Source organism: Myxocyprinus asiaticus, chromosome 36, assembly GCF_019703515.2.
Source record: "Myxocyprinus asiaticus isolate MX2 ecotype Aquarium Trade chromosome 36, UBuf_Myxa_2, whole genome shotgun sequence".
Taxonomy (NCBI): Eukaryota; Metazoa; Chordata; class Actinopteri; order Cypriniformes; family Catostomidae; genus Myxocyprinus; species Myxocyprinus asiaticus.
Window position 1 is genome coordinate 20,587,260 of NC_059379.1, and position 278,655 is coordinate 20,865,914.

Genomic DNA, 278,655 nt, shown 5'->3' on the forward strand with positions numbered 1-278,655 from the left:
TGTTCTTCTTGAATCACTGGTTTTTATAGCGCCAATATAACTTTTGAGCATGGGATTTGTTAGTCAGAATTAAAACAAACCTTTCCATCTCCTTCATCTTTTTATATGACCTCTTTGGCTAGACCTATGTGAAACACAAAAGTCAGGCCTAGAGTGGCCAGTCTGCTATTTTACAAACTGCATGTAACACAGTATAGGTGGACTGTGCGACAAGAGTCAGGAGTAGAGTAACACGATAATTTCTCTCTAGACTGTAAATCATTGCAGTTTTATAAAATTCAGGAAAATGTTGTCAGTTTTGGTGTAACACTCCATTTACTGCATTACACTGAATAATACACACATTGAACATATAGTCATAAACACAAGCTTAATTTTAAAAGCAGTTTAATAATTTCTATGTACAATCCATTTGTTGCCAAGTTGACAACAGTCATCAACAAAATAAAATAGTAACATAAGGTGCGAAACATACAATGGTGTTGAAACCTCTTTGCTTCCACCTTCTCCCTGCCTCAAAGCAAAATGACACTTGAAGCAAAATTGTTCACATTCCACGACATTTGACCTTTATTTCAGCAGAGTGAGAAAGGAAATTGCCTCAACCTAGAACATTTTATTTTCTCAGAGGTAAAAAACAAGCAAACAAACTTGATAACTCTTTAAAGACCAAAGATTTAATAGTTGTGAGGCAAAACTGAAGTGACTCATATACTTAAAGGGCTAGTTCACCCAAAATAAAAATTCTCTATCATTTACTCACCCTCATACCATACCAGATGTGTGACTTTCTTTTTCTACTGAACACAAAATATGATTTTTAGAAGAAAATCTCTGCTCTGTAATTCCATACAATGCAAGTTAATGGGTACCAAAAATGTTAAGCTCCAAAAGGCGCATAAAGGCAGCATAAAAGTAATCGATAGGACTATAGTGGTTAAATCTGTCTTTAGAAGTGATATAATAGGTGAGGATGAGAAACAGGGTATGGATTCACGAAATGAAAATTCTTCTTAACTACCATTTTCTTCTTTAGAAAAAAAGTTACTATTTTGTATTCCTTGAAAACACTTCTTATGAAAGTTCTTACCTTTTTTCTTAAGATTGTTCTTAAAAAAAAAAAAACTTAAGAAGCATTCAAATTCTCGAAAAAAAATGTTTTCTTAAAAATCGTAGTAAATAACATCTTAAAGTTAGGATAACCTCACAGTTGTCTTAAATCTTAAAAGGTAAGATGTTTGATGATTTTACTGGGTTGTTTCAAATGTGATGCATTCTATCATGTTGAGTCAGAAGTCATAATGGGCGGTTTACATAGAAATGTGATTTTAGACCAAAACACGTTTTTGACTGGTTTGTGTTTTATGTTATTTTTATTTTCAGCTTGTAAACCATGTAAATGTTTTCACCAAATTCAAACAATACATGTTGTTTCGAAGCTTCTTAATGTGCTGACCAATCATGCTAATAATGGATGTGCTGCATATAGCGCTCTCTCTCCGCGATCTTTACAGTTCATAGAAACATAATAATTATAACACTAGATAGGTACATTTCCTGAAGAAAATGTGAGTGGTGCTTGCCGTTGAAAAATTCGTCACCACGATGTCCCACCAGAATCAGAATCAGAATGAGCTTTATTGCCAAGTATGCTTACACATACAAGGAATTTGTCTTGGTGACAGAAGCTTCCAATACACAACAATACAAAACAGCAACAAGACTTTTGAAAAATAATTAAATTTGAATAAAAAATAGATAAATATTGAAAAGAAAAAAGTATATATATAATACACAATAGAATAAATATATATATATATATATATATATATATATATATATATATATATATATATATATATATATATACACACACACACACACACACACACACACATACATACATACATATACATATACATACATATACACACACACACATGCACATACACACATACATATATATACATATACACATATACACATACATACACATATACACATATATGAATATATATACATACATACATATACATACATACATACATACATACATAAATACACACACACATACGTAGTGCAAATCTAAATACAAATCGGTTATGTACAGTGCAAGGGAATGTAATGGAAGAAGAGGTAGGATGTGTTGGATAATATAAAAAGACTAAGCTGTGTATTGCACATTAATTATTGCTCAAAGGGGCAGTTTTAACTGTTCATGAGATGGATAGCCTGAGGGAAAAAATTGTTTCTATGCCTGATGGTTCTGGTGCTTAGAGCTCTGAAGTGTCGACCAGAAGGCAACAGTTCAAAAAGGTAGTGGGCAGGGTGAGTGGGGTCCAGAGTGATTTTTCCAGCCTTTTTCCTCACTCTGGAAGTGTATAATTCTTGAAGGGGGGGCAGGGGGCAACCAATAATCCTCTCAGCAGTCTGAACTGTCCTTTGTAGTCTTCTGATGTCTGATTTCGTAGCTGAACCAAACCAGACAGTTATAGAAGTGCAGAGGACAGACTCAGTGACCGCTGAGTAGAACTGTATCAGCAGCGCCTGTGGCAGGTTGAACTTCCTTAACTGGCGAAGGAAGTACAACCTCTGCTGGGCCTTTGGTGAGGGGGGACAGTGTTGGGGGGGTTCCTCCTAAAGTCCACAATCATTTCCACCGTTTTGAGCGTGTTCAGCTCAAGGTTGTTTTGACTGCACCAGACAGCCAGCTGTTTAACCTCCCTTCTGTATGCAGACTCATCGTTATCTCGGATGAGGCCGATGACAGTGGTGTCGTCTGCAAACTTCAGGAGCTTGACAGAGGGTCCTTGGCGATGCAGTCATTGGTGTAGAGGGAGAAGAGTAGTGGGGAGAGCACACATCCCTGGGGGGCACCAGTGCTGATTGTACAGGTTCTGGAAGTGAATTTCCCCTGTCTCACAAGCTGCTGCCTGTCTGTCATAAAGCTGGTAATCCACTGACAGATAGACATGGGAAGAGAGAGTTGGTGTAATTTAGTCCGGAGAATAGCTGGGATGATGGTGTTGAAAGCCGAACTGAAGTCCACAAAAAGGATCCTTGCATATGTCCCTGGTCTGTCCAGATGTTGCAGGATATGATGCAATCCCATGTTGACAGCATTATCCAAAGACCTGTTTGCTCGATAAGAAAATTGAAGGGGATCTAGAAAGGGTCCAGTGATGTCCTTCGGGTGAACCAACACAAGTCTCTCAAATGACTTCATGACCACAGACGTCAGGGCGACAGGTCTGTAGTCATTAAGTCCTGTGATTTTTGGTTTCTTTGGGATGGGGATAATAGTGGAACATTTGAAGCAGCATAGGACTTCACACTGCTCCAGTGATCTATTGAAGATATGTGTGAAGATGGGGGCCAGCTGGTTAGCACAGGATCTAAGACATGCAGGTGAAGCACCATCTGGGCCCTGTACTTTCCTTATCATTTGTTTTCGAAAGACGCGGCTCACATCATCTTCACAGATCTTAAGTGCCGGTTGAGTTGCAGGAGGGGGGTTGCAGCAGGTGCTGGTGTTTGTGTGAAGTGAAGGTCAGAGTGGGTGTGGGGTGTGAGATTGGGCCTTTCAAATCTACAGTAGAACACATTCAGGTCATCAGCCAGTTGTTGGTCCACCACAGGGCTGGGGGTAGGAGTCCTGTAATTCGTAAGTTGTTTCATGCCACTCCACACTGATGCAAGGTCGTTAGCTAAAAACCTGTTTTTCAGCTTCTCAGAGTATCTACTTTTAGCCACTCTGATTCCCTTATTCAGTGTGTTCCTAGCATGATTGTACAAGACTTTATCCCCAACTCTGTAAGCATCCTCTTTGGCCTGACGAAGCTGCCTGAGTTCCACTGTAAACCATGGTTTGTTGTTGTTAAATGTTAAATAAGTCCTAGTAGGAATGCACATATCCTCACAGAAACTGATATATGATGTAACGGTATCTGTGAGCTCGTCCAGGTCTGTGGCTGCAGCCTCAAAAACACTCCAATCAGTGCAGTCAAAGCAGGCTTGTAGTTCCAGCTCTGCTTTGTAGGTCCATCTCTTTACAGTCCTTACTACAGGCTTAGCAGATTTTAATTTCTGTCTGTAGGTTGGAAGAAGATGAACCAGACAGTGATCAGATAGTCCCAAAGCTGCTCTAGGAACAGAGCGATATGCATCCTTTATTGTTGTGTAGCAGTGATCCAGTATATTTCTGTCTCTGGTTGGGCATGTAATGTGCTGTTTGTATTTGGACAGTTCACATGTGAGGTTTGCTTTGTTAAAATCCCCAAGAATAATAATAACTGAGTCCGGGTATTCTTGTTCTGTGTCTGTAATTTGATCAATCAGCTGTTGCAGCACGGCATTCAAACACACGTTTGGCGCGATATACACATTCACCAGAATAAACGAGGAAAACTCCCGTGGCAATTAGAAAGGCTTACAGTTAATAAAGAGCGCTTCCAAATTAGGACAGCACATCTTCTTTAACGTTGTTACATCTGTACACCAACTTTCACTGATGTAAAAGCATGTTCCACCGCCTCTCGTTTTCCCCGTTAACTCCACGATGCGATCCGCTCTGAACAGCTGAAAGCCTGGCAGATGTAACGCGCTGTCCGGAATGGCTTCACTCAGCTAGGTTTCTGTGAAGCACAAGGCAGCAGAGGTTGAAAAGTCCTTGTTTGTGCAGGTGAGGAGATGTAGTTCATCTGTTTTGTTAGGAAGAGAGCAAGATGAATGCTCGGCAGCGTTGTTCCAAAGCCCCGCCAATGGAGCTTGACAAGCGCGTCTGCTTGTCTCCCTCGCCTGCATGACATAGCGCGTTTAAACAGCACAGCTGCACCTCCGACTAAAATGTCAAACAAAACGTCAGAATATTCAAAATCCGGGAAAAGATTGACTGGTATATGCTGTCGAATGTTCAGCAGTTCGTCTCTGGTAAAACTGACTGGAAAAAGATTACTAAACACAGGACAAACAAACAAAAACAACAAAACAATAGAAGCACTCCACCCCGAGGCGGCCATCCGCGTTGCCATCATGATGTATATCACCAAGTACCCCAAGTTGAAAGATGCCACCCCCATGACAGTAGGATCTTCTGGTGCAGAGATATTTGTGTTGTTCCATGGTTGCTAGGCAGTTACCAGGGTGATACTTAACAAGGCGCCTTGCCATCCTGAGTGAGATACAGTATGTCAACCCAGAAGTCTCTACGAAGTTCTGGTGCAGAGATATGTGATTTGTTACTTGGTTGCTAGGGTAACCCATCTGGTTGCTATGCAGCTACCAGGGTGATATTTAACAAGGCTCTTTGCCATCTTGAGTGAAATAAGTCAACCCGGAAGTCTCTACGATTTTCTGGTGCAGAGATATGTGATTTGTTACTTGGTTGCTAGGGTAACTCCATCTGGTTGCTAGTTAGTTACCAGGGTGATACTTATCAAGGCTACTTGCCATCCTGAGTGAAATAAGTCAACCCGGAAGTCTCTATGATTTTCTGGTGCAGAGATGTGATTTGTTACTTGGTTGCTAGGGTAACTCCATTTGGTTGCTAGGCAGTTACCAAGGTGATACTTATCAAGGCTCCTTGCCATCCTGAGTGAAATAAGTCAACCCGGAAGTCTCTACGATGTTTTGGTGCAGAGATATGTGATTTGTTACTTGGTTGCTAGGGTAACCCCATCTGGTTCCTAGGTAGTTACGAAGGTGATACTTAACATGGCTCCTTGCCATCCTGAGTGAAATAAGTCAACCCGGAAGTGTCTATGATATTCTGGTGCAGAGATATGTGTTTTGTTACTTGGTTGCTAGGGTAAGCCCATGTGGTTGCTAGGCAGTTACCAAGGTGATACTTAAAATGGCTCCTTGTTATCCTGAGTGAAATAAGTCAACCCGGAAGTCTCTACGGCATTCTGATCTTGAGATATCCATCTTAGTGATTTTGAATGGAAGTCAATGGCATTTGGTTGCTAGGGTGCTCTTAATGGTTGCTAGTTCATGGCTAAGTAGTTCCCATGATGATAGTTGTAGACTGATTGCTCACCCAATTAAAACAAGCCAACTGTCATGTCTCTAGGACATTCTGATCTGAAGATATCACACTCTAAGTGAAAGCAATATTGTTGGTTGCTAGGGTGCTCTAAATGGTTGCCAGGGCATGGCTAGCCAGTGAACAGAGAGATTTTTATTGGCTGCTTACTAACCTGACTCATAAGAGCCAGTTTACGACATTCTGTTCTGAAGATATCCTTCTGAGACATTTTGAATGGAAGTTAATGGGGGGTGGTTGCTAGGGTCCCATAAATGGTTGTTAGGGCGTGGCTATGCCATTTCCAAGGTGATAATTAAAGAGTGATTGGTATCCCGATTGAAATGAGCCCACCCCCATGTATCTATGTCATTCAGATTGGGAGATAAGATCTGGCAACTTTCTTGCATTGATTGCCATAGTAGGAACAAAATTCTCTTCCCATAGTACCCTATGGGACTTTTTGGTACGTTTTTTGCCCCCCTTTTTACCCCGAGGTACATTTTACCCCCAAACACAGGGTATGTTCAAACACGGCTTGCTATCCTGAATCAAATGAGAGCACCCACATGTGTCTAGGACATTCTATCAGAAGATATCACACTAAGCCATTTTGAATGGAAGTCAGTGGGGATGGTTGCTAGGGTGCTCTAAATTGTTGTTAGGGTGTGGCTAAGTAGTTTTTCAAATGGATACATGAAGACTGATTGCTCACCCATGTGAAATAAGCCAACTGCCATGTCTGTAGTATGTTCTGATCCAAAGATATCCCTCTCAGCCATTTTTAATGGAAGTCAATAGGGCTGGTTGCTAGGGTGCTCTAAATTGTTGATAGGGTGTGACTAGCCAGTGACCAGAGAGATTCTTATTGGCTGATTACTAATCTGACTGAAAAGAGCCAATCCCCAAGTGTCTATGACATTCTGTTCTGAAGATATCCTTCTGAGCCATTTTGGATGGAAGTCTATGGGGGCGGTTGCTAGGGTGCCGTAAATGGTTGCTAGGGCGTGGCTACACCATTTCCAAGATGATCCTTAAAGACTGATTAGTAGCCCGATTGAAATTAGCCTGCCCCCATGTCTCTATGTCATTCTGATTGGGAGATATGATTTGACAACTTTCTTGCATTGACTGCCATAGTAGGGGAAAAAAAAATGTTTTCATGGGCGAGACCCTTGCCATAGTATGCCTATGGGACATTTTTGGGACGTTTTTTGTCCCCCAGGGGTGCACCATACCCCCAATCCCTTAGAAAAGTCATAGCACAGGTGTTGTCAATAGGCCGGTCGATTTGACACCTAATTCATGAGTCTACTACAAATGGTGCAGGACGAGTCAGGTGCCGAAGTTTTGAACGGAATAAGAATAATAATAATAAGTATGTGAGATTACAATAGTGATGCTTTGCTCCACAAGCACCACTAATAATAATAAGTATGTGAGATTACAATAGTGATGCTTTGCTCCGCAAGCACCACTAAGTATGTGAGATTACAATAGTGATGCTTTGCTCGCAAGCACCACTAATAATAATAATAAGTATGTGAGATTACAATAGTGATGCTTTGCTCAGCAAGCACCACTAATTAGAAAGCTGAGACTTTTTTTTTCATCCCCTATCCACATCCCAATCGGAGTGGGCACACCTGATTCGGCCTCCGTCACCCTTTCCCATTTATCCGCCTCTTACTTTCCGACATCATATAATTATCAAGCCTCCCAACGAAAACTTTTTCCTTGCAGTAATTTCCTCAACAAGACCCTCTTGTCTACTGAAGTATTTGTTTCTTTTCTTTTATTCCATGTCAAATTAAAAGTTATCAAATGGATACCAGCAAATAAATTCTCCTGTGACGGGTAGTGTCATTAAACTAACACATTTCGCACTTTACATAAAAAAATAAATTACAAAATCGCGAGGTGCTTGCTGGTTAAAAAAAAGGTTAATAGATACATTTATCGTTATGATTTTCCAGTGTTGAAGTATTGAATTTGTTGTAGGTTATGAGACAAGACAACTCCATGAACAGGCTAGTATGATCAGACATTGTCAAAGCCTGTCTTTTTATTCTTAAGAAAAAATTTGAGAACTGCTTACAATTTTTCAAGAATTGTACTTAGGAACGTTCTTACGAACTTCTTATAATTTATCCTAAGATCTCTCATTTTTTTCTTAAGAACTTTTTCATGAATCAGACCCCAGATCAATATTTAAACCCTTTTTACTACATTCTCCTTCCTGCCCAGTAGGTGGCAATATGCACGAAGAATGCGAATCACCAAAAACAAAAGAAGAATGTGAAAGTGAAAGAGGAGATTGATAGTAAAAAAGGACTTAAAACATTGATCTGTTTCTCACCGACACCTATCATATCGCTTCTTAAGATATTAATTTTACCATTGGAGTCGTATTGATTACTTTTATGCTGCCTTTGTTTTGTTTTTTTAGCTTAAAAATATTGGTACCCATTCACTTGCATTGTGAGGACCAACAGAACTTCTAAAAATATTTGTTTGTGTTCAGCAGAAGAAAGAAAGTCTTACACATTTGGGATGGCATGAGGGTGAGTAAATTATGAGATAATTTTCATTTTTGAGTGAACTGTCCCTTTAAGAGCAAGAGACATTACTTAATTCCCAAAGACACTTCTCTTTGTCAGAAAAAACAACCTACTGATACCAAAGTTTCACCCAGTGCTGACTTTTACAAAATGACTGGACAAAGATAAACTCTGAAAATCTACGGGCCTAAGTAGAAAAAGGAATTATATTTACATGTGTCTCTGAAAAATGGCTGAAGCCTGTTGGTAACATAGCTTGAAAATGTGAAGCCTTAAATCAAAAGCCAAGCCTCACTGCACGATAAACAAGCATTTATAAATGTGCCTTGAATATGAAAGTCTAATCACCCTCATGTCTAAATTAAGCACCAAAACTCCATAATCTTGCTGAATCAGGAGTGAACAGTTTAAGCATTGCTTAAAAGCACCATTTTCAGTAGGTCAGGTGGATGGACTTGAAGTGGTCACAGAGGTATGGGTAGGTTTCTACCAAAAAACAACAACTTGTATTAGAGCCTGAACTCTTTAGAAATATTCTGACTTTTAAAAGATCTCTGTCAAACATTCTTTTGTTTGACCAAACTTTACTTTAAAGTAAACAGATTACTTAGTGCTTATACCTGCACATGCAAAGCTATTGAATTTGAACCTTTAAAAAGTCTGAAAACTCTAATGATATTTCACATGTGCATTTTTCGTTGTGTTACCATACAGTACTATAACTGTCAGTGTATTGATAAATTGCAGTGTTCTGGTGATGTTGTACATATTCATAAACACGCACACAGGACTGCAGTGTGTGTTCGGTGGAGCATTAAGAGAAAGCGTAGCAGTATTTTCAGGCCCAGTTTCCAGAGCAGTCAGCCAACCGAGGGCCACACCCTGGCCTGAGCTGCCCTGTTCCCCATGGGCTGCTGTTGCCATAGCAACCTATCCAGCCAAAAATAATGGACCAGACACCAAGGAGGAGAAGAGACTGGTGAAATACTTTCATACAGATTGCACTTATTCTACAGAACAAACTTGGAATGATAATTTTCTGTAGTTTACATATACTAAATGACATTTATCCTGTTCCCAATAGAAGCTGCTCTCTATGACTAGCATGAAGCCAAATGAAAGCCATTGCTAAATATCAACACAGACAAACACAGAGAGGCTTATATTTACTTAAACATTTACAAATAAATATTTGGAGATTTTCGTCTTACATTGATGGCTTCTTGGAGAAAGAAACAGACTTTTTATAGACACAAGTAATTACAGACTGAGACCAGTGAGCTTCTCACACATCTTACGAGGTGCACCTTTAGATTGTAGTTAAGGACCATAGTTTAAGACAGGATCTGTTTGGTTAACAAATTTGTCTTTTTCTCTTTTGTTCTGTAATTTTACTATTCTGGTTTACTAATGAAATTTGGTATGAACCCTTTTCACATTTCCTGGATTGGAATGCATTAGTAAACTATAGCAGGTTACACTTCTGTAGCGGTAAAGGAGACTCCTTAGCAAATATTATTTTTGTGTTTCCAAAAAAAAAAATAAAAAAAAAAATAAATAAATAAAATATATATATATATTATGACATTCAGAAGCTGTATTTTAAACAGCAAATGTACTTGAAACCATACTGCAGCAGTTTCAACGAGTTTTTTTTAATGCCAGGGTAATAAAAAAAAAAAAAAAAAAAGGATGTTCTAAATTTACAGAAAATAATAAAATAATTATAAATGTAACAAATTTGCTAAATTTACACTGCTAAATAAGGCGGAAATGTCTCTCACAGTCTGTGAAAAGGGTCCATTGTGGCACTGCCAATATTATTGGCTTTTGCATGACAAATTGCTAGTGATTTCCCTCAGTTGTACGTAGTTTTGGATGAAAGAAATGCTGTATATGTTAATGTAAAAATTAATATCTCTGGTTTAAATCATGGTCCAATGATAATGCTTGGATGACAATGGTAAAATAGCTGGTTACTCAGTCGAAGTCTTCTAAAATTGATTTCTATTCTGGAAAATAGTAGGCCTATGGTTCAGTCAATTCAATTTCAACTAAACTCCTATGTGGATAAAATTAAATAAATAGATACAATGAAAGTGCAAGGATGGTGGAAAGGAATTTATGTGCCAGACTTCATCTCCCATTCCTGCAAAGAAAAGAAAACATTAGAATGGCTGCACAGGAGAAAATCTGTGCACTGTAAACAACCTAAAGAAAATGGACAGTTTATGCAAGATTGGACTGAAGGGATTGTTCACCCATAAATGAAAAATATGTCCTTATTTACTCGCCCTCATGTTATTCCAAACTCATATGACTTCCTTTCAACCATGGAACACAAAAGGAGATGTTAGGCAGAATGATAGTTTTAGTCACCATTCACTTTCATTGCATTTTTTTTTTTTATATAAAATGAAAGTGAATGGTGACTGATGCTAACACTGCAGAACATTTCTTGTGTTCCACAGAAGAAGGAAAGTCATACAGGTACAGAACAAAGCATAGAAAACAATTCATACTTTTACATGAGAATTGGCAGATGTTACCTGCTATTTATATCTGGTGTGATGCCTAAAATAAGTATGCATCTATGCATGTGGATCCTCACCTTGGCTTTCCTGAGGACGTGTCCTCGCACAGGTGAGGCTTTCTGTTGTGTCTGCCGGCGCAGCAGAGAGGCGCTGTTGACTGGCAGAGAGCAGGTCTCGGTGTCGCTGGTGTCACAACTGGAGATGGGTGAGTTGTCCACCGTTCGCCTCATTAACACTGGAGACTATGGACAGACAGGCACATTTTCAAACTTGCTTTTCATATATCACAAAAAACTGAAAGTAACATAAACCTACTGTTAGCATGACATCATTTCTATGTTAGAGCTCTCTAAATTGCTGCTTTTTTAACAGACCTGTGGGCTGGAGCTGCCCGTTCTGGGTTCAATGGTCAAGCCCAGGGAGACGCCTCCATTCAGGGCTTTATTCAGACTTTCCTTCACCTCTGTCATCTCCAGCTCCAAATTCACTCGCTCTTCCTCTTTCAGTTTACATTCTTCCTCCACTTTCTTCAGTCTCTCTGTCAGAGATGCCTGAGAACGCTTACCTGGTTGGAATAAACAAGAGGTGAATTTATATCGCTCATTTAAAACACTATCTTTTTGAAAAAGTTTTGATACAATTACATTCAATCAGAACATATTTAATGTACAGCTATGTGGAGTGGGATTTTGGCCAATGATATTTTGCTGTGGGTGGGGCTACCCAGTACATTGATGTAGAAATACAAACCAAGCGAATGTCAAAATGTCCTGATGCTTGTTGTGGTCACAGCTAGTTAGTACAAAAACTAACTTTTTTACTAAAAGTTTTAACATGAAAGAGATAAATTTGATAGCTTGTTGCTTTATGAAACACTGATACAGATGAGATCAAAGTTAGAAATTAAAATTCAGAACATAAATGCCATAATATCACTGGCATCCTTACCTGTGTTGTTCTCTATGGCAGTACGCAGGTCCTTCCTGTCTTTTTTCAGCTGGATCAGGCGGTTTCGAATTTCCTGCTTCCTCTTCATCAACTCCTCCTCTTTCGCTTGGAGTTTCTTTGCATCTGCCTCCACTCTGTTTTTCCCGTACTTATACTGATCCGCACCTATGAAGATTAATGACGCATTATGATCAAAGTTAACCGTTAGAAAATCTCTCCATTTCAAACTTTTGGATTTAGTTCAGTCTTTTCAGTCTTGCATTAAAGGCCTGTGAGACCACAAACACAGATTAAAAGACAGGCTGAATTTATACCACATCCAAATATTTGGTAGTCCATGTAAATAGGCCATTGAATGGTTAGAATGTCTGAGTGTGCTCTGTGTGGACAGGCTATGACTGACTGCCTGTCTGAAATGGAATTTGGGGTGACTGAGTTTACAAAGGAGCATGTCAACAGAGCCACTGCTGTCTAAAAGCACTGCAATTTCCACATACCGCCATTCTCCACAAATCTGTGTGGCTTCTTTTTCCTTGAAATAAATTAGTGGTGTAATAGCAAGGATTATGGATGCAGACTTAATGTCTGCTTAGTTTAGTTTCAGCTGGACGTCCACTTCAAAAAATGTCATCTTATAAAAGAGGAAGGACTTATTTTAAGATTATCTATTACTCGTGCTTTCCCATTTAATATTTTAAATGTTAAAATCACTTACTAGAATTGTTCCGTTTCAATGGCAGAGTGCCTCTTGTTCCATTGGCCTTTTTGGGCTGGCACTTGTCCAGCTTCTGCTTCGCAGTGATCCCATTGGTGGTCAGGGCTTTCTTTCCCCTCAGCTGATTGGCAGAAAGAAACAGCTGTAAGTGCAGAAGAAGTAGCTATTTCAAATTAGCTTTTTCACACATAAAAAAGAAGGTGAAACATTTGATTTCACTGCTAACACCTGTTGTTTCCGTTCAAAGATTAACACTTCATTCAAATACTTCCACAGACATATCAAAGGTACCAAATTCACCTAAACCACAAACGTGTCTTGACTAGTAGGGACATTTGTTTTAGTTATGCTATAGCTGGCAGAAACCCTTTTTCTGACTCCATCCCTGGCCAATAAAATATAATCCACAGCGAACAAAGGCCTCTGTAAATCCATACCAGGCCATGGCCGCACACATACACAGACATGAATATAATATAGATCAAAAACTGGAGCTGGGTGGTCCATAATTCATACACTACACATACTGTACTTGTAATATCAGAGTCTGAAGTTGTTTTATAGTGTGATACAGTGAGAGAGACCCATAATGTCCCATGATGTCAAACATTCCATATGTGTTAATCAGCACTAACACTTACAACTACACTTCCAACCCCCTGCTAACTGACAGCACAAACCTGCTTCTAATTTAACGCCTCCATGTTGTCACAGTTTCGCAGAGACAAGTTTAGTGGTAATGTTTTGATTGGCAGGGTGGGTGGTACCACAAAAAAAAACCAAAAATGGTATGATTATATTAATGCATTCTCTCTCTGTCTCTCTAAAACCCACCCAGCTTTTGATGATTGCTTTATGTTTTTTCATGTTAAATTAAAGTAGAAGTGAGAAACACTAAAGCAGTGAACACAAAAGATATTCAGTGTTAGTCAAACATCCTCAGTTAGTCACCTGAGTAGTGTTAGTATTAGCAGTTGAGGAAGAAGAGCATGAGGAGAGAGATTTGGTGGAGATCGGTGTGTTGTAATGCCCAGTGGAAGACAAGCTCGACTTGAGAGAGTAGCGGGCTGCTAGTTTGGGGGAGGGCAAGTTTTCGTAAAGATCTGTATTCTCATAGTGATTCTCCTCTTTCCAACGGCAACCCCCTGATGCTGGGGAGGAGTACTGCACATCTGGTGCCTTCCGTATCGCAAGCATGCAAGCAAAAGCAGAGCAATTATAAGAGAAGGTGATGACACGAGGAGAGGAGTGGAGTTAGGCAGGCCCAGGAATGAAAAGGAGAGGTGAGAATTTGTTAATAGATTTAAAGCGATAGCTTGCCCAAAATGAAAATTCAGTTACCATTTACTCCCCCTCTTAATGTTCCAAAACTCTATGACTTTCTTTCCTAAATTGAACACAAAAGATGTTCAGCAGAATGTTAGTATCAGTCACCACGCACTTTCATTGCATCTTTTTTATACAGTTCAATTGAATGGTGACTGAGGCTGTCATTGTCTAACATTCTGTGTTACACGGAAGACAGAAAGTCATACTGGTTTGGGACAACAAGAGGGTGAGTAATAGATGACTGAATTTTCATTAGGTGAACTGTGCCTTTAATGCACAAATGAGTTCCATTAGGAACGTATAGCAGTATAGTAGCAAGACAGGAAACCCTATACAAACCACTGTTAAAGAAACATTCGGGGTTCAAGTTAAGCTCAACCGACAGGATCTGTGGTATAATATTGATTACCACAAAAATTACTTTCTGCTTGACCCTCCTTTTCTTTAAAAACAGCAAAAATCTTAGTTGCAGTGAGGCACTTACAATTGAAGTGAAGGGGGCCAATTCGTAAGCATCAAAATATTCACTGTTTCAAAAGTATAGCCACAAGATGTAAACATGATTTTAGTGTGATAAAATCACTTACTAACCTTTTCTGTGTAATGTTATAGCCAATTTTACAACTTCATTGCCATGACGATGCAATGTCAACAAACCTATGATGAGGACGGCACCCTCCTCCTCGTCACAAAACACTAAAATCCCAAAATGACTGTAAAAATGATGCTTTAAACAACTTTATAGCTCAAATAATACATGAGTTTTAACAAAAGAATTAATGTAAGTGCTTTTATAAAATTATAAGCTTCACATTTCTGCATTTAAATCCTCCAAAAATTGTCCCCATTCACTTCCATTGTAAGTGCCTCTTTGTAACCTCAAATTTTGCTTTTTTTTAAAGAAAAGGAGGGATATCTAAATTATTTTTTGTGGTAATCAACATTATGCCACAAATGCTGTCGACTGATCTTAATTTGTGTTTAACCTCGAATATTCCTTTAATAGCAGTAGCGATTTGATGTGTAAACATATGCATCTTTGTGAAGTCTGTGAAGTGTACCGTTCCATTGATGCAGGGTACATCATCATAATGCAGAGCGACCCCTGTGGGGCATGCGTAACCATTGACCGGGTTATCCAGGTATGGGTTTGGAGAAATTGCACGTTTACTGGTGAAACTGAGAACACATATATTCATTACTACAAATGTGACACAGAGAAGCTGAATCAGCATTGTATAAGTTTGACTGAAAATATTCTAGCAGTACAGGGTGCTCACCAAAATGACTGCTTGGCAAGCTGAATGACATTAGCAGTGGTCTCCACGTCAATGTAATCATAATGCAGCGCAGCAGGGTCTGTTGTGGAGCCCGTTTCTGCCAGCAAGACCCCCAACCATCTCCCCATACTCTCAGAGGAGGATGCCTGATGGGAAAAAAGAGTGAAGGAAGGTGCAATGAACGATTGTCAGTGGAATATGAGACAAGTAAAGCACTAATCTATGCAATCTCTGCAAATCTACTCAGCACAGATACAGCAATGACATCATTACATGAGCCAGCCAACCATCCATCTAATCCCTGCCCTGAGGCCCTGTCTCAGACACATTAATTGCCCTGCAAGAGCTGAGGGCCTAGTCCCGTACCTCTAGAACAGCCACCTCCTGTCCGTTGCGCAGCAGACGGAAGGCAAAAGGATGTTTGGAGTCCAGCCCTGGAATGACCTCACACCCCCGCAGCGGCAGAGAGGCCATGTGCGTCTTCAGATCTGCCCGGTCCTTGTGCAGCAACAGCTGGTTGTCTTTCAGCTGGCACCAGCGCTCTCTCCAGCGGTTATTGGACAGCACATTCAGATAGCCTGTTAATGAAGGATTGCCCAAGAGATTTATATGGCAGTCACATGCAGAACTGTATTGAAAGGTGTTGATAGTGTCATTTGTTTTTCTGTGATGTATGTGGTCACTCTGCTAGGGCAATGTGTGAACTTGAGGGGAGCTGACTTCATAAATCCACTAAAAATGGGAGCAAATGAACTTGGGAGCAGCTTATTAAAAGTAATTGCATAAATGGCTCAGAAAAGAAGTGAACTGAAAACAGGTCTATCATTGTTTGTTTGCAGCTGGCATTTGCTTTGATGCTATGTTATCTAAAGCAATGAATTTCATACATTTTAATTGTAGCTTAAAGGAATAATTCACCCAAAAATTTAAATTCTGTCATAATTTACACACCCTCATACTGTTCCAAACCCGTATGGCTTTCTTTCTTCTGTGGAACGCAAGATAACAGCCTCAGTCACCATTCACTTTCATTGTATGGAAAAAAGATGCAATGCAAGTCAGTGGTGACTGAGACTAACATCTCCTTTTGTGTTCCATGGAAGAGTGAAAGTTGAACAGGTTTGGAACCACATAAGGGTGAATAAATGATGACAGAGGTTTCATTTTTAAGTGGACTATCCCTTTAAGTGTCCAAATACTATTTTGGAGCCACGGTATAATACCTGGGTATGCTTTTACACTGATAAATAAATATACAATTGCAAAAAATTGATTCAGTAGACAAAATAAGGCTTGCAATTTGCAACAGAACGATTTTGGACATAAATAAGCAACCAGTGTCCAACCCCACCCACCCACACTGAGAATACTGTATATGCTTTCCTGGAAACTTATCTGGATTGGCTTATACTGTTTGCTCACATTGTTTTAACCCATTCATGAAGCCCAAATCATCACTGAACATCTATCAGAAAGCAGTGCTTGTAACCGCTCACCACATGTTGGGACATCCTCCTCTGCCGATGAGGTCTGTTCATCAGTGGATGGCTTCTTCTTTCCCAGACTGATGATTTTGGTGATTTTCTTTCCAGTCACCCGTCCCACTGTGCCTTTCTGCTCTGATTTAGAGTTCTTCTTGCCTTTGGCTAGAAGAGTAAATTAGTGTAAATTAGTAAATTAGTGTCAGAGTGTGAAATATGTTTGTGATATGTGATTTTATAATGTAATACATCATTGAGTAATGCTGGATATATAAAGACTCGCAGTAAGATGGCGCCGCTGATGGCTGCTTCGATGTGAAGCTCTCTAGCATTTTTGTTACTTTTGTTTGTCATTTTTTTTTTGTCACTCTTTCCCGATCAGTTTCACCAGGGATGAACTGCTGAATATTCGGCAGAGAATACTTGATAATATTTTGCCGGTGTTTAATTATTCTGACATTTTATTAGACAACTTAGTTGGCGCAGGGCAGCAGTGTTCCTCAAGTGCTCCAAGAGATGCAAGTGAGGGAAGCACGTTGCGTGCTTGTGAAGCTTCATCAATGCGGGTTTTGGACTCCGCTGCGAGTATTCATCTGGCGAATGTCTACTTCCTCACCAACAAAACGGACAAACTGCTTCTGCTAACTCAAACAAATAAGGACTTTTCTAACTCCGCTGCTCTGTGTTTCACAGAAACCTGGCTGAGTGAAGCCATCCTAGACAGCGCGTTACATATGCCGGGCTTCCAGCTGTTCAGAGCGGATCGTGTTTCGGAATCATCGGGGAAAACGAGAGGCGGTGGAATATGCTTTTACATCAACGAAAGTTGGTGTACAGATGTAACAGCGTTTAAGAAGATGTGCTGTCCTAATTTCGAAGTGCTCTTCATCAACTGTAAGCCTTTCTACTCGCTGTGGGTGTTTTCCTCATTTATTCTGGTGAGTGTGTACAACACACCACAAGCATACGTGAACGCAGCACTGCAATAGCTGGCTGATCAGGTCACGGACAACAATACCCAGACTCTCTTATCATTACTCTGGGAGATTTTAATAAAGCTAACCTCACCCATGAACTGCCAAAATACAAACAACACATCACATGCCCCACCAGAGAAAGAAATATACTGGACCACTGCTATGCCACTGTAAAGGATGCATATCGCTCTGTCCCACATGCAGCTTTAGGACTCTCTGATCACTGCCTGGTTCATCTTCTCCCGACCTACAAGCAGAAACTAAAATCAACTAAGCCTGTATTAAGGACTGTAAAGAGATGGACTTATGAAGCAGAGCTGGAATTACAAGCCTGCTCTGAATGCACTGATTGGAGTGTTTTTGAAGCTGCAGCCACATACCTGGACAAGCTCACAGATACTGTGACATCATATATCAGTTTCTGTGAGAATATTTGCATCCCTATAGGGCATTTTTATCATTCAATAACAATAAACCATGGTTTACAGAAAAACACAGACAGCTTTGTCATGCCAAAGAGGCTCCTTACAGAAGTGGGGATAAAATATTGTACAAAAAGCTGAAAAGCTGAAAAACCAGTTTTTAGCCAACGATCCTGCAGCTATGTGGAAAGGCCTGAAAAGCATTACCAAGTATTAGAGACCTCCCCCTCGCTCTGTAGAGAATCAACAAATGGCTGATGAACTGAATGTGTTTTACTGCAGGCTTGAAAAGCCCAGTTTCACACCCCTCCCCTGCTCTGATCTTCACTTCACACACACACACCAACACCTCAACACCAGCTACTCAACTTATAGTCTGTGAGAAGGATGTGTGTCCTTCAAGAAACAGAACACTAGGAAAACTTCGGCCTAGATGGTGTTTCACCTGCCTGTCTGAAAATCTGCACTGACCAACTGGCCCCCATCTTCACAAAGATCATCAATAGATCACTGGAGCAGTGTGAAATTCCCTGCTGCTTCAAACACTCCACCATCATTCCGGTACCCAAAAAACCCCAAAATCACAGGACTTAATGACTACAGACCTGTCGCTCTCACACCTGTGTTCATGAAGTCGTTTGAGAGACTGGTTTTAGCCTACCTGAAGGACATCACTGGACCCCTGCTAGACCCCCTTCAGTTTGCTTACCGAGCAAACATGGGACTGCATTATATCCTGCAACACCTCGACAGACCTGGGACTTATGCAAGGATCCTATTTGTGGACTTCAGTTCGGCTTTCAACACCATCATCCCAGCTATTCTCTGGACTAAATTACACCAACTCTCTCTTGAATACCATCATGCCTGATCTTCTCTCAACCAAACTGACCCAGCTCTCCGTGCCCACCCCAATCTGTTGATGGATCACCAGCTTTTTGACAGATAGGCAGCAGCTAGTGAGACTGGGGAAACTCACATCCGGGACCCTCACTATTAGAACTGGTGCTCCTCAGGAATGCATTATCCCTCCACTGCTCTTCTTCCTGTACACGAATGACTGCACTGCAAATTACACCTCTGTCAAGCTCCTGAAGTTTGCAGATGACACCACGGTCATCGGCCTCATCCGCGACAGTGACGAGTCTGTATACAGATGGGAGGTTGAACAGCTGGCTGTCTGGTGTGATCACAACAACCTTGAGCTGAACATGCTCAAAACAGTGGAGATGATAGTGAACTTCAGGAGAAGTTTTTAACCTGTTTTAATTTATTTGATCATCATTACTAACTTATTGTTCAACTGATCTGCGGGTGATAGAAGCAGATCTTAATTTGATGGGCTTCTTCCTCCTTTTGACGTTCTTATGTCACATTTGGAGTGGACTTTGTGGGAACCAGGAGCCTCTACAGTATAGCCGCGAATTCTTCCTGTTACTGCGCAACTTAACGGACCCCTCGGCAGCTCTCCCCGCGGAGATCATCCGGTCGGATCCTTCAGAGGGGAATCGGAGCGAGGCATCCAAGCCGATGGGTGTGAGGAAAAGGGGGAGATGTGGCAGTGTGCGCCAGAGGCTCAAGAGACAAGGCCACCGTCGGACAGAGACTCCACAGTGACCGGTAAATCAATTGGTGGAGGACTGTGTCTCTATGTCAACAAAAACTGGTGTAACACGGTGGTTGTTAGGGAGACATTATGTACACCTGACATTGAACTCTTGTCTATATCTCTACAACCCTTTTATTTACCAAGGGAGTTTCCACAGTTATTTATTACAATTGTGTATATTCACCCAAAGGCTTATGTTGATATGGCAACTCGGGCTATTGTAAAAACAGTGCACCGGCTTCAAGAGATTGCACCAGATGCGCTGAACTTTATTATGAGTGATTTTAATCACTGTAAGTTGGGAAACTCCTTGTGTAATTTTTACCAGTATGTGACTTGTCCCACACAACTCACAAAATGCCTGGACCTTTGTTATGGATCCGTCAAAGGTGCATATAAATCCCTGAGTAGAGCTCCACTTGGCATGTCTGACCACAACGTTGTGTATTTGGTTCCATCCTATAAATCAGTCCTGAAGAGAAACAAGCCGTAACGACGATTAGTTCCGGTGTGGTCAGAGGAGTCTATTAAATGTCTCTAGGACTGTTATAATTGCACAGACTGGGATGTGTTTAAAAATGCCTGTGTCGATCTGGATGAACTTACAGAGACTGTGTCAGCTTTCATCACCTTTTGCGAAGATTTGGTTATCCCAAGGAAATCAATTTCTATTTATCCAAATAATAAACCATGGGTTTCCAAATCTGTCAAAAACACAATCATCCAGAGAAATATTAGTTTTAATCAAGAGGATGTAACGCAGTTCAGGGAATTACAGAAACAAGTTAAAAAAAAGAACTTAAGATTGCGAAGCATAACTACAAGGATAAAGTTGAGTACATGCTCAGTACTGGTAATTCACACCAAGCATGGGAGCGGGGGAAGACAATGATGGGAATGCAGTCTAAGAAATGTCAAATTTCCCTTGATGGCAAGCGGGATCTTGATTTTCTAATGCACTGAACACTTTTTACAATCGTTTTAATGTTTATAATTTTAGTTAGGAACTTTCGGTAACAATGTTGTTACTGGACGCAACAGTGTACTTGTTGATAAGGGCAAGGTCTTGAAACTTTTCTGGGGTGGAAAGGAAAAGTCCTGGCCCCGATGGCATTGGAGGTCGCATTCTTAAAAAGCGTGCGAACAGTTAACATATATTCCGTTTTATTTCTGAATTGTCACTCCACCTCCATAGGGTTTCTTGTCTTTGGAAGGATTCCATCATTGTACCTGTGCCAAAAAATTATGTTTAAGTCACTAAATGATTACAGGCCTGTAGCGCTTACCTCTCTGATTATGAAATAATTTGAGAAGATTGTGAAGGATGCGCTTCTGAATACAGTGCAGGCAAATCTGGACCCATTCCAATTTGCCTACAGGTCAGGCAGGGGTGTGGATGATGCGACGGGCACCCTATTAAACATGATTTTAATGCACCTTGAGGGTGCAAAGACCTTTGTACGATTCGTTTTTATTGATTTTTCCTCAGCTTTTAATTGTATCCTGCCTCACATTTTAGCAGAAAGGCTAAAGAGCATACACAATGTTGATCCTGGCATGATATGCTGGCTGGTGGATTTCTTAACCGGAAGGTCGCAACGTGTGAAGGTTAACGGTGTCATATCAGATGTTCTTTTTTCCTCCACCGGATCTCCCCAGGGGTGCATCCTTTCACCTCTTTTATTTATGTTGTATACTAACGAGTGCCAGAGCCAATATGAGCGGCATCACATCATTAAGTTTGCCAACGATTCAGTGATCGTGTCTCTCCTCAGCAGTGATGATCCTGATAATGGTCTTGTAATGTCAGAATTCACTGACTGGTGTACGTTTTTGGACATTAATGTGTCCAAAACTAAAGAGATGACAATAGATTTTAGGAAGAATCCTACGGTCATCTCTCCTGTAGTGATTAATGATCAGGCCGTTGAGGTTGTGCGGCAGTATAAATATCCTGGCATTGAAATTGATGACAAGCTGACCTTTGAGTGTCATGTCGATGCTGTGTGCAGAAAAGCCCATCAGCACGTACTTTTATCATAAGCTTCGAAGTTTTAATGTTGACAACACCTTCATGAAAATGTTTTATTCTTGTTTTATTGAATCTGTTCTTAAGTTTTCTTTTATCAGCTGGTATGGGTATTCAATCTAAAAACTAAAAATAGATTGAAGGGCATCGTTAAAGTGTGCAGCAAAATTGCAGGCACGACCTTGCATGATTTAACTTATTTGTACAAGGTCCGGTCAGTGAAGAAGGTCCAGTCAATTCTGGCTGATTCCAGCCACCCCCTGTTAGGAGTTTAAGTTGCTTCCATCTGGCCTCAGATATAATCTGCCAACATGTAGGACAATTAGACTTAAAAACTCTTTTGTCCCAGCTGCCATTAGTTTATTAAATAATTCAACTTGATTCTATAATTATTATTATTATTATTATTTTATTTTAATTTTATTCCCTGTTGTATTTATTGTCTATTTATTATTGTTCGTCTGATGGTTGTGTGTAGTTACTGCTGTCAGTACCTTGAACCATGAACTGCAACTATAACGGGATGGGTTTGAAACAAATTGTTGTTTGTGGGGTTGATTTAGTGAAAAAACAATCTGAATTAAAGCTGCAAGCAGTGATGAACGGGCCCTCGCACCCTGGTGCACGTTGGGGCTGCTGTGCCAGAGGAATGTCACTCCAATTTTTTTTTGCATTTTTTTAGCACTTAAATGTTGTTAAGAGTGTATCACAGTGCAAAACATGTCATTTCCTGTTGCCAGTAGGTGGCGCTATGACTATAACTGAATATTGGCATATAGAAGTGTTCAGGCCAGGACTGACATGTGAAGTTTTGGGCAGATTGGACATTGTATGTTTGAGTTACAACAAATTCCTGTTTAATAGCAAAACATCGAATTTTGTCAGGCCGCCACGGACACGCTGTTCAAAGAAAATTCAAAAGCTTCGCAATTCAGCATGGCCAAGGCCTTTAGATTAGACTGACCGAATAAGATGTTGCTTTGATTTAATCACTAGGAGGTCGTTAAAGTACGAGGCCTGGAAATGGCAAAAACTGAGCAAAAATTGAAGAGAAAAATCACAATGTCTGACTTTCTGTTGGGTTTAGGATATGGTTCTAAGAGACTTTTTTGTACGTGTTGACATGTTACATATGCCTACCGATTTTCTTACGTGTAGGTGAAACGTGGCGTGAGGGCTGCTTCGTAAAAATTCTGTTGGTGCCGCTATCGAGCCATTTTGCCACAATTAATTCTAAAACCAGTATCAGATGTAAATTTTCCCCACTTTTGAGCTGTGTGCAAAGTTTCATGAGTTTTCGAGCATGTTTAGGCCTCAAAAATGTGACTCGTTTCATATCGAACTTTGTCAGGCCGCCACGGACACACCCTTCAATGAAAACTCAAAAGCTTCGCAATTTAACATTACCAAGGCCTTTAGATTAAGACTAACTAAATATAATGTTGATCTGATTTAATCTCTGGGAGGAGTTTGTTAAAGTACAAGACCTGGAATTGGCTGTTGCCAGTAGGTGGCTCTATGACTATAACTGAATATTGGCACGTAGATGTATTCAGGCCGGGACTATTATCAAACATGTGAAGTTTGGAGCAGATTGGACATTGTATGTATGAGTTATAACAACTTCCTGTTTCATGGCGAAACATTGAAATTTGTCAGACCGTCACGGCCACGCCGTGCAGTGAAAACTCAAAAGTTTCGCAATTTAGCATCGCCAAGGCCTTTAGATTAGAATAACCAAATATGAAGTAGATCTGATGAAATCTCTAGGAGGAGCTCGTTAAAGTACGAGGCCTGGAAATGGCAAAAACTGAGCAAAAATTGAAGAGAAAAATCAAAATGGCTGACTTCCTGTTGAGTTTAGGGCATGGGTCCAAGAGACTTTTTTGTAGGTATTGGCATGTTACACATGTGTACCGATTTGCGTACATGTAGGTGAAACGTACCGTAAAGTGCAGATCGTTGAATGTTTGTAGGTGGCGCTATCGAGCCATTTTGCCACACCTAATTCTGAAACCCATATCAGATGTAAATTTTCACCACTTCTGATGCGTGTGCAAAGTTTCATGAGTTTTCGAGTATGTTTAGGCCCTCAAAAATGCGATTCACTTGGGGAAAAAAATTAAAAATAAATAATAATAAACGCCTAGAAGAACAACAGGGTCCTCGCACCATCGGTGCCCGGCCCCTAATAATAATAAACGCCTAGAAGAACAATAGGGTTCTCACACCATCGGTGCTCGGGCCCTAATAATAAACGCCTAGAAGAACAATAGGGTCCTCGCACCATCGGTGCTCAGGCCCTAATTATGGACAATGAGGAATCATGTAGCCAGTGAAATTAATGTAGAATAACAAGTAAATGGAACTAGATGGAATTATTGTTCACTTAAAATTTTAGTATTGTCCTCAATTCTTATGGACCTTAAAGAAATAAGCTAAATACACAATGACATGTCTCCAGAGAGACACCACCAGAGTTATAATCCAAGTCCTAAACAGTGTGTGAAATCCACTCCATTTCATCTCAAAGTTGTTTTGATGATTTCCCTTGACAAAGTGAGGAGTGTGGTCCATGGTGGTTAATGTTGTGGTATGAAAAAAAAAAAACCTCTTGCAGAAAAACTCTGCACAGACAGTGAGAGGACACATTACAGAAAATTGTTCAGGTCACATCCTATTCCAAACCAAAGGAGGCCAATATGAGCAAACCAGCCATTTGAGATCTGGTCTGGGTTCAAATATGTAGAATTTTTAACTTTGAAACAAATTACAGGCTCTTTCTTCTTCTCCAACAGGCCTTTGCTACAAGCAGCAGCACATATGGGCACAAAGATAAATAAAACATTGAGTCACAGAAAATAGACAATGAAACTCTTGCCCTTCAGAAGGTTTGACTTGTCCAAGCTCCATTGCAGAAGATTACATCTTAGTTGGCGACTCCTTTAATTAAAACTAAGCCTATCTGAGCCCAGGGTCCTCTAAAGTTTCTATGTCTCTGCGCAGCAGCCTTAGGCATGAGGCAAAACCCAGAGCAACAGATGCAAAAACCACTGGCACTTTTAAAGGACTTATACTGTACGTATATATTTCATCTTTTTATCATAAGGGAAAATTCTGTGATCAGGCTAATTTGATTTCACAGTCTCGGCACTTACGAGAATTGGAAAGAATTTGACTAATCTGCATGGCTCTTTTAGTTTTTTCCTTCTTTCTCCTCTCATCGAAGAGGTGCAGCAGTTGGGTGCTGGTGTGATGTGGGAATATCAGAGATGTTTGTTACAGACAGCGACAAAAAGAGAGTTGTTTTTAAACATCTGTGATGGACTTAAATTGAGGAGTTCACAAGATAGACAGCTGTATAATCTGATGCAAGGGTTCAACCTTTTCAGGTAAAAGACCCCTTGGTGGATATAGAAACTGTTACATATTGTATAAAATAAAGTGTTTTATTTTAATATTGGTCTATAATAATATGCATATAGTACTATATTAGTGTATTTACATACAGTACTTCATTTCCATTACTGCCAGTATTTCATTAATGACGTACAATCATATACTTGTCCATTTCGTTTTACTTAACACATTTTATTGTGTATTAAGACTTTAGATCTTTAAGCTATTGTAATTTTGTAACTTTTTTTTTTCCACACAAAATTGTTTGAGATCAAACAATACTTGACCAACCCCCTGCAGCACCCCTGACCTGTAATCCTTTATGTAGTACCTTTCCATAATCTCACATTTATACACAAACTATTATACAAAAACTACAATATAACATGACAAACACAAATCTCTTTAGATTTATCAGGTCAGCTGCCATCAGTCATCTGAAAATAGTACAGCAGTTATTGTGGTTTGTGGTTGTGAGGCAGAACTATCAATCATACAGGCTTACAGATGCAACGGTCTTGGAATCTGCTCAAATTAGGCAATTTTCTTTTCCAACATGTCTTAGGAAAGACAGTGCTCTGTTTTAAATTGAAAAAAAAGTGGGAAAAAAGGAATTCCACAGACCTGAAACAGATGTCCTGAAAAGTTAAATCCCAGAGCGAGACTGTGTGGTGTAATACTGGATAAATAATCCTATTAGATTATTTAAGAAGGGTCTCTTTGCCTTGTCTTTGGCATTGTTCGAACAATGGAATCATTCACATCAAATAAACATCAACTTCATGGGATTAAATTAACTGATGAACAAAGCACTGTTGTTTTACAAAATAGTTTATGCACAAATTACTTAAAGTTCACTTCAAGACTTAACAATGATTACTCCAGACACTAATAAATAAAAAGAGTGTTGTTGGTGTCACTTGAAATTCCAGAATAAATATTGTTTTGTAACTGACAGACAGACTTCTGAGTGCAATTCAGTTACCCTACAAAAACCCTACTTTGATCAATCAATTGCTTTTATACTGAGGAATTCTTTGCAAACTCTGTCTCCACTGATTGTGACCAAACAAAAGGAGTAAACATGAAGAATGGCTTACCTGGATCTTTGCCATCTGAGAAGCCGTTTTCATGGCAGGGCTCTCCATCTGAACTGGGTCTATCACAGGACAGCTTCTGCATAAGAAGAGAAGAGTTATGCAGTAAACACTCATTACATCATAAGAATGGACAATGAACTGCACAAACAACAGTGCATTAATTTTTATGTTTACTGACAATTTGTTTATAGACAGGCTCTAAAGAACTCAGGCATTGCATACTAAAGCGCATACTCTTAAACTTCTCCAGTCTACCCAAACAAAAATCAGCGAGCATATGTTTAGAATTAAGTGTGAATAATTAGACTAGGCTCATGCCTGCTGTGCCAGTTTAAGAGGACTGACATTAAAACCCCCTTAGATCTGTCTTAAAAACATCACGCACACATAAACCAATGCAACATGCACATAATGTGGACTGCAGCAAAAATAACGTGACGGCATACTGCATACTAAAAAATGTGTTCATAAAATGTGATAAGATCACATTTCCTTACAGATCTATTTAACTTTGCCAACAGCACACATCCGTGGCAAGATGGAATTTGGTATGCACATGCAGCTCTAATAGCCCTTCATGCCCTGGCAGCAGAGTTACTAAGCAGGAATACAAAGAGAAGGCGCCTGTGCAGAGAACTGAGGTGTGGTGTAGTTGGCATGCATATCCGCTGCCCCACATACTCAAAAACCTGCATGTAGGTAGACCAGCATGTATGCCGCAAGCATAATAAATTCACATACACACACACACACACACACACACACACACATACACAAGTATTATACATAAATGTTGTTATGGGTTCGCACCTTTTCCAGCTCTGCTTTGTGAACAGGGGATCCAGAGCCAGCTCCGTCACAGTCCACTGCTCCGTTTCCATTAGCACAGACTTCCCTCATCACCTTAAAGGGACAAAAGAGCAAAAATGAAACTGCAAAAATCACAGCGAGAAATTTTGGACCTCAAAGGGATAGTTCACCCAAAAATTAAAATTCTGACCCCCATGATGTTCCAAACCTGTATGACTTACAATCTTCCATGGAACACAGAAGTAGATGTTCGGCAGAGTGTTAGCCTCAGTCACCATTCACTTATATAGCATCTTTTTTTCATGCAGTGAAGGTCAATGGTGACTGAAGCTGTTGGTCCCTAACATTCTGCATAACATCTCCTTTTGTGTTCCTCAAAAGAAAGAAAGTCACGCAGGTATGTAACAACACTGGCGTGAGAAAATGGCGACTGAATTTTTAATTTTTGGTTGAAATAACCTTTTAATATCCAACACTGAATGAGGGTGCTCATTCCATTATACCTAAAGCATAACACTGTGAAGAAATCTTGTTTTCAATTTCTCAAAGAAACTGACATTATTACAGTAACAATCTCACACATTAAAGAATGACATTTCTATGAGGTGATCTAAACATTGCATGGGAGCATCATGAATTGCAGGGTTCCCACGCCTTTTGACTGATGAATTTCTGGATTACTTGATATAGATTTTAAAAATAATTTAATAGTAGGGCTGGGCGATATGACGATATACGTCGTGGAGACGATATAAAGTGTTAATCGACAGATGTTTTGCTATATCGTGTATCTCCCGATATGTAAATACCTATGTGTGCAGCGTGTCCATATCTATCAGTGGGCACGCTTCACATGAAACTGAAACCAGGCTTGAGCATGGTATGAATTCGCCGGTTATTTGCACTTGCTGGTTTAACGCCAGATTCGGGACCCATTAGGGGGCCTCAGCTCACTTCCAGGGGAGCCTCAGGATCTCATTATTATAATTTTTTATATAATTATTATAATTCAACTTACTGAAAATGATAAAAAATTGAATAACTCCCTTCAACTCCCTTCAACAGCTTGCTTTTTATGAAGAATATACAGTTCTAGATATTTCTGGAATCACAAGTTTTAAGGGAATATCTTACAATAGATATATCTTATAATATAAATATCTAATAGCCTACATGGGGGGCCTTCGAATATTGTCTCCAACAATGGGGGGCCTTGGAGTCAAAAAGGTTGAGAACCATTGACTTAAGGAATTATGCAGATCAGGCAATGGCGCAAACGTGCCCACAAACTCGTGGCTGATTCTTCGCAATTCTGATTTTGCGGGCCGGTTGTGAGCGCACAGCGGAGGAGGCAGAAGTCCACCGTGATCTGACTGACACACTGCCGTGACAGCATCACTGTGATCCAGACACATGAATCATCTCTTTAACATGCCTAGGTGCGCTTGACTACACCGCACATCTGTACGTCTCAATCATTTGATGAATTTTGCTAATGTGATCAAAAGAAAAAACACAAAAGCTGACTTGGGGTAATACAAACAATCTGTTTTACCAACTTAAAATGAAGCATGCTAAAGAATATTATGAAAGCCAAATGATGCACTCCGCATTAATTCCGTCTTTTATAATCTTTTTTTTTTTTTTTTTTATGCATGAAATGTTTATAAATATATTTTACATTTATTTCCTGCAAGAACTGTTATTTTTGTTGTGTATTTTTTACTAAAATTATGTAATATTTTCTTTGTTACTTTCGCTTTGGAAAAGATCTTCAGTTTCTTGAGGAAAGTTTATAATAAATCTGATCAACAACATATCAGACTGAAATGTGGCATAATGTGAAACTGAGTATATGGTAAGGTTGATTTAAAACTGAGTTTTTATTTTATTTTATTTTATTTGTCAAGCTCTAAATAAAGAAAATTACATAAGAGGAATTAGATTTCATTTAAAAAGTATTTATTTCACTGACTAGGTTTTCCAAAAATAGGCATTACAATATTATGTTAATCGATTTTTATTGGTTTTCCAGAAGAAAAAAATTACTATATCGAGATTTATATCCTTATCGTGATCTAAAATTACTCATATCGTGATATAAGATTTTGGTCATATCGCCCACCCCTATTTTTTAGAGATTGCACTCACAAATAGCAATGTCCAGATATATTTTCTGATATATTTTATATATCAGTATAATTATTTCAGAGCTTGAAACTATAACAAAATGTACTAGAAAAACATAACTCAAAAAATTACATTCACGATGGAAATTTCCGCGACTTTTAAAATGTTTTATTATTTCCCATTACTTTTCCAGGCCTGTATATCTCAATGTAATTCCCTGATATTTTCCATTACTGTGAAATAGTCAATCAAAAGCTTTCTTTGCAGCCAATCAAACAGATCCCACAAAATTCTTCATTCTGTCTGTGTTATGCCATGCACATGCACTCAAATGGATTCTGCACGTCACATGCAGTTGGACCAGCAGAAGGCAGCTGGAAGGCTGTTCCATGCATCATTGCTCTCTTCTGTGTGCTGTGCACTCACTCTGAATGAGATATCCAGAGATCACCAGACTGCTCAGACTCCTCGCCGCCACATACCAACGTGACCTCACTTGACCTGTGGGTTATGTCCCAGAAACCCAAAGCCAGCGGTGTAGAGTCAACCAGACAGAAACCCCTCCCACTCTATTCTGCCCCCTTCTCAATCTGCCCCCATGCCAAAGACCAATATATAACCAAATATCCCTTTCGTTGAGTTCCTCTAACTTAAGTTGAGTTCTGCCGTAACTTGACGCAGCACGTTGGGGTTTGGCAACCGGTTTGTATAATTGGGCCCACGGGAAAATTGCAGGCTGTGGCCTCTCTCTTTGGCTTTGACTGCAATGAAGTGGGTTTCTGGGATACGCTTGGTCAAAAAGAATCTTTTTTGAAAGAAAATCTTAAGGACTCTGCTAATATGCTCTCATTAACACATTTTAATTTAGATATTTTCATATGAAGAGCTAATATGAAGAACTATTGCATACATGCAACAAAAGGACTGTGGTCTTAAATGCCAAATAAACTGAGGTGAGAATGTCAAATCTTTGCGTGTTTTAGGAAAGTGTTCAGATGGAGCTAGATTTTATTTCAAGTGTACTTCCATCTACCTTGCTTACTGAATAACTGATACAATAAATACTGATGAAAAGCAAAGCTAATGACCAGTATTCAGCACAGGCAGTCATTAACAATTCCAAACTAATACATCCACACACACACAAGGGGACTATCTATTGACTTCTATTATTTATACTAATGATATTTTTTTTTAAATGTATTAAGACTAAGTATTTAGGATGTTTATTAAGCCGATCTCCTTGTGGGGACTGTCGACTGGTCCCCACAATGTAGGTAAAACCTGACCCACACACCTACACACTCAGGCCCCGATATAGTGCTACAACAGCACGCAACAGAAAGCAGGATGTGGGTTTTTGTGACAGGAGGAATGAAAATGTCTACATCAAAAAGTGGTCATATGAAAACACATTCATTATACTTGTGAATTCCCGACAAGTAAAAACAAACGAGTGAACAAAAACACTCCATATCTTACCATTCTAGCCCAGAGCAGAGGAGAGTCAGATGATAAAAAATAAAGAAAGAATGGAAGAAGAAAGACAGGAGGTGGAATTTCCCCAGGCCTGTCCAGAGGATCAGAAAAGAAGAGCTACATGGATAGAGCTAATCGAATAAAGATTGGAAGAGAGAGAAACAAAGAGGAAAAGAGATTCAACACTAAAAACAATTAACAGTGAGTCATGGACTACAGCAGGCCAAAATTGTCTATAAAAAAGTAATAAGTGAACAATCACTGGATAAAGCATTAACGGACCACACAAGTGTCTGGCCTTGCATAATGCTCCACGATTTGAAGACATGATGTGTTCCATTAAAGACCAAAAAAAGTTTCCTTATCAACTAATATTATATATACCTTATTATTATTATTCCATCTGATGGCTCTCATATAAAATGGCATATTTCCAGGCACCCACTTTTAAAGTACAATACAAGAATGATTACATTTGAAGGATCTGGGCAGTAGAGCAAAAGCGAGTGATATACACTGGCAGCCAAAAGTTTGGAATAATGTACAGATTTTGCTGTTTCAGAAGGAAATTGGTACTTTAATTCACCAAAGTGGCATTCAACTGATCACAAAGTCTAGTCAAGACATTCCTGAAATACAATACAGCACCATCACTATTTGAAAAAAAGTCATTTTTGATCAAATCTAGACAGGCCTTATCCTTGAGTAATCATGCTAAATTGCTAATTTGGTACTAGAAAATCACTTGCCATTATATCAAACACTGCTGAAAGCTATTTGGTTCTTTAAATGAAGCTTAACATTGTCTTTGTGTTTGTTTTTGAGTTGCCACAGTATGCAATAGACTGGCATGTCTTAAGGTCAATATTAGGTCAAAAATGGCAAAAAAGAAACAGCTTTCTCTAGAAACTCATCAGTCAATCATTGTTTTGAGGAATGAAGACTACACAATGCTTGAAATTGCCAAAAAACTAAAGATTTCATACAAAGGTGTACACTACAGTCTTCAAAGACAAAGGGCAACTGACTCTAACAAGGACAGAAAGAGATGTGGAAGGCCAGATGTACAACTAAACAAGAGGATAAGTACATCAGAGTCTCTAGTTTGAGAAATAGATGCCTCACATGTCTTCAGCTGACAGCTTCATTGAATTCTTCCCACTCAACAACAGTTTCATGTACAACAGTAAAGAGAAGACTCAGGGATGCGGACACTTTTGAAACAGAAAAACTAAAAAAAAAGGTTAGAGTGGGCAAAGAAACACAGACATTGGACAACAGATAATTGGAAAAGAGTGTTATGGATTTTAACCCCATTGAGCTTTTGTGGGATCAGCTAGACTGTAAGGTGCATGAGAAGTGCCCGACAAGACAGCCACATCTATGGCAAGTGCTACAGGAAGCGTGGGGTGAAATGTCACCTGAGTATCTGGACAAACTGACAGCTAGAATGCTAAGGATCTGCAAAGCTGTCATTGCTGCACGTGGAGGATTGTTTGATGAGAACTCTTTGAAATAGTTTTAAAAAAAAAAAAAATTTAATAGTAATAGTAATTTTTCATGTTATTAATGTCCTGACTATACATTGTGATCAGTTGAATGGCACTTTGGTGAATAAAAGTGCCAATTTCTTTCCATAAGAGCAAAATCTGTACATTATTCCAAACTTTTGGCTGCCAGTGTAAATATATATATAGATATATATATATATATATATATATATATATATATATATATATATATATATATATATATATATGTATGTATATATATATGTATACACACACACAGTACTGTGCAAAAGTTTTAGGCACTTGTGAAAAACTTTCAAAGTGAGGATTTCTTAAAAAAAATATGACAAATAGTTTTCATGAATCAATTAACGTCATACAAAGCCAGGTAAACAGAAAAAAGAGCTAAATCAATATTTGGTGTGAATACTTTTGCCTTCAAAACAGCACCAATTCTCCTAGGTACACCTGGACACAGTTTTTCTTGGTTGTTGGCAGATAGGATGTTCCCAACTTCTTGGAGAATTCACCACAGTTCTTCTATATATTTAGGCTGTCTCAATTACTTCTGTCTGATGTAATCCCAGACTTACCCGATGTTCAGTGGGGGGCTCTGTGAGGGCCATGCCATCTGTTGCAGGGCTCCCTGTTCTTCTGTTCTATTCTATTCTATTTGCAAAAGAAATTTTATGTATATTTCCTATTGACACACTAAAGTAGCAGATATAAATAACCATCTTAAGACAAATGTTTTTGTGAAACATCTTATGTGCCTAAGACTTTTGCACAGTACTGTGTGTGTGTATATATATATATATATATATATATATATATATACACACACACACACACACACACACACACACACACACACAGATAAATAAACAAAAAAAGAGATAATAGACAGAGATGAGAAGGAAGAAAGGGTGGAGCGAATGGATCAACAATTCAAACCTTTCCTCATTATGGCAACCCATCATCCAAAAAAACTCCCTAAACTTTTTAACCGAGCCATTTTCTTTCTTTTTAAATTTTTTTATTTTATTCCCTTTTTCTCCCAATTTGGAATGCCCAATTCCCACTACTTAGCAGGTCCTCATGGTGGCGCGGTTACTCACCTCAATCCGGGTGGTGAGGACAAGTCTCAGTTGCCTAAGCTTCTGAGACCGTCAATCCGCGCATCTTATCACGTGGCTCGTTGTGCATTACAGCACAGACACTCACAGCACGGGAGGCTCATGCAACTCTCCGCGATCCACGCACAACTTACCACGCGCCCCATTGAGAGCGAGAACCCCTAATCATGACCACGAGGAGGTTGCCCCATGTGACTCTACCCTCCCTAGCAACTGGGCCAATTTGGTTGCTTAAGAGACCTGGCTGGAGTCACTCAGCACACCCTGGATTCGAACTCGCGACTCCAGGGGTGGTAATCAGCGTCAATACTCGCTGAGCTACCCAGGACCATAACCGAGCCATTTTCTGAAACAACCTCAACTCAAAAGGAGTGTTTCAGTGGAATAAATAATTTACTGATTTATTAATGATCTAGAAGGTAGAGTGACTGTGCGGTTTTAATCTAGCTCTGCTCATTCTGAAAACGGCATGAACAAGGCAGTCCTTGCGCACCCTTGATTGCAAGAGTTGTTGGATATACAGTGTGTTTGCATGAAAGAAACAGAATACAACAAAGCACCTCAAGCTAGGGTGGTTTCTGTTTATCCCAAGCCAAAATCAATTACTCCAGTATGTTTTTAGTACAAATGACACCTGACCAAAAAGCGCCAAGCTCTGCCCATTTCTAAACAGCAATTACAGCTGTTGTTGCTTTCCACAGCTGTATATTTGCACAATCTGATGTCCATGCCCGCTTGAAGTCACTGCACAGCTAACTGCACGTGCCTTCCTGCCCGCAAATCAATAAAAAGAAGCTCATTACCACATGGAAACAAGCAACAGAATCAGAAAATCTCAAATGGCACACTTTTTTAGACATGCCTGTCTTCATAAAACTGGGAGGGGTGCAACTGGTGCTCTCTTTAGAAACTGAGCCATAAGTAGCATGCTGGACAGCAATGTGGGAACTGCTATTTCCATCAATCATCTGTTAACTGCAGCTTGTCTTGATGATCTTTGTGCAGTTTAAGTTGCTTTCAGGTTATATACTCTAAGATCCATCACACAAGAGCCCAGGGACTTTCACTAGTGGGAGATGCTATGCACTTTTCTTAATTTTGTGAAAATCAGATGTGGAGCAAAATAGCTTTAAACAGACACACAATAAACTATTAGAGTAACAAGTTATCAACAAGTTCAATCTTCAGAGCCATTAGGAGGCACTGAATGAATCCTTTGAACTGAGACCAATAAACATTTCTTAGATGTTTAGCTCACATGACACACGAGCGGAGGTGGAATGAACTGTGGCCTGACATAAAATGTGTAAATATATTGATGTTCCGAAGAAAAAAAAGATAGTATGTGTCATATTTAGTATCTACATGGTACACATTTCTTTTAACCCCAAAAACCCAGCTGAACACAGACAATGAACAATTCGACCTTGCAGGTGGTATTAGAGAAAGGGACATTCTCATTCTAGAGAGCATCTGACTGGACAAAAATCTGTGTAATGCAGAATTTACATTTTAAATGCATATATTTTTAAACGTTTAATAACAACTATTATGAGTATACTATCATAAGTATAGATGACCTGAAAGCTAACCAACAGAAACTTAAAGCCACATTAACCTGCTAATATGACCCTGTATACACCTGGTATTAAGATGCGTCTCGGGTGATCCGATCACATGTGGTCAGATGAGACACATCACTGTTTACACCTGATCGCTTTAATGCGTCTCCTGTGACCACTTGTGATTGGATTTGGAGGGGAGGGACTCTGTTTCAAGACAACATACATCAATCACTATGTCAGTGTGTTACTGCATGACATTAAAGTGCAACAAAATCAGAAAAGACAAAGAAAAAAAAAGCGCACTATTTCTCCCAGATTTATCTGAAATTTAATCTAAACACAAAAACATTTTGAACAGAATTGTCCGTTGTTTTAGTGGATTACCTGTATTAACCTGAGCTGCAGAAGTTTGTGCTTCTGATAAGTTCCCGAATGTTGATTTTAGACACACTGAAGAAGAGCCGTGAAGTTCTCGTGTTTGTTTCCCTTTTTTTTTTTTTTCGAATGGACGGTTATTTCCTTTTAAAACTGCTCATAACCGGCAAAGTTTAAACTCTTGTTTTAGCGCAGCGGTTGATTGATGGGTGAGGGGTGGTGTTTCGCAGCTGCCCATTCGCAATCTGGACGGATTAGTGTTTACATATCATATGTGATGCAGTCATATGCGTTTTTGACCACATTTATATGTGGTTTTTGTGATCCAATCACAAAACGTTTTAGACCCTGTTTAGACCTGTATTTAGCACTGACCACATGTGATCCGATCACCAAAAATGCATCTTAATACCAGGTGTAAACGGGGTCTAAGCTGCTCCAGATTTTCATCATCTTGCACAATTCCATGAACAAAAAAGCATATAATATATCACTGCATTGACATGCATGCAACACAGGAAACTGGCTAGCACAGTCTCAGCTTTGTTCTGGTTACCTTAAGCCACTCTTCAGCCTGTTCTTTGCTCTGGACGGCCAGCACCAGAGCATCAGCACCTTGATGGACAATCTTCAGTTCATGCTTCTTCTTCTTGCCGTCTTTGGGAATGTGAGTAATACTGCAACCAGACAGGAGGAGCTCCATCTGCGGAGTATGGTCTTTAGAGGACTTATAGCACTGAGAGTAAGAGAGTGACACATAAGAGAAAGAGCTTAGCTAACCAAGTCAAGTGAAGTAAGCTGTACAGCTATAAAGAATTTTCTAAGAAATTGTTGTTTGCTCAAAGCGAGTGCTGAGTCACAAACTAAGCAGATCCTGCAGAAATTCAAGATAGTATATGTGTTTCTATCAGTGTTTGTGTGAGCTCACCAACAGTTTGTTGTCCTTTATGACACAGAGCAGTTTGGTCCACTGTCCAAAACGTTTCTTTCGCAACAAGAAGGCACAGATTCGTGCATCCTTCACCAGGTCCATGGATGCCTCCTCAGAAGGCCACTGGTGATGCATCTTCTGTCCCTTCCCATCCTCCTCTTCTTCATCATATGACTCATACGAACTGCTCATGGCATCAGAATCATAATCTAAAAAAATAACTCAGATTAAACATTGAAATGAAAGCAAAAATCTTCAGGTCTTTCTTTTGACTCTTTTCTTTTTTCTTTCATTTTAAGATAATGAACAGCTAACTGCAGATTATCCTGCTTATTTCATGGCAATTTACCAATTAAATCAATAAATAGAAATGAAATATTGATTTGAGTTGAAAATATTTCATTATGTGAAAAGAAAAAAAAAAAGAAACTGCAGAGGGCTACGAGAGACATGAAACTAGATGAATGGTTGCCAGTGACAGCTGTAAAATATACAGTTTAGCGGCCATTATATGAAAAATGTTTGAATGCAGAATGCAGCGACTGACCAATCAGAATCAAGTATTCCAGAGAAACACATAATATTCTGTACACACTACTATGCATACATAATAGTTTAATCTTAAAATGTGTGTCCTCACTTGAGGTGATGTACTCTGGGGCTTTCCCAGGGCTCAGCGGTACAGCTTCCTCATAATAACCTTCAGGAAGAGAGGAGCTCGGCAAAGGAGGAGGCCCATTGTCTGGAGGCTTTGGGGCAGAGGAAAAGAGAAAGAGAGAAAAAGTGGTCAGCTCAACCATTTAGCTTGCTGGATTTCAGTGCTCTTTTTGTTGTGAGGACAAAAAATATTTGTGATCTAACAGCTTTACTGGCTCCAGTGAATGTTTGCAATCATAAAACTTCAAAGGCTAAAATATGAAAATAACTAACAAGGCATTATCCAGCTGATCTGAAGTCTATCGCGGAGTTTATCTATTTATACCGCACTAACATCTTTGTTTTCAGCTTTGTTGGACTGCCCCAGAAGAAAGCACATCACAGTGGGACCGACACAAATCAACCAAAGGTGTACAGCATCAAAATCTGTGGCAAGAGGCAAAAGGGAACGTGAAGAAACAAAACAAATTACAAACAGTAGGATTTTAAGGTAAAAGTTCATCATAGGTTAAAGAAAGACAGACAAGAACTAGACAAAATTGAACAAATAAAAAATAGGAAACGAGATTGTTGGAGTTTCAGGCTGATTGGGCTGCTTTTCTTTCTGTGTGCTTTGTGTTCCCTCCTGTGTCTGTTTTGTTTACAGGTGTAATGTGCTGGCTGTGAACCGGGGTTTCCGCAGGGGCAATTGTTCACGGCTGCTTACCTATCAGTAGCAGCTCTTCTTCATCTCCCTGATTACCCCACTCCCTTTGTCACCACCCTCTGTTCTCTGCCAGATTGTCCTATGTGTGTCAATCAGAGCCATTTCTCTCCTGAGAGTTCTAGTTTATTAGTGTTTCTAAGTCAGGGTATTTTCAGTATGTTTTTTTCCTTTTTTTTTGTACATTTTAAAAAAATGTATTTTATCATTAGTTTTTTTATGATTAACTTTTTTTATTGATTCATATATTAAACAAAGAAAAGCAAAACATATACAAACAGAATCAATACTTAACCCCAACTATTACCCAATCCCCGACCCCCAACAACGCCCCAGTGGTCACATGATTATAGACACACACACACACAAAAAAAAATAATAATAATAATAATAATAATATATATATATATATATATATATATATATATATATATATATATATATATATATATATAATAATCACACACATTAACCATTACACCTCTCTCTTCACTGTCCCTCCCTGAGAGCCCTCTAAAAACGCCAGATATTTGCCCCATTTCCCCACAAACAAGTCCAAATTCCCCAGTCTTCTGGATGACCCCTCTTCAAAAGCTGCCACCCTCCCCATCTCCAAGCACCAATCCTGAAATGGGGGCACTCCAGCCGACTTCCATCCCCTTAAAACTATCTGTCTGGCGATCATGACGCTGGTTATTACACAATTTTTTATGTGCTTATTCTCTATATTGATGACTGCCCCATCGCCGAAAATACAGAGTCTGGGGCAAAATAAAATTTGAGCGCCCAATACATCACACATAAAACTCTGGACCTTCAACCAAAATTCTTGGATCTTAACACACCCCCAAAAGACATGGGTTGTGTCTCCATCTTCTGATTGACATCGCCAGCAGGTGGGTGTGTCTTTAAGACCAAGACTATACAATCTAGAGGGGGTCCAATAGAATCTATTTAAAATCTTGAATTGTATAAGGCGCACCCTTGCATCTCTAGATGCAGACTTGATGTTTTTTAGAATCCTAGCCCACACTCCCTCCTCCAATACCAAGTTGAAATCTTTCTCCCATAATCTCTTGACAGAAGTTAAAGCTCCGTCCCCCAGACACTAGCAGAGAGTAATACACTGACGCCTCATGAACTTTTCCAAAAGCAGTAATCACCTCTCCCAGAGAATCTGCCGCTTTAGGGGGTGTAAACTACTCCCAAAAACAGTACAGAGCAGGTGGCGCAGCTGTAAATACCCACAGAACTGAGATCTGGGAATCCCAAAATGTTGAACCAAATTTTCAAAGGATCTCAATACTCCACTCTCATATAGGTCACCGAGTGTAATAACCCCCCTCACAATCCACTCTGAACAGCAAAAAGGGGATTTATTAATACATAATTTGGGGTTCAGCCATATACTCGAGGTAACATTTAAATAAATGTCAGAATTAAACACTCTGGACACTTTTGTCCATGCCGAGTGCAAATGCGAGATAACAGGGTGTAACATAACTTCTCAGATTAGTTTGATAGAAAGGCTTTGCAATGGTTAAATAAGGGCAAGAACTTCATGTTCAATACAAAATCAGGGAAGGGCTCTCTCAGGTGGAAGCGATCAATGCGCCAAATGTCTGAGACTGAATGCATAATAATAAAACAAAATCTTGGGTAGGCCTAGCCCACCTTTGTCAATCGGCCTATGCAGCTTCCTGAAATGTAATCTAGCATGCTCACAATTCCAAATGAAGGACTTCACTATGCTATCAAATTGCTTGAAATAAGAGAGGGGGACATCTACAGGGAGAGACTGTAGCAGGTAGTTACATTTTGGAATACAATTCATTTTAATTACATTAACCTTCACAATCATAGATACATTTAATGAAGCCCACCTGCCCACATCACTTGAAAACCTTTTAATTAAGGGGTCAAAATTAACTCTAACTAAATCAGACAAATTTGCTGGGAATAAAATGCCCAAATACTTAATGCCCTGTTTGGGCCACTGGAAGGCACCCGGTTGAAAAGCTGTTACTGGACAGTACGCTGAAAGAGCCAAAACTTTGAATTGAGACCAACTGACTCTGTATCCTGAGAATATAGAAAAGGATTTAATAATTCTGTAGAGGCAAGGCATAGATCTAGTATTATTCGGAGACGAATAATAAAATATCATCAGCATAAAGCAAAAGCTTATGCGCCATACCTCCCACCACCATCCCTGGAAAATCATCTACCCTTCTTACCGCAGCTGCTAATGGTTCTAGGGCAAGACAGAACAATAATGGGGAAAGAGGGCAATCTATCCAGAGAAAAATAATCTGAAATTAATCCATTTGTTTGTACCGCCACTACCGGGTGTTTATAAAGTAACTTAATCCATCCAATAAATGTATTTCTGAACCCGTATATTTCCAAAATCTTAAAAAGATAATCCCATTCTAACATATCAAACACCTTTTCAGCATCAAGTGAGATGGCAGCAACTGACCACATGACCATTCGCCACTGACCACATGATACTGATGAAATGCCTAATGTTATCAGAAGAGCTGCGGCCCCGAATAAACCCCACATGATCTATATGTATAAGCGATGTCATAACTTTACTTTTCCACGGTTAGCCAGAATTTTTGACAATATTTTTACCTCTAGCTGGTCCTTTTTAAGAATCAGACTGATCCGGGCTTGTGTCATGGTTGGCGGAAGCTTTCCACTCTTTAATGATTCCGTATAAACTTCTAACAAAAGTGGAGCCAGTTCTGTAGCATAGGATCTAAAAAATTATGCAGCAAAGCCTGTAGGCAAGGCCTTAAATACCTCGCCAAGCTCCTCCAAGTTTATCTCAGAATCAAGATAATTTTTTTGCTCAACTGTCAGTTTAGGGAGTTCTAATGGTTCCACAAAATTTCTAATATCTTCATCAGTAGACGAAGACATGGAGCTATAGAGATCAAGATAGATCTCTTTAAAAGCATTATTAATATCAATGGCCATGGTAAATATTTCACCGCCAGCAGATTTCACTGAGGGAATGGTAGAAAAAGACTCTCTCTGCTTTATATATCTAGCCAGTAGTTTTCCTGCTTTGTCCCCCAACTCAAAGTATGACTGTCTTGCCCTGAATAGCCAAAACTCCACCATCTGTGACAAAGTAGTTTTATATCTGTATTTCAATCGGGTCAATTCTCTGAGCTATCAGACAACATTCGGCGCTTCAGCTCTGCCTCGGCACTTTTAATATTCCCTTCCAACTCCACAAGTTCTCGTGCTTTGGATTTTTTGATGAATGAGGCATACTGTATGATCCGGCCCATAAGGACCTCTTTAAGTGCCTCCCAAGCCATGCCCAAAGAAGATACTGAGGACCAGTTGATCTCCATATAAACATTGATTTCAGCCTTTAACATTAGTTGGAATTCAGGATTTTGCAAAAGGGATACATTAAAGTGCCAACTATATGATTTATTTTTCTCCGTATGTGGCAACACCTCTGAACTCACCAGGGCATGATCTGAGACTAAGATGTTTCCAATGGAGCAATCAACAACAGATGAAATGAGGGACTTGGATATATAAAAAAAAACAATCTACTCTAGAATAAATCGTATGGACTGATGAAAAAAATGTATAGTCCCTACCAGATAGGTTCAAAAGTCTCCAAATATCTGTAAGACCAAGTTTTTATACATCCTGTGAAGCGGCAATGTTGCCCTAGGGGGCTTGCACACTTTTGCTTCACTATGATCAAGGATTTAGTCCATCAAAAGATTCAAGTCTCCTCTCAATATTATATCATGTGGGGCACCAGTGGCTTGCAACATCCCTTCAAGATCTACAAAAAAGCCCTGATCATCAGCGTTAGGTGCATAAATATTAGCCAAAATCAACCTTTGCCCCTGAATTTCTACTAAAACAATAATGATTCTTCCTAATTTATCTTTAATCTGTTTGAGACATTTGAATTGTAGATGTTTACTTATCAATGTAATGACTCCCCTGCTCTTACTTGAGCCAGAACTAAAGAAAACATGTCCACCCCATATCTTCCCAAATGTTTCAGCTTCCTGCGGGGAAAGATGCATTTCTTGAAGAAACACTATATCATATTTCTTACGTTTAAGAAATGAAATAACCTTCCTTCTTTTTATGGGTTGCCCCAACCCATTCACATTCCACGTGGAGAGAGACAATCCACTCATACTAACATTTGACATTTTGACATATTAGATAAAATAGATTGTGTCAAAAATAAAATTATAAAGACCACATTCCAACATTGGTGCAACAATCAACCCCCGAACATGCCCCAGAAAAAAAAAAAAAAAAATACAGAAAAAAGAAAAACGTGCACATTAACCCCGCGCACGACAGCGCCAACCGACATCCATCCCTTTAAACTCAAACAGTCCATGTATGCCTACGAGAGTCTCCGCGACAACTTTGCCATCGGATTGCTCAAGACCGGTGCTTCTATACAAATTTTATGAGACAGAATTACACAATAGAAAATAATCTATAAAAACAAACTCCAGCCAATAGGCAGAATAAGCACAAAGAACGTGTGGATTAATTCACATAACTGTCCCGAAGGTGTGTTCCTCCACAAAACAAGCTCCAGCCGCTAGCGGAACCAGCAAAAAAAAAAAAAAAAAAAAAAGACGTTCAAATTCCTCAGGCAGTCAAACAAATGTTCAGTGAGCCGGCCCATTCGGCTGTTACATGAGTGTAACAAATGCCCTAATCACTCTAATGATTTGCAAGAAATATTCCACAAAACAATCTCCATCCAATAGGAGGCATAAGCACAAAGAACATGCAGATTCATCCACAAACTGTCCTGAAGGAGTGTTATTCCACAAAACAAACTCCAGCCGCTAGGCAGAACCAGCACAAAAAGAAACAAAAAGGCACACAGTTTCCTCGGACAGTCAAGTGAATGCTCAGTGAGTCAGGCCCACTCAGCTGTTACATGAGAACAACAAATGCCCTAATCACTCCAATGTTTACAAGAAATATTCCACAAAACAAACTCCATCCAATAGGAGGCATAAGCACAATGAACGTGCAGATTCATTCACAAACTGTCCCGAAGGAGTGTTATTCCATAAAACAAACTCCAGCCGCTTGGTGGAACCAAAACTAAAAGAAACAAAAAAGGCGCTCAGTTTCCTCAGGCAGTCAAGTGAATATTCAGTGAGTCAGGCCCACTCGGCTGCATCGAAAGCATCACACAATGACTTACTCATTCCATTGACTTTATTAAGGACATCACTTACTGTGGGCATGTAAATATTTTGCGGCCATCCTTAGTATCTGTTCTCAATTTGGCCGGGAACATCAGTGCAAAAGCGACCTTCTGTTGATGTAAGAGTTTCTTGCATTCCTTGAATCTATCACGTTTCTCTCTTGTGGAATTCGCAAATCTGGGAACAAGAAAACGCGGTGGTTCTTCCAAGAAAGCCTTCCTTTACTCCTCGCATTGCGTAACACAAGATCTTTATTGGATGATCGCAGAAATTTGGCCAGGATTGATTGGGGCCTGTCTCCCTCCGCGGATCTCCGAGCCGGAACACTGCGAGTTCACTTGATTTCCAGCTTATGGCCTGTTATGTCAAGCAGGCTCGGGAAGAGCTGGTCTAGGAATTTCACCATATCTCGGCCTTCTTCATCCTCAGGAATTCCAACAATTCGGACGTTGTTTCGCCAGTTACGATTCTCAATGTCTTCCAACTTTTCCCAGATGCGCTCCAAGTCCGCCTTGGTTGCTAGCGGGTTAGCAGCTAATTCCCTCTTTGATGATTCCAGATAATCTATCCTTTTCTCAACATCCACCACTCTTGTAACCAACTCAGTGAATTTTGCCTCCATGGCAGTGATCGATTGACATATTACAGCAAGATCCTCCAAGTCAGCAACGACCTTCGTCAGCATTGCCGACATGTTCAACAGTTGACACTGAATATCTTTCACCTCACTGGCCAAATTGAGTCGCGGGCTTTTGGCCTGCTGCTCAGGGGCTTCAGCTTGAGCACGTAAGTGTCTTTTAATGTCTCCAGAGCCTGAGGATTTTGAATTCTTTGACATATTGTCTTCATAGAACAGTTATGTAACAGGGTGTATCAAATCTCACCGGTTTATGACACAAAAAATATTAAAACTAGCAAAGTGCGCAGAGCTTGCCGTTTACGCATCTGAACTTCGCATCGCGCCATGCGACTCCCGTTTTTCCCTTTGTTTCTTCTCTGTCGGCATCTACCCCAGACTTTGCTGCTGTTCTGCTCCAGACTCTCTGCCCAGGCTGCCTCAGAGTTCTCCACTGGTGGATCCCTGTCTTCCCACCTCACTGCCTGGTCCTTCCTGGATTCCAGCCTGCTCAGCCCCGTGCAGCATTCCTTCCTGCCCTCCACGTGGCCGGGTGTCGGCCTTCACTCTCCCAGATCCTTTCATTCCACACCTCCTTCTCCCACCTTGGTCCCTGGTGCCCCCTACTGGTCTGCCTTCGCCATTGCCCTGTCCAGGATTTATTCTCTCCCTTTCAGCTTTACTCTGTTGTGTATTAATAAAGCTCACCTGTGCAACTGATCATCTGTCTGATCATCGGATTTTCTTTACCGCCCTGACAGAGATTATTATTACAGCAAATATGAAACTATAGATCAGAAAGATCAAAGAAGAATTAAAAGGCTTGCCAAAAACAACCGTAGTAAATAAAAGCAATACCTATCAATCTATAACACATTTAGTTTGCAGCTACAGTATCATTCACAAGACTCTTATGGGCCATTTACACAACGTTTTCAACTAAAAATTGAAAACTTTTTATGCGTTTTGGCTGTTCATTTACACGACAACGGCGTTTTGGGGCCTGAAAACGCAAACTTTTGAAAACGGGTTTCAAAGTCCAAGTTTTTGAAAATGATGCCGTTATCGTCTCCGTGTAAACATACAAAAACGCTGACGTCATGCGCACAGGTATTACGTGTTCAGTCTATAGGCATGAACTTCGAGAACTTCGTCCTTACCTCCAGGGCGAACAGACCAACATGAGATCACTAGTTGGAGTCCTTAAAAAGGTGGCTTGCTTTATAGTCCAGGGTCACTTGTAGTAATAAAGCAACCACATTGTCTGTCCAGACAAAATTGCTCGATGCTTTCGCCATCTTCACTGTTTGTATTCACTGCTCTGTGGAAGAATGCTTATGTGCGCAGGCACGTAGTGTTTCTTTACAAAGTGACATCACCAACTACTGGCCTGGCATGCATAATACAGCGTTTTTAGTTGTTTTCGCGGATCCATGTGAACGGGGATCGTTTTGACAACGTTGTCGTCTATACGCTAAACTTTTCAAAAATGCAAAGGAAAAACTTTTCCATTTTTAGTACATCGTTGTCATGTAAACGTACCCTTAGGCTCCTGAAACCTAGTAAGCTGCCTAAATTGGCACCATTTTAAGCAATAGGAATGTTGATTAATATACTTTTACCGTAAAGTACTGATAAAAAGTTCTATCTAATTATATATTGAGTATTTCACCCAATATTTGTGTGTGCTGTGCTTTTGTAATGCGTATTAGAGCTTATTAAAAATTATGTTTATTAGATTACCACTGTGTTAGCTTAGCAACATGCTAACACCAAACTCTAGGTGCGTCCCAAACTGCACACTTCTGCACTATTTTACGGCAGTTGAAGTGAAAGTAGTGTGAGTAGCATGTTAACACTAAAAATGCAACAAAAAGGAGTATACTATGAGTACCCAGATGATGTACTTCTTTAACCATATAGACAAAGTGTGGAATGTTGAAGTTTCGTGCACTCAGCACTCACGGCTTGCCATAGGTAGAGGAAGGGGCAGAGTTGCCTGGCTGTGATGCTGGTCTGACAAAACAATTGTAAATAATGGACAATGTGGCAAACAACAAATCTTTAGTGAAGACAGCACCTTATCAATGTAATTTGAATGCTTCACCATCCCCCCCACTCTATGTAAATATGTTTATTATTTGAGATATAAGTGCTGAACTAATGTGCTAAAGCTAGCGGCAACATGGCTGAGTGCATAGTGTATTGTGTAAGTGCATGGTGTATAGTGCATCATTTAGGACACATCTCTTATATAAATTAATTGTGACTTGAGCCACCTGTATCCTTAGTGTGAGAAGCACTATATGTATAAGAGCATACATAGAACGTTCCAAATCAGTCACTTTGGAGGTTTCAGATAGAATGCTGTATAGTGCATCATTTAGGACACATATCTTATATAAATTAATTGTGACTTGAGTCACCAGTATCCTTAGTGTATGAAGCATTATTTGTATAAGAGCATACGTAGAACATTCCAAATCAGTCACTTTGGAGGTTTCAGATAGAATGCTGCCTACGGCAAGCAGTGGCCTGTTTAGGCAGCAGACAGTATGTGAGACTTTGACTTCAATATCTGTGCCCACACACACACACACACACACACACACGTTGGTGCAGCTATCCTTATGAGGACTCTCCATAGACATAATGATTTTTATACTGTACGAACCATAGATTATATCCCCTAACCCTAAAACTAACCCTCACAAAAAACTTTCTGCATTTTTACATTTTCAAAAAAACATAATATAGTATGTTTTTTTTTAAGCAATTTGAATTATGGGGACACTAGAAATGTCCTCTTAAACCACAATTATAGCATAATACCCTTGTAATTACCAGTTTGTAACCTAAAAAAAGTCCTCGTAAACCACCCAAACCCGCCCACACACACACACACACCTGCTTTTGGTTAGACTCCTGGTGTCTATGGTCAATTAGCACACTATATAACCTTGTTAAGAGTGTGTGTGTGATTTTTTGAATTACAGAAAAATATATATAGAGAGAAATTGTATGTATATGTGCAAATGGGTGTGCATGTTGTGTGTGTGTTAAAATGTGTTAAAGACCATCTGATTTGGGCCTCAGTTGGGCCCCGCTGGCAGCACATGATAACCTGATATTGTCATGACAACATGGGCCCTCCAGAGCCTCCCTCAATTCACAGACTGCATGTAAACAATTATGACTGATGACAAACTCATATAAATGCTTTTCACTTTCCATTTTTTCTCTCTCTACCCATGGAAAGTCTGTCTGTATTTCTTTTTCTTTCATTTCAGCTCACAGAAAAAGCTGCAATTTTCCAGTGCTTTTCAGGTGGCAGGATTTACAACATATTTTAAGAGACAGAAGGACCAATAATCAAGGTTGCCACCTGGCACACATTATCACCATGGTAACCACAATGTGGTAGAATAATAACACAAAACATGAAGAACTATTTACATGAAAAACATACATATAAATTATATAATATACATACATGGAGTAAACGTAAAGCAGATGGAAAAGAACAATAGATAAGAGTTTTCACTTGTTTTGCTCCATTTCCCTGTCACGAAGCACAGATCTGCTCATAAGTCTACAGTACATACCCCTTGCAGAACCTTACACATTCTCCAAAAGATAAAATAATAACTGAATTAACACAAATGATCCTTTTCAAAAGTTAACATACCATTCACTCAATATCCTGTGTTGTTAGCATCAGTGACTGTTTGTATCATTTTGTGACAGTTGTGCATGATGCCCTGAAGTGAAGTGTCAGTGAAGCTGTCCACTGTTTTTGACAAAAAAGCCTCAAAGTACTAAATGTTCTTTGGTTTCCTTGCATGCTTTGCATGAGTTCCCTCCCACAGTGGCTCAATGATGTTGAGACGCAGCTACGCCACAAAAGGGCAATTGAGGGACTCATACACACCTATCAAAAATGCTGCGAACAGTCACTGATGCTCGAGAAGGGAAAAAAGGTAATTAGAACCAAGGGTGTGTAAACTTTTTAACAGAATAATTTGTGTAATTTCAGTCATTATTATGACTTGTTGAATATACTTAACCATCTGTTATGTAGGTTCTACAGGGCAGTACTGAAAAAAAAAAATATATATTTTTTTTTTCATGATCTCTTTTATTTAAAAAATGTAACATCTTACAGATTCTATAAGGGGTTTTTAAACTTATGAAATTGCAATTATGATCAGGCCTTCTATGTTTAGACCTTACCAAGAAATAACACAAACTCCTTCACTCACAGAGATTAATCTTTTCAACTCTTAAATGGTGAATGATGCTCTCTCTCACTCTCACTGCCAAACTTTCCCTTTAAAAAAAAAAAAAACTCCCTCCGTTCCTTATATTTTCCCTCTGTACCTATAACTCACGCTATGGACACACACCTAAAGCCTTGCACATCTCCCCTGAGATTCTTGGACACACTTGCTCTGGAAACATATGGAAAGAGGCAGGGCCAGGAAAGGATGTAAACTGAAAGAAATGGAGGCCATAGTATAATAGAGAATATAACACAAAGGCCAAAAGCCTGACAGCCCAACAATGGCTAATTTGCTTCGGTGTGGTGCGGACTATTTATGTTGGCCAAAACAGGATTTTTCCACATGGCCTAAATCCCCCCCCCACCCCACCCCTATTTTTTTTTGAGTATATAATCAAAAAAAGCAACAGCATTAGATTGATTGTGTGCTGGACTGAACTTGTACTCTTCTGTTTTCCAGGGTCACTAAGTAAAAAGAGGGCTTCAGTTCACAAGTATAGTCAAAACTACAATGGATACTGTTCTGTTTTACTCTTGGCACATGATAGAAGGGTGTGTTTCAGGTCTGACTGAGGAAGAGGAGGATATTTTATCTCAGTACTAGTCATTACAACATGGCTTCACATATAATAAGGACCATAACAGACGAAATCCTCCTCCTTATTCTCTTCATCTGAGTGTGTGGTTAAGAGAATATGTAAATGTCTGCAGACATAAATGTCCAAAACAAGACTTGGACGCTCCTTTCATCTTTTTTACTGTCCTCTTTTATACTTTTCTCTGACCTACTTTTAACAATGCAACAGAAAACAGTTTATTGTGCTAGTACAAACTACAATTCATACATTTCTGGAAAAGCAATTACTATTAATTACGGAAAATCAAGACGGCAATGTTTAAGGTTATCATTTACTGTCTAACAGTTCCACAAAAACTGAAGCAATATTTATCAGTTCCTTCCTGGCACCAATAATGTCCCATCAAACCATAAACTGCTCAACTATACACAGAAGAAGGCTGTGTTACTGCCTGTTATGGTTTTGGTTCATCTGGGCATCTAAGCCCAAAGGGAGGACAGAATTCCAGGCAAAAACTGCAGTGTGAAGAGTCTTGCTGAAGCAGCGTTCGGAACCAGGGCAGCTCAAGTATTTTTAGGCATAGTTCCACCTCTGATCTGATCTATAAATCTGTATGAAGCCTACTGTATCTGCACCAAGAAAAAAAAAAATCACTTCCACCCATTCATGCTACATGTAATCAATCATTATGTCTGTGCTTACAGACGTGTGCTCTATTGGAGATACTGTATATATTGTATCTGGTATTTTTTCAAAGTACATACTTGACCTAGATTGAAAGAGAGAATAAGAAACAGGGAGTGTGATTTCAAAAAAGGGGTCTATGAGTGTTACTGTACTTCACACTTCCTCTCTTTCTCTCTCCCAGACAATTTCACCTCACAGTATACTACAAATGCCTGTATATTATGATAGTGTGGTGTGTGATAAAAGTGCTAACAGTCGCGTAGACATCTGGGTCAGTCTGCGTCTATTGTATTGGGACTGCTCTGTTGCATGGTAGCCAGCAGAACGCTCTCATTCCAACAAACATTTAATCTTTCAACCTCCACATTTCCTCTGTTGGCAATCTTGATTTGCACTATATTCAAGCACACACTTGAACACTATTCGGCCATACAAATCCACAATGTAGTAACTATGGTAAAAATAAAACTGAGAATGTATAGACAAATGTGGATTATCTCATTTTCACACTCTCAATTTTAAAGGTGCACTTTGTAATATTATTACATAGTAATACAGTTTATGTTATTTTGACACCAAGTGGTAGGGTTGCCAGCTTTTCGGCACTTAATTACGGGACGTTTGAGCATTTTGCACTTTTGAACTTCTATCTGGGGAGCATTGGAGTCCCATAAAGTTACCCTTCTTTTCAGCCACAATACAGGATGTCCCTGGCTACAGGCAGGGCCAGCACTGGCCAAACACCAACTAGTATAAGATGGTGTCCCCCTAGGGATCTGGTGCCCTACACAGACTGCGTAATGTGCGTATAGGGAGCGGCAGAATTGAATACAGGACAGTTGCCAATCCTACCTAGCGGTAGGATTCAACATCACAGAAGAGCAAAAGTATACCGTTAACAATGCCATTGTAGAAATGCACTATTTGTAGTCAGCCATGATTAATTTATTCAGCAAGTGAGAGCCAATTCCATATTGTCCAATTATTATCAAGACAAAGCAAGCTATTTTTAGCTGGTCATTTGATCTCAACATTGCAGCGCTCATGAAAGTTCAGCCAGCACCATGTAGAATAAAGCAGATACCCCCCCAAGTTCAGCACCAATTGTTCACGCCTCAGACTGAAAAAAGACTCTTGAAATGGGCGTAAAAATATGTAAAAAATGTAGGCGGGTACTTTGGGCGGTTAGAGGGAGGACAGGAAAGGGTCAAGATCTACTGTACTACCAAAAACACAGAGATGGCTGAACACATCACATTATGAGTGGAGATGAAAACAAAAAGAAAAGAAAAAGACAGAGAGTCTGGAGTAAGTTATGGCTGGGTAAAAGAGGACATTATGGAATGCCCATTCTACAACATGAACTCAAGGTAATTTTAATAGTATGTGAACATAATGCTAGCCAGCACCATATTTGTGTTGGCATATCACATATACAAGCTAATATTATTCATCAGATTGTGGTGAACAATCAGACCAGATGACATTCCAGGAGCCAGTTTATGGCAGAGCCCCCTCCCTAACTGTCAAGGCAAAGAAGAGTGGCTCCTTTTTGATTGGATCGTGGCAGGACCAACACAAACAAAAGCCAAGCACAGCCATCAGATAAGCTGCTCGGACAACAACCAGATACTTCAGAAAGTAAGACCCCAGAACTCCAACACGTTGGAAAAGACTTCTCATTGGATTATGAGTGGTTCCTTAGCAACATCTTAAACCCCATCCTAATGAACAATGCATAGATGAGACTTTAAAGACATTGTTCTAACTATGTACTTTACAATATGCAAATGTTCCACACAGAGAAGGGATGGTTATCCACACTGTGTGGGCCCCCTCCGATCTCAGTAACCAATCATAACCCTGAAACAAGAAGCCCCCAAACTGAAATCTCCTCCTCATCAGGAAGGTATAAAAATATCCTTCGGATGACCACACCTTTGTCCTGAGTCCCTGTTCAGAGGGTCATTAACAGGATACACTTCTAAAACACCTTTGTCCTGAGTACCCGTCCAGAGGGTCATTAACAGGATACACTTCTATAACACTTCTCCATTCTGGTCTCACTCTATGAGAGAGAGGATAACAGATCATCCAAAGTTCTTAGCCTCCATCCGAGAGACGGTAGAAGATATACCAAGTACCAAGTCTCACTACAAGAGACTATTGCAACAGCAAGTTTGGAATCCCTATACCAGGGAGATAACTACAGCAACAAGGTTTAGCTCTGGCGGGCAAACCTTCTCTTCAAGTTTCGTGCATCTGCGTGTTCCAGATGATGAATCTTGCACAGACATAAGGGCTGTATATCTGCGTGTTCCATATTGCAAGAACCCTCTCTGTGCCTCCAGGAGATCAGCATTTCTCAGCTCCTTTGTGTCCAAGGCTGTTGAAATGGAATCCAACTCCTTCCCCATTGTAACGTGGCCCAGCGGAAGATGTCGCCATCACCGAACTCATCGATCGATCAAGGAGAACGTAAATATCACTACTTTCCAGAGACCTTGGCATTAGTGTATCCTATCAGTTTATGATTTTTTTTAATGTTCTTTAGATTACATAACCTGTGTATCAAATGTCTTGCAAATAATCTTTGAGTTATTTGTTTAAATAGAAATAAGGTTTTCACCTTCTTAATTAACAGAGAAACAGCAACTTATCTTCCATAAGATAATAGTCGTACTTTGCCATTGCTACATCCAATTCAACCACTTGCATCTTCCCATCCTATGCACTTTATTTACCTATTCATTTATTTTATCTTTTAGCATATGAGTACCATTTTGTAGTTTTTTTTAATTATTCTTGTTTTTCATTTTGTAAATTCCCTTCAATTTACATATTTCTTTTACTGTTAAGGTGAAACTCCTTAGCTGATCTCCATCTTTTTTTCTTGACTAGAGCTTTGCAAAAACTTTCCATCATTCCCACACAAAAGCAGTTGAACCCATTGCTAATTTTTTTGAATCATCTTAGCTATATAAACTGTCACTTCTTATAACCAACAAAAGATGTTCAGAAGGGTAGAAATAGGCATCTGTATTTGTATTTCCATGGTAACGGATAAAATGCATTGTTGTGCATGAATCATAATTCATTTTCCTCCTTTTGTCCATGACACAATGAGGGATTAGGTCATCGCATTCCAGACTGCGGTTAACCCTCCATAAAAGGGAGGGGGGATCCAGTACAACCCTTTGCTTTAGCACAACTGGATCTTGGAAACTCTCCACCGTCTGCCACTGTGGGACTAGAAAAGAAAAAAAAATCAACCCAAAAGTACCTGATTCTCCTGCTCTGCTGGACTCTTTGTCATAAAAATTCACGGATAGCTCAAATAAACTTCATGCATCTCGAAGAAAGTTTGGGAGATTCAGAGTGAGAATGGGAGTAGAGAGATAAAGGAGAAACTATGGAGTGGCCTGTTTTTAAAATAAGGAGGTTCACCAAAAAAACAGACTGCCCTTTGGTTAACTTTCACAAAGAGGAGACAGATAATGAGCTTGTCTGTGCATGTTTGTGTGTTGGGGTGCAGATTAGGAAACTGGGGGATGCTGATGGGGAGGAGCAGAAGCCAACATCAACACAGATGGAAGTCATCATTGTCCAAATGGAGTCTACAATGGCTTCCTCATATTTTCTTACACAAACTCTCTCTGTTCAGCTACGACTGTTAGTTTGTAAATCAGCGACCAAGGAAAATGTACCAGGGACATGCCCCTTTATGACAGAATTCAATATTGTTTATCGATATATGAAACTATCATCCTATTTTCCTTGAAGTCAGTGTGAATAATGATGGGGTACACTCAAACACACTCACGAAAGTTATCACACAACCACACAAATGAAAGCATGCATTCAAATGCCCTGTCAAACACAACAAAGTATAGCATGATTAAATTTGAAAAGGTACAATATGTCTTCCCTCAGAGTGTCACATGTTCTCTGCCTTTTTCTTAAAGGAATGTTCCGGGTTCAATACAGTACAAGTTAAGGTCAATTAACAGCATCTGTTCACTAATTTTGATTACCACAAAAATAATTTAGACTCATCCCTCATATATATATATATATATATATATATATATATATATATATATATATATATATATATATACACACACAGTACTGTGCAAAAGTCTTAGGCACATAAGATGTTTCACAAAAGCATTTGTCTTATGATGGTTATTTATATCTTCAGCTTTAGTGTCATTAGGAAATATAAATGTTAGACTCCTAAACATTACTTTTGCAAATAGAAAAGATTAGAATAGAAGAACAGGGAGCCCTGCAACAGATGTCATGGCTCCCACAAAGCCCCCCACTGAACATCGTTTCAGTCTGAGATTACATAAAGAGACAGAAGCAATTGAGACAGCTGAAATAGAAGAACTGTGGCTTGGAAAATCCTATCTGCCAACAACCGAGAAAAACTGTGTACAGGTGTACCTAAGAGAATTGGTGCTAAAGGCAAAGGTGGTCTATTTTATGTTTACTGGACTTTGTATGACATTAAGTGATAAATGAAAACTATTTATGTCATTATTTTTAAAGACATCCTCACTATGCAACAAGTGCCTAAAACTTTTGCACATTACTGTATATAAAAGCACAAATCACAGTTAAAGTCAGGCACTAACAACAGAAGTAAATAGGGCCAGTCATATACATTAAAATACACACTGATTTAAAAGTATCGCCACAAGACGTAAACATTATATATGTTAATATGGTTTTAATGTGATAAAACAGGGACTTACCAGCATTACTGCATTTACCAGATTACAGGGTATAAGGTTATGTTATGTCAACATGACAACAAAGTTGTAATATTGGATCTAACTTTATATAACGATTTTATCACACAAAAACCACGTTAACACATATAATGTTTACATCTCGTGGCTGTACCTTTGAAACTACGTGTATTTAACATTTCTGGACTGGTCCCATTCACTTCCATCATAAGCACCTGACATAACTGTGATAATTTCTTTTTTTCTTTTGGCTATTGTATCACATCTGGCTTTGTTGTCAGGAAACTCACACCTTGATCGTTTTTAAGATGGTGTGTCAAGCTTAAAAAACAGTTAAACTTTGAAGTCTCAGGACCCTGCATTCTGTTCCATGTGTACACACAGAATGTGATATTGAAAGGAAGAACACATTCTGTGTGTACACCCACCCCCAAATTCTATTGAGCTCTTTTACTGCTGCAGACTGTCACAATACATCAGTCACCACACAGTGCCGATGTACACTGCTGTCTGATGAATCAGAATTCAAAGTACCGTTAAAAAATAATGACGTAACCAATCACAAAATTAAAATGCAGCACCTTTTTGCCACATTTGCCAGTAGTTATTTGCTTTGATTTGTGTGAAATGTTTTGAAGTCAACTTGCAACACGCAACTATTGTATTTTCATGTTCGGTCATCGCTGTGGCTTCAGGGTACTCAAGCGCTCATGCTCACCCCAACTATTACTACTAAAGTAATAGATGGCATTGAATAAATCAATACAATGTAAGCTGTTGAAGTAACAGAGAGAAAGCTCCGTGCATATACTAGATGATTTTACATTCAAGATTCAACTTGCCACTTGCCACACATACTGTACTATATATAGAATGTGTGTGTGTGTGGGCAGGTTTAAGTGGTTTACAAGGACTTTTTTTAGGTTACAAACTGGTAATTACAAGGGTATTATACTATAAATGTGGTTTATGAGGACATTTCTAGTGTCCCCATAACTTAAATAGCTTAAAAAACATACTAAACGATGTTTTATTGAAAATGTAAAAGTGCAGAAAGTTTTTTTGTGAGGGTTAGGTTTAGGGGTAGGGTTAGGTTTAGGGGATAGAATCTATAGTTTGTACAGTATAAAAATCATTATCTCTATGGAGAGTCCTCATAATGATAGATGCACCAACATGTGTGCCTGTGTGGTTAGCACAACTTTCAGTTGTCTCTTAGTAATAGTCACTATTGGTTGAAAGTTGCAAGTTAGCACTTAGCAAGCTATGCATCGACAAAGTCCTCCCCTGGGTTCATTACAGTAAATGCACTGCCGACATTTCATAAAACTCAAAGCCACAGAGTTCAATTCAACACAAACACACACTTCCACAGTAAGTCTCCAGACATGATTCTTCCCCTTCTGTACAGTGGCGTCTGCTGTCCTGTCCACGGCCCTATCTTAACACCCACATGCCAAGCTTCTTCAATCCCTCTGCTTCTCTCGCTCTGTAGTTTTGACCACTCCACTCATAAGGGCCATAGAAGGCTCTAGTCAAACACACGCACACATTGATTTTGCAGGATTTGGTCTGGCAGGAATATGACAGGGAGTCAGTTTATAACCCTGGCTTATTGACACAATACTAAATAATCACATAGTTGGAGAGAGAGAGGAGAGATGGAGCAGAGGGTGTGGTTGATGGAGAGCAGGATTAAGAAAAACTAAACACTGTTATGGAACTTTTGCGTTCTGCCATTCCTCGAGCAGGTTTTGCAAATTTAGCAAATGTCAGACCTTGGACTGTAGAAAATGGATATTTCTCTCCTGTCCTTCCTCTCCCTGATCTCAAAAACTCTATCCCACAACCCACCACCTACACACACACCTTCCGGGAACAGGAACAACCACCCCCTCATACACAGACGCACGCACACTGGGGTTGCATGGATGACTGAGGTAGAAAAGATGTTTCTAATTATACTGTGTGCTGTAAAGTGCCGAGTGTGTATTGAAGAGTGTGTGAAGGCTGGACTGTAAAACAAGGGATGGGATGTGTGTGTGAAAGTGTGTGTGTCTTTGAAAGTGACCAACTGCAGTCTATGAACACCTGCTATTTATCACAAACATCTGCTGCTGCCCTAAAACAAAGTTCATTGTTGCTCTAACTCACACATTTGTTGCTCAAATACACACATACACAAGCGTAAACTGTTTCATGTGTGACAGAATAAACCACATCAGGGTCGTGTGTCAGCAACTATGAGGTCATGACATAGAGCAAACTGATGTGAACACTTCCTGCTGCTGTTTTACAGAGCTCATAGAAAAACACTGAACACTTCACAAAAAAGAGACCATCAAATCACCAGCCAGTGGTAATTAGAGTTCAGACAATATCCATTCCAAATTTAGGACAACACTATTTTTGTTTCTGGACTAAGAGGAATTTGTACAGATGATCAAACAAACTGTTAAATCCCTAAACTAACTATAAAGAAACAAACGTTTTCTCTTTTGACTTTTAGCTAAAATTTGTAGTAATAGCAAAAAGAATACAATACCAGAAAGCTGAAAAGCCAACAAAGTCAGGAGCAAGAGGTAAAAACCTGGATAAAATTTTTTATTTCTTCACTTGATGTGATTAAATGTGAAGAATGTAATTTTTGCGCAACGAGCAAAAATGCAATCTGTTTGTTTAAGCAGCCCATCTGGACATGGTTGAGCAGGGCCTGACATAACAATTATTCAACAAAGGGTGTTAAAATGGGGTGGGACTACCAGTTTGTCAAACAATGAAAGACAGGGAGAGAAGTTTTCAGTATTTTGCAATTATTTTTTATTTTAGTATATTTTTTTTTCTGTTGGGTGCCACTAGTGGTGTAGAAAACACACATCACCTTTAAGATGGTATGATGCAGATCTTACCATCCAGGGGTGAGGAATTTCTGGCAGAGGCATCTGAGGAGGGGCCGGGAGAGAGGTGTGAATCTCTGTCTTACAGCAGGGTTCTGAGAGCACAAAACACAAATACTAACACTCTCACTACTGAAAAAATCTAAATTGATGCTGATATTGAGAATATCTGAGTTATAATGAAGAGATAAAGGTGAAGTGTGGAGAGTCAGGTCATCTGAGCAGCCCAAGTAGGCTTCTGCTTACCTTTAGTGGCAAGAACTTTGTGTAGGATGTTTAAAATTTGCTGTTTCTTCTCCCTCACACCTGCGGTTAAATACTCTCTGTCCAACAGCTCCAGAAAGACCCGCAACTCCGCCAACAACTCCTCCATCGCTGTAAAAACACATACAGAACACTATCAGGTATCAGTGGATTTGCCAAAGTTTGCCAGATTAGTGGCATGAAATCTTTTTTTTTTTTTCTCTCAAATTTTCTCTCCAAATTTGAAAAATTAAAGCTGAAGTCCTTGTGGTGGTGTAGTGACTCGCCTCAATCCAGGTGGTGGAGGATGAATCTCAGTTGCCTCTGCATCTGAGACAGTCAATACGTGCATCTTATCACATGGCTTGTTGAGTGTGTTACTGTGGAGACCTAGACGCAGCATCCACACACAACTCACCCCGTGCCCCACTGAGAGTGAGAACCACATTATAGTGACCACAAGGAGGTTAACCCAGCGTGACCCTTCCCGTCCTAGCAACCGGGCCAATTGGTTGCTCAGGATGCATGACTGGAGTCACTCAGCACACCCTGGATTTGAACTTGCAACTCCAGGTGTGTTAGTCAGCATCTTTACTTGCTGAGCTACCCAGGTCCTGGCATGAAATTTTTGAAAGATATTCAAAGATCTGTTTGAGGTACTTAGTGGCGAGTAAACTAGATATTTACAAAAATGTATGTATATTTTGCTTTCTTTTCTATTTTACTTTTGCACAGACCGAAATTCAGATTACAAAGTCAATACTAGGGCTGAACAATTTGGACAAACAAATCTAATTGTGATTATTTAAAAAAAAAAATTTTGATTGCGATCTGAACAGCGATATGATTAACATAAAAAAAAAGTGTTTACTTTTAACCAAAATTAAGGCATGGGCAAACATGGCATAACATCTACTGCCAATAGAAATACTGTTGAGTTCTCTTAAAATTTAAAAAAAAAAAAAATAGAGAATACTGTGAAACATATAGAAGGAAATATCTCTAAAATTTAACAAATCTATAATAAATAAGCATTTGCGAGAGAAAATGACTGAATGTGAATGCGGAAAATTATTTGGGCACACTGGTGCGAGTGACAGCTGATCTAACATCGAAAGTTATGAACTTATTGCAGCCTACCATCTGGATAAAATCTTTCTTATGCATCTTGCCTCAATAACAAACTGCTTTTAAAAGAGGCACGTTAGTTATTTTTGCATTAAAAGCGCCGTTTTCTCACCCTCACACATGGCTGCGAGCGCTCTCTTCTCCCCCCCCTCTCTCTTTTACGTGCACGCAGAGACCGAAACAGAGTGAAGATAAACCACGTAAAGATGGTTTAAGCTGACTTTCTTGCTTGTTTTTTTATCTGTCAAAATGACGGTCAGCGTTTTGAATAATGCCGAATTGACGGATGTCTTAACCTCGAGCTCACCTGCAAGATTCTGAGAAAAGTCAAAGATCAATAAAATCCACGATACCTGCATAACAGCATATCGGCGTCTTCATCTAACTCAATGCGATAGAAGAAAAATCTAATCATAAAAATACAAAAATAAAACTGCCCTTGACACCCTGTTAACTGTAATAAATCTTCATGAAATGTCGCTATACCAACCAAAGCCTCTTTGCACAACTGCGTGTGGATGAAGCTCAAAAATTTACCAAACATATTCTGCTTCTGATGGCAGTGCACGGCTGACGCTTGGTGAAGTGCTTGCGGGATTCTTTTCCTTGGATGTTAAAAATTCATGGAAATTCTGCAACATCATAACCACACACTGCAAGATTCCAAAAGCCTGTTAAAATGGCATACATTGTTATTGTCACGGATTGAAGGATAGGATCCAAACACAGGAAGGCAATTGAAAGAGCTTTATTGAAAAGAGCAAAATACAAACCAAAATCTCTCACGAGGGAGAAAACAGAATATATAATAAATACAAAAGAAAAACTCTCTCGATGGAAAAAAGGCTAGAACCAAAACAATAAACAAACAGATAAAAACAAAGACCGACTGATAAAGGGAATGAGGGAACAAACAGACCAACCAAGGTGCAAGGCACATGCACTCCAAACATCCAAAACAAACTGGCAGGGAACACGAGACAAAGAAGAGCTTAAGTAGAGAGGGAGGTAACTGGAAACAGGTACTGCAGATCTACTAACGAGCAGTGAAACCAGCACTGCAATGGCAATAGGGAGAAAGAGGGAAACACAAACTCACGCACTGACACCAGACAAGACAGAAGGAAAAGGGACACTGTTCAGCCAACACTGTGACAGTATCCCCCCACAGACTCCAATCCAGGCAGGACAGGACTGGTTGAACTATCCACGGGAGGGAGAGTGGGGGCACTAGGAGTGTGGCCAGGGAACCAGGACAGACCAGGCACATGGCCAGAGATCCAGGACAGACGAGGTGGGGGGCCAGGGGAGTAGGACAGACCAGGTGGAGCAGACCAGTGGGAGTCTAGCTGGATAGGAGGACAGGAGACAGGCCAGGGAGGTGCAGGCTCCACTAGCCAGGGGAGAGGATCCAGGACAAGGTTTGGGCCAGGCGACTGAGGAGATGGGATGAGGTAAGGCCGATGGCCAGAGAAACAGGGTTTGGGAACCAGGACAGATGGGGCGGAACCGGCAGGACAGACCAAGGTGGAACTGGCAGGACAGACCAAGGTGGAACCGGCAGGAGGGACCAGGGCAGGTGAGAGGGACCAGGTAGGAGGTTTAAGGAAGGGAGTGGGGTCCAGCAGCCAGGGAGGGAGCTCCAAGAATGGAGCGGAAGTCCAGGGCAGTACGGGCTGAGGACCCAAAGACCAGGGCAAGGTCTGAGTGGCAAAGGACAGGTAAGACCAGGCAGGGGCCCCGAAGGGCTGAGGTCCATGGCTGCCGCTGGGCAGAGGTCAGACTGGGCGGTGACTATTGGAAAAGAGGCAGTTTGGGTAGCAGCCGCAGGACGGGTCAGTCAGGGTGGCAGCCACTGGTGAAGACTCAGACTGAGCAGTGGCCACTGGTGAGGGGTCAGTATGGATGGAGGCCACTGGGGACTGGACATGCTCGTCGATGGCCACAGGGATCTAGACACACTGGGTGGTGACAGCAGGGAGCTGGACGGTGGCCGCTGGTGAGGGGTCAATCTTGGGGATGGCCGCTGATGAGATAGATAAGTCGTTGGTTGTCTCCAAGGAAACTGCTGAGGATTTGGACCCCTCTGTCTCCTGTCATTCAGACGCGGGCCCCTCCGCATGCTGATAGTGAAAAGTCTGGCTCTACAGGACTGTCACTGATATATCAGCAATGCCAATCATGCAAGCTTACTTTCTCAGCATAAGAAACTTCTGGCACATTTTCTTTGTTGATTTGCTCAAATTTGACATTCTAAAGATGGGCTGTGTGCCTCGCTCTGCCCTGAGATGTTGGCAGGCATGTGGCAAAAGGAGTAAATTACAGGTATCTGTTGGCTCAGCACCTGAGGAATATCAAAGGCTATCAAATGTGAATTGTAGCCCTGGAAAACCAGGGGTCTATAAAACAGCATTACAATGGGCCCAGGCCCATACAAACACATAGCTGAGGGTTTATATAACACTGAGGTTGTGATGGCTGCTGTAGGGTACAAGGCAGAGAATACAGCTCACAAATTAGAGTGTGCTATGAAGTGAAATGAAGTGTAGCATAGCAAATTGAGTGTGTCATTGTTGTACAACTGTTGGTCTTGATTCCAGCCCTCAAGACTGCTACACTAATATATGTGGATGTGAGCCAATCTTTTTCAGGTTGGTTATAGTTAATTTGAATTCAAGCGCTATCCAGTAATGTCCATCCCTCAAGTATGTGTTTCACAGTAAAAAAAGAAAAGAAAAAAATATACAGTATATATATATTTATATATATATATACAGTATCCCCCCAGTCAGACAACTAACTGGAGGGGGGCCAGCTGAATTTGTTTTGTACCGGGCCCAAGAATTTCTAACTGGACCCCTGCTGTAGGCTATACAAAGCAAATTTGAAGACAGTATCTGTGACCTCCAATTAAGAAGCTTTTGGATATCTGCATCTGAAACAATCTTGTCGTAAGTAATACTAAAGATTAATCAAATCAAATCAAATCAAATCACTTTTATTGTCACACAACCATATACACAAGTGCAATAGTGTGTGAAATTCTTGGGTGCAGTTCCGAGCAACATAGTAGTCGTGACAGTGATGGGACATATACCAATTTACAATAAATATCAGATTTACAACACAATTTAAAATCTGATACACACATAATTACACATAACACAATATACAAATAATAACATACTATGTACAGTATACAATACACACAATATAGAATACACATTATACAATAAAAAAGTATATATAGTATATATAAAATGTACTGTATTGACATTCAGGCTGTCGGTTGATAGTAAGTTGCCAGTGTGTTGTTAAGAGAGAATATAATATAATAATAATATAATTTATGACAGTCCGGTGTGAGATATAAGTGTAAGAGTAATAAAGTGCAGTGCTGATGTATTTTGATCGTGGGAGATCAAGAGATCAAAAGTCTGATTGCTCGGGGGAAGAAGCTATCATGAAGTCAGCTGGTGCAGGTCCTGATGCTGTGATACCGCCTGCCTGATGGTAGCAGTGAGAACAGCCCATGGCCCGGCTGGCTGGAGTCTCTGATGATCCTCCGAGCTTTTTTCACACACCGCCTGGTATATATGTCCTGGAGGGAGGGAAGCTCACCTCCGATGAAGTGTCTGGCAGTTCGCACCACCCTTTGCAGTGCTTTGCGGTTGTGGGCGGTGCTATTGCTGTACCAGGCGGAGATGCAGCCAGTCAGGATGCTCTCTACAGTGCAGATGAAGAACCGTGTGAGGATGTGGCGGTTCATTCCAAACTTCTTCAGCCGTCTCAGGAAGAAGAGGCGCTGATGAGCCTTCTTCACAACGGCTTCAGTGTGGATGGACCATGTGAGTTCCTCAGTGATGTGGACACCAAGGAACTTGAAGCTGTTGACTGTTTCCACTGGTGCTCCATTGATGGTGATGGGACTGTGTTCTCTATCTCTTCTCCTGAAGTCCACCACAAGCTCCTTTGTCTTACTGACGTTGAGGGAGAGGTTGTGCTCCTGACACCAGTGTGTCAGAGTGTGCACCTCCTCTCTGCAGGCTGTTTCATCATTGTCAGTGATCAGACCTACCACCGTCGTATCATCAACAAACTTAATGATGGCATTGGAGCTGTGTGTTGCCACACAGTCATGTGCGTACAGGGAATACAGGAGTGGGCTGAGAACACAGCCCTGCGGGGCTCCAGTGTTGAGGGTCAGTGATGAGGAGATGTTGCTGCCCATTCTAACCACCTGGCATCGCTTGACAAGAAGTCCAGGATCCAGCTGCACAGCGAGCTGTTTAAGCCCAGAGCCCGGAGTTTCTCATCAAGCTTGGAGGGCACTATGGTGTTGAATGCTGAGCTGTAGTCTACAAACAACTTTCTCACATAAGTGTTCTTTTTTTCCAGGTGGGAGAAAGCAGTGTGTATTGTAGATGCAATGGCATCATCAGTGGAACGGTTGTTGTGGTAAGCAAACTGCAATGGGTCTAGTGATGGAGGCAGCACAGAGCAGATATAATCTCTGATCAGTCTCTCAAAGCATTTGCTGATGATGGGGGTCAGAGCAACAGGACGCCAGTCATTTAAGCAAGTGATTTTGGATTGCTTTGGTTCAGGCACAATGGTTGACGTTTTAAAGCATGTGGGGACTACAGACAAAGAGAGGGAAAGGTTGAAAATGTCCGTAAAAACACCAGCCAGTTGGTTCGCACACGCTCTGATGATGCGACCCGGAATGCTGTCTGGACCCGCGGCTTTGCGGATATTCACCCGTCGGAAGGATCGGTTTACATCCGCTACAGAGACGGAGAGTGAACTAACCTCTGTAGCTTCGGCCGCGAGAGCTCTCTCCACGAGGGCAGTGTTATTTCCCTCGTAACAAGCATATAAAGTATTTAGCTCATCCGGGAGAGAGGCAGCAGTGTTCATGGCAGAGTTTTTATTCCCTTTAAAGTCCATGATGATGTTAATTCCCTGCCACATGCTTCTAGAGTTGGTGGTGTTAAACTGTCCTTCAATCTTGCTCCTGTACTGGCGTTTTGCGGTTCTGATAGTTTTTCGGAGGGTATAACTGGCTTGTTTATGCTCCTCCGCATTCCCGGAATTAAAAGTGGAGGTCCGCACATTAAGTGCCGTGCGAACATCGTTATTTATCCATGGATTCTGATTCGGATAGATCCGTATTTTTCTGGTCGGAAACACGTCCTCCACGCACTTTTTGATGAAACACATTACGCTATCAGCGTAAAGCTCGATGTCGTCATCAGAGGCGGACCGGAACATCTCCCAGTCCGTGTGATCAAAACAGTCTTGTAGCATGGAATCTGATTGGTCCGACCAGCACTGGATCGTTCTGAGGGTGGGTGCTTCCTGTTCAGTTTCTGCCTGTAAGCGGGCAGAAGCAGAATGGAAGAGTGGTCCGATTTGCCGAATGGTGGGCGGGGGAGGGATTTGTAGCCATCCCGGAAGGGAGAGTACCAATGGTCCAAAACCCGGTCCCCTCGTGTGTTGAAACTAATGTGCTGGTGGTATTATTGATTTGCGTGCCGTCTTACTCTGATGAGAACGCCGGCTCTGTTTCCCCTTTTCCTCCTGAGTTTCCGCGGCCATGCTACCCAGACAAAGGGCTCCGCTTGCGTGTTTGTAAACAGCGGATCGGCATTGAGAAATTTTAAATCCGGTTTATGGTGTGAAATTGCTGAACCAATGTCCAAAAGTGTTTGTCTGTCGTAGACAATATATATATATATATATATATATATATATATATATAATATGAATGTCATAATGCACCATATAAGACATAGGCATTCTGAATACTAAACACCACAAACCCCTGTTTTAGTGGAGCTTTTAACTAGAATTATGAATTTAGAGCACAATAAAACGAATTTTCACAGAAAAAATTAAATAAAAATTAAACTAGCAATCAATCAACAGCTTGAATAATCTTGTAATGTTTCTGGAAAGCTTTAGGCTATATAGTCTATTTCACCTGAACATATGCTTTTATCCACATCAGGCAGGGAAAAAAAAAACAGTACAAAAGAATAAAGTATAAAATAACTACAGTAAAATACATGTCCAAATAAACAAAAAAATTTGTCAAATGTTTTTGTAAAAAAATAAAAAATTATCAACAGCTTTGATGGGTCTTGGATCTCATATTGCTATACCAACACTGCTACGTGTCGCCTATACCATTTCCAGTTGTTCCAGTATCATTACCTGTCCAATAGCTTGCACATGTCCGAGCGAATAAAGCTAATGAAGCACTTCCAGTGATGGTGGCCAAACAACATGTAGGGAAATACACTTTAAAAACCAACCGAGCGAACCAAATCTACAGAAAAGATCACCAAGTGCCACAGAGATATGAGGACCACCTACAAACTATGCTTGGGAGCAAAGTCAAGGGAGAAGGAGCAAGAAAGGAAGGAGAGGGAGAGAAGGAACAAACTTTAAACAATCACAACCACCCACACTCAAAACTCTCAGACAAACCCTTGTGTAAACAAGACTGAATGATGAAAGATAGCAGGCAATGCTTCCAAAAACACAAAGCCAATCTTAAGTGACACGCTTCATGCTAAAATGCTGAGGAATGTTCAATTAAGCAAATGTTAATGCATCCAGACCAAGAAACAAAAGGCCTCAAAGAGGACAGAGGGGCCTTATGGCGGTCGGCTGAAATGGGGGATTTTAGCCTTGTTTTGCAAATACCTGCCAAATTTCCAGAAAGAGACTAATGCCAAGTCAGAAGGTTTTGATGGCAAGTCTGATTATGGTATTCAGTTTAGAGGGAGTCTAGGTCCAGTTTGACATCTGACCCACTAAACTCTCAGAATAAACATCATTCAGAGCCTCTGCAGAACAAATAAGGACATTGTTCCACCGTCCTTACCCAAATTCAATAACAAACAGGGATGTGGTCTGCAAAACCAATTGTGATGCCTCCAGCATGCAAGAAGTAATATTATTTGCCTGCTGATGTACAGTGTGTGTATGCATTTGCGTAGGTGTGTACAGTGTGTATATGTGGTTATGGTCTACCACCCAGGCTGCTGAGAAGCAACAACATCCTTGAAATTCACCACCCCTGAGTACCAAAGGAAATGTGTGTTTGTATTTGTGCAGATTACAGACAATCTTACTCTGTCCACACTGTTATTCTATCCAACTCTTACGTCAGATCTTAGACCAGTTCTCTTTAATGAACTGTTCAAATCCATATGCACATACATGATCTACAGCATGACCAACTGTATATATAATCAGGCTTTTTTGGAGGGTTCAAATCCCATACCAAGGTTCTGTGGTGTACCCAGCATCCCACACTCACTCTTTTTCCTCCTTTTATGTCTCTCTCTCACTCGCTCTTCTGCTTTTCTGTTTCTAAACCATTAATTTTTCTCTTGTCACAAGGGGAAAGATAAGACAGCTGATAAAATAGCCATGAAAAAAGATAACAAACCACCTTTTTTGCTTTGCTAACAAACCATCTGCCAAGAACATAAACATGAACCACTTTCTCTACTGTCCTCCCTTTTAGAGAAGCAGACTGCTCATCCAGTGTACTGCTTCTGTTTGATGTCTGCTGACATGATCCAGGCAGAGAGCTGGTGATGTCTGAGACAAACCACAAGCTCCTCCATGCTTTAGTCCAGTCTTAAAGGCCCGGGTATACTTCGTTTTGCATGATGCATGAAAATTTCGTCATCAACACGCGGACAGCCTTTGTTTGTGAGCATCGTTGGCACATGCACCTGACGTTGGCTGCACTAAAAAAGTATTGCAAAGAACAGCATCATATTCGTTCGTGGTCAGAAGAGTATACATCGAAATACATGAACATAAAATACTGATATGTAATTATGTGAGAAGAAAAAAATTGCTGAACAGCTGAAATCCTCCTCCGGTTTGCATCGGAGTTCTATTGGTGCTTACTTTGTAATAAGTCTGACTTCTCATGATGCATCTTATTACAAGACTACTTGCCAAATAAATAAAAGCACATGAAACATTGATCTGAGTTTAAATTATTAATTAGCTTACCTGTAGAGATCGCACAGTGATCCAAGAAGCAGGAACGATGGCTCGCAATACTCGGATGGGCGGTCTGATACGTGGATGTGCAGTTATTACTGAGCAATCACAGACTGCTAGATAGCGCCAATGACCAATCGGAATCGAGTATTCTAGACAGCCGTGTAATAACAATAAATATTGTATCACTAGGTCCTTGCCCTACTATAGAATCTGTTTTAGATCTGAGAGGCACTGGATGCCCAGAAAAAATCTACTAGTGTGTGGTTTGTGAAATTAGCCTTCTTTACGGTTTGGCCTCATCATGGTTACTCCTTGCTGCCACAGACTAAGGCACACCAAAGCACCACTCAGGCAGTCATGCTACACATGTCTGGAAAACTGTAGAAAACTACAGGAGAGCAGAAAATATTGAACAGATGCTCCACTGTTCCACTAATGATGGGCTTCAATACCACCATCTGTGAAGTCACATAAATCAAGTACCAGTGATCATCAATAAAAGAGAATGTCTCAGTTACATGATTACATTAATCTCTGTGTTTGATTTAGTGTTGTCAAAAGTACCGGTACTTCGGTACCAAGTCGATACTAAAATAAAAAAGATGTAACGGTACCAGTGTTTCTGCAGTACCGGTAGTACCGAGCACCGACTCTATCCGGTACCAGCGCGCAGTATGACTGACACACGACTGCTTTCAAATGCTCACAGGCTTATTTTGAACGCATGCTCTGTTACTTCTTGTACACTGAAATGACTAATTAATCAGATTAAAATCATGACATGTCCTAGTGTGATTTATTAAACCACTAAAGGCTGCAATCTTACCGTGGACGAGCTGCGTACTTAAAATAAATCCGACAGCTCAAACACTAGAAACTTAACAGACATTGAGAATCATTCACGTTGTATCAGATGTCAGAGTAGCACTAATCTACTGTGAACCACGCAGCACATGTAAACTATATATTTATATAAATCACAGCATTTGCTCTTTAATCTCAGCTTTATTTATATAGCATTTAAAATAACCAAAGTGCTTCACAGTAATAACATTTAAAACATAACATTTAAAAATGACCACATACACAAACACAAGTAATCTAATACAAACACTCCAAACTGTGTCCTACATTTCATTTGTCAGACTTAAAGGCCAGTGTAAAGAGATGAGATTTCAGATGTGACTTAAAAGTCTTCAATGATCACACTGGGCCATGTTGCGAACCGTTTATCTGGAAAAGTGAAGCTTCCGGCAACATTTCATAATAAAAGCACAATTCATAATAAAATCTAGATGCCTGAAATTGAATAAAAATATATTACAACTGTATAGTAAAATGTAATTTTCACTGTAGTAGTAGTAGTAATAATAATAATAATAATAATAAATCAAAATATCACAAGCAAGACAGCTGTTGAATAAAACTTGGCAAAAAAAATGCAATGACATGTTGAAAAGTTATATTTTCACTTGTTAAAATTTTTAAGAATTTATTGATTAGACACCATTTTGATGATGAAATTAAATGAAACTTTAAAAAATGTATAATGTATTAAAATGTATTAAAATAATAAAGCTATAATTATTAAAATAATTAAAAATAACTAAACTGGTGTGTTCAGTAGCACATAATAATATTAGCATATTTTTGCTGTGGTATCGAAATTGGCATCGAGAACTGTGAAATTTAAATGGTATTGGTACCGACTACTGAAATGTTGGTACCGTGACAACACTAGTTTGATTAAATGTGTAGTATGTGTCTGTCAATGAGTGTTTCCATTAACATATGAGGAAACATTGAGGTTTCTGATACTGTATGAAAGACTGTTTGAAATATGCATCCATACATGTGTACTACTGTGTTTATGAGTTTGTGTGTGTAATTACAGAGCACTAACTCTTAACAGCAGTGGACATAGAAGTGGGAGAGAGGGGCCACTAGTTACAGAAACCTTTAAGAATCATCCTTAGATGCAGAGGAGACTCCATGGTGCCTGGGAAACTGCAAGGAGAATTGTTTGTGTGTGTGTGTGTGTGTGTGTGTGTGTGTGTGTGTGTTTGTGTACAGCATTTAAAAATCTGAGTTCCATACTGTTAGACTTCTCATTACCCCACTTACGTGCATTAGGCTAATTATTCCACCAGCCATCACCAAACCATACACTTCACTCAAATAGTACCCATGTGATAAATGCTTGCAAAACTTTAAATGTTGTGCCAAAGAGGAAAACAAACTCATTTCTTTAGCACTCTCCACCTAGGGACAATGTCAAGGAGATTCATTAATTCTCTTAAATGTGATTGTGAATGTTTATAGCAGTCATTGAGAGAGGAGAAAATAAATGATGAATGTCTACAGTGGTGCTGTTGATAGAGTGGGTAGAGAAGCTAGAGAAAGGTAAAGTTACAGAGTCAGTTTTCTCTTTTTTTTTTTTTTTTTTTTGGATTAGACATCTCTAGTTGGAGGGAAGGAGGGGCTTTGGGGGTTTCTGGCACGTGTAATACTTTAAAAAGTCATCAGTGTGGAAACTGAGAGGAGACCCCCTAAAATAAAAGCCAACTAGGCTAACAGGCCTTTGCCCACATCACACACAGTAATCAAGGGCCAATTTATACCATGTCTAACTGGTTTGACAAATGTCAATAAACACATTAACTACCACTACAGCCCACTACAAGCCTTTAGAGCAAGTAGAAAAGTCCACATCCATAAGGAACAGTGTGCCCATCTGGCACTATGCAGACACGTTTCAGTGTAAACACTAGAACAGTGTTGTAGGCTACAATGTAACACAAATAATGCACAATATCATGGCATAACCACACCTGGCCCTTGACATACAAAACTCTAAAGGCAAAGATAAACCCTGCACTCAGATACCATTAAACCCCTCCGGACAATAGGGCTCTGTCATATTCAACATGTGCAGAGTCGTGATGCATGTACAGAATACCTGATACCTCGCAACTGCCAGCCAGACAACCAATTCTGCCTATACAGCTCATGTTATGTTTTTGAAAGTGCAGACTTCTGTGACAGACAGTGTTGCCAGATTGGGCAGGTTCCTGGGTAGCTCAGCAAGTAAAGACATTGACTACCACATCTGGAGTCGCAACTTCGAATCCAGGGCATGCTGAGTGACTCCAGTCAGCCTTCCGTTGGCAACCAGTTGGAATGAGGCGCGGGTAGAGTCACGTTGGGTTAACCTCCTCGTGGTTGCTATAATGTGGTTCTTGCTCTCAGTGGGGCACATGGTGAGTTGTGCATGGATGCCACTGAGAATAGCGTGAAGCCTCCACATACGCTAGTTCTCCATGGTAGCGTGCTCAACAAGCCACGTGATAAGATGTGCAGATTGACGGTCTCAGACGTGGAGGCAACTGAGATTCATCCTCCACCACCCGGATTGAAGCGAGTCACTACGCCACCACGAGGACTTAGAGCACACTGGGAATTGGCCATTCCAAAAAATAAAAATAAAATAAAAATTATAAAGTTAAGCAATTCCATTGCTTATGCAACTAAATGTCTCCACACTAGGGTTGCTTGGTTTACCGGTACTAACGAAGTATTGCAATACCAAAAAAATGAAAACGGTACAATATCATTTTATTGCTCATTTCAGTACCATATTACAGTATGCTGTCATTAGCAAAATGATATAAGATGTGATGTTTTGAGATGAAATCAATGACAATTTGAAAATAAAATAAAAAACCTCTGGATATCGCCAAGTGTGATCATTAAACAGCACAAGGATGTAATTTAATTACATAATATACAGTCACACACGCTGCATGCTACAGAATGAAAAAGAGGTGCCACTCTGCTCTGTCATCTGCTTCACACACATGCACACAAATGCAAAACTCACTACTGGTGCTTAATTTTCATGCAGTGTGTTTAGAATATAAATGGCTGTTAAAACTTAAATGAACTCCTCCAGTGCAGCAGGGAGATTTTAGCTTGAGAGTGGTGATGGGATAATCCCAGCATTAACTGGAAGCTTGATATACATTTGTGTTCAAAAGTTTGCATATCCTGGCAGAAATTGTGAAATTTTGGCATTGATTTTGAAAATATGACTGATCATGCAAAAAAACTGTCTTTTATTTAAGGATAGTGATCATATGAAGCCATTTCTTATCACATAGTTGTTTGGCTCCTTTTTAAATCATAATGATAACAGAAATCACCCAAATGGCCCTGATCAAAAGTTTACATACCCTTGAATGTTTGGCCTTGTTACAAACACACAAGGTGACACACACAGGTTTAAATGGCAATTAAAGGTTAATTTCCCACACCTGTGGCTTTTTAAATTGTAATTAGTGTCTGTGTATAAATAGTCAATGAGTTTGTTAGCTCTCACGTGGATGCACTGAGCAGGCTAGATACTGAGCCATGGGGAGCAGAAAAGAACTGTCAAAAGACCTGCATAATAAGGTAATGGAACTTTATAAAGATGGAAAAGGATACAAAAAGATATCCAAAGCCTTGAAAATGCCAGTCAGTACTGCTCAATCCCTTATTAAGAAGTGGAAAATTCAGGGATCTCTTGATACCAAGCCAAGGTCAGGTAGACCAAGAAAGATTTCAGCCACAACTGCCACAAGAATTGTTCGGGATACAAAGAAAAACCCACAGGTAACCTCAGGAGAAATACAGGCTGCTCTGGAAAAAGACGGTGTGGATGTTTCAAGGAGCACAATACGATGATACTTGAACAAAACTGAGCTGCATGATCGGGTTTCCAGAAAGAAGCCTTTACTGCACCAATACCACAAAAAAAACAGAAAATCTTGTGAAAATTGATGGCAAGATGAATGCAGCATGTTATCAGAAAATACTGGAAGACAATTTGCCTTCTTCTGCACGAAAGCTGCGCATGGGACGCCCTTGGAGGTTCCAGCACAACAATGACCCTAAGCACAAGGCCAAGTTGACCCTCCAGTGGTTACAGCAGAAAATGTGAAGGTTCTGGAGTGGCCATCACAGTCTCCTGACCTTAATATCATCGAGCCACTCTGGGGAGATCTCAAACGTGAGGTTCATGCAAGACGACCAAAGACTTTGCATGACCTGGAGGCATTTTGCCAAGATGAATGGGCAGCTATACCACCTGCAAGAATTTGGGGCCTCATAGACAACTATTACAAAAGACTGCACACTGTCATTGATGCTAAAGGAGGCAATACACCGTATTAAGAACTAAGGGTATGCAGAGTTTTGAACAGGTGTCATTTCATTTTTTTCTTTGTTGTCATGTTTTGTTTTATGATTGTGCCATTCTGTTATAACCTACAGCTGAATATGAATCCCATAAGAAATAAAAGAAATGTGTTTTGCCTGCTCACTCATGTTTTCTTTAAAAATGGTACATATATTACTAATTCTCCAAGGGTATGCAAACATTTGAGCACAACTGTAACTAACCCGTCAAAAACTCAAGAACTCAAAGGTCTGGCAAAATAAAAGTCCCGCTAAAATGAAAGCTCTATTCAACTGGATGCGTGAAATTGAAGAAAGAAAAATACATCGATCAGCCACAATATTAAAATCAACTGCCTAATATTGTGTAGGTCCCCCACAAGCTGCCAAAACAGCACCAACCCGCATCTCAGAATAGCATTCTGAGATGCTATTCTTCTCACCACAATTGTACAGTGCGGTTATCTGAGTTACTGTAGATTTTGTCAGTTCAAACCAGTCTGGCTATTCTCTGTTGACCTCTCTCATCAACAAGGCATTTCTGTCCACAGAACTGCCGCTTACTGGATGTTTTATGTTTTTGGCACCATTCTGAGTAAATTCTAGAGACCGTTGTACATGAAAATCCCAAGAGATCAGCAATTACAGAAATACTCAAACCAGGCCATCTGGCACCAACACTCATGTCACGCTCCAAATCACTGAGATCATATTTTTTCCACATTCTGATGGTTGATGTGAACATTTACTCAACCTCCCGAGCTGTATCTGCATGATTTTATGCACCGCACTGCTGCCACATAATTGGCTGATTAGATAATCGCATGGATGATTGTTGGTATCAGACGGGCTGGTTTGAGTATTTCAGAATAGCATATTGGCGCTGTTTTGGCGGCATGAGGCGGACCTACACAATATTAGGCAGGTGATTTTAATGTTGTGGCTAATCGGTGTATAACTACTGTATAAAAATGTAATATTCAAAAAGTAGCAATAATACTCATAATAACAATTATATAATATTAAATGGTTATATTATTCTTAGTAGTAGTAGTAGCATCATCTGTAAGCAATATGACAAACGCAAGTGTATTATCACCATGTTGTGATTTTCATTAATACTGTGAAGCTCTGTTCTGCAGCATTTTATTTGACCAAAAATAAAATGTACTGTATGTATATATATATTTTTTTATAAAAAAATTGCAAAGTTTATTATAGTAAAGTATAATAAATTAATTATTATATTTTTATTTGATTAAAGCTGTATGTATCAATTTGATTAAACACCATTTTATCGTAACATTTAATGGAAACCTTTAACATGGAATACAGAAAAATTCAAACGGAAAACACACAATTTGTATCTGTGAGACTTTATGCAGTTAATTTAATCAAGTCATTTTCTGTGTAATTTCATAAAAAAATCTGAGGCTTTTTATTTGTTGATTATAGTATCGATTTAGTATCGATACCGAGGTACCAGGGCTGGTATCGTACCGAAGCCAAAATTTTGGTATCAGAGCAACCCTACTCCAAACAAAAAATAATTCAATCAAATAGCCACAACACTGACTGATAGAAAATGTTTTCAATCCTGTTCAGAGGAGCTACGAGTTTCCACACCCACCTGTATGTTCTAAACAAGTGCGCAATCTGCAGGTGTTGCTTGTGGATTTTAGCTGTAGAAGCTAGGCAATCTAAGCAATGACAAAGTAGTTAAAAATGTAAGAGAATATGTTGAAAATAGGGAATGAATGTGAACCTCAAACCGTGATAATGCCAAGACTTATCTGTGACGTTTTTCTCATGCATGTATTTGATGCTCTTGCATCCCAGTGGAGAAATTGCACCTGAGTTTCCTTTTTAGGCTAGAATTTGTTATTTTATTTTTTTAAGTGATATACAGTCCTTTTATTGAAGAAATCTGAATTTTAACACAGAAATGTGCAAACTTCATGAAACAGCTCCCAAAGGCCCAAAAGCAACTTTTTAAGCATAGACAGGTGTTTGGAGCCATTTCTCATCAGAATTCACTTTTCAATTAAACATTACTTTTCAGTAATTTCACTCATAGGCAGCTATGCATTGCAAAAGAAAGCATTAGGAGTCAAAATGCATTATTAAAATATGTTTGCATACATTATAAATGATATACAGTCATTTTAGTGAAGGAATAAGAATGTTAACAAAGCACTGTGCATACATCATATAAAAGATCTTAAAGGATCAAATGCAACTTGTTAATCTTAGACATCTGTTTGGACTAATTTCTCATCAGAATTCACTTATTTTACTTTATTTGTAATTAAACAAATTTTTTATTAATTCTTACAATAATAAAGCAAAAACATACATATATACAATCAACACATTTAAACCCCACAACCACCCATCCCAATCCCAAACCCCACCCCCAACAAGCATCCCCGTGGTCACACGAGTAAATATACAGAAAAAAGCAACAAAAAAACAAAAAAAAAATATATATATATATATATATATTAATAATCATAATCAATTAAAACTATACTACTCTCTCCACGCCCCACCCCGAGATCCCTCCAAAAACTCTAAATAATTGTCCCATTTCCCAACAAACAAATCTAAGTTACCCCATCTTCCAAATAACACCTCTTCAAAAGCCGCCACCCTCCCCATCTCCATGCACCACTCCCGAAATGGGGGTGCACCAGCTGACCTCCAACCCCTCAAAATAATCTGCCTGGTGATCATCACACAGGTCAGAACCCAATTCTCTATGTGACTATTCCCCACATCGATGACCGCCCCATTGCCCAAAACACAGAGTCTGGGGCAAAACGGAACCCGAGAGCCCACCATGTCACACACAAAACTCTGAAACTTCAACCAGAATTCCTGGATCTCAGTACACCACCAAAAAACATGGGCCGTGTCTACATCCTCCGATTGGCATCGCCAGCAGGTGGGTGTGTCTTTAAGACCAAGCCTATACAATCTAGAGGGGGTCCAATAAAATCTATGTAAAATATTGAATTGCATAAGGCGCACCCTTGCATCTCTAGATGCAGACTTGACATTTTTTAGAATCCTAGCCCACACTCCCTCCTCCAATACCAAGTTGAAATCTTTCTCCCATAATTTCTTGATAGAAGTTAAAGCTCCATCCCCCAGACTCTGAATTAGCAGGGAGTAATACACTGATGCCTCATAACCTTTTCCAAAAGCAGTAATCACCATTCCCAGAGTATCTGCCGGTTTAGGGTGGGGGTGTATGCTACTCCCAATAGTAAAGAGCAGGTGGCGCAGTTGTATATACCTATAAAACTGAGATCTGGGAATCCCAAAATGTTGAACAAAATTTTCAAACGATCTCAACACTCAACTTTCATATAGCTCACCAAGCATATTAACCTCCCTCACAATCCACTCTGACCAGCAGAAAGGGAACTTATTAATACATAATTTTGGGTTCTGCCATATGCTCGAGGCAGCATTTAAATAAATGTCTGCATTAAACATTCTGGACACTTTTGTCCATACTGCTTGCAAATGCGAGATAACGGGGTGTAATTTAACTTCTCCGATTAGTTTGATAGAAAAGCTTTGCAATGGCGAAATAGGGGCAAGAACTTCCTGTTCAATACCAAACCAGGGAGGGGCTCTCTCAGGTGGAAGCAACCAATGAGCCAAATATCTGAGACTCAATGCATAATAATAAAACAAAAATCTTGGGTAGGCCTAGCCCTTCTTTGTCAATCAGCCTATGTAACTTAATGAAATGTAATCTGGGACGCTTATCATTCCCAATGAAGGACTTCGCCATGCTATCAAATTGCTTGAAATAAGAGAGGGGGACATCTACAGGGAGAGATTGTAGCAGGTAGTTACATTTTGGATTTTCATTTTAATAACATTAACCTTCCCAATAATAGATAAATGTAATTAAGCCCACATCGCTCGAAAACCTTTTTATTAAGGGATCAAAATTAACTAACTAAATCAGACAAAGTTGCTGGGAATAAAATGCCCAAATACTTAATGCCCTGTTTGGGCCACTGGAAGGCACCCGGCTGGAAAGCCATTACTGGGCAGTACGCTGTCAGAGCCAAAGCTTCGGATTTAGACCAATTAACTCTGTATCCTGAGAATTTAGAAAAGGAATTAATAATCTATGGAGGCAAGGTATAGATCTAGTGGGGTTGGAGACGAATAATAAAATATAATCTGGGTAAAGCAAAAGCATATGCGCCACACCTCCCGCCACCACCCCTGGAAAATCATCTTCCCTTCTTATTATGGCTGCTACTGGTTGCAGGGCAAGACAGAACAATAATGGGGAAAGAGGGCAACCCTGCCGGGTGCCCCTATCCAGAGTAAAATAATCTGAAATTAATCAATTTGTTTGTACCGCTGCTACCGGGTGTCTATAATGTAACTTAATTCATCCAATAAAAGTATTCCCGAACCTATAGATTTCCAAAATCTTAAAAAGATAATCCCATTCTACCATATCAAAAGCCTTTTCAGCATCAAGTGAGATAGCTGCGACCGAAGTCTGATCATTCGCCATTGACAACATAATATTGATGAGAAACCTAATGTTGTCAGAAGAGCTGCGGCCCCGAACAAACCCCACCTGATCTATATGTATAAGAGATGTCATAAATGTACTTAATCGTTAAAAATTGTAATGCCTAGCTGGATCAGGGAAAGTGAACGATAAATTTTACACTCGCTTGGATCTTTGTCTTTAAGAATCAGACTGATCCGGGCTTGTGTCATGGTTGGCGGAAGCTTTCCATTCTTTAATGATTCTTTATAAACTTCTAACAAAAGTGGTGCCAGTTCTGTAGCATAAGATCTAAAAAACTCAGTGGCAAAGCCATCTGGCCCCGGAGCCTTGTCTGTAGGCAAGGCCTTAATTACCTCGCCAAGCTCCTCCAAGGTTATCTCAGAATCAAGAGAATTCTTATGGTTCTACAAAATTTCTAATATCCTCATCAGTAGACGAAGACGTGGAACTATAGAGATCAAGATAGAACTCTTTTAAAACATTAATTATCAATGGTGGAGGTAAAAATTTCACCACCAGCAGATTTCACTGAGGGAATGGTAGAAAAAGACTCTCTGCTTTATATATCTAGCCAAAAGCTTCCCTGCCTTGTCCCCAGACTCAAAGTATGACTGTCTTGCCCTGAATAACCAAAACTCCACCTTCCGTGACAAAATAGTATTATATCTATATATCAATCAGGTCTATTCTCTGAGGCCATCAGACAACATTCAGCACTTTCCTTCTTGTGCTTTGGATTTTTTGATGAATGAGGCATACTGTATGATCCAACCCCTAAGAACCACCTTAAGTGCCTCCCAAGCCACACCCACAGAGGATACTTAGGACTGGTTAGACTCCATAAAACTACTGATTTCAGCCTTTAACTGTCAGAGGCTGGACTTGAACTCAGGTCTCCAGCATAAAAGTCAGACTCTCAACCCTTGAGCCACTGGAGGATGGTGAACCCAACAGTAAGACGCACTTAGAAGTTAAGATGCAGAAAATATTTTAATAAAAGTTCAGACAACAAAAATCCACAGCTGGAGCAAAAAACAGCAAAAAGTAATTCTCAAAAACAATATCAGTCCAAAAAGGGCATTCCACAAAAATATTCAAAAAATTCAAAAGATATTAAAGCAAAAAACTCCAGAGGAGAAACTCCACAAAAAATAAAACAGAGAAGGGCAAATCCAAGGGCAAAGATAATCAAATGTCACAGAGTTTAGAGAACACTTACTCAGGCACTGGCTTCAGAACAACTAAACACCAAGCAAAGAAACTAGGAGACAGAGTCACTTAAATACACAAAGCTGAATTAAACACATATGAACCTAATAACACTAATAACAAGTTGAGAAAGCTGGGCAAGAGAGCACCATGAGGACCTCTAGAGGCCAAAACACAACACAAAGCAAAATACTGACATTTAACCTTTGTTGGAATTCAGGATTTTGCAAAAGGGATACATTAAAATGCCAACTATATGATTTATTTTTCTCCATATGTGGCAACACCTCTAAACTCAACAGGGCGATCTGAGACTAAGATGTTTCCAACTGAGCAATCAACAACAGATGAAATGAGAGACTTAGATACATATATAAAAAAAAATCTATTCTAGAATAAATCTTATAGGCTGATGAAAAAAAATTATAATCCCTACCAGATGGGCTCAAAAAAGTGTAAGGGGCTTACACACTTTTGCTTTACTATGATCAAGGACTGAATCCATCCACAGATTAAAGTCTCCTCCCAATATTATATCATGAGGGGTGCCAGCGGCTTGCAACATCCCTTCAAGATCTATAAAAAACCCTGATCTTCAGCGTTAGGTGCGTAAATATTAGCCAAAATCAACCTTTGCCCCTGAATTTCTGCTAAAACAATAATGACTCTTCCTAATTTATCTTTACTCTGTTTGAGGTATCTGAATGAATGATGTTTACTTATCAATGTAATTACTCCCCTGCTCTTACTTGAGCCAGCACTAAAGAAAACATGGCCACCCCATATCTTCCCAAATTTTTCAGCTTCCTGCAGGGAAAGATGCATTTCTTGAAGAAACACTGTATCATATTTCTTACATTTAAGAAAATAAATAGCCTTCCTTCTTTTTATGGGGTGCCCCAACCCATTCACATTCCATGTGGAGAGAGACAATCCACTCATACTAACATTTGACATATTAGAAAAATAGATTGTGTGTCAAAAATAAAATTATAAAGATCACATTCCAAAATTAGTGCAACAGTCAAACCCTGAACTTCCCCTCGAACCAAACAAACAGAAAAAAGAAAAATGTGCGCATTAACCCCGCGAATGACAGCACAAACTGGCGTCCATCCCTCTAAACTCAAACAGTCCATGTATACCTACGAGAGCCCCTGCGACAACTTTGCCGTTGGATTGCTCGAGTCCGGTGTTTCTATAAAAAAAATTTGAGACAGAATTACACAACAGAAAATAATCTATAAAACAAACTCCAGCAAATAGGCAGAATAAACACAAAGAACATGTAGATTAATTCACAAAACTGTCTCAAAGGTGTGTTCCTCCACAAAACAAGCTCCAGCCGCTAGCGGAACCAGCACAAAAAAACCAAAAAAAATCCTTTCAGCTTCCTCGGACAGCCAAACGAATGTTCAGTAAGCTGGCTGTTCATGAGTGCAGCAGATGACCCAATCCTTCCAATGTCCTGCAAAAAATACTCCACAAAACAAACTCCAACCAATAGGAGGCATAAACACAAGGAACATGCAGATCGAACATCCACAACTGTCCCAAAGGAGTGTTATTCCACAAAACAAACTCGAGAAGAGCTCGTCTAGGAATTTCACCATATCTCGGCCTTCCTCATGCTCAGGAACTCCAACAATTCGGACGTTGTTTCGCCGATTATGATTCTCAAGGTCTTCCAACTTTTTCCAAATGCGTTCCAAATTTACTTTGGTCGCTAGCGGATTAGCTGCTAATTCCCTCTCCTATGACTCCAGATAATCGATCCGTTTCTTGACGTCCCCCATTCTTGTAACCAACCAATTTCGTTTCCATCGCAGTAATTTATCGACGTATTACAGCAAGATCCTCCAAGTCCGCTACGACCTTCGCTAGCATTACAGACATGCTGGACAGCTGACGTTGAATCTCTCCCACCGAACCATCCAAACCAAGTCCCTGGTCTGGGGTATCAGCTTGAGCATGTAAGTGTCTTTTAATATCTTCAGAGCACGATGATTTTGAATTCTTTGACATGTTGACTTCATAGAACAATTATGTAGCAGGGTGTATCGAATCTCACCGGTTGATGACACAAAAATAATTAAAAACTAGCAAAGTGCGCAGAGCTCACCGTTCACAATCCGACCCCCGCATGGCGCCACGCCTTTAATTACGCTGGATGAGACCACTGCTGGAGATTTAGAGATTTTAGCACTCATGGTGATACTGCTTACCCTTCCTACATCTAGACCTAATAATCATGTGGAGAGAGCATTTTCACAAATGACACTACTTAACAGCAACTCTTGAATTTGCCTCTCCTCACTGGATGCACACAAATCTGAACACAGACCTGAAAATCAGCTGTGTTCCGTCCCTGACAACTGTCTGGGAACTTTGACTCTTCTGTGTTTTAGCCAATTGAACTGGCTGTTCAAAGATTTACAGATATTTTTATGTTGGAATTCAGAATGACCCATAACAGCGTAAAAATGTAGGCATATTACATATAATCTTTATATGACATATTCATAAAATATGAATGGCAAAAGCATAACTTTAATTGTAGGCCAAAGACATACTTGTATTATTTAGATTCTTGATATCCCAGCGCAATATCTTTGTTCTTTTTTCAGTGCATGTGTGTTTGTCTGTTTGTGTGAATAAGGAAAAAAAGGGGTAAAAGGAAAAGGTTTTGGAAAAGTTGTCATTTCATTGCTTTATTATGTTGTTAAAGGGTTAGTTCACCCAAAAATGAAAATTCTCTCATCATTTACTCACCCTCATGCCATCCCAGCTGTGCATGACTTTCTTTCTTTCTTCTGCAGATCACATTTGAAGAAAAATAGAAAAATGTCTTAACTTAGTTTGTCCTTAAAATGCAAGTGGATGGTGATCAGACCTTTGAAGCTCCAAAAAGAACAGACAGTCAGCATAAACATCATCCAAACGACATCAGTGGTTAATTTAATGTCTTCTAAAGATATGATTGCTTTTGGTGTGAAAAAGATCAATATTTAAGTACTTTTTAACTATAAATCATTGCTTCCGGTCAGCAGCAGTATGCGCGTGACATTTTCGTGTTGGCATGTTCCGTGAGAACTGATTTACGTGCGACACACCTGTAAGAGCAGCGCTGTTTACAACTGAGTAGGAGGAACACTGTACAGAAGCTTTATTGGTTTTGGTTTAGATCTGTATTTGTATCTGTATGTTATCAACAATGACGCGTTTGTGTGCTTATATTGGATGTCTCAAGCGAGAGAAGCACGTGAGATTATGTCCGTAACATGCCAATGCGAATATGTCAACGAGAGATCCCGTGTACTCAGTGCTCTCGTGAATGCGCTTACTGCTGCTGACTGGAAGCTATGACTTATGGTTAAAAAGTACTGAAATATTGATCTTTTTTGCACCAAAAGCGATCGTATCTCTTTAGAAGACATTACTTTAACAACTGGAGTCTTATGGATTACGTTTATGCTGACTGTCTGTTCTTTTTGGAGCTTCAAAGGTCAGATCACCATCCACTTAAATTTAAAGGACCTACTGAGCTGAGATATTTTTTTCTTCAAATGTGTTCTGGTGAAGAAAGTCATACACATCTGGGATGGCATGATGGTGAATAAAAGATGAGAGAATGTTTATTTTTGGGTGAACTATCCCTAAACTATCCAACTAAGGTTGTAAAGGTTATACTTTGGTATTATGGTTAAAATGCAATTTATTTTCTTATACATTTGGGCAGGTTATCCAATCGGGCAGGTTTTGAACAATCATTGGGATGAAAATCATTAAACTAATCTGGCATTACTGGTGACAGAAGGTGTCACAAGAGATATTCCCTTACAAAAGGAAACTACGGTTCCACTATAGTAATATTGTAATAACCATGACTGCAGTTAAACCATGGTTAATTTGTGTTTGGGTGATCATGTTTTGAAATGAACGAGAACTACTCGTTTCCTTAAAATATTTGTTCAAAAACACTGATTGGTTTACTTAAAAGATTCGTTTAAAACACCGATTAGTTCATGAATTACACACCATGGGAAGGTCAAAGAGCACCAGTATCATCACTCTAGTGACTAGGATCTCTTTCTCACACTGTTCATGATTTAATATTCAGATTTGCGTTTAATGAAAAATATATCTGTAAATTACATTTGCACGAAACACAAACAGCAGCGACTTCCTTACAACGCCATGTAATTTCCCGCCTCTTTATATTTCAAATTTTAACGTCTTTATTAACCGACATCAGAAGAGCAGCGCGGGAAACGGAAGAAAATGTGACTCACAGGGTGAACTCAGCTCTTCCCAAGCCGGCAGAGACGGTAATGCAACCTTTAAAATGTCCGTTTTATGGGGGAAAATTGAATATTTTCATTGCCTATATTGTTCAAATTCAATTTAAACGAAAAATCTCAAATTGTCAAACTTTTTCTTATCTCAACGCTTGAGGATATTCCAGGATGTAGCGGACGCATAACTCAATAGTAGCATATTAGAAATATGCTCAATGCTAATAATTATTTTATCACACAATGTCTGCTCTGATACTGCGTCTCTCTTAAGACTTTGTTCTTCCATAAACTTTAAATAAAACTTTTGGACACAGTAATATTAAGCGGCGTGTTCAAAGCGTTCAACAATGAATTTACTCATGCACATATCGGCCAGTCACTCACCCCTCGAGGCGAACAGTATGGGGTCGCTCCGCATCTTTAAGTCAAACGCATCTAACTCGGGGTAGGTAGGGGTGGCAGGCGTGTGTACGACAGCTGCTGTATTTCATTAAAATCCGCCCAACAAGAGCCGTCTCTGTTTCCCCTTCTTTCTTCCTGTGTGAAGCAGCAGACCACCTCCGCTCGCTACCGCCCGGGAATGCCTACTTTCATCTAAAAAAAAAAAAAAAATCCCCTCGATCCTGACACAGAACACGTCTGTTCGCCTCTGGCGATCCCAGTCAACCACTGTGCCTTCGAAGGGAAGCTGCGAGAAGACTTCAAAAGAAAACCTCTCACTTTCTTTCCATGTCGCGCTCGGCGAAAAGTGGAACCTCCTTCCTTTTCTATATAGTTTCCTCTCCCCCTTTTCCCCGCCCTGTAGCCCCACATCTCCTATTCCACAGCTGTATAGAGCGCGCTCACGCGCGCTGTGTGTGTGTGTGTGTGTGTGTGTATGTGTGTGTGTGTGTGTGTGTGTGTGTGTGTGTGTGTGGAAAAGCACTTCAAACGAGGACGACATTTATAGTGAGACAAGCGGCGGATTTAGGCATGACATATATCTGCATACCAATTTGATTCTCTCCCCACTATGATCGGGTTCTTTTCATCAGGATCTTGCTGATTAAAATACAGTAATCTGAAGACAAACAAAGCCTTTTTCTAAAATCAAGAGAGCATTAGAAAATATTTTACACTGAAGGAAAGTTCCATTGTATCCATAGTTTTAACTGTGGTATTTGCAATTGGATCATAGTAACCAACGGTAAAAGTAAAACCATGAAAATATGGACAGTAACCATAAAACAAATTATTCCATGTCATAAGAAAGACACATCCAGAAATTAAACTGTATTCCCTCACTACCCCAATATATTGATATAAGTTCATGGTAAATATTTTTATAGCAGTAGCAGTAGTTGTGTCTGAAGACTGATCCATGTATTTGGCCTTGGCACAAACACTGGATGCACTGACATCATAGTGGGGAGAGAATCAAATTGGTATGCAGATATCCAGTCTACCTGAAGCCTGAAGCACAGCGGGGAGATATAGCGCTGTTGCATCGGGCTGAGGTTTCATCACAGAGCCTGCATTACTCACAGTATCAGATTTAAAACAGTATCAGTTTTGCGATCTTTACTTATCAGCATTCTGTTTGTTTGTTTGTTTGGTTAGCTTTCCAGTATAACTTCATCAGATAGGGTATATGTCATGTTTAACTTAGTTTACAGATGTTTTGATAAACATATAATACACACTGAAACGCTGTCAACTTTTTACTGCGGCATCACATGAAAAAGTCATGAAAAAAGCAGAGCTAAGTTTATCATTAAGGCTGAAGTGATTCTGCGTCATCAAACAGAATTTGCCAAAAATAATCACTGTTTTCAAATAGGTTTCCCAAACACTCTCCCCATCTGCCATTAGTAGGAGAAAAGATAGACTCTTTCCAGCCATTTTAGTTACAAAGTATTTTCCCCATTTATTTCTTCCATAGGGATTTCATTAAATCCTTCATAAAAGAGTTCTAAGCCGTGAACCAAACCAACCAGCTCCGAGGTGAATCAGAAGATTACAAACTTTGATTTGAAGCAAACTATTATTTGAAAATCAGACAAAAAGACAAAGTGTACTTACCGTCTTTCATGATGACATAAACTACAATCCCATAAAGCATTGTAAATGACATAACCAAATTAAAAACAAAAGAAAATATAAAACTGTTGATTTAAAGTTGCTGATTATAAATATTGAAACAATATATTTTAATTATATTGCTAAATATGAAGATATTTACACATATAAAATTAGTTTGAGAGTATTGGAAGACTGACTGCATCATTCATAGGACGTGATGCCAGTGGGCGGTCACTGCAGCACTTTTTTGGCATGCTTTGCATTTATACATGCACCACAATTCTCTGATTGGTGGAGTGTTTCTCGTTAGGGTCATGGGTAGTGTAGTTCTTCACCAGAAATTCCGCTATAAAACACAATTTCTAAAAAAAATTATAATAATTGAAAGAACGCAGACTGATTGCTTCAAAGAGAAGCAAATATCATCGATTAACAACCTCAGAGATCATGGTAGGTCTGTTTTTAAATGTTTAGAAGTTATCATTAAAATGTATTTGCCCATAGAGAAAATTAATGGGATTTTTACTGAAACCAGACTGTTGTGCTATATTGGTTGAGGAAAAGTTGGGCTGGTCAGCCTGCTCCAACAAACTGTGCATTGTTTTGCTTACACCACAGAGTTAGACAGTTTTTGGGGAAATCAACCACCAAATGGCTTAGTTTAAACTGGACTAGGAGGAAGTATTTTAACATTTATAAAAAATACATACTTCAGCTTTAAAGCTTGGCACATCCTGCATAGGTCAGGCAAAACCTTTACATCATTCCTGACATGCAGAAAGAGTTATGTGAAGGAGATTAGTGGCAGAGGGAGAATAACGTTACGTTGCCACGTAGTGAAGTGAGAGAACTGACTGACCGTTATGACCTTTCAGCCATTTGAAGCTCTCACAGTGGAGGGTAATTGTCTTCGAAGGGAATAGAGGGCATAATCACTTGTGAATGGGACGCGGCAACGCGGGAGCTGGACGTGAAAGAAGTTGCTGGAGTTTATTTATATTTTGTGTGCAGCCGGAGGTTTCTTGGGATGTACTGTGACTCAAAACATAGATATATTATCTTTTACTCATTTGTTTTTTGTTATTCATCTGGCAAAATGGCTCCAGCGTCATCCAAAGCAAAGACCCCTATGTGATGTGTTTATGGGCTGGTTATGGATTAATGCTGTCAGATCATAATTTGGTTCTAAAAGTCAGTCGAAAAGCTGGCCAGTATTGTGATCGGCTCTCAAGTTTCCCCTGTAAGCAGCTCATTAGCAGCATGGTGGAATGGGGTGTGTGTGTGTGTCTGTAAACTAAAGTCTATTGGCTATTTTGTCAGGGTGCTGTCAGGGTCAAAATAAAAGTTACAAGTCGTTCGACATGTCCCGCCCCCACTTCCTGTTTCATTAGGAAATACGTCAAAACACCAAATCGAACAGTGCTCATCAAAGCACTTCAAGTGCCTTTAAGTGTAATTTCGTGATTTTCCTGCAAGTGTCTGCTTAAATCTGTCTCCACTTACGATGCTCTTAGCTCTCTACAATTAGGTACTCCAGAGCACTCATATAAATCTACGAGCATTTTCAAGTACTACTTAAGTTACGATGGCTTTGGGAAACTGACCGCAAAACTAAGATGAATTGTAAGATGTATTCTACAAGCAACTTGGCTGACATGGAATGACATATATTAAATATCTGTCAAATGCAATGAGGCAACTTCTAAACCAAGGAGTCAGCAATAAGCTAATTGACTTTTGGCAGGTGAAGCGAAAGAGCCATTCAGCTCAGTTCAAATGAAAGGAATACACATATTGTGGGTAGTAATAGAGAGAAAACAATAGAATAACATTTTGTCTGAAGTTAACCACAGTCACAGTAAATGCATTTAAACTTTGATTAGGCGATTATCCATCTTTCCCCAGCTACTGACATGCCTGTCAAAATAGAAAACAATTCTGTGAGACCCCTCTAACATGACTTTAAAGCAGGTTGGAGGCCCCATACTGGCAGACTGGTAGCTGTGAGGAGGGAACGTTAAAAAAAACAACAAAAAAACACACATAACTCTAATGAACCATTAAGAAGCCCAGTAGCCAGCGGTACGACTACTTCCTCTCATGAGTTCCACTGCAAGGCATTCATTGCTGAAAAGGCTGTTTTGCCAGAGCTGAATTCAAGGTCTTTGGAAGTGAATATCACAGAATGTGACTGTGTCAGTCATCAATGCTTATGTGTTTCCTTGTCTCCAATGAAAGTTTTTTCTTCCATTTTCACTGAGAACACAAGGTATGCAGCAACAATCTAGGTGCCCTGTTGAAACATCTCATTACTAAAGTGGTTAGCCTCATTGGCAAAATACTCAAGTCAAAATGTTTGTGTCTGCACACCACCTGCAAGACAGTTTGTGATTACAAGACCCCAGAATTAGACCGTAGTTGTCTGGGACAGAAGTAATGGATTGAATTCCATGGGCAAATTAATTTGAATCCTCAAGAGTCCTGACTCAATCATTGTTTCTAAACTCTTTTAAAAACTAGCATTTCTAATCAGTGCACTGAATGAACCCTGTGACTTATTTATTTTCAGCCCTTAAACTCTAAGGACTTGCAGAACCTTTATAATTGCTGGATGATTTTTTTCAGAATTTTTGGAATGCTGGTGAGCATTTTTGATTCATCTGAAACCAATGAATATCAGCTCTGCAATCTGCACCCCTGCACCCCATCTCAGTATCCAAACAAAGGGGAGTGACTAAGATATCAAAGACATTTGGCTGTGCACTTAAGCCCAAATTATACTTCGGCCAGACGCGGACGCTCACACGTGACACAAATCTTGTCATCAGCAGAGTGCTCGAGCACTGAATGCGCTCAGCTCGATTTTTCTAACTTCGCGTCTTTGAATGCACAGAATGCGTATGCGCCTAGATTTATTTGCACTAATTAGTGGGTCCAGAAGGTGGCAACCCTCACATTTGAGCCATTGTAGTCACAAAGAAGCACTAGAAGAAGATGTAATCGCCGGTAAACAACAGTAGATGAAGGTAAAAACATCATCAGTGTTTGTGCACGTCAAGAATACGGGTGTGGAGAGGTCAGGAAATCCCTGCATTTGTATAACTCCAGTTTGAAGGAATTTAAAGACATCTTTATGGGTCTAAACTCCTGAAGAGAAATAGTCCGGCGTCTCATAGCAGTCATAGCGTGCATGTGCCAAACGCCTGTGTATGTGCACAGTCATATGGAGTATCCTTTGACAGCTCGCATTCGACTGTACACAAACGCTGAGTGTTCGCGTCAAAATCGAAGCATACTTTGGGCTAGGACTGGGCGTTTATAAAGTTTCTCTATTCATTCGAATTTACGTTTTGACACGATTTTATTTGGTTTGGCATAAAAATATTTGCAAACATTATATTTAGATACGTTGTCAATCCCTCAAAAGGCTGAATAAGGAAGAGAAAAAAAAAATCATAGTGCTTGGCTTAATGCCACTCCTGATCTGATCAGCTGCACGCGCTCCAAATGAATGTAACCGGTTAAAAACTCAGAAACTGATATAAACAACACCGGTTTTTTCAGTACTACTGTCATCCATCATGCATGTACTGCATACACCAGTTTAAGACCGTAACTGGCCTCGGCATGCTATGTTAATGAATGGTCTCCTTTCTTTTCTTTTTACCCAAAATAAAGCGTTAGTTACGTGACAGTTATGGGCACTACATATCAAAACATATGGATAGGCTATATAGGAGAATCAAATGTCCACCACTCCTTTTGCCGTGATGATTCAGATAGATCGCTAATTATTGATTTGTTCTGTGATGTGTTTCAAGTGTACTGCATGATCTATAGCCAACATTTGGCAAGCGATCATTGTGACAAACTTTGCGGGTTGAATTGTAATGATATATTATTTCATATTGCTGCGCTGCTCAGCATGTACCACTAGTGGGCGCGTCTCTATCTGCAAGGGTTTGTGATTATCCATACAAATTTGATATACAATGAGTACTTTATAGATAAACATGATAATATATATAGTATTGATTTCTAGATAACGTTCTAGGTAGACTTGGTTTAGATAAAATGAATACCTAAATAAGATAAGAAGTATTTAGCAGTTTTCTTATTTTATTCTATTATTTATGAACATCTGGGTTTATTAGATTTGAATTTATTTTACATTTATACTATGTTGACAACTACCCGTGTTGTGCACTTCTTTTTTTTTTTTTTTGCATTTTTCTTCCACACCTTTGTTTCCTTTAATGAAAAGGACTTTGATTTCTCTAACCATATAGTCTTGCATTCAAATAAAGAACATGTAATTTGAATCATGTTGGAGTACATTTAAAAGTTGAAAAATGGAATCGTGAATCGTCCATAAGTTTGGAAAAAAAAGTTGCAGTGTTGACCAGGTTATCTCTTTTAATAATCCCAAAGCATAATATCAGTGAGATAGCACTTTGTAAACTGAGTTTTAAAGTATTCAATTTAAAATACTAAAAGCTTAATCACTCTACAAGATGGCTCTAAAAAGAAACGAATGCCTCCTAAACTCCTTTGTTTCATGGACTAGAGATGAACATAGAGTATTTCATATGAAATTCAATATAAGCAGTAAAGAAAATATGTCTTAAAAAAAGAACAAACATGTCAAATTAATATTGCATACTAATTATTGCATAATATTCCAAGTGCTCACTTTTTAATTAATCAATAGCCTATATTTGTAATAGTATTAAATTATATTAAGCTTTCAATTTAAATGAATATAAAAGCTTTTATATTTGAAATAAAGTTTTTAAGCTTATAAAATTAATAAGCATATGTGTTCTTCTTGGACCTATATGAATTCACTTACTCATCGATATATCAGCTGTTTTATATTTGTATAACATTCAGAATTTGTTTCCAGCAGTCCTCTTGAGCTTTCACAGCAGCTATGGTGTTTCTTCTCGCTGTGTAAATGTCTTTCATTTCTTCATAGTTCTACAGTGATCCTTGGTGCTGTGTAAATCATGTGTTTTAATTCTTCATGATTTCATGGCGATCTCTTGTTCAGTTTGAATGCATTTAAATTTTTCAGATTTTTCTAACAATCTCTTGTTCAGTAGCAGGTTTAACCACCATGCAAACCACGCAATTGCATGGGGCCCCAGACATCGGGAGGGCCCCTGCCCCAGTAGGACAGCTCTGCAAAAATCGCTTGAGGGGTGACATGTTGTTCTGGGCACATGCGCGAATACGCTGTTCTCAGCACTCTCAGAGCAGATCACGTTAGAAGCCGCCGGGTTCGGGTCAGTTTTTTTAAGTAGGACTTTGGGTTGGGTTTGTAATTTATTAAAAAATATATAGGCCGTCTGAACTTGTTTCGCCCACGCGCTCTCACTGACAGATACAAGTGAACGGATGAGTTAGGGGCCGTGCACACCGAACGTATTTTTGTGTGCGTCTGCTCTGTTTTTTCCTTGTTTTCCTATGTAAACGCGCTAGACGAACGTCCTTTGCTGCACCGCGTCTCACTGTTTCTTCAGTGTCTCACGATGAACCGGCACATTTTTAGACACTGTGTCATGTTAATAAGAACTTCAGGTTTCAAAAACGCATGTCGGGACACCTGCATTCTGTTTCATTCGTTGCGCTGCATCTAGATTGTTTTTAGCACAGGTGTCACAAAGATTTAAGGTTCTAAACAAGTTCAGGTTGCAAAGAGGTGACAAATACAATGTTTAACATTATTCCAGATTGTTCTGCACCATGCAAAGTTTCAGCACTTGATAAACAGCAAAGTTTTTTTTCTTCTGCTCTAGTGTGCTGAGGGGCCACCGTGCCTTGAATGTTTACTGTTACAATACTGTTACGAATGTTGCCTACAATGCTTACAAAAAATACAGCCTTTTGCAACATGGTGAAAAATACACTACAACATCAGAATATAAGCTCCAGGTAAGGGTAAAGAAGACAGGAATTCGATTATGGCAAAAATCATAATCACGATTATTGTGGTCAATATTGAGATCATGATTATTTAACACGATTACTCATTGACTTTGAAAACATCATGCATTTGTTTAACTTTTAAAAAAAAAAAACTTGTCTTTTTAAAAGTGGATTTCCTTGAATCTTCCATGTACAATATAGGCTATACATTATCACAATAACAAAATTTCAGTAGTTGGTAGTGAAATTTGATGATTTTCAACACCAGCTTTAATACCACAACAAATAATAACACTAACTAATATGTTAATTATAGAAGAATGGTTTCAAGTTCTTAAGTAATTATTAAAGACTATTAAACAGTCAGTAATAAAATAACAATAAAAACAGCAATGAATAGAAATAGATTAAAAATAATAGAATTACGAAAATTCAATGGTTTTTTAACAGCTTTAAAAGTTTTTAACAGCAGTATGCTATCAAGCACTCAAGTAAACATTCAGAATGAAATGCAACATAAAACAACTACTGGTATTTACTGTATGATTAAAATACATTCATACTTTTTAAAGCTACTAAAGTTACTCAGTCAAGAGCAGTGAGTGTTTTCTTGTTATGGTTGTTTGATTATTATAATGACACACTAGACAGCAGCAGGTCTATTAGCTTACATTTATACTTACAAGTCTGAAATTTTAATACAAATCCACTTTTTCTCCACTGTTTACGTTCACTTTAGACATCACTCTCTGTGTTTTCATGAATACCTCACCAAGATGGGCATTTTGGCAGAATTTTGAAATTACTTTCAACAGCAGAATAAGAAGATGAAATTTCTAATGAGTGACACAGGCCTAGGCTATCACAAATATAGCCGGTTATTTTTTCGTGTTTTAATCAGTCTGCTTGTCCGGTTCTCTTTCACTTGCCCCTTCAAAAATCCACTTGTCCCGGACAAGCGTTAATGTCGAGGCCTGATTAAATATTGTATTCAACATTCCCAGATAAAAAAAAAAATTCTTCTGCTGTATAGCTCCTAAAGTAAATGTACATTGTTTTAAAGAAGTTTTATTATTTAGGAAAACAAGCCAAAAAAGACTAATCAAAAACGTATTTTGTTCCAGTGTATAATGGGCTAAGACTACACTCTCACCTTTATGTTCACTTCAATCCATCTTTAACTCACAAAAAATACCCCAAAAACGTTCTCTTCGTAATAGAGCTGCATATTGCTGATTTTCTTCATGATATGATACACACTGTGAACGTGACACATATATTAATAATATATAATAATAATACACATAACCCATATAAATAATAAAGAAGCATGTTATGAAAATAAATTCGGAAATGGCATTTCTCTGTGGGGTCAGCGCGCATAACAGTTATGATTCACTACGTCATGAGCCATCACGTTATAATCTAGCTGCAGCAAACGCGCCCGAGTGACGAGCGTCCCCGCGCCAGAGTTTGCATCAGCTGGGAGAAGATTACATTTCTTCCCCGGTCACTTCACACAATTTACAGATGCGGCGCTGACTGCACAGAGAAATGCCAGTTTCAGAGTTTATTTTCATTACCTGCTTCCTTAGTATTTGAACTTTAATAAAGGGTGCTTTAAAGATATAACACCAGGGTGTTTCATTGCGAAACGGAATGTGGCACAATAATTGTTTTATCTCGATTATCTTGTTTTCATAATCGTTGGAAGCTAAAATCGTAATTGAAAATCAAATTTGATTAATCGCCCAGCCCTACAGGAATATATTACTGTTGCATACATCAAATCCTCAAAGTAATAAAAAATAATCATATTATATCATAATTATAATGACAAACTGGACAACAATAAATAAATGTTGGGTTATAATATTAATAAATAACAACTGAATTCCAAAATGTTACTGGGTTAAGTAGTAGGTTTTGCACACCCTGTTCACAAAAAAAAGTGTTTTGTAAATATATGTAGGGTAAATATTGCTTTTTTATCACTGTATTGTGGAAAAACTGGAAAACAGGCATTAATTATCTTTAACTAGATTTTTTATTTCATTAAGCATTTAATGTACTTTGCTACAACGGCTGATAGGATGAATTTAAAATTATGATTTAAAATCAATTTTATGTAATTTATAAGCTAAAATGTTCTAAAGGGCAGATTTATTTTTGGATGTTGGTCGGTTGCATGGGGCCTCAGAAATCGTAAACCCACCCCTGCTCTTGTTGTGCTGTTTAAATGTGTTTAGACTCTTCATATTTTCTAAATGATCGGCCTTCAGCAGAGAGGTAAGTCCCACGGACTCTCGCAAGAAGTGAATCTGAATCGGGCTCTTTCTCATGTTTCATGTGATTGGCTGTTTACTGCAAACGTCACACATTCATGTGCACGAGCATGTGAACACAGGATCAAAGCCTGAGTCTGGGGAGTGAATTTTGAGAAAGACAGCGTTCCACTTGCCATCCTAGGCTGCGGTGCCCCCTGAAGAAAGTCATTTAATTTGCAAATTTAAATGTTTTGCTGATCAACATAATTTATAATATAATTAATATTAATGCACTAGATGGTCGTCTTCGGCTGTTGCGTCACTTCTGTTTTGCAGGCAGTGAATCAGGAGTGACAGGGGAAGGGGGAGACAGGTCCTGTATGGGTCCAATCCTTGACACTTGAGTGGGCTCAAGTGTGTCAAAAACTAACATTAATTAGTATTGAGATTGTTTGAGAGGGTCCAAATGCTCTGAAGTGCACATTAATTCATAAGTTGAATGATCACATCACCGCAAATCTCTAAAAAGTAATACTTTTCTATAAATTTGTTATTTAAACGTACATGTAGCCTGTCCAATTATGACAATTGCTGCACAGCTAAATCATTTAGTTATAATATAAATGATAAAGAATGATAAAGATAAGGTTACCCATTGAACTGTGAAGACTACAGGTAATAATAGTGGTAATAACAATTAGGCTAAGTAGCCATGGAATTTAACTGCATAGTGTTAAACATGAGATGGGTCACCCCAGTAATCTCGGCCATTTCCAGCACCAAATTCATCTGATTTATAAAACAGTCCAGAAAATGTGGTCTTTATTACATTAACTTTTTTAAAGAATCTGGAACTCAAACACACATTAGGCCTAATGGCAGGGGTGTTGATCTTCCTGTACTCTTTAAATGATTTGTCCCTTTTTCTTCCTACTGTTTCAGATCAGATGAATGACTCTGTCTTAGCACCACCCTGTAATGTCCATAATGCAAAACAACAGAGTGTACACTCAGTGCCATAAGAGCATCAAACTCAGTGGCGAAAACTCTGGCAGCATTTGACACACATACACAGGCAGTAAATATGAATAATGGAATCATTGTAAGCTGGTAGACTGCAGCACAAGTGAGAAATAAAGCAACCAAACTCTGTATACAGGTCTGGAGAAATCGTCATCGTCTTTATCACAAGCAGTCAGGCCTGTTTAAATCTCCTTATGGCTATGAGGTAAAGGCCACTCCACTCAGCTCAGCTGCAGTTGCATCAGGGCCGGCCCAGGCACTGTTGGCGCCCTAGGTGTTCACAAAATGCAGGGATTTTTGTGTGTTTGCTGGGATTCAAGGAAATCTGCTTGTCAATTTACAGTATTAGTCTTACATATTAAATTGAGGGTGGTGCAGTTCAGAGATGTGCAATTATTTTGGTACAGGGGCCACATCAGCTGTTAAGTAGATCCTGGAAGAGAGAAGAAATAAGTTCTACATAGTTGTATCTTTTAAGCCCAGAAGTAGTAGTGCACTCAAGTGTATACAGACTAATTGGACCATTCTGTGATTGCTTTAAGTTTTGCTACTACTTTTCTATCATGTGTTAGTAAAACTGAATAAAGGCTGAATAAAAATACTTCAATGCTGTGGTAATTTAGTATTCAATTTAACACACTACATCAGGAGTCTGGTTTAATAGTAAAATAAAATATTCAGAAATTATAGATTCAAAAATGTATTTTAATGTTTGCCGCAAAGTGGACAAAGTTGTTTTATTCTCAAAACATTATCAACTTGTTTACATGCTCATGGGTCATGATGTGGGTCTCGTCAATGGTTTGTTTGGCATCCCATTCAGCACACAACTGAATAAAACAGGCTGCATGACACTGATAAATGATTACTGCCAGAGTAACATTCACATCCAGGTTTGAGGGACTTCAGCATTTTACAAATAACACAAAGAACAAACATATTCCTCTCTCCCTTGGTTTTGCTCGCGTGTCCCCTCTGTGCGCGAATGATGTGAAGATCTATTGGGATTTTACTAAAGTTCATCACTGAAAAGGTTTGCTCGCAGACTTGGCACTAAACAGCACACGCAGCCTCATGAATGGACACGGAGTGGCTGCATCACACTTTTCTTTTAGCAAAATATTGCACTATTGAGCGCTAAGTATTTTATTTTTTTTCAAAGAGGAGAGAGAAAGCGCACAGTCCCATACATGGTTGCTGTTACATTTGCAGCGTCTGCTGTCTCTCCAGAACGCCGCCAGAGGTCTCCATCTCCGGAAATCTAGCTCACAAACTACATTTCCCATAATCCCCCACTCAGACTGATTACTCACTCACCTGTTTCATATTATCCCAGACTATTTAAGTTCTCTGTTTACCTGCATTCAGTGCGAAGTCTTGTTCTGCCTAGTCTGCAATTCTGAGCATTATTACCATTCCTGTTCTTCCTGTGTTTTTGACTCCTGCCTGTTTGTTGGATTACCCCTCTGTCTCTTGGATTTACTTGGTTGCATTTCCTGTGTACCAGATCCTTGCCTGTTTTGTCGTTTATCCTTTTATTTGCTACTTTGTTGTACTGTTCATACGTTTATTAATCTGCACATGGATCTTAACACAACTGCCCCAGCGTCTTTGCTACAGTTGCCAGGTTTCATAAATTAAGTATGACATAAGGCGAAATATTTCCTATTTGTGCATGTATAAATCTCTGATTAGGGTTTTGCATCTATTATCTGGCAACCCTGAGCATATTAAAAGCTTGTGGATGTGTGTTAGGTCCCAAAGCCAGATAAATGAAGATATAATAAAATACGTTCATGATAAATTGACCCACGGGCAATAGTTTGCAATTGAGTGTGCTCTAAGGTTTGTTTGTTTGAGGGTGCTTAGCATGAATGCTTTAGAATACAGTCCTAATCATGGTCTCTTTTAAAAGAAGACACTTAGGAGTTTTTTTGGTGAAGTGAAAGAGTAACAATATAACTGAAATTAAAACAACATTATAGACGCTTTATTTTAATTTAAAGAAAATACACTGCACTTAACTTGCATTAAACTTCAATAAAACATGAAATAATGGCCCACAGTGTCCATGCCAGTTAAGAGGCTCTAAATAAGCTATTTCAAAGTAGTAAATAAACATCAATAGCTGACATGAACAGTCGTTAACTTTCTTACCTTTCTACTGCTCTTTTTTTTCTGCACAATTTGGTTCTTTTTTTACTCATTTTGTTCACATATGATAAGGATCCGATTATAATATCGTGCAGTGCTAGTGCTCAATATATGGGTAGAGGGGTGCACAGTCGTCATGAGAGGGTGCCGCCTGTCTGTCATTTTGCGCCCTAGGCAACCGCCTATGTTGCCTATGCCACGGGCCGGCCCTGAGTTGCATCATTTGACACCAGGAGTAATTTCATAGTGCAGCACACCTAGAAAGCTGTAGCACACACGGACTGGCAATATGGAACACTGGCTGTGGTCCAGTGGAGTAAGGCCTTGATGGAGGGAGTACAGAGCAATGATGAGGAGCATTTAAAACTAGGCCAAAGTGGAGTGAACACAACTGCTTTTTGACACAGAGCACACTCATAATATCCTGGCTGGGTTTCAGACATACATTAGTGCTGTGTTTGGGTTGGGCAGGGTCAACTAGATAATGCACTTCAAACCACTCCAAAAAGGGATCTCAGAGGAGATACACAATCATACAGTATATCCTTGTGACATGCACAGAAGGGGTGCAGCAGGGGCACAAGCCTCTGCCCCTTTCGTTCACAAATCTAAAGGTGCCCTTTTGGTCATCCACAAAAAGGGAAGCAATTTTAATAATTAAATTAAATAAAACAAAATTAAAATCTCATAATAATCTTACAATAACAGTAATAATGTTGTATTATGAGATTTCTTTGTAAATCGCAGGTGTATTAAAGAAAATTAAGCGGAGGTGCCTTTAAGAGCGCATGCTTTAGCAGATCGGGGCCGGATTCCAATTGCAAGATCCTCCCAATGCCCTACTCACTCCAAAGTGCAGAGCCCTTAAAGCGGGTACTCTGAAGGAACATGGCATTACTGTATGAATGTACCCTTCGCTTACAGTCTTGTGAAAGGGCCCTCCCAGAAAATATACATTTTCTCACTTTCGTTTTGAACGAGCTTTCAAGTGGCATCCCCTCCTGCAGCAGTGCCCTTCAAGGAAGCAATAAATGCAGATTTGAATTCACCCCAGAGCATCGAAGTGCCGTTACCTCAGACATGTAACAGGTCAGATAAAGAGTCCACTCCAATGTACTGTGTTGTAAGTTCATCAAAAGAATAATACTCGATTGCTACCACATTTCCGACATCACGCACCTGAAGTGTAGACAGATTTATTAATTATAATAGGAGTGGTTGCATCGCTTTCAGTGATATAAATTAAATTAGTCTTTTATAAAATACTGCCATTAACCGAAGGAGCTATCTGTTTCCGCCAAAGTCAAGTTTGTTTTTTGTTGAAACTAATAAGCCATTAGAATAATCACTTTCAGAAAAATACCATGGTATTACCATTTTTCTTTTTTTTTTCTTTTTTGGATATGATAGTCTACCATGATAACCATTCAAAACCATGGTACCATCTTGACATCATCATTGAACAATGGTTCTGCCATATTATTGCAGTAAGGTCCTGTATATTTATAAATATTAATGACAGAATACAGTAACATAACATTACATGAATGTTAAAAGAAATTAAGAGAAAGTAATATAAGAAGTGTCAGTTATAAAGAGAAGATGAATTGAGGGAGCAGAGATGAGAGAAAGTGAAAAGAGTGATGAGACAAGAAAAACATTAGAGCCCTGTGCTGAAAAGGCACTGTGCTGTTACCAGGGTAATACCATGGTACTGAATGATTATTATATTCATTGATGATACTGTCATGGTACTCCAAAGTACTTTAAAAAAATACCATGGTTTTACTATGGCACATGTCATAAACATAGGGTTATCACAGACCATGCCTGAAAATAAATTAATAAACAAGTGTAATACCATGGTGCTTTTTGAGAAATTTAACAGAATAGGCTATTACTTGTGATAAAGGGGGAAAAAATATATATACAGTATAATACAAGAAAAATGCTCAAAAAGCAAATAAATTAGTCAAGTGTATATGATTACTACTCATTCAAAAAAACAAGACAAAAAATCTGTGCCCTTTTTCATTCTTCTGCCCTGGTCCTTGCTAAGGTCTGTGTACGCCACTGCCTTGAACCCCCATAAAGATGGCCTAGACAAAAAACAGCTCGACATTCCACACAAGATCCTCTGGACTTGTGCAGATGAAGGCACATTATGTTCTCTGTCTATTTCCTTTACACTGAGAATGCACATTCAAAACTAATCAGGGCAATTTATCAATAAGGAACACGCATCCAAAACGCCCCGAGCTCTGCAAGAGACACATTCCACAAACACTCATTGTTAGTTAAAAGGCTAACATGGCAAAACATTATTCAAATACTGCAAATTGTTCTGTCTCACATACTGCTTAATATATCTTTCTGAATGCCCCAGAGCACTACCTATTCATTCTATGTCTCTCCTCAACACTAAATGTTAATTCAGTTAAAGTATATTTGAATACTATTATTGACAAGAGTTCAGTGTGGGTCAGTTTTTTAGGGTTAATGGAGAAGTTATCGGGAGTTAGACTTTTGAATAAAATGGCAAAGTTCTGAATGGTATAACAGCTTACAGTAAATTGGCCAAGAACTGCCAACTTAGAAAGGAAGAGCCATCTAACTGACATCAAAAGTGATGAATCATTGTCAGTTTTGTCATTACGTGCCATTTGGGGCAGGGTACCCACCTTATTTTTCAACAAAGTTGGGCACATCCATTTGCAGCCATCAGTTACTTTAACTGTACAAAAAGACTAAATTCTACTGCTTTATATTGCTTGTGTATGTTATCAAATTATTAGCATTCATTATTTTTATTATCATGAACATGGGTTCAGAATGCATATAGTTTTACTATTTACTGCACTTTGGAGCCATGAATTGCAGCAGTTTAATCACACACCAGTGCTGTCAGAACAATGAATGAATGAGAGAGCAAGGTGCTGAGATAGACAGTCCGCAAGCAGCTGAAATAAATACAAGCAATTCGACTCAGCGCGCACAGACTAACTTTCATTGCTACAACTTTAAAAGCACCAAAATGACATCTTGTTTCATCTTGACAAAATAATAAACACATTGTTCTTTCCTTTCTTGTGAAAGGAACATTTTTTATTTAAATAATGGCACTTCAGTCTCAACAAGTGAATGCACATAAAACACATGGACAAATAGCAGAACATGTGTAGAGAGTCTAAGTACAGCACACAAAACCTGATGAATAAAGTTCTGCTTGTGGATACACACTGTAGTTGCTACTACATGCCTAAAATGAAACTGAATCTTGAAAAGATTTGAAATCACTAACCTGGCAATTCCAGTGATTTTTTAATCTCAAAAGCACTTGTTGTATCAACTCATCTATAGGCGGACTGCGAAAAAGTCCTGCATGCTTTTGGTCACTGAAGTTCTGTCAAACCAGCCAATTAGATTGCTGCTTATTAGATCGAGAAAGCTTTTTCCAGTATTGTGCACACCATGCTTCAGACAGTCAGTGCACAGACTGTGGGCGGTCCATGGGCGTGCCGACTGAGGCTGAGACAGTGGACACTGGGGACAGTGTTGAAGGCCAATCTGCAGGAAAAAGCAGCCATATGGAGCTTATCCTATACATTCTTCTGTTGATCTTTACAGCTATTGGTGCATCCACTACTTTGCATTGATTCCAAACTCCCCAGTTCCCCTGGTCAGATTCATAATTTTGTGTATCCCTCCATACATAAAGTCATCCTCCTACTTCCCCTTGCTGTCTCTGTCTGTTTTTATCCAATAACACCTCCATCTTCTTCTTAATGCCCTCCCCCCACTTAAAACATACACAACCATCCCCCAGTATCCACCCAGTCTCAAGTGCCAGCTGCTGTTGCCAGGATGCCTCTTTAGCTCCAACGGTCCACAGCAAATAGTCAGATAGATGGATGGATAGATGTACAAAAGGGAGGATGGCTCAGTAAGACAACAGTCTCAACCACACATTCACAATTAACACACACACACACACACACACACAAGTCCCACCACACCCTTTCTAGCTAACTCCACCATCTGGCCAGGCCATGGCCACAGAGTCATAGACGTATTGTTGGTTATGGCTGCAGTCAGCTGGGGGCCCGGTGGGTGGGGATAGAGGTGGTGGGGGGGGGGGGGGGTTGGGGGGTTGGGTTAGGGGGGCACCCAATTAAGAAAACATTCTGCTTCAATACAAAATGTATTAGGCCTTTCACCCCAGATATTTTTCCACTGCTTTTTTTAATCTGGCTCTCCCTCAAACGCTGAACACAGCAATCACATACAAATCCTCAAAGTACATGGCTGACATCATACAGTCCTTTATTTCCTTGGATCCAGGCACTTTCTATCAGATGATTTTGATAAATGTTTCAGCCAGACTCCACAGACATTGATTTCCATCAGACCACAGGGATGAAGTCCTCCAGAGACCTAACAGCATATACAGTATTTGTGCAGAGTGCTGATTTAGGATCAGATTTTCACATTGTTTTCAGGGGTTAAGCCAAGGAGAGCTAAGAAGCAGCTCTGATCCAGAGACAGCATTCTTGATATGTGATCTTGTATAGATGAGCCCTGGCCTCTCACAACAGAGAAATGAACCCAGACTTGATATATTGTCCCTCTTTTCAACAAAGGATACAAAATGATACAATAAAATACAGAAAGGAGAGCACTGCTGACATGGCCATGCAGACATGAGAGTTACTTTTTGTTATCTGTAAAAACTCCAACATGCATGCACACACTACTTCAGACCATTGAGATTGCTATAGGGTAGTGACTTAACAAAGTACAGTCTTAAAGGGTGCACTACAATTTATCAACACACACACATGGTGCACAGGATCATACACAGGGCCTTTAACAACACATTTGAGAAGGATATCATATTGCGAAAAGTGAAAACAGTAAGGTTCATGCTTTGCCATCAGTTACTCTCAGTATAGCTATTACAGTGACAGCTACAGAGGATATAGAGCAGGCAGTTAGAGCAGGGCCACAGGGAAGGAGAGAGGATGTGATTGCAAGGAAAGGAAGGATAGAGGGAATGGCAGGAGGATAATGAAGAGGTTGAGAGATGAATAGGAAGAACTTTGACTCAAATAAAAGATGGATGGATGCAAAAGTTCTTTTTATTATGTTTTCACACTAAAATGCTGGTTACAAAATACTTCTTAACACTGATTTAAATCACAACAGCCTGCCTTGGTAAACTGATATTACTTTTCATTCACTGAAAATTTCAGTAGCAATAGAGCTCTTTAATAACCCAGACCTGGATGGCTCAGGCACTCTATTTCTTGATCTTTTTATTTTATTGTGAAACAATAATGGGAGCTATTCATATTTTCCATTTCACTCTTTGAAGGTCGTTGTGAAGAAGGTTAACCTAACTGGCCCATTTATTAACAGGAAGATGTTTTTGTATTGCCTTTGTTGTGTTGTTTTTTTATTTATTAGTTATTTTCTGTCCCCGTTGTGATTTGTTTTTCTGTGGTCCCCTTTTAAGATTCTAGGATTTAAGATTCTCGCTTGGCGATGATAAAATGTGCACAAAAAAAAAAAAAAAAAAAACATCCCATAGACTTATATTACAGGAGGGACCCATACTTTCACATAAAGTAGTGACCAGAATGTCTTCGACACTTGAAGGTGGTCTCTTTTGATTTGGGCCAGTAAGCAGCCACCTAACAACCACTGAGAACATGTAGCATCATGGCAGTGAGTTTGTCACAAGCATATAAAGAAATATTACTTTTTTTTTAGTGTTACTTATTTTGTTCTATGTTTAATGTACATTTTTTGTTACTTTTTACAGGTATGTTGTTTTTGTTTTGTTTTATGTAATAAAGCATGTGTGTCACTATGTGTTCCTCAGTCCATGTATTCTTTTGATGATTTCCTGATCTCTCTTTGTAAACAGTTACCTCATTCCTTTCTTTTTGTTTTGTACTTTTTAAACTAGGCAAATGTCTACTCATTGTCTGTGAAGAAAGCGTGGGAGGGAACGTTCAAACCATTTATTAATAACTTCAAAACCATTTACTTAAATGGCGTTCAAGGACAATCTCTCATCTAGACGATGTATGATGGTGTTTATAATCTAAAGCAGCAATTGCCTCTTTCCGTGTTTCTGTGCATCTACATTGTGTGGTTTAGTCCCAGAGAGAATGCCATAATTTTACAGCTCACATCTCTGAGAGAGTTCTGCTTTGAAAACTTTGCATGACCACAAAGACAGGAGGTTTACAGAAACCTCAGAAAGAAGAAGCTGCTAAAGGTTACATTAAGCATGCATGCGCTCAGACAAACATTCAGACACTGGAAATGGAGCTTTATGGAATTTCCTCTGGATCAAATGAACCACCTGTTTCAACAAAATATAACAGCAAAACACTAAAGATCGCTGTCTTTGGAACAGCCATGATTTCATCCACATAAAGGGAGCAATGGGCAGGTGAGATCGCTATGGTGAAAGCAACTTGGCTGTACCGTGCTGTAAGGAATGACCAGCTTTTTCCTGAATGAGCTGTTTTGGGTATGTACATGTCTGTTGTATGTGCATGCATTTGGCTTTAATCAAGAGCAGTTAAAATTGAAATTTTTCAAAGACTCTAAGACATACTTTTTTCATATTTACAGAATTGTTATATGATCTTCTGTTTAAATGTGCTCTTAAACACAAATGAACATACCTTGACATCATGTTGCATCGGCAGAACATGATTGGGGGGTGTTGCACTTAGCGGTATTTAGGGGCACAGTCAGTGTTCTGGTTAACACAACTGGTAATGTATCACATTGTTTGAGCATGCTTGCATTAAAAATGACTACAGAATTCATTAACAAAAGATTTTTCATACATGACAAAGGACATCTTCTCTGATAAACCTTTTTCAAATTATTATTTTTTAAATGAACCTTACAGGCAGCACCAAACTACATCAGTCCTGACAGATCTCCTTAAGCCACTAATAATACTATTTATACTTCCATTTGCCATTAACAAACATATACTGTAGGTATGACTAATTATTAACAGATTAGTAGCTAGTTCATCAATATTTAAATCTTTCAAATCAGTTTTAACTGTCTATTAAGCATTGTATAGGCTAATGCAATAATGCTTAATGGGTAATTCATGAAAGTTATACAATATTAGTATATTTTATATAACATAAACTACCACAAAGAAGCAATTCTGCATCTGTATATGCACAATACCACAATGATTTTTGGGAACGTGGATTGCCACAATTTTGCATAACTGCAATAGACATGATACTTGATCCATTTCTAGCAGTTGACATTTCTACTGGTCTATTACACATTGACGCAGAGCCATGCAGCCGCTTGATGGTCTTGTTATAAAGCATCAACAAGGTATGCCATTTTAAGAGGTTTTTACAGTCCTGCAGTGCGTGGTTATGATGTTATAGAATGTTCATGACCATTGAAGATCCAAGAAAAAGAAACCCACAAGCACTTGTCCACGCGACAGCCAGCACACCTGCGTTAGAAGCAGAATACTGTAAATTCAGTATGTGTCATACTCACGCATTTGTGCAAAGAGGCTGTTATTGGTAGAGTGACATTTCATGATTTTTTACATTTATTTTTTTATGAAAATACCACGTTGAGTTACACGAGGACGCTGACATGCTGTTTACTGTTATCGTGCATATTATGGATTCACACATTTTAATTTGACTCGTTATTTTTCTCAGAATCTTGCATGGGAGCGTGAGATTAATCCGTCATTATTCAAAATGCTGTCCGTAATTTTGACACATAAAAAACAAGCAAGAAACACTGCTTAAACCATCCTCATGTGGTATATCTCTCCATTGGTCTCTGCATGTGCATGAAAGAAAGAGGTAGGGAGAGGACAGCGCTCGCAGCCATGTGAGAGTGAAAAAAACGGCGCTTTTAATGCAAAAATAAATAATGTGCCTCTTTTAAAAGTATTTAGTATATGAGGGAAGATACATTAGGTAGTTTTAATTCTGATGGTAGGCTGCAATAATAAGTTTATAACTTTGGGCGCTAGATCAGCTGTAACTCACGACCGGTGCGCCCAAATCATTTTCTGCATTCACAAGCAGTAATTTTCAATCACAAACGCGAGTAAAACGCTTGCACTGTAGAGCCCTGATTATTGTAAATAATTCACAAAATTTACCATATCCTAACTGTGTAAATTAAATAGAATTTGTCATTATTATCTTTACTAAAATACAAATAATTGGGGACGCCCCTGTGGCAGGGCGGAGGGCGGGGCCGGGTCGTGATTCTGCAAACCCGGCCCCTAATTAGGCTGATGAAGCCCGAGAGGGATAAAGGCGACCGGAGACGGCAGTGCGACAGAGAGAGAGTTACGGGCAGCTGCCCGACACCTGTGTGTGTGTCTCTTTTGATTAAGTTTCTGATTAAATTATTATTTATATTATCAAGCTGGTTCTTGCCTCCTCCTTTCCATTGAATGCTTTACAGCCCCCAAGTCTATTTTTGACTTCTTATGGGACTTCTTTTTGTAACTCTAAATCATGCTTCCATTCTGCAGTGGTACGTGCATGTGACGTAATCGCATTGGCATTTGAAACACGCGAGAACTTGAGATTACGTCTGTATCATGGCAACATAAATACGTCACACGAGAGACCGCATGGTCTCCACCCTCTCGTGAAGCTTACCGAAAGTGATGGTTTAGAGTTACAAAAAGTACTTAAATATTGATCTTTTTTCACACCAAAAGTGATCATATCACTTAAGAAGACATTCATTTAACAGCTGGAGTCTTATGGATGACGTTTATGCTGACTGTGTGATTTTTGGAGCTTCAAAAATCAGATCACCATCCACTTGCATTTTAAGGACCTGCTGAGCTAAGATATTTTTCTAATTTCCTTCAAATGTGTTCTGGTGAAGAAAGAAAGTCATACACACCTGGGATATCATGAGGGTGAGTAAATAATGAGAGAATTTTCATTTTTGGGTGAACTATCCCTTTAAGTGTGTTTGTACGCATACGTACAGCCGCACACACACAAGCACAGTTTTTTATGAGTGCTGAAATGTGTGTGCTCTTATGGGAATTTGAACCCAAAGACTGACTCGTTCTTACTCCCTCTTTGACCTGCCACAGGAAGTGACATCATCTATTAATCAGTGTCAATATCTCTTGGACAGTAAAGTGATTCTTTAGTGGTCCTCTTCTGTTTCCATCACACTGTTGTTGGGATTTTGTGCTGTTATGAATATGTGTGAGTGTACTTTAATTTCTGTTTCTATTCATCTGGTACATCAAAAGGAATGCAAGGAAATAGGAAATGACAGGAACAAAATAGGCAAGAAGAGGGCATGAAGTAAGAGAGCTGCAGAGAGAAAGAGAAATTAGAATGATGAGAGGGCTGCCTCAGGCCTTAAATACCAGTTCTCAAAAAATACAACTGCAGGATCAATAACCCCAAAACACAGATGGTGTCTGTTTTCAGAACAGAAAGTATTTGGCCAGGAAAGGAGAGAGAGAGAGAGAGAGAGAGAGAGAGAGAGAGAGAGAGAGAGAGAGAGAGAGAGAGCCAGAAAGACACTCTCATTTGTGTGTTTAATCACTGACTGTCAGAGTGAGAATAAACCAACAAACACCATTATAAAGATACACTGGTTACTCTTAATTTCCTCTCAAGAGTACATTACAGTATGTGTGTTTTTGTGTCTTATCTTTATCCACACTTTTATTGGATGTTTGCACCCCAGGGTTGTTTCATAAACAGAGCTTTCAGATTGACCATACATCATATCTCTCATTCCTCCTTCAGCAGGAGAATGCTTTAACCCATGATCAGATGCATCTGCAGATTTTCCATTCCACTAATTGTGCATTTTTGAGGAAATTGTATGGAATGAGTCAATTAAACTGAAAATCTTTGGAATTTGTGGCCTCGTGAAGGGGGTTTATATTTGCACAAGTGTATGTGTAGATTCTGATTCTGCAATGAATGTAGAATATACTGTATAATGTAAGAAATAACTGATTTATAGACACTAACAGCTCTGTTCCAAAACCAAGTGAACTGCCTATCTAGACAGAATTTTAAGGCATGATAGGCACATTCCTGCTGTTCCAAAACTGGAGACAGCAAGCAACCTTATATTGCCTTTTAAAGGGCCATTCACATCAAATGCGCTTTTGCATTTGTCTGTGCTGTTTCTCAATTGTTTTCCACTGTAAAGGTAGACTAGACTGGCGTTCTTGACAGCTGTGCTGCCTCTCTCTTTTTTTCAGCTTCTCTGCAGGACTGCTGCATTTTATAGATGCAGAATCAGGTTAAAAAGAATTTTAACTTTTAAAAACATGTCTCGAAACACCTGTGTTCTGTTCTATTTGTTGTCTCTTTGATGAAGTGAGAGAGGACGATTATAAATACACTTAGCTATATTTCATTCAATATTGAAATGTATCAAAAAAGTTCAACTTCACAAAATCTGAGACAACAAATTATTAAATATATCCAGAAATGTGAACGCGATTAGAACAGTAAACGTAGCTAAACTGAAGCTACATCAACTAAAAAGCTACAAACAATTACAGCACAGTGTGCATTTATTATTCATGCTAACAGTTCTAGCATCTGTTAGCTATAAAACAACCCGTTACAGTAAGACTGTTACCTTGGTAGCACTAACACATCCTAAACAAAAAATACTTAACCAGCATTTTTCACCCTGCAAACATCTACAAACCACATCAATCTAATCAGATTCCTCTCCTCTTGTGATGTGGTAAGGAGTGTTAAAACCGCAGCAACTTTCCTCTCCACTTTTTCTTCTATATCTTTCCATTTGCTCTTTCAATCTCTCTCTTTCCATCTTACACACAAATACACACATATTAGAACACTGTTAATCTGGATAGTTGCAGTTGTTACCTTATAGTTAAGGATGGTTCATTAGCTTTACGAAATTATTATTATTTCATTGGTGTAACTCAATAAAACAGTTAAATAGGATGTTACCACATGAAGTGCATTTTTAGGTTACCTAAAAAAGTTTTTACAGTAAAGGGAGTGGAAAACAAAGGATAATTGAGAATATGGAAATTGGAGTAATCCTCTACTTCTATAACATGATGCAGAGAATATCCATGTATGAGAGAAAGCAAGAGATAGAGAGCTCAAGATAAAAGGTTTCTAAAGAGCCCAAGGCATAGGCTTCCTCATACGCTGACTCAGAGGTCTAGAGTTCACCTTGGTTTAAAGCACAGACGCCTGGAGTACACACACACACACAAACACACACACTCTTAACGGGCAATTTCAAGTACAAGCACTTTCTTTGTGAACACAAACACACTTGAGTGTGTTGAGTTTCACACAAAGAAAAAAAAAGCAAAGCCTTCATCTCCCTTTGGCTATGTCTCGATATGAAACCCTAATGGGACAACATATCAAAAGCCAAAAAAGAACTGTAGGCATGCAATACCAATTTTTCACAGTTTACTTAAAATATTTGTCTCTCGAGTCCAGTCATGTTACAGAGCCTCAGGGAGCATGAATGACTGACATCTCAGCTGAGGCAGCTCGCACCACAGTTGTGTGTAAATACAGTGTTACTTTTGAACTCACACACACGCAACAGAGGCCTTTAACAAGGGACCCGTGACCCCTAGGGGTTCCACGGTGGTACTGCAGAGGGTCCCAGAATTAATGTTTGATCTCAAACTAATTTCAGTGAGAAAAAATTCAATATGCGTTAAAAAAAAAAAAAAAAAAAAAAAAAAAAAAACTATATCAAGTTAGTTTCTACCAAAGCTAAATTTCAGCTAAATGTTTCATATTCCCTCCCACATTAAAATGCATTGAGTAAAATAAAAAATGTTATACACAGGTATACAGTATGACTCTGTAGATCATTAATGATTATTTTAATGGCTTTGCAATGTAAGCATCGTATCAATGTACTAAATACATTAATATGGTACTATACGCATGTTATTATGGGCCAGGCTTAAAAAGTAACATTTAAATTTTATACAACATGTAACAAAGGAGATGGAAGTCCCCGATCTATAGTTATAATAAAATCCAGTTTAATCAAGTTTAAACATTGTTACCTTCTTATTAACTACGTGTTTAACTTCCTCAACTTTCAACCAAAAGTATAAATCCAACATTGTACCTCAGACAATTCTTAAAGGGATAGTTCAACCAAAAATGAAAATCTCTCATCATTTACTCACCCTCATGCCATACCAGATGTGTATGTCTTTCTTTCTTCTGCTGAACACAAATTATGATTTTTAGAAGAGTATTTAATCTCTGTAGGTCCATACAATGCAAGTGAATGTGTGCCAAAATTTTTATGCCTCAAAAAGCACATAAAGGCAGCATAAAAGTAATCCATATGACTCCAGTGTTTTAATCCATATCTTCAGAAATGATGTGATAGGTGAGGGTGAGAAACAGATAAATATGGAAGTCCTTTTTGCTAGAAATTCTTCTCCCTGCCCAGTAGGAGGTGATATGCATGAAGAATGTGAATCACCAAAAACACAAGAAGAAGAATGTAAAAGTTAACATGGAGAATGACTGAGCAGGGAGGAGAATTTAATAATAATAAGCAGCAGAAAAACAAGCATCTAGAAATCTTCGTAATCTTCCTTTATCCCAAAGCACCAGCATCAGAGATCAGGAAGTCATTAGGAATTCAACGAGAATGTTTCCAGCTGCATCTGACACACAAACACACTCATGCAGACAATTAAGCTACATGCCGCATCCTGAAGAAGACTAGTATAAACCCACTGAGGACTCTGTTCGTCTGTGAAACTATACTGAAAAAGTAGGATAGTGAAAAGTAGGCAGAGACTACTAGACTAAAACCACAAGAGTGGAAAGTCAGCCTAGATGGCGAACTGGTTGTCACAAAGGCAAGGCAAAGAGATCCAAGAGCAGAGGAACAGTTCAAAGGATTTATTAGAAATAAATTATAACTTCAGCAGATCCAGGTGAAGTGTGGAGATCCCGGCACTGACTGCAGTAGAAGGTGATGGGTGTGTTTGTCGATGAGTGTGCACAGAGCGCACAGTGAGCACATCTGTAAGGAATCCTTCGTGAAGAGTGTGTTCGTACTCAAGTGTACGCGTTGTGGTAGTGAGGAGCAGATTCATGAGGAATCCTTCGTTGAAGAGATGTGGACGAAGAGAAGAGGCTTACAGCAAACTGGAAGGCAACCACACTCCTGACACGCGGGCAGAGACAGTCAACCAAAACAGATAAATGAGAAAGGATCGACTAGGTAGAGAGAGCGGGGTGAGTTACTTCATCACCAAACAAAAATCTAGCAAAGAACATGACACAACAAAGGGCATAAATGGGCAGTGAATTAGTGGAGAGACAGGTGCTGCTAACATGCTAATTAGTGGCGTGATCAGCGTTCCCATGGAAACACTGATCACGCATGCCGATAGCACCAGAGACACATGAGGGAGAGAAATAACAAAACAAACAGAACAGTCCGACGAACTCATCGGAACCGTGACACTGTTAAACGCTAGGCTCCTATAAAAGAGAAAACTGTATTAGTAGGCTGATGGAAGAGCAGGGTACAATTATTATTTTTTTTTTTTGCCAATTATTCATATTTTTAATAGACTGAAGCCAAACACACGGCAGTGATTAAATCACTGTAGGTCACAAAATCACTGTGGTGTTTGCATTAAATGAAACTCTGCTCAGCTTTGTCAGGTCACCATTGGTTGCTGTCCTCAGACTGGCAACTGTCATTGACAATGAATAACTTCAAATCAAATCAGATCCCTTTATTGTCACCCAACCATATACACAAGTGGGTGAAAGTCTTGGGTGCAGTTCCAAGCAATTACAATAAACATCTGATTTACACATAACACAATTTACACATCTTGTTACACAACACAATATACAATATACAATATACACCTAATAATATACATTATACAGTATACACAAAATAAGAAGACTGTATACAATAAAAATACACTGTACCCCTGCCCATTCTGAACACCTGGCAACTGCATGACAGGAAGTCCAGGATCCAGCTGCACAGCGAGCTGTTTAAGCCCAGAACCCGGAGTTTCACATCAAGATTGGAGGGCACTATGGTGTTGAATGCTGAGCTGTAGTCTACAAACAGCATTCTCACATATGTGTTCCTCTTTTGCAGGTGGGAGAGAGCAGTGTGTAGTGTAAGTGCAATGGCATCATCAGTGGAGCGGTTGTTGCGATAAGCAAACTGCAGTGAGTCCAGTGAGGCAGGCAGCACAGAGAAGATGTAATCTCTGATTAACCTCTCAAAGCATTTGCTGATGATGGGGGTCAGAGCAACAGGACACCAGTCATTTAAGCAAGTGATTTTGAGTTGCTTTGGTACAGGCACAATGGTGGATGTTTTAAAGCATGTGGGGACCACAGACAAGGAAAGGGAAGGTTGAAAATGTCTGTAAAAACACCAGCCAGTTGGTTCACGCACGCTCTGATGACGTGGCCCGGAATGCTGTCTGGACCTACGGCTTTTCGGATATTCAGATTTAGGATCGGGTTACGTCCGCTACAGAGACGGAGAATGAACTACCCTCTGTAGCTTTGGCTGTGAGAGCTCTCTCCACGAGGGCGGTGTTATTTCCCTTGAAACGAGCATAAAATATATTAAGCTCATCCAGGAGAGAGGCAGCGGTTTTCACGGCAGAGTTTTTATTTCCTTTGAAGACTTTGATGATATTAATTCCCTGCCACATGCTTCTAGAGTCAGTGTTGAACTGTCCTTCAATCTTGTCCCTGTACTGGCATTTGGCTGACCTTTTAATTTTGCGGAGGGTATAACTAGCTTGTTTATGCTCCTCCGCATTCCTGGAATTAAAAGCAGAGGTCCGTGCATTAAGTGCCGCATGAACATCGCTATTAATCCATGGTTTCTGGTTAGGGTAGATCCATATTGTTTTGGTCAGCACTACATCATCTATGCACTTGATGAAACACGTTACGTTATCAGCGTAGACCACAATGTCATCATCAGAGGCAGACCGGAACATCTCCCAGTCCACATGATCAAAACAGTCCTGTAGCATAGAATCTGATTGGTCTGACCAGCAATGGATCGCTCTAAGGGCGGATGCTTCCTGTTTCAGTTTCTGCCTGTAAGCGGGCAGAAGAAGAATGGAAGAGTGGTCCGATTTGCCAAATGGTGGGTGGGGAAGGGATTTTTAGCCATCCCAGAAGGGAGAGTAGCAGTGGTCCATAACCCGGTCCCCTCGTGTGTTGCAATTGATGTGTTGGAAGTATTTCGGTGCGATTGACTTGAAGTTGGCTTTGCTATAGTTACCATTCACAATGAATGCAGCTTCAGGGTGCATGATTTCCAGTTTACTTATTCTCTCATACAGTTCGAGTGCCCGGTCTGTGTCCGCTTGTTGGGGGATGTACACAGCTGTGATTATGACCGCTGTGAATTCCCTCAGTAGCCAGAATTGTCGACACAGAAGCATGAGAAATTCCAGATCAGGAGAGCAGAAAGACTTGTACTTGACAGAAAGAATGTACGTTCCTCTGATCACACCAGGATTTGTTGATCATAAAACATACACCACCTCCTCTGCTTTTACCTGAGAAGTATTTCACTCTGTCCGCTCGGTGCACTGAGAACCCTATGGGTTCGATGGCAGAGTCTGGAATCTCTGCAGACATCCAAGTTTCTGTAAGGCAGATAATGCAGCAGTCCCTCGTCTCTCATTGGAAAGAGATCCACGCTCTCAGCTTGCAGAGCTTGTTGTCCAGAGACTGAAAATTTGCCAGTAGAATGCTGGGTAGTGGGGGTCGATTTGCGCGACGTCTTAGTCTGACGAGAACGCCGGCTCTCCTTCCCCTTTTCCGGCCACTCTTCCGCGGCCGGGCAGCCCAGACAAAGGGCTCTGCTGTCGTGTTTGAAAACAGCAGGTCGGCATTGAGGAATTTAAAGTCCAGTTTTCGGTGTGCTATTGAAGAACCAATGTCCAAAAGTGTTTGTCTATCGTAGACAATAATGCAGACGACATCCAAGACAAAAAACACAAGATTTGTAGATAAAACAAACAAAAAACTGCAACATTGGGTCGGAGCTCGCAGTGCAGTAGCCATACTCGGCACCATCATTATGGTCTGAATTCCCTCCTTTACCTTCCTCTGTCTCTTCTCTTCCTTCTTTCTTTTTTGTCCAACTCTCTCCCTTCCTTTTTAATAACACTATCACAAACACACACTCACATGTACATATACTCCTCATTGTTTTTTGATACCACCAGACTGCGTCAGCACAAACAATCCATAATTGGCTCTTGGCAAAACTGAACAGAATAAAAAAAAATGGAAAGCAGCCCTATTGAAAATATTAAACCAGTACACTTTAAATCAACTTATTACACTTATGTTTGGGATAAGAACATAATTATATTGTGTAAAGTCCAAGTGATATTCAACACAGTCATCAAAAAGTGATATAATCACACTGCATTAAATGTTCAACTGGATTTAGAGCCCGACCGATATGGGATTTTTGAGATTGATACGATGCCGATTTTAGATGGGGAAAATTCAAGATTACCAATATGGTGGCTGATATAGTTAATTTTTGAGCTGAAATGAAAACAGACCTTTTCTATGTAGATTGTGCACTGATTTTTCACCGATATGACTATGCAAAGGTACTAAGAAGGCTGCATTCTTAAATATTTTTATCAAAGAATATTTTACATTATTATTATACATTGTCAACATTGGGAAAAGTACAATATTTCCCTCTGAAATGTAGTGGAGTGGAAGTATAAAGTAATAGAAAATGCCATGGTAATACTCAAGTAAAGTAGAAGTACCTCTAAATTGTACTAAAGAACAGTTTTCTTGCTTATCAAAACATCATCAGCAATATTTCGCTGCTAACAAAACAGTCACAAACAATAACTCATGGTTCGCTCCTGCTGAGTGAAGAGATAAACAGCGGCAGCTGTGTTACACCGTATTCTGCTATACAAGTTCAGGGGAAACTTTCAACAGTGGAAAACCAGACTTTTAAATATTACATTTTGTAAATTGGAATTGTTCAGTTGAAGGGGGTACCAAACTGCGAATCCTGAATAAAACAGTTTAGGGAATAGCTTCCAATCAGCTAACAAGGTATGAAAGTAGATTCGTGGTTAGCTAGTTAGCTTTAAGCTTGTTGTCACGGAGATTAAAAGATGGATGTTATTTATTTACTTTCCAGCATTGCATCTCACCAACTAGGTAACAATGTAATGTGAAATCAACACTCAACAGACCCAATCCAACACCGCACCGTTGTCTGCTGAGCTGCAAAAAGATGCTCTGATGCCTACCTTTCAATCTGCTACGTTACTGACTGCACTGACAAACTATAGCTGGCACACATTAACAGATGTGATAAACATGAGTGACATGGTTGTCAGGGACAGGGTTAACGTTATATTAGTTATACTGAAAAGGGAAAATGATGGGGTCATTGTTTATTAACTTTCCAGTATGTATTTCACAAACTAGTTAGCAACTTACCGTGAAGACACCGCTTAACTCCGCACTGTCTGCAGAACCACCGTCAGCTCAGGTCTGTAAACAATGGAGTCGGACCGTGCTCTGCTGGACAAACTACGTTATGACACCAATTCTAAATCACCCCAAGCTTTGTTTTCTGCATTATATGTTCTGAAAAAAAGTATTCGTATCTGCGCATATCGGAAAACATATAGGCCGATATCTGTGAAAGGCTAATATTCACCGATAAATCGGTCAGGCACTAAATGGATTCAGACTTCTAACGGATGGTGTTCAATGGGATTTTTACTACTTGCTCATTTAACATTAAAATGAGCTAAAGCAACACAATTCTTTAGCATTTGGTCTCAACTTAATTTGATTGTGTTCAATCCATCTTCATCCCATTGTGTTGGGACTACTGTATGTGAATAATATTTGTTGCATCAGCGTATTGCTGAAACCGGGCAGGGGATTTCCAGTTCCCAGCATTAGAGGAGTTTACAACATTAGAAGTGTTTCTGTCATGTTGGATTTTTTTGGACGTTACCATTGTGGAGAAGTGTGGAGTTAATGCTTAGGTCGAGGATGGGCACATTACTGCTGGAATATCACTGTATATTGCTTTTCTCTTAAAGCAAATACTGAGGGATCATCAATATGATGAATGATGCCATGGGGGTCTGTATTCTTTCAGTAACACCATACTTGTCATACAGTACAAAAATATACTTATAATGTAATATAATGCACATATATGTTAATGTGTTTGTTACTAGCTAGCAACTTACTGCAAGGTTCAATTGCATTATTTAAACAGATCAAATTTGAGAGAGACGTGACGCCATGCAAGGAGCAGACATGTGAGCGACGAGCTCTGCGCACTTTGCTGAATTTTCGATTATTTTCATGTTATTATCTGGTGAATTTTGAAATACCCAGTTATACATTTGTCTTTTGTTGCAAAACATGGCAAAGAAGTCAAAATCCTCGGGCTCTGGAGACATTAAAAGACACTTACGTGTTCAGGATGAAAGCCCCAACAGGCCTACAGACCGGGGACTCGATTTAGATGGCGTGGCGGGAGAGGAGATCCAGTGTCAGTTGTCCAACATGTCGGTGATGTTGACGAAAATTCTTGCTGACTTGGAGGATCTTGCTGTAATACTTCGATCGATTACGGCAATGGAAATAAAATTCTTTCTTTTTGTATTGGTTCCGCCTAGTGGCTGGAGCTTGTTCTATTGAATAACACTCCTTTGGAACAGCTGTGGATTAATCTGTTCGTTCTTCGTGCTTATTCCTCCTGCTGGCTGTAGTTTGTTTTGTTGAGTTTTTTTTACGAGACATTGGAATGATTACGTCATCCGCTGAACTGATAACAGCCGGCTCACTGAACATTCATTTGTCTGTCCGAGGAATCTGATCGGTTTTATATCAGCTGGAATTTGTTTTGTGGATGATCACACCATTGAGACAGTTCTGTGAATGAATCTACACATTCTTTGTGTTCATGCTTCCTATTTGCTGGGTTTATTTTACAAAGTATTTTCTGTTATATAATTTGTGAGGCAAAATTGAGCAATCTGATGGCAAAGTTGTCGTGGGGGCTCGTGGGCGTTCATGGACCTTTTGAGTTTTAAGGGATTGACGCCGGTTGGCGCTGTCGTGCGCGGGGTTAATGTGCATGTTTTTCTTTTTTCTGTTTGTTTTGTTCGGGGGGATGTTCGGGGGTTGATTGTTTCACTAATGGGGAATGTGGTCTGTATAATTTTGTTTTTCACACACAATTTATTTTTTCTACTATATCAATATGTCAGTTGTTAATATGAGTGTACTATCTCTCTCCACATGGAATGTAAATGGGTTGGGGCACCCCATAAAAAGAAGGAAGGTTATTTCTTTTCTTAAACGTAAGAAATATGATATAGTGTTTCTTCAAGAAACACATCTCTCCCCGCAGGAAGCTGAAAAATTTGGGAAGATATGGGGTGGACATGTTTTTTTTAGTGCTGGCTCAAGTAAGAGCAAGGGAGTCATTATATTGATTAATAAACATCTACAATTCAAATGTCTCAAACAGACTAAAGATAAATTAGGAAGAGTCATTATTGTGTTAGTTGAAATTCAAGGGCAAAGATTGATTTTGGCTAATATTTACGCACCTAACGCTGATGATCAAGGCTTTTTTATAGATCTTGAAGGGATGTTGCAAGCCACTGGCACCCCTCATGATATAATATTGGGAGGAAACTTTAATCTTTTGATGGACTCAGTCCTTGATCATAGTGAAACAAAAGTGTGTAAGCCCCCTAGAGCAACACTGACGCTTCACAGGATGTGTAAAAATCTTGGTCTTATGGATATTTGGAGACTTTTGAATCCATCTGGTAGGGACTATACATTTTTTTCATCAGTCCATAAGATTTATTCTAGAATAGATTTTTTTTTTGATATCCAAATCCCTTATTTCATCTGTTGCGGATTGCTCAATTGGAAACATTTTAGACTCAGATCACGTCCTGGTGAGTTTAGAGGTGATGCCACTTATAGAGAAAAAGAAATCATATAGTTGGTGCCTTAATGTGTCCCTTTTGCAAAATCCTGATTTCCAACAAATGTTAAAGACTGAAATCAATGTTTATATGGAGACCAACTGGTCCTCGGTATCCTCTGTGGGCGTGGCTTGGGAGGCACTTAAGGAGGTTCTTAGGGGTCGGATCATACAGTATGCCTCTTTCATCAAAAAATCCAATGCACGAGAACTCGTGGAGTTGGAAGAGAATATTAAAAGTGCAGAGGCAGAGCTGAAGCACCGTATGTTATCTGATGGCCTCAGAGAACTGACCCAATTGAAATACAGATATAATACTATTTTGTCACGGAAAGTGGAGTTTTGGTTATTCAGGGCAAGACAGTTATACTTTGAGTCGGGTGACAAAGCAGGGAAGCTTTTGGCTAGATATATAAAGCAGAGAGAGTCTCTTTCTATCATTCCCTCAGTGAAATCTGCTGGTTGTGAAATTTTTACTTCAGCCATTGATATTAATAATACCTTTAAAGAGTTCTATATTGATCTTTAAAGTTCCACGTCTTCGTCTACTGATGAAGATATTAGAAACTTTGTGGAACCATTAGAACTTCCTAAACTGACGATTGAGCAAAAAAACTCTCTTGATTCTGAGATAACCTTGGAGGAGCTTGATGAGGTATTTAAGTCCCTACCTACTGGCAAGGCTCCGGGGCCAGATGGTTTTGCCACTGAGTTTTTTAGATCTTATGCTACAGAACTTGCTCCACTTTTGTTAGAAGTTTGTACTGAATCATTAAAGAATGGAAAGCTTCCGCCAACCATGACACAAGCCCAGATCAGTCTGATTCTTAAAAAAGACAAAGATCCAAGTGAGTGTAAAAGTTACCATCCAATCTCCCTGATCCAACTAGATGTAAAAATATTGTCAAAACTTCTGGCTAATCGATTAAGTAAAGTTATGACATCTCTTATACATATAGATCAGGTGGGGTTTATTCGGGGCCGTAGCTCTTCTGATAACATCAGGCGTCTCATCAATATTATGTGGTCAGTGGCGAATGATCAGTCTCCAGTCGCTGCCATCTCACTTGATGCCAAAAAGGCGTTTGATATGGTAGAATGGGATTATCTTTTTAAGGTTTTGGAAATGTATGGGTTCGGAAATACTTTTATTGGATGGATTAAGTTACTTTATAGACACCCTGTAGCAGCGGTACAAACAAATGGATTCATTTCAGATTATTTTACTTTGGATAGGGGAACTCGGCAGGGCTGCCCTCTTTCCCCTTTATTGTTCTGTCTTGCCCTGGAACCATTAGCAGCCGCGATAAGAAAGGATGATGATTTTCCAGGGGTGGTGGCGGGAGGTGTGGCGCATAAACTTCTGCTTTACGCAGATGATATTTTATTATTTGTCTCTGAACCTACTAGATCTATGTCTTGCCTCCACAGAATTATTAATTCCTTTTCCAAGTTCTCAGGATACAAAGTTAATTGGTCTAAATCCGAAGCTTTGGCTCTGACATCGTACTGTCCAGTAACGACTTTCCAGCCGGGCGCCTTCCAGTGGCCCAAACAGGGAATTAAGTATTTGGGGATTTTATTCCCAGCAAATTTTTCTGATTTAGTTAGTGTCAATTTTGACCCTTTAATAAAAAGCTTTTGAGCAATGTGGGCAGGTGGGATTCATTACATTTATCTATGATTGGGAAGGTTAATGTTATTAAAATGAATTGTATTCCAAAATTTAACTACCTGCTACAGTCCCTACCTGTAGATGTCCCCCTCTCTTATTTCAAGCAATTCGATAGCAAAAAAAAAAAAAAAAATCAAATCACTTTATTGTCACACAGCCATATACACAAGTGCAATGGTGTGTGAAATTCTTGGGTGCAGTTCCGATCAACATAGCAGTCATGACAGTGATGAGACATATACCAATTTACAATAACATCAAATTAACACAACACAATTTAAACATCTGATATACATATAATTACACTCAACATTATACAAATAATAACATACACTGTACAGTATACAATACACAGTTTTTTTTTTTTTTACTATATAGATACACATTATTCAATAAAAATTAAAAATAAAAATATATAAAAAAAGTATATATATATATATATATATATATATATATATATATATATATATATATATATATATATAGAATGTACAGTATTGTACTGTATTGACATTCAGGCTGTCGGCTGATAGTCAGTTGTTAAGAGAGAACATAATATAATAATAATATAATTTATGACAGTCCGGTGTGAGATATAAGAGTAAGGGTAATACAGTGCAGTGCTGATGTATTTTGATCATGGGAGATCAAGAGTTCAGAAGTCTGATTGCTTGGGGGAAGAAGCTATCATGGAGTCGGCTGGTGCGGGTCCTGATGCTGCGATACTGCCTACCTGATGGTAGCAGTGAGAACAGCCCATGGCTCGGGTGGCTGGAGTCTCTGATGATCCTCCGAGCTTTTTTCACACACCGCCTTGTATATATTTCCTGGAGGGAGGGAAGCTCACCTCCAATGATGTGTCTGGCAGTTCACACCACCCTTTGCAGTGCTTTGCGGTTGTGGGCGGTGCTATTGCCGTACCAGGCGGAGATACAGCCAGTCAGGATGCTCTCCACAGTGCAGGTGTAGAACCGTGTGAGGATGTGGCGGTTCATTCCAAACTTCCTCAGCCATCTCAGGAAGAAGAGGCGCTGATGAGCCTTCTTCACAACGACTTCAGTGTGGACGGACCATGTGAGTTCCTCAGTGATGTGGACACCCAGGAACTTGAAGCTGCTGACTCTCTCCACTGGTGCTCCATTGATGGTGATGGGACTGTGTTCTCTGTCTTTTCTTCTGAAGTCCACCACAAGCTCCTTTGTCTTACTGACGTTGAGGGAGAGGTTGTGCTCCTGACACCAGTGTGTCAGGGTGTGCACCTCCTCTCTGTAGGCTGTTTCATCATTGTCAGTGATCAGACCTACCACCGTCGTGTCATCAACAAACTTAATGATGGCATTGGAGCTATGTGTTGCCACACAGTCATGTGTGTACAAGGAATACAGTAGTGGGCTGAGAACACAGCCCTGTGGGGCTCCAGTGTTGAGGGTTAGTGATGAGGAGATGTTGCTGCCTATTCTAACCACCTGGCATCTGCTTGACAGGAAGTCCAGGATCCAGCTGCACAGCGAGCTGTTTAAGACCAGAGCCCGGAGTTTCTCATCTAGCTTGGAGGGCACTATGGTGTTGAATGCTGAGCTGTAGTCTACAAACAGCATTCTCACATAAGTGTTCTTTTTTTCCAGGTGGGAGAGAGCAGTGTGTATTGTAGATGCAATGGCATCATCAGTGGAGCGGTTGTTGCGGTAAGCAAACTGCAGCGGGTCAAGATTGAGTGGCAATACAGACCAGATATAATCTCTGATTAGTCTCTCAAAGCATTTGCTGATGATGGGGGTCAGAGCAACAGGACGCCAGTCATTTAAACAAGTTATTTTTGATTGTTTTGGTACAGGCACAATGGTGGATGTTTTAAAGCATGTGGGGACTACAGACAAAGAGAGGGAAAGGTTGAAAATGTCCGTAAAAACAACAGCCAGCTGGTTCATGCACGCTCTGAAAAAGCCCGCGGCTTTGCGGATATTCACCTGTTGGAAGGATCGGGTTACATCCGCTACAGAGACGGAGAGTGAACTAACCTCTGTAGCTTCAGCCGCGAGAGCTCTCTCCGCAAGGGCGGTGTTATTTCCCTCGAAACGAGCATAAAAAGTATTTCGCTCATCCGGTAGATAGGCAGCGGTGTTCATGGCGGAGTTTTTATTCCCTTTAAAGTCCGTGATGATATTAATTCCCTGCCACATGCTTCTAGAGTTGGTGATGTTAAACTGTCCTTCAATCTTGCTCCTGTACTGGCTTGTTTATGCTCCTCCGCGTTCCTGGAATTAAAAGCGGAAGTCCGCACATTAAGTGCCGCGCGAACATCGCTATTGATCCATGGTTTCTGATTCGGATAGATCCGTATTGTCCTGGTCGGAATCACGTCCTCTACGCACGTTCTGATGAAACACATTATGCTATCAGCGTAAAGCTCGATGTCATCATCAGAGGCGGACCGGAACATCTCCCAGTCCGTGTGATCAAAACAGTCTTGTAGCATAGAATCTGATTGGTCCGACCAGCACTGGATCGTTCTGAGGTTGGGTGCTTCCTGTTTCAATTTCTGCCTGTAAGCGGGCAGAAGCAGAATGGAAGAGTGGTCCGATTTGCCAAATGGTGGGCGGGGGAGGGATTTGTAGCCATCCCGAAACGGAGAGTAGCAATGGTCCAAAACCCGGTCCCCTCGTGTGTTGAAACTAATGTGCTGGTGATATTTTGGTGCGACTGATTTTAAACTGGCTTTGTTAAAGTCCCCGGTCACAATGAACGTGGCCTCAAGGTGCGCGGTTTCCTGCTCACTTATTCTCCCATACAGTTCCTTGAGTGCCCGGTCTGTGTCGGCTTGTGGGGGGATGTACACAGCAGTGATAATGACCGCTGTGAATTCCCTCGGTAGCCAGAATGGTCAACACAGAAGCATAAGAAATTCCAGATCAGGAGAACAGAAAGACTTGATAGAATGTACGTTCCTCTGATCACACCAGGATTTGTTGATCATAAAACATACACCACCTCCTCTAGTTTTACCTGAGAGGTCTTTCGCTCTGTCCGCTCGGTGCACGGAGAACACTGCGGGTTCAATGGCTGAGTCTGGAATCTCCGCAGACATCCAAGTTTCTGTTAGGCAGATAATGCAGCAGTCCCTCGTCTCTCGTTGGAAAGAGATCCGAGCTTTCAGCTCGCAGAGCTTGTCATCCAGAGACTGAACATTTGCCAGTAGAATAGTGGGTAGCGGGGGTCGATTTGCGCGGCGTCTTACTCTGATGAGAACGCCGGCTCTGTTTCCCCTTTTCCTCCTGCGTTTCCGCGGCCGTGCTGCCCAGACAAAGGGCTCCGCTGGCGTGTTTGTAAACAGCAGGTCGGCATTGAGGAATGTGAAGTCCGGTTTTCGGTGTGAGATCGCTGAACCAATGTCCAAAAGTGTTTGTCTGTCGTAGACAATAAGGCAGACAACATCCAAGACAAAAAACATAAGAATTGTGAACAAAACAAACAAAACATTGCTATGTTGTGTCGGAGCTCGCAACGCAGCAGCCATACTCGGCGCCATCTTGAGTCCAATCTTGAGCATAGCAAAGTCCTTCATTTGGAATGGTAAACGTCCCAGATTGCATTTTAATAAGTTACAGAGGCCGATTGACAAAGGTGGGCTAGGCCTACCCAAGATTTTGTTTTATTACTATGCGTTCAGTCTCAGACATTTGGCTCATTGGTCGCTTCCACCTGAAAGAGCCCCTCCCTGGTTTGTTATTGAACAGGCAGTTCTTGCCCCTATTTTGCCTTTACAAAGCATCTCTATCAAACTAATTGGAAAAGTTAAGTTACACCCCGTTATTTCACATTTACACTCGGTATGGTCTAAAGTGTCCAGATTGTTTAAATTGGACACTTATTTAAATGTTGCCTCGAGCATATGGCAGAACCCAAGATTGAGTATTGGCAAGTCCCCTTTCTGCTGGCCAGAGTGGATTGTGAAGGGGGTTGCTACACTCGGTGACCTATATGAAAGTGGTGTGTTGAGATCGTTTGAAAACTTGGTCCAACATTTTGGGATCCCCAGACCTCAGTTTTATAGGTATTTACAATTGCGCCACCTGCTTTGTACTATTTTTGGGAGTAGCACACACCCCCCTGAGGAGGCAGATGCTTTGGGAGAGGTGATTGCGGCTTTTGGAAAAGGTCATGAGGCATCAGTGTACTACTCCCTGTTAATTCAGAGTATGGGGGATGGAGCTTTAACTTGTATTAAGAAATTATGGGAGAAAGATTTGAATTTGGTATTGGAGGATGGAGTGTGGACTAAGATTCTGAAAAATGTCAAGTCTGCACCTAGAGATGCAAGGGTTCGCCTTATGCAATTTAAGATTTTACAAAGACTTTATTGGACCCCCTCTAGATTATACAGGCTTGGTCTTAAAGACACACCCACATGCTGGCGATGCCAATCAGAAGTTGGAGACATAGCCCATGTTTTTTGGGGATGCGTTAAGATCCAAGATTTTTGGTTAAAGATTCAGAATTATTTGCGTGACATTCTGGACACTCAAATTTTACTTTGCCCCAGACTTTGCATTTTGGGCGATGGGGAAGTTATAAATTTATGTGACAAATATATTAAAAATTGGGTTCTGACTAGCGTGACGATCGGTAGACAAATTATTTTAAGGGGATGGAAGTCAGACGGAGCGCCACCATTTCCAGAGTGGTGTGCGGAGATGGGGAGGGTGGCGGCTTATGAGAGGATGATAGATGGAAGGCTGGGGCGGGAGGACTTATTTTTCAGGAAGTGGGGTAGGTATTTGGCAGTTTTGGAAGACTCTAGGGGAAGGGATGAGGAGGGAGACGTTTAGTTTAATTATGTATATTTATTACATATTTTATTTATTTTTATTTGTTATTTTATTGTTTGTGTGTGTGTGTATTATTTTATGTGACCACAGGGGTGTTCTTTGGGGTAGGGTGGGGTTGGTGTTTGGGGAGGGATGTTAATGAGTGTTAAAAGTTAAATGTTGATTCGGTGTGTATATGTTGTGTTTTTCTCTGTTGTGCTTTCTTTTTGAATCAATAAAAAATGTTAATTACAAACAGATCAAATTTAAGTTATGTTAACTCAATTCATTAAGGTTTTCTCTACACAAAGTATTCGAGTAGAGCCTACATTTTAATTTCATATAAGGGAAACTCATTTTCATTGTGTGAAACCATTGTCCACAACTGAATTAAGTTAAACCAACGATTTAGCAGAAATTTCAGCTTGGATACTGATCATCTTGTAACTAGTCACCTACTTATCGAGACCAGTCATCCATTTTCACCAGCAGGATGCACCAATGGCCTCTCTCTCTTACATACAGCACACATGATGCAACAATGTGGGCCCAGATGTGAACTAGTAATGATGTCATTGCATCCCATAGCAATCAGACATTGGACCACATGTATAGACCAGTCATCAAGCTATCAGAGAATATCAAACTTGAACCTACTGTTTCTGGTTACTTGAAATAAACAAGCCTTGCATGCATTCTGATAATCAAAAACAGCTCTAATTTCTAGTCTTTGGTAGTCTGAATTGAAATATGTAAAGCATGAACAGGCTCATAAAGGCTATGAGAATAAGGGTGCAACTTGCAAGCTATCTGACCTTAAATGGAATCAAAATCTGCCGACTAATGTGTTCATTGTTTCATGGTTTTAAATGGTGTTCATTCTTTGCCAGACTGATATGAAACTGCTAGTAACATCAGCATTTACTTAATAATAGAAGGAAAAGTATTTATGAAGGGTGGGATTCAACAAGACAAATGCACAATATTCTGTTTCTGCTCTGATTAGTAAGCAAAACATCCTGAACTAAACCTCATGTTTGTGTGATACTTTTTGTGGTGAAAGCTAAGGTAGTGTCAGAGACCATCACCCAATCTACTCATCTACTGTAAACTCTACACTGGCTATTGATCAAAGACACTACCCTGAGCATTGTCTGCATGCTTATCTTTATTTTTCCAAACGATCATATTTCTAGCCAAGGATTGCATTTGGCCAAACACAACCTCCAGTATTTTCTTTCATATTTTCTTTACCTGGTTTGACTGTTTTGAGACAGTCTGGATAATGAGATATGAGACACAGCATGCTACTTTGGTGGCCTTGCACGTATTGTTCCTTACTTCCACATCTTAGAGCCAGTAAAGCCAACAATGCACAGGATGAAGATTAATTGTCAACTGATCCCTGAGGAAAACAGTTGACTGAATTGGATGTGGTGGAAAAGACCCTTGACATGGTCCTCTCTCTCTCTCTTGCTAAACAATCCCACCTGAGAACAATAGCCAAATTGTCAAATAAGGACAAGGGTCAACTGAGGAAAACACTCTAGAAATGACATGCAAATGTTTTCTTCGAGACACAGGGATGCAGACCAGCATATTCTCATGAATGAGAATCTATTCTACAGTTCTGAGATGGCATTGACAACCGAAAAACCCCAAAATCACAAAAGCTGAGAAAATTATGTAATCCAGCAGCACTTTCCCAGTGTATCATCCCACTCCATACTATTAAATTTTTAATTGCTTTATTCTCAATAATTTAGCTATACACTTCTCTCAGCTACCCTCTCTCTAGTCCCCTCCCCCTCAGTATAATATGTGGCCGAGGGCTCGAGACGCCAGCTGATCCCTGCACGAGACTCTGTCGCGCCCCGATCTCACAATTCATCAGGATGCCTCGTGCTTCTTTGTGCTCAGCCTCAGTTCCAAAACAAGAAAAGGGCATGTGACGGTTCAAAAAATGACTAAAATGTTACAGTAATGCAGGGTGAGAACATACTATATGTTATATGTACATTTAATAGAAAGCAAACTTTACATGGAACAATTATAAGATGTTTGAAATTGGTTATTTGAATAGTGTTTCTCTCTCTCTCACTCTCTCTCTCACTCGGATAAAACTTTGGAGTGTATAAAAAGGTATGTCCATCTTTTATCCTTATGAAACCCCATAACGTGTCGACAAACTATTCAAATTATTTCATATATGACAAAGACTCTTTCGCAATGGACAAATAGAGAGAGCTGTCTAATATATATTTTTTAAAGTAAGCTACAAGTAGACATCTTACCTTCCTCGTTCTTTTCCGTCATAACTTTATTTTTAGAACATGGACCTGTACTGTATCCGCGTACACTTTGTGACAGTCTCCTCCGTTGTCACTCTGCACTGTCCGAGACTCCAACCTTCTTCAGATTCATATCTCCGCTCAGGGGACCGCTGCCCACCTGTCAAATCAGCCCGAGATTGACAACCATATGAACCAATCAGGAAGCGCTATACAATAAATTCCAACCAATGGCAGAGCTAGGAGGCGTTAACGTTTACGATAGCATACTGCAATCAGCAATTTTACACTGTAATAAAATAATAATAATAATAAAATAAAAAAGACGAAAGGGCTTAATTGATCTGTTTCTCACCCATACCTATTACATCACTTCTGAAGATATGGATTTAACATCTGGAGACATATGGATTACTTTTATGCTGCCTTGAGAGCTTCAAAAATTTGGTACCCATTCACGTGCATTGTGAGGATCTACAGGGCTGAGATATTCTTCTAAAAATCTTAATTTCTGTTCTGCAGAAGAATGAAATTCATACACATCTGGCAATCTGGGATGGCATGAGGGTGAGAGAATTTTCAGCTTTGGGTAAACTATTTCTTTACCTAGTAGCCTTACTATGTATGGTACAAAAATTATATTTTCTTTAAGAATACAGTACATGTAATTTTACTGTAAAATATTGTGAAAGAAAAAAAGAAGAAAAAAGTATGAAATGTATATTGTTTAATTAGACAATACATGTACTTTGTTTATATATTTATATGTGAAAAACAATAATTTGGCATTCTTAATATTACATTTAAAAGCGGATTTTGTAGTCCCAGTGTAGTATATTAAAATTTACATTTTACAGTGAATTTCTGGCAACCAAAGCTGCAAGGTTTTACCATACATTTAACAGGATTTTGTTTTTGTTTTTTTTTGTTTTTTTTACAATTAATCATAATCAATCCATCCATCCATCCATCCATCCAAGTTCTTAAATCTGAGTAGTTCAGCAACTTTTTTCTTTAGAGAAAAACACTTAATTTGAATCAGCTGTATTTATTGAGAATAATATCAATATTTCTTGCAAAGCAACTCAAAGACATGTTGAATTAAAAGGCCGCATTTACATTTCCCAAAGTTATTACTTTTGCACAGTCAGAATCACAGTTATATGCAGTAATTACTGTAGTTCGCATACTTATACAAAACCAAGCACACCCATAGGAAACCCCTTTGGTGTGACCTCGTGAACCATAACACAAAGACAACTTCAGAAAAAACATCTCAAACTTTCTAGACATAAAAGAAAATATTTGTGTGAATGCAGTCAAAGCTGGTCGCAAACTCTCTTCATACTGTATGCAACATCACTGCTAAGGAAAACAACTCTCAAAAACTGCTGGGTCAGAGATCTGTTGGGTAACAGTGCTGCTTTCATCCAGGCAAAGAGACTAATACTTAAGTGGACATTTGCATGACACACAGAGAAAAATAAATGAAAGGTAAAATTTCAAAAGCAAACCATATTTTTTAGTAAAACAAAAATTTAGCCAATGCAAATGCAGATATGACCTGCAGTTAGGTTTATTTTGTCTTGACTTGGGTCTGTTTTTAAGGGTTAGAATAGAGTGATGAAAACCACTGAACACATTCTGATCTGAACTCACCTATTCTGAACTATTGGACTGTTAAATCAAAGGCTAACACCACACACGCACACACACACGCGCACACACACACACACACACACACACACACACACACACACACACACACACACATGCCTGTTTTTACAGCTGTTCAAATAAGACTCAAACATTTGTCCTCCGCAGCTCAACATGGTTCATCTGGGAAGGATCCCTCCTACGCACTCAGACACATTTACTGCGTGCATACACCAAAACACATCCATGTGTTTGAGACAAGCTTAACTGTACTGTACTGTATATTCCCCAGAACAACTGATTTTGGTATGACCAGTGAAGGCAAAATTTTACTGTATGAAGAATGCATACATTCTGGCCTAATGAAAAGAAACATTTAGATATGCGCAAAATTATAGTTGGTTAGAAACATCTACTTTCAATCAACAATTAACTAAAAAAAATCTGATGGTTTGTTTTTGTGTTGTGCAGTAAAAAAACAAAAATCAAAAGACCTCTTACACATTGTTATCATTAGTCAAAACTGAGTTTACTGAATGTGTTTTTTCTGACAGTTCCAGGTTTCTCTTATCTTTCAGTAACATATTCATGTAATTAAAATGGGGGAAAAAACACCATTCATTTTTCCATGTCCTTATTTTGTGTCATCGGCATTAGCAAAATACCAATTTAGATTTCATTGGAGTAAAATATCTAGAGCAGACTTGGAACAAAAGAAACATAGGAATATGTCTGAATAAGCAAACACTGCTTTCAGTCTTTCAAAAACTAAAAGACCTCTTTTCAAATCAACAAATCAAATCACTCACACAAAATGTCATGATTACACTCTAAAGTTCAATTCCATATGAAGCTGTTACAAGATGCTCCTACATTATGCAGTGCATGCCTACAGAGTGACATGATCAGTGTAACAGACATTTATATCAATATACTGAATATACTGCACACATATTAAGAATCATCAAAAGTAAAACGCAATCATATTTGGTTTTAAATGAAGCGCCACTGAACTGCTAGCTTTATTATGTGTTGTGTTGTATTAGCGTTGTTAACTGCACCAGAATCTGTTAACTTTGGCATGGCTCCATGCTAAAATCAATGTTGCAATTATTGGCAAATGGTAAATAAAGTATCTGGTTGACCTCTGAATTCTGAAGGGTTTGCTATGATATGATACGATATGATATGTTATGATATATGATATATGATACGATAAGACCAAAGCAATGTCTGGCTTATCTATCTGATAAGATGATGGTAATAATATGACCATATACAGTATGGCCATACATACTATGCACAATGTATGGCGAGAGTATGTGAAGTCCAGATATCAGATATCAGTTCAGGACAAATAACAACCCTTTAAGTCTTATTGAATAACTGTAAGTCATGATAAATCTCTGATAATGGACACATTGGCCTGAAAAGCAAACCAATACATAATGTAACACAAAGGCTATGTATTGTTCGGCTGTGAGCCCCACAGCAACAGTAACTATTATTGAACATATAAACTATAAGGTGCTTTGTTGATCACAAGATAGTTGGCTTCTTGCTCTGACTGGGTCTTTGGCCTGTTTATGCTAAAGCCATAAATGAATGAGCTTCCATAAAGCTGATATTACTTATAGATTTTACAGTCCAAACGGTGGCTGAGTATCATGCCTAGGAGGAAAGAAGAGGGACATGCAGGAAGAGACAGGGAGAGGGAAAAGACAGAGAGACACTAGGACGGAGAGACCAAGAGAGAAAGACTTTGAGCATACAGTATGAATGATGGGACAAGTTGGACAACATTCACAGCAGTCAAAAAGAAAACGAGTATGATTTATAGAGCATAAAGACAGAGCTGGTTGTCCATGTTTATCAATGGTATAAAATGAAGAGAAAGTGGCTTATATCAATACTGAGTGCTTTTTCCACAGAGAGAGAATACAACACAGAAATCACAAAGACAGGCGAGTGAGTGAGGCCAAAGAGACAATCAAAGAGAAAAATGAAGAGAGCCATGGAGAATTCAGTTCTGACTCCAGTCTCTCCATTGTCAGAGTAACATTCAGACCATGTAGTGCGGCATTCACACATGAAGTTAGGTGGCAAACATCGTCTCAGCATTGTGAAAGCGTTCCGGCACACTCCCTCTTCCTCAGCATGAGATGGGATGACAGTTGCTATGCAGCAGAATGGAGGTGCATATATATATTTCTCTCCTACTCATCTCTCCATGCACACAGGAAAGATGAGAAGAGATTTTCTCTTTATCTTGGCTTTCATTAGAGAAAATTCAGCATGGTTTAAAACAAGCGAGCTTTCTTCTTTAGGTCATTTTTCTTCCACAAGGCCAAACGGTCAAACTGTTCAATGGTCATCCCAAATACGCTGTAGAAGTCCTCTGGTGACAGGTGCCTCTGAAATTATAAGAATTGTGATAAATGAAATGATTAGAATTTTAAACTTTACCTAAAAGTCTTAATCAACTGTCACTGAAAACAACTTGTCACTGCACCAACTCAATCCATAATAGAGATGGGTCACAATCATTGACTACTCAACTAGTTGTCCAAAAACCCACTATTTGATTAGTGTTGTCAACTAGTTTAATTTTGGTATTTTTAGCAGGTGGTGCTTTAATGTGCATGCTGTAGTGTTTTACCTGTTAACGCCCCCTAAGAATCACGTCCAACCAGGTTCAGGTGAACTCTAAACTAGCCTAATTATACAGGGCTTCCCTAAGACAGAGTAGTTGACTAGTCATTGAGGCAAAACCACCAAAAAGTCAATTTTGAAAATATGATCATAATTTCAGTTTCAAAACTCTACATGGCGCAAGCTGATATTTCCTTTGAACATGTATTCTGTTTAACCAGGTGTTTTCAAACTGGGGTCCGGGGACCACCAGGGAGCCGCAAAGGGATGCTAGGGGGTCTCTGGACATTTTCAAAGGAAAGAAAAAAAAAAAAACAAGTTTGACATCATGGAATTTGAATGAAATCATAAGATTAATCATGAATATTTTATTCTATTGACACCAACATTTTTTAACCATAAGAAATAAAAACAACTGCATACTGTGTATTTTTGTGATTAAAATATTTCTAGAACCTTTAGCTTGGTCACTGGAGGTTGTAAGGCCATATTCTCTGTAAAGCTGCTTTGGAACAATATTTATTGTGGAAAAGTGCTATACAAATTAATTAAAATTAATATGTTTATCTTCAGATGTACACATCTAACAAAGTCTAACAGTGAAATATGATTAAAAAAAGATACATTGCACACTTAATAAAAAGGAAATATTTTTTAAAGGTAATATTTCATATATCATATATTAATAATTTATTTAGGATTTAGTACAATGACGATATAAAAGCCAATTATTTAATTTTGCTAACATGTCTTTATGATATCATGCATACTATTTTTCTCACATAGTAAATTTGGGTCTTTATAAAGTACTTGGCATCAAAAAGTTTGAAAACCCCTGTGTTAGACAATCGGCTTGCATATTTTATGGCCCAGCTGATAGGTCAGTTGACATGTAATTTGTAAGCAAATTAACTTGCATACTCTGTCTAACATTTGAATTGCCTCAGTTATTTGCAGATACTGTAAGCTGGTTCACTACAGCGCACTGCAATAGTTTTTCACTGAAACACTCCTCCTCCCCAGCACCACTTGTCTAGATCTGCTTCACAGGGATTGTATGTGTATCTTATTGTGCAGTAGCTGCATGTCCTACATGCTTGATGCAGTGTGTCCTATGTATGTATAATTGTGCAGGAGCATGTCTTCCATGCTCAACAAAACATGTCTATGTACAGTATGTTCTAGCAGTTGCAAATCTTCGTATTTGCTCTGCAACAGTAGTGTAAGCAGATCTAATCTCCCAAGACCAAACCTACCAACTTGTCATGTACATTATAATAACTTACATTTATTCTGAGAGCTGAAATGACTGCAATGTATTTTTGTACATCGGAACATCAACTATTCAGACACGTTATATCTTAGTTACAAAAATGGCAATACTTTGCAAAGTTAAACAAATCAAGCAGGCAGAATAGCTCCATGCTATAGTCATCCAACTATAAAGGCCTAAAATAACACAGTCAGAGGGCTAATCAAACTTAATCAGAACAAACCCAAAGGCCTCTGCCAGGATTCTAAAAACTGTGTTTATTCTGCTATCAATATCTGCACAGAGCAAACGTCATTACAGATTAAAAAGCGAGAAAAAATGACACAATATTGACAATAATTACAAACATCAATATGCATGTCACCTAAACCTTTGCAGTTGTTCAAGCAGGATTACGAGCACCGCTGGGGTGCTGTGAAAGTTTCCAGTCTTTCAAGCCTGTGAGCTCAATTTGGGATTAAAACATTCCATAATGGATTTGTATAAATCTTTATGCTTTCAAGCCCTCTTGTATGTGATACTGTAACACTTGCAGATGTGTGGGTGTCTTACACTTCTCCAAACAGATGCTGAAATTCTTTTTCCCTATCTGTCACTCACTCGACGTTGTGTCAATGTAGTGAAACTAGGGGTCGCTCTTGGGAGCCCCAAACACCTCTGATCTTTGAGAAAAGGCCAATGGGAATTGGCGAGTGGAATTTGCATGCCACTCCCCCGGACATATGGGTATAAAAGGAGCTGGCTCGCAACCACTCATTCAGATTTTTTCTTCGGAGCTGAGCGGTGTTGAATCAGCGAGTTCCACTTCCATTCCATTCACCTCGCGATTTGTATGCTGTTGGATATAAGGCGCATTACAGCGGTTTCTCCCCATCATGCACGACTAGTGCAGAGTACATCCCTGGGCGCTTTGACAGCTAAGAGAGTATATATTCTGATGAAAGAGTATATTTTCCTCTAAAAGAGTGGCACTGACAGAGAGCATCTTTTTAAAGATGCCTTTCCGTCTGTGTCTAGTTGATTGTGATTGTGTATTGGTTGCGGTCATTAACTCTCCGCCTCTGATGGCCACGATCGCTGCCTACTGGCCTACCCAGTCTTGGTTCTCGGAGCTCATGCTCCTTGTGACAGCCCCTCCCTGACAAGTTCCCCTGAAGGAGGACCTCCTCTCTCAGGGACGGGGCACCATCTGGCACCTGCAACCAGACCTCTGGAGTCTGCATGTCTGGCCCCTGGATGGGACACGGAAGACCTAAGTGGCCTACCACCGGTTCTCAGACACGATCACTCAGGCCAGGGCTCCCTCTATGAGGCGCCTGTATGCCTTGAAGTGCCGTTTGTTCACAAATTGGTGTTCTTCCTGAGGTGAAGACCTCCAGAGATGTGCAGATGGGTCGGTGCCTTCCTTCCTGCAGGAGAGGTTGGAGGGGCGGCTGTCCTCCTCCACCTTGAAGGTGTATATGGCCGCTGTAGCAGCGCACCATGACGCGGTGGACAGAAAGTCCCTCAGGAAGCACAACCTGATCATCAGGTTCCTTAGAGATGCGAGGAGGTTGAATCCTCCTAGGCCGCGCCTCATTCCCTCGTGGGATCTGGCGTATCTGGCCCAAGATGTGCTGACCCCTTTGGGACTACGAGCACACTCCACTAGGAGTGTGGCGGGCTCCTTGGCCTTGACCAACGGCGCCTCTCTAGCAGATATCTGTAGAGCAGCGGGCTAGGCAACATCCAATACCTTTGTGAGATTTTATAATCTCTGGGTTGAGCCGGTTTCATCCCGTGTGTTGTCAGATAAGAACAGGTAAGTATGCGGGGCAGCTGGCCGGGTGTACCGCTTGTGTACCGGAGTTACCGTAGATGCGGGTTACATCTACGGTAACTCTGGTAAGATGCGGGTTACCTCCCTCCTGGAGGGGAAGACGTGTGCTTTTTCCCCCATGCGAGTTCACGAGACAATGAACCCTGGATGTCTTCCCTCCTTAGCGCTGTGGCAGACGAATTCGGCGGAGAAATTTGATGCCGGCTCAGTACGTGCGCTAGTATGCCCTGTACTGGGGTAGGTGCTCCACAAGTGCTGGTTGCCCGTGGGTAACCCCGTGTGATGTATTTTCCGTGGTATGATTTTCATGTTGGTAAATCCGCATCTTCCTTGGGCAGACCTCCCTCTGCCACCGGTCGCCATGCTTGTAGAGCTCCTCCCCTCCGGGTAGGACCTACCGCGGGACTTCTTCCACATGCGATACTGCCGGTCAGTAAGTCCATGTGACGTATTCTCCACACGTTACCTCCCCTTCGGGCAGGGTGTGGTCTCCGCAGTGTCTTTCCCCTTGGTTGCTAGCCAGCTCCTTTTATACCTGTATGTCCGGGGGAGTGGCATGCAAATTCCACTCGCCAATTCCCATTGGCCTTTTCTCAAAGACCAGAGGTGTTTGGGGCTCCCAAGAGCGACCCCAAGTGTCACTGCATCGACACAACGTCTCGTTCCCTCCATCAAGGAACGGCAGTAACCAAAACATTTCTGTTTGGGTGTTGTGAGTGCCTCCCACTGGGAGAATGACTCCAATTGCTCTCAGTTCTAACAAATGTGACAATGGTCTCTCATTTCAGGAGAGCAGTCATTTTTATAGACACATTGTGAGGTATTGCAATTTAACTTAGCATCTCTCCTAACTCACACTGAAGTTAAAATGAGGCAGACATTTCTCCTCCCTTTTTCATTAAAACCCACTAATAACACTGAGACAATGTCCAGGAACACAGAGGATATATTATGTGTTGGCCGTGAGCAAGTGAACTGTGGTCCAACAAAGCAGAGACATCTGCAGCATAACCCCGCAAACATTCACACACAGGCAGATATGCACTCTTGCATACACACAAAAAAACTACTTTTCACCTGTCTGCCTTCTTCTGTACTTTAACCCAGTTACGGATTAAATTAATTTTAACAGAATTATAATTAAACGTTGAATAGCAATAGCAACATAGGAAATATATAGACCCAAGAACTGAACAGCAACCTGCAGTCCGTAATAAAAAAACAAAACTATTTGTAAATATTATTACAAATGTATCATCAATCACAACTTAATAAAATCTTGCTCCATAGTGCAAACCAGTCAAACTCAATATAAACAAAAGAAAACCCTCTACACATAAACAACACTAAATTGAAATCATCTACATTGCATAAAGGCTTGTTAAGATATTGATGGTTCTATTTTCGTAGCCACGCTAGGCACTGTGCAATGTGCAATGGCTTATCTAAGGGCAATTTTCATGCCAACGCAAATGGGCATGGTTGGAATTATTTGCACACAAACTGTGGGTGTATTGCACGTTAATAGTGGCACAATCCATGATTTGCTATTGTTCTGAGAAATAGATCATTGCGCTAAGACAATTCAGGAGCACCTCTATTCTCAGCGCAAAGTCTTAACTCAGTTCCTGCATTGTAGCTTGGAGATTCCACCAACAGGTAATAATAAAGTTCATGTTCAAACTCTGAAAATATAGTGGATCATCAAATAATGTCCCTGACAATCACTGTTGAAGCCGTTTTCTGAAACAAAAATGTATGAGATTTGTGTTAAACTTTCTTGAGGTCATGGTTAATATTTCAATTATTATTATTATTGTTTAAATTTACAATTGTATTTATGATCTAATGTATATTGGTATTTTTCCACCTGTTGTCATGGAGTAATTTTTAATTCACTGCAAACGGTGCCAGTGGAAGAAGTTAGAGTGGGTAAAATGTTTAGATTTGGGGAGATGGTTACTGTATATATGATTTTTTGAGCACTTCGTTATTTTAATTATATTTTCATTTAGTTTGAATGTAACTTGAATTTAGAAATATTTTTGGTTTAAGATGTTCATGTTTCAATAAATAATTTTTTTTAAAGCAAAATCAACTGATAGAAGTGAAGCGCATGCAAAAAAAAAAAAAAAAGAAGAAAAAAAGGTTCCTCGAGCCACAGCCTAACCTGGAAGGCTGATACAATCACTATTAATACTAGCCATGATTTCTCAATAATTTAGAGAACCACATTTTCTATGCATATAAAAGGAGCATATCACTAGAAATATACATGACATTCAACAAGGACGCAGTTAATGCACAAAAGAACGTCCATATTTCTATTCTTCTAAATCATTGCATACAGCCCATTTACACTACCAAATTCTTTTGAAAGTGCTGTCTTTGTTTATATTGCTGGTGCTTGACAGGGAATGGACTATATAATAGGGTGCTGATGTTGCAATAACCAGAGAAGAACTTCAGAATTAAATTGCACTTGACCCAGCCCATTAGCATTTGCACGCGCAGTCTTGCCAAACACACTTGTGCCTAGACTTAGCACCTGCTTGCAAGAAAATACCAAAACTTCAAGGCCATGTCCACTGACTTTGCATGAATGATAGAAGCATGTATCATGCTTCTTAAAATAAGGCCTTCAATCAGAAAACAAACAGGCCACATAGAGAGGAAACAGAAAAGGAAAGACATGAAAGAGAAGAAAGTTTGAAGTTCTAATAAAATATTGCCTTTACCTCCAGTCTGGTGCGGTCCACATCACGTGGTAGTTTTACTCGGGCTTTGTGAGTCACAGCTAGCATTTCATAAGGGTAGACCTGGAACACATGTGCATGCATGCGAAAGAAACTCAATTACACAGATCCACACAAATAACATGTAAAATATACTATAAGACAAATTGGTAACACTTTACACTAAGATTCTATTTGTTAACATTAGTAAATGCATTAGGTATCATAAACTAGCAATGTACAATCTTTTTATTTACAGCATATATTAACCTTGGTTATTGTTAATTTATGAAAATACATTAGTTCATTGTTAGTTCATAATACACAATTCAACTAATGCCAACAAATACAACTTTTCATTTAAAAAATTGTATAATATATGACACTTTGAATGAAATTAACACTAACCAAGATTAATAAGTGCTGTACATGTAATGTTTACTGTAAGTTCATGATAACTACTGTAGTTAACTAAAGTTAATGAATAAAACCTTGTTGTAAAGTATTGCTGACATAGTACAGATACAAAAGAAAAATTGCCAAAAAGCTAAAGTTTGCAAATCTCTGTATTGCTTATGTGTTGGGACTTTTAATATTTCTGCATTCAGCAATGTGTATTCTACAAAATGGGATAAAGTCTAACCATTGTGTGATAGAGATAATTAAAATCAGCACATCAGCATCAGACTTGATTATAAACATAAAACTTACCTTGTACTCTGCGAAAGGAAGGGAAAACGGGAAAGAGGTTGATATATATATATAAAAAAAGAGAAATATAGCAAATTACCACTGTTAATCTGAGTTCTTGGGTGTTACAAACACAACTCATCTTTTAATTTTCAATATGTAAGTTAAATATTCACTCACCTCTCATTCCACCCCAGCTAGAGTCATGGTCTGCATCATCCTCAACAAGATCAGCCGCCTAGTAAAAAACAAGGCATGACATTCTTAAAATTGTATACTGTGCACACACCTTTAATGCAAAATTGTTCAGTCATTGCATATTCATCAACATAAAGAAAGCATAGCAATCTCATATTGCCCATCCTTTCACACCTAATACTAAAACAGTGGCTTAAAGGCTAAATATCTTTCTTTTATACTAGCTATGGTTTAATCAATCAAATCAAATCAAATCAAATCACTTTATTGTCACACAGCCATATACACAAGTGCAATGGTGTGTGAAATTACTGTATGTGTGTGAAATTACTTGTGCAGGGAACACAAAAACCAGAGAGAGTAACAATATCATGTGTGAACAGGGCTCTAACATAAAGACTGGTTGCAGTAACGGTGAAAGTTTTTCTTTAATTTCCTGAGGTTAAAGGTTAAAGTCTAGTGCAGACAGCGGCTTGAATCCTTTGGGCTGGGGCTTGTGGTGTGTTTGGCAACAAACATTGATCTATGACTAGCTTTCTGTTTCACATGCCTTTGTGATTTCTTGTGGAAAGTAAGGGTGAAATATGAAACTAAGTCAGACCAGATTAGAAATCAAGAATAGGTCATATTTTTTGTCTTTAGCTTATTGTCCTGGGAGTTGGCTACAAAGAACAGCTGTAAAATACTGCCACCTTGTGTATAGGGAAAGCTTCAAGACCACTATCAAACAAAGACATTGGCATCAGAACAGCATCAAAGATGAAAGATCTAAACCAATTTTTTAAATGAAGAGTGCATATGGACTTTCTGCTATTGCAACACATTTACAGAGAATATTCCAGTAAACCTTCCTGTGTGAGGGGGCCAGATTTTAATTAAAAAATCAAAGTGAACGTGGAAAACTGCCAGAGGGTGGGAAACAAGACTAAATGCACGCAAGCACATTAATACAGACACACCCTCCCAGCATTATGGCTTCCTCAGCTAAATCTTTAGACTAACTGTGTGACTGTGTCATGCATCTATCCATGTGTGTGATAGAACACCATTCCGTGTCCCAGCAGCTGGATTTGACAAATCAAACTAGGATCAAACAAGATTCTTCAATGCTTAGAAAGGGAGTGACAGTATTCGTGACCACAGCTCACATATGTTCCAAAACATGCGGAAAGAAAGATCACGGACAGATGGAGAGTCTGAAAAGCATGCTGTTCTTGTGTGCAATTTTCATGATGGGGTCTTGAGTATGGAAATTATCAAGGTCTTTAATGATTCCAGTTCCATATCGGTTCCATTAACAATTCTATTAGTACCTTTGAGGAAGGATCCCCGCTTTCCATAATTTGCTCTAATTTTATAATGAAAAATATATATATATACTGAATAAACACAGTAACAATTCTTGGTTTGAGTTGGACACAACAAAAATAATAACTTTTGGTTCAATGGAACCGGTACTGAATAAGAACTTCTACTCGACTCCAAACCCTTGTCTTGAGCTCTTATGGCGTTGACCTAAATAATGTATGCAATGATGCGTCTTTACAGACACTCTATGTGTTTACCTTGTATATGCCATTCCGCCCATATCCTGGCAGCGAAGCAGACTTGTTGTATGGAAAGTCTGTAAAAGAGAGTTGGATAGACAGACTATACAGCATATGCAATGTACAGAATTCTACTCAAGCATCATGTTCATGGGGACTAAGGTGGAGGAATCGGATTGACTACTCACTGGGCTGAGACATATCAGTGGGCAAGCTGTGGGTGGAGGTCCTGGGGTCGATGTCTGGAGACTGTCCATCAATCTCACTCTTCAGGTTCATCCAACTTGTTCTGGTCTATTGACAAACACAACAGTCATCAGATATAGAAAATCTTGTTATATTTAAATAAATAACTTCATGAAAAAAACTAGGGATTTACAATGGTCCCAAAAAAGTATTCAGACACGTATGCATACTTAAGCCACACTTAAAAATGTATGAATTTAATTTTATATTTAACTAAATATCAAACCAAGTGGCATCTGCAAACAAATGATGCTTCACTTTTTCTCAGAATTTCACTTTTCTAATCATTTTTTTTTTCAATGACTCCATTAAAAATAAATGACATGATCATGACAACCAGAAAGTGTCCAAATATCTTGATCTTAATTGTTCAAATTTAAAACCTGACAAACTTGTTTTTGTGAAAAGTTTTGCTTGAAAAGTGTGCCTGTGCTATCTTTAAAATGAAAGTAATTTGGTTTGGTATTTTGTTATTTCATGCAGTGACATTCGTAAATGTTTACAAATGGCTTAAATACTTTTTTGGGCCACTGTATGGGATGTGCCAGATATATAAGTTTGATTAAATTAACAACAGAGCTTTAATATTTAGATTGGATAACTTAATAAACTGATGTTTATATAAATAAATCAGTCACCTTTCTGTCTACATCATCACCATCTTGCCAAGAGGTTCTGGAAGCTGGAGCACAGTAAGACAGTTTAAATACATCCTAAATGACTATTTTCACTTTCTGAGGGAGTGACACTGATTTAAAGGTGCTGCAAGCGATTTATTTCTTGGAAAAGTATGCAAAAAAAATTCCTACTCCCTTAAAGTTATTAATGGAATAAGTGTCCTGAGATATCTCACCGGTCTCTGTGACAGCTGTAGACTTTGTGTACAGCAATAAAAATGTGTCCGCGAACCGCGGACATTGATGCTATTCACCTATCAATCATTTTGCTCGTTCTCATTGCGTTGCATTCAAAGCAGATCATTTAGGCTATGATTCAGTTGTATTGTCAGTTGAGAGCGCTATTGTACCACTGTTGAATTTGACAGCCACAGAAACAAACAACGAGACTGGTTCGAGATGAGCAAAATCTGCGCAGCACTGATCACCAGTGATCACCGTGAGGTGCATGCCGGTTAGAAATTTGTCCGAGTGTGGTCTGACTTGCTTTGATGTTATGCTGACGTATGCCAAAAATCCATGCCAGGCGGCGCAGTTGGGCGCAGTTGGGGGAGAGCAGTCGGGCGCAGTTGGCTGCCCCGCCGTCAGGAGAGTTTTTTTTACAAAGACTGCGCTAAATAAAGGTATGATGGGAAACGACTTGCTGATGACAGCTTAATGCTCATTGGCTTAAACAACCATGATGTTTTGTTCTCTTCTGAAAGGTTTATCTCTAATATCATGTTTTGTTTGTATAATTTATATGTGAATTTTCCCAACACTCTGATAGAGCGATCTTTGTATGGGATATGTGATTTTTATCATATTTCTGAAATATCTAAAATATGTGTCTTTATTAAACTAAAAATGGATGGAAAGACACGTTTTATTGGCGAAATTAAATAACAGGTACATTGAGTGTCTTTTTCATCATATTTTCATTTTAAAGCAACAGAATTTTAATTATATCCACTTTATCAGCAACAGCGCATGAAGGTGAATCCTGCAATATCTGCCTTTGATCTCGAAGGTATCTTATCCACGATGAGAAGTGAGTAATGTCCGACTTGACAGCACGTATTTCACTCCTCCCCTGACTGCAGCTGTCTACTCTGGTCTACCTTTAAGGTGAGGTGTTCGGCATCTTGAACAAGCCTGTTGCTGCTCTTTTGCTCAGTTTTAGTCTCAAAATTATCTTTGGAGGGTGGGTTTTGGAATTAGGGGCCGTGGCTCAACAGCTCAGTCACATGAAAGCTCCTGAATGCTAAAATCGCTTACAGCATCTTTAAATACACCATGCAAGGAACCACAGTGGACAAACAGCAAAAATGAAAATATTGTTATATACCCATAAACCATATATTATATATACACATAAACCATATATTATCTGATATTATCAGTGTAGCCATGATTTTAGAGAGTGAAAAAAAAATCAGAACTCAGTTGATTAAGGGAGGACAACACATTTTTGAACAGAACCAACAGGCAAGTGAATAGTGACAACTAAACACAATGTCAATCCAGTGTGCAAGTTCAGGACCAAAGGTAAAAAGATACAGGTCAAGTCCAATCCAATCACCACCCAATCACAACGAGCTATTTGGATGCCTTTAAATCAGTCACAATGGGTTACACAAATGCCTTTGACTTTTCACCGAACCAATGAGTTACACAGACACCAAACATCGTCTAACATCGAAATCACAAGACCACAGATGGGACACTGTGCTGCAACTGACAAATGAGTATGTATGGATGGAGAGTGGTACAAAAATAAAATAAGGAATATATCTGACTGCTGTTTCCATGTCAGGCTAAACCAATACAAATACCACAAATGTATAAAATAAATGTAAAGGATTTTGTTGATCATATCAAAGGCATTATTTACATTAAATGTAAGTGTTAAAAATGTAATATGGCATTACTTGGCACAGCCCTTCTGGAATTTAAGCTGAGAGCTGTGATTTGTAACATCGTACCTGTAGCTGGTTTCTAACAGGTCTAAGATGGTATTTTGCTGGTACAAGAAGACCATTAGCTGTAGACCATCTTGGAACAGCAAAAAAAAAAAAAAAAAACATCACACCATGATGAATGGTCAACCAGCTAATGACCAGCTAAGACCAGCTGGACACCAGCTACCATGTTCCAAGACACAGCTACCAACTTAATCTGGATTTTCCAGCAAGGTAATAATAATTCAGGGCTATCCGCTAGAGACAAAATAAACTACTCAATAAACAGGGATGCAATATGACACTTTGATCATGTGATCAAGATGTCTGCAGATGCACAACCAGAAACCATTAGGTTTTTGACTGGTGCATGACAAGTACCTTTTGGGGGGGATTTGTTAAACTCCTTTTCAATGCCTACTGTTAGGAGCTGAAATGGAAACCAGCAGACAGAAGAAGGGTCAAAGGTAACAGGGTTCCATGGCAACAGGTACCATGGTTACATGCATTACAGCATGCAAAGAGACATGGCTGTACGAGGACTGAACTGTACCATGCTGTTTGTAGATAGGGGGTTTTCTATAGATATTATCTTTGACTTTTGTCTCTGAGAATGGAAGAGAGACAGAGAGAGTGTGATAGGAGCAGTGGAGGGAGAAAACGCAGAAGAGAAAGAAGATGAATAAAGAAGCATGAGTTATTAAAGGATGGAATCAGGGCAAAAGAAAGGGCAGCAAATGTACTGAGCAAGATATTCAATATATATGAACTTCATCTCATAATTGTCATGTCCTGAAATGTTTGTGGTCAGCATGCAACAATCAAGCAATTCCTGAACTTTTAAGAAATGGATTTCAAATATGTATTTTTCTGCATTCTGAATCATGTGTTTTAAGTCATAAATAACGTACAGCTTATCTCAGTTTCAATTTAGAACATGCTTTGCTAGAGACTGCAGCATAAAATGTTGAGAGGAAAATAGGGAGATTAATGGTGTAATTTCAATGACACAATGTCCTAATAATTGACACAGCATGTGTATCTTTGCAACTTGTTTAGGTCAGCCCAATCTCACGATTGTTCTTAAACATTACCTCAAGGAAATATTTGTATATAATCTAAAACATGTGGGTCATTTGCAGAGCAGTTCAACATTGGAAACAGGAGATGTCATCAAAAAAATTTAAGGAAATGCCATGGTCAGAAAACACATGAAACTGATAATTAGGTTGATTTGAACTATATCCAGGAATGACTAATGGCAGTAAAAACAATTTGATGTACTAATAATAGGTATTTGCTTACTTCAGCAAAACATACATGTGCATTGATACAAATGCAATAGGTGTACAGAGCACAAAATGACTGTGATCTTTATGAAAATATCATGAGGCACAACATGGCAGGATATTAATTTTTATTATTCAGTTTGACAGAATAGTCAAGGGTAGGTTGCAAATCTGATGATCCAAATGTTGTCGTAATAAATTATATGTTAGAGGTATACCTGAAGCTAAAGTGTATGAGTTTTAGCAAAGTGACAAGCGGGCCTACCTGGGATGTGGAAATGGCGTGGGGCAGCAACATATGTAGAGGAAGGAGATTTGCCATCAGAGTAGGTGGACAGACTGGGGGTACTTCGCCCGCTTTCACTACCTCCGGGAGTGAAGGTCACACCAGACACAAAGGAGAAAAGAAAAGAAGAAAGGGTGAGTTGCAAACAACTAGAATTAAACTGCTTTGAGTCACAAACCATTCAGCTCTGATTTCAACAACCTCACAATACAGCCAGCTAAAATTCACTGAAAACTAATTTGCTTTTGCATTTGAGATGAAAGTATGCTGCGTTTACAGTGATGGCATCTGTTCAGCAGACAATCAAACTTATGTGCTCTGCTTGAATAGAGCAGGTAAAAGTGTGGTCACACTAGGCGTTAAGCATGTGAAATCATTGAGGATATGATGTCACACTTTTCGGTTTTTAATAAATAAAATATATAAATACCAAGTAATAATACATTAAAAACTATTTACTATCTACTTCACTTTCCTGCAACACTGCAAATCATGCAGCATAGAAGTTTGTATCCTTTGTATTGAGCCAAGAGGTTAATCTGAGACATTTTGAATCTCTATGTGTCAAAGTCTTTTTGTCATATAAATTGGCATGGTCTATTATGAGTTCACCAAATCTCCTGCTTTCACCTGCGTGTAAATGGAAGTGAATAGAGCCAAAGTCTAGTGTGATTGCACTTCAAGTCACTGAGCGGATCTGAATTTACACTCACTGAGAATAAAGACAGCATTTACTGTCATCGGCAGGCTGAGCCATGAAGTTATTAGCATCTTTGGAGGAAGAGATTAACTATTGATAATCACACTCAATTATCAATAGAGTAAAGGAGAGGAAAAGAGAGAATCTCTAATTCAGCTTTTCAAAAACAGTGTTCTACATTGTATTTGTGAGATGGTGCGAATATGCAATTTGAGTACATGGACATTAAGTAGTTTGCAAATCAAGAGATATCTCTTTTTCTGTCTCCTTTTTCTTTTTCTCTTTCACACACAAACACGCACACTTGCAAATTTCCTTCAGACACATGCACACGCCATTAAATACACAAAGTGCTGTTAGTTAAAATTCACCCTCTATCAGGTTAAAATCCACACATCTGGAACTGGGAGAGTAGGAAAGTGTCATAAAATTGACCAAACATACACATATCACAAGACTACAGCACATTGTGGAGTATGAAGATTATCAGTCTTCTCTCAAGGCTCTTACAGTAATTTCTCATCAAGAAGGATGTCTTAATTCATCACATACTTCTTGGATTTATTAAAGGGATAGTAAACCCAAAATTAAAATTCTGTCATCATTTATTCACCCATGTTGTTCCAAACTCAGCCCACAATATTCACTGAAACATCTCATTCTGTGTACTGCATAATAAAGTCATTCAGGTTTGGAATGACATGAGGGTTAATAAATGATGAAAGAAGTTGTATTTTTGGGTGAATTTTTCCTTTCAAGGCAACATGAAATCAATATGGGCCTTTTTTCACTTCTGGTCTTATTGTGAACGTTTAAACATTCTGTTGTTAATTCTCTTAAATGGAAATGTAATCACTTGATCTTCCTCTGAAACAACTTTCATGTTCTGCTGACATCACCTAAGCCAGGCAAGCTATAGGATAATGTTAGCCAATATCCAAATAGTTATTGAAGCACTGTTTTAGTAAACAAAATTCTAAAACATTTAGATCTGGCACCATTCAGGTCTGCATTCAGGTCTGGCTCCATTCTGGAACACTCAATTTTCATGATCCATGTAATTCCCAATGGATGAAATCAAGTTTTTTTGCAATTCATCCTGTTTTCCCTGGTAATACATTATGTGACATTACAGAAGTAAAATGTGTTGCAAATGGGGTTTCACACTGACACTCAAGGTAATCACTACATTGTGTTTTGAGATTATATCAGCCCTGATTGCACTAAAGCAGTATTCTTTATCATTCCTACCATCCCATGCACACGTGTTTCATCACTTACACCTATTCAGTCAATTAACAGACTTAAATGTTTAAATGTAATTTAATATATCTTAAAAAGGAACCAAACTCAGTTGGCAATATTACAAAATCGAGGCAGCCATGTGCAGTCTTTGCAAACCATAAGGGATCCCAAGTTTCCTCTTATGTGGGTCCTTAACCAATAAAAGGTCAATTAGACAGCTAAGTGAATCATAAACAGCACACTACATCCATAACCTCAATGCCAGGGGCGGACTGGCCATCGGGAGAACCGGGAATTTTCCCGGTGGGCTGGCCACGAAACGGGGCCGAATGGGCCGCGATAAGCTGAAATGGGTCGCCGTGTTATGCAGAACGGGCCACAAAACGGCACCACGATAAGCCGAAGGGGGCTGCATATGCAGAAAAGGACAGCGACACCCCCCGCTCAACAACTTTAGGGCCAGTTTCTATGTAAAATCCCGGGCCGATTACTCTTCCCAGTCTGCCCCTGCTCAATGCGCTTTCATGCTGCATACAAACTTTGGCCTGGGATTGCAGGGCCGAAGTTTATGCCACTGCGTTTGGCAAACCACCAAAAATTACAACTTCACTACAGCTTTGGCCGTATAATCTTCTCCTGTGAACTTTATTCCCACTCTCTCAACTTCTTGCAGAGAAACCACAAAACAGAAATTTCTAGCTTGATTTACAAAAAGTAAATATTAAGAGTTTATATTCTTGCTTTCCATTATCTTTTCCTCTTTTTCTCAGGCATCAGAACAACAGACAATGGAATGGTCCATGGCAAAGTCATATGGCTTTATATGTCTCTCAGTAACCCACCAGTAACCTAACCAGAGATGCTCACATTTTTAGTTTCACAGTTGTGGGGTAGTGATCTCTCTTCCAATACACCCCAATATATTCTAATCCCCCTTCACACATGGATTTACCATGCGTTTTCGGTGAACGAATCCCAATCGGATAGCACTTGACTGCATTTAGGTATAAATGCACTCGAGACGTATTGTGAACGTATTGTGATCAGATCACTAAAACCACATTCATAGGTGGTCAGGGACTGATTCTGACCACATTTTATTGTGTAAATGCTAAAGCATTTTCGTTATCTGCATACAATAACATAAGTAGAAATTAATATGGGTAACACTTTACAATTAGGTTGTACTCGTTAACATTAGCTAACTAAATTGGTTAACATGACGTAATAATAAATAATACTTTTACAGCACTTATTAATCTTGGTTAGTGTTAATTTCAACATATGCTAATTTTTTTTTTTTTAATTAAAAGTTGTATATGTTAAAATTAGGTAATGCATTACAAATTAACATGAACTAACCAAGATCAATTGTATTTACATAAATTAACATTAACCTTGATAAATAAAAACTGTAAATAAAAAATATTATTTACTCTTAGTTCATGATACATAATTAATGATAACAAATACAACCTTATTGTAAAGTGTTACCGTAATATGTAAGTGACATTTCCATTTTGTGTAGTAAGTGCGATCAAATCACTATCCGATCACAATGGTATTGGAATGCCAGGTGTAAATACAAACCAGCAGAAGAGGATCCAGATATTATCCAGATACACAATGCATATTAATGCAAGGCCTAAATGGGGCCTAAATGAAGCAATATACATATCTCCACCTGCAAATATTTGCTGGTCTAAGCGAGAACTCTTTTAAGACAATTATGGAGAGTGTGCAAACATGTTGAACGTTTTAACATTTCAATAAAAAAGAGACAGCCACAAAGTAAATGGCAACAAACATAGTCACTTTGAATCTCAAATGCATGGAGGGAAATTTCACCTTCACAGATGAAGCACAACAACAACTACTGCAAGTAAATACATATTGATGCTCACCACCAACAATCTCATTCGTCATTGTGCATAAATTACTGTCTTTTTACAATGAAGATCCACAAGTTTTCCATGCAATCCCACTGTACGTACAAACTCTCCATAAAACATAATAACAGCAAGCATAAAAAACAGAGTGGTCCAAATACTGAACCTTGCAGTACACCAACAATCTCACGTCACTTTAATACATTGGTGACACACAGTGAAAGAGAAACCAGGACCAGAGGATCCGAGGTTTACCATGAGAGGGCAAACTGAGGTGCAGGGCTGGCCTAGGCCTTTCACACTTTGCTTCGTGTTTGAATCCTGTCTCAATTCCTGTTCAGGAAAGGTGGATGAAGAATAGAGTAGTGATATCGTGTGTATAATTAGCTAGTCCTTCATTTCTAGATTGCACACAAAACCCTAAGGGGCTCAACATTCAGCAAGTCTTGATCTGTGGTTCACACATTGCAATCCAATACCAACAGCACAGGATCCATAAATAACACTATGAAAATGAACTGCAACATAACTTGGTCGAATTGAAACTTGTGCGTTTTCTGACCACTTTAACTGTAGAAGAAAATTTAAGCAGAAGTTTATCTAGGATGCCTAAAGCTATATTTTTCTCCAGAACTCCATGTGGCAACAAATAGAGGTGCATCTCAATAAATTAGAATGTCGTGGAAAAGTTCATTTATTTCAGTAATTCAACTCAAATTGTGAAACTTGTGTATTAAATAAATTCAGTGCACACAGACTGAAGTAGTTTAAGTCTTTGGTTCTTTTAATTGTGATGATTTTGGCTCACATTTAACAAAAACCCACCAATTCACTATCTCAAAAAATTAGAATACATCATAAGACCAATAAAAAAAACATTTTTAGTGAATTGTTGGCCTTCTGGAAAGTATGTTCATTTACTGTATATGTACTCAATACTTGGTAGGGGCTGCTTTTGCTTTAATTACTGCCTCAATTCGGCGTGGCATGGAGGTGATCAGTTTGTGGCACTGCTGAGGTGGTATGGAAGCCCAGGTTTCTTTGACAGTGGCCTTCAGCTCATCTGCATTTTTTGGTCTCTTGTTTCTCATTTTCCTTCTTGGCAATACCCCATAGATTCTCTATGGGGTTCAGGTCTGGTGAGTTTGCTGGCCAGTCAAGCACACCAACACCATGGTCATTTAACCAACTTTTGGTGCTTTTGGCAGTGTGGGCAGGTGCCAAATCCTGCTGGAAAATGAAATCAGCATCTTTAAAAAGCTGGTCAGCAGAAGGAAGTATGAAGTGCTCCAAAATTTCTTGGTAAACGGGTGCAGTGACTTTGGTTTTCAAAAAACACAATGGACCAACACCAGCAGATGACACTGCACCCCAAATCATCACAGACTGTGGAAACTTAACACTGGACTTCAAGCAACTTGGGCTATGAGCTTCTCCACCCTTCCTCCAGACTCTAGGACCTTGGTTTCCAAATGAAATACAAAACTTGCTCTCATCTGAAAAGAGGGCTTTGGAACACTGGGCAACAGTCCAGTTCTTCTTCTCCTTAGCCCAGGTAAGATGCCTCTGACGTTGTCTGTGGTTCAGGAGTGGCTTAACAAGAGGAATACGACAACTGTAGCCAAATTCCTTGACATGTCTGTGTGTGGTGGCTCTTGATGCCTTGACCCCAGCATCAGTCCATTCCTTGTGAAGTTCACCCAAATTCTTGAATCGATTTTGCTTGACAATCCTCATAAGGCTGCGGTTCTCTCGGTTGGTTGTGCATCTTTTTCTTCCACACTTTTTCCTTCCACTCAACTTTCTGTTAACATGCTTGGATACAGCACTCTGTGAACAGCCAGCTTCTTTGGCAATGAATGTTTGTGGCTTACCCTCCTTGTGAAGGGTGTCAATGATTGTCTTCTGGACAACTGTCAGATCAGCAGTCTTCCCCATGATTGTGTAGCCTAGTGAACCAAACTGAGAGACCATTTTGAAGGCTCAGGAAACCTTTGCAGGTGTTTTGAGTTGATTAGCTGATTGGCATGTCACCATATTCTAATTTTTTGAGATAGTGAATTGGTGGGTTTTTGTTAAATGTGAGCCAAAATCATCACAATTAAAAGAACCAAAGACTTAAACTACTTCAGTCTGTGTGCATTGAATTTATTTAATACACGAGTTTCACAATTTGAGTTGAATTACTGAAATAAATGAACTTTTCCACGACATTCTAATTTATTGAGATGCACCTGTATGTGGAAAATTCCTTATTATTATTAATAATAATAATAATAATAATAATAATAAAATAGGCGTAGACTAGAGTATTTATGCTGCGAGTGTCACAATGACCTGTGCTGTTTGTTGTAAATATACAAGGGAAAAACAGCTAATAAATTCTGTTGTTATAGGGACAAAAATATACTTTATGTTTTATAAAAAATAATACAAAATACAGTTTCAAAGGCAGTACATTTTTTCAATTCACCAGCCATTGGCAGGTGTGGAAAAAAGTTAATTTATGACCCTGCAATAGCAGGAACCTCATGCAGTTTTGACATTAGTTGTGTTAAAGCTCATTTTCAAAATTCTTCATACTGTCATGGGAAGTCAATCAAATAGTCAGTCTTTTACCTATCAAACATTCCAGGCACACATTTCAGTGCACTGCATTAAAGTTCACACAAGTGCAGTATGTGTTGGATTGGTACTGAGCAAAAGCCTGCAGGCAGAGCTGTGCTACCTCTGAAGTAAGGGATGTAGTTGTGCTGTTGGAGCATGGCCAGGGTGGTAGGGTTGAGAGGCAGGGCCACACCACTGATCCCTGCCTGTGGAGTGTTTCGACCACTGCTGCTGTACAAAGGTAGTGGGGAGGACTCTCTGGCAATGCCATAGGAGCTATTCCTACCCGAAGTTGGTACAGTCAACGTGTTGGAATAGTCTGGATGGGTGGTATATTTGACACCCAGGTATTGCTCTGAGCAAGAGATCCCATCCAGTCAGGGAAGAATGGAAGCAATATGGGATTAGCAACTATGCTGAAAACCACATTATGTTTGAGTTAAAGTACTTTGTTCGAAAATCATTGTAGAACTGCTGCAAAAATGGTCATTTGAAACATTCTGTATCAAATCTATTGATTGTGTTTCATAAAATAATTTTAGAATGCAACTCTTTGTGTGATGGTGTAAAACAGTGGTTCTTAACTGGTTTTGCTACAGGATCCATATTTTAACACAATACCAAATGTAACCTGTATTTAACATGTTCTGGGATGTACTTTTACTTTGCATACTTTTATTAATGGCTTTGAAGGATGAGGGCATGTCATGCTACCTGTCTATGTTGACAACTACCTCATTTGTCAACACTGTAAAAAGTGGTAACCTACAGTTGTTACTTTAAGAAGCTAGTTCTACCTGCTCTGAGCCTTGAAATGAGTTTTGTCAGTGCAACCTAATGTATTCAGCTTGATTTAGTGATGTAAAATTATATTCCTTGATATTGACTTGAATTAAACCAGTTAATTTAGATATCAGCACATAAAGTAATTTTTTTAGGTTAACATTTTTTTCAGAGACTTTTTTTACTGTAGAATTTCCAGCCTTTAACATCAACAACAAAAGAAAATTTAAGGGTTTTCTCCTTTTTAAAAGTTAATAAGCCTATTAATTGGGCTATCCTACCTGTGCATGATTATATGGTTAGCTGTATTTTATTATTTGCATTTAGCATTGATTTTTCCATGCTCTCCGCAACTCTATCAGAACAGATGAGAACCACTGTTCCCTATCTGTCACTCACTCGAGATTGTGTCGATGTAGTGACACTAGGGGTCACTCTTGGGAGCCCGAGACACCTCTGGTCTTTGAAAAAAGGCCAATGAAAATTGGCAAGTGGTATTTGCATGCCACTCCCCCGGACAGACGGGTATAAAAGGAGCTGGTATGCAACCACTCATTCAGATTTTCTCTTCGGAGCCGAACGGTCATTCTCACTGAGCTGAATACTACTCTTCATTCACCTCTGCTGGATCTGACGGCACATTTCAGCGGCTTCTCCCCCCTCTGCACTGGTGCACTGCAGAGAATGCCCCTGGGCGCTTCGGCAGAAATAAAAGAGTATATTTCTCTAAAAGAGTATATTTCTCTAAAAGAGCGGCACACACGGAACGTCTTTTTAAAGACGCGTCTTTCTAAAGATGCTTTTCCGATTGTGTGTTATTCCTGGTTGCGCTCGTTATCTCTCGCCTTCTGACGGTCACGAACACTGTCTTTCGTGTCTGGGCACTGCTCATGCGGAGACAGCATTCGTGGATAGTCATGTTCTCATTGCGAGGATATGTCCATGGCAACGTTGCGGTAGCGGCTCGCCTTCGTAAGAAAGCAAGCCACCCCATAGGCTCCCCACCTCGGTCCTTTTACCCACGGGAATGAGGCCAGTGCGGCTAGCACTGGGGGTGATTTGGGGACCCCAATGGGACCGCCTCCGCCGGGTATCCCCCCGCGGACCTCCCATTCCCCAGCATGCTCGTCTGCCCCGATCGGGCTTCCGGATGAGTCCGCCGGCTCGTCTCACGGCGAGTTCGGCTGGTCCGGACCGTCCGACTCGGCTACGCGATTCACTTCGCCGGGTGTCCGCCCAGGTTCAGTGGTGTCCACTTCACCTTTGTGAAGGATGAAAATGCTGCTACCTTGCGCAGAGATCGCTACCCTCCTACGGAAAGGTGCGATAGAACCTGTCCCTCCAGCCGAGATGAAGAAGGGGTTTTGTAGCCCCTACTTCATCGTACCGAAAAAAGGCGGTGGTTGCGGCCAATCTTTGACCTGTGAGTTCTGAACTAGGCTTTACACGGACTCCCGTTCAAGATGCTGATGCACAAACGCATTCTGGCGAGCGTCCGGCATCAAAATTGGTTTGCGGCGGTAGACCTGAAGGATGCGTACTTCCACGTCTCGATCCTTCCTCGACACAGATCCTTCCTGCGGTTTGCATCCGAGAGTCAGGCGTATCAGTACAAAGTCCTCCCTTTCGGCCTGTCCCTGTCTCTTTGCGTCTTTACGAAGGTCGCAGAGGTTGCCCTTGCCCCATTAAGGGAGGTGAACATCCGCATTCTCAACTATCTCGACGACTGGCTAATCCTAGCTCATTCTCGAGACATGTTGTGCGCACACAGGGACCTGGTGCTCTCACACCTCAGCCGACTAGGGCTTCGGGTCAACTGGGAAAAGAGCAAGCTCCTTCCGGTTCAGAGCATCTCTTTTCTCAGTTTGGAGTTGGACTCAGTCTCCTTGACGGCACGCCTTACTAACGAGAGCGCCCAGTCGGTGCTGACCTGTTTGAAGGCTTTCAAACAGAAAACAGCGGTTCCGCTGAAACTTTTTCAGAGGCTCCTGGGGCATATGGCATCCTCAGCAGTGGCCACCCCGCTCGGGTTGATGCATATGAGACCGCTTCAGCACTGGCTCCAAACTCGAGTCCTGAGATGGGCATGGCACCATGGGACACGTTGCGTGGTCATCACGCCAGTCTGTCACCATCTTTTCAGCCCTTGGATGACCTCTCGTTTCTACGGGCAGGTGTTCCTCTAGAACTGGTCTCCAGGTGCGTCGTGGGCTGGGGTGCTGTTTGCAATGGGCATGCAGCCGCCGGCCTCCGGATGGGTCCGCGACTGCATTGGCACATCAACTGCCTCGAGTTGTTGACAATTCTGCTCGCCCTGCGGAGGTTTCGGCCGTTGATCCAGGGCAAGCACGTGTTAGTTCAGACAGACAACACGACAACGGTAGCTTATGTCAATCACCAAGGCTCTCATTGTATGTCACAACTCGCCCGCCGTCTCCTCCTCTGGAGTCAGCAGCACTTCAAGTTGCTGCAAGCCACTCACATCCCGGGCAACCTCAACACTACAGCGGACACGCTGTCATGACAGGTTACCCTCAGGGGAGAGTGGAGACTCCACCCTCAGGTGGTCCAGCTGATTTGGAGTCGATTCGACAGGCACAGGTGGACCTGTTTGCCTCCCAAGAATCCTCCCCACTGCCCGCTCTGGTACGCCCTGACTGAGGCCCCCCTCGGCATAGACGCGCTGGCACACAGCTGGCCCCCTGGCATGCGCAAATATGCGTTTCCCCCAGTGAGCCTGCTTGCACAGACCCTGTGCAAGGTCAGGGAGGATGAGGAGCAGGTCATCCTGGTAGCACCCTACTGGCCCACCCAGACGTGGTGCTCGGACCTCACGCTCCTTACGACAGCTCCCCCCTGGTGAATTCCCCTGAGGAAGGACCTTCTTTCTCAGGGACGGGGCACCATCTGGCACCCGCACCCAGACCTCTGGAATCTCCATGTCTGGCCCCTGGACAGGACGTGGTGGTAGACACAATCACTCAGGCTATGGCCCCCTCTACGAGGCGCCTGTATGCCTTTAAGTGGCGTCTGTTCGCTAAGTGGTGTTCTTCCCGTCGGGAAGACCCCCAGAGATGCACAGTCGGATCAGTGCTTTCCTTCCTGCAGGAGAGTTTGGAAGGGAGGCTGTCCTCTTCCACCTTGAAGGTGTATGTTGCCGCCATAGCAGCACACCACGACGCAGTCGACGGTAAGTCCTTAGGGAAGCACGACCTGATCATCAGGTTCCTAAGAGGCGCCAGGAGGCTGAATCCCTCCAGACCGTGCCTCGTTCCCTCATCGGACCTCTCTGTAGTTCTTCAGGGTCTACAGAGAGCCCCCTTTGAGCCTTTGCAGTTAGCTGAGCTTAAGGTACTCTCCTTGAAGACTGCCCTCCTGACTGCGCTCACTTCCATCAAGAGGGTAGGTGACCTGCAAGCGTTCTCTGTCAGTGAAACGTGCCTGGAGTTCGGTCCAGGTTACTCTCACGTGATCCTGAGACCTGTGCCCAAGGTTCCCACGACCCCTTTAGGGACCAGGTGGTGCAAGCGCTGCCCCAGGAGGAGGCAGACCCAGCCCTGTCGTCGCTGTGTTAGGTGCACGCTTTACGCATCTATTTGGATCGCACGCAGAGCTTTAGAATCTCTGAGCAGCTCTTTGTCTGCTTTGGTGCACAGCGGAAAGGACTGAACTGTCTCCAAGCAGAGGATCGCCCACTGGCTCATTGACGCCATAACTATGGCATATGTCACCTAGGACATGCCGCCCCCGGTAGGGCTACAAGCCTATTCTATCAGGAGTGTAGCGGCTCCCTGGGCCCTGGCCAGGGGTGCCTCTCTAACAGACATTTGCAGAGCAGCGGGCTGGGCAACACCCAACACCTGTGCAAGGTCTACAACCTCCGGGTGGAACCGGTTTTGTCCCAGGTAGTGGCACGCAATACAAGCGGATAAGCCCGGGATAGCTGGCCGGGTGTATCGCTTGCACATAGCGCTTTCCAGCTTCCTTGGAGCTGAAGACGTGCGCCATTAATTACCAGTAGTGTTCACAAACTTTGTTCCCTGGTTGACTTCCTCCGAGCCCTGTGGCAGTTGAGTATTCGGAGAGACTCGCTGCCGGCCCAGTACACGCGTAAACTAAGAGCCCTGTTCTGGGGTAGGTGCTCCGCATGTAGCGGTTCCCTGTAAGGCTAACCCCATGCGATTATATATCTTCTGCGAATTCGTTTCCCTGTTGGCAAACTGCATCTTCCTTGGGCAGAGACCCTCTGCCCCAGTCTCCATGTTTGTAGTAACTCGTTCCCCATTGGGCAGGATCTACCTTGAAGACTCCCCACATGGTTGGAAAGAGCATGTGACGTATTTTTCCACTTAAATATCCCCCCCTCTCTTTGGGCGAGGTGTGGTCTCCGCGGTGTCTTACCCTTGGGAGGGACACCCCCCGACTAGACCTGGCGGCCCAGTCGGATAATCCCCCTTCTTTTTTAGGGAGTGGAAAAAAAGAAGGGGAAAAGAGGCCACGACTGGGTTAAGCCTGTCTCTACCTTTTGGGTAGTCAACTTGTCCCCAAAAAGGGCCGTTCGACACTCATAAATATGTTGGGGGAGGTTAAGTGTCGACCTGGTGTGCTGGCTATGAGGCACACAGTAGTCTGCCCACCACACACCGCCAGTTCACGTAACACAGTTCAGCCAATTGTGGCATTTTGTATAGGGACCCCTAGTGTCACTACATCGACACAACGTCGAGTGAGTGACAGATAGGGAACGTCATGGTTACTTGTGTAACCTCCGTTCCCTGATGGAGGGAATGAGACGTTGTGTCCCTCCTGCCACAATGCTGAACTACCCACTGAAATGGCCGGACCTTATATCGGCTCCTCAGAATAAAACCTGAATGAGTGGTTGCATACCAGCTCCTTTTATACCCGTATGTCCGGGGCAGTGGCATGCAAATACCACTCGCCAATTTTCATTGGCCTTTTATCAAAGACCAGAGATGTCTCGGGCTCCCAAGAGTGAGCCCTAGTGTCACTACATTGACACAACGTCTCATTCCCTCCATCAGGGAACGGAGGTTACACAAGTAACCATGACGGTATACATGGCAAAACAATAAAATGTTTAAAAATCCACCCAGTTCACTGAAAAGACATAATTACACAGTTACTCTGAAAGTTAAGAATGTTTGTGTTTCTAACTGAGTAACCATGTGAGAATCAATGTGTAAGTGGAGGGATACCTGGTCTGCTGTAGGTTTGTGGTGAGCGGGAAGGGGTATAGCGGCCATAACCCCCTAAAGAGCTGTTGGAGCTGGGACTGGAGGGCCTCCACTGGCGAGGTGACTTTTCTCCATCTCCCTACAAAAAAGGAGGCAGCATTTCAGTCTAAGATTACAAGCAATTAACATTAGACAATAAATAAATTTAAATGGTGATCAGTAGGGCACACAGGAGGAGACTATCAGCCTGGAAAAGAAACACAGAGATGTCTAGTCCAATAATCATTCTTCTGTCTCTTAACTGCTAATAGACTGATCATTGAGTGATCACACAACAAAGCTTTCAAACGAACTAAAGATGATTAAAAACATACAACACAATGCTGATCATGTCACCAAACCACAACAACCGATCACAAAATTGAAAGAATATGAGGAAACAGTGACACAATAGGGCCAGGTTCTTCATGTCAGATCTACTGTACCTCAGTTGGAGTAGGAGTGAGTTGCAGGGGTGACTGTAAACAAAGAAATCAAATGAGTAAGATGGTCTGGATATGTTAATGAAAACACAGTGGAGACTTTCTCCCACAGTTGCTCTGCATTGCTGAAACTATACTGTAATCTTCAATGAGTAAAAATATGCTTTTTAGCCAAGCCTTGCTGGAGTAATGCTAGATGATGATGATTAGAGGTAAAAGATGCTTAGATTTGAAAATGACACAGATGTAGTAACATACAGTAAGTACAAACATGCTCAAACTGTTGTATTTTGCAATCTTTTTTTTTTTTTTACTTTATTCTTTAAAGTCACCTGTAAAAAGTACGAACTTTAAAAGAGAAATGTCAAATCGTGGACATAAGTAAGTTACTCCCATTTGTGAGTGTGTGTAAGGGTGTGTTTGTACCTCTCCAAAAGTTCTGTCCTCCACAGGGTAGCTCACATAGGGGGAATATGAGAGCATGTCAGGCCTATCAATGTTGTAGATTGCTTTGATTTTAGGAAGAGCAGCCAGATCCTTGTAGTCCAGAAGTTCATCACCCAGTTTTGCCTTTTGATAAAGGGGTCAAACAGGCAGACATCAGAAAGAACCATTATGAAATAAAAGCGTTTTCCATGCACATGTTGCCTTGTGTTTTGCTGCCCACTGGTGGCAAACTCAAAAATGAAAGTAGTAATAATATGTATTATAAAGCAGTGGTTCTCAGCTGGTGGGTAGTGAACCAAAATGGATTGCAGGTCTATTGTGGGCAAAAATAAATTTGCATTTTATTATTTGCATTTAGCTAACCACATAATTGTATATACTTAGAATAGCAAATCAAATAGGTTTATCAACATTAAAAAAGGGAAGAGAAAGCTTTTTTTTTTTTTTTATTAAAATAAAAGGCCATGCGTCCAATCGCTATAGTATTTTGCCACAAATGCATCTTAGTAACTAGCCAAATTATGCAAAAATGGACAACATGGACATCTCTGAAAACCATGAACAAAACTACATTTCAGTCAGTATCAGAATGACTAATCAAGTTAATATGGGAATGTCAGGTTGTTAGAATTTGGTCTTGGAGGACTAGATCTGCTATGCTGCAGAGCAATTATGAAGACTTGCTACTGCTAGAACATACACAGACATATAGTACTGTGTTGAGCATGTGGATATGCTGCTGCACAACTAGACAAATGCAAGACATTGTGCATTGAGCATGATGGAAATTCTGCTGCTGCACAATTAGACATACAGACAGTACCCATGTAGCAGATCTAGACCAGTGGAGCTGGAGTGGAGGAGTGTTTCAGAGAAAAACTCTCACAGCGCGCTGCAGTGAAACAAGTTTATCTGCAAAACTGAGCAATTTCAATGTTAGACAAATAGAAAGTACACAAGTTGATTAGCTAACAGATTACATGTCAAAGGACCTATCAGTTTACACCATGCAAACTGATTGGCTTAATGCATCATGTGTGAACGAGCTGATTTGCTTACAGATAACAAGTTCAAAGAACCTATCAGCTTGCGCCATGTAGAGTTTTATAACTGAACTTCAAAAATACGAGTTCACTTGCAACAAGGGCAAACAAGGTTTGTGCTGACCACAATGGTTTGTATGGTAAATAAATGGCTGCGGAGAGCATGAAACCACTGAAATTCAATAAACAATTTTAAAACCAAGCACTTAAACTATAAAGACAGCATAAAACTAAAAAGTTTTCAGTGTTCAATGTCATAATCATTTGGCATAATGAGACTATGCAGTTCAAGGTAATATTAATCCATTTCAAATATTAGATTTTAAAAGCACATTTTTGTTTAGTTTTGTATGTTAAACACTTTTTTGGGGTTGCCACTTGATGTCTAATTTAAATTTTGGGTCCTGAAGCAAAACCAGTTGAGAGCCACTGCTTTAAAGCTGCGGTTCTCAATCAGGGGGCTGGAGCCCACAATGGGGCCTCTGCAAACATCCAAGGGGGCTTCAAGATGTCTTAAAATTATTTAAAATAAATGTATTAAAAACAGCAAAGAAATCAAGATTGTAATGTAATCTAACTTACTCAAACTAAACTCAAAATGCGTAGCTGAGTGCTCCTTTCTGAGGGACAGGACAGCCTATGAATATTGTTTTAGTTAGTGGGGGGCCTTGGAGACTAAAAGTTTGAGAACCACTGCTTTACTGTTTGGAATATTTTTTAAGGTTTGCACTTACATAGATAACTCTGCTAGGGGAGCCTGATGTATTGGATGCAGGAGCAGAGGTGATGCTCTCAGAGGAGGTTCTGGTCACCTGGAAACAAAGACAAAGTGAGGAAAACAAATAAAAAGACAATAAACCATAAGAGTACAACAAAAGAAAAGAAAAACATTGCAAAGTTCTAGTGCATATTTTTTTTTCCCACTTGAATTCAATTGAATTTGTACCCCTGTATCAAGTGACTATCATTTATGGGCCCAGCTATGAGTGAATATAGAGCAATTTAAGTGTGGCTGTTTGGATGCAACAATGGTTCATTAATAAGTCTTCGATTTGGTAATGAAGGATAAATCAGAAAAGCAGATCAAGATTTGTCAACAGAAACGATGCTTATTTCAGTGTATTGCCAAAACTGCTTGTTGTAGGACAAAGGGTGGATTACTTGTTACGTGTTACGTAAATTACGTGTCATAAAGAAAACATTTTTTTATTTAAAAAATACCAACAGACACCAAGCAGACAAAACATCAGAGAGTCTAGAGTCGAGGCAGTCTTCTTGCAATATTATAAAAGATTGGCCAATTCATTAGTAAAGCATTCATAGCTAATCAGTGTTTCTTTTAACCTGTGGACTAGTCATAATCAGTTCACAGCATCTGTACAGATGAGGTTAAAACTTATTCTTTGACTCCTGATTATTTTAATCAGGATTTGGTGGGTGTGCCAGTAGCCTGGCAGTGGTCTGGCAGTCCCAGTTTGGACCAAAGTGAGCACTGTATTAAAGCTGAAAGCAGGTTTGGAGGTAAGCCCATGCAGCTGGGAGGGGCCGCATAACACAAACCTGCTCAGGTACATTTGAATGGAGATCACTGAGCTGAATCCGCACCTGTTTCTGCAGGGAAAGGGTTATTACAGTGAACGGCTACCACACACTTCACATTACCTACGTTTAAGATTAGCATTTGAAGAGTTAATGTTTTTTTCATTATATATTTCAGAACATGTCAGGCATCTAAACCAGTCATGCATTTATCGTCGTTTGACAACAGCGTTGTGTCAATTCAAAATGCCTTTGTAAATAAGGATAAGCTATTAATAAATTCTACAGCTGTGCCGACTGTCATTCTTAGGGGCTGTTACTGATTCAAGTTGCTATGAAAATGACAAATTCTTCATAGACTTTGGGCTTAAAAGAGATCCGTGCTTCCGAGAAGTCTCTATAGTACTCTGCTCACAATCTATTCTATTTGGGTTTTTATTTTTTTTTACCTTACTCTTTTCCTCTATACGTGCTGCATGTCTGCAAGGAGGATGCCAGATGGAAGAACCTGTGAAAGAGAAATATGAAAATAACTCAAATTATATTTAAATAATACCTCAGTCCAACAGTTTATCTCACATTTCCCTGCATGTTCTATTTAGTTCATTTAAATTAGCTAATGTTTAAATTTTTAACTTGTTAAATGAAAGTTAACTTAAAAGGATAGTTCACCCCAAAATGAAAATTCTCACATCATGCCATCCTAGATGTGTGTGACTTTCTTTCTTCTGCTGAACACAAACAAAGATTTTTAGAAAATTTCTCAGTTCTGTTGGTCCATAAAATGCAAGTGAATGGTGGCCAGAACTTTAAAGGTCCAATGACTCCAGTGGTTAAATCCATGTCTTCTGAAGTGATATGATAGGTGTGAGTGAGAAACAGATAAATATTGAAGTCCTTTATTTTTACTATAAATCTCCACTTCCTTCTTTTGTTTTGGCGATTCACATTCTTCGTGCATAACTGGGAAGGGGGGAGAATTTATAGTAAAAACATGACTTAAATATTGAACTGTTTCTCACCCACACCTTCATATCACTTCTGAAGTCATGGATTTAACCACTGGAGTCATATGGTTTAATTTTATGCTGCCTTTATGTTCTTTTTGGAGCTTCAAAGTTCTGGCCACCATTCGCTTGCATTGAATGGACCAACAGAGCTGAGATATTCTTCTAAAATTCTTTGTTGATGTTCAGCAGAAGAAAGAAAATCATACACATCTGGAATGGCATGAGGGTGAGTAAATAATGCAAGAATGTTCATTTTGGGGTGAAATTAACTACAGTCAGATTGAGAAAAGGCTTCAATCTGATTCTGCTTCCTTAAACCAGAGCCCTGTCTAACCATAAATCTCCTCTGACAGACTACAGAGCTGTAAATCTCTGTGGTAAATCACTGTGTAGAGTCCACAGTGAGGCTGTAGTATTTCTACCACTGAGGTGGCACACACTTAAGAGAATGAATAAAACGGCTTCATCCCATGATGTCAAATATGCATTTTCTTCTTTCTAATTTAAGACAAACTGACTATGGAATGTATTCAGGTCTTGCATGTGACTGAAGTGAGCATTTAACTCATTACAATTGTCCATTCTTCAATTATTAAACTACAAAAAACCCATGAACCTATCCATACATGCTCTAGTCCAGGGCTCTTCAACTACTTTCTTGCGGGGGCCAGATTATCCAGATGAAAACTTGGCGGGGGCCAAATTTTTTTTTCCGTATTTATCTTAGCTAACACTTTCATCACAATTAACACGTTACTTAAAAAAAAAAACAAACAAAAAAAAACGTAATACAGTGCATTTATTCATATTAAAATAGTCACAGGTTCGCTGTATATTGAATTATAATTTTTTTAAGATCTGGCCATAAATTCCTTCATAAGATCTGGCTGAAGAACAAACATGACTTATACTCTTAACGAACAAACACTTTTTAATCAACTTTACTTTGAAAAAAAAAACAAAACAAAAAAAACATCATTTTAATATTTTAGAAATTATTAAAACTGAGGAGAAACATTTAGATCTGCTAAAGCCCTCTCACTATATCAACCCACATATGAAAACGTCATGGTTACTTGTGTAACCTCCGTTCCCTGATGGAGGGAACGAGACATTGTGTCGATGTAGTGACACTAGGGGTCACTCTTGGAGCCCGAGACACCTCTGGTCTTTGATAAAAGGTCAATGAAAATTGGCGAGTGGTATTTGCATGCCACTCCCCCGGACATACGGGTATAAAAGGAGCTGGTATGCAACCACTCATTCAGGTTTTATGCTGAGGAGCCGAGACAAGGTCCAGCCATTTCAGCGGGTAGTTCAGCGCTGTGGCAGGAGGGACACGATGTCTTGTTCTCTCCATCAGGGAACGGAGGTTACACAAGTAACCATGACGTTCCCTATCTGTCACTCACTCGACGTTGTGTCGATGTAGTGACACTAGGGGTCCCTATATGAAATGCCACAACTGGCTGAACTGTGTTACATGAACTGGCGGTGTGTGGTGGGCAGACCACTGTGTGCCTCGTAGCCAGCACACCAGTTCAACACGTAACCTCCCCCAACATAGCTATGAGTGTCGAACGGCCCTTTGGGGACAAGTCGACTACCCAAAAGATAGAGACAGGCTAACCCAGTCGTGGCCTCTTTTCCCCTTCTTTTTTTCCACTCCCTAAAAAAGAAGGGGGATTATCCGACTGGGCCGCCAGGTCTAGTCGGGGGGTGTCCCTCCCAAGGGGAAGACACCGCGGAGACCACACCTCACCCAAAGAGAGGGGGGGATATTTAAGTGGAAAAATACGTCACATGCTCTTTTTGACCATGTGGAGAGTCTTCAAGGTAGATCCAACCCAACGGGGGAGGAGTTACTACAAACATGGAGACAGGGGCAGAAGGGCTCTGCCCAAGGAAGACGCAGTTTGCCACCAGGGAAACGAATTTGCAGAAGATATACATCGCATGGGGTTAGCCTTACAGGGAACCGCCACATGCGGAGCACCTACCCCAGAACAGGACTATTAGTTAGCACGTGTACTGGGCCGGCAGCGAGTCTCTCCGAAAACTCGACTGCCACAGGGCTCGGAGGAAGTCAACCAGGGAACAAAATTTGTGAACACTACTGGGAATTAATGGCACATGTCTTCAGCTCAGAGGAGATGAAAGGCGCTATGTGCAAGTGAAACACCCGGCCGGCTATCCCGGGCTTATCCGCTTGTATTGCGTGACAGTACCTGGGACAAAACCGGTTCCACCAGGAGGTCGTAGAACCTTGCAAAGGTGTTGGGTTTTGCCCAGCCTGCTGCTCTGCAAATGTCTGTTAGAGAGGCACCCCTGGCCAGGGCCCAGGAGGCCGCTACACCCCTGGTAGAATGGGCTCGTAGCCCTACCGGGGGTGGCATGTCCTGGGCGTGATATGCCATAGTTATGGCGTCAATGAGCCAGTGGTTGATCCTCTGCTTGGAGACAGCGCTTCCTTTCCACTGTGCACTAAAGCAGACAAAAAGCTGCTCAGAGATCCTAAAGCTCTGCATGCGATCCAAATAGATGCATAAAGCGCGCAACGGACACAGCAACGACAGGGCTGGGTCTGCCTCCCCCTGGGGCAGCGCTTGCAGGTTCACCACCTGGTTCCTAAAAGGGGTCGTGGGAACCTTGGGCACATAGCCCGGTCAGGGTCTCAGGATCACGTGAGAGTAGCCCAGACCGAACTCCAGGCATGTTTTGCTGACAGAAAACGCTTGCAGGTCTCCTACCCTCTTGATGGAAGTGAGCGCAGTCAGGTGGGCAGTCTTCAAAGAGAGTGCCTTAAGCTCGGCTGACTGCAAAGGCTCAAAGGAGGCTCTCTGTAGACCCTGAAGAACTACAGAGAGGTCCCATGAGGGAACGAGGCACGGTCTGGAGGGATTCAGCCTCCTGGTGCCTCTTAGGAACCTGATGATCAGGTCATGCTTCCCTAAGGACTTACTGTCAACTGCGTCGTGGTGTGCTGCTATGGCGGCAACGTACACCTTCCAGCCTCCCTCCCAACCTCTCCTGCAGGAAGGAAAGCACTGATCCGACTGCGCATCTCTGGGGGTCTTCCCGTCGGGAAGAACACCACTTAGCGAACAAACACCACTTAAAGGCATACAGGCACCTCATAGAGGGGGCCCTAGCCTGAGTGATTGTGTCTACCACCGCAGAAAGAAGGTCCTTCCTCAGGGGAATTCACCGGGGGGGGGGGCTGTCGTGAGGAGCGTGAGGTCCGAGAACCACGTCTGGGTGGGCCAGTAGGGTGCTACCAGGATGACCTGCTCCTCATGCTCCCTGACCTTGCACAGGGTCAAATATGCGCAAATATGCGTTTCCCCCAGTGAGCCTATTTGCACAGGCTAGGGGGCCAGCTGTGTGCCAGCGCATCTATGCCAAGGGGGCCCCTGGTCAGGGTGTACCAGAGCAGGCAGTGGGAGGATTCTTGGGAGGCGAACAGGTCCACCTGTGCCCATCCGAATCGACTCCAAATCAGTTGGACCACCTGAGGGTGGAGTCTCCACTCTCCCCTGAGGGTAACCTGCTGTGACAGCACGTCCGCTGTAGTGTTGAGGTTGCCCAGGATGTGAGTGGCTCGCAGCGACTTGAAGTGCTGCTGTCTCCAGAGGAGGAGACGGCGGGCGATTTGTGACATACAACGAGAGCGCAGACCGCCTTGGCGGTTGACATATGCTACCGTTGCCGTGTTGTCCGTCTGAACTAACACGTGCTTGCCCTGGATCAATGGCCGAAACCTCTGCAGGGTGAGCAGAATTGCCAACAACTCGAGGCAGTTGATGTGCCAATGCAGTCGCGGGCCCGTCCACAGGCCAGTGCCCATTGCAAACAGCACCCCAGCCCGTTTTGGAGGCATCCGTCGTAACCACAACGCACCTGGAGACTAGTTCTAGGGGAACACCTGCCCGTAGAAACAAGAGGTCGGTCCAAGGGCTGAAAAGACGGTGACAGACCGGAGTGATGACCACGCGATGTGTCCCGTGGCGCCATGCCCATCTCGGGCCTCGAGTCTGAAGCCAGTGCTGAAGCGGTCTCATATGCATCAACCCGAGCGGGGTGGCTACCGCTGAGGATGACATATGCCCCAGGAGCCTCTGAAAAAGTTTCAGTGGAACCGCTGTTTTCTGTTTGAACTCCTTCAAACAGGCCAGCACTGACTGGGTGCGCTCGTTTGTGAGGCGCGCTGTCAAAGAGACAGAGTCCAGCTCCAAACCGAGGAAAGAGATGCTCTGAACTGGGAGGAGCTTGCTCTTTTCCCAGTTGACCCGAAGCCCTAGTCGGCTGAGGTGTGAGAGCACCAAGTCCCTGTGTGCGCACAGCATGTCCCGAGAGTGAGCTAGGATTAGCCAGTCGTCGAGATAGTTGAGAATGCGAATGCCCACCTCCCTCAACGGGGCAAGGGCTGCCTCTGCAACCTTCGTGAAGATGCGAGGAGACAAGGACAGGCCGAAAGGGAGAACCTTGTACTGATACCCACCGCCTTTTTTCGGAATGATGAAGTAAGGGCTATAAAACCACTTCTTCATCTCGGCTGAAGGGACAGGTTCTATCGCGCCCATCCTTAGGAGGGTAGTGATCTGCGCACAAGGTAGCAGCGTTTTCGTCCTTGACCAAGGTGAAGTGGATACCGCTGAACCTGGGCGGGTGCCTGGCGAACTGAATTGCGTAGCTGAGTCGGACGGTCCGGATCAGCCATTGCGATGGATTGGAAAGCGCAAGCCACGCATCGAAGTTCCACACAAGGGGGACCAAGGGGACAACGTCGTCGGACATACCGGCAGGTGGGGCCTCGCGGCGGGGCGGGACGGAGCTCGAGGCACACCATGTCGTTGCCGCGCTGAGTCTAGGGACATCGAAGCACTTTCCTGGCTCCTTATGACCACCCCCGGAACAGCCTGGAATGGGGGAGGAAGAGGACTGTCCTTGTAACCCGTGAAGACTGCCACATCAGGGGCGGCAGTGTGCCACAGATGGGTGCTCAGGGGTGGGAAGACCACCACTGGAGTGCCAATCCTGCAAGGAAAAACCCGTGGACGGTAGTCGTGATGATGACCGTGCACACCAGGTATGTGACCCAGGGAGGAAGGAAACCGCTCTTTTGCTGAACTGTTGGGTACCGCAGCCACTTGGGCATGCGGCGAAATCAAACAAAAAGGCAACAAAAGATTTTCCACCCGGCCCTTCACCGGGGGATGGAGTGGTCTTCTTACCAGCTCCAGGTGAGTGGGTTTCATCGTCCCTGGGTCACCCGTCTCAGGGCACTTTGACGACCTCTGTGGGTTCTTAGCGGCCGACTGTGAGACGGGTGGCGTCTGCTTCCTGCGGTGGGCTCCATGCCGGGGCCGAGCCAAAGGGGCGGGCTGCAGCGGAGCCGGTGCAGTCACCGCAGAGGAACGCCCTTGGCGACAAGCAGACAGGGTGCGGGGTCTTGAGCCGTGCCGGGGCAGGATACGCCGGATAGCCTCCGTCTGCTGGGCGAAGTCCTCGATGGTGTCGCCGAATAGGCCAGCCTGGGAAATGGGGGCAGCAAGGAACCGTGTCTTGTCGGCCTCACCCATCTCGACCAAGTTGAGCCAAAGGTGGTGCTCCTGGACCACTATTGTGGCCATCATCTGCCCGAGAGACTTTGTCGCTCGGAGAGCGAGGTCGGTCGCCGAGCGCAGTTCCTGCATCAAATCTACCCTCGTGCAGTTCTTTCAACGCCTTGGCTTGGTGGACCTGCAGGAGAGCCATGGCGTGCAGGGCAGAGACGGCTTGTCCAGCAGCGCTTTAGGCTTTAGCTTTCAGGGACAACGTGAACCTACAGGGCTTGGACGGGAGCTTAGGGTGTCCGTGCCAGGTGGCGGCGCTCTGCGGGCATAGGTGCACTGCGAGCACCTTATAGCCCATGGCCGCCCCGCCATCGAGGGTAGTGAGGGTGGGGGAACTGCGGAATCGGGGCCGGGCAGTAAAAGGTGCCTCCCATGATTTTGTCAGCTCCTCGTGCACTTCCAGGAAGAAAGGCACCGGAGTGGGGCGTGGCTGCTTTGAGCGGCGCCACGAGCCCAGGAACCAATCATCGAGCCGCGAGGGTTCAGGGGAGAGCAGAGGGTTCCACTCTAACCCGACGCTCGCGGCCGCCCGGGAAAGCATGTCCGTCATTTCTGCATCAGCCTGTGACTGGACAATCTTCCCCGAGGGGGGGAGCCCAGCTGAGGCTTCTGCGTCCGACTGGACAAGCCCGCTCCCCGATGCTGCACTCGACGAGCCGGCAGACTCATCCAGAAGTCTAACTGGGGCAGACGAGCGTGCTGGGGAATGGGAGGTCCGCGGGGGGATACCCGGCGGAGGCGATCCCATTGGGGTCTCCAAATCGCCCCCAGTGCTAGCCTCGCTGGCCTCATACCCGTAGGTAGAAGGACTTTTCTTACGAAAGCAAGCCGCGACCGCAACGTTCCATGGACCATCTACGAACGCTGCCTCCGTGTGGGTCACACCCAGACACGAAAGACAGCGATCATGACCATCCAAAGTTGAGAGATAACAAGCGCAACCAGGAATAACACACAATCAGAAAGCCATCTTTAAAAAGACACGTCTTTAAAAAGACGTTCCGTGTGTGCCGCTCTTTTAGAGAAATATACTCTTTTAGAGAAGAAAACTCTTTCAGAAAATATACTCTCTTTTTTCTGCCGAAGCGCCCAGGGGTGTTCTCTGCAGTGCACCAGTGCAGAGGAGGGAGAAGCCGCTGAAATGCGCCGTCAGATCCAGCAGTGAATGAACAGTAGAAATTCAGCTCAGTGAGCATGACCGTTCGGCTCCATAGAGAAAATCTGAATGAGTGGTTGCATACCAGCTCCTTTTATACCCGTATGTCCGGGGGAGTGGCATGCAAATACCACTCGCCAATTTTCATTGGCCTTTTATCAATGACCAGAGGTGTCTCGGGCTCCCAAGAGTGACCCCTAGTGTCACTACATCGACACAACGTCAAGTGAGTGACAGATAGGGAACAATGGCCATATAGAAATGTCATGTTTACTTAAGAATGCATTTAAATTTAATTTTCTTTTTGAAGAAGAAAAAGAGATAAAATGTCTATTCTTCCATTTTCTCTATAAAGTATCATCCTGTTCAGTGAGGAAAATATTAGTCCTGCAAACACTGTGAATTTGCACACAATGTCCAGTGCAGGAGCCAGATTTTTGTGCAGATCATTGGCAAAATAAGAACAAACTGAGTTGGTGCTGTTCATGATGATGAGGATTAACTCACAGCTGTATATACAACCAAATATAATCAGGATACTTGCAGGTTCAGTTTCACGTTATCATTTTTTTCCAAGCCCAATAGACCCTGAACAGATGAGACACAATCGTTTGACACTTCAAGAATAGTGAATAAAAGCAAACTTTTCAGCGCATTTTCTTTGAACGTTCAGTTTTCATAATCGATTGCTTTTGTTGCCTGAGATTTGCATGTGCTGACAACATTTCTGTAACAACTGCGATGATAATTTTTTTTTAACATCTGTAGATTTGACCGCACTCCACACAACTAAGCAATTTTATATAAATACATTTGACTGAAAAAGACGCTATCAACTGCTCACCTAAACGATGTGATCCATGCTTAGAAAAGAAGTATAACGAAAATATTGCCAGAAAAGCTTAAACGCGCTCCGGTCCGCACAATTGATGATGGCTGAATGCTGTTGCACATGCCATTGAGCATTGTTAAACTCACCGCTTATTGCTGAGACTCGCGCCTATGAACACTGAGTTTTGCACAGAGAGCGCTCTGGTATTTTAGGTGGCGAGACAATTTGATAAAAAATCAGTCGGAGGGCCAGACAAAAATTACTGGCAGGCCAGACTTTTCTCAGACTTTTCTCTTCTTGTCATTTTCTCACAAGTGCATTATCATTAGATTTAAGAGATACTCTACAGAGATAGCATCACATCCTTCAGCTGAATTAATTGAGATGGTACAATCATGCAGGCTTCATTCATGTCTAGTTGACTTTGATCTCATTTGTTGGGAGGGTATTCTTGGCACAAAACTTCAGGGACACAAAGTCATTCAAGCATCTGCATAATGTTTTGTACCCATTGCCCAATTATGCATTTGATTATTTTACCTTCAAACTTCTTTGGAAAGCTCTTAATTTTCACAACTGTCATTCATACTGTATTTACAATCAGAATAATGATCACTTAATTTTGTGGGTTTTATCCACAAAATATGGTGGTAATATAATGGTAAACTATTCATAGGTAGTAACCGTATGGTTAAAGATTTAATTTTTGAGTTTCTGCAACAGAGAAACAGAAAACAAAAATGGGAATGTTTACCTTTTGGTCAAAAAGTCTAACTAAAAAGGCCATTAGCATAAACTACATTATAGTGTAGAATATTTGTTAATAAAACTAGTTTCATCATTAGAATAAATCAATCTCTTTTTCTTCATGTAGATTTTATGAAATTTAACTTACCCTGCAGGTACATCTCCTCCCCCTCCCCAAACATCTGGTCACAACGTGCACATCTGGCACATGTGGGATGATAGTGTTTTTCGCCGGCCTGCAAAGATAAACACAGCTCTGATTACAGAGCAGTTACTAGTGGGCACACATCAGTCAGTCAACACAAAATGTCATTCTCCGTCTGTGTGTGTTATAGGTTCCTTATGACCCAAGTGACTATAAGGGAGGGTAACATTATGACCAATACAAATTTGTCTTAGCATGCCTCCTGATAATGTAATGAATTGATTTAGTCCCTAAAAAAAAGTATATGGGACATCATCTGCAGTAGCTCTGTTTGAACAGTAGAGGGACCACAGACAGAGGCACTGGTGATACAGTGAGAAGTGGTGATGGTCATGTCCATGTCATTTGAAATCATAATGGCTTTGTGTATTGTTTGAGTGGGCTTGAGGGTGAAATCATGAAAATTTTTGGGATGAACAATGCCTCATTTCTTTGTGAGATTCACTCAGAGACACAAGACAGATATCAGAAATTAAGGTATGGTCTTACATTCTCCATCAACACCAGAGGATACAGACAACGGTCACTCTGTACAATACAGTGCATCCGGAAAGTATTCACAGCGCTTCACTTTTTCCACATTTTGTTATGTTACAGCCTTATTCCAAAATGGATTAAATTCATTATTTTCCTCAAAATTCTACAAACAATACCCCATAATGACAATGTGAAAGAAGTTTGTTTGAAAGCTTTGCAAATTTATTACAAATAAAAAACAAAAACAAAAATCACATGTACATAAGTATTCATAGCCTATGCTCAATACTTTGTTGAAGCACCTTTGGCACTAATTACAGCCTCAAGTCTTTTTGAGTATGATGCTACAAGCTTGGCACACCCATTTTGGGGCAGTTTCTCCCATTCTTCTTTGCAGGACCTCTCAAGCTCCATCAGGTTGGATGGGGAGCGTTGGTGCACAGCCATTTTCAGATCTCTCCAGAGATGTTCAATCGGGTTCATGTCTGGGCTCTGGCTGGGCCACTCAAGGACATTCACAGAGTTGTCCTGTAGCCACTCCTTTGTTATCTTGGCTGTGTGCTTAGGGTCGTTGTCCTGTTGGAAGATGAACCTTCGCCCCAGTCTGAGGTCCAGAGCGCTCTGGAGCAGGTTTTCATCAAGGATGTCTCTGTACATTGCTGCATTCATCTTTCCCTCGATCCTGACTAGTCTCCCAGTTCCTGCCGCTGAAAAACATCCCCACAGCATGATGCTGCCACCACCATGCCTCACTGTAGGGATGGTATTGTCCAGGTGATGAGCGGTGCCTGGTTTCCTCCAGACATGACGCTTGTCATTCAGGCCAAAGAGTAAAATCTTTGTTTCTCATGGTCTGAGAGTCCTTCAGGTGCCTTTTGGCAAACTCCAGGTGGGCTGTCATGTGCCTTTTACTGAGGAGTGGTTTCCGTCTGGCCACTCTACCATACAGGCCTGATTGGTGGAGTGCTGCAGAGATGGTTGTTCTTCTGGAAGTTTCTCCTCTCTCCACAGAGAAATGCTGGAGCTCTGACAGAGTGACCATCGGGTTCTTGGTCACCTCCCTGACTAAGGCCCTTCTCCCCCGATCGCTCAGTTTGGCCGGGCGGCCAGCTCTAGTAAGAGTCCTAGTGGTTCCAAACTTCTTCCATTTACGGATGATGGAGGCCACTGTGCTCACTGGGACCTTCAATGCTGCAGAAATTTTTCTGTACCCTTCCCCAGATCTGTGCCTCGATACAATCCTGTCTTGGAGGTCTACAGACAATTCCTTGGACTTCATGGCTTGGTTTGTGCTCTGACATACACTGTTTACTGTGGGACCTTATATAGACAGGTGTGTGCCTTTCCAATTCATGTCCAATCAACTGAATTTACCACAGGATGACTCCAATCAAGTTGTAGAAACATCTCAAGGATGATCAGTGGAAACAGGATGCACCTGAGCTCAATTTTGAGTGTCATGGCAAAGGCTGTGAATACTTATGTACATGCGATTTATTTTTAGTTTTTTATTTGTAATAAATTTGCAAAGATTTCAAACAACCTTCTTTCACGTTGTCATTATGGGGTATTGTTTGTAGAATTTTGAGGAAAATAATGAATTTAATCCATTTTGGAATAAGGCTGTAACATAACAAAATGTGGAAAAAGTGAAGCGCTGTGAATACTTTCCGGATGCACTGTAACCTCATTCTCTCTTTTATCCTCATATTTTTCTCAATTTAATGATTTCTGAAGATCAATCATCTTAGTGTTTGTTACAGAACTATTGTACAACAGACAGCAGTTTGATGCATTCCCTATAGATATTTGCCACAAGTCTTATCCATTTGCCTGAGAGCTAAATTGTTCTAAATTGTTCCAAATACAGTATGCAGGGGGAGTAGAAATTTTGTAAAATGACATTATTTAATCTTTTAGATTTTCCACAGATTAATGTCAGCTGTATTTCATCAACATTCATTGTCTTGAAGGACTCAACTATTTTACTTTCGGAAATTTTTTGCATGCTGTATCACACCCCTTTTAGTGTTCAACACAGCTGTTGATTTAATTTCATGTGCATCATGAAATCACTTGCTCTGGAATATCCATGCAGCCCCTACTATACAAAGCTCCCCCCTTTTAATAGCTGTTTGCTTTGAACAAAGTTAAAGTCCTTCCACTCTAAATGTCATGACATTTCAGGTTCAGATATGATTCCCAATCATTGCTTCAGAGTGCACTGGACACAAGAGTCTAGAAGCCACACTCATTCTCCACCTCCTTTCATCTAGCATGTTAGATGCAACAACAAATTCAACAGATGAATAGAACTGACACTATAAAGACCCATTCAAATACATATAATTAAACAAATTGTTCTGACTCTAAAATCTGACTGGATGAGTCACATTCTAAGCTGTTGTACAACGACTGTTTAATGTTTAATCAATATCTGTTTATTGATTATTGGTTTTCATATTGCTTTTACCACTGTTTTATTAAAACAATAAGCCACTAGAGTGCATGCTATAATGATTTTACCACATGTAAGTGTGTTTTAGGCATTGTGCAACACATTTTACCCCATGGTAAAATCACTGTAATGCATGGCCTCTAGTGGTTTACTGCTTTAATAAAAACTAAACTATTTCTCCTTAATACCCCATTACCCCAATACCTCCCAAGCTATCTAGGCTTGTGAAGTATAATTATTCTGCCAAGGTAGGAAGTTTTCTTGCTTACATCAGGATGCCTGTATCAACTAGTCTTCAATTTGTGTTACAAATATTGCTGAGGGCAAAAGAATTTGCCAAGATACTGTTCAGCATCACTTCATTTTAGATCTGCTCAAAGATCTTGGCATGGCTAAGTGTAATTTAATTCCTGATTGTCATACCCCCGGGTCTTTAATGCAGGTGTGTATTAGCCAAAAGACAGAAGCACTATGGCACTTCCTACACTATGATGCCACATGGTGGCTCGTTCTAATTTTGGGTTACCAAGAGCACACGGCAGTGCCAATGGGACAGAGTCACTATAGCAACAGTGCGCTACTGACAGACAGCTGGCATAAACACACACATACACAGATACACATACTTTATGGGGATTTAAGGTACACAAAGCTGTAGATCTTTAGGTACAGTATATGTGACTGATACTTCAGGCATATATCACTTGCTGTTATACTAGCAATATTTATCACTATGAGATCACTCAATGTGAAAAAAATAAGAGTGAGAAAACACAAAGGACCACTATTTATGACAAATATGGACAAGCTAAAGTATTATGATAAAGAGTTTGTATCTGAGCAAAAGAGAGAGTAAACAAAGCAAAAAAGTGAGGGGGGGACACAATATAAGGAGATAAATAGTTCTACTGTAATAACACTTCATTCAGTGTGGTTGTAAACTGGCTGTCTGAGATTCTCTTTGTAAGCACCCACTCAGCTTCTGCCCCCTCCAACATGCCCATTGGGATTATAGAGTACCAGCCTCAAATCCTCAGCTGGGAATACGAGTCTTTCACACACACATACAGCTGAGATACAATAACACTAAGACAAATCTTAGGGGTACAGACATTAAAGTCAACATAAAACAACATTCACAACCCATTTTACTTCCCTAATGTGACATATTTATGAGTGAAACGTGTTCAATGAGAAAAACATGCAGGATGGGACATAGCCAAAATGGAGGCCAGACCTGAATGCAAGTTTGCTAAATAATTCCTAAATGCAATTTGGGTTTTGGTTAACATTAGTTTACAATAGATAGATATATAATCGATGAAAGATATTGCAAAAATGTATTGTGCATGATTCATAAAACCAGTGCATTAAGAATGTAAACCGGGTCACTCTGTTTACTTTAAGCATGTCATCAATGTAATTAAGCCATCCATTTGTCTACAAAATTGTCCATCTAATAAGGAAACCATTTAAGGACAACTGACTAGTAGTAAAGATTTTGTTCAAACCTCAAGTACTTTTCCGGTGATGTATTTCTTGCAGGTCTCACACTGGATGCCATACATAGCATGGTAATCTGCTTCACAATAGGGGATGCCATCCCTGCAGAACAGCAAGATACACACATTCAATGTGATTAAATGTACTTAAACTCTAAGATGGAAAGATGGTGACAAATCTCTGTTTGTCCTGGGATCACCCACACTGTTCTTTCATATCAGTACCAATAGTGTTGAGTCATTGCAGATGGTTCAGCAGGTTTGTAGATCATGATATAATACTACTATGAAGATTGATGAAACACACACACAAGCATCCATCAACACTAGGGATTGGAATCATAAGGAGTTTAACTACTCTGATTATGATTCCACATTTGGTTCCTTAAGAATTCCATGAGCGATTCCTCTAGTACATTTGAGGATGCAAGTGAATTAAAATTTTGACCGATAACATGAGACTGACACTGATTTGTGAGTTTTCTTGATTGATTCATTAAAAAGAACCAGACAAAACTCATTAAAAGCATCACTGTTTAGCATATCAGACAACAGTAGTCACGCTGTACATTTGTTATCGTGTGTTTGCTGTGGCACTATAGATTTAGTAGAGGCACATGATGTTATTTTAGTGTTTTGCCCACTTCAGTAGAAGAATGCAGACGTGTGTGAGCTGTAAACAGACCCAAACATCATTAAAATCATTCGGTTTGGGTATTTTTTGAAAATTGGAACCATGCAAACCGTTCACACAGATATTAAGAACAGAACTAACTTGCTGATATACTCTGCATTGAGCACTTTGTTGCACACTTTGCATTTGAAGCAGCCAAGGTGCCAGTGCTTGTCCAACGCAACCAAAGATTGCTCATTTTTAAACTCCTTTCCACAGCCACAGCAATCTGCAAAGAGAGAGAGAGAGAGGGAGACAAAAGTGTAGTGTGGTAGTAGTAATATGATAGTGAATCTTAATGTATAGAGCTGTCATTGCAGAAATGTAGGAAAGAGAATGAGTGTATAAAATAGAATGGAAGAGATGACTGCAGAAAAACAGAGTGCTCACTGTGTACAGCCTGTGGTGGTGCCGTGTTGTTGACTGGTACCGGCTGAGTGCATTTCTCACAAATGCACTCTTTTCCATTAAACGTCACACGGTCCCCAGCTGGAAACGGCTGTCTGCCAGAAACAAACACACAGCGGTCACCTCATTATTACCCCATCACCAAGGTTATAAAGTCACTTTCATTTGTGAATGAACTTTAAACTAGTTACACAACCCACTTTAATTTAGGCTCAGAAATTATGAAACGTCTTGGTTACTGTCGTAACCTCCGTTCCCTGATGGAGGGAACGAGATGTTGTGTCGATGAAGTGACACTAGGGGTCGCTCCTGGGAGCCCCAGACATCTATGATCTTTGAGAAAAGGCCAATGAGAATTGGCGAGTGGAATTTGCATGCCACTCCCCCGGACATATGGGTATAAAAGCCATCACGTAACCTCCCCCAACGCTCTTGTGGGCGTCAAACGGTCCCCTGCACCTCAGGGACAAGTAGACTGCATAAAAAAATGAGGACCGTCCAGCCCAGCCATGGCCTTTTCTCTTGTTTTTCTACCCAAAAGGAATGAAATCGTTCAGCTGGGGGCCATATAAGGTCCATGTCGGGGGGTGTCCCTCCAAAGAGGAGGACACCGCGGAGACCACACCCCACCCAGAGAGGGGGGGTTTTAAGTGGAAATAGGTCACATGGTCTTACCGAGTCTAGTCGGAAGCACGTCATGTGGAAGGGTCCCGTGGTAGGTCCTACCCGAGGAGGGAGGAGTTTCTACAGACACGGTGACCCGGGGCAGAGGGGTGTCTGCCCAAGGAAGACACGGTTTACCAACGGGGAAACCACTTTGCAGAAAATACATCACATGGGGTTACCAATGGGGTAACCAGTGCATGTGGAGCACCTACCCCAGTACAGGGCCTAATTAGCACATGTACTGGGCTGGCGGCGAGTTTCCCAAAAACTCGCCAGCCACAGGGCTAAAGAGGAAGGACATCCAGGGTCCACACTTTTGTGAACGCGACTGGGAGAAAGAGCGCACGTGTGAAATCCGGCCAGCTATCCCGAGACTTACCTGTTTGAACCTGACAACAAACGGGACGAAACCGGCTCAACCCGGAGGTTGTAGAACCTCGCAAAGGTGTTAGGTGTTGCCCAGCCCGCTGCTCTACAAATGTCTGCTAGAGAGGCGCCGTTGGTCAAAGACCAGGAGGCCGCTACACCCCTGGTAGAGTGGGTGCGCAGCCCCACGGGGGGGGGGGCACGTCCTGGACGTGATATGCCATAGCGATGGCGTCAATGACCCAGTGGGCGATCCTCTACTTGGAGACAGCGCTTCCTTTCCGCTGTCCCCCAAAGCAGACAAAGAGCTGCTCGGAGCTTCTAAAGCTCTGCGTGCGATCCAAGTAGATGCGCAAAGCACGCAACGGACACAGCAACACCAAGGCTGGGTCTGCCTCCTCCTGGGGCAGTACTTGCAGGTTCACCACCTGATCTCTGAATGGGGTCGTGGGAACCATGGGCACATAGCCCGGTCGGGGTCTCAGGATCACGTTAGAGTCACCCGGGCCGAACTCCAGGCACAGTTCGCTGACAGAGGATGCCTGCAGGTCCCCTACCCTCTTGATGGAGGTGAGAGCCGTCAGGAGGGCAGTCTTCAAAGAGAGCGCCTTTAAATCTACTGACTCTAGGGGCTCAAATGGAGCTCCCCGTAGACCCCAAAGGACCACGGAGAGGTCCCACGAGGGAACGAGGCATGGTCTGGGGGGGTTTAACCTCCTCGCGCCTCTCAGGAACCTGACGATCAAGTCGTGCTTCCCCAAATACTTACCATCAACTGCATCATGATGTGCCGATATAGCGGCTACATACACCTTCGAGGTGGAGGGGGACAGCCACCCCTCCAGCCTCTCCTGCAGAAAGGAAAGCACTGATCCGACTGCGCATCTCTGGGGGTCTTCGCGTTGGGAAGAACACCACTTAGGGAACAGACACCACTTCAGGTCATACAGGCGCCTCGTTGAGGGAGCCCTGGCCTGAGTGATTGTGTCTACCACTGCCGGTGGTAGGCCACTTAATTCTTCCACTTCCCGTCCAAGGGCCAGACATGGAGATTCCAGAGGTCTGGTCGCGGGTGTCAGATGGTGCCCCGTTCCTGAGAAGGTCCTTCCTCAGGGGAATTCGCCGGGGGGGGGGGCTGTTGCAAGGAGCGTGAGGTCTGAGAACCAAGTCCGGTTGGGCCAATAACAACGTCTGTGCAAGTAGGCTCACTGGGGGAAACGCATACTTGCACAGCCCCAGGGGCCAGCTGTGTGCCAACACGTCTGTGCCAAGGGGAGCCTCGGTCAGAGAATACCAGAGTGGGCAGTGGGAGGATTCCCAGGAAGCGAACAGGTCCACCTGCGCTTGACTGAATCGACTCTAGATCAGCTGGACCACCTGAGGGTGGAGTCTCTACTCTCCCCTGAACGTGACCTGCCACGACAGCGCATCCGCTGTGCTGTTGAGGTTGCCCGGGATATGAGTGGCTCGCAGCGACTTGAGCCGCTGCTGACTCCAGAGGAGGAGACAGCGGGCGAGTTGTGACATTCGACGAGAGCATAGACCGCCTTGGTGGTTGATGTACGCAACCGTCGCCGTGTTGTCCGTCCGGACCAACACGTGCTTGCCCCGGATCAACGGCAAAAGCCTCCGCAGGGCGAGCAATACTGCCAGAAACTCGAGGCAGTTGATGTGCCAACACAGTCGCGGACCAGTCCAAGGACCGGCGTCTGCGTGCCCTTTGCACACAGTGCACCAGCCACGTCCGTCGTAACCATGCTGTGCCTGGAGACCTGTCCTAGGGGAACTCCTGCCTGTAGGAACGCTAGGTCGGACCAAGGGCTGAACAGATGGTGACAGACCTGTGTGATGAGCACGCGGTGTTCGCCATGGCGCCATGCCAATCTCACGACTCAAGTCTGGAGCCAATGCTGAAGCGGTCTCATATGCATCAACCCGAGCGGCGTGACCGCCGCTAAGGATGCCATATGCCCCAGGAGCCTCTGAAAAGATTTTCAGAGAGTACCCCCTCGCCGCCCCACCATCGAGGGTAGTGAGAGCAGAGGAGTTCGTGAATCGGGTGCGGGCAGTAAAAGGTGCCTGCCACGACCACGTAAGCTCCTCATGCACTTCTGGGAAGAAAGGAACGGGGGCAGAGTGCGGCCGTGAGTGGCGCTCTGGCCCCAGGAACCAATCGTCGATCCACGAGGGTTCGGGGGGGATCGGAGGGTTCCACTCCAGCCTGACACTCGAGGCTGCCCGAGCAAGCATGGCCGCCAGCTCCGCATCCGCCTGTGACTGGACCACCGTACCCGAGGGTGGGAGTCCAGCCGAGTCTTCTGCGTCAGACACTGCGAGCCCACTCTCCGATGATGCAATGGATATCTCATCCTCTTCGCGAGTTCCAAACGAGGCCGCAAACCCGCCCTGAGACGGGCCCGCGGTCTCATTCCAGAACCTGGCCGGGGCATACGAGCGTGCAGGGGAATGGGAGGTCCGTAGGGGGTTACCCGTCGGAGAAGCTCCCACTGAAGTCCCCAAATCGCCCCCAGTGCTAACTGACTCAGCCTCATACCCGTAGGTAGAAGGACCGAGACGGGGAGCCACTGGGGTGGTTTTCTTTCTGATGAAAGAAAGCCGTGACCACAACGTAGCCATGGTTATGTTCTCGCAATGAGGACATGAACCATCCACGAATGATGTCTCTGCGTGGGAAACACCCAAACACGAGATACAGCGATCGTGGCCGTCAGAAGCGGAGAGATAGCGACCGCAACCAGGAAGGATACAGAAACGAAAAGGCATCTTGAAAAAGACAATTTCGTGAGTGCCACTCTTTTAGTTGGAAATATTCTCTTTTAGAGAGAAAATATACTCTTTTTTTTCTCGCTGTTGAAGTGCCCAGGGATGTACTCTGCACAACGCCGGTGCAAGAGGGGGAGAACCGCTGTAATGCGCCGTAAGACCAACAGCTCGTGAGAGCAAGAGAGATGAATGGACCAGTAGTAGTTCAGCTTGAATGAACACAACCATTCGGCTCCGAAGAAGAAATCTGAATGAGTGGTTGCATTCCAGCACCTTTTATACCCGTATGTCCGGGGGAGTGGCATGCAAATTCCACTCACCAATTGTCACTGGCCATTTCTCAAAGATCAAAGATGTCTGGGGCTCCCAGGATATCCCCTAGTGTCACTTCATCGACACAACGTTGAGTGAGTGACAGAAAGGAAACTACATTATATCAATGAAAGGTAGGATAAGACACTAAAACATTTTTTTGCCAAACACTGTAAAAACTGTATTACAAACTTCGCTTGAATCACTGTACTGCTTTATTTTGTATTTTTTATAAACCATACTGAGTTTAAGAAAGACAAATGCACTCTTAAAAGTATAGTTCACCCAAAAATGAAAATTCTGTCATTTACTCACCCTTATGTTGTTCATTCAAATCCATATGACTTTCTGACTTCTACAGAACATAACGGGATAACAACTCAGCAGAATGTGTGATACTCTTTTTATACAATGAAAGTGAATGTGGATGGATGCATTCATCCTACAAAAATTGCATCAGAAATGCAACATAAATAGCAAGTTAGTGATTGCCAAATTACCATAAAGTGCGTTTACATGCACAATCTCACACCAATTGTGCTTTCTAACACGTTCTTACCAGCTTAATCAATGTGTGCTTAAGTGTTGTGTGCAGGTCTGTTTATGTTTTAACGTCAAAAGTAGAGAATAACTTGATGTTTTAAAATGCCATGTAAACACAATTTGTTTTTTGTTATCAGCATAATGGTGTGCATGTAAACCCCATCATCGATGCCAAATGTGGTACAGCACATCTTTATGTGCAATTTTGGAATATACATAAACGTAAATAAGATTTCAGAGATGCGGCAGAAGGTTAAGATTTTCAGCAAATAATGACTTAAATTGTATTATGTACCTGAAACAATGCTATACGTATTGCCTATTGTGTCTTCTTTGGAGTTCAACAGCATTAGTCCCCATTCATTTTTTTTATATGAGAAAGTGTAGCATGAATATTCCGCAAAACATCTCATTTTGTGTTCTACAGTAGAAAGAAAGTAATACAGGTTTGGAACAGCATAAAGGTAGCATTCCTATAATGAATCTACATGTAATCACATTCATTCTAGACACTATTATCACACAATTGTTGTTGATGCTACTTTGGCTTATTTTGGATGTATTATCATTAGTATGAAATGAATTCAGTCATGGTGTTCCTGCTGAAAAAATAAAAGCCTATGCTGGTTGGCTGGTCATAGCTGGTCTCCCAGTCTGGTCAAGCTTGTTTGTTGGCTGGTTTTATAGGGGTTTTGATCACTTTTCAGCAGGTAAGGCTGGGAGACCAGATTAAACCAGCTATGATCAGCCAACTCTGAGGTTGAAGCCACTCAAATCTAAAGGCTAGTTTCAGACAATTATTTTTATAAAGAAGTTCATACTTTAAGAGCAAAAGCTACATTTCAGACCTCCTATTACACTTACCACCAGCCTGAGCCTACCATTATAGTTATAATAATAGCAGCAATAATAATTACTAACTGGCAAAGGTAGAAAACACTATGTGCTGGAATGGGAGATGCTGGGTAGAGCCACCCAGAGTAACTACAAATGAGATATTTACGAGGTGATTTAAGATCCTGTTGCACCAAAGGGACCAAACTGGGTACACTGAGTCCAGAGAAACATGGGCATTGCTATGGAAATGTAGAAAGGACTCATCCTAAACAATGTCACATGTACACACGCACAGCATCCATTCAGATACTAAGGGACATCCTGCACCACTCTGGAAATAAGTGGCCTGGGAGCAGAGCATACACTTAACCAGGGTTCCCACTCTTTTCAATGCACAAATTTCCAGGACATTTTATGCACCCAAAATCTGCCAAGAGACTTTATAGTATTTAAGCAATTTAAGAACAAAGCAGATCTATATTTCTGTTCAGTTTGTGAACTGCCGAGCATGACATTTCATCCAATAAGACAACAATAGTCTAATAACAGGCTAATAACGAGTATCAATAATGTCCTTACCTTCTCCTTTATTAAAATTTGCATGTAAAATCAACTGACTTCTGTAGAATGTTTAAGCAGTATAAGAACAAAGCATATCTACTGTGTCATTTTCCTATAGTATTTAAACTGCTGGGCATGACTTTTATCAGAAAAGACAATAAAAGCCTAATAACAATAATTTTTGAGTTTCAATAATGCCCTTTTGTCATTGTAAAGTGCATTTCACATGAGTTGAGTTGAGGCATCAACACTTTGCTCAACGTCAGCGTCAAGTGGCACTTTTATGGAGCCAGATTTCTGCCACAAGTAAACTAACAAATAGAACGTTTTGCAAACAAACCCAATCTGCATCACAAAGGAAAACTCGACTCTCAAACAAACAGAAAACGATTTGCAAATATGAGCCTACACCATATTTAACAAATAAATACAATCTATTCTCCAAATTCGACAGGATTGTCGAACAAATACAAAACCCGATGTGAATTTGTTTGTTTACTTGTGGCTGAAATCTGGCTCTATGACATGCATTGCAGTAGGCGTCATGGAGGGGCGAATTTATGAGAAAGTGGGAGGTATGCACAATAAATATTAAAAAAATTTATTTGGAAGAGAAAAAAATGGAAATTGATTGCAGAAAGTAAAAAAGAGGACTTGTTTGCTTAGGTCTTTACAGGTTTTTTTTTTTTTTTTTTTTTTGTGAATGTAATTACTGTAGTTCAATAACTGGGGTCTCTGGAAATGATAAGGTAATAATTAATTAAAATAAATTATGAGACATTCAATATCTCTTCATAAATTTGGACAGTTTTAAAATATTAATTGTAGCTTTGTACTCTCAAAGACATTATTTGTGGGCAGGGATGGACTGGCCATAGGGAGAACTGGGAAATGACAAATGGCCGGCTGTGAAACGGGGCCGAACGGCTGAATTTCTCTTCGGAGCCAAACGGTCGATGCTCACTGAGCTGAATTCCCACGGCTGTTCATTCTCCTCTGCTGGATCTGACGGCGCATTTCAGCGGCTTCTCCCTCCTTTGCACTGGTGCACTGCAGAGAACGCCCCTGGGCGCTTCGGCAGAAATAAAAGAATATATTCTAAAAAAGAGTATATTTCTCTAAAAGAGCGGCACACACGGAACATCTTTTTAAAGACGCGTCTTTTTAAAGATGTCTTTCCGTTTGTGTGTTATTCCTGGTTGCGCTCGTTATCTCTCGCCTTCTGATGGCCACGATCACTGTCTTTCGTGTCTGGCCGCTGCTCACACGGAGACAGTGTTCGTGGATGGGTCATATACACGTTGCGAGAACATGTCCATGGCAACGATGCGGTCGCGGCTTGCCTCCATAAGAAAGCAAGCCACCCCAGAGGCTCCCCGCCTGGGTCCTTCTACTCCCGGGTATGAGGCCAGCGCGGCTAGCACTGGGGGCGATTTGGGAACCCCAATGGGACCACCTCCTCCAGGCATCCCCCCACGGACCTCCCATTCCCCAGCACGCTCGTCTGCCCCGATCAGGCTTTCGGATGAGTCCGCCGGCTCGTCTCACGGCGAGTTCGACCTCTTATTCGGAGCCCCCGAAGGTGATGAGCTCTCGAGCACAGCATCGGAGAGCGGGATCGTCCAGTCAGACGCGGAAGCCTCAGCTGGGCTCCTCCCTTCGGGTGCGGTCGCCCAGTCACATGCTGACGCAGAGATGACGGACATGCTTTCGTGGGCAGCCACGAGCGTCGGGCTAGAGTGGAACCCTCCACTCTCCCCTGAACCCTCGCGGCTCGATGATTGGTTCCTGGGCTCACGGCGCCGCTCACAGCCCCGCCCCGGTCCTTTCTTCCCGGAAGTGCATGAGGAGCTGACAAGGTCGTGGGAGGCACCTTTTACTGCCCGGTCCCGATCTTTCAGCTCCCCTGCCCTCACTATCCTCGATGGTGGGGCGGCCAAGGGCTATTCCACAATACCCCCGGTGGATGAGGCACTCGCGGTGCACCTATGCCCGCAGAGTGCCGCCACCAGGCATGGGCGCCCAAAGCTCCCGTCCAAGGCCTGTAGGTTTACGTCGTCCCTGACAGCCAAAGCCTACAGTGCCGCTGGACAAGCCACCTCCACCCTGCACGCCATGGCTCTCCTGCAAGTCCACCAAGCCAAGGCGCTAAAGGAACTGCATGAGGGTAGTTCTGCCCCGGGATTGATGTAGGAGCTGTGCTCAGTGACCAACCTCGTTCTCCGGGAGACGAAGGTCACGCCGTGGTCTCTCGGGCGGGTGATGTCCACCTTGGTGGTCCAGGAGCGCCACCTTTGGCTCAACCTGATCGAGATGGGAGAGGCTGACAAGGCACGGTTCCTTGGCGCCCCCATTTCCCAGGTGGCCAGTCCGGCGACACCGTCGAGCACTTTGTCCAGCAGTTCTCAGCGGTGAAGCAGCAGACGGAGGCTATCCAGCACATCCTGCCCCGGTGCGGCTCAAGATCCCGCACCCCGTCTGCTCGTCGCCAAGGGCGTCCCCCTATGGTGACTACACCGGCTCCGCCGCAGCCCGACCCTGCAGCCCAGCGCCGGCGTGGAGCCCACCGTGGCAGGTTTGGCACTCCAGCGGCGGTCTCCCGGCCCCTGCGCGTCCAGATGTCACGAGGACAGGCCTCTTCCTCCCCTGTCCCAGGCTGTTCCGAGGGTGGTCACAAGGAGCCAGGTAAGTACTTCGATGTCCCTGAACTCAGCACGGCCATGACACAGTGTGGCACCTCAGGCTCCGCCCCGCCACGATTCACTTCACCAGGCGTCCGCCCAGGTTCAGCGGCATCCACTTCACCTCGGTGAAGGGCGAGAACACCGCTACCTTGCGCGTGGAGGTCACTACCCTCCTACGGAAGGATGCGATAGAGCCTGTCCCTCCGGCCGAGATGAAGAAGGGGTTTTACAGCCCCTACTTCATTGTACCGAAAAAAGGCTGTGGGTTGCGGCCAATCTTGGACCTGCAAGTACTGAACCGGGCCTTACACTGACTCCTGTTCAAGATGCTGATGCAAAAACGTATTCTAGCGAGCGTCCGGCATCAAGATTGGTTCGTGGCGGTAGACCTGAAGGACGCGTACTTCCACGTCTTGATTCTACCTCGACACAGACCCTTCCTGTGGTTTGCATTCGAGGGTCAGGCGTATCAGTACAAGGTCCTCCCTTTCGGCCTGTCCTTGTCCCCTCGTATCTTCACGAAGGTCGCAGAGGCAGCCCTTGCCCCGCTAAGGGAAGTGGGCATTCACATCCTCAACTATCTCGACGATTGGCTAATATTAGCTCACTCTCAGGATGTGTTGTGTGCACACAGGGACCTGGTGCTCTCGCACCTCAGCCGACTAGGGCTTCGGGTCAACTGGGAAAAGAGCAAGCTCCTCCCGGTTCAGAGCATCTCTTTTCTCGGCTTGGAGTTGGACTCAGTCTCATTGATAGCGTGTCTCACGAGCGAGCGCGCACAGTCGGTGATGACCTGTTTGGAGGTGTATAGATAGAAGACAGCGGTTCAACTGAAACTGTTTCAGAGGCTCCTGGGGCATATGGCATCCTCAGTGGTGGCCACTCTGCTCGGGTTGATGCATATGAGACCGCTTCAGACTCAAGTCCCGAGATGGGCATGGCGCTGCGGGACAAATCGCGTGGCCATCACGCCGATCTGTCACCGCCTCTTCAGCCCTTGGACCAACCTCACGTTTCTACAGGCAGGCGTTTGCCTATAGCAGGTCTCCAGGTGCATCGTTACAACAGACGCCTCCAAAATGGGCTGGGGTGCTGTATGCAATGGGCACGCAGCTGCCGGCTCATGGATGGGCCCGCGGCTGCGTTGGCACATCAACTGCCTCGAGTTGCTGGCAATTCTGCTCACCCTGCGGAGGTTTTGGCCACTGATCCAGGGCAAGCATGTGTTAGTTCAGACAGAAAACACAGCAACGGTAGCATATGTCAACCGTCAAGGCAGTCTGCGTTCCCATTGTATGTCACAACTCACCCACCGTAGACGCGCTGGCACACAGCTGGCCCCCTGGACTTCACAAATATGCGTTTCCCACAGTGAGCCTACTTGCACAGACCCTGTTCAAGGTCAGGGAGGACGAGGAGCAGGTTGTCCTGGTAGCACCCTACTGGCCATCCCAGACGTGGTTCTCAGACCTCACACTCCTTGCGACAGCCCCCCCTGGCGAATTCCCCAGAGGAAGGACCTTCTTTCTCAGGGATGGGGCACCATCTGGCACCCGCGACCAGACCTCTGGAATCTCCATGTCTGGCCCCTGGATGGGACGTGGAAGACTTAAGCGGCCTACCACCCACGGTGGTAGACACGATCACTCAGGCTAGGGCACCCTCTACGAGGTGCCTGTATGCCTTTAAGTGGCGTCTGTTCGCGAAGACCCCCAGAGATGCGCAGTTGGATTGGTGCTTTCCTTCCTGCAGGAAAGGTTAGAAGGGCGGCTGTCCCCCTGCACCTTGAAGGTGTATGTAGCCACTATAGCGGCACACCACGACACAGTGGACGGTAAGTCCTTAGGGAAGCATGACCTGATCATCAGGTTCCTGAGAGGTGCCAGGAGGTTGAATCCCTTCAGACCGCGCCTCGTCCCCTCATGGGACCTCTCTGTAGTTCTTCAGGGTCTACGGAGAGCCCCTTTTGAGCCCTTGCAGTTAGCTGAGCTTAAGGCACTCTATTTGAAGAATGCCCTCCTGACTGCGCTCACTTCCATCAAGAGGGTAGGAGACCTGCAAGAGTTCTCTGTCAGTGAAACATGCCTGGAGTTCGGTCCGGGCTACTCTCACGTGATCCTGAGACCCCAACCGGGCTATGTGCCCAAGGTTCCCACGACCCCTTTTAGGGACCAGGTGATGAACCTGCAAGCGCTGCCCCAGGAGGCAGACCCAGCCCTGACGTTGCTGTGTCTGGTGCGCGCTTTACACATCTATTTGGATCGCACGCAGAGCTTTAGAGTCTCTGAGCAGCTCTTTGTCTGCTTTGGTGGACAGCAGAAAGGAAGCGCTGTCTCCAAGCAGAGGATCGCCCACTGGTTCACTGACGCAATAACAATGGCATATCATGCCCAGGACGTGCCGCCCCCGGCAGGGCTATGAGCCCATTCTACCAGGGGTGTAGCGGCCTCCTGGGCCTTGACCAGTGGCGCCTCTCTAACAGACATTTGCAGAGCAGCGGGCTGGGCAACACCCAACACCTTTGCGAGGTTCTACAATCTCCGGGTGGAACCGGTTTCGTCCTGTGTAGTGGCATGCACAAGCAGGTAAGTCCAGGACAGCTGGCCGGGTGTATCGCTTGCGCATAGCGCCTTTTACCTCCCCTGAGCTGAAGACATGCGCTGTTGACTCCCAGTAGTGTTCACAAACATTGTTCCTTGGATGATTTCCTCCGAGCCCTGTGGCAGACGAGTTTGAGAAGAAACTCGCTGCCGGCTCAGTACATGTGCTAACTAAGCCCTGTACTGGGGTAGGTGCTCCGCATGTGGTGGATCCCCATAGTTAACCCCATGTATATCTTCCGCTAATTCGTTTCCCTGTTGGTAAACTGCGTCTTCCTTGGGTAGAGGCCCCTCTGCCCCAGTCACCATGCTTGTAGAAACTCCTCCCCTGTAGGGTAGGACCTACCGTGGGACTTTTCCACATGATACTTCCGACAAAGCTTGGCAAGACCATGTAACGTATTCCCACTCAAAATACACCCCCCCCCCCCCCGGGCGGGGTGTGGTCTCCGCGGTGTCTTCCCCTTGGGAGTGACCCCCCCCCCGACTAGACCTGGTGGCCCCAGTCGGTTAATTCCTTTTTTCTGGGGAGAGGGAAAAAAGAGGATAAGAGGCCACGACTGGGCTAGCCTGTCTCTATCTTTTGGACAGTCGACTTGTCCCCAAAGGGCCATTCGACACTCATAACAACGTTGGGGGAGGTTGCGTGTCGGCCTGGTGCGCTGGCTACGAGGCACACAGTGGTCTGCCCATCACACACCGCCAGTTCACATAACACAGTTCAGCCAGTTGCGGCGTTTCGTATAGGGACCCCTAGTGTCACTACATCGATACAACGTCGAGTGAGTGACAGATAGGGAACGTCCTGGTTACTTGCGTAACCTCCGTTCCCTGATGGAGGGAATGAGACGTTGTGTCCCTCCAGCCACAATGCTGAACTACCCGCTGAAATGGCCAGGCCTTGTCTCGGCTCCTCAGCACAAAACCTGAATGAGTGGTTGCATACCAGCTCCTTTTATACCCGTATGTCTGGGGAAGTGGGATGCAAATACCACTCGCCAATTTTCACTGGCCTTTTATCAAAGACCAGAGGTGTCTCGGGCTCCCAAGAGTGACCCCTAGTGTCACTACATCAACACAACGTCTCGTTCCCTCCATCAGGGAACGGAGGTTAGACAAGTAACCAGGACAGTTTGCTTTGTTCTTATAATGCTTAAAACCTTAAAAGTCTCTTTGGGGTCTATAGACATAAAAATTTTGAAGGATTAAAATTTTCTTCTGGCATCACCAGAAATGGTCACTGAATCATTAAATTAATCTGAACGAATTTTGGTGAATGTAGTCAAAACACTCGAGCCACTTGGATGCATTTAAATCCCACAATGCTCAAGCACAGAGGAAAAAATAAAATTGTGCACATGCACCATTGTCATTATTGTAATTTATTAAATAATTTATTCAAGGACCAGCTTGTGCTCAGTCTTTTATTGTCATGTGTGAAACAGAAGCAAGTGCTCCACAAGATGCCCTTTATTTTTGCAGCTAATTTTGCAATTCATTTGCAATACTTGAATCTTTAAAATACTACAAATACTACAAGTATATAATACTTATATATTAATATAATACATATATCATACTTATATATTAACATATACTGTAATATATTAATAATGCACTGTAAGTTTTGCGAGCCACCTACTGACAGCTGTGTCACCCCCCCCCAACACGCACACATTTAAAATGACTGCTATGCCCCTGCTCACACACACACATTCAGTTGCAGAAACATAACACGATCGAAGGCGGCTATATGAGCTTTCATGAATGCACAACCATAATTTTTTTAAATGACAGAGCTGAAACCAGTGGCGGCCCGTGCATTTTAAGTCTAGGCCTTCAGTACGATTCATGCCATTAAGAAAACACAGTTTCACAATGAATAAGACACCGTATGCTTATCATACATTACGTCGCAGCCAACTAATAATACCAACTGACATTAAAAACACGTCCAAGGATGAAAGCCAGAACCAAGGAGGTCTAATACGAAGAAAAAGCAATCTAATATTTGAAATTTAAATGTTGCTTGCAATAAATTTTGTTTCCTAAGGGTACATGGTTACTTTTCAAAACTTGATCTGACAATGAATGCTCCAGCCAGCCTAATTTACACTTAGAAAACTCCTGATGTTGTTATAACAATGCAAAAAGCACTTACCAATTAGCTTGAAGTGAAAATCAGCCCTCCTTTCCTGTTTAAATTATCAGTCGCACGATCATGCAGAACATCTTAGGTTTTTAAATCCATAAGGATCTCTTTCTCAACTGCAATAACAGCAGTGATGACAGCCGACTCGTCAGCAAGATCTCGCGCTCTTCGCTTTCAAATAACGTACATCACTTGAAGCGTGATTGTGTCACTCAAGGCCACTTAGAAGCCCTGGATTGGGACATATCCTAAAGACCACACCCACCAAGAACAAATAAATCAATCTGATTGGCTGATGAATCTGACAATCTGACTTTAGATGCTCATTCATTTGCACTGTTGAGGGATTCTGCAGAAATTCTGAAGGCCTGACAGGGTGGAGCTCAGACTCACGTGCTGCTTCAGCTAAGGAGCATGGCTTCGGGCATGCGAATTGTGAAACAGTTGTTACACTTTGCTTGTAAGCATCGAGGAAAAATTCTGATTGGATAAACTTTTTGCCTTTTGCTATTCGTTTGTAGATTAATTAAGAGTGGAAAGCGATTATACATAGGCAAAAAGGTCAATGAGAATGAAAGGATGAAAAAATATTAATTTATTAGGCATATTACGCCAGCAGGGAAGGCTTTGCTGGCCCTGACAAATCGCCACTGGCTAAAACTGTTAAAAGCACTGATGGTGAATGTGTGTTTGTGTGTTTGTAAATGATGTGTGTCTTACTTGCAGATGGCACAGACAAAGCAGCAAGGGTGGTATGTCTTGCCCAGGGCAGACACAACTTCTCCTTCAATGAACTCTTCACAACTGAAGCAGCGGGTGCCATAGAGGCGCTGATAATCCAGAGTGCAGATATACTCGCCCTGTCGCACAAAAAAGCCTCCCCGAGCCAAGTCACATCCACAAACTGAAGAGTAAGAGACAAGAGAGAGACAGTTACAATAGTTACAAAGTTACAAAACGATTGTATCATCTTCAGAAGACTTAAATTATAGTGCAAAGTCTGCATAAAACACTTTTATGATACTTTTATAGTGCTTTTGCACCCTTTTTTGAGCTTGAAAGCTCAAGTCTCCATTCATTGTAATAACATGGAAAAGAGTGATAAATACATTCTTCAAAAATATATTTTTCTGAGAAAGAAAGTTTTATGTGTTTGAAATGATATGAGGGTGAGTAAATGATAACAGAACTTTTGGGTGAACTATTCCTTTAAGCTGGAACATCTTAGAAGCCCATTGTTTAATAAAATCCATAATGACTGCCAGCAGCTCACATTTAGCCAAATCATGTGTTTCGGTGTGTGTGTTTCCTTTAGTTTATGTGTACAGGCTAATTGTTGTGTGTGTCCTGATAAGTATCAGCACACCATGACATCATCCAGAGGATGGAGACTGGGCAGGTGCATGGAGTGGACTGGACAAAACACACTGAAACACAACCTTCGCCTAATTTTACCCCCTTCCATTTCTCCTTTCTCTTTTTGCTTTTCTCACAGTCCTTTTTCCACTAAAACAGGAAACACATCAAGAACATAATACACACATTTACAAATGCTCAGATGACATCATTGTCAGGACCAATCCATTTTCCACCTCCTCTGAGGTAAATGATAACAGTGGAATTTCCTTTTCTCCCATACTTTTGTCTTTCTATCATGAGCTGAGATATAACGCTCTGAACATTACACCAAATAAATGTAGGCCCTCCTTCTTTATAAAGTCCTTGTTTTTGTCTGCTATAGCTACTAACAAGCAAATACAACAACTAACAAGTTAATACCTTTGTCCTGTAATGACCTAATGTCATTTAGTTTACTTTTTTCATTACAGGGGGACATTGTCAATACATTAGAAAGGGAACTGTATATAGGGAAACTGTTGTCAAGGAGCCCATTGGAAATAAAAATCACAAATGACATCTATATAATATCAAATCACTATAATATCTTTACACTATATACACTATATCACTTTATACTATATATTTGTACAATATCTCAGTTGGTACTTCTAGACAGCCATGAAATTTCAGCAGTGATTTCACTGGGAGCAAATGGACATTCTATCTTGAGTCTCAAATTTCTGTGATTTTTCTCCCGAGAAAAATGTCCTAGTATTGTAGCTCTCATGTGTCTGCTTTAGAGTTTCAGAAAAGATTTTAACAATGTCTCAAACTGTGCTTATAGACTTGCCAAGACACCAAAGTTGGCAATCAAAAGTCTGAGTCATGTCAGTATGAAGTACTGCTCAGTAAATTCTTTCAAGACCACATCACCTGGGCTATGCTAACCACATTTATAGCACATAGCCTAATTTTATAGCTCTATACTTATATTGTACGCCAATGATTGTCTCATTTTTGTCCATATTTATTTTCCTAAGAAATTTGAGGAGAAACAGAGATGAAGAACTCCATTAAGTCTCCACAAAAGCAATCCCGGACCAATATTTTTCTCTGTTGAGTCCAGTGATGTAGCCAAGGGTGGTAACCCAGGCCCACCTAGAATATTAAAGATTATTCTTTGACTTCACATGTATATATTTATAAAATAATCTAATAAATGCATAAATTCTGATTTCTGAAAGTATGAAAGAACTGTTTGAATGCGCCGCTTCTCTGTTGTTCAGGAAAATTTGGTAAAAAAAATGGTGTGTGGCATTCATATGAGCAGACAGAGAAATAAGTCTGAAGTAAGTTTGGAGCACAAGAAATAGAAATAAACCTTGTGTAAATTGTCAGCTTTACGCTAAGCTAAAATGCTATTTCTAGCCATTTTACACATACATGCTACCAGGCACGATCATATTTTTTTATCAAGAAAATTCACGTTGGATCATAATTTCTTTTTTTCTAGTGAGACCTTTGATATTAGGGCAAAAATTGTATTCTTGATAATAATTTTTGTATTGTTTTCCTGTAAAAATATCTACAAATCCTTAAAACAAGATCAATTTGATTTATCTTGTTTTAGAAACAGCACTGCATAAGATATTTAGGTTTTTCAGAGAATGAATTTTTAACATGTATTTTGTCTTACTGTACTGGCAGAATTTTTTTAGTCAAAACAAGTGAAAAATCTACCAGTGCTGAAGAAGTAATACAAAGTATTCAGAATACGTTATTCACCTTGAGTAATCTAACGGAATACATTACAAATTACATTTTAAGCATGTATTCTATAATCTGTAGTGGAATACATTTCAAAAGTAACCCTCCCAACCCTGTATATATATACAGTTGAAGTCAGAAATTTACATACAGAATAATAGTAGAAAGAATTATTTATTTCAGCTTTTATTCCTTTCATCACATTCCCAGTGGGTCAGAACTTCACATACCCTTTGTTAGTATTTGGTAGCATTGCCTTTCAATTGCTTAACTTGGGTCAAACTTTTTGGGTAGCCTTCCACGAGCTTCTCACAATAAGTTGCTGGAATTTTGGCCCATTCCTCCAGACAGAACTGGTGTAAATGAGTTAGGTTTGTAGGCCTCCTTGCTCGCACACGCTTTTTCAGTTCTGCCCACAAATATTCCATCGGATTGAGTTCAAGGCTTTGTGATGGCCACTCCAATACCTTGACTTTGTTGTCCTTAAGCCATTTTGCAATAACTTTGGAGCTATACTTTGGGTCATTGTCCATTTGGAAGATCCATTTGTGACTGAGCTTTAACTTCCTGGCTGATGTCTTGAGATGTTGCTTCAGTATATCCACATAATTTTCCTTCCTCATGATGCCATCTATTTTGTGAAGTGCACCAGTCCCTCCATCCCCACAACATGATGCTGCCACCCCCATGATTCACGGTTGGGGTGGTTTTTTTTGGCTTGCAAGCCTTACCCTTTTTCCTCCAAACATAATGATGGTCATTATGGCCAAACAGTTTAATATTTGTTTCATCAGACCTTAGGACATTTCTCCAAAAAGTAAGATCTTTGTCCTCATGTGCACATGCAAACTGTAGTCTGGCTTTTTTATGGCAGTTTTGGAGCAGTGGCATCTTCCTTGCTGAGCAGCCATTCATGTTATGTCGATACAGGACTCGTTTCACTGTGGATATAGATACTTGTCTACCTGTTTCCTCCAGCATCTTCACAAGGTCCTTTGCTGTTGTTCTGGGATTGATTTGCACTTTTCGCACAAAACTATGTTCATCTCTAGGAGACAGAATGCATCTCGTTCCTGAGCGGTATGATGGCTGCGTGGTCCCATGGGTATTTATACTTGCGTACTATTTTTGTACAGATGAACGTGGTACCTTCAGGAGTTTGGAAATTGCTACTAAGGATGAACCAGACTTGTGGAGGTCCACAATTGTTTTTCTGAGATCTTCATTGATTTCTTTTGATTTTCCCATGATGACAAGCAAAGAGGCACTGAGATTGAAGTTAGGCCTTAAAATACATCCACTGGTACACCTCCTATCTGAAGCTACTTGGCTGATTATCTAAAGGCTTGACATCATTTTCTGGAATTTTCCAAGCTGCTTAAAGGCACAGTTAACTTAGTGTATGTAAACTTATGACCCACTGGAATTGTGATATATTCAATTAAAAGTGAAACAATCTGTCTGTAAACAACTGTTGGAAAAATTCCTCGTGTCATGCACAAAGTAGATGTCCTAAACAACTTGCCAAAACTATAGTTTGCTAATATTAAATCTGTAGAGTGGTTAAAAAATGTGTTTTAATGACTTCAACCTAAGTGTATGTAAACTTCTGACTTCAACTGTTAATATATATATATATATATATTATATATACAGTACTGTGCAAAAGTCTTTGCACATAAGATGTTTAACAAAAACATTTGTCTTAAGATGGTTATTTATATCTTTAGCTGTAGTGTGTCAATAGGTAATATACATTTTAGACTCCCAAACATTCCTTCTGCAAACAGAATAGAATAGAAGAACATGTAGCCCTGCAACAGATGGCATTGCCCCACAGAGACCCCCACTGAACCTCGAGTCAGTCTGAGATTACATGAAGAGACAGAAGCAATTGAGAGAGCCTAAATATATATAAGAACTGTGGTGAATTCTCCAAGAAGCTTGGAACATCCTATTTCCCAACAACCAAGAAAAACTAGGTCCCTAGGAGAATTGGTGCAGTTTTGAAGGCAAAGTTAGTCACACCAAATATTGATTTAGCTTTTTTTATGTTTACTAGACTTTGGATAATGTTAATTGAAAAATGAAAACTAATTATGGCATTATTTTTGAAGAAATCCTCACTATGCAACATTTTTCACAAGTGCCTAAACCTTTTGCACAGTACTATATTATATATATATATATATATATATATATATATATATATATATATATATATATATATATATATATATATATATATACACACACACACACACACACACAAATATCTATATTTTACCAGGGTTATTCTATTGAAATTAAAATCTCTTTTTGGAGTGATTTTCTCTTAATTAATGAATTAATTCAAAAGACTCGAGTAACGAGTTAATGACACACAGAGAAACATCATCTGGAGTTAATTCACTCTACTAAAAAGCAACCAAGCTAAATGAGACATTTATTGTAATAATAGGTTTTTCTGGTGTTTGAAAGAACTTTAATCTATATAAGTTGCAAAATTATATATATATTTTTTTAAATAAACACAATTTTCTTTTAATTTGTTAATAAATATAATATTTTTTTAATGGTTCTTTAAACGGTTTCAGTTTTTTTTAATAACTTTATGTGTTTAATATAGAAAATTACAATTGTGAATGTACTGTATATTTACATCTTGAATGATGTAAACACATTGAAAGAAAACAAAACACTATCTATGCTAAAGAGTAGAATACATATAATGTGCACATCTAATAGTGTCTTTGGGGGCTGAGCCCACCTAAGATCGAAATCCTAGAATCTCCCCTGCCCACACCCAAATGGATATACAGTACATGTACGACGTGTACAAAGTCTTGTTTTAGCGCACTAAAATGAACCACTCACTCACACACAACACATTCGTTCAGGTCATAATCAACACCCAAACAATAACATTGGAATGTTGCTCAGGAAATGGCAGACATATTTTCCATGGCTGTTCTAGAGTGATTGCTGGTGTTAGTGATATGGAAGGCTAGCTATGTTATGAATATCTGGTTTTATTATGTGACAATGTCTGACTTCTGTCCCAAATTTGTTTTCTTTCTCCTAAAAACACAAACACTCACAGACTGAACCTACAAGTTAAGATGGCAGCACATGTCCAGCGCAAGGTTGTTGGAAACAATAGTTGCTCATTTCATCAAGAAAAATAGCTATTTTCAATAAAAAGACATTATTAAATTACATTCAATTGATAACTACTAGATATGCATGTTAAAAGAAAATGGCAAATATTGGTTAAAAGTGAAGTGTGTAACTTAAAAAAAACTTTCCCCTATCCCTGTTAAATATGCAGTGCCAACTATATGTTATTCATAGGTTGAGATCCCCAAAACAAACAAAGCTGACACCTCTTGAGGATTTGCTGTGTCAGTATCTATTGTAATTGAAAATATTTATTCATATTTATGTATATTTTTATCCTCAATTTTATGCTCTTTTTTATTTTTTTGAAGGTACGTTTTGATAAATCGAAGCAAGGGCATTTTTTAGTATTTAAGTATTTTACACGTCTCCAACTTCATCTAGTGAATAATATAAAAAAATTAATTTGGTGAAATTTATAAAACCATTCATTTTTTGTATTGGGTGAATGCTGCTTACATGTGGCATATTTGAATGGAGCCAAGTCTCTATCGTTTATAAACTAATACATGCTTATTACGATATGTAATAAAAAAGACATATATAAAGCATAGAAATTATTGAATGTTCATTTTATAACCTTTTGAAGGGGAGGATTTTCGAAATCCTTTTATTTATTTTTACAAGTTATACCTTATCTTTTATCGTCCTCATTTATTGTTGTTATATTAATACATTTTCTATTTTCTATTTTTCTTTTACTATAAGGTACAAGTAATATGTATGTGATTTGAGAGGTGACTGAGGGTCTGGCCCATGCCAGGATTGCAGTAACATTGATTACTCATTTAGCCAGGCCTCCAGAGAATGTGCATTTTATGTTGTATTGCATTTATTCCATTTCTATTTCTATTTTTATTACATAATGAATCATATACCCTATTGAACTAGATGCAGCAATAGTGTGCTCTCTTGTGCAATGGAGTGCCCTTGTTGTGCTCTGTCCTAGTATTCCATAGATGATGAGGCCCGACATTCCAGCAAATTTTAGGAGGAGGCCTCTATTCCGGAAGAGAAGATAGCATAGATACATTGAATGTCTAGATAACTTATCTCTCTTAATTATTTATGGTTATTTTGCCCTCTCAAACGTGACTTTGCCATAGTCGAAAACAACTTCCAAGAATTTAATTGCTTTCCTTGGTACCCCTTTGACGTAAAGAAATAAGGTGTAGCCATAACTGATAGCTAACCTCTGATTTCTGATCATAAGATTGTCTCAACCAAGGATGGGACCTCGATTCATGTTGTGGATAATAATTATTGTTTGCACGTAGCTGGAAACAGTCCATATTTGGAATATGTAAATGTTTGAAGTAGTTGACCTACCAGAATGCTAGAAATTGTTGTACGATGACACCTTTAATGTGATTTGCATATGACTATAATTGCTTTGGAAAGTCTGTAAAACTTCACTTCGAATTCTTTCTAACTGTTGTATCTCATAGACTCATGAGGCCTATTGAACCTGCAGAGAACAAGCCGAGTAAACTCTCTCATTTGATTATTGTATAACCTGATTCTGAGTTTTATTCTTCAATGCACATATTGAGGACCCAGCTGTTATCCCCCAACACTTTATTGATTGTTCCTGTTGATTTTGACTGAGGGTGTACCCAGAGAAAATGGAAAAAGTCTGTTTTAAAAAATGCCGGATTATCGAAATACTGGACATGACAAGCTGTGTGAAGGTGCAGTGTGCAGGTGGGAGCAAAGACATTTCAAAATAAGAGTCTCCATTGTATTTCAGGCTTGTTTATAGTTATGTTATGCACACAATCTTATTTTCCGTTTGCTATTATTATGACTTTGGTTAAACTGCATGTAGGATTTAAAAAAAATGTCATCATTTTAAAGAACTAGCCAATTAATCAGTTATATACTTTCTTCCAACACCTTAGTTATAGTTAACGCTAAAATCCAATATCAGTAGACTTCTAGAATGAGTTAAAACTTTCATCAAACATCCAGCAGTTGGCTACTGATGAAACATCTGCTGCATCTGCCTTAGAAAAACAGAACTGAACATTTCATATTGATTACTCTGTATAAACATGCCATGAGACTGCACAGAATGCAGCTGCATCAACAAAGAACAGTGGAAAACTTTGATCAATTTACATGTTAGCTCTAGCCATGAGATTCCCTGTACTTTGTCACTGGCAAAATGATTTATTTAACTGACTCACATCTTCATTGTTGTAAATGAAATCATTTCTCAAAAGCAAAATTGGCAGCTGATGACTATTTTTTACAAGTTCAGTGGCTTTAATATGAAACGGTATGAAACGGATATAAAAAAGAAACCCTTTTTATTTGTTATTTGTTCAAGGACCCAACAATGCCATTTTTACCACTGTGTTCCACATGGAACAACAGTTAAAGAAACTTAATATATTATTTACATAATATACAGTATATACATAATATATTCTTTCTCATGTGAAAAAAAACGTGTAGCTTTCTAAGCTTAACAGATAGACATGACAATAAATGAGTGATGAAGATAAATCTGTTACCATTTATATCACAATTTGCAAAACAACTTTGCGTTAGTATAATGGCATCAATAAATAATAATAATATCCATCCATCTTCTGCCGTTTCTCAGAGTATGGATTGTGAACAATAACAATAAGTATATTAATAATTTAAAATATACATATTGCATATGTTATTAGTTATTTATATATTAGTTATATTGGTTATTGAGTTGCTATTGTGTCAAAAAAGCAGAAATAAAACAATAATAAAATATTCATTCTGCAAATCAGTTATTGCAAACTTAAACAATTATTTATATCAGTATCAGTCATACAAAAAGCAATCCTAGTTGATCTTTATTTAATTTGCCAACCCAAGCCTGACAATAGGCCTTATTGATGGTCCTCTGATTCACACCTACTCTTCTCCTCTGGCACAAGAGGAGATAAAGATTATTTGCAAAACCATGTCTGGGCAGATGCTATGTAACCATCCATGATCCACATGAGCTAGCACTCTTTCAATTTCATAATCTCACTGATTTGATAATCTCCAAGAACTAAAATAGGTTAAAAACATCTTTCTAATTTCACTACTCCTCAACACACTGTAAACACATTATAACAATGCTGGAACTGAGATGATGCAGAAAACAACACTGTTAAGTGTCACCAGACCAGACCTTTGGCAATAAGCCTCTCATTAATGGCCTGATGAACAGAAAAACACTCCAGCATCATCACTTTTATTTGGCAGAAGATCACGAGCTTGAGGCATGACAATCACCTTGAGAGTCCTGAGCATTCACTCCACATACAGCACAGAGTGTTCTGTTCCACCTGCTGCTAAGTGTCTCTGATGACCGTGCAATTACACACTGACACAATCAATAACTAACACATGAGTGCAAATTGGTGTGCACCAGAACAATAATGGAACATGGACATGTAGCTACTTGACTGTCTACACAGCACAGAGAATGGAATATGATATGAAAAAACACATCTCTGAACAAGAAAATAAAGGAATATCCATGCCACTACACATGAAAAGCCTGGGCGACTGGCCGAACAGAACTGAACAAACTTCAGAAACAGCAAAAAAAAAAAGAAAAAGAAAGAAACACTCACAATGGAGACCAGGTAGAAGAGTTCCAGTGACAAGTAAGAAAAGAGCAAAAAGAAATGTGTTTATTAGAGATGGGTATTGATACAGATTTCCCAATTCGATTCTGATTCAATATCAATTCACATGAGAATATTATAATGTCCATTTTGCTTACATATGAAAGAAATTATTTCCCAGCTAATGCTGTTAATTATACAAGGGACCTTCTAACTAGGTACATTACTGAAATATTATTTTACAAGTTATATTTTATTTGTTTTCCATCATTTTGGTAATATTTTCTTTTTTTTAAATATACAAATCCATGTTTTCCATAAATATATGATATTATACTGCATATAATATATTTTGTTACATGTTTATTGTTTAATGCATAATTTATACTATTAACAAATATTTACATTGTACATTGTTTTGTAGAACACATGCTAAAAAATCGGTAATGTCTCTTTAAGAAAATCTGCAGTTCTGAAAAGAACGTCTGTAAATGAGCGCATACTAACGAGAGAGAACTCTAATGGCTTTACCTAATTTGTGCTATGTGCGATTAGAATTAAATGTTTATGTTTTGTTGTTTTTGATCAACAATTGACTGAAAAAGAACAGAAAGGATATTAAAAGAGAACCCACAGCCTGGCTCAATATATCGACCTCGCCCTGCAGATTATTGGTTCCACGTTCACTGTGGGGGAGGCGGATGCCAAGCCAGAGTTCCACGTCATGGCCGCCGAGCCAGAGTTCTACGTCATGGCAGCTGAGCCAGAGTTCCACGTCATGGCAGCCGAGCCAGAGTTCCACGTCATGGCCGCCGAGCCAGAGTTCCACGTCATGGCCGCCGAGCCAGAGTTCCATGTCATGGTCGCTGAGCTAGTGCCATCTTTTGCCCAGGATCCTCAGCCTGCTTCATGCCATGTCACAGCAAAGCCTCAGCCTGCTCCATGCCATGTCACAGCAACGCCTCAACCTGCTCCATGCCATGTCACAGCAACACCTCAGCCTGCTCCATTTCATGTCACAGCAACGCCTCAGCCTGCTTCATGCCATGTCACAGCAACACCTCAGCCTGCTCCATGCCATGTCACAGCAACACCTCAGCCTGCTCCATGTCATGTCACAGCAACGCCTCAGCCTGCTTCATGCCATGTCACAGCAACGCCTCAGCCTGCTCCATGCCATGTCACAGCAACGCCTCAGCCTGTTCCATGCCATGTCACAGCAACGCCTCAGCCTGCTCCTTGCCATGTCACAGCAACGCCTCAGCCTGCTCCATGCCATGTCACAGCCATGCCTCAGCCTGCTCCATGCCATGTCACAGCTGTACCTCAGCCTGCTCCATGCCATGTCACAGCAACGCCTCAGCCTGTTCCATGCCACATCACAGCCACGTCTCAGCTATTGAACCTGGAGATGGTTCCTGCCTTTGTACCCACCTTATGGATGCTTCCTCAGGATCAGACAAGGGGAACTTCCAATCCTCCAAATTTGCCTAGACCCTCCGAGCCCTCAGTTTCACCTTGGCTCTATGTCCCTTCGGTTCCACCGTGGTCCTTCGGCCAATCGGATTCTCCAGGGTCCCTCGTCCCTCCAGCTCTGCCTTGGTCAGTAGGTCACCTGGCTCCGCCTGAGCTCTCCAATCCCACAGCTAAGCTTCATCAATCCGAGCCTGTGGCTCCAACGGGGACCTCCTTCCCTAAGGCTCCGCCTTGGTCCTTAGTCCCACCGGCTCTGCCTCTGTCCTCCGATCCCCCAGCTCCACCTCAGTCCTCCGAGCCTAGGGCGCTACCTCGGTTCTCTGAACCTCTGGCTCCACCATGGTCCTTCGAGTCGTCGGCTACTCTCCGGGCACCAAGTTCCCTGGTGTTGCCCCTGAAGTCTCTCACGGCCCCGCCTTCCACGGCTCCGCCCCTCAAGCCTCTCAGGGCCCCACTTTCCATTGACTCTGCCAGGCCACGCCCCACGCCATGTCTTGCCTAGCCACGCTTCAAGACCCCCCCCCCCCCCAAGCTCCCTACAGAACTTTGGGTTTATGCCATGTTTAATGTATTTTGTTCATGTGTTGGGGCGTCGGGAGCCGCCCCTTAGTGGGGGGGATATGTCATGTGTATTTTGTTGGTTCATGTTGTTCATGTCTTATTTTTCAATTCTAGTTAATGTTTCATGTCATGTGATTCCCTTGTCATGTGATTTCATGTTTCCCTCCATGTTCATGTGTCTTGTTTTTCATTTTTTTGATTGTCTTATCTTGTTTAGAGTTCTCAGTGTTTATTGGTTATCTTTGTCGTGTGTTCTCCCATGTTCATGTATTTAAGCCTCATGTTTTCCTTTGTCCATTGTCAGGTATTGATTGTTGTTTGTAACTGTAGTTGTGAGTACAAGACTTGACGTCTAGTTTATGTCAAGCCAAGTTTATGTCAAGTCAAGTTTATGTTTAATTCATGTTTGTAGTTAGGGTTTTTTGGATCACACATTGGAATAAATTTGCACTTGGTTTCTTTACACTTTCATCATCATCTTTGTCATTGCCAGCGCCAGCTATCATTACAGGTCATATATCTCATGGTATTTACCTTGTACTTTACTGGGCTGTGATGGAGCATGGCCGTCGCTGAATCAGCTGATCAGCAGGAGAGCGAGATAAGGGGCAGCTGGAGACGCCGGTTCAAGAGAGAGAGAGAGATGCATGCGGCCGTGTTGTTTGTGTCTGTTTGTCTTATGTTTTATGTTGTTTTAAGTTGAGTTTTACATTAAACTTTACGTTTACTGTTCAGCCGGTTCCTGCCTCCTCCTTGCCTGTCCTTGAACTGTTACACAGGAATATATAAAACTATTGATTTTAGGTTGTTGATTATAAGTATAGAAACAATATAGTTTACGTTTATTGCGAAACTTTCTGATAAACACAAATATATAAGTAGTTTGAGAGTGCAGTAAGATCGACTCATTTGTGTCATTTAGAGTGCATTGGCTGCGGTTCTCTGATTGGTGAAGCTTTCTCTGCCGGATCATGAGTAATGTAGTTGTTCAACAGGAATTCCACTATTATTGATGATTTTTAATCAATGCAGTTGAAATAACGCAGATGGTTGGCTTCAACGGAAGCATATACCATTGCTAAACAACCTTGGAGCTTAAGGTAGGTCTGTCTTTAAAGATTTCTAAGTTAGCGTTGAAAATGAATTTGTCTATGGAAGAAATGAATAGGATTTTTACTTGCGGAACCAGACTGTTGCGCTCTATAAACGTGCTGCAGCCTATCATTTTATTAATCAAACAACAATATTGACAAGAAAAAGAGTAAAGCACTCCTTGGCTGGATACTTTCAGAAGCTTTAAACCCAATACATTTCAATAACAGTCTGCTTTTCAGTCAAACTCTGACTGTATTGAATCTTTATTAATGTATATCTAATAATCACATAGTAAATGTGTTCTATTGTTCATTGAATTACTTTTTTAATGTTTTTATATCACAATTTTTAAATAATTAATTGCTGCTGTTCCTAAAAAAACTTTAACTCACTGTTGATTCTGTTTTCTATTTTATTACTCTATTTTATTACTACATCTTGAATCATTACTTTAAAAACTTTGCAATGTTTAGGAGAAACACTTGACAGCTACATTATTTTAATTTAATTTGTTAATATTTATATCATTATTAAATGTTTTAAATAAAGGAGTGTTTTCAATCACATATTTGTTTATTTCTTTATTTTTTTCAGTGGTTAGGGTGCTGTGGGGGAAAAAACACTACGAAGGTGTGCTGCAGTTTAAAAAAGTTTGGGAACCACAGCTATATTCCCTATAGATATTCAACGATTACTGAGTAATTCTCAACCGTTCGTAATCCAATGTGCCAGAATGGATTACAGTGTAATTTGTTCTCAACAGTACCCCAGTGTGCAGCCAATAATACATCAAATAAAAATGTCAGATAATGGGGGAAATCCATGTTTGTCATTTCACTATCTGTATATTGAAATCCAGGATCACAATGCACCATTGCCTGAGTTTTTAGTGCTAGATTATGAATAGAAAATGACTGGATATTGAGGCTAAATTTCCCTGTTGGCTGCTAAATAAAGTGTGTCACTTATTAATTCTGATTCCTACTGGATCCAAGGCATTTTCCACTGCTGAAGATTTTATATAAGGTCTTACTGTAGCTGACTAGTTGCGATGGGAAACAGGTCTCGAGTTTGAATAAAGAAACTCAATGTGGCCTTGAGCACACAAAAACATTGTGCTTTGTCCTTCAGTTGGAAACAATTTAATTTTGAGTGTCATTTAGAGGCAGTCTGGCATGATTTCATTGAACTGTGAAATATGCACTTGGACGCTTCATCACAAACTACTCCAATTACTCTGAAACTTAACAAATAAACCAATGGTTTACAAAACCCATGTAAAATCAAAATCATCAGAAACCCCATGCTATATTACAGATCTTATATTTTAGCCTGTGATTTTATGACACAGCAGCCTACAGTATGTATGAAATACTGACAGGGATACCACACATTTTGACCAATTAATTTCAATGACCTTTCCAAATGTCCATGATTGCTGGATAAGGATTTTTAATAATACATTTATGGACATTGCGTTCACAAAGAGCATTCTTTTTGACAACATATTTTGGAGCTAAGAAGCACTGAAATGTACAGTGCATTCATAAAGTATTCAGACCCCTTAATTTTTTTCACATTTTGTTATGTTGCAACCTTATGCTAAAATGTTTAAAATATTTTTTTCACATCAATCTACACTCCATACCCCATAAACAGAAAAAACATCATGCTTTTTAATACATTTGCAAATTTATCAAAAATCTGGTTTTTGCTTTATCATTTATGGGTTCACCCAAAAAATTAAAATTTTGTGATTATTTACGCACCCTTTTTTTAGGCTCCAAACCTGTTTGACTTTCATTCTTCCATGGAACAGAAAAGGTACATTTTAAAAAAGTCTTCACAGAGTTTATTTACAATAATGACTAGAACGACAGGGTTTTTTGAGACTTCTGAGATCACATTTTTTTCCCCATTCTTATGGTTGATGTGAACATTAACTGAAGCTCCTGACAAGTATCTGCATGATTTTATACATTGCACTGCTGCCACATGATTGGCTGATTAGATAATCGCATGAATAACTACAAGTACAGGTGTTCCTAATAAAGTGTTCAGTGAGTGTAAATAATGATTTTATTTAATTTGAGAGTGAATAACAACTTACATTTTGTTCTGTTTAGTGTTTATCACACAAAGTGAATGTGGGTTTATAGTGTTTTCTGTCCCTTTGTTGTTTTTTTTTTTGTTTTTTTGTCATTATGGCAAATAAACCTTGTGAAATCTTTTTAAAAATTCACCTTTTGTGTTCCACGGAAGAAAGAAAGTAATACGGGTTTGGACCGATTAGTCAGTTTTGGGTGAACTATTCCTTTAATGAAATTTTAATAACCTCCATTACGTTTTCAGACCTGGAAATCACCATTTTAAAATTCCCTAATATTTCCAGGTTTTCCATGACCGTGGAAACCCTTGATATGACTTCAGTATTTTTGTATAAAATTTTCCCAAATGTATTTTAGAGCACAGAAAACTATATTATACTTCATATATTCATACACGTTTGACTGAACTCTTTACACTACCCATTCTTCCTCACCACACTTTGTCACTCTGCACACTGTTCTACAGAGACTGTCTCTCTCTCTCTCTCACACACACACACACACACATACAGTACATACCCATAGCCAGAGACTAGACAGCATAATTTACTCAAAGCATGTGAAATGACTGCCAATACAATACAAAAACATGTGTATTTATTCCATACTCAGTGTACAATTTATCACTGTGCAACTGTTTATATTCCGTATTCAATGTACATATTATCACTGTGCAACTATGTTTATATTACATGTTCAATGTACATATTATTATTACTGTGCAACTATGTTATGTATATATAAGCATTGTTGTATATAAGTTGTAGGCCTATATATACAGGTATGTTGTATATACGTATGCTTATATAATATTCAGATGCATCACTCACTGCTATACTTTTTGCATATACCCTATACACAGTAGTGTCATTCCACTACTGCTAGATTGTCATATTTATTGTCTGTATTTATTGTCTGTTTACACCCTGATAATATTTATTATACTGTATGTCTGCACTGTGTTTCCTGAAGGAACTATATTTCATTCTTAACCATTGCCCTGCAATGTTAAAAATGACAAATTATTATACAAAAAAAATAAATAAAAAAAAATACAAAAAATAAATAAATAAGATTCTTTGATTAGTTTAAGATTTACACCTTTCAATTTCATAACATTTTTTTATTAAATTGAATTGAGTACTCTTTAATAGTGCCAGAAGTCGAATACCTTATTCGGAAAAGCACAAATAATGACTTCAAAATGAATAATGGATTCATCCGAATAATATAAAAAATATTCGTAAGACTGATTATCCAAGAGGCACAAGGATAAAGCGACATTTTAAATAAACATATACATAATTGCAAAGCATTTATGAATCTGTGCAGCCAATATTTCTAAACTGTAAACCTTATGAATGAAAATGCGCACGGTAAAATTTCAAATCAGATCAGATCTCGACTCCGTTTGCGGTCTCTGTTAATTGTGTGCATCTGGATCTTATTAAGTGCAACTAAGATACGACATCATATACACTTTCCACTTCTTGAAATGTCTTTGTTAATGTATAACACGATTCACACGTGATTCCCATGTATTCAATTATAGCCTAAACCTGAGTGCGATGTGAAATTCCTGACCTGAAGAGATGATTTCATGTCAGAGCCCATCTATCTGTCTTTTAAAGTTGACTACATTTATGTCCACATCAGCGATAAAGGAAATTATCTGGTTAAGACTTTATTTCTAAAAAAAAGTTAAAATGCTCCACAAAGGTTTAAATGCTCCATAGAGTATTCATCTATTAGGAATATTCCTCCTTATGTAAAACAATGAAACTGAAACATGCTCAGTTTTTTTTTTCTTCTTCTTTAAACTGTGCTACCTCTGGTAAATTGCTATATAAATTTAACATTATTATTATTATTATTATTATTATTTAACTAAATAATGGTGTCTTATCATTAAAATAGATAGATAGATTTACGTGACTTTCACCTGTTTGTAGGCTATATTGTTTTTATTTAAATTTCTTTTAATGTTTGTATTTGTATTGATTATTCTCTGCAAAATGTGTGCTTGACATTTCACATTTGGTGAACACCTCCTGCCATCAGAATAATGTTGTTATACATGCATAGACAAACGAAAATTCTGTTTCATGCAGATATTAATATCAGAAATACCAGGAGAAACCAAAGTTAACAACATATTCCACAGTTAATGTAGCCTACAAATTCAGCTTCATCTGGTAAGAAATAAAAAAAGTATATTATATATATAATATATTTTTAAAATAATAGTTATATAATAATAATAATAATTATTATTATTATTATTATTATTAGGCTATTATTATGAAAAAGGCATATACAAGGCATATTTTATTAATAGAAACCATAAATGTAAGAGTAACATTTAAAAATGGGCATTTCATTTAGTTTTGACGCACTTCCTGTTTAAGCCCCGCCCACATCCGGTTCTATCCGAATACAGAGACAGATACAGATAATTTTGTCATATGAACAGATACAGATACAAATACAGATAATAGCTTCACTGCACACCCCTACTCTTTAACAAAATAAAATAAAATAAAAAGTTGTTAACTTTTTTAAACATTACACAATTCAGTTTGAAGGAATTTTGTTATGAAATTGAAATGTGTTGCCAAAATCTTAAAAAAAGGCTGAAATATAGCCAGTACCATGTGAGCAAATCTCTGCACGTGTGTAAGCCAATGTTTGAAAGCGTGTGCATCACTTGTGTCACAGTGTTAAATATATACAGTACATGAGGCTCTTAATGTTTCTTCAGTATGAGAGTTGAGCTGTAGTGCTCTGGCCGGAGCAGAAAGAGGTGAGCAGCATAGTCTGCCTTTTATTAGTGCTGAAAAAATATCCACCAGTTTTAGAAATCTCTGCCTTTATTCGAATTTGAATAAGATCATTTCAACATATCCCCCCAAATGAGGTATCAGGATTCAAGACTTGGTGTGTGTGTGTTTGTGTCAGTAGGGGATCCGGGCAAACAAAAGGCAGCTGTGTTGGGGTGTTTTTAGTAGGGTCTAGGTCACACATTTTGGTGGGGTGAACAACCACCCACCCACCCACACAACACACACACACACACATACAGTATAACACGTGTGTACTTCAAGAGGTCCTTAAATTACTGCTATACGATATGCACCGCTTTATCACTACTGATTTTGAGCATGTTTTGAACATGCTGTCTCTTCCATTTATATCCTGCAATATTAAATTCCAATAACAGAAATTATGGAACAAGTGTGCATTTAGAATTTTTATAATGCTATTCCTTAAAAGTGTTTCCTTTCAATCAAATCCTGGCAAATATAGCAGAAGGCTTGCATGTACTACATATATTTGAATGAATAAATATTAATATTTTAAATAAATGATATAATGTTTCGAGTCTATGCTCACATGTTTGGAACAAGCATTGGGCGTGCTCAGTCCAGCCTTCATGGAGCAATGAATTCCCCACAGTGCCGAATAGCATTATCATGTTGTCATGGTGTGCAGGAAACAAATACAGGCAGTTCTATGATAACTCTATTCCCCCACGTGTCTCTGTCTTCCTCCAGACCTCCATGTGAAGGCTCCAAAACATCTTAGACTGAAGCAATATCAGCTGGTTTGTTTGATGTATTACATAACAAATGAGTTAAAGAGGTGTGACACTGAGTGTTGGAAAGAAACACACTTCCTGTAACCCACCCCCCCGGCCACATAACCAATGTTTTTCGAATGACTCATATAAAGAAGCGCTATAAAACGAATTACGCACTTTAGTTGCAGAATTCATAAGTATGTACACTGGTGGCCAAAAGTTTGGAATAATGTACAGATTTTGCTCTTATGGAAAGAAATTGGTACTTTTATTCACCAAAGTGTCATTCAACTGATCACAGTGTATAGTCAGGACATTAATAACGTGAAAAATTACTATTACAATTTGAAAACAAAAAATGTTCAGAACTTCTTAAACTACTTCAAAGAGTTCTCATCAAAAAACCCTGCACGTGCAGCAATGACAGCTTTGCAGATCCTTGGCATTCTAGCTGTCAGTTTGTCCAGACACTCCTTCCTGTAGCACTTGTCATAGATGTGGCTGTTTTGTCGGGCACTTCTCACGCACCTTACAGTCTAACTGATCCCACAAAAGCTCAACGGGGTTAAGATCCATAACCTTCCACTCTTTTCCAATTATCTGTTGTCCAACAATGATTGACTGATGAGTTTCTAGAGAAAGGTGTTTCTTTTTTGCCATTTTTGACCTAATATTGACCTTAAGACATGCCAGTCTATTGCATACTGTGGCAACTAAAAAACAAACACAAAGACAATGTTAAGCTTCCTTTAATGAACCAAATAGCTTTCAGCAGTGTTTGATATACTTGCCAAATTAGCAATTTAGCATGATAACTGAAGGATAAGGTGTTGGAGTGATGGCTGCTGGAAATGGGACCTTTCTAGATTTGATCAAAAATGACTTTTTTCAAATAGTGATGGTGCTGTTTTTTACATCAGTAATGTCCTGACTATACTTTGTGATCAGCTGAATGCCACTTTGGTGAATTAAAGTACTAATTTCCTTCCAAAACAGCAAAATCTGTACATTATTCCAAACTTCTGGCTGCCAGTGTAAGTGCAAACTTTAAACTGGAACTAAAGCCTTAGACAGTGAATGATGGATACTGAGACTCAATGCTGAACACTTTTGTCATCTATAGGCCGGTTAAGGAATATTTAATGTGTATTAAACAGAAAGAATGCATATAATTTGTATATCATTCACCCTATCAACACTGTGGAGTCATGAAATGAAATCCTAAAAATCTTAAATTCTGTTTTGATGAAGAAAGAAACTCGGATACATCAAATTTTCATTTTTGGGTGAACTATTCCATTAATTCAGTGTATTTTATGACACAATAAAAAATGATTAATCCATGAATAAAGTGATCCAAGTAGTTTAAATATTTTAATCTGTAGTAACCTGTTAACAGTTCAATCCAGCTGAAACTGAACAAACAAGAGAAGAGCAGATAAGAGACTGAATAGACAAGTGTAGTTCATACCAGAGATGAAAGATAAAAGGATAGAAATAACACAAAAGAACAGAAATAAAGGAACTAATCAAAGAAAACAATCATAAAAAATAAGCGATAAAGAAATACAGATAAAATCTGAAGAGAGAAAAACTTTTGTAATATTGTAATATTGGTGGGATAGGAAAATACTCAATCTGGATTCAATTCAAGTGTTCACACAAAGTGTACATTCATTCAGGTCTCCTGCAGATAAAGGCCACCACACAACACACAAAAAAAATTATCTTCCGATTAATCAAAATCTTTATATGAATGCTCCTAATATAGTGATAATATTGTGATATCTTAAAATCACAAGATCAATACCCGCACCTGTTTGACTGACAGGCAGCTTGTGTGTGTGTGTGTGTGTGTGTGTGTGTGTGTGTGTGTGTGTGTGTGTGTGTGTGTGTGTGTGTGTGCTTGTATGCTCTGAGAGCGCTCACAGAGTTGCAGTAATGCAGATATGCACCAAAACGGTAAAATACACTTAAACATTCTGTGAAAATGCCAGTCTTGGTAAGGTTTCATGTAAAAAAAGGAATTTATTCCTAAAGTGAATGTAAACTGTGGGACAAATTTTATTATTAAATTACACATTTGTTTTAAAATATCTGACTTGAAGTGTAAATGCAGCCTAATAGACCTGCCACTGTCTAATACGACGTTTATGTTAATCAAACAACAATAATAAGAAAACAAGAAAACCAGTGCTGCTCTTGGTTGAATAACTTTAGACAAGTTGCTTTAAAAGTATTAAAATATTCTAATACTGCAGTTAAGAAAAGTAATTTAAGTAGTTTTATGTTGCATTTCATTACTTTTTTCAATTGAATATTTACTTAAATATTAAGTAAACTTACTCAAATTAGAGGTCGACCGATAGTGGATTTTGCCGATACCGATAACTAAATTGGTGGAAAAGGATTATAACTGATTAACTGGCTGATAGTTATTTTAATCGATTTATGGAATAATAAAAACATAACTTAGTCTTTCCTTACTATGAAGGCACAGACACTGAGGCTAAAAGATTCCAAAAGGAATAAAATCCCAGATGCAGTTTATTGTTCAACCAAAATCCCAATAAAAACCAGAGAAATGACGATTTGGTGCATAATGAGGAACTTTTAACTATAAATGAGCTGGAAGCTCACCAGAGACACTCATACTGAAATAACATAGACTTGGCTCTGTTACAATACTCTATGTGAAAGTATTTACAAAATAAAGCTTTTTATAGCCTATAATTTCACCAGATGCACTGCTTAATCTGTAAAAACCGATATATCTACCTATAACTCAAATTAGTTACTATTTTGTGGTGAAATTGCTTTCATATGGGAGCAAAATGGACATTATAACTGAAATATACCCAAATAAATTAAATCAATCAGAATTGAATCAAATCAAACTGAGAGCTTGACAGTTGGAACTGAGCTGAATCGGGAAACCTTTATCTATTCCCAGCCCTACTCAGAGCAATGTAAAGTCACAAAATAAATTCCTAGCTGGCCCTGGCTCCTACATGCCAATTGCAAATATCCAACACATAACCAAGAGTTACTATCGTTTATCACGATTATTTGTTTGACAAATAATTACCAGCCAAAATATCATTATTGCGAATTTGCGACATCTCTAATCTAACTGCTTTTTAATAATATTTTAAACATGTGATTTCTTTCCAGGCAGGGTCGGAGTTTAAATTAACAGGACCTGTAAAAAAATTGTTTTTTTTTTTTTTGGTGCCTAACCTAATCCTAACCCTAAATTTTACAAGAATAAAAGCCTTACCTGAATACATTCCCACCCACAAAATATGGGCGAAATATAATGTCACTAAAATGTCTTTTATTAGCCTTAAAAAGCCTGCATAATATGCATCCAAATTCTTAATAAATGTCTTAAATAATTATTTAAGACAATAAGAGTTAAAAGTGGGCAGCTATAATGAAAAAGAGCAGCAACTTTAATTAGACTATAGTGGCGTGTAGTAACCACACTGACTGATGCTCTAAGGTAAGAATAAACATGTTAAACTCTATAAAGGAGCTCACATTGTCTGAACCCTGAGTTCACCTAGCAACTGCTGTCTGTGTTCACAACATCATCAAGCTGAAAACAGCTGGTGGGTGAAATGAGGCCTGTACCATGAAGCCGGTTTCAGTGGCTAGCCAGGTAAGTTTTAGTGTAGTTTACCTGAACCCTGGCTTTTAACAATGTTCATCGCCATAGCAATTTACGCTACATGGCTAACCTGCTCCATAGCAGGTTTCGTTCTGGATTACAGATCGCTAACAGACGCTGAACTGATCAGTTGTGAGTAAAATGACATCTCTGATGCAATCAAGTCACTCCCCCGTGTCTCTTAAAGCACGTTACAAATAAAATCTTAGAAATCCACAAAATCGACACTTCATGATAAATAATTTATTTGAGAATGTAGATTTTCAGCAGATAGAATGTTGTATTTTATTTAAAATGTAATTGCTTTACATTTACCCTCTTTAGCCATAGCTAAAATATCTTTGAAAATATAAACATAGTATATTAGGCTATAAAACATTACTATAAAACTGTAAAACAGCCAGCAAGATGGAATAATATGATACCTGCAAAAAAGAATCGTTTTTAAAATATTAAAAGCTCAAGATTGCTCTGGTAAGGGGTGAATGCCACCCAAACCCCTTCTCTCTTTCATGGACTCGAGATGAACATACAGTATTTTACTTGAAGTTATAATAATTTAAGCAATAAGCAATATAAGCTGTACACAAAATACGTCTTTTATAAAAAGAACAAATATGTCTTATTATTGCATACCAATTTTTTGCATACAGTATTCCAAGCGCTCACTTTTTAATTAATCAATAGTAGCCTTGTTTTATGCTTTTTATTTTTGCATTTTTGTGTACATCAAGAAAGAGAAATTAAAAAAAAACCGCAATGTTATTTTTAATAACCATATCAAATAACCATTCACAATATATTCTATAAATAATGTGTCATTCATTCATTTACATGTTACATTTTATTTATTATTAAAAATGTATTATTATTATTATAAATAAAGTTGAAAGTTCAGGCATCACCTCCTTTTTTTCAAATATTAAATGACATCATGCCTCGTATTTGAACTAATTTTGTTCAAAAATCAAGAATCTGAAGGAAACAATCTATCTAAATTAATTTATAATATTTTTAATCAAATCCCATTTATGTTCACATTCCAGACTTTTATTATTAATTTTAAATGTTACGTTCTCCATTTGGTATATTTCCGAAATCGTTTCTCTCCATCTTAACCTGTCTAATCACTTCATTTCAATAAGTTGTCAATTTAGAGCACTCGTATAGAATTTGACTGTAATGAGCCTTTTTTCTCCACAATTTCTCCAACAATCCCCTTTTACCATGCTATTGTATTTACTTTGAATAACAGGTGTTATAAAAAATCGAATTTGTATCTTCCAAGCATATTCCCTCCAAACACTGGATTGAGTAGTATGGAATGTACTGATATTTCTTCCCAGTCCTGCTGACTAATTTTTATTTTTACATATAACCAGAGTGCCCTGTATATCTCTTTCAAGTGCACTCTTCAAAATTCCTAATATTTGTATTGGATTAGTTGTATTGTATGTATCAATTATCAAATTTATTCATGGATGCATTTCCTTTTTTATTTCTTTTACTTTAACTTCTGTTAATAAATAGCTTCTTACCTGTAAATAATTAAATAATTAAAAAAATTGAATTTGGAAGCTCGTAATTTTTTTCTAGGTTTGAAAAGGTATCCATTCCTTTATCAGTGAACAGTTTGTGATATCTTTTCAGACCTCTATCTGCCCAAAACTTAAATGTATTATCTAATCTATTTGGCATGAAATCAGGATCTTTACCAATTTCTTGTAAATTAACTATTTCTTTCTTAATTTGACTATTTTTCTTTTTTTTCTAACCAAATTCTAAAAGTACTATTAATACAAATATTATCTATTGATTTAAATGTGTTGCTTTGTTTGGGTACAGGGATATACAAGTATGTTCCCCCATTTGATAAATTGCCATCTTCCTCCATTTCATTTTGATTCTTAGTTCATCCAAATCAATATAGGTTGAATTTGGGAAGCTTTATAATAATTTATTAAATTTGGGAATTCTAGTCCTCCAAGCCTTTTTGACAACTTAAGAATTTTATGACTAATTCTAGGTTTCCTATTATCCCATTGTGACGAGGATGACGCCGTGGCCGGGTCATGATGGAGCAAGGCCGGCGCTGAATCAGCTGATCAGCGGGAGAGTGAAATAAGGGGTGGTCGCGAGAGAGAGAGAGACGCACAAGGCTGCGTTGCATGTGTGTCTGTGTTTGTTTATGTTTGTTTTAAGTTACGTTTCTGTTCAGCCGGTTCCCGCCTCCTCCTCCTTGCCAGTCCTTGAACTGTTATACCCATTTATATTTACAAAGTAGTTTATTCCATTGTCTAAAAACACTTTTTGATATACTAACTGGTAGATTTTGAAAAATGAAAATAAACTTAGGGAGAATATTCATCTTTATAGTCTCTATTAGTTTTGTAATCAATAGTAGCCTATATTTATTTGTCATAGTTTTTAATGATATATAAAGTTTTTAATTCAAATAAATATAAAAGCTTTTATATTTTAAATACATTTAAGCTTTTAAAATTAATAAGCCTGTGTGTTCTTGTTGTGGGCCTATAGGAATTCACTTAAGCATTGATATACCAGCTATCATTATCTATCATTTATCACATTAAGAATTTGTCTGCAGCAGTCCTCTTGAGCTCTGGGTAGCAGCCGCTCTTTCTTCTTGTTGTGTAAACGTCTTTAATTGCTTCATAATTTTACAGTTATCCCTTGTTCTGTGTAAAACATGTGTTTAATATCTTCATGATTTCATGCTGAACTCTTGAGCAGTGTAAATGCATTTTAATTTTTATATTTTTAAAACAATGTCTTGTGCACAGTTTATATGAATTTAAATTCTTATTTTCTTAATCATCAGCTTTCACCAGAGAGGTAAATCCTGCTGAGTCTCTCGTGAGAAGTGAATCACGTTCTCTCACACGATTGGTCGTGCGCTGCAAACGTCACTCATTCATGTGCACGAGTGCGTAATCTAATCTTAAAATCAGGATTGAGCCTGAGCTGACAGACAGAGAAAGCTGATGAGCTGCATCATGGTACCAATTAAGCCTGATTGGATTGGTTTGAATTCGTCAACCTGAAACCAATCCTGAAACCCCGAGTTCATTCATCGACCTTCATGGTACAGGCCTATGGTCTTGCACATACACAACCGGTCAAAATTTTTGAAACACTTACTCATTCTTTGAGTTATGGAATAACATAAATGGAACTATGGGAATTATGTTGTGACTAAACAAAATCCAAAATAAATCAAAACTGTGTTATATTTTAGCATCTTCAAAGTAGTCACCCTTTGCCTAGAATTTGCAGACATGTACTCTTGACATTTTCTCAGCCAACTTCTTGAGGTATCACCCTGGGATGCTTTTTAAACAGTATTGAAGGAGTTCCCATCTATGCTGGGCACTTAGTGGCTGCTTTTCTTTATTATTTGGTCCAAGTCATCAATTTCAAAAACATTTTTTTTTTTTTTTATTACATTTTAGTTTTATAATGAAATAAATTAATATGGTGGCACAATTATATTTTTGTCTACAAAACTAATTTCAAATATTTAAGCATATGCCTTCAGATCAAAAGATTTTTAAGATCATGAGAAACATTTCAGTCAAGTGTTTCAAAACTTTTGACCGGTAGTGTACATAGGCACACATGCACACATACTAACACAAATATACTCACAGACAAAACAGGAAACAGCAGTCAACCCTCAATGATTGTCTTAAATGTAGCCATCATGATGAAATCAGATAGCAAACCTCTGTCAAAAACACACTCACCTAATAAACTTCCTCTTTGTGATTTTGAGTACACCACTATCAGCCACCACAACATGCACCCAACCCTCTACAACCACTGAGCATGTTTGAGTTTATTAGTGTGACACCACTCCCATGCATGACAATTAAAAATCTAGTGTGTTTTCTGGTCTCAAATCTGACCTTGACATGTGTATCTCCTTTGTTTTGTGTTGGCAGGTTCTAGCAGATGTACATTTTTCTTTTACTATAAAACCTATTATATAACTTTTAAGAAACTGCCTCACATTACAGTATGAATATAGATGAATGGACTGGCACTTGTCTGACGTGTTACCTTTACAAACAAAGCACTTGATGTGAAAGTGTTTGTTCTGCACCCGGAGCACCTCGCCTTTGCAGGGCTTGCCACAATTTTGACATGGGATGGGGCCACTCTGCCGCTGTCCCTTCTGTTGTTCATGGGGACTGTGAACAGCCTGCTGGTGAAACGCTGCAGAGAGAGAAATAGTTTAAAAGTCTGATACAAATAAAAGCAACAAATAATCCACACAGATAAACTCCAGAGTCTTGTAGAGTATCCTCACCCAAGGATGTAAACAAATATTCAAGTTTGGGGCTGAAAGTACAGTAACTAAAGCCACGGTCAAACTAGGCTTTGAGCATGCAAAATTACTTTGGACCATGCAACAAAAGAGTATGATGTAATGCTTTAAGGCATCTTTTTTGAAAATATGCTCTCCTTTGTACATTTTTAATCTGTTGTTTGTGTCTGTTTGGCACCCCGCCTTCACACTTACTCCATTACAAAGGTGTGCAAACTCAACCAAACACTTCATAATACAGTCCAAGGCATAGCTAGAGAAAGACCTATAACCTCTTTTGGATGTTTCTGCTTGTTCTCAGAGGCTAGGAACATGTATTTGTGCCTCGTTCAGTGAGAGATTTCTGGGAGCTGCTGGTTTCAGCTCGCTCACAGACTTGCTGAAAGCCTTTGACTCAAATTAGATGAAAGTACTTTGGGAGGAATCTACAGCTGTGATTGTGAGTGTGTGTGTGTGTGTGTGTGTGTGTGTGTGCATGTGTGTGCATTTGCACGTGTGTGTGTGTGTGTGTGTGTGTGTGATTAAATGTGTCACATCACAGAGAAAGACATTCCATGTGCCAACTCGTACAGGTCACAGTATTAGGGACCTATTTTCTTTAATGATAACTACAGTGGCCCCAAAGAGTACGGTTGACACTTAAAGGGACAGTTCACCCAAAAATGTAAATTCTGTCATCATTTGCTCACCCTTATTTTATTCTAAACACGTACGACCTTCTTTTATCCATGGAACACAAAAGTAGACATTAGACAGAATGACTCATTCACCATTCACTTTCACTGTATGGAAAAAAGATGCAATAAAAGTGAATGATGACTGAGACCCAAGTACCGCCTAACAACTCCTTTTGTGTTTCATGGAAGAAATAAAGTTATATGGATTTGGAACCACATGAGTTTTAATTTTTTGATAAACTATGCCTTTAAGTCACAGTTAAAGCCCGTGTATACTTCATTTTTCTGTGTTCCGGATCAGATCGCTCCCAGCCAACCACCTTCCATTTCTGAGTATACTCTTCTGACCGCAATCAAAAAGGAACGCTTTCGACGCATGCCCACTTCAACTGCTTTGTGATACTCTTTTAGTAGAGTCAATGGCCGGCACATGCACCATGGGGACGAGGGCCGCGTCCGCGGGCCGAGAAAGTCTGGGCCACGCTCATTTTTTTTTTCACATGTATGGTCAGTTCCCCTCAAGTTCACACAGGTGTCTTGAATAACCTCTATTGTAGTTTTACTTCACCTATACCATTCATCCAGCATTTTCCCCAGCACTTTCCCTAACATTAACCATTTCTATATGATGTAAATTTGCTATATTCTGTGGGCCTTAATCACAAAACACCAACTGAACAATAAATGTGTATGTAAATTGTTAGTAAAACAATTCTTACATAAATTGTCCCATTCAATTCAATTCATTTGGGTTGGGGGGTACAGTTTATAAAATATGCATTGCTTTTCAATGTATTACAGCCTGTACAGCTGAAAACAACTTGCTTTTGGTGCCCCTACATGGATGTTACACCTGAAAAATGGAGCTCACACGTGCCCATATGTCTAAAAACACTTACGCTTTAGTTTACAATTTCGGTAAGCACAGAACGATTTCTGTTAAAGAAAAGTCAACCTACTTTCCGATTTTACTGTGAGATCAGTCTGTACAATGACCACCGACCCCTCTAAAGTAGTAAAACCAAAGTGCAGACAGCCTTGTCCCACTTACTTCCTATAGACTTTTAGCATGCTGACTTTATAAATGCAGTTCACATATGAATTAAAAAATTTGAGGTTACAGTAAAGTGAACACTGACATTTGGGTTATTGACACATCGTAGGCATCATTTACGAGTGGGAAGGGTGGGACATGTCCCTTTGCCAATTTTGTTCCCATCATTTTTTGAAGTAGGTTTTTTTTGTCAGGTACATGTCTAATGCAGAAGAAACATTTGTGAGCAGGAGTTTTCATTTCATTCGTGTGTGTTATAATGAGTGGCGGTTCAGCACTGGAGTTTGTTATAATGAGTACTCGTTGTGGATTTTATCAGTGATGTTGAGTCCAAGCAGGCAGCGATGTTCTCTGATGAACCCCAGTGCACGCTCTACTTGGTCCGTTGGTCTACTTGTCCAGCTTTTCACTGATATTTAGTTGTGTTTAATATTCAAGCTTAGCTACAGTACATTAACAGATTTTGACATTCTGGAATATTTTTAGGCATTTCTGACATAAAAAACAGGCTTGAAACTTAAAAACAATGCAAAAAAAAAAAAATTTATGCTATTTTTTATTATGTTATTATTGGTGTTTTTTATTTTGTGATATTTTAAAAAGGGTTTAATTTTTTTACTGTGTTCAATGACGCACTTTTTAAAGTTTGATCCACAAAAAACATTTGCCTGCTCTTACATCTTATACAACCGATCGCTGCGTGCATGTGCATGGAGAAAGTCTTCATTTCTGAAATAATTTTACACTTTTAAAGAATATTAAACTGTAATGCATTTGTAGTGTAATTCTTGGATTAAAACCCATTTATTAGATTATGGTAGCAAACGAACTTGTTGAAAATGAGTTAATACAAGTTTGTAAAGTTCTTTTTTAAATTAGCCTACATCAATTCACTTTTAAATCAATAAGCATCCCAATCAAACTTGAAACGGTTTGGTTCAATTTCGTTTTACAGTGACAATCCTTATTAATTTTGATTCAAGTTTGCAGTTACTGTATGCCGACCAGGAGTATGCTTGCTCTTGCCTTCCTTAAAATAATAATCAATATGAGTAGTATTGGCATTTGTGTAAATAACAATCAAAATGTATAAATCTTTGTTTATTAAATTGAAAAGTTATATTAGGGCTGATTAGAACCCGGAACTCCTTGAACTACAGAGGAACATTTTACCAAAAGACCAATCAGTGTTTCTGGCTAGTACTTACTGATACATATATTTATCCACCAACTGACAAAATCCCAGTACTAACAGTGTTAAATATATGGTTATCAAATTAATTATGCAAAATATTTTTTGAAGTGCTTGAATTGGTTAATCAAGAATAACTATATGTTAAAACAGTAAAAGATTATTTGGCATTATCGACACATAACCAAATTAATATTCATGAGTTCCCCAACCTTTAATTTAGATGCTGTGGTAATCCTTTTTCTCTTACATTTTTCACCATTTGAATCACCCTTTTGCCTTCACTGTCTCATTTTAAATGTTTTAAAAGTACAAATGTTAATATGAGGTCATAAAAGCTGCATTCATAATAATTAGAACAGAATTAATAAAATGCTGTTTAAAACTGTTTTAGATGGTACTGTAGCATGTCACACTGCAGGTCATGTCAACTTTTATAAAGTATTTCAAATCCACTACTTACTTACATAAGCAGCACAGTAATGTAACCCACAGCTTTCTGATAACATGAGTAAAGTTTGTTTAGCAGGAAGGTGTGTTTCCAATAAAGAAAATAATGCTCAAAGGGCCATCAACCATCATAAAGAGGGCAACGGTATTTCACCAGAGTAAGCTACTATATGAGAGATACAAAGACCCGTATGGTGACAAGAAGAATACCTTTTTATCATATGTGACCAGCATTAAGTTGTTGTGAGTGCCACTGTGTACAATAAATCCAAATTTATGCTCACCTATGTCATATAAAAAGAGTTTATGGAGGCCAAGACTTCCATAAACTAGTAAACCACAGTGATATAAGAGATAAAATAAATAAATAAACTAATGTCAAGAATTTATGTAATTTCATAAGCCTAACCACAACTACGCTGATAAGAACATGGTAAGTCAAATACAGGGTGGATCACTGAAGTTCTTAAAGGCAACATATGTTTTCCAATCCTATGATTCCTTTCAGCTGGAGCCAAAGATCTGTGGTTAGGGAACGGAGGAATAAAGGAATGAAGCTATAATGCAGTGGTAAGATTCCTATCACCACGACTTGCATGTTTAAGATTTACACATCATATATCAACAAAATTACTGTAAACTTGACCAACCAAAGGTCATCGTAAGGGAGGAGTTTGTTCCACATATTTCTAAACACAGGCACACACAAAATTTCTCCAGCTTGCTCATTTGTAAAGACAGAGTCATCCATCTTTAAGCAGGTTTTCCATAAATAGTGACTGTACTGAACCCGTGGGGATTCCATTATGCCCTGATACATTCTGCTAGAGGTCCATGTGCATGGCTAACATGTCTGTATGTTTGAGGGTCTCAGATGTCCACCGCAGAATCCCTCTGCCACTCACCTCACCAAAGTCACTTGCCATTCACCTTTCACAATTGCATTAAAGTGGGTTTTGGGATAAGATTGTACAATAAAAATCCTCATAAATGCCCATTACTTTTGCTTTGTTGCATAAATTATTATTGAATCATGCCGCTTTTCAGTACTTCCATGCAAAGGAAAAACGCAGTAACACAAATATTTAGTCAAAATTGTGTTATGATCGAATTGGGGCCTCTTTGAGTATGATTTGTTAAAGGGTTTGGCTGAACTATGCCAAGTGTGAAATTTTGATAATTCACATTTGGCTGGACTTTGAAGCCATTTTCTCAGTTTCAAGGTCAGCGTGGTTATTGTTTTTGCCTTGTTTGTAGGGCAGTGTACAGTTAGTTATATATGTTATATAAGCCCCTCAAATATGACACTCTGCATACACAAGCTGTTTGGTGTTCCTATTAGCCCAATGGGGAGGTGCACATTTGCACCTGTCTGTTTTCATCTCCTGTTCACTACACCTTCACTTCATTCACTCCCACTGAAGCATATCTGTTCATTAATACATGTGAAGTTACGTCTGGCATTTGACCTCAATATGACCAAATAGTCACGCGGATACTTTCTGATGATCCGTCTACAAAATGTTACTCAAAAAGTTTACAGGCCATGCAAGGTGACAAGAGCCAGAAAAGAGAGAAAAGAAGACAAGAAAGAAATAAAGAGGAATACTGTAGATAGTTGTCAACGAATGCAACAAAAGGTTCAAGACAAACCTGTTTATATTTCCTTCATATTCAGCCAGGCATAATAATAGCAGCATTGACAATCGCTTCAGAACTGCACCAAAATACTGAGAAAGGCATTTACAATAATACAGAGTAAAATAACAATAAAAAAAATCAAGTCAAACTGCAATTTTAATGCGTGAAAGTGTAACCTGCAAAACCACTAAAATATATAGAACATATCCTTTTAATGTGCAGTTGCTAATCATATTTATGAACTACTGTCTGTAAATATCTGTATGTAAATGTCTACAATGTAACCACGTGTGGCATCTGTCCAGTCTGTTTCTGTTAGTTCCTGATATAAACTTTCAGATGATTGAGTAAGAGCAATATTGTGAGGAAAATCCTGCTAAATTAAAATATGTTGTAGGGTTGTCATGATACCATAATCATATCTTGTCATGATACCATAATCATATCTTACGATACTATACCAGCTAAAGTATCACGTTACCAAAGTATCATGATACCACATAATAGTGTGTTAATTCTTAAACACAGTTTGTCATTGCATAGGTAGTTCTTAGAAACTAGCCATTCCACATGTTGCGCCGGAAGTGGTGAAAATAACTGATGGATGAACTGGGAGAAGGCTCAAATGGACTAACTTGTTACTTAATACATTCAGTTTGACGTAAAAAAATATATATATATTTTTAATTTAAAAAAATCTTCACCGCATCAAAACAGCCAGTTCAAACGGCAACAGCTTAAAACTTTAATTCCATTATTTCTTTGATTATCTGATCATTGGTAACATAAAAATAAAGATACTGTAACGTTGAAAAGACTGTTTCAGCTGTTTCATAATAGACCTTTTTCACAGACTGTGAATAAGGTTTCTGCCTTATTTAGCAGCGTAAATCTAGCAAACTTTTCTATATGATCATTTTATTAAATATTGAGTTTAATTTTATAACATTATTCTTTATGTTATATTACCCTGGAATTAGTTTAAACAAATTAATTACCACAGCTGCGAGGGGGTTTCGATTACAGCTGCTGAGAGAGTGACAGTAAATTTGGCATCTTCTCTTAATCCACCACTCTCTATTTGTTCCTCTTCTGGAAAGTCATTCAAATGTAATAGTGGATTTTTTCTTTTGCTCTTGGAGCAAATGGGTAAGTGAAAATAATATTTGCTGTGATCTCCCATTCATTCCCATTCACCGCTGTCAAAGTTTACTCTGCAATCATTTATTTCTGCATTCCAAATCATTGAAAAATAAAAAATACCATGTAAGGGGCACATTCTAAACAGCATTTTGTGCTCTTAAAGGGCACTGAGTGAAGGGGACACCACTCGAAAAGACCATTTTTTTTTATGTTATTGCAGACATAGGTCTGCTTCAAATGAAGGTTCTAGCTAAAATAATATTTATTATTGCACACACAACATAACTTATGGTACTACCGTATTGACGGTACTACGGTACTACCGTTTAAAAAATACCGTGGCACCGCCAGTATTTTGAAGCTTTAGTATTGCGATACTACTGTAGAACCAGTCTACTGTGCAACCCTAATATGTTGGAGTTAAAACCACAACAAATATTTCACTAGATGTTTAAATCTACAGAAGAAAGTGCTTATTCGTCCACAAGGCATGCAGCTGTGTGTGTAAATGAGGATGATCTTTGGACATGGCAGAGTGATTAAAGGATTTTAAAGCAAATTACACAGTTGTAAGTATGGAGTGCCCATTTTGAGGCAACCAGAGACAACTGCATTTCAGCAGATTTCTGCCTGGGAGGAAGAGAACAGGAAGTACAGGGACACAGTAATGGATTTAAAGCTATCAATCTAAGTCACTCTTAGTGGAAGTGAAAAGGTAAAATAAACAGCCCACAGGATAATATTTGTGCACTTACATTTATTGATCTCCCAAATTTGCACTTTGAAGGACACTGTGAAACTACATTACCTCTGCGTGTTCAATAGCACCTCTGAGGCAACATCAGATTTCATAGACCAGAAATAAAACTTTAGAAATCCATCTGCAAATCTGCTTACAGCCAGAAAACCATTATGTCATATTTCATTTCTCCATCTTGTTTTTATTTTCAGATCTGTTTTACATTAACAGATCTGCATTACAGAAGAGGTGGGGCAGAAGCAGAGAGTTTGTTTACTGTCACAGCGGTCAGTGCTAGTGGAATTTCTTCAGCTGCTGAGAGTCTTCCAAAAGTTATATCATGACCTGAATGTGTTGCCCTTTAGGATGTGTGACAGTTAGTCCCCTCCACCAGCAGTTAAGAGTGTACACTTTCAGAAAAAAATATTCTTTGGGGTTCTATATAGAGACCGTGCCAATGATCAAGTCCTGGAGAAAGAACCTCTTGGAGGGACTTCACTGAAGTCCTTCATGCGTCTTCTGTAAGTCAGCATTTTACCACATAAGCATGTCAATTCTTACAAGCCTGCTGTGCAGCTAGTTTTTCTCTTTTGTACCCATTGCCACCGAGCTTTTGAAGTGTCAGCTAATGATCACCGGACAGATCAGATGAATTATCTTTATATTGGAAGTGCCATCGCTAAAAGTAGAACAAGACACGCTATTCATATGGAGTTCAACGCGACGCTTGATGCCCTGACACGAATCATGTGCATTCCATATCTAAAATGAAAAGACAGCCTGCTGACTGATTACTATTAAATTAGGGTTTATTGTGCATTGCAATGAATACTAGTTCTTTCAATCAGTCAACATCCCACTTAGACTCTGGGAAATGTTTAATGTTACTCGAATTGGAGCTATTTAAGTGAATTTATGTCTTTATACTGTGGAGTTTGGAAAATGTTCATAAAGCATTTTTGTTACATACTGTATTGTTTTGTTCTATTGTGTTGTTCTTTCCAAAGAACAAATAAATGCATTATGACAGGAAATAAGTATATATAGAGTCAAATTTTACTACTTTTAAAATCTGAGATTAATTGCGATTAACTATGAAAATATAATAGATTAATCGTGATTAAAAAATGTAATCTACTGACAGCCCTAATAAAAATATTTGTTTAATTGCAGCATCTAGGAGGACATCTCATTTAACTGTATTGTATCACATACTTTTCTACTGGCATTATATGGGCTATTGGCCACCCCGCTCTCTGCATCGACCACTAGTCTCAACAACACCTGTGATGTAAGCTGACGTAATCACCGACTTCCTTTTTCGTGCCACAAATCTTACTGCCTGCTGAACTCATTCAAGTAATTAACCTTCTTTGTTTCAGACATTCAGACGTCATTGCAGTCTAAACATGCCAATCAAAAGAAAACCTGCCTGCATTGCTCTTTTAACCTCACATTACTAGACATGCAAACCTCAAACAATAATCAAGGGCTCTTAAACGGTGATGGTCACCCGTGAAAATAACTATTATGTGTCAGCAAGAATCTCTCCCCCCTCGCTTATATTTTCTCACTCTCTCTTCACACACACACACACACACACACACACACACACACACACACACTGGCAGAAACATATAGACTGCTATCCAAGGAGGCCAGATTGCATCTGAGCTCCTGGAGAGCAACAGCGTGTCCTTCTGCCAGAATTACGATTATTCTGAGTGGGCTATTGTTATTGTTGTTAATATACAACCTTGAAAATAATGTTTGTTGCAGAACCTCATCTAACAAAATGCAAGCTCACTATCCTTCACAAGCAACATAAAATCTGACAATACAAATCATTTTATCATCATGAAGTTGTATAACAAGACACAACTGATGTGCAAGAATCTCAATTGATGTTGCACAGAATGCTCCTGATAATTACCAACTAATTAATAAAATTAGCTCATAAACAATGTCATTATGATGGTGAACCGACTGCATTTATTAGAATATTTATACTATTATGCATGTATAATATTACAATTAAATTAACATATAATTTTAATGGAACAGCAAAACACCCATCCGGAATAATAATGACCACCAGAACGTCACAGCGCAACATACCTTTTTCTTCAGGCATCGTCTCGCGGAATCAATGTCACGTATGTTTCGTAAATACCGAGCAAAGAGAATATCGACTGCTGTTTGAATTAATATCCGACAGAATATCAGTGTACCACAGCGATCTGATGCATTTTCAGTTCCTCTCGCTCGGAGCGACGGAGAAATGTGCAGTAGAGGTGCAGCTCGTGTCACAGCTATACTATAGGAATGAACTGCAGGTCATATGATTCCGCCTCATCGCCTGACAGAGTGCACCGACGAGCAACCCATTATAAATAGAAGCTTCAAGATCAAAAACATGACACCCCTTCCCAAATATCTGAGGGCGTTCACCGCATTTTCTCGCAGGACTATCACTGAGCCCGGTTTGGAAAACATTCCTATTCGGGCATATTAAATAACATGATAATAACATGTCAAACATACTATAGATTTACGTAGACTCTCCTAAATGAATGAATGAGGACAGTAAGAAAACGTCTACATACATGTTCCTTAAATAATACTGTATACACTCAAAAATATATTTTTTTCAAATGTAGGCTACACATTTGAAATTCATAAACAAAATTCCATCATATTGAATGGCGTAATCTTTAATAAAATAAAACACACATTTTAAGTTTTATAAATGTAATTTTGTTAAACATTACACAATTCAATTTAATGGAATTTTGTTATGAAATTAAAATGGGTAAATCTTAAAAATGAGTGTATATATTTCTCAAAAGATATTTTCAATAATTTACTTTTTTTTCTGTGTCACAATGCAAACTGTTGGAAGCACAAGTCTCATATTACAGTAAGGCTAATTAATTCAGTAAGCCCTACCCAGGAAATTTTGCATAAAAGCAGACATAATGCCAAAAGGTTAGTTAAACAAGTTTAAATCATTTCAAACATATACATTTATTCAGCATACAATGTTTCAGACTAATTCTGGCATAAAAAATGAGGAACACAACTCATTCACAACTGATTCTTTCTTTGGAGACAATAACATAAGAAGTGGCACAATACAAAGTTTCAAAACTGCTTCGAAAAGTATGATTAATGCACAGTGTGAAATAGTGAATTGGAAAATTTTGCAAAGTTAGTCTTGGCTGAACACGTTCTGCCCCACCTGACTCCGACAGAACCCTATATTCTATGGTTCCCAGTTACAGGATATGGCCTCCTTTTGAATGCACGATTCATGTAATTGTATGTAAATATTTTGGAATCAGATCTTAAATTTCAAGCTCTTTATTATGAAGTTGATCTCTTAATGTACACGATCAGCCACAACATTAAAACCACCTGCCTAATATTGAGTAGTTCCCCTTGTGCTGCCAAAACCTCAACAAGGCATTTCCGTCCACAGAACTGCCACTCACTGGATGTTTTTTGTTTCTGGCACCATTCTGAGAAAGTTCTAGAGACTGTTGCTAAAAAGATCAGATCAGACAGATCTTTGTTGTGTGAAAATCCTAGGAGATCAGCAGTTACAGAAATACTCAAACCAGCCTGTCTGGCACCAGTAATCATCCATGCGATTTTCTAATCAGCCAATCATGTGGCAGCAGTGAAGTGCATAAAATCATGCAGATACAGGTCAGGAACTTCAGTTAATGTTCACATCAACCTACACAATATTAGGCAAGTGGTTTTAATGTTGTGGCTGATCGGTGTGTGTTGACAGTTGCTTTCACACATACAGCCTTTTCCAGAAAATTACCTGCAATTTTCTGTTTAGAGCTCCAGCTGGACTATGAGGCACACCACGCTGACCTCCACCAGCATCATCTTGGTCTTAGGATGGACTACATTAATAAATTAATACCAACTAAAGCCTTATACATGGACACTGCATCTACATGCACTTCTGCAAACAATTTGGGATGGAATTCATAGACACTTAATCATTAATCTCATAGTTCATACAAAATCCTTTAATTGAAACACAGGCCACCAACATCCTCTCAGTTTACTTACTTAAATCAAGACTTTTATTACACAGAGAAAACATATATTGGCATTATATAGTGCACAGTTTAAATTAACAGTTTCATTGTGTACGAGGTCAGGATGTGCTGAAGTAAGACGGAGATGATTCAGTTACTCTGAAGTCAAAAAATGTCCATCCAATGTGCACCCAAATGCGCTAGGCCTGTTTCTTTCGAGACCCACAACAAAAAAACAGCATCATTAACGGCAGCGCTCCCATACATCCATGTTTGTTTACATCTTTCATGTGTCTCATTGAACATGGTGTGTGTTTCCACTTGAGTTTGTGATTGGATCAACTTGACAGCCAGAGTGATCCTCAGTCGTTTAATGTGTGATGCCCAATTTTTGTCTGTAGTCATTTACCTAATCGGTAAGTGTGTGATACCTAGTATTTTTAGATTCTGTTCAGATTTTAGAAGTGGTGTAGTGTAATCCAGCCTAAAATAACAAAGAATTTTGTTGACTGATAAAATAACAAACTACCTCAGAGTTTAACAGTATTTTGGTGTTGATATGTGAATGGTTGCAAAACAGAAAAAAAGACACAAAAAAAAAAACATTGCATGTGTGAAAAGCAGATGTGGTACATTTACTTTTAAAGGCAATCCAATGATTTTACCAATGATTTTACTGCAATACTAGGTTGTGTAGTTTCCTTGTACTGTCCCTTGTGATGGACTGGACCCCTGTAAGAACCAGAGATCCATTAGCAAGGCCACACTTGAATGCAGTCGCTCTAATGAAAGTTCTGAAATACAAATAGTTATGACAGGCTGAGCAGGCATTTATGAACCGCAGAACTTTTCACACACCCAGTCCATTTAATTAAAGCATTTCTGATGGTTTGGAGAGGTCAGAGGCTCAAATCTTTTTCAATTTAAAAGACCCCTCACTCTCACTCTAACTCTGTCTCTTTAACACATTTCCTCCTTTGATGTTTAATCAAGGATCATGAGTCAATGTCATAAATCTCTCTCCCTCTCTCTCTCTCTCTCTCTCTCTCTCTCTCTATAGGTCTTGCATAATGATCAGGTCTGTGAAAGGGCCGCTAGCACCTGTCATAAGGCTTTGCAATAATAACCTCCGCAGGGAGGATCCATTTTAATGATGGATGTTGCCAGAACTTTCTCACATCAGTACAAACCACACTAGAATATATACATTCATTTATTTATCAGACACTTTTATCCAAAGCGATTTACTTTAAAATGAGGAATGTGGGTGCAAAACATTGGTGCAGAATGTTTTTTCCCCTCCCAGCAGCACTTTTTCATTTAAGAACCTCATGGTAAATTTGTTTGTAAGTACAAACAAGTATTATTGTTAACTTTTCACTGTGATATGTAAAAACATTTAAATTTGCTGTCGTAAGCGTAATGGGCTCCATCATCTGTCAACGTTATTCAATTTGGTTGTTTAGACACTGCTGAAAATCTGTGCTGGCAATTCATGAAAAAAAAAAATAATGAAAGCAGCATTGTTCTAAAGTGAAAGATGCGAAGAGAAAAAAGAAAGATGGGGAGAGAGAGCCAAACTCAGCCGTCAAAGAAAACACATTACATAATTTCCCTTGTGTGAATTTTGCAAGATGAATTTTGAGAACATGTGCATGACTTATCTAGCTGCACTAATTATTCTGTCTATCAAGATGATTTAGTATCAAAGATCTGACACGTGCTCCCTCTCTGCAGTGACATGTGGTCTTACAACTTTCCATGCAAAAACTACAGCACAGTTTCAGACTATTTATCAACTGGAAAACAGGATCAGTTAAGATGACAAGATGGTCAGAGACAAATGAGTTCCCAGCCATCAAAATGACTAATGCATCATCAGAAATGCTTTAGACTCCCAGTCAACCTTACAATTATGCATTTTTAGCAATACACATATGTAATTTCTTCAGAAAATATTTATGTAAACATATATTTGTATTATTATTTAAAAGTTTTAAAGTAAAAAAAATTAAAGCAGAAATGTTTTTGCAAGTTGTGCTATAACCAGAGAAAGCTACCTAAATTTAAATTCTTGTGCAGACTACTATAGCTATAAGATAAAATGTAATATGGGACCGTTTTACTGTCCTTGGTTAATTACTCAACCAGTGCCTGCATCTGGCCTCTTGATTGCCTCATTTAATCAGAAAAGAAAATAATATGTATACTAGAGGACCATGTCCCTTCCTATAAGAACTGAAAAATATACAGAACTGTAAAACCTTCTTTTAAATTCTTTGGGTTTTTGCAATCATTCTGTCATACAAATGCATAGTGTTTATATTCTGTAAAACATGTATTAATTCACAATTTCTTATCTAGTTTAAAAAGTTTTTTTTCCAGAAAATGGTTGGAATTTTTCTTTATCCTTGAAAATACTACAGACAATGCAACATCCACCATCCTGACCCAATTAGAGAGAGAGAGAGAGAGAGAGAGAGAGTAAGATAGTGTGTGTGTGTGTGTGTGTGTGTGTGTGTGTGTGTGTGTGTGTGTGTGTGAGAATATGAATCAATTGGACTGCAAGTTTTGCTACTGAAATCGGTCTGTGCTTACCAAAATTAGAATCACTGCTGCCTAGTGTCCGAAGATGGAAATGTTGTTGAATGTAACACTCTGTGTACACTGGACACAATGGCTTGATGCTGTCTACACTGGACGCGTCAACACAAACGTTCTGAACCGTTTAATTTGTGTGGTAGCACCAGCACGTGCAGCGAAAAATGGAACGCGACCCCCATTTATTGTTGGTGTGATGGACGTGCGCGACGGACATGCCGCAACGGACGCTTCCAGTGTAGACAGCATAACTGATTATAATGATGTTCTATTGCTTTTGACACAACGCGACGCTCGCATCCGGTGTAAACAGAGTGTAGGGGCATGTGTCAACTCCATGTCCACAGAGTGGTGCCAAAAAGTGAGTTGTATTTTTAGTTTTAAATGATGTAATACAGTCAACAGGAATGCATATTTTATTAACCATACCCTACCCAAAAACTAACCCCAACCCTAAACCTAAGCATCGATGGAGTAAACATTTAATTTTAGAGCGAAAAATGTAACCTCTGCATCGCGCTTACCATTGTTTGTTTATAAGAATGCGATTACTTTCTGGTTCACACATGACCAGAACCCATGTCTCGGAAGTTGCTTGCCCAGCTTCACTGCAAAAAAACAAATAATTTCAAGAAAAAAACAAGAAATAACTTTTAGCCAATGGGATAAGAAACAAATGCTTACATCAATCTTGAATTAGGGTTATTATTCTTACTCCATAGGCAAACAGTTTTTTCTTGTTTCAAGCATGTATAAGCTTACTTCAAGATATATTCCATGAAAACAAGTCTTAATATCTTACCCCATTTTGCCTCTTGAATAAATGTATCTCTTTAAGGATGTTAAGACATTTTTACAGGAAAATGACAAAACAATTCATATTTTTTTTGCAGTGTGGAGGGAAAGGTGATCACATTTGAAAAATGTCTGACGTTAAAAAAGATAAAGACCCATATGAGTGTAAAAGTTATCGTCTAATTTCCCTGACCCAGTTAGATGTGAAAATTTTGTCTAAAATGTTGTCTAAAATTCTGGCTAATCGATTAAGTAATCGAGTAATTGCGTATACATATCGATCAAGTGGGGTTTATTCATGGTCGTAGTTCTTCTGATAATATTAGACATTTTATAAATATTATGTGGTCAGTAGTGAATGATCAGACCCTGATTGCTGTCATCTCACTTGATGCCGAGAAGGCCTTTTATAGGATGGAATGGGACTATCTTTTTAAGATTTTGGAAATGTATGGGTTTGGGAACACTTTTATTGGCTGGATTAAGTTACTTTATAAACAACCTGTAGCGGCAGTGCAAACTAATTAATTTCAGATTAATTTCAGATCTCTTGGTAGAGGAACCCGGCAAGTCTGTTTTCACGAATTCCGCCTCTGTAGTTCTTCCCACTCACCACCTGAGGGCTCCATCACCTGAATATTGACTTTTACACTCTGAACTCCAATTCCCATAATCCTCGTACCTGGCACTGATTACCTGCTCACCTGTTCCTCATCTACTCTGCTATTTAAGTCTCATTCGCTATCATTGCAAAGTCTTGTTTTGCCCTGGCTGACGTTTCTGAGTTTATTGTATTTCCTGTGTATGATCCTGGACTGTTTACCCTGTTTTGACCCATTGCTGCCTGCCTATTACTGCCTTGTTTACCTGGATATAACCTATGATTGTCTGCCACCTGCCCTGACCTCTTGCCTGTTTATTGACTACCTTGGATATTACTGTTGCTGGTGATTGACCCCTGCCTATCTTTATTACTACATTTATTGTTATTAAAGCTGCACATGGATCTCAACTCCATTGACTCATTACAGCTGTCCTCTCCCCTTTATTGTTCTGTCTTGCACAGGAACCATTAGCAGCCGCTAATAAGAAAAAAGGATGATTTTCCTGGCATTGTAGCAGGAGGTGTGGTGCATAAACTTCTACTTTAAGCAGATGATATTATTATTTGTCTCAGACCCAAAAATATCTATGCCTAGCCTCCATAAAATTATTAATTTCTCCAAATTTTCAGGATACAGGGTGAATTGGTCTAAATCTGAAGCTCTTGCTCTGACAGCATATTGCCCTGCCACAGCTTTCCAACCTGGTACCTTTCAATGACCCAAGCAAGGCATTAGTATTTCATTTCCAGCAAATTTGAGAAATTTAGTTAGAGTTAATGAAAAGGTTCTTGTGTGATGTGGATAGGTGGGTTTCACTACATTTGCCTATGGCTGGGAAGGTCAATGTTATAAAACTGAATTGTATCCCCCAAATTCAATTATCTACTACAGTCTCTCCCTCTAGAAGTTCCTCTTTCTTATTTTAAACAATTTGATAGGATATTTAAGGTTTTCTTTTTTTTCTTTTATTTTTTTTATTTGGAATAGTAAACAACCTCAGTTATATTTCAGAAGTTACACAGACCAACTGACAAAGGAGGTTTAGGCCTCCCCAAAAACATTTTTGTTACTATGCTTTTAATCTTAGACACCTGACTCATTGGTCTCTTCAACCTGAGAGAGCCCCTCCCTGGTACAACATTGAACAAGCGGTCCTTGCCCCAATCTCACCATTGCACAGTCTTTCTATCAAACTGCACAGAGACATAAAAATACATCCCATTTTTCACACTTACATTCAGGATGGACAAAGGTTTCTCGTATGTTCAATTTTGATATTTAATGTTTTCTCAAGCATATGCCTGAATCCCAAATTGTGTATTAACAAGTCCCCTTTTTGCTGCAAAGAATGGATTGAGAGGGGTGTTGCTACACTTGGTGACCTTTATGAAAATGGAGCTTGGAGATCATTTGAAAATATAACACTACAATCTGGGATTTCTAGGCCTCAATTTTTCATGTATTTTCAGTTGCGCCATCTACTTTGTTCTTTTTTGGGGGGTAGTTCACAGCCCTCTAAAGCTGCATACACCCTCTGTATGGTGCTCACAGCCTTTGGAAAGGGGCATGAAGCATCAGTGTTTTTATTTGCCGTTGATTCAGAGTCTTGGTGAAGGGGCCTTAACAGCTCTTAAGAGGTTATGAGAGAGATATTTGAACTTGGTATTGGAGGATGAGGACTGGGAAAGAATTTTAAAAAATGTTAAAACTATGTCTAGGAATGCAAGGGTATGCCTTATTCAGTTTAAGATTTTGCATTGTTTCTACTGGACTCCCTCTAGATTGTTTAGACTTTTTTTAAAAGACACACCTACCTGCTGGCGATGTCAAGATGGAGACATATCCCATACTCTGTGATTCTGCGCTAAGATTCTGGATAAGAGTCCAGAATTGTATCTGTGAGGTTTTAGATACTCAAATTTCATTCTGCCCCAGACTATGTATATTGGGTGATGAGGTGGTTATTAAAGTAGGTGACAAATATACAAAAAACTAGTGTAATGATTGGCAGACAGATAATTCTTAGAGGATGGATGTCATTTGACGCTCCCTCATTTCAAGAGTGATTCACCGAATTGGTCAGGGTGGCGGCATTTGAAAAGATGTCATACAAGTAGCTTGGCAGATTGAATGCATTTGGTAATAAATAGGACAGGTATTTGCCCTTTTTGGAAGGCTCTCAGTGAGGACCATGTGGAGACAGACAAAACTGTGGTAGTAATTGTGGATTCTGTTCTTTGTGGATTTCTTTCTTTTCTCTTTGTTGATTTTTATATTTTTTTTATCTCAAATATTGAGACAGGGTGGGTTTGGGGAGGGGGAAATAACAGGGGTTAAAGTTTATTCTGTATACTGTATATATATATATCTATATATATATTGTTTATTCTGTTTTTTTTTTATTATTCAATAATCACTAGTTAATAGCAACAAAAAAAAAAAGAAAGAAAGAAAGAAATGTCTGATGGGGATGGAGCCTGTCAGTAATTTGCAGGTATAGAATTAATTTCAGGTTACATTAACTTTTGGAAGCAGCATGTTGATTTCCAGCATGATAATGTTGATAAAGCACTTCCCTCATCTACCAAGAAAAAATCACTTCTCTGAGAGAAATTACTGTTACTGTTAAACACGAAGTTCCAAGCAATGTTAGAATCTATCAATGAATTCCAGTGTGCCAGAAAACTCTTTATATAGAATTATGAAGTATGAACTCTGTAAAAGCTCTGTGAAAGTCATGACCCACATTACGGTCATTTGCATGTCTCTGCAGATGGAATGAGTCTAAGAGGAAGCTAATCCTTTCAATTTAATCTTTGGGAATCCTACTGTAAATGCTCTCTGATTGGTAACATTCTACAGAGAGCTGACACAGCACATCCTGCCCTGCACCTCATCAGTGACCAAGAAAACACACACACTCTCTGTGGTGTTCTGTTGAAATGGAATACTTCCATTGTCAAAAAATAAAATTAAAATAAAATACTCCCTCTGGCCTTTACTGGTCCTATAACTTAAATTTCATCATATACGGTATATGCTCTTTGCTTGACCTTTGATGAGCTAATGTAGAGAGGATGTACTCTGCTCACTGCTCAGACGCCTTCAAGAAACTGCAGTTATTAATAATTTACTTTTGTACTTTTCTCTCCTAAAGTAACCTGAGACTCCTCTAAAGCACAGCAGTGATACTCAGGTGTCAAATCTCAGCACTCTCCAAAACACACACACACACACTACTAAGGGTACCAAGCAGACAATTTTATTGTTTAGATGTTGCTCTTTCATAGCTCAGGATAATAAACTGAGATATCAGTTGTTACATTTAAGTATCAACTTCGTCTCAGATGTTTCTCCTTAACATCTTTACCAATTGGACAATTGTTGATATACAGAAAGCTACAAAAATTAAAGTGGATAACATACTGTAGATAATTTGGTCTTGGAGGAATTTGAGGAGTTCATTTTGAATCTCCTTTTGAAATCTCTTTTGATTGCAGTATTTGGCAAATCTGAACCCAGTCACTGATTTGTGATCTTAAACAGTTCCAATGCAGTTTCCTCTCACTCAAATGCCAACCCAAACATAGATAAAAAGCCTTGAAAAACAGCAATGGAAATCTTTTGTTCTTTCCGCTTATTTACAGCTCCTGAGCTGAGAACACTGACCCCCAATAAATCCAGACCTGACCTACCAGTTTAGCACAGGGATGCAACATTCTAGATGTGTCCAATAAGCTCTGCATTCTTCAACCTCTTACCATGGCAGTACGACATGGGTGATGGCTAGAAAATCATCACACTATACTGTTACATTCTCTTCAAGCCCTAAGAAATGTCACCAACACACATATACTGCAACATCAAAAACTTCTAATCCCGAAAGAACCACACAGCAACTACAGAACCCATAGAGGAAAAAAAAAAGTTATTGACAAGAAGACTGCTAAAACAAAGGTTCTGCAAAGAACCATTAAAGAGCCATTATTTTCTGAGCAAGATTTTTGGGTTTGTAAGAACAGAGATTCCTTAAAGTATAATGTGTTTATTACTGTGATAGTTCAAAGAGTTTGGTTATTTCTAAATCACCAATTAAATGCATTTTAAGTTTCTGTCTTGACTTTTCAGACGAGAATGGCAAGGTTTGAGCTAAATTTAGACTGAAGAGATCACCGATATTCAAAGTGAGCAAAAGAAGAGAGGGAAATAGTACATGCATGCAAATTATTTGCTATGCTGTTGCAATACAACACAACATGTTGGCAACCAAATTTAATGAAACCAGAAAAGGTGTAAAACTCCATCTGGGGTGTTGTGCAAACTGATCGTGAACACTTTAGAATTTATTTAGCAGTGCTAGCCTGTACCTTCAATGATATCAAAATGTTCTAAGCAAAATGTTGGAGCATCACATGAGTTTTTTAGAATTATGCACATGCTGTGGTACAATCATTAAACACATAACAACAAAACAACCCTATCTGATATTTGAAGTGTTTTAAGCATTATCTTATAAGTATTATTTATCAAGGGAGAATGTGCACACAGACATCCACACAATTGTACTCTCAACACACTGTCAAATATGGTATGTTGGCAGGTCATCTTTCGCAGAATCACTTGCCTTTAGGGTATGATGGGTAAACAGAGGCCTATTTTGCATGGAAGAGCAGATAACTGGTCTTATTAACAAATACTTGCCTTTGAGCGAGAAGTCAGCTCTAACCAAATATCAGATCACAGGAACATACAGTATGTACATGTAATCAAATGCTTTCAGTGGTAGAAGTGTGAAAAGATTTTCTCTTAAAAACAAGCACACTGAAAAGAAAATCTGTGATTTCCATTTAAACATATACATATTAAGGTACGTATATGATGACATGCATATTACTTGTGAAAATATTATCACATGGAAAACTACATTAGGACATTAATACAACATTTAGTGTATGCATTATGTATAACACAGTATTTTTAGGAAGTGCTATGCTGTTCAAAGAAATTGTGTAAACTACTGGCATGTTCTGAATCTATTCTGTGGATTCAGTAAGTCAGGGCATGCTCAGTATTAACTAAATATTTCTGAGCAGACACACTAAGGCTCAGTGATGTCAAAGGACCAAAAAGACAGCCATGTGGATGTGTTTTTTGCAGCATGAAGCATGATGTTGTGCATTTAAAGGGATAATTCACCCAAATATAAACATTGTCATCATTTACTCATGTTGTTTAAAACATAAAAGTAGATGTTGGGCAGAATGTTAGCCTCAGTCACCATTCACTTTCATTGTATGGAAAAAGGTGCACTACATCCAGTGAGTAAATTACAGAATTTTCATTTTTGGGTGAACTATGCCTTTAAGGAAAGTTGGTCTGGGTCTAGGAGAAACAGATGCAATTCTTGACATGCCCTTCTAAACACACACCTGCTCCTGCTGATATGGCATTCTCCCAGAATGTTTCTAAACAAGGCTCAATTAAAAAAAACAGCAGGGTTCATACAGAAGGCAAAGATATCATTTTCAAATATGCTTCTTTATACGTCAGATGAAATGCACTTAGTTATTTTTGTCTCCCATTGTTTGTGTAACTATGTAGGCAGGCTGATGACAGAAACAGACAATGGTGATGCGAGAACCCAAGTGCAGTGTTTCTTTACAACGTGAATATCCAACATAAACAAGAACAGACTACTTTGGACATTACGATCACAATACTCTACAAAACACTAAGGCAGACATGAGGGCTTAAATACAGAGACTGGGGCAAACAAGATATCAAAACAACCAATGACAAGACTGAACTGATAACAAAATAACCAATGAACAGACAGAACTAATAAGGGGATAACAAGACTAATAAACATAAACCAATAAGAAGAAAAGACTCATGAACATGATAACAAGACAATGACTATAATCCACATGACAGACACAAACAGGAACAAGGAAGTGAAAACTTAAAAATAAAAGACATATAACCCAAAACATAAACAAAACACTTACAGTCTGCAGGTCAGAAATGCACCTTAAATATCTGAAAGCAGCTCTTATTCATTACTAAATGATTATTCATTATCTGAAAAATGAGCCATGCTAGCCATTGTTTAGTAATTTCCTCATTAAATTGATATATTATTTGGTCCAAGTCATCAATTTCAAAAACTTTTTTTGTTTTAATTACATTTTAGTTTTATAATGAAATAAATTAATATGGTGGCACAATTAAATTTTTATCTGCAAAACTAATTTCAAATATTTAAGCATACGCCTTCAGATCAAAAGATTTTTAAGATCATGAGAAACTTTTCAGTCAAGTGTTTCAAAACTTTTGACCGGTAGTGTATATATATATATATATATATATATATATATATATATATATATATATATATATATATATAGTTTTTTACTATATTATAGGAGAGGAGCATCTTTGAGGAGCATATAGTTATATTATAGCAGACAAGCATTTTCTGCTAAATAACTAAATGTAAATGTTTTTTTATCCAAGAGACAACATCTGAATGGCAAAAAAAAAAAAAAAAACTTTGTGTTCTCTAGCGACATCTGTGGTTGCAACTTAAAATTGCAAGCAATTTTGCACTGCTCTTCTAACGAATGAATCTCATAACCTGAGTTTACCTGGACATCACCTGTATGTGCTCATGATTGGGAGATATTCAGAGCTGGAGTAATTTGTTCTACTTTCATGCTGATTTTATGTTATTCTATTAAAGATTTAAAACTGAAATATTACTGGCTTTGATAAAGATAAACACCACTCGTATTTACATATTTGAATGGATGAATGAATTTTACACTTATAGTGCTTTTCTGACACTACACTCAAAGTGCTTTAGCAGGGAACTCATTTTAACCACCACCAGTTACAGTTAAATGATTATTCAAGTGTTTATCAATCTACTATAAATGTTTGTATTGTACTAGACTTATCAATTTAAGAGGTGAAACTCATGATATGGCTGATATGATTTCAATGGAAGACTATTATATTATAATACAGCCTCAGTTGATAATGCAAGTAAAACCGTAATACTACAATAGTATGTCTATGCACTTCACACAATGACACTGTAAACTAAAAACATAAATTGAGGATTCAGTAATGATGGGGATGATACATACTTTATTTAACATGAAAAAATAAGCAGAAATACACAATATAAAAATTACAATAATACTTTTAATTATTAATTTCTTCAGCAGTAAAGTTGTAATAGATAGATGGTTACACACTATACAAATGAATATGTACATTATTGTGCTATGAAACTAGTACATTTTAAACAACTTGAGATGATTATACATTGTAAACAGACAGACTATCTGCTAAAAGGACAACAAGGGACAGCTTGTGCATTTCTGCGACTGGTGCAATAGAAATGAGAAAACAGCGGCACACACACTCTTAGGGAACCTGGAAACTATAGCAATGTTATAAAATACTCAGAAGTCATGAATATTAGTAACCATGTTACAGTAACTTCACCGGACAATGTAGATACATCATAATCGGTTAACACACGAGTTTGAATCATACAAGCAAGACAAGCTACACTCTATAAGCTTCAGCAACCCTAACAGACAACATATCCAAGCATTATAGCAAGTAAAGAACCTTGCCAAACAGTTAACAGATAAACATCCATCCAGATTTGCAGCGATACTATCCTGAACTGTGTGACAGTGACTGACTGAACTGAACAGTGTAGTTAGTTTCTCCAGCCGGAACACGTGACAGCCGGTACTTCTTTTCTGTGTTTACGTAATGACGTAAGGATAAACGACATAAGCCTGTGATTTTGCGCCAAATCCGACAAGACAGCTCAAAATACAAATAATTTTTGTAGGCTTACCATAGTGAATCAGGGTAAGATAAGGACATTGTTTTGAACACTGTTTTATATGTACTTAATAATGGCATTTTGTTCAATTTTACCAAAAAATCTTCCATAGTGCAGCTTTAATATTTCCTTTAATACTTCTCATAATAATAAATAAAAGGCAATAGAAAGGTTGATTTCCTCACAGTGAATGTCCGAAAGAAGGTCCAAAATTTGAGAGAAAGATTTGATCCAGGTAAAATTAACCCTGGTTTTACTATAGTAATATTGTAAAACAGGTTTTTTTTTTTTTTTTTTTTTTTTTTTGGCAGAAATCATAGTTTTAATGCAGTTAACCATGGTGTTACTACAGTCATATGGTGTTAATATAGTAACCATGTTTACCATGGTGTTGTAAATCCATGGTTAATTTTTGTAAGGGAAGTTTAGGGTTAGGTTTAGGTGTAGGGGTTGGTGTAGGGTGTCTGTGGGACTATAAATAAACATAATAAACATGCTGTACTGATGCTCCTATACTGTATGTTAGTATTTAATTATGAGTGCAAATAGTATCTAACAATAATTGCACTAAGTGCAATGAAGATGCTTTTTGTTGCTACTTACACTTAGTTTAAATAGCACATATTGCTTATTTGCACTTCTGCCAAGAAAGAAACAGTCAGCTTCAAAATGAACTGTATTGTATAGATAAACAAGGGACCAATCAAACGCCATAATAATGTCTTCAAGTCGGTCTGATTCTCGGTGTTTAGATTTCACTGACATTTTCCTCAGTCCAGTACGCAGGACAGGTATAGCCAAAGAGACAACCCCTGTAAACCTTTGACAGTAGCCTACATTACGCCTTTCCGTACTAAAGGACTGCAATGCAACATAATGAGAGCAACAACAGAGCTGGTGGGTGGGTGGAACCAGGCTGCCATGCAGAAATAAATAGATGTGGACAAATCTTATGACATAAATGAGGTTATTATATCATATGTGATGTACACCCAAGACTTACCGGTGCTCATTGTTGTCCGCAGACCTCTTTAGAGTCCAATGTCATGTATGCATCTGCCTAGATCCTCAATCAGCTGCGCACCGCTGAGCCATCAGTCCGCTCCAGATCTTCCACTCTCCCAATGCACAAGTGCTCGTGCCAACCTGGTAAATAACCAAAAGATCTCTTCAGAAGTGTACACCTTTCAGCTATGACTGAGGACAATTCGGTGTTACATATGCTGTAGAATCGCCTTAAAACGTAGTGCGCAGCGTTGTTGTGAGCGCATGCACGAGCGGGGTGTTGCCGTACGACTGTGATGCGCTTGTGCGTATGCCTATTTGCCTCAGCATCATTCCTGACACGAGCCACAACCCACAGTGACAGCTACATGCAGCGACAACGGGCAGCTGGGAAATGGAGTTTATGTGCGGGAACGACAGATTAGCAAAGAACACATTTAACGAGAGGATTAACTACAATAATAATGATAAAATTGACCAAAGTTTATTTATGGCGTCATATTGAGGACTTTGGCGTAAAACTCTCCATTGTAAATGGTCATTATTAATCCTTAGACATTGATATGAAAAAACATTTAGGCTGTAAATTATCAATTAATCAAAATAATTCAGAACGCAGTGCAAATAAACTATAATAAAACTAGACACCGGGAAAATATACGCCTCATTAAAATGCAGTTTGCTCGTCACTTCTGTCTGTGTCGGCCTCGTTTCCCCAAAGTATTATAAGGCCGGTATTGACCGTACGAATCATCTTAGAATTATGGGCTGTTTCCCAAAAGCATCGTAATTTAACTACTTGAAAATGGTCGAAGATGTAATGTTCTGGAGTAAGGACATATGACTTATGCAGGCACTTGCAGGACAATCGCGAAATTACACCTCATACAATTTAATACAGTTAGTCTCACACTTTATTCAGACGTATACAATGTTACCATGATACTTTAATTTTTAATTGTATTTATATTTAAATAGAAAATAATTATACAATTCTAATTATATTAATTAACCTACATAGGCCTATTTTTTTATCTAATATATTAATATACAGTTTAAAATTATGGCATAATAGATAAATGAAAGAAAAAAAAAGAATGTTTATAAAAATTATTTAATAGCATAAATCAATAAATTACTGACACATATTTGTGTGCCACATGATTGAATTATAAATTAAATTCAGAGGGAATTGAGATGTTTTATATTGTGCACTTGCAGTAGGCTCACTGCCAACTCGGTAAACATATTTGTGTAAACGAAACACTGAAAAGATAGCCTCCTTATGAGGAGCAAAGCACTGATTGTGTAAAAATAATAGATTGTACAGTAATAACAAAAATGTTAAAGATGGTTACTTTACTTCCCAGCTTGGTAAATTACATGTAAAATGTATAAAGTAATGCGTCAAGTTATAAAAGAGAGAAAAAAAATAAATAAAAAAAACCACACACACACAATGAGGAGAGACACTACACAGTCACATTTCAGCACTCACACAGGGACTTAAGAAAATAAAGTGCCGTTACAGTTTTTTTTTTCAACTGCTTACACATTTTCAAAACTTTGCCTCTTTTCTTCAAAACTTCACACAAATCCAAGAATTGCACACACAAAATGCCTCACATCTCTTGCAAAATGAAGCACTGCATTCAAAATATCACAAACATCTCAAAAGCAAACATTTGTCTTGCGTTGCAAAACACCTTTGCCATAATATTATATTTTTGGATACATCATATACACACAGTTATTCAAAACCTAAAGCTCTTCTTTCATGAGGTTGGGTGTATCTAGGCTCCATCTCTCCTCCAGGCTGGGTCCGGTCACAATACTTCATCCACGTCACATGCCATGTTCTCCCTTGCCAGACACCATGGAAAGAACCTCCTTGTATAGCGTATCCAACCTTGGATGGAGGCAGCGTCAGTGTCTCCACATGCCTCCTCCATTGCCTGGAGAAGTGTCATGTTGACACAGGGACGACGATCATACACTTTCCAGTGCCATGTGAAGAAAAATTCCTCAATAGGGTTTAAGAAAGTGAATATGGAGGCAGGTAGACAACAGAAAAATGGGGATGAGTAACAAACCAGTTTTGGACCTGATGGGCACGATGAAAACTGACATTATCCCAGATGATGACAAATCTTGCCTGGTCTTCATTCTGCAGACCTTGAACAAGCATATCATGAACAGCATCCAGAAAACGTATGATATGATCAGTGTTATAGGGGCCAAGTGTGGCGTGATGGTGCAGGACACCATTCTGTGTAATTGCAGCACACATTGTAATGTTTCCACCACGTTGTCCCAATGACATTTCTCCCCCTTCTTCTGGTTTTGCTGAGATTGAAGCCCACCTCATCCACATAAATGTATTCATGGATGATGGCATGGGCATCCATCTCAAATTCTCTGTAAAAGACAAAAGAATATGTAGATCAGTATATGCACGATCCAATAGCCTGACTTGGTAGGTGCAAGTCTGATATATTGGAGAAAGTGTTGTATGCATACATCCACAAAGTCACGTCAAAGGTTCTTGACTCTGTCACAGTTCCTTTCAAATGGGACCTTGTACAGCCGTTTCATTCTCAATTGATTTTTCTGGAGGACACAATGTATTGTTGAGGGGCTCACAGCATTTATGTTAGCCAAAATTGTGGCATCATTAAGGATATGATTGCGTATTTGGCGAATTGTTATAGCGTTATTGGCCAAAACTAAATTCACGATAGCAGTCTCTTGCTCTTCAGTGAACATGTGACCTCACCCACCATGAAACCTTCGCCTTTCCACTCTGTAGAAGATTCAAGAACAGTGTAAGTGTGTGCCATAACCTGTAACGTAATACTGTATATACTATTTTATACAATATAGTCAGAATGTCTTACAGTCAGCTGTACTGTTGTACAGTATGATAACCCACCAGACTGTGACCAATCATGCAGTGCACTGCAGTAAATGGATGCATGGGTGCTAAAAGATATGTATTATAGTATACCATATGTTATGCTGTATGTTAGAACATGTGTTCATTACAGTAGATTGTTACTTACCTGTTCTCATTTCTAAAGGTTAGAATTATACCCGCCACTGTAAATCGACTCAAATTAGGCTGGACTCTCTGTCCAGCCTCTCTCATTGTTAAACCGTGGTTGATCACATGATCAATGTAGCACTGTAGCCCTAATCTCATCAGAGACCACTCTTCTTGTTCCTGGTCTTTGTCCTCCTCTTCCCCGTCCAACTCGTCCTCTTCCTCCCCTTGCTCCCCTTCCAACTCCTCCTCTTACTCCTCTTACTCCTCTTTGAACTCCTCCTCCTCCTCCTCCTCCTCCTCCTCTAATTTGAACTCTGCCTCATCCTCTGGCTCTCCCTCCAACTCCCCTTAATCTGTCTGCATTGTTTGCATCCATTGTTCAAAACCTATAACTTGACCTTTGGCCTATTTATAGGCCTATTCTAAAGCCATGATTGGTTGATGTTAAGTAAAGCAATGAGTGTTTGCACATGTGAGGAGTTAGTGTGAGGCACTGATGAATTAGTGTGGCATTTTGATTGGTTGTGTTTGAAAAAGGAAATCAAGATACTTCCTGTTAGATTTTTGTGTGTTACATAGAGAATTGTGTGTTGTGTTTTGCAAAAAGTGTTTTATGAAATTGAAAACTGAGTCGTAGACCGAGAATTAGTGTATGGTTTTGCAGATTTGGTGTGTGGTTCTGGTGTTTGAGTGTCAGGTTTCAGAAATTGTGTGACAAGTAAGAATTTTGTGTGTAAGCAGACAATGAGTGAGTTTTTGAAATTCCCAAGTTCCCTGTAGATGTTCAGACTAAGCTGGACAGAAAAGAATGCATCAAATCAAATCAAAATCATAAGAACACTGTATGAAAATATTGCTCAGTTTAAGATATAAGACATATAATGCTAAACTAACATTAAAATATTTAAAATATTTTTACAGGTATCCATCTAATCATTTCTGGTGATACAGTGATATGCATTGTTCATATGATATAAGGGGAATATGCACAGACCGAGTGCCGTTTACAAGCGAAAACAGTCCAAAACAGTTGTAAACAAAGACGTCATTGGATTTTGATGTGAGAGGAAAAGAGGATGCCATGTTGGATGGCATGAGGGTGAGTAAATCATAAGAGAATTTTCATTTTTGGGCAAACTTTTCCTTTAATGTAGATGTAGCCTTAGCATTAACTTATAGGACATTGAAAATGTATAAAATGACATAATTTGACAGGAAATTGCTTATGCTTTTTGTGTCTTTCTTAACTATTTGCAGCTTTATCAAGAAATTGGTTTTCTGTATAAATCTCTTAATGTGTGCCGCTGCTTTTGAGAAGGTCTTGGAAACATTGCATCTAGTGTGCTACAGCTTGCTCAAGAGAAATCTCCCTTAGCAAAGCTGCACAAGGAGACTAGAGAAGAATCTCTCACTGAATATCATTCTGGTAATTGATTCTAATTATTGATAATTGATTCCGGTAATTGGCTATTGACATCAGTCTTCATCCTCTTAGTTAATCCTAGTCTTTCTTTGGATGGATTCATACATATTTATATGTGTCTTATATTTTAGTTATTAATTTCAAAGCAGCTCTCCTGATGTTGCCATCCTTGTTCAGGGAGAAACTTGAAAATTTCATTGTGCTTGGGGAGGTGCGTATATGGTCCTCTGTTTGTTTATTAATTTTATGTATGTGATAATTAAAAAGTAAAAATAATAAAAATCTGCATTTAGAGTTGTGCCACATTTATACAAGGTGAATATTAATTACTATTCAAGCATATATATTGTGTCTGTCCATAATTTGTTAAGTAACCTTAAGTAAAAAAAAAAAAAAAAAATTGACTGATAGAAATTCTTATGTGTCCTCTGTCATTTAGAATGAACCGTCATCGCCATATCCAACTGTTCAGCTACCAGAGGTCACTGACTGGAAGTCTGTGTTTACAAGAAGAGTCACTGCAGTGGTCAGAGCTGATGGGTTGGAGATCTGCAGGGCTAGTGGTGTGGATGAAGGGGCTCTTGCTGCATTTTGTTCTTACTTTGTCTTCAACCTGGCATATCCATCTCACTTAAAGAATACTCTGATATTTCTTCAGCGGTATGTTCTGAAACTTGCTGTGGATGGTGACAAGCCTCTGCCTACCCCAGTGACCAGAGTCATTAACCGCTTATAATAACATCTACCAAAAATGCCTCACCCATTCTGTTGTCCAAAATGTTCTCGGAGAACATTCACACTTGTTATATTTATTCAACACATAGGTCTCGTTCATGCACATGAAGCAAATTTTTCAGTAATTATTTTTCATACTGTGTGACATGTGAGGAAGACTGGACTGTCCTCTCACCAGGTGAGGAGTCTGATTACCAGGCATTAGATACATATGTTGTTGATGACAAAAAGGATCAAAAAAGGATCAAAATGTCTCTGTCACTGGGGTGGTACCCTAAAGATACAAAGGTATACCTTTTAATAAGGTCCATTTTTGTACCTTCTACGTAGAGTGCACGATTGTACCTTAGGGTACACAATTGCCTCTCAAATGGTACAAAGTTATAAGGTACAAATTTGTTCCTCAATTAGAGGTACAAAAAAGTTCCCCTTAAAGGTACCACCCCAGCGACGGGCACTTTTTTTCCTGAGAGTGTAATATCAATCGTTTTAATGGGTTGCGCCATTTTTCGTCTCGCTCTGCTGGCAACTTCTTGGGAAGAATGCTGGGGTTTTGGTTATCCAAAGGGTTTTTGACATACCCTAGGTTTTTGTGAAACGCTGTTTGTAGTCTGTAGTAAAATAAAGCAAACAACAACCAAATACCATATTAAACAGACAACCACTAATAACAACAAGAACTGAAAACATGTTAAATTAATGACCATTTTGCCCCCTTTACATTTTTAGAGAGTGCAGCGGTGTGACAATGATAAAAGCAAGGGTGGCTTGAAACTTTAAAAACTGGAAAATGTATCCCTAAAGGGCTATCATTTCCATTTTTGGGGGAACTTTCATCATTTACTCACCCTCATGCCATCCCAGATGTATATGACTTTCTTCTGCAGAATGGAAACGAAGATTTTTTTAGAAAATCATCTCAGCACTGTTGGTCCATTTAAATGCACTGTGACACTCCAAAAATGCACATAAAGGCAGCACAAGTAATCCATACAACTCCAGTGATTTAATCCATGTCTTCTGAATTGATATGATAGGTGTGGGTGAGAAACAATCAAACTCCAGTCCTTTCTCACTATAAATCTTCCTCCCTGCCTAGTAGGTGGCGATATGCACAAAGAATCATAAAAACAAATTTGAAAGTGGAGATTTTATAGTAAAAAAAGACTGACCCACTCCTATCATATCATTTTTGAAGATTTGGATTTAACCACTGGAGTGGTTTGGTTAATTTTTATGCTGCTTTTGTGCTTTTGGAGCTTTAAAGTTTTGGTCACCATTCACAGATTGGAGATATTCTGCTAAAAATCTTTGTGTTCTGCAGAAAAAAAAAGAAAGTCATGCACATCTGGGATGGCATGAGGGTGACTAAACAAAGAGAATTTCATTTTGAGTGAACAAACCCTTGAATGCTGTACCCTGCAAACTAAACTTCAGAGGTTACATACTCACTTCTCCTTGGACTGTTACTATAGTGGCTGTAGCCATCAGTTCACCACCAACTGAGCGACTTGTTTGTCTGCATTAAAATACAAAAGCTGCATGTTTAGCAATACATTAATTCACATCTGAAAAGTACACAAATATAACAATGAAATGTACCTCATTTTACCCCCTAACCCGAACGCTTGGTCACTGAGTTTGGCAACCTGCCCTTGGGTTCTTTTTGCACTGACAGTTGAAGCAGATCTGTCAATGAGAGTGAATGGATTAATCAAAACTACTCCCAGTCACTACCTGGCCACTGGGGCGTAGATTCCGTGGGGGTACAACCAGGTACAACCCCCCTATTATTTATACCATGATCAGTGGAAACATGTAAATGCTTCATGCTGCAACCCTAATGTTCAAGCCAAATCTACACTCTTGCCCGGCCAACAGGAATTGACTTTGTGCGTTTCTGTGATAACAAGGCTTGAGTAAAACTTACAAAATTACAAGAATACAAAAACCATACAAATGGAGGGTCTCCGTGCCTTGACCTGATTACCTTTGTTATGCTCTTGTTGTGTCACTTAACATTTACATTTACACTAAACCCAAGATATGCAAATTAACCTTAAATTTTAAACATAAAATTAAATGTCTATTGTTTTAAACCTTTTTTGCTTGGCTTCCGAGTTAGGGGTTTACAAAATTCTGGAGAAGCGCACTGAAATCATCAACTGCATATTTAGTTGATGCAGTCTCTTTAAGTAAACACCAGATGGCAGCAGAGTATTTTTTTACCGTGATTGCCATTGTGACCTCACCAATGGATGTGTCGCGATCTGAAAGAGATTGGATCTTAAATGCAAATTACATTTACATTTATGCATTTGGCAGACGTTTTTTTCCAAAGCGACTTGCAAGGCACTTATTACAGGCACAATTACCCCGGAGCAATCTGGAGTTAAGTGCCTTGCTCAAGGACACAATGGTGGTGGCTGTGGGGAATACAGTAGGCTACGAATCTGAAAATGGCAAGTTATGCTGAACACTTGCTGAAAATAAATGTTCATAAATGTTTTTTTTGTTTGTTTTTTTTACTGATATAAAAAGGTCACACACTGTATATGCATACAGTATATTCAACATATATTTCAAAATATGACAAAAAAATGACCATTTTTCACATATAATTATCATTTTTTTACACTTCTGGAATTAAAATTTGTACATAAATGCTCAAATATGTGAACTCTAATTGTATTTGTTCGTATATGGCCATATGTTCGATTTCAATATCAGACAATGTAATAATTGCAACAGGCCTAATGACTCCTCATTTGTGTTTTTATTTTACAGATTTATTGCATGTCTATTTTAAACTTAGAGAAGTTTTCTTGCATTGTCTGAAAATTTTAATTAAAAAATAATTAAGGGTCTTCCAATACCCACGGGTTTCACCTAAATGTATGGTAGCCTATTTTTGTGTGTAATTATAAAAAAAATTCTTGCTAACTGCATATTCAGTTATAGTGCACTAAAATATTTACATGTAATTGCATTTACAATGTAATTAACACAATTACAGAGGTATATAATGATGATTTGTGAGTTTTCACTGCAAAATAAAAAAAACATTTAAATGCCGCAAATTGCATTACAAAATTTGAGAAAAGCCACAGCAAATTGTCATTTTGGGACACAAAATCAGGAAAAAGTGCCGTGAAATCCTGGTGGGACTGAATAACAATAAAACAACTTGTACTTAAACCTAAAGATTCAAACTAAGGCTGCTGAAGAGTAAAATACTAACAGGGCAGAGAGTAAAGCCTAATTTTTTACACTTATGCCCCACCCATTCCAGCGAAACACTGTGTGTCTGGATTGAGAGGGAGACACAAATAACTGTGACGGATCGAGAGGGAGATGCAAAGAATGGTGACGCATCGAGAGGGAGATGCAACTGTGACGCATTGAGAGGGAGACACAACTAAATGTGACGCATCGAGAGGGAGATGCAAAGAACTGTGACACATCCAGAGGGAGACGCAAAGACCGGTGACATATCGAGAGGGAGACGCAACTAACTGTGACACATCGAGAGGGAGATGCAAATAACTGTGACGAATCGAGAGGGAAATGCAAAGACCGGTGACATATCAAGAGGGAGACGCAACTAACTGTGACGCATCGAGAGGGAGATGCAAAGACTGGTGATGCATCGAGAGGGAGATGCAAAGACTGGTGATGCATCGAGAGGGAGATGCAAAGACTGGTGATGCATCGAGAGGGAGATGCAAAGACTGGTGATGCATCGAGAGGGAGATGCAAAGACTGGTGATGCATCGAGAGGGAGATGCAAAGACTGGTGATGCATCGAGAGGGAGATGCAAGACTGGTGATGCATCGAGAGGGAGATACAAAGACTGGTGATGCATCGAGAGGGAGATACAAAGACTGGTGATGCATCGAGAGGGAGATACAAAGACTGGTGATGCATCGAGAGGGAGATGCAAAGACTGGTGATGCATCGAGAGGGAGACGCAACTAACTGTGATGCATCGAGAGGGAGATGCAAAAAACTGTGACACATCGAGTGGGAGACGCAAAGAACGATGTCGAGTCGAGTGAGAGCTGCCTGTGGCAGAGACAGGTTGATTGAGAGCTGCCTGTGGTGGCAGGTCTCCGTGGCGGCTCTCCCTGCCACGGGGCGGAACTAGGGGTGGCCGTGGCCACCATGGACCGAAGCCTGGCCACCCCATTGGCCACCCCACTCGCAATTTCCGTTTTGGTCATTTTTTTGTCTTGGGCACAATTTAGTTAGTCTTTCTACACCAACAACCCCAACGATACATACAACCCCACCCCCTCTCCAATGATGTGCCACCGCAGACTGATCGCTGGACCCTGCCTGGCCACCCCTGTGAAAAATGGCTGGCTCCACCCAGACACACGCACACACGCATGTACGCACACACACACACATGTTGGTGCGGCTATCCTTATAAGTACTCCCCATAGACATTTTTATACTGTACGAACTATAGATTCTATCCCCTAACCCTACCCCTAAACCTAACCCTCACAAAAAACTTTCTACATTTTTACATCTTCAAAAAAACATAGTTTAGTATGTTTTTTTTAAGCTATTTGAATTATGGGGACACTAGAAATAAACCACATTTATAGCATAATACCCTTGTAATTACCAGTTTTTAACTTAAAAACATGTCCTCGTAATTTATGAGTCGTAACCACCCAAACCCGCCCGCCCACACACACATGTTGGGTTTTCATGTTTTATGAGGACTCTCCATTGAAATAATGATTTTTATACTGTACAAACTTTATATTCTACCCCTTAACCCTAACCCTACCCTTAAACCTAACCCTCACAGAAAACTTCCTGCATTTTTACATTTTCAAAAAACAACATTTAGGATGATTTATAAGCTGTTTTCCTCATGGGGACCGACTGATTGTCCCCACAATGTCAAAACTTTCAGGTTATACTATCCTATACTATCCTTGTGGGGACATTTGGTACCCACAACGTAGGGAATACCTGGACACGCACACACACACACACACACACACATATAATCTGTAAATAATAAAATAAATACACGGTACAGATTGGCATTGTAGAACTGCAATTCTGTGACTATCACTGGGGTAACTAGTATGTAGATGATAGTTTCACAGCTTTACCAGTAAAAATACCTGACGTCATATGTGTGCGACAAGTGTGGTTGTCTAATATGGCAGCCTCCTTTCAGGCATGTGTGTGATGTTTTGATTTACAAATATAAAATTGAAGCTGGCAAGCATGGGTAAAATAGTGGATGAAATCGCGGACAGCAGCGGAATAGAAGTGATTATTGAAAGCGACAAAACGGCACCACGGTGTCCACATGGTATGTGTCAATGTTATTTTATTGTTGTCCTCCCGTTAGTCTACTCTAATTCCAAAATTATTCAAACATATCATGTATTAACATATCAGTATCGTGTATTTAAACGTACTTTCCGCAGGACCAACTCTGTTATTTGAAAAAACTAGCAATGGAGCGGGGAAAGGAAGGAGGTTTTACGCGTGTTCGGCTTGTCGAGACAGGAAAGACTGCCATTTTTTCCAATGGGAACACGAGAAGGTATTCGAATTTAACTAGTAATTTCACTAGATTGTCTTTTAGAGATTCCTGGAAGTTCTATAAATCAGACCTTTGAAGGAAATACTGCACGTAACATGTTTGCTTTTGCCTGTCAAAGTGCTTTATGGAGTACATGGATCTTGAGGTTGAATATTTGATTACATATTCTGGTATAATATTGATACTCTACAAGCATGTAAGCAACCAACATCTGCTTGTTTCAAGAGAAAATTCAAAGTGCTAACGTTTTTAAAGATATAAAACCAAAGCCTAGATGTGAAACAATGAGCAACCTACATTTAGGATGATCCTGTAAGACCCGATATATTTGATCCATGCTTTAGATATCAGAGGCAAGAATGCTTGCCAGAGAGGAACAGAACCACTCCAAGATGCCCCTTTTCACTCATAAGGAATACTGCTCAAGGTAAATAACCCTTGTAGCAATTGTACACATCTAAGCCACACTACACTCTACAATGAATATTGTTGCTCATATAGACCTACTTAAATCCATATATATTGAACTGGCATTCAAATGTGAAAAGTCAGAGTGACTATGACCTGACAAAAAATGTTATATGTGCCATGTGTGTTTGTTTCTTTGACAGATTCAGAGAGTTTGTTTCACTGCCGCTGGAGCAGAGGAGATTCTGTGTGGATTGTCAGCTGTTGATCCTGCCAGGGGAATGGGCCAATCACACAAAACACAAAACACTTTCAGATGACATCACAGTACAGAGGCTGAGAAGGCCCAGTCAACTACTGTGTCCCCTGGAGAACAAGAAGTGTAATGCACAATATCTGTTTGCTGACCGCAGCTGCCATTTCCTCCTGGACATGCTCTCTGGGTTAGGTTACCACAAAATTCTCTGTGTGGGGACACCAAGGTAGGTCTGAGCTGATATGGATGGGAAAACTAGTCTTGGGAATCATACTGTGGCGCAACAGTCTCATATAATGAACGTTACTATAATAACATATTTGCAAACTGACTTTTACATGCAGTATTCTATGTTTTGCTGCAGTCACCTGGTGAAATTAACACTAGAGGCAATACAACATCTGTGTTTTATTATTTTCACACAAATCATGACTCCAATGGCTGATTATGACTTTATAAACACTTATTTCTCACACTTTTACTCACACACTGCTGTTTCAATAGTAAGCACTGAAGCACACACTGCTGTTACTCAAACACTTTTACTGTGATGCATCCTTTGAAAAACGATACATTTTAAAGGGATAGTTCACCCAAAAATGAATATTCTCTCATTTACTCACCCTCATTCCATCCCAAATGTGTGACTTTCTTTCTTCAGCAGAACACAAATGAAGGTTTTTAGAAGAATATCTCAGCTATGTAGGTCTTTACAATGTAAGTGAATGGTGATCAGACCTTTGTAGCTCCAAAAATCACATAAAGGAAGTAATCCATAAGACTCCAATGGTTAAAAGCATATCATCAGAAGTGATATGAGTGTGGGTAAGAAACAGAACAAAAGTTAAGTCCTTGTTTTACTTTAAATAAAATTTCACTGGAGATTTGAAGATTAAAGTGGAGATTTAGAGTAAAATAGGACTTAAATATTGTTCTGTTTCTCACCCACAGCTTTTATATTGCTTCAGAAAATATAGATTTAACCACTGGAGTCATATGGATTACTTTTATGTTTTCTTTGTGATTTTTGGAGCTACAAAAGTCTGATCACCATTCACTTGCATTGTATGGACCTACAGAGCTGAAATGCTTTTCTAAAAATCTACATTTGTGTTTTGCTGAAGAAAAAATGTCAGACACATCTAGAATGGCATGAGGGTGAGTAAATGAAAAGAGAATTTTCATTTTGGGGTGAACTATCCTTTTAATGCTAGTATTACACTACATTTACACACTTATTCCAATGTGATTAGCTTCCGAGGTAGCTCACCTCAGAGATTGTTGCTTCAGAAAATGTGCTTTTCATTTCGCATTTGGTTTTAGGATACTATCGGTTAGATTCAAGCATTGGTTTAGGATAAGGATGTCTCATTTGCTTTTAAGACACTATTGGTTAGGTTTAGGTTAAAGTTTTAGGTTAAGGAGGTAGGATTTACTCATTAAAACTTCCATCTAATATTCACATTAAAAACTTTGTCTGATTACAACACCATTTCACTGGGAAACTGCAGCGAAACATGTAATGAACATGTAATTTAGTTTTGCAAAATGTTGCCACCTTCACTTAATGTTCATGAGACCATACATTTCAAAACACTGTATTTAAGAATAGAACTCAAATGTTCAAAAGTTTGTCAGATGTTTTCCAGTCAAAATGTAAAATATCAAATGGAATGTGTAATTGATAGTGTTTCTCCCCATTTTAACTTTGCAATTATTCTCTTTTATTAATTCACAGATTACATGAGTTAATTAAGTTGCGGAACATGGAGGGAAAGAGTCATACCATGAAGAGTTTATTGCTGGATATTGATTACAGGTAAATTTAAACCAAGGATAACTAAGGAAATACAAGATTAAAGAGCCACACAAACATAGAATTGAATCCCATTAAAGGGACATTCCACTCTTTTTGAGATTCTTTATTATGCTCACTTTACACTCTTTTTACCGCATTTAGCATAAGGTTTAAAGTGGTAGACAGTCCCTTTAGGATGGCCTCACTTTTTATTGTTACAACCCACATTAAATGGTTGCACTTATCATTGATGCTCAAAGAATATGTATTTAAAGGCCGAGGTCACATATCTCCATATGATAATGATCTGTGTTTCGGTCTTTGAGCAAATAGAAGCGGAAGGCTGGGTAGAGAGGCTCAGTAAACTGATGATGAGCTCTGTCAAACACAGCTGTTTGCGCGGCTGAGAACTCTTGAAGCATTCTCATAGTCTCGGCATCATAAAATATCACACGACCCTTCTGATAGTTTACAAATACTCCCAGCCTGTCTGGTGCCGCCCGAGCTGCTGTGACAGGTAGTGCCACATGTCGATCGTTATGCCAGGCCATGAGGTGCCCATCCTTAAACTCAAGGCTCCAAGAGCACCTGTTCCGTCCAAGTTTGGCTTCTTTGTCCCGTCCTCTTCTCTGTAGGCTACCATAAGCCACACCCACAGCCCATGCTGGGCAGCAGTGCACATCCACCTCCCAGTAGTGCTGCCCAGACTTTATGGCAACAGAGCCTAAGGCACAGTACAACTGATCAAACCTTAGAGGGTCATTGGGAACGGAGCGGTCCTGTGCAGAGAGGTACATGGTTCGACCTTCTGAGGTCACCTTGATCTGTTTGTGACAGGTCAGTTTGTCAATCACCACATTAGAAGAGACTATCAAGGGAAAATGCAGAAACAAGACATTCGTAAACAACTGATTTAATCACAGAATGGTCTAGCTTCTATCTGTCAAGCCCTATCTCACACACACACACACACACACACACACACACACACACACACACACACACACATATATCTATGTATATATATATCAGCCACAACATTAAAACCACCTGTTTAGTATTGTGTAGGTACCCCTCGTGCCGCCAAAACAGCACCAACCCTAGCGCCTATACTTCTCACCACAAGTGTACAGGGTGGTTATCTGAGTTACCATAGATTTTGTCAGTTCGAACCAGTCTCGCAAATGCCTCTTCCAAATGGACAAGGGGTTATTGTCCATTTGGAAGAGGCATTTGCGACCGAGCTTTAACTTCCTGGCTGATGTCTTGAGATGTTGCTTCAATATATCCACACAATTTTCCTTCCTCATGATGCCATTTATTTTGTGAAGTGCACCAGTTCCTCCTGCAGCAAAGCACCCCCACAACATGATGCTGCCACCCGCATGCTTCACGTTTGGAATGGTGTTCTTCGGCTTTTCCTCCAAACATAACGATGGTCATTATGGCCAAACAGTTCAATTCTTGTTTCATCAGACCAGAGGACATTTCTCCAAAAAGTAAGATCTTTGTCCCCATGTGCACTTGCAAACTGTAATCTGGCTTTTTATGGCGGTTTTTGAGCAGTGGCTTCTTCCTTGCTGAGCAGCCTTACAGTTTATGTTGATAAAGGACTCGTTTTACTGTGGATATAGATACTTGTGTACCTGTTTCCTACAGTATTTTCACAAGGTCCTTTGCTGTTGTTCTGGGATTGATTTGCACTTTTCGCACTAAACTACGTTCATCTCTAGGAGAAAGAATGCTTCTCCTTCCTGAGCAGTATGATGGCTGCGTGGTCCCATGGTGTTTATACTTGTGTACTATTGTTTGTACAGATTTTTGGAATTTTACAAACTGCTTAAAGGCACAGTTAACTTAGTGTATGTAAACTTCTGACCCACTGGAATTGTGATATAGTCAATTAAAAGTGAAACAATCTGTCTGTTAACAATTGTTGGAAAAATTACTTGTCATGCACAAAGTAGATGTCCTAAACGACTTGCCAAAACTATAGTTTGCTAATATGAAATCAGTGAAGTGGTTAAAAAAAATTTGTTTTAATGACTTCAACCTAAGTGTATGTAAACTTGTGATTTCAACTATATATATATATATATATATATATATATTGAATAGGATTTATATTAGCATTAAACAAAATGACAAGTTTTATGAACTGAGAGTGCTTTGTACCCAGCAGTAGGCTCTTTCGCTGTAGCTGGGCTTTCAGATCTTTTGAGATGTTCCTAAGAGTCTTCATGAGCTTCTGGATCCTCTCCTCATTCATTTTTATCCCCTCTTCTGCTGGGTCCAGCTTCTTACGACAGCTTGCCATCCTAGTCAGAGAGTGATTAGAATTACCCAGTCATACAGTTGCATGCATATTAAATATTAAAATATGTACATTGTGATCTTTAGCACCTTCAGTGCTTACTATTGAAAATAACATGCAAAGGCATATAGTTTTGACATGTTTATGCAATGTATATGTATATTTGTCATAAGTTTAACAGAGAACACTAGTATTCATAAAATGAAAAATAAAAAAAGATCTTACGTAAAATCTTCAGGAAGCTGAAAGTAGAGAACATTATATCGACAAGATTATTACAATGACACCGGTAGAATTGATTAGTTTCTGTAATGCGTATTTGTCCTTGATCATTGTGGCGTACCTGCTTTAGGATCTCTGCTTGGCTCTGTTGCGCTGATTGCATTGTGCTGATGTATTTCTGCAGGAGACTGAGGTGTTGATTCCAGTCTTGAAGAATTCGGTTTAGTTTACTGCTGGTCTCCCTGCGGTCTTGCTCTATCGTGTCCAAAACAGCCTTCTCATCCTCCTGCAGAGCCATATGTAGCCCCTCAAAACACTCCTGTACCTGCTGCTTCATTGCCTCTGAACTCGTCTTTAGCAGAGACGTTTATGGTAATTGACAAAATAGTTGTAGTGTTATCACATTCTGTTTTTTTAAAGGGAGGCTAGTTTTGCTTTTCTAAGTAGAATTTCACTTACATTCAGGTTTGCTTTGCGCTTTTTAATGGATTCCAGATGAGCCTCTGCTCTTTGTTTCTCTTTCTTCAACTCTTCCAACCAGACTGGCAGATGCCCCTAAAGTGTTTACAAATTAATTATGTTTTTTAATTATTTTCTGCACTTTTAATCTATTTATTGCTGTATTTCTTAAAGGAATAGTTCACTCAAAAATGAAAATTCTCTCATCATTTACTCACCCTCATGCCATCCCAGTTGTATATAACTTTCTTCTTCAGAACACAAAGATTTTTAAAAGAATATCTCTGCTCTGTAGGTCCATAACATGCAAGTAAATGGTGGCCAGAACTTTGAAGCCCTAAAAAGGACATAAAGGCAGCATAAAAGTAATGCAAAAGACTCCAGTGGTTTAATCCATGTCTTCTGAAGCGATCCAATTGGTTTTGGATGAGAACCGACCAAAAAATAACTCCTTCACTATAGATCATGACATCAGCAGTCTTGTTGTCAATCATGATTTCAAGCTCGATTCCACTTCCTAGTGCCATCTAGCACTCTGCGCATGCATCAAGCACTAGGAAGTGTAATCGAGACTGAAATCATGATCGTGACTGCAATGGCAAGATATACAGTGAAAAATTAGTTATTTGTTCTCTGTTCTCAGGTCTGTTCTCACCTAAAACTGATTGGATCACTTTAGAAGACATGGATTAAACCACTGGAGTCTTATGGATTACTTTTATGATGCCTTTGTGCTTTTTGGAGATTTAAATTTCTGGTCACCATATACTTGCATTGAATGGACCAAAAGAGTTGAGATATTCTTCTAAAAAAATATTTGTTTGTGTTCTGCAGAAGAAAGAGAGACATTCCCATCTGGGATAGCATGAGGGTGAGTAAATGATGATAATTTTCATTTTGGGGTAAACTATCCCTTTAAAAGTTCAGAATTGTTGCAGCCTGTTGTTATTCAACCTTCAAAAATGCTCCTATATTTCTGACATGATTCACTTCAGTCACTTCTTAATCTGATTATTAGACTCATTTCTTTTTCTCTGGTCAGTGATTTGTAGGGAATAAAGCATCTACTGTACCTCTGAGGGTTTTGGAGAGCCAGCTGTTTTTCTGATCAATTTTGGAGAGCGTGGGAAGGGCTGTGTTACTTGTGTCCCTGAACGAGCCTCTAAAGCCAGGCAGAAGGAACTGGCTTCCTCAGATAGAGGCATGAAATCTTCCTCTGCCATCTCTTCCAGATCTATGAACAGAAACTTTGGTGTTAGCAGTTATGTTTGTTTAAGGAATGCCTTGAACATAACTGTGTTTTCAGTTCTTTATATTGTGTCATGCATACAGCCACAGTATCGTAACCTCCTAAAGTTCTAAATTTGCTTATTTTCTCAGAGGACAGACAAGCTTGTTCCTTCTTATTTCAGATGGAAAATGTGCAAAATGCCATGGCAAGGCTTTACTAGAGCACATTGTTGGGCAAAAAGTGCACTTAAATCAGTGTAAACTAAAGAAAAAAAACCCCGAAACTTTGAATAGTAGTCAACTTAGCCTTCAAGCATTACATTTGTATTAACATCAATACATTTATATATTAATACTTTTTCCAGTTACAGTTCTTTTAGTGCATTTTTATGAGGATGCAAGTCAGTTTTTGCTCTTAGTGTTGCATGTCACTGGACAGTAAATAACTTAACCAGCAATAAAATTAATCTTACCTGCGAGACTAGATTTAGTCAGTGTGTGTTTGGTTGTCCTTCTGTTTGCACTTCTGTGTTCTTCTTTGGAATGTGTTTTAAAAAGGTGTGCAACCCTTTAAACATGCCAAAGCCTGCGCCATAAATTCAGTTCTAGACTTGTTGACCTGCAGGGTTGTGAAAAAATGCAGACATTATTTTTCTAAGCTGTTCTGTAATGCATGTTGACACTTGCATTTATTTAGTTATGCAGTACATGCATATTTAGTTTGAGTTATTTAATTTTACTTTTATTATTTTATCCTGGTTTTTGCCATGAAAATATCCATTGAAGCTGGCATGGCATTAAGAAAGAAACAAACAAACATTACATTACATGCATTTTGGATCCTCATTTTCTTTTTTCCCCTGTCTTTTTAGATACGGCCAGTTTTATGGGCAAGATGAGTTCTGCCACTATAACATGTTCAACCATCACTTTTTTGATGAAGAGGTAAAAACTCTGCTTATGTAGATGACAAATGTGGTCACTCTAAGCACTTTCTAAGTAATCACAATGTGCTACTGTTGCGCAGGAAGCGGTGGTGTTTTTTCAAGACTTTCTGTGTGAGGAAGGAGCAGCAAAGGTAGTCATGGTAGCAGACCCTCCTTTTGGAGGCCTAGTGAAGCCACTAGCCAGCAGTTTCTTCAAGATATCAATGACCTGGAAAAAGCTTCAGAATAATGGCCAGTAAAATTGCATACTTGCCTATTACATGTTCTGAATTATAACTTATTCTGGTTTAACATATTTTGCAGGGACTTGTACAATGTACATGTTTCATAATCAAAATGCATTATGCATAATGAGTTTTAAGTCATACTTTGATTTAAATTGGGTTAATAGAGTGTATACCTGGAAGCTAACCTATTACTAAAGATACATTTTATAAAAGTAGGTAAAAGAACTCAGTAGCTCCCTCATTAGGAGACATATGTGGTACAACAAAAATAAATGGGTACAAATTTAAAATAAGATTACATTTGTTAATAGTTAATATGAACTAACAATGAACAATACTTTTACAGCATTAATAGTCTTGGTTAATGTAAGTTTCAATATATACCAACACTATGAACTAACAGTGAACAATTGCATTTTTAACTAACCAACATTAAAGGGTTAGTTCACCCAAAAATGCAATCCCAGATGTGTATGACTTTCTTTCTTCTGCAGAAATTAAAAATAAACATTTTAGAAGAATATTTCAGCTCTGCAGGTCCTCACAATGCAAGTGAATGGGTAACAAATTGTGAAGCTCCTAAAAGCACAAAGAGCATAAAAGTAATCCATACAACTCCAGTTATTTAATCCATGTCTTCAGAAGCAATATGATAGGTGTGGGTGTAAACTATTAATATTCAAGTAATCTTTTTCCTATAAATTCTCCTCCCTGCCCAGTAGGTGGCGATATGCATGAAGAATGCAAATCACCAAAAGCACAAGAAGAAAAATTAAAGTTTAGATCGATAGTAAAAAAAAAGGACTTAAATATTAATCTATTTTTCACCCACACCTATATCGCTTCTGAAGACATGGATTAAATCACTGGAGTCGTATGGATTACTGTTATGTGCTTTTTGGAGTTTCACAATTTTGGTACCCATTCACTTGCATTGTACGGATTTACAGAGATTAAATGCTCTTCTAAAAATCTTAGTTTGTGTTCAGCAGAAGAAAGTCATACACATCTGGGATGGCATAAGGGTGAGTAAATGATGAGATTATTTTAATTTTTTGGGTGAACTATCCCTTAAACAAAGATCAATAAATACTGTATAAAAAAAAATAAAAAAAAATGTTCATTGTTAGTTCATGATACCCAATGCATTTACTAATGTTAACAAATGTAATCTTTTTATAAAGTGCTACCAATAAATATTTGCTTTACCATTACAGCAGAACTGTGTCATATGAAAATGTTTTTTCTGTCAGAAACATAATCAGTGATCATTCTTACACTGATGTTTATCATCTTTAGAGAGTGATGCAGCTGAGATGCCGATTATCTGGATATTTCCGTACTTCTTTGAGTCTCGTATCCTTGAGTGTTTTCCCTCCTTCTCCATGTTGGATTACCAGGTACTATATTGTAAGAATGTCATATCATACAAATTGATAAGGATAATCAAATATTTACCAGGTGTGATAGTGTTGTTTTTTAATTCTCAGGTTGATTATGATAATCACCCTCTATATAAACATGGCAAGACCGGCCGGAAACAGTCACCAGTACGACTGTTCACCAATCTGAGTCCCAAAGAAATCATTCTACCTGAGGACGAGGGTTACAGGTCCACATTGAACACAGTTTTTTTTTTTTAAACATGTTAATAATCAGCAAAAGTCATTCATCTATTATTTGATTCTTGTATGTAATTTGCTTTTAATGTTAACTGATTGGAGTGGGTAGAGTTCAGATGGTGGTGGGTTTAAGTTTGGATCTAACATCATTCAATCCCTCTTCTCAGATTTTGCTGTGTTTGTGAAAGGTATGTTTCAGCAGGAAACAAGCATTGCCCGAAATGTGACACATGCCCATCAAAGGTAAGGGCTGTTATCTAAGCAGGAGCATATTAAATGTATAGAATGAACACAAACTGTGTCTGACTTTCTATCTTTCTGATTATCTATCTTACAGGATGGGCGAGAGTGGAGACATTGTGATGAATGTGCACGGTGTGTGAAGCCTTGTAAGAATATGTTCATTTGAATTATATTGAATTAATAGATGTCTCCTTGTGCAGTATGTTTATTTCCATCTCAACACCTCCTTTCTGCTCTCTCTGCCTCCAGCGTGGCATCATTGTTCCTCATGTGCTCACTGTGCCCTTCCTGATCACCCTTGTGGGCAGAGCCAAATAGGCTGTTACAACTGTGGCAGCCAAAACCACAAACTCAGAGCCTGCCCTAAGAAACACAATAAACGGTAAATATAAACACATACAGATTATCCCAAAAATATAATAAGTGGTTTAAACAAACTCTCTCTCACTCATAAAATGTGCCCTACAATGAGTATGAGCCCCTCACAAATATACACAGATCATCTGGGTAGTTGATGCATAACGTGGACTTCTGTCTTGTAATCAACATACAAATTTTAGTTTAAAAAAAAATAAAAATACATACATATATACATATAATGAATGTATAAGGGAAAAGTTATATTTTATGTCCTGTGACTGATCACCATTTTTATCACCTTTTTTTCCATCTAGTTCATTTTACAAGGTCTTGCCTTGGGTTAATGGTGCTTTAAGCGAATATTTTGATTTTTTTTTTTTTACAAGGAAAAGTGTGCAAATATTTTTCCCACTCCCTTAAAGATATTAATGAAATAAGTGTCCTGAGATATCTCACCAGTCTCTGTGACAGCTGTAGACTTTGACATTGACGCTTTTCACCTGTCAATCATTTTGCTCATTCTCATAGTGTTGTATTTGAAGTGGATCATTGAGGCTATGTTTCATAATGTTTGTCAGTTGAGGGCGCTATTATGCAACTGTTGAATTTGACAGCCACAGAAACAAACAGTGCAGCTCTTTTGCTCAATATTGGTCTCAAAATGATCTTTGGGGGGTGGGGTTTTGGAGTGAGGGGGCGTGGCTAATTCAACAGCTCAGTCACTTGAACACTTCATAACGCTAAAATCGCTTACAGCACCTTTAAGCTTATTAACAAATGAAACCAAAATGAAATATTGCATAATCTCCTCCAATGTTCACCACATAAAAAAACACGCTGTACTTTAGATACTACAGTGACATGCTTCAACATGAATACCAAGACACTGAATATAAAACTTGCAGTACCCTTGACTCAATGGTTCTTTAGTATTTAAAAAGTGCCAATCACTGTTGGGCTTCCCATTTACTTGATTCATGTTCTACCAGCAGAATGCAAGTGAGGGGTGGCTGTGGAGCTCAAGGCTTGTCCAAACACATTGCCAGCAAATCCACTGCTAAAAGCAAGAGGAAAAGAACAGTTACATGATCTTACATGCAGTGCACCATGGGATTAATTGTTTTGCAGCTCACCAAAAATTGCACCAAAATCACAGTGTGAAATGAGAGCTTAGTGTTAAACCAACTTTTTTTTTATTTTATGTATCTTGTCTCTGCTCTGGTTAGACAAACTACCAAATTGCAAGCTGATCCTACACTAGGCTTGCCTCAGTACAGTTGACATCTTGTGTGAACAACCAAATCAACAGTGTCTGTGTAACGGTCCAAAGAAGCTTTATTCCAGCTTACTTGTCTTAAACAGTGGCAATCTATGTATAAAACCTCTGAATAGAATTACTATGGTCTATACAAAATTTAAAATGTCACATTTTGTCTTCCATGAAAAAGATAGATTTCTATTAAATGTAATAAATGGACATTTAAACTTTTTTTTTTTTTTCAAAGAAAGTAATACCTTAAAATCATGTCATACTTTAAAGGATTGAGATTTTTCTGCTTTTAAAAACCAAAACATTTTTGTCAGAAATTGCCAGTTTCTAGAAATATTCATATTGTGCTTATTTAACAACAACAAAAACAGACTATTTCTTACTTCTTCAGTTGGCTTGAATTATAAATAGTCTTGAAGTTGCTTCTAGTCAGTGAAGATGTCATTCTTCATTACTGGGATTACTTGTACTTTTTTGCTTCCAAAATGTAGAGCAATATACAATGCCTAGTGTTATTAAAAACTTCTCCAGCTAACATTAGTTTCAGGCCTCTCCCATCAGTGCACAGTCATTTAAAGAAATCAGCTGTCATATCTGTTAACATTTTACAATGCCATAAAAAAATCTAATTATTAAAAATTATTAAAACCAAAACATTTCATACTCCATAAAGCATTCAATTAAACAACTGCATGGGTCTTACAATCATGATATGTTTCTTAACAAATGGTGCTGCAAAACCTGTATAATACTACCATTTGCATAAGCCCATTCTGATTGTGCTGCTCTTTATGTCTCCTGTATGTGAGGGAAATAAAAATCCGGAAACCATCTTAAGTGGCAACAGAAGATCTAGAGTAGACCATGCTACTCCACTAGTAATTGAATTCACAGTGAAGGTAACACTGGAAATTGTAACATATGAGTATATAAAGTTAAGATATTTACATGGGAAAACTCTGTAAACCCCTTTAGAATCACAATTATGCTGTAAATGAAAGGAGTATTCATAAGCGTATTAGTGGCTCTTCATCTTGCCCTTACATTCAAGTTTTAAGTCACTCAACCTCCTGGCAAAAGGCCCACTTCTCTGAATGGTCATTTAGTAGTAAGTAGAAGCACCTCTCAGTCATTTTGCCATTCCTCCAACCTTCCATGGCGTACAGAGAAGGCAATTAGTCTTTTATACATAGCACTGAGGAGAATGATTGCAGCAAGTACTATGACACAGATGATACTGAAGGCCCATCGGGGTCCTAGAATGGTGTAGACATAAGAGACAAACACAGGCCCAAGTGTCCGTGCACCACTTCCAGATGCTGTCAGCCAGCCCATGTAAACTCCCTGAGTATACATACAATTGGGGGAAAGTGTAAATGGCACCAAATACAATACAGTTTAAAATGCTTTAAAGACTAAATACTGTATATTTTGTACCTGAGGTTTGGGACCCAGTATCTTTGAGTATAAAGTGTAGGACATGACGTTGCATGTCGGATAACCCACTCCTATTAGGATGTCAGAGGTGATGTACTGTGCAAGATAAATCACAGGGGTAAACAGGCACCAGGTCTGTTCAGAAGGACATCCAGTGGGCTCCAATGAGGAATTAGAGGCTGGGGTGGGTGCCAATCTTACTGCTGGTATAGTGTTATTTCGAAGATCTATTCATGGAAACAGTAGAGGCACGGTAATAATATACATGGCTTTTGAACAGAATAAAATAGTGTTTTAACTATGTATAAAAAAAATCAAATGAGATGAATTTAAAGATAATACTACAGAAAGATGCATTGTAAACATGCTGTCAAGTTGGTAATAACTAGGATGCCTCACCTGCCCATTGTATTTTAGGATATTGACTTCCCCATGGTAACAACATAAAGAAACCAGCAAATATGACAGTCAAACCACCAAGAAGCAGTGGTCGATCACCTACCCTGAAAAACACACACACACACACACACACAGGCGTTGACTTTCTCTAAAATCTGATTAGTCAGCCTGCAACAGTAACATGAGGAAGTCAAGCGTACAAAAAATTGCATGTGAGATACAGTATGCAAAACCTCTACGGCTCGACTCTCTGATTATGCAAACGGTTTAGACTACTGGAACGTGGTTTTCTTCCAATTATGCAAAGTAGCATTTAACCTAAATTTAAAAAAGTAGTGGCTTAGTGATTGGAAACATCCTTAAATCCTATGTTTTTAACAGTGAAAAACAAAAGGGAAAAAGCAGGTCTGACTGTCTGAAGTTTATCAAACATTAACAGAGATAAATTGAATACGGTAGATGTTATTCTGTTTCAATTAGGGCTGTCAATCGTTTACATTTTTTAAATCAAATTAATTACATGACATGCAGATTAATTAAAATTAATTGCCTTTAAAATATTTACTGAGAAAGGCCCCCAAATAAAGATAATTCAATATACACACTCCATTTTAAATACATAACTCAAATAACTCTTATGTATAATTCAGATTGAAATAGATTGCAATATTGTGGCAGACAAGCATTTATTAGATAGAATATAATAATAATAATTTATTAGGATGTTGTGTCAAGTTAAAAGTAGTGGAATCTTTGAAAATTGTCTCAAGATCCCTGCATTCTTTTGTGTTTCGTCCAGCTGTCAAGAATATACCCTGTATGAGCGGCTCACATTCTGTGGCTGCTAGTGAGGTTTAAGGTGCGCTGACTACCCCCTGCTGATGCGGCTCATAAAAACACAAAATTTTTATGAGTTGCATCAGAAAGAAAATGGAAATGGAATTCAAGCTTGAATAGATCAGAATCAGATGGTAGGAAAATACGTTTTTATTTTACGGAATTTATGTAAGGTTCAGGAAGCATGATTAATTGCATAATTTTTTTATGCATTATTTACATAATAAATCGTACTAAATTAACGTTAAATAAACTGCCCTAATTTCAATATACTATTCTATATGCTATTTATTAAATTATTATGTGAAAAAAGTAACAAATCCCAATTATCACCATGAGATCAGCATAAATCTACTTAAAATAGAAATCGTAAATTTGAATTTACCGTGCTGAAACTACCTTGACCACCAGGAAGACAAGGACGGACTCAAAGCCAATGGCAGCCAATATGATGCCATTATACAAAACGGCATATTTTCTTGTCCATGCAAACATGTCCATTGATAGAGGGGTAGATATACTGCAGTAAAAAATGAAACCACACAAGAATATGAGCTGATTTGAAATACGTCTTTAAATAAGATGTCTCTATGAGTCACAAGATTTGGTGATCATCACTTACGTTTCAAAGACTGCAAAAATAAAGAGAATAACGAAGAAAAGGATGTTAGATGTGAGCACTGCGATCTGATCAATATCACCTTCTACCACAGGAACCACAGGAACTTGCTCTGAGGGCAGAAAAAAAAAAAGCAATGGATAATTTTACTAGTGCATAAAGCACAGTAAAATGCTAATGAATAACACAAAACAGACTGAATACAGAACCTATGGCAGAGAAACAGTACACTATTAAGGATAAGATACTATGTGTATTTATAATATTAAATGTGTACACCACAAAATAAATAAAGGATACCTTCTGGGGTGTAGTTAATTGCACGGATTTCCCTCCCATGGTCATCCACATAGTGTTCCCTAAACATTTTAAAATATATTTTAAGTTTTATGCATGCTGCTTTTAACTCAAGTATACAGGCAATTATGTTTTCAACCTTAGATCAAAGCTGTCACTTTTAAAATAAAGCAACACTAAGACACACAGACCTGAGCTGAAACGCTCGGTTTTTTTATGTATCTACACTCAATGTACATGTATTTAGTATTGTTGGATTGCTTAACTGTGTAAAAATATTGAGTTAAATCAGGGGTTTTCAAAGTTTTGGACAGTAAGCCCCCCCCCCTCCCCCCGCCTCTGAGAAAATTTACAAGACCTTGATTTTTTGCGGCCTAGATTAACTTGTGCAGCTGTTTTCCACTGAGGTGACAGAAGATGTCAGTCGCAACAGATATTTAATTGATGGCTTTATTTGCTCACATAACTTACATTGTCAGCGAGTATCAGAATACCATTCTTACAATACGAATTTAACCATATTATGCTGCTTTTTAAAAAAATTAAAAAAGTTACCAGCCAAATGATGAATTGATTACTCAAACTCTGGTATCATTTCTCCCTTGATATAGCACATCTGCAGAAGCAGAATATGAATGAACAGAGGCAGAGCTGTGTGGCTTTATAATAGATTTTTTATAATAGATTTGCGAATGTAGAGCAGCGTAGTTTATTTGAGAGCGCACGTCCAGTTTTGAGCGAGAGTTGCCTGCGTCCTAGCGGAGAGATTTGCACTGGCACAACCGGTACATGGATGCGCTCTCGCATGTTGTGCTCTTGACATTAACAATATTATAACACCATAGAGCTAAGGTCTATAAAGCAGGACTATGGTCCATTTGCCAATAATTTTAAATTATCCTCACAATAAATGTTTATTGTATTTATGTATCTTTTTATTTTACTTGGTGAAATTATCATCAATCTCCACACCTCCCCTGACATGCTCTGGCACCTCCCAGTTTGAAACCCGTTGAGTTAAATCATTACCTCAGGACTAGGACAACAAGCAGAATGTTAATGACCCCAAAGCAGACAGCCAGCAGTGCTGGAGCAGTGTACATATTAATCTGAAGCTTGATAGCATTCACACTGATGCCAGTCTCTCCGATGAATGACAAAGCAGCTTGTAGGGCTAAAAAACAGATATAAAGATATGATACATATACATATATACACATGTTAATTCATTCATTTATAAAAAAAAAAAAAGGCCACTACAAATTTGAGTCTGACATGGGTTCTACATGCTACATCTTTGCAAGTGACATATCTTAATAACTGCTGTAGATCAACTGCCCTATGTCATACTATATACACTGCCAAAGTTGGTTCTACTTCACTTGAAATGTATTCTGTGCGTAACTTGCTTTAATTGTCTTGACACAAACCTGGGCCAAGTATAAAGCCGAGAGCTTGGCAAGCGCTCATGTTAGCCATTGCACTGGTTCTCTCCCTCAAGGAAGTGGCACCTGCCACATAGGATCTCACGACTGCTACATTACCTATAAGCCAGAAATGATAGACCTTAACACAGCAAATGAACACCGTACCACTTTACCTTGTGGTTGAAGATGCTAATTGAGTAAACGATTATCATCTGCTTCCAAAGTCAATGTGTTTTCAACTGAAAACGTCTTAGTGTGGCCCTGGCTTTAGATTGCCTATTGAGGTCGTTTACTTAAAATATGTATAAATAACATACCTGCTCCAAAGCCCACAAAAGTGCGAGCCAAAAGCATGTGAATTTTGTTGTGCGAGGGAGGGAGGTAGACATAGGCGTAGTAAATGTTAGCCAAGACATTGATGAATATAGAGCAGACTAGAGGCTCCTGCCGAGGCCTGTGATTGGACCATAATCCAAAGAGGGGTGAAGCCACCATCTGACCCAAACTATATGCTGCAACCACCCATCCCAGGAAACTGGTGTCTGCAGTGTCATCTATCTAAAAAGACAAACAAAGCATGGTTGATGAACTTGCAGTAACAGTCCAGTTAGTGTAGTATACAGGGACTAACAGGTCTGCACCAGGCACACTTTCTTAAAAAATGAAATGCACCTTAAAAATACAAATACTTCCCTTTTTCACTTCCAGTTTTAAGTCAAGCATCTGTCGAGAAATAATCTTTGCGCAGAACTCTAAAGTCATTTTGAACTTTCAAAATCATCCCATTCAGATAGCAAAAACAAAAAGCATACTTACGTTCTTCAGATAGGGCCATATGGAAGTGATGACAATCGTAAAACCTAAAACACAATACAAAATCCATGCATTTACTTTGACTTTGAACAATACAAACGATGCAACTATAACATTAATCTACTAACTGCAAGAATATAATGAATTGCAATAGTCGTATTGACATCTTAAGTGATTTCTTTATTGTTTTATGAGGTTAGAGGGCATTCGTTGATTTGCACGGTACAGTGAAGCATACAAAGTCTGGACATTTCAGAAACAACTTGCAAGTTACAGCAAATTTTCAGCTCTAAAATGAATGGGTGCCAGCTTCATCTATTCATTTAACCTAACAACAGAATGGGTAGTTTCGAATAAAATGTATACGAATGTATAAGGAAGTATGCTTACTATAAGGTCATAAAATGACATGAATAATAATTATAAAACAATCAGCAAGACGCTGTTTAAAAAACGTTTGGATTGAGTATAGTGTCTTACTAAAAGTATATCATGCCCATATCTTCTTCAGATCACCCACAGCAATTTTCACATCTGATTAGTGGGACAACCAAAGCAGAAATATGAGTATGAGAACATGGTTCTTTCTTACCAACGCTGCTAAGGAACATGGTAAAGTACATGACCCTGATGGACCTCCACCGGCTGCTGTCTGCATCCTTATCCCTCAAAAAGGAAATATCAAAAGTTTTCTTAATATACATGGATTTATAAATCTTTATGTTAAAATTCATTTGCAGCTCTTAAATTCCTAGATCTGCTTGGTTGCATCATACTTGTATGTTTAGACTTCAGCCTATTGAAATATAATGACAGCATGCATTGTGCAAGTTTGCATGTCTATTATGAGACGCTACAGAGGCAACAGCTCATGAAGGACACTCACAACATGAAGACTGCTACAGTATGCAGATTATCTTTTTGTGCACTCTCCCAAGTGTCCCTAACTTTCACTGACTTAAGTCTATTTTCAACTTATCATGTAGTGACGGAAATACCCTCGTGACATGACACACAGACAACACTGTTAGTTAGAATGCTCGAGACAAATTCTTTCACATACTTCAGACAACATTTATTAGACTGCGTCGTTAGAAAAACAATTATGATAACCTACCTTGCATTATCGCCTCTGAGAATCGGGGTACTTTCTTCAGACTCCAAAAGTGACATTGTTAGTGATTAAAAGCTGCTCGAGAAAAAGAAACGACGTCACGACGGTCATGGAAGAAGAAAAGGTGCTTTTACATGGACATGACCCTTGTAATCAAGTTACTGTTTGCAAGCTCACTGGAGTTGCACAACACAGATCTCGAAACGCATTCAGGCCTCTATATAATATTTCCATTTTAGCTGTTATAAGCAGACCAGTGTCATGAGTAATTCAGCCTTGTTTCACGCGCTGTCTGAAGTCCGACTGTGTTGCTGATTCAGTGCAAATTCAAACGTTCACGCACATGAGCAGCGAAAAACAGACATGATTGTGTAATGTGGAGATTTCAAAATAAAAGTCACATAACAAATAATTAAAAATCTTATCATTAATATAGTAGAAATAATTAATATAATAATAAATATTGTTTTTCTTTATTATCAATGTCTTTATAAGCATACTTATTACTATTGTATTGTTTAGCATGGTGCTGTCACTTTATAATATAAAAGTGGAAAATGCATTGTATGTTTGCAAAACAGATTTAATTGATTAGTAGCAATTAAAGATCATTAAAATTTCAGATCAGAGACCAGAAGATATACCTCCAACACATCTGTTAAAGAAGAATTATTTTCAAGTATGAAAACACTTATACAGTCAGGAAAGTGCCAGGCAGGTGGAGTGATACTTTGCTTGCTAAGTTGATCATAAGAATATTTTAAAGTCCTTCCCTGCATTGTGTAAATTATCTCTAAGGGTGAATACTGCCTTACCTGCTCAGCTCCTTGAGATATTTATTTTTTATTATTTTGAAATCTCTTTCATTTACTCACCCTCATGCCATCCCAGATGTGTAGGACTTTCTTTCTTCTGCAGAGCGCAAACAAAGATTTTTAGAAGAATATCTTACCTCTGTAGATCCTCACAATGCAAGTGAATGGTGGCCAGAACTGTGAAGCTCCAAAAATCACATAAAGGAAGCATAAAAGTAATCCATACGACTCCAGTGTTTTAATCCATGTCTTCAGAAGAAATATGATAGGTGTGGGTGAGAAAAATAGCAATATTTAAGTCCTTTTTTGCTATAAATTCTCCTCCCTGCCCAGTAGGTGGCGATATGCACGAAGAATGCAAAAGTGGATATTTACAGTACAAAAGACTCTAATATTGATCTGTTTCTCACCCACACCTCATCATCTTCTTCTGAAGAAATTAATTTAACCACTGGAGTCTTATGGATTACTTTATGCTGCCTTTATGTGCTTTTGGAGCTTCAAAGTTCTAGCCACCATTCACTTACATTGAATGGACCCACAGAGCTGAGATATTCCTAAAAAATCTTTGTTTGTGTTCTGTAAAAGAAAAAAGTCATACACATCTGGGATGGCATGGTAAATGGTGAGGAAATTAAACATTTTGGGTGAACTGTTCTTTAATAGACTGGTGCTTTTTTTCTTTTGATACTTAAGTACATTTGAAAGCACTTTTGTACTTTTACTCAAGTGGAAATTTAACTTTTACTAGAGTAAAATTTCATCAGGGTATCTGTACTTTTACTCAACTGCAGGATTAGTGGACCATGGACGGGGATGCGGCCCACGGCACCTTATTATTATTATTATTATTATTTAAATTTTATTTTTTTGCATTTGGCCCCTGACCGAAAAAGTTTGGACACCCCTGGTCTAAAGAAATTGCTTTATTTGTTTGTGCATATTATTAATTAATTTATTAATGTGTTATATTTTACATTTTATTATATGCATTAACTCCTCTGGATTATGGATGCTTAGAGTTATTATAGATGACTAAATTTTCATTATCACACTGATAAGTGGTGATATGTGTTTATATATTATTATTTCCTTGTAATAGAAATGAATGCACATTTACTTCACAGCAAACTGTCTCATCTTAGTGTTTTCAGATAGGAATAGCTTGTTTTATGGTTACCAGGTAAAGTTACAAGATGCAGTATTTAGATTATCTGCTCAGAATGGTTAGTAGGAATTACGCATATTTACAGTAGTTGGTGTCATCATTGTGTAGGGTACAATGGGCTAAAGGCACACCTTAGGGATAATTCGCTTTTTTTCTGGTCACAAAGTGTATCAAGATTGATATACAGTATATATATATATATATATATATATGTATCAGCCCCCAGTGTGTTTATAGTGATATCATGTTGTTATAGGGGCAAAAGTTATAGTGCAAAATTTGTCAACTAACACAAATGCTTTTGAGAGAGCATGATTTTATTTATTTTTTTTATTTTTTTTGAGTAACAAATTAAGAGAATGCTTATTAAAAATAACCACTTCTGAAAAGGGTGCACCATTTCCTGTTCATTTGAACCACATTTGGTATTTCATAACATCTCATATATTCTATAAACAAATTAATCTCCATTGTTATTGGATCAGTATATGTGAGCCCACTTCAGACATTTTTCACAACAAATCTATCCACCCCACTTTAAAAAAATAAATAAAAAAATTGTTTAATGGGGCTGTGACAGGAACCAAGCAGTCACAAGGAAAATCACACCAAAGAGAAGGAATGGCATTCCAAAAAGGTGTTTATTCCATCAGAGGAGCAAAATGTGCAAATAAGTGGTGTTTAAAAGCAATCATAAAAACAAGGTTACATAAAAAAAAAAAAAAAAAAAAAGTCTAAAAACTAGACCTGTTTTAGGTACTAAAGCAGTACCAACTCCCCTCCCTCAACTATGGAGGCTGGAGTTTCTTTGCACTCAAGCAGTGCTAGCATCCTTGTACAAATGCTCAAACACTAGTCGACCATCTTGTCCTCCTCCCCCATTGGCGACTGGGTTAAATAGAGAAATTTCCCACCTTTTCTATTTGGGCCATACCATTATCTTAAATAAAATTAACCCTCACCTCCCCATTGTTTTAGTTTTTTTATTATTATTATTTATTTATTTATTTTTCTCCACTTTTTTCTCCCCAACTTGGAGTGCCCAATTCCCAATGCGCTCTAGGTCCTCGTAGCATAGTGACTCGCCTCAATCCAAGTGGCGTAGTACGAATCTCAGTTGCCTCCGCATCTGAGACTGTCAATCCGCGCATCTTATCACTTGACTTGTTGAGCATGTTACCCCGGAGACATAGCTCGTGTGGAGGCTTCACGCTATTCTCCGCAGCTTCCATGCACAACTCACCACCCGCACCACCGAAAGCGAGAACCACATTAAAGCGACCACGAGGAGGTTATCCCATGTGACTCTACCCTCCCTAGCAACCGGGCCAATTTGGTTGCTTAGGAGACCTGGCTGGAGTCATCACCTCCCCATTGTTAAATAAAATATCATTGAATAAATACATAAGAACAAGAGATAAAAGGGAGCCGCGTGGCACCATGTGAGAAGCGGACGTGTGAACGGTGAGCTCTGCGTACTTTGCTAGCTTTATTATTATTTGTGTCATAAACCGGTGAGATTCGATACACCCTGATTCTTTATTGTTCTTGAAAGACAATATGTTAAAGAATTCAAAATCCTCGGGCTCTGAAGACATTAAAAGACACTTACGTGCTCAAGCTGACATCCCTGAGCAGCAGGCTGAAAGCCTGGGACTCAGTTCGGCCGGTGTGGTGGAAGAGATCCAGAGTCAACTGTCGAACATGACGCAATGCTGACGAAGGTCATTGCTGACTTGGAGGATCTTGCTGTAATACGTCAATCGATCAGGGCCATGAAGACGAAATTCACTGAGATGGTTACAAGAGTGTCGAATGTCGAGAAACGGATCAATTATCTGGAGTCATCGGAGAGGGAATTAGCTGCTAACCCACTAGCAACCAAGGTGGATTTGCAGCACGTTTGGGAAAAACTGAAGGATTTGGAGAATTGTAATAGATGAAACAATGTCCGAATTTTTGGAATTCCTGAGCATGAGGAAGGCCGAGATATGGTAAAATTCCTGGATGGGCTCTTCCCGAGTCTGCTCGACATAACAGGCCATAAGCTGGAAATCGAGCGAGCTCACAGGGTTCTGGCTTGGAGATCCATGGAGAAAGACAGGCCCCGATCAATTCTGGCCTAATTTCTGAGATTTTTGGATAAAGATCTTGTGTTACGTGAGGCGAGGAGTAAAGGAAGGGTTTCTTGGAAGAACCACAGATTTTTTTGTTCCCAGACTTTGCGAATTCAACAAGAGAGAAACGTAAACGATTCAGGGAATGCAAGAATCTCTTACATCAACAGAAGGTTGCTTTTGCATTGATGTTCCCAGCCAAATTGTGAATAGATACTAAGGATGGCCGTAGAGAATTTACATGCCCACAGCAAGCATTGTCCTTCATAAAGACAATGGAGTGTGTAAGCTATTTGGTGATTTTCATGTTGCTGCCTAGTGGGCCTGACTCACTGGACATACACTTAACTGTCCGAGGAAGCTGTGCGCCTTTTTTGTTTGTTTTTGAGCTGGTTCCACCTAGCGGCTGGAGTTTGTTTTGTGTAATATAATTTCTTTGGGACAGCTTGTGGTTGAATCTGCACATTTTTGGTGCTTATGCCTCCTGTGGCCTGGAGTTTGTTTTGTGGATTATCTCTTGCAGGACATTGGAATGATTGGGTCTTTTGTTGCACTCATGTATCAGCCAACGGGCCGGCTTACTGGACATTCGTTTGACTGCCCGAAGATCTGAACAGCCCCCTTTTTTTTTTTTTTTTTGCTGGTTTTGCTGGAGCTTGTTCTGTGGAGGAACACAACTTCGGGACAGTTATGTGGACGAATCTACACATTTTTTGTGTTTATTCCAATTTATTTGCTGGAGTTTGTTTTATAGATTATCTTTTGCTCACAAAATTTGTATAGAAGCACCGGACTTGAGCAATCTGATGGCAAAGTTGTCGTGGGGACTCTCGTAGGCGTACATGGACTGTTTGAGTTTAGAGGAATGGACGGCGGTTGGTGCTGTCATGCGTGGGGTTAATGCGCACGTTTTTCTTTTTCTGTTTGTTTGGTTTGGGGGGAAATTTGGGGTTTGATTGTTATACTAATGTTGGAATGTGGTCTTTATAATTTTACAATCTATCTTTTCTAATATGTCAAATGTTAATATGAGTGGATTATCTCTCTCCATGTGGAATATGAATGGGCTGGGGCACCCCATAAAAAGAAGGAAGGTTATTTCTTTTCTTAAACGTAAGAAATATGATATAGTGTTTCTTCAAGAAACGTATCTTTCCCTGCAGGAAGCTGAAAATTTGGGAAGATATGGAGTGGGCATTTTTTCTTTAGTGCTGGCTCGAGTAAGAGCAGGGGAGTAATTACACTGATAAGTAAACATCTACAATTCAAATGTCTCAGAAAGATTAAAGATAAATTAGGAAGAGTCATTATTGTTTTAGCAGAAATTCAGGGGTAAAGGTTGATTTAGGCTAATATTTACGCACCTAACGCTGATGATCAGAGCTTTTTTATAGATCTTGAAGGAATGTTGCAATCCGCTGGCACCCCTCATGATATAATATTGGAAGGAGACTTTAATCTTTTGATGGACTCAGTCCTTGATCATAGTGAAGCAAAAGTGTGCAAGCCCCCTAGAGCAACATTGATGCTTCACAGGATGTGTAAAAATCTTGGCCTTACAGATATTCGGAGACTTTTGAACCAATCTTGTAGGGACTATACATTTTTTTTTTATATAACTAAGTCCCATTTCATCTGTTGTTGAAACATTTTGGTCTCAGATCACGCCCTGATGAGTTTAGAGGTGTTGCCACATACGGAAAAAAATAAATAATATAGTTGGCATTTTAATGTATCCCTTTTGCAAAATCCTGAATTTCAACAAATGTTCAAGGCTGAAATTAATGTTAATATGGAGACCAACTGGTCCTCAGTATCCTCTATGGCCATGGCTTGGGAGGCACTTAAAGCGGTTCTTAGGGGTCGGATCATACAGTATGCCTCATTCATCAAAAAATCCAAAGCACAAGAACTCGTGGAGTTGGAAGGGAATATTAAAAGTGCCAAGACAGAGCTGAAGCGCCAAATGTCGTCTGATGGCCTCGATTGAAATACAGATATAATACTATTTTGTCACGGAAGGTAGAGTTTTGGCTATTCAGGGCAAGACAGTCATACTTTGAGTTGGGGGACAAAGCAGGGAAGCTTTTGGCTAGATATATAAAGCAGAAAGACTGTTTTTCTACCATTCCCTGCTGGTGGTGAAATATTTACCTCGGCCATTGAAATTAATAATGCTTTTAAGGAATCATATCTTGATCATTATTGTTCCACATCTTTGTCTACTGATGAAGATATTAGGAAATTTGTGGAACCATTAGAACTCCCTAAACTGACAATTGAGCAAAAAAATTATCTTGATTCTGAGATTACCTTGGAGGAGCTTGGCGAGGTAATTAAGGCCTTGCCCATAGGCAAGACGAGACACAGTTGCCCACGAGATGGCTTTGCCGCTGAATTTTTTTAGATCTTATGCTACAGAACTGGCTCCACTTTTGTTAGAAGTTTATACGGAATCATTAAAGAATGGAAAGCTTCCGCCAACCATGACGCAAGCCCGGATCAGTCTGATTCTTAAAAAGGACAAAGATCCAAGCAAGTGTAAGAGTTACCGTCCAATTTCCCTGATCCAGCTAGATGTAAAAATATTGTCAAAATTTATGGCTAACGATTAAGTAAAATTATGACATCTCTTATATATATAGATCAGGTGGGGTTTATTCGCACTGCAGCTCTTCTGATAACATTAGGTGTTTCATCAATATCATGTGGTCAGTGGCGAATGATCAGACTCTGTTCGCTGCCATCTCACTTGACACCAAAAATGCGTTTGATATGGTAGAGTGGGATTCTCTTTTTAAGATTTTGGAAATATACAGGTTTAGGAAAACTTTTATTGGATGGATTAAGTTACTTTATAGACACCCGTTAGCGGCGGTACAAATAAATTGATTAATTTCAGAATATTTTACTCTGGATAGGGGCACCCGGCAGGGATGCCCTCTTTCCCCCTTATTGTTCTGTCTGGCCCTGGAACCATAAGCAGCCACAATAAGAAAGGAGGATGATTTTCCAGGGGTGGTGGTGGGAGGAATGGCGCATTAGCTTTTGCTTTACGCAGATTATATTTTATTATTTGTCTCCGACCCTACTAGATCTATGCCTTGCCTCCACAGAATTATTAATTCCTTTTCTAAGTTCTCAGGATACAAAGTCAATTGGTCTAAATCCGAAGCTTTGGCTTTGACAGCATACTGCCCGGTAACGGCTTTCCAGCTGGGCGCCTTCCAGTGGCCCAAACAGGGAATTAAGTATTTGGGCATTTTATTCCCAGCAAATTTGTCTGATTTAATTAAAGTTAATTTTGACCCCTTAATAAAAAGGTTTTCGAGTGATGTGGGCAGGTGGGCTTCATTACATTTATCTATGATTGGGAAGGTTAATGTTATTAAAATGAATTTTATTTCAAAATTTAACTACCTGCTGCAGTCTCTCCCTGTAGATGTTCCCATCTCTTATTTCAAGCAATTTGATAGCATAGCGAAGTCCTTCATTTATTTGGAATAGTAAATGTCCTAGATTACATTTTAATAAGTTACATAGGCCAACTGACAAAGGTGGGCTAGGCCTTCCAAAGATTTTGTTTTGTTATTATGCATTCGGTCTCAGGCATTTGGCTCAGTGGTCGATTCCACCTGAGAGAGACCCTCTCTGGTTTTGTATTGAACATGAAGTTCTTACCCCTATTTCGCCATTGCAAAGTCTTTCCATCAAACTAACCGGAGAGGTTAAGATACACCCTGTTATCTCGCATTTGCACTTGGTATGGACAAAAGTGTCCAGAGTGTTTAATTTGGATATTTTTTTAAATGTTACCTCAAGTATATGGCTGAACCCGAGATTAAGTATTGAGAAGTCCCCTTTCTGCTGGTCAGACTGGATTGTGAGGGGGGTTACTACACTCGGTGAACTATATGAAAGTGCAGTGTTGAGATCTTTTGAAAATTTGGTTCAACATTTTGGGATTCCCAGATCTCAGTTCTATAGGTATTTACAGTTGCGCCACCTGCTCTGTACTGTTTTTGTGAGTAGCATACACCCCCCTAAAGCGGCAGATACTCTTGGAGAGGTGATTACTGCTTTTGGAAAAGGTCATGAGGCATCAGTGTATTACTCCCTGCTAATTCAGAGTCTGGGGGACAGAACTTCAACTTCTCTTAAGAGATTATAGGAGAAAGATTTAAACTTGGTATTGGTGGAGGGAGTGTGGGCTAGGATTCTTAAAACATCAAGTCTGCATCTAGAGATGCAAGGGTTCGCCTTCTGCAATTCAAGATTTTACATTGATTCTATTGGACCCCCTCTAGATTGTATAGGCTTGGTCTTAAAGATACACCCACCTGCTGGTGATGCCAATCAGAAGATGGAGACACATCCATGTTTTTTGTGTTTTTCAGAGATGGAGAGGGTGGCGGCTTTTGAGGAGATGTCGAGCATAATTATATATGATTATTATATTTTCTTTCTTTTTTTCTTTTTTTTTCTTTGGGCGGGGTTTTTTAAAAATAAATTTTTTTTTTTTTTTTTGTGTATTCTGTTTGTGACCACAGGGGTGTTCATTGGGGGTCGGGTGTGGTTGGTGATTGGGGAGGGGTAATAGTGGGGGTTAAATAATAAATGTTGACTCAATGTATATGTGTTGTGTTTTTTCTTTGTTTTATGTTTATGAGCCAATAAAATTTTTTTATAAAAAAATAAATAAATAAAAGATCAAGAGATAAATGAGAGTTAAAACACCAATGAATACAATAAATAGGACAGATAAAAACAGTTGCACAATACAACCCCAATAAATATTGCAAAATGGTGAGTAAAACTAGAAACAAGTCCTTTAAACACATTAAAATCCCGTGATGGAGACCAATTCGCAGGATCTCCATCACAGCCCCGTTGTACCCTATAGGCTATTTGCAGTAATGCAGTGATATTGTGAACAGCTATATTTTCTCTCTCTCTCTCTCTCTCTCTCTCTCTCTCTCTCTCTCTCTCTCTCAATTCAATTTAAAGTACTTTATTATCATGATTGTATTTACATACAATATTGCAAAGCATTAATATACAAAACAGATAATGACAAGACAAATAATAATAAAACAGTAACAAATAACAATAAAAACAGAATTAAATAAGGTGCCAGGTAATGAATAATATAAAAACTATCATAACAATATACACTATACAATATAAAATAAAATAAGCATTTAACAAGACATGAACATAAAAAAATAAAAATAAAATAAAAATACTGTAACCGAAGTACATTAAGGCAGTAATTGTTTACTGGTTGCACTTCAAAAATGAATTTTGCTTCAACCGATGTATGATTGTCCTCCCCCAGTAACACCTGCATTTGATCTGTTTCTGCTGATCTGGAAAACTGTGACATGAGGTTTGAGAGTTTATCAAAGTATTTCTCTCTTACCTCTGTAAATTTCTCACAGTGAAGGAGAAGGTGTGTCTCTGTCTCAACCTCACCAGTGTCACAGTGAGCACAGACTCGTTCTTCCTTTGGAAGCCACGTTTGTCTGTGTCTGCCTTTTTCTATGGCCAGACTGTGATCACCGAGTCTGTATTTGGTGAGGATCTGTCTCTGTTTTGGATCTCTTACAATGTGGAGATCTTCTGCCAGATTATACTTTCTGTTTAGGGTCCGATAACAATCCAGTTTGCTTTGGTATTTACTTTCATTTTCCCAATTGTTAAATATGAATTTTTGCTTTCATTTATAATTTGGTTTATTCTGATTTGGTTTTGTTCAGCAGTGCTGGTCTGAAACTGGTGTTTGTTAGTTGTTAGTGGGTTTGTGAGTTTCAGAGCCAGCTGACAAAGGGGACTGGTTTTAAGCTTCTACTCTTTGGATTTAAAGGCTTCATGTTGCAGTGTGTTAGGGGAACTTGAATTTAGGTGTGTCCAAAATTTGAGGGATCGTTTTTCAATATGTATAATTAGTGGTATCTGCCTAGTTCGTCCTGGTATGCATTAATAGGTGTTCTTCTCTGAACTCTTAGAATGTTTCTACAGAATTATGCATGCAGGGATTCTGTGGGGTGTTTGTCTCATCTAGAGTAATCTGCCAGACAGAGTGGACCCCAAACCTCACATCTGTACAGAGCAATAGGCATAATAATACTATCAAAGATTTTACTCCAAATTGTTACAGGAATGTCTATTTGGGTAAATTTGCCCTTAATAGCATAGAATTCTCTTCTTGCTTTCTCTTTTAGTGCATTCACTGCCAGAGAGAAACCACCTGAAGCACTGATTTTTAGACTGAGGTAGTCATAGTGTAGGGTGTGTTCTATTGCATTGTTTCCCAGAGTGAATGTGTATCTGGTTTCCTGTAAACTGGCTTTTTTCTGGAAGATCATAATTTTAGTTTAGATCAACTTACAGTGTAAGGCTCATCGCTTGCCATTGTTAGTTTGCTCATTCCTGTTGCGTGTCCTCAACCTGGCAACCCGCGTGAGCTTCGAGTCTGGGGAAGAGGGGGTGGGGGAGACAACTCTCTCTCCAATATTTTGAATCTGGACTGCAGTATCCATTTTAAACGCTTGATGTCAATGTTACATATTGCTCCTTTAAGCTTGCAATGCTTTTGGGAAACGCAAGAGCATTTCTATACATTTTTAAACAAGTATTTTTGAACTACCAACAGACTTTGTCTGTGATGCCAGGATTAAAATGTTACATACTGATATGTAATTACTCTTCTAAAAAATCATGGTAAGGAGTGGTCAAGTTACTGTGTTAAACACATACAGTAATCATCTGCATAAAATTAATTGTCTAAAATAATATCACAAGTAAATATATAATACTATATAATATGTATTATATACAGTATAATAAATATTAAATATGATATAATAATATAACAAGTAAAATGATATGTAAATTAATAATTTCACAATGGTGCAAATAAAGGTGAAAAAGAAATATTATGGGCATCAGAAGGACTGTGATTCACATGTGTTTTCTCCAGGTGAAACAGTGGGATGAATAAGGAAATCAGTTTTGGCACTATAGTTTGTTATGACTAGGATATTGAGATGAGTGTATTCCTTTCCACAAATATGTTTGAAATTGTATTTATTAAACAATATTAACAGTAAAACTTTTTTGTCTGTTTGCGTCCATCAATAGCAGTATGGTTTGAAAAAGTAAATGATTGCTAGTGATAACTTACAATTTAACGAGTAGGCCTACTCAATAATCAGACTCATGAATCTCATTTTGACCAATTTCAGCCAAAAGACAGTTTCAGACCAACTAAGTCTAATTTGCATGTGGTTTATAACAGTGATTCATTGTCAAACCTGGGTTCTCATCACTGATCTATAATATAGAATATCAGTGGTTCTCATACCCCAGGGGAAACGTGGGGACATCATATTAAAACAAAATACTGTTTTACTCTCATACATAACTGTAAATTTAAAAAAAAAAGTAGAAATAAAGCAAATCTGTGATCATTGACTGAATCTTTGATTTCCAGCATATCCTATTAATCATAATCATCCATATTATTACAAAGCATGCATCACTTATGATTTAGGCTGGTGTGAAAGCTAGTCTGTGAAAACAATATGGCAGTTAAGGGAAGATAAAGGAAGTTAATGGAAAAGCAGTTGGCATGTCCAGCTGCTGCAAAGCAAAGTGGCACTAAAAGTAAAATTTAAAAGTGAAATTTAAACTTTAGTGAACCTGATCAAAATTAAAGGGAAGGAGAAAAAGCTGCGTCATCTATTTGAAGCCAGGGAAGGATGGGCTCACTGCAGCAGAGTCTAGTTACTCTCAAGGTCTCTTAAAAAACCTTTTTAAATATACAAATAAAAATGATTTAACTATGATTTTACATAGCTCCACCTGAACAGACAAGGACCCACTGTGCCCACTGTGGTTATACCAGTGATGAAGTGCTCAGGAATTGTCCCATGAAGCCTGCAGCTTTTAAGCAATAAACTTTCTTTTTTTTTTTTTTTTTTTTTGAGAAAAATAATCTCAAAGCTAAAGAAAGCCACAATCATATCAACCAAATCACTAGAAATGTCTTCACTACCTGCAGCTGATTCAAAAAGGTCTGATTTCTTTGCCCAAGGAAATAATTCTCCAGTCTGCTATTATGTTAGTGGAAATTTTTTTGAATATCAAATCAAATCAAATCACTTTATTGTCACACAGCCATATACACAAGTGCAATGGTGTGTGAAATTCTTGGGAGCAGTTCCGATCAACATAGCAGTCGTGACAGTGATGAGACATATCCCAATTTACAATAACATCAAATTAACACAGCACAATTTAAACATCTGATATACACATAATTACACTCAACAATATACAAATAATAACATACACTGTACAGTATACAATACACACTATATAGATAAACATTATTCAATAAAAATAAAAAATAAAAATATATAAAAAAGTATATATATATATATATATATATATATATATATATAGAATGTACAGTATTGTACTGTATTGACATTCAGGCTGTCGGTTGATAGTCAGTTGTTAAGAGAGAATATAATATAATAATAATATAATTTATGACAGTCCGGTGTGAGATATAAGAGTATGGGTAATAAAGTGCAGTGCTGATGTATTTTCATCGTGGGAGATCAAGAGTTCAAAAGTCTGATTGCTTGGGGGAAGAAGCTATCATGGAGTCGGCTGGTGAGGGTCCTGATGCTGCGATACCGCCTACCTAATGGTAGCAGTGAGAACAGCCCATGGCTCGGGTGGCTGGAGTCTCTGATGATCCTCCGAGCTTTTTTCACACACCGCCTTGTATATATTTCCTGGAGGGAGGGAAGCTCACCTCCGATGATGTGTCTGGCAGTTCACACCACCCTTTGCAGTGCTTTGCGGTTGTGGGCGGTGCTATTGCCGTACCAGGCAGAGATGCAGCCAGTCAGGATGCTCTCCACAGTGCAGGTGTAGAACCGTGTGAGGATGTGGCGGTTCATTCCAAACTTCCTCAGCCGTCTCAGGAAGAAGAGGCGCTGATAAGCCTTCTTCACAACGACTTCAGTGTGGATGGACCATGTGAGTTCCTCAGTGATGTGGACACCCAGGAACTTGAAGCTGCTGACTCTCTCCACTGGTGCTCCATTGATGGTGATGGGACTGTGTTCTCTGTCTTTTCTTCTTAAGTCCATCACAAGCTTCTTTGTCTTACTGACGTTGAGGGAGAGGTTGTGCTCCTGACACCAGTGTGTCAGAGTGTGCACCTCCTCTCTGTAGGCTGTTTCATCATTGTCAGTGATCAGACCTACCACCGTCATATCATCAGCAAACTTAATGATGGCATTGGAGCTATGTGTTGCCACACAGTCATGTGTGTACAGGAAATACAGTTGTGGGCTGAGAACACAGCCCTGTGGGGCTCCAATGTTGAGGGTTAGTGATGAGATGTTGCTGCCTATTCTAACCACCTGGTGTCTGCTTGACAGGAAGTCCAGGATCCAGCTGCACAGCGAGCTGTTTAAGCCCAGAGCCTCTCATCAAGCTTGGAGGGCACTATGGTGTTGAATGCTGAGCTGTAGTCTACAAAACAACATTCTCACATAAGTGTTCTTTTT

At 39.6% G+C, this 278,655-nt stretch overlaps 5 protein-coding genes across 15 annotated transcripts; 1 reads left to right on the top strand and 4 right to left on the bottom strand.

The window, feature by feature from the left end:
• Positions 1–8,586: 8,586 nt before the first annotated feature.
• On the bottom strand, positions 8,587–123,853 carry LOC127427365 (actin filament-associated protein 1-like). 3 transcript variants are annotated; one of them, XM_051674931.1, is made up of 17 exons: positions 123,779–123,853; positions 57,010–57,138; positions 56,776–56,858; positions 36,984–37,092; positions 36,341–36,552; positions 35,969–36,148; positions 27,217–27,309; positions 26,407–26,482; positions 16,886–17,035; positions 15,756–15,967; positions 15,390–15,535; positions 15,171–15,288; positions 12,781–12,922; positions 12,066–12,230; positions 11,492–11,682; positions 11,195–11,359; positions 8,587–10,732 (listed from the first exon to the last, which is right to left on the bottom strand). In XM_051674931.1, exons 1-17 carry the CDS (start codon positions 123,798–123,800, stop codon positions 10,706–10,708), a joined length of 2,220 nt encoding a protein of 739 aa, XP_051530891.1. In that variant the 5' UTR covers positions 123,801–123,853; the 3' UTR covers positions 8,587–10,705. The 3 variants fall into 3 exon arrangements, with proteins under 3 accessions (XP_051530891.1, XP_051530890.1, XP_051530892.1); XM_051674930.1 differs by lacking the exon at positions 123,779–123,853 and adding an exon at positions 81,841–82,177; XM_051674932.1 differs by lacking the exon at positions 123,779–123,853 and adding an exon at positions 81,841–82,177 and having other exon boundaries at positions 8,588–10,732; positions 12,781–12,901.
• A 1,600-nt stretch (positions 123,854–125,453) lies between these two features.
• On the bottom strand, positions 125,454–221,285 carry LOC127427291 (actin-binding LIM protein 2-like). 5 transcript variants are annotated; one of them, XR_007894921.1, is made up of 21 exons: positions 221,059–221,285; positions 211,777–211,932; positions 186,025–186,208; positions 171,782–171,894; positions 171,494–171,620; positions 170,728–170,821; positions 166,225–166,312; positions 157,166–157,224; positions 155,912–155,989; positions 154,114–154,257; positions 153,691–153,723; positions 153,227–153,344; positions 147,346–147,579; positions 140,763–140,864; positions 139,762–139,815; positions 137,230–137,273; positions 136,534–136,639; positions 136,364–136,422; positions 134,622–134,838; positions 133,914–133,994; positions 125,454–127,845 (listed from the first exon to the last, which is right to left on the bottom strand). XR_007894921.1 is itself a non-coding variant. In XM_051674799.1 (20 exons), exons 1-20 carry the CDS (start codon positions 221,072–221,074, stop codon positions 127,732–127,734), a joined length of 1,803 nt encoding a protein of 600 aa, XP_051530759.1. In that variant the 5' UTR covers positions 221,075–221,285; the 3' UTR covers positions 125,454–127,731. The 5 variants fall into 5 exon arrangements, 1 of the variants encoding a protein (XP_051530759.1); XR_007894922.1 differs by lacking the exon at positions 147,346–147,579 and adding an exon at positions 156,738–156,788; XR_007894923.1 differs by lacking the exons at positions 147,346–147,579; positions 153,691–153,723 and adding an exon at positions 156,738–156,788.
• A 24,941-nt stretch (positions 221,286–246,226) lies between these two features.
• Positions 246,227–258,554, top strand: LOC127426974 (rRNA N6-adenosine-methyltransferase ZCCHC4-like). Of its 4 annotated transcripts, none has more exons than XR_007894884.1 (13): positions 246,227–246,426; positions 246,545–246,663; positions 247,008–247,090; positions 247,275–247,553; positions 249,066–249,146; positions 254,223–254,295; positions 254,378–254,528; positions 255,824–255,924; positions 256,015–256,136; positions 256,314–256,389; positions 256,484–256,521; positions 256,639–256,771; positions 257,739–258,554. XR_007894884.1 is itself a non-coding variant. In XM_051674211.1 (13 exons), the coding sequence occupies exons 1-13, from the start codon at positions 246,339–246,341 to the stop codon at positions 257,836–257,838; spliced, it is 1,458 nt and encodes a 485-aa protein (XP_051530171.1). In that variant the 5' UTR covers positions 246,228–246,338; the 3' UTR covers positions 257,839–258,554. The 4 variants fall into 4 exon arrangements, 2 of the variants coding, with proteins under 2 accessions (XP_051530171.1, XP_051530172.1); XR_007894883.1 differs by having other exon boundaries at positions 257,742–258,554; XM_051674211.1 differs by having other exon boundaries at positions 246,228–246,426; positions 256,484–256,535.
• si:dkey-219e21.4 (tripartite motif-containing protein 14) lies at positions 249,205–253,971 on the bottom strand. Of its 2 annotated transcripts, none has more exons than XM_051674214.1 (7): positions 253,824–253,971; positions 253,194–253,354; positions 252,121–252,216; positions 251,783–251,947; positions 251,665–251,681; positions 251,301–251,443; positions 249,205–249,993 (listed from the first exon to the last, which is right to left on the bottom strand). In XM_051674214.1, exons 2-7 carry the CDS (start codon positions 253,341–253,343, stop codon positions 249,395–249,397), a joined length of 1,170 nt encoding a protein of 389 aa, XP_051530174.1. In that variant the 5' UTR covers positions 253,344–253,354; positions 253,824–253,971; the 3' UTR covers positions 249,205–249,394. The 2 variants fall into 2 exon arrangements, with proteins under 2 accessions (XP_051530174.1, XP_051530173.1); XM_051674213.1 differs by having other exon boundaries at positions 251,783–252,013; positions 253,824–253,970.
• LOC127426973 (major facilitator superfamily domain-containing protein 8-like) lies at positions 258,067–265,322 on the bottom strand. Its single transcript, XM_051674210.1, has 12 exons — positions 264,966–265,322; positions 264,441–264,514; positions 263,852–263,895; positions 263,353–263,593; positions 263,039–263,152; positions 262,638–262,782; positions 261,612–261,670; positions 261,315–261,423; positions 261,078–261,212; positions 259,856–259,959; positions 259,457–259,683; positions 258,067–259,363 (listed from the first exon to the last, which is right to left on the bottom strand). Exons 1-12 carry the CDS (start codon positions 265,019–265,021, stop codon positions 259,145–259,147), a joined length of 1,527 nt encoding a protein of 508 aa, XP_051530170.1. The 5' UTR covers positions 265,022–265,322; the 3' UTR covers positions 258,067–259,144.
• Positions 265,323–278,655: the final 13,333 nt, after the last annotated feature.

Bases quoted from the DNA above. Each gene is read 5' to 3' on its own strand.
- LOC127427365 (XM_051674930.1), bottom strand. From the start codon at position 81,874: ATGCGGAGCGACCCCATACTGTTCGCCTCGAGGG. The intron at 36,149-36,340 runs GTGAGCTCACAC...TCTTACTCTCAG, and splicing joins TAAAGGACAACAAACTGTTG to TGCTATAAGTCCTCTAAAGA. The intron at 11,360-11,491 runs GTCTGTTAAAAA...GTCTGTCCATAG, and splicing joins CGGGCAGCTCCAGCCCACAG to TCTCCAGTGTTAATGAGGCG.
- LOC127427291 (XM_051674799.1), bottom strand. The intron at 155,990-157,165 runs GTAAAAAAAAAT...CTTTGTTTCCAG, and splicing joins GTATAGAGGAAAAGAGTAAG to GTGACCAGAACCTCCTCTGA. The intron at 136,423-136,533 runs GTGAGTAGTCAA...TCTCTTTTACAG, and splicing joins CACTGATATGTCTCAGCCCA to ACTTTCCATACAACAAGTCT.
- LOC127426974 (XM_051674211.1), top strand. From the start codon at position 246,339: ATGGGTAAAATAGTGGATGAAATCGCGGACAGCAGCGGAATAGAAGTG. The intron at 256,390-256,483 runs GTAAGGGCTGTT...TCTATCTTACAG, and splicing joins GTGACACATGCCCATCAAAG to GATGGGCGAGAGTGGAGACA. The intron at 256,536-256,638 runs GTAAGAATATGT...CTCTGCCTCCAG, and splicing joins TGCACGGTGTGTGAAGCCTT to CGTGGCATCATTGTTCCTCA.
- si:dkey-219e21.4 (XM_051674213.1), bottom strand. From the start codon at position 253,343: ATGGCAGAGGAAGATTTCATGCCTCTATCTGAGGAAGCCAGTTCCTTC. The intron at 252,217-253,193 runs GTACAGTAGATG...TAAACACTTTAG, and splicing joins GCTCTCCAAAACCCTCAGAG to GGGCATCTGCCAGTCTGGTT. The intron at 252,014-252,120 runs GTAAGTGAAATT...TCTCTGCTAAAG, and splicing joins AGCGCAAAGCAAACCTGAAT to ACGAGTTCAGAGGCAATGAA.
- LOC127426973 (XM_051674210.1), bottom strand. From the start codon at position 265,021: ATGTCACTTTTGGAGTCTGAAGAAAGTACCCCGATTCTCAGAGGCGAT. The intron at 261,424-261,611 runs GTATCCTTTATT...TTCTGCCCTCAG, and splicing joins AATTAACTACACCCCAGAAG to AGCAAGTTCCTGTGGTTCCT. The intron at 259,960-261,077 runs GTAAATTCAAAT...TGTGTTTTTCAG, and splicing joins GTCAAGGTAGTTTCAGCACG to GGTAGGTGATCGACCACTGC.